Below are 286,828 nucleotides of genomic sequence, written 5' to 3' on the forward strand. Positions count from 1 at the left end.
ACGAGAGAATGAATGAATATGAATGATCGTTTTGAGGCCATATGAGAGAGAGAGAGAGAGAGAGAGAGAGAGAGAAAGAGAAAGAGAAAGAAAGAAACAGAGAAAAATAAAAATGCTGTGACCGCCCGCCACGCCGCCAGTACCAGAGAGAGGGAGGAGAGACTCGCCCTCCTTTTTCCCTCGCTGACATCACACTCGACCAATCCCCACGCCCCAGTGCATCATCCCATCTCCATGACCATTGACCAATCATCCCCTTTGGGGCGGGGCCTCACGGCCTGCTTGACACCCATTGACGAAGCTCGGGGGTTTGGCCTGTCAGCTATGATCCTTCGAGGCGGAGTCTAGCCGTCCTTTGGGAATGTTCGGCTGAGCGGGGTTCACTTGCCGATCGTAATGTCCGGGTTCTGTCGGAAATGTCGGTTTAATGGCCGTTGTAATTGTTGTTGTAATGGTGGCCCTTTTTCGATGAAATAAAAACGTCGGGAAAATCACAGGAGGCCAATTACGTACTGGGAATTATTAATCTTATGCCCTAGAACTAATTAACACAAAAGCCACGCCCCTTATGCCGACATGCAAACACTCTGACCCTGCCAGGTTCCCTACTTATGTACATTGAGGTTCTGCTTCTTCCTTGTCACATGGTCCATGCGAAACCAGACATTCCTATGGTATTTCATCCCTACCCCCACAAACGTAACAATATGTACTGGTCAAGTGTACGTTTCTTTGACGATCGATCCTCACTTCACAGTGCAGCCAATCATGTGTAAATTTTGATAGATCTGATGGTAAAGGCGCATCACGGTCACAAATCATTTGATTTTTTTTGTTAGACGGTGTTAGGGTCAAAAGGTTCGGGAATGCCAGGATCGAGATGGAAAATTATTGCTACTCTCTCACGAAAGGTCCCACACAGTTAGTGTCTCAAATAGCTTCTCCTGACCAACCTCCTTCTGCTTGGCTTCATGTGCTGACCCCGTTTCAAACTGAAGGTGGACGTGTGAAAGACGAGTCTGGCACCTCAAAACCACAATTCTCTGGGAAGGAGGGGATCACCAACCTTGGATGCCGGCAACCCTTCAAACCTCATCACTCAAAGGAGATAGCACCCCTCGTTAGATGAGAATCGTAAGCCTTGGTGAAGGCCACGTAAGCCATTCTAAGCAAACCTGCTATGTTGGAAGTGATGGGCGAGCATCTTTATCATTAATGGTACGATTGGCATCCAATGCAACTAACCTGTATCCAAATGTCCTGACTTTGGCTTGCCTTTGGTTCTACCACAGGTAAGCTGAGAGGAGGCCAGAAAGGTCAACGACAGCCTAATTGCTCCTTATCCGGTGCTTTGGCATGCACACTGAAGACTTTGGTGTGATAGTCGTTTTCTGTGGTATGGAACTTGATACAAGTCTGGCAGATACCTAAGTGACGAAGTAACCCTATTTAGGGATGGCCTGCTTCCCCCAATCAGGGGTAGGCCCCAGAAAATGTGGGATGAAAAGCCTTGCGCCACTCGACAAAACTAAAACCAAAATTAGATCGTAACGAATGACGACATTGGAAGCGAAAACGATGACTATGAAAACTGCCCCCATTCATCCTTATTACTGGAATATATTACATGATGTGAACAATGGTGTCTGTCCATGCGTTTGTGCGTTCGCACATTTGGCTGTCTCCCGTTTCTGGCGGACGCTTCCCGCATTACGTTTGAAAAGCTCCACGCAGACAAAGCTCACCATTGAACTAGAAAAGGAGCATTTTATAGAACGACATATATTTTAAACGTATAAATACAACATGGAATCACGGTTTGTTTCAAAGTGCATTAAGATACGGGCTGGGATGACCTTGAGGTATGCACACTCGCCTTAAAGCTGTCCAGCCCAGGTTTGAATACTGACCCAGCTATAAACTGTCATCCTGGTGTATCACAGACATTGTGAATCATCAATGTGTGTGCCGTCCCTCAGACAGACGTTAAACTGGGCGTTCCTTCTACAGACATTAGTTGGTGGACATTAAAGATCCCCACAGTGTCCTTCACGAAGAGTGGGCGAGCCATCGGCGGCACCATTGTCAAATTACAAATTCCTGCCCGATTTACTGCTGGAAAGGCAATGGCAAACCACCCAGTGAAACTGTACCTCTGGAAGCTGCTTCGGAGGCCCCAATGCTGTTTGACAGATTACGGTAAAAGGATTATCACGAAGATGAACAAACCATGTCAGGGTTGTTCGTAACAGTAGCCTATACTGAAAGTCTTTGAACAAAGGTTCCAGTGCAAGACGATCAATTCATTAAAGAAAAAGCTCCATTTAGCATTGTGACCGAAAACAACGTTTCATAATAACCTTCAGAGGTCCAAAATAAGCTTAAGTGTAATTATCGGTGATCTTTATGAAGTAATTCATAAAGCCTGGTGTTGGCTTAGCGGTTAGGGTGCCGGCTTGGGATCCTGGGTTCGAATCCCGGTCGATCGCTGAAGTAACGCCAAGGGGATCGACTCAGCCCGTCATCCTTCCGAGGTCGGCAAATTGAGTACCAGCTTGCTGGGATGAATGATCCCCATGTGTACCCAGATTTAGAATAGGTACACCGTATCCCTGCGCATCGTGAGAGCGTGACCAAGGGTTGGCGTCAGGAAGGGCATCCGGCCATAAAAACATTGCCTCAAACAGGGAACCATGATTGTCATGGGGCCCGCAAGGCTAACCCCCGCTTTAGCGGGGGAAAATGGCCTTAAAACGATCATTCATTCATTCATTCATTCTTTATGAAGTCATTTATTAAGAGTTAGAGGTCCGCTCTGAGTCGAGGGGGTTGACGTTTCAAACCCCAGCAAGTAATGAGTTATATCCAAGACTTTAAAATGGTGTGTGTTGCTTCCTTGCTTGACGCTCGATGTTTACAAACGATAGAGTGTGGAGAGAGAGAGAGAGAGAGAGACAGACAGACAGACAGAGAGGGGGGGGGGGGGTGAGATGAGAGGGAAGGACTTAGGGTTTTGTGACCGTCAATTATATAACTTTGGGTTTTGTGACCGTCGCTAGTCCAGCCCAAATTCCAGCTTGTGCTGGAATTGTGGGGGTCCATTGCAACTCGTAATACCCGCTCCCCCGGGAGCTAAATATGGTGTCGGTGAATGGCTTGCGCAGTACCGCATGTACAGGTGTAAATTTGTAAGTCGTCTCCCCACCCTCATGAGGGTGTGATGGAGTCATTTTGCTCCCATAACCTGACTGAGTAACCCGAGCAGGTTTGCAAAATTTGTGGAAAGTGGGGCAAGCCTTTTTTGATTCTCCAAGGTGCAGACATAGAGAATTTCCGAATTTTAGTATGATCACTGTTTTTTCTTTGTTTCAGATGCATTCAAAGCTCCAAAACGCTCTGTGGACAAACCATGTCGGCTATGCGTGTCTGACGTCTTTAAAGGTTGGAGTTGAGACGTTATTTGTGCCTTGTTTTAAATCTACAGCTACTGTATGACCGTTATTGCTTTGACCATTAAGGTTTGCATCTTTCTTTTTTTTTGGATGCGTTTACCGAGTCTGAAGAATGCTTTTTTGTGTGTGATCATGTGAAACGGTGTATGCAATTGTTCCACCTGTACAGAACAGGGCTCGGGGTTCTGCGTATCCGGAAAGATTGAGGCCGGGTACATGCAGCTCGGAGACCGTCTCCTGGTCATGCCGGCCAATGAGACTTGTGTCGTGAAAGGTGAGGGAATATACCTTTAGCACTTGCTCTACAGTCTGTACAAAACGTCATTGGCATTGGATTTTACCTTGATGGCCGTGGAATGTTGCGCGTGTGGTAAAACGTGTTGGTCGGACTTTGTGCTTCATCGTTTGCCATTAAACCAGCAATCAAGAACAGCCAATGAGCAACACACCGATGCTCTCCAGAAAGTTTCATGTACCTTGTATTTTATTCAGTGACCTACTCGCTCTCCCAGCGAACTTCATGCTGGAAGGGTGGTTATTTGCCAATCGTTTGGGAGTTTTTACATTCTGTTGTCAAATCATTCCGCCCCTCTTGTGGGTGGACCTGTCGTCCTCCAGATGTCCTTTGATAGTCTCTGTAGTTTACCGCATCAAATTCTGGTGAATAAAGTGGGATAGGGGAAAGAAGGTATTCTGGGTCCTTCACATCGGTTGCGATGTGCATGCTCTTGGGAGGAAAATTGTCCCGTTTCTGAAAGACTTTGTTACCACCGCCACCGAAGGTGGATGGAGGTTTTTTCCACCCCTGTCTGTCTGTCTGTTACTTGCCGGAAAAAATTCCGGCAAGTATGTTGGTTGGTTGGTTGGTTGGTTTGTCTGTCCGTCTGTCTGTCTGTCTGTTTGTGCACAGTACTACGTCTACATCGTTGTACATAGCATCGCCATACTTTACACACATATTTGGCTTGCCCTGGAATAGACTGTGCCTAATTTTTAACTATCTAGGCCCAAGGTCAAGCTCAAGGTCACCCAAAACGTGAAACTTTGGCGATTTGGCTTTGGTTTTGGCTTTGGTCGAGTTTTCATTTAAAATATATTTCAAACCACTATAACTCTAAAAGTACAACAGATATGCATTCACTTACTGTTACTGACATATAGGAAGTCACATACAACATTTAATTTGGCACCTTGACCTTGAGTTTGACCTTTCAAGGTCAAAAATTGTTTTTTTTACTAATAAAGTACATTCCCACAAGTCCCCGGTCTCTGACCGATTTCTCGTCTGTTTGTTTGTCTGTGAACAGGATATCTCAAAAAGTTGTGGACGGATTCAGACGAAACTTGGTGGGCAGGTTAGGTGTTTTACCAGGAAGAATTGAGTCAATTTTGGTGAAGATCCGGATCCGGATACAATAATTATTTAATTATACAGCACGATATCTGAAAAAATTGTCGACCTATTATGACAAAACCCGGTGGATGAGTTGGTTACATGGAAAGAACAAGCCGATTAAATTTTGGTTCATCTCCGGATCCAGATCTGGCCCATCAATGGGATCCAAAACGTAGCAGCCTGGCGGAGGTATGCGCTCTACCAAGTGCCGTTTTAGATTCCATCTCTTTCCATTGGTAGTTCACGTTTTCCTCGGGAACGTCGGACGAGCTTTCTCGTTAACATCTAACCCTTAAGGAAGCCACTCCATAACGACAATGCCCTTATTGGTCATTTAGTAAGATGTGTGAGCTCTATGTTGGTAGTTTTAGATTCTACCCGGTGGTGTTAGCTGTTTACCTCTTGTGGAAAGAAACCTTTTTCATGTTGAACAGCACAGTACTGAAATCTGTCTTTTGCCATTTTCCTTTCTTTTAGTCATCTCGTTACACGACGAGGCACAAGACTGGGCTGCAGCTGGAGATCACGTGACTCTGACGGTCACCGGAATGGACATCACCAAAGTGACGTAAGAATGGAGGGTGCTTTCTGATGATGGGGGCGATTCGCCAAAGTTTTACTGTTTATTCTTCTGTGATCCTCAGCGCATTATCAATGAATAGGGTTAGGAGAGGGTTCACGGAACGTTGCTCACGGACGCCATGTTTTTATTACCAGTACGGGCAGTGTGTTGTGCGACGTGAATAACCCTGTGAAAGTTTGCACGCGGTTACTTGCGAGGATCCTCTTGTTCAACATTGACGTGCCCGTCACCAAGGGTTTTCCAGTAAGTGAGACGGTTTTAAATGCTTCGTTTGTATTGTTTAATTTGTTTCTGGTTTTTATTTTTAATTCGATTGCTCACTGGTACTGAGGTGTTATTTACTTGTGCCTTCCTCGACACCACCTCCCCAAACCTTTAGTTACTGTTGCATTACCAGACTGTCAGCGAGCCGGCCACGATAAAGCACCTCATTGGAATCGTGAACAAAAGCAACGGAGAGATCGTGAAACGCAAACCCAAGTGAGTTTCGTTTTTGGGGAAACCCCGTAGATTGCAGAAGGTCTTGGAAAGTGGTGTGCAGTGCATGTTACGGTCTTTTCCTCGGATCCAGAGGTGACTCTGACCTCGGTTTGATACCGAACCCGATTGACACAAACCTTGACTCTTGGCGTGTAGTCCTGAAACATGCAGGTGTGCCGTTGGTGCAGGTGCTTGCTGAAAGGGCAGAATGCCATCGTGGAGTTACGGACTCAGCGCCCCATTTGCGTCGAACTCTACAAGGAATTCCGTGAACTTGGCCGCTTCATGCTCCGCTACGGGGGGTTGACCGTTGCTGCTGGTGTCGTCACCGAGGTGCGTCTCGACAGTTCAGGTTGTCCCATCACCGGTTTCTGCTTGCATTTGAGACCTTTGACCTTGATAACGAGCCGATTGTGATTGAGGAATCGGAAGTGATTAATCCCGGGGGGGGAGGGAGGCTCGGAGGGTTCTAGACTTAGACCACCTGCTGTGAAAGTTTGGGTGTGTTCCCTGCCTACTAGCCTTATGTTTTGGAATTGACAAAGATCATGAAAATTTAACACTATTTCTGATCTCATGCATTCCATTTTAAATGCAAAATTACAAAGTGTTTGACACAGATGGAAGGGGTAAGAAAGGTAAAATGAAAGAACAACCTTTAATAAGAATGGACCGAAGGTGTAATCGGCGAGGCTGTTTAATAGTGTCGGTTTTTATGACGTATGACGTATTCCGTAGGGCAATGCCGTTTACAACAGTTTGTCTCTCCGTATGTCCCCACAAATATACACCAATCAGAGCTGAGGATCTGGTCACATGACAGGGGGACACATTTAGTAACTACGACAGTGGCAGATTTTACGAAAAGGAAATATAATGATCTTCTGTGGAACGTTTTGGGGTCCCAGGTGGTGTCGTAAGATAGGAAGGAGGTTTCAGAAATTCCTCAATACAATTACAGTCGTGGCCAAAAATATTGGCACCCTTGCACCTTTTTCAAATAACTCACAATTTTCTCGAAAAATGAGTTGAAATTTACGAAAGTATTTGGACTCCACAATTCTTTATTTCACTGTTAATATTGCAGAACCTTTGGTTTTTTTTATTCAGAACTTAATATATCCCTTTAAATCAGAAAATAAAAAGAAATGGCATTGACAAAATTATTAATACCGTCGACTTAATATTTGGAAGCACAACCTTTGGACAAAATAACTGCATTCATGCGCTTCCTATAGCCATGAATGAGCTTCCTACATCTCTCTACTGGCAGTTTGTCCCACTCTTCTTGTGCAAACTCCTCCAGTTCTCCCAGATTTGAAAGGTGCCTTCTCCCAACTATTGTTTTCAGATCTCCCCACAGGTGTTCAATGGGATTTAGATCTGGACTCATTTCTGGCCACTTCAGAACAGTTGAGCATTTTGGCTTGAACCATTCCTGGGTGCTTGGGGTCATTGTACTGCTGCAAGACCCATGACCTTCGACGGAGACCGAGCTTTCTGACACTGGGTTCAACATTGTGCTCCAAAATGCCTTGGTAATCTCCTGATTTCAGGATGCCATGCACACATTCAACGCACCCAGTGCCAGAGGCAGCACAGCAACCCCAAAACATCACTGAACCTCCATGTTTGGCTGTGAGGAAGGTGTTCTTTTCTTTGAAGCCTTCATTTTGTTTTCTGTAAACATAGAGATGATGTGCTTTACCAAAAAGCTCTAATTTGGTCTCATTTGTCAACAGGACATTCTCCCAAAAGAAACTCCAGTCGGGCTTTCTTTTGTCTCTCGCTCTCAGCAGTGGGGTCTGCCTGGGTCTCCTACCATAGAACCCCCTTTCATTGAGTTGGCGATGGATGGTGCGAGTTTAAACTGTCGTACCTTGTGTCTGAAGCTCAGCTTGAATCTGTTTGGCAGTCGATCAAGGTGCTTTATCCACCATTCGTACAATCCTTCGTTGCAATCTTCGATCAAGTTTTCTCTTGTGGCCACGTCCAGGGAGGTTGGCTCCAGTGCCAATCGGCCTTAAACTTCCTGATAACGTTGCATACGGTGGACACAGGAACATCAAGGACTTGTAGCCTTGAGATTGGCCATGCTTGGCTACAATCTTGTGTCTGACCTCCTCAGACAATTCTCTGGTTTTCTTTCTTTTCTCCATGCTCATTGCAGTGCACACAGTGACACAAAACAGCAGAATGACTCCTTTTCTCCATTCAAACTGGTTGAATGAGTGATTTCTATATTGCAGGCGCCTGCAACTCACCACAGGTGAGTTCAATTCCAAAGTAAAGTAGAATCATCTGCTTAAAATGTAATTATTTCGAACAACTTCTAAATGGTGCCAATAATATTGTCTGGGCCTTTTTAGGATTTCTGTGTGGAATAAGCCAAGACTTCGTAATGTTTTCAGCTTTTTTGTTTTGTTCCTCTGTAAACAAAAGAAATACATGTGTGGATACCAAAATGTTTTAATTGCAACAATTTTCTGGGAGAAATGGTGCATTATTTGAAAAAAGTGCAAGGGTGCCAATATTTTTGGCCACAACTGTATGATTTTAAAATGAGATCGACACGGACCTTTGCTCCTGAATCTGGACGTGAACAAATGACAATGGTTTCCTGGTTTGATAAATATCTCAATACAATCGTGATTTAACATAATTTGGAATATTAATACCACAGTATTAATTTGTAATTGGAATGATAAATGATGCTGTTTGGAATGAAAATATAGAGAACGTGCTGCCAATGTCTTGCGTTCGACTGGAGGTGGCACAGGAATGTGGAATTTATTGGTTCATCGTTTGCCATTCGCTGTTTTTGTACCCAAGTCATTCACAAACCAGCTGTCTATGCCTGAAGTCAAAAAACTTTTCATACTTTCATTATTTGCCAACTGCTATTCTCACCCAGGTCATACTATCCTCTTCAACTAAAGTATCAAACAAGCCCGGCTACGCCATTGTTGAAGGAATGTTGTTGTTTTCCGTCTGAAAAACCCAAGCATGCCGTGGTTCCTTGAAACGAGAGCCATTTGTCCGACACCAGGGCAACACTACTCTTTGTAATCGTAGGCCCTTCACTAAGGTAGACAAATGATCCATCGGAGCTAGGTACCTCTCCAAGACATTCAACCCACTGATTTGTGTTTAAAACCTGTTGGCTTGTTCGGGTTCCCTTCCTGGCTCATGATGTGAATAAACCCAGATTAAAATCCTGCGGCCTGTCACCACTAATGTCCCAATTTATTTAAAAGCACACTTGATGTCTATTCATGTCTTTTGTCCTGCATGTGATGATGTACAAACTGAGTCTTCATTCACGAAAAAGGGGTCCACATACCCCACCTGCCAAGCGATTATATCATACCCTTCCACTGGTAACCAACTGTTAACATGTGTGTGGCCTGACGATCATGCACGCTGTCAGAGCTGCTTTTCAATCACCACACCTGTCACACATCGTTTTACTTTCACCTCCTTTTTGTTGCAGATTAAGTGACGCATTTGACACTTCGCTGCAACAGTTTACTCAACGCGGCAAGGACTTGCATCGATGCCCGAGGGTTACAAACCACAAATGAGGGACGCCGAGTGGACTCCACCTCCGAGATTGTGACCACTTAATGGCAGCACCATCTCATCAAAACTGTTCAAAGTAAACGAAGACTCCTCGTGTTCCTTGTTGACCACTTCGGGAAAAGAAAAACGCAATGTCAGCATTTGATTCACACATTTGAGACGATAGTGGATCATTTGGCAGGTTGTTCACAAACAGGTGGTGACTGCACACTTACTACATTGCACAATCTGCTTTATACACAAATAAGAGTTGAAGGTTCAAATCCAGCTGTGAGTCTATCGTTTAAGGATTGCTGTCAAATGGTTGAAAAACATGCTCTGCAATAAAGTAAGCAGCATTTACATTTTGATATGACATGAAAACAATGAATTTGCGATAAATGGTAATATATTGAAACTTCTTAGCAGTTTCTCCTCTTGGTGGTGGCACAAACGACTGTTGGCTTTTTGGGCATCAAGAGATGCAATGACCCTCGTCCCAAAGGTGGCTGTCACTGCAATAAATGCAGGATCACAAATGAATGGGCTTTTGTGACTTATTGTAATCTGTGTGGGCCGTGTTATTCAGGAAGTAGGGCTGTTCCACCTCCTATTTGACACAATACTCAACACCCATTATCGTTTCCCAGGTAATAAAGCAAGACCAGCAGCAAGATCATTTTTTGTTCCACTTTTCCCCCTTTCTCCTCTTCTTCACTGCAAAAACGGCCATACTGGTGCAGGGTCAGCAGGAAGTGCTGCATCTCAGAAAAGGCTGTCCACCAAAATGGCAATGAAAAGTAGGATGGCAGCTGGAAAAAGACGAGTCAGCGCTTCCCCGTACTTACACGCGCCTCTGGGTATTATTTTTCGCATATGAACCTTAGCTTTCCATCTCCTAAGACTAAGAGTGCGGCTCTAATAACGGAGAGCTTGTCTGCACCTTCCTGATTCATAGCCTCCATTTCACTCTTTTATTGAGTACCAGTTCACTGGTAATTCCCTGCTTGTTGTAAAAGGCGACAAAAAAGGTTGGCGGCAGGAAGGGCATCCGGCCGTAAAACATTGCTTCAAAAAGGGGACCAAAAAAACAACAACCACGGTCCCCGAAAAAGGCCAACCCCCGCTTTGCGGGGAAAAATGGCCTCTAAAGGTTTTTTTTGTTTGTTTTTTTTTAAGTGGAGACATCGTCGTGGTCAAAGATTGCCCATTAACGGGGGGGTTAACCCCCCCCCCCCCCCCCCCCACTCAAAACCCTCCTAAAGCACGACTCAAAGTCTTTAAAACCTATTTTATTTTTATTTTTTTTGTACAGAAACGAGGCTCGTGTAAGAGCTAACACATTGAACATGAAAACATGCACAGACACATAAAGAGAACTCCAGCCTGAACAGGAAAGGGAGATAAGAGAATTCCATTCAGGGCCACACGTTGACTGCGACCAGAGAGGAAGTTGGCAAGCCATGCGTGGAGGTTTCCATGAATACCATAGGAGGAGAGTATGGTGAGCTGGGCGGGGTGCCAGAGCGTATCGAAGGCACGAGATATGTCAAGGGAGACAGCTCTGATTTCCTGTTTGACATTGAGGACCCCCATCCATTGTTGAGACAGCAGAAGCAGCATGTCCAGAGTAGAGTGACCTGGTCTGAAACCAAATTGATGATCGGAGATCAAGCCATTGGAGAAGAGGAAGGATTTGATGTCAGAAGCAATGATGGATTCCATGACTTTGCTGATTATTGAGAGCATGTTGATTGGTCTGTAGTTGCAAGGATCTGTTGTTGCACCTTTCTTGTGTGAAGGGGTGATGTTGGTTGATTTCCAAGCAGATGGCAAATGGCCTTGAGCAAAATAGAGGGTGAAGAGAATTGAGAGAGGGTGAGATAGAGTGGCAGAGCAGGATTTTAGGACCCGTGGGCTGATGCCGTCTGGTCCAGTTGCAGAATCAGTCGAGGTTTGACAGAAACTTCTCCACCTTGTCAGGAGAGAAGGACACAGAGTCCAGGAGCAGCTGGGTTCGACTGGGAAAGGTGGGAACAGAGAGAGATTGGTTTGGGACACAAGATTTTGAGGCAAACGCAGAATTGAGGCATTCGGCTCTGTCAAGTGCGGTGTCAATTGTGTAGCCGTTTGAGGTAAAGGAGGGGATGGAGGGGGAACAAACACCAGAAACGGATTTGACCAGACGCCACCAGGATTTGGAGGGAGGAGACAGGTTTGAGAGTTCAATCTTGAGTGTGGAGAGATAGTGCTTCCTGGCACTCCTGAGGGTAGACACACACTTGTTCTGAGCTTTGTGAAAGGAACTGAGATTGCCTTCAGTTGGATTAGCCTTCCAAGAGGCAAAGGCAAGTTGTTTCAGGGCAACTGCTTCACCACAAGATTCAGTGTACTATGGACGGGAGGAAGGGTAAGACAACTGAAGACGAGATGGGATAAATCTGTGCATGAGAGAGAGCAGTTTGCTTTGGAAGAATTCCCAGGAAGAATTGATGTCTGAGGTAGTAGAGATGGGAGACCAGTCCAGATGATTGATGGCTGCTTGAAGACCGTGCCAGTCGGCCTGAGTGAAATACCAGACTCGTCGACGCTGAGGAGGCTCTCTGAGAATGGCCAGAGAGATGTCCACTTTCACAAGCACATGATCAGATGAACCGATTGGAGCAGAAGAAGAACATCAGACATTTGCAGGGGAGTTGGTCAGAACTGAGATCTGGGTCGGGAAATTGACAGATGGTGTCAGTCCAAATGAGTCGCAGATGTCCTTTGCCGAGGTGCCATGGCTGGTGAGAGAGGAATCCACACCCAGCCAGCTGGCATGATGACAGTTGAAGTCACCACATATGAGGAAGAGAGAGTTTGGATGAGTGGATAGAAGTTTGTCCATGTTGTCAGACAGAAAAATGTAAATGGAGTCATCACTGTTTGGAGGACGGTACACAACACATATGAACAAAGGGTGGGAGCGGAGAGGAAGCCGTAGTCAGAGGTACTCCTGGGGGTGGGGTGGAGAGAGGGCAGTGCAAGGAGAGTGAGAGAGTTTTTGATAAAGATAGCAACCCCACGACCAGGACGAGGCTCAGGTCTATCATACCGGAGGAGGGAGTAACCAGGAAGACATGAATGAATCGGAGAGATCTTGAAGGAGGAAAGTTTCTGTTAAGCAGATTACTTCTGGTTTGTCAGAAGCAACCTGTATGGAGAGATCAATCAGGTTTGAGCGAAGGCCCTGGATCTTTGAGGTCCATACCGTTAAGGTAGAGGGAGGGGAGCATCATGTACAGGGGAGGGGTAGGGTAAGATGAGGGGTGAGAGGGGGAGGTAGGGAGAGCTGTTGATAGTGTGTCAGAGATGGGAGAAAGGGAAGGATGAATATGAATGAATGAATGATCGTTTTAAGGCCATTTTCCCCGCTAGGGCAGGGGTTAGCCTTGCGGGCCCCATGACCTCATGGTTCACTGTTTGAGGCAATGTTTTTATGGCCGGATGCCCTTCCTGGCACCAACCCTTAGTCACCTCTTACGATGCGCAGGGATACGGTGTACCTATTCTAAACCGGGGTTCACACCAGGATCATTCATCCCAGCTCGCTGATGCTCAATTTGCCGACCTCGGAAGGATGACAGGCTGAGTCAACCCCCCTGGTGTTAATTCAGCGATCGACCGGGATTCGAACCCAGGATCCTTGGATCCCAAGCCGGCACCCTAACTGCTAAGCCAACACCAGGCTATGAGGTGAGAAATGTTGAGGGGAGGATGAGGAGAAGGGAAGGATGAGGGAAGGGAAGGATGAGGAGGACAAGAGGTTTGATGGTGATGGGATGAGGCACAGTGATTTGTTGGAGGGGGGTGGGGGGCAGAGCAAAGTCGAAGGTTGGAGGAGGTGGAGTTATGAGATAGAAGGGAGAGGAAGTGTGGAGGAGGCAGCTTTGAGGAGGAGGGGGAAGAATTGGAGAAAGATGGAAAAGGAGGGGAGATTTGATGGGGTGGGGGGGGGGGGGTGCGTTTTGAAGGGGAGGGGTGAGGAGGTTGTTCCGAAGGGGAGTGGCAAGGGGGGAGTTCAGAAAGTGGATGATGAATGAAAAACTAACATTTATTACAAACTGGGTTTATTGTGATTTTCAAGTCAGATCCGTTTGAAAACAAAGGAGGAGGGGTGGAATGAAGGTGAATTTCGAGAATGTAGAAAGGAAGAACTGTAAGAGATGTTTATTTTTTTTGGAATGGAATGATTTAATGAGGAAATTGAAAAAAGCTTTTTAAGTCGGAAGCAAAGCCAACGTGTTTTAATAAACCACTGAATAAAACTGCAGGGGAAAGTTTATACATATTTAAATAATATTTAAACAAAACCGTGAAAAATGATCTCAGAAAAGTCCCTGAAGTGAGGGTGTGGATATGAGAAAGAATGAGAAAGGGTTGAATGAGTATGTTGGAAACTGGAGTTGGAACGGTGATTATCGGCTGGAGAGGTGGAAGAAAAAAGTAAATATGGTTCTGAAGAACGAGACAAGAAGCACATGTCCGCGGGGGGTTAAAACGTTTGATATCAAATCTTTCCTCTTCTCCAATGGCTTGATCTCTGATCATCAATTTGGTTTCAGACCAGGTCACTCTACCCTGGACATGCTGCTTCTGCTGTCTCAACAATGGATGGAGGTCCTCAATGCCAAACAGGAAATTACAGCTGTCTCCCTTGACATATCACGTGCCTTTGATACTGTCTAGCACCCTGCTCTGCTCACCAAACTCGCCTCCTATGGTATCCATGGAAATCTCCACGCTTGGCTTGCGGACTTCCTCTCTAGTCGTAGTCAACGTTTGGCCCTGAATGGGTTTCTCTCATCTCCCCTTCCTGTTCAGGCTGGAGTTCCCCAAAGCAGTGTTCTGGGCCCTGTGCTTTTTCTGGTCTTCATCAATGATCTCTCTGACTCTCTTGAAAATCCTCTCTTTCTCTTTGCTGATGACTCCACTCTCTGCCGCTCCATTCCTCATCCCTCATATCGGCAGTCTGCAGCCTCCTCACTCTCTGCAGACCTGGACAAAATCACAGACTGGTCAAACAAGTGGAACAAGTCTTTCAAAGCTGACAAATCTCACACTCTTACTGTCTCTCTGAAAAGACCGACTGGACAACCCTCCCATCCACTTTCTGAACAATCCTCTCCAAGAAGTTCTGTCACTCAAGCTTTTGGGTCTCACTATCTGCCATGATCTTTCCTGGGAAAACCACATTTCCAAGCTGGCCAACAAAGCCAGTCGCCGACTGGGCATCCTCCGTCTTGCGAAGTCCTTCCTTGGCACACCTGAGCTCTTCACCACATACAAGGCTTTCATCCGCAGTTCAATGGAATACTGTTCTCCCCTCTGGGCCGATGCTCCTGCCTCACACCTTGCTCGGCTTCACGCTGTTGAAACCAAAGATTTCAGAATCATTGGAATCTCCTGCGATGAAGCTAACTCCGAGGGCCTTTCACTCACTCACCTCAGGCAGGTTGGTGGTCTTTCTGTCTTCTACCGACTCCTCTCTGGCCTTGCTCCCCCAGCTCTCTCTGTGCTCTGTCCCCCGAAATATGCCTACAGGTCGCACAAGATCTGCCTGCAACCCTCTCATGGTTAAACTGCCAAAATCTAGGCTCTCTGCTCACCTTCACTCTTTCATTCCTCTTTTCTCTCGTCTCTGGAACAAACTCCCTCACTCTCTTCAATCCCACTCCTCCCTCCAGGTCTTTAAAACAGCTGTTCACCACCATCTCTCATCTTCCCCCATCCAAAACCTTGATATTTTCTACCCCCGCTATTTTCACCCCAGATCTACTTTTTTGAAATACCAACTTCTTTCCTGGAAGTCCTTGCAGTGTCCTTGTGTTTTATACTTCTCCCACCTCCCCACCCCTCTTCCCACGCCTCCTCCCCCCAAGCCCTCTCCCTTCCACAGATCCCCCGATGTCCCTGCTCTCAAATGTTGTGTTTGTGTGCTTCCCCTTCTCTCCCCACCTTGTCTACCGCTCCCCTTATTGTATGTTTTATGTGTCTGTTTGATTTTTTTTTTTGTGTGTGATAAATGTTGGCTTTTTCACGAGCCTCGATCCTGTATACAAAAAAAAACAAAAAACATTTGTTTGAACCTCTGCTTAAAATGAGTGAAATGAAACATTTTGAAAATTTTGAATTCTCACTCAGATTTCACCATCGCCATATTGCACAGCACTGCATCAAGTTTTTTAACTTTCTTTATGTCGGACTTACTATAATTCACCAAATGTCTGTCTGTTCACAGGTACCACAAAAACGGCTGAACCGATCGAAACGAAATTTTGGGTGGGTAATTCTGGGACTCCCAGGAGTGAAATAGGCTATATTGTTTTTCCAATTTCCGAATTTTTCCAATTTCCAATTTTTCCAATTTTCCAGTTTTTCCAAACACGATGGAATTATATTTACCGATATGAACAGTGATGTGGCTTTTATTGAAATTCTACAAATACTGTTTAGATTTTGATGATTTGCGTGTGATGCGATTTAACAGATGTTTATATAAATCGTTTAAAATAAAAAACTTGAATTTCGGATATTTTGCCTTTTCATTTGGGCCGTCCAATTGAAGCCCTGCCCGTAGGGGGGGGTACCGTTGGTAGTGTAGGATATTTTGTAATACCGGCTACCACCGGGTGGCGCTATATGATGCACATTTACATAAAGAGAAATAAGGTCTTCCCCACACATTGAACCCCGTCCCCCAGATATGCTCCACAGACAGAAACCATGCTTGGGATGCCCTTTGGTAACATGCACAATTTAGTTGGATTTGGTTCAGTACTTCACTTTTATTGAAAATATTTACATGCTTAAAGCCTCGTCACCTGCCATGCCCAGTCGGCGACTGGCTTTGAAGACCATCGGAGGTGCGTTGTTTTCCCAAGAAAGATCATGGCTCGTGGTCCGGCCCAAAAGTTTGAGTGATTTAATTTCTTGAAGAGGATAGAAAAGAAAGTAGATTGGAGGGTTTACCATATGGTCCTTTCGGAGAGACACCGTGGGATTTTCAGATTTATCAGGATTGAAAGACATATTCCAAGTGTAGGACGAGTTCATGATTCTGTCAATGTCTGCCAAGAGGGAAGAGGCTGCTGCCTGCCTATCTGAAGAATGAGAGATATTACAGCAAAAAGTGGAATGACCAGCAGAGAAAAGAGTATTTTCCAGAGAATACGGTGAGTGCCTTGGGGCACCCCCAACCTTGACTGAAAAGAGATGAGAGGATCCCGTTGAGAGCCAAATGTTGGCTACGACCAGTGGAGGAGGTCGGTAAGCAATGTGTGGAGTTGGCCTTGGGTGCCACAGGCAGAGAGTTCGGAGAGTAAGGCAGGATGCCAGACTGTATCAAATGCTTGAGATATGTCTCGAGATACGGCCCTGATCTTATTTCTGATATTGTGGGCTCCATTCGTTTTTGGGAGAACAGAATCAGCGCATCCAGGGTAGAGGGACCAGGTCTGACATCGAACTGATGGTCTGAGATCAGGCCATTGGAGAAAAGCATTTCATGTGTACTGCTGTGATGAATTCCACAACCCTGCTGATGATTGGAAGTAAGCCACAGAATCTTCTTTCTCACAGTCTGAGAGTCCTTTAGGTGCTTTTTTGCAAACTCCAAGCGGGCTTTCATGTCTCTTTCACTGAGGAGAGACTTCCGTCTGGCCACTCTGCCATAAAGCCCAGATCGGTGGAGTGTTGCAGTGATGGTTGTCCTGGAAGTTTCTCCCATCTCCACACATGATCTCTGGAGCTCAGCCAGAGTGACCATCAGCTTCTTGGTCACCCCTATTACCAAGGCCCTTCTCCCCGATTGCTCAGTTTGGCCGGGCGGCCAGCTCTAGGAAGAGTCCTGGTTGTTCCAAACTTCTTCCATTTAAGAATTATGGAGGCCACTGTGCTCTTGGGAACCTTCAATGCAGCAGAAAAAAAAATTTAGGCTTCCTCTGATCTATGCCTCGACATAATCCTGTCTCTGAGCTCTGCAGGCAGTTCCTTCGACTTCATGGCTTGGTTTTTGCTCTGATATGCATTGTCATCTGTGAGACCTTATATAGACAGGTGTGTGCCTTTCCAAATCATGTCCAATCAATTGAATTTACCACAGGTGGACTCCAATCAAGGTGCAGTAACATCTCAAAGATGATCAAGAGAAATGGGAGGCACCTGAGCTAAATTTCGTGTCATAGCAAAGGGTCTGAATACTTATGTCATTGTGATATTTCAGTTTTTTATTTTTAATAAATTTGCAAAACTTTCTAAAATCCTGTTTTCTCTTTGTCATTATGGGGTATTGAGTGTAGATTGATGAGGGAAAAAATGAATTTAAACGATTTCAGCAGAAGGCTGCAATATAACAAAATGTGAAAAAAGTGAAGGGGCCTGAATACTTTCTGAATGCACCATATATATATATATATATATATATATATATATATATATATATATATATATATATATATATATATATATATATATATATATATATCTGTATCTATATATATATATATCTGTATCTATGTATATGTATATATATATATATATATATATATATATATATATATTGTTACGGAATCGGAGTAGGGCGCTCCCCCTTAGCGGGGGGGGGGGGGGCAATCCCCCTTCTATTTGCACTGGCCGTCTCCGCTCCTGAAGCTGCCCAGCTCCCTCCACGAGGCAGGTGAGCAACTTCGCTCGAGACCGCGGACAAGATGTTATTTGCCGAGCGGATTAGCAGCCCGCGGCTCGAGCCATTAATAAAAACTAGACCCGATTCTGAACGTTGGCCAAATCGTGCCACAGGTGTTCAATGTGGAAACCTCCAAAGCGACCGAATGTGAAGAAAAGAAGGCAGAGTAAGGAAGAACAGGAATTTATTACTAACTATTGTACAAAACCAAAGAAACCAAGGAGAAGGAAAGAAACGAAAATAATTTACCGAAGAAGAAGAAGAAGACACAGTGCAATTCTACTTATCTATACAGTCTTACTTATACCCAGGGACAACACAGACAAACAGATGACAGTCAGACTTACACGGGGATGATGACAGGAATGGCAGGAGGTGGATGGCTGGATGGATGAGGAGGTGGGACCACAGGGCTGGAAGGGTGCGGGTCTGGCTCGTGTCAACGGCAAGGCTCGAGGTCAGCATCCGCCGACCCTCCTCAATCTCGTACGTACGGCGGCGTTGCTTCGCGGCCGCGGGTTGAACTGCCGTTAAAGCTCAACTCCTCAACTCAACTCAGCTGCGGTGGACTCAGCTGCGGTGGATTCAGCTGCGGTGGACTCCTCACTCATCTGCTTAAGCAGTCCCTCCCAACTTCCTTTTATAAGGCGCGTGGGGATCAAGCCGCCGGCCTTTTAGAAACGCCCATCGGTGAGCTCGCCTCGGCCTGGATTGGTCGCGATGGCTCACCGATCCCGCCCCCTTGATGAGGCGTTGGCAAAGCCACGCCTTGTTCCTGGCGCTTGGCTGACTCCTCCCACCTTCTTCTCCGAGATGACCCTCACCGTAATGGCGGCAAATGAAGTTGGCAATGCGATTGGCAATGACACAGTTGGAAATGGAGGTTTTGGGGGAATTTGAACAAGGGGATCTATCTTATTCGATTCGGTGCAATGCAGTGTCAATTAATGGGCAACAGAGCCTTAAACTGGAATACATAATAAGGAAATAACTATTTAGAAGGGTATATGATTTTCTACATGCATGCGATGGACTAACTAAGGGGACGACCTTTGACCTTTACAATTAACGGAGGTATTTACAAGGATCATTGCATTTACACAGGGTGATATTTACAAACAGGATTCTCAAATCCGCAACACTATATATATATATATCTATATATATATCTATATATATACAAATATATATATATCTATATATATATCTATATATATATATATATATATATATATATCTATATATATATACTGTATATATATATATATATATATATATATATATATATATATATATATATATATATATACAGATATATATATATATATATATATATATATATATATATATACAGATATATATATATATATATATATATATATTATATATATACAGATATATATATATATATATATATATACATATATATATATACAGATATATATATATATATATACGTATATATATATATATATATATATATATATATATATATATATATATATATATATATATATATATATATACAGATATATATATATATATATATATACAGATATATATATATATATATATATACAGATATATATATATATATATATATACAGATATATATATATATATTGTTGCGAATATGGAATTTGACCTCCATATCCGCTTGTAAATATTCCCCTATCTTCTCCGATACTCCCCAACTCTCCCCTTACCCCATTCCCTAGTCCCATTGTCTGTAAACAACACCCATTAGAGCCGATCTTCCCCTTCATTCCCCCATTAAATGTCGTGCCCAGGTCCCCCGCACCACACGTAGACAATTATAGGACATCTTGCTAGTTATTCTTAATCTATGTCAGTTAAGGACTTGTTTCCATTAATTATGACTCTTCGTTGCACCAGAATGTGATTATATGGCACCAGTAGTGAGTTTAGGACCTTCCCATACCTCCTCCCATCTTCTTCCCCAAACAACAACAATAACAACAACTACAACAACAATTACAACAACAACAGAGGAGATGGCGGCGGAGCGGGGGAGGATGCGTCCTCACACCGGCTCGATTAGCGCCATAGACCATGCGCTCCACGGGGTTACCCCGAAGGGGCTGGCTGTCAGCTCCTCGTCGGGGGCGGAGCCAGTAACCCCCCCCGCACGCACCCAATGAGAAGGGCGGACCGATTCCATCTGGGCGGAGCTAACGAGCCGAGGGCGTGTCACTCCCCGCCGGATATACGCAGCCGCTTGCCGGACGTGACGTGAGATGCGCCCCGAGCTTGGAAGGAAAAGACGCCACCCTCCCGAGCGCTGAGCGACCTCCCCAGCTTGAGACCAAAGTCGCGACCCACAAGCGCTGTGATACCTTCACGCATCTCTGGACACCACCGTACGTGATCCTGCCCTGAGCACAGGTGCACCTGGAGCGATCGCTACCCGCTTTCCTGGCCATCAAACCCCGTGTGAGTCAGCGTTGTCCCGTTTATCTGTGGTCTGTCTAGGGTTAATATAAGAGTGTGTCTAAGTGCCTGTCTTCCTATGATGTCCCTCTCGTCCCTGTAATCTAACCTTTTTCCGTACGAATATACTTGAAAATCGAAACCCTGGTGTCGTATTGTGTCATTATAGCCCAGCCGGGTGTCTTCTCTTTCCTATTGAGCCAGCGTAGCGCGATTAGTCAACATTCGGGCACAATCGGGTAACTTGTACGGATACGGCGGCCATCCCGCTCGGCCCACCATACCATCAAAGTCGTATCTGTAACAATTGGTGTCGGGAGTGAGATTCGAGGCCCGACCAAATTTTGAAGAAAAAAAAAAACGAATAGAGGAAAAAAAAAAAATTTGGTCAAAATTTGGAGCGGCCGAAATTTGTTTTGTTTTACGAAACTCGAATTTTGCAAGTCGCGCTATGGCGGATCAAGACGGCTGGGGTCCGGTAGGGGAGAGTGAAGCAGGGTCGGTCCAGGACCAAATTGAGGGACATGAGGAGAGCGAAGCAGTGAGGGCGGCAGGTTCGCAAAATAGCGCCGTCACGCACGAAGTAGCGGGCGCGCAAAATGGCGCGCTCGCTCACGTGGTTGAAGGGTCCCAAAATAGCGGCGCCGCGGAGGGCGAGCCTGCGGTGGCGGCTGGGGACGCTGGGCAAACCGGGTTTGACCTCAGATTATTCTTGACCCAACTGAATGCAAAAATGGATAGGATGGAGGGCCAAATGAGGGTTGATAGTGGGCGAATAGAGGGCCAAATGGGGGTAATGGGGAACCGGATGGATGCTCAGGGTGAGCGATTAGAGGGCCAAATGGGGGTAATGAGGGACGAAGCGAGGGGTACTGGTGAGGGGTTAGACAAGAAATTTGGGAAGTTAGACAATAATTTTGAGGAGTTAGACAAGAAATTTGGGAAGTTAGACAATAATTTTGAGGGGTTAGACAACGGGATAAAAGAGGTGAGAAATGGGTTAATGGGGGTAGAAAACAGAATGGCCGCTCAAGAGAATCAAATGGAAGGGATGCAAAAAGGGTTAGAGGGGTTAGAAAACAGTATGGAAGGCAAATTGAGGGACATGAGGGACCAAGCGGAAAGGGAAGTTAAACAAATGGAGCAGCAGATAGAGGGGGTCAGAATGGGGGTAGAAACCAAACTGGATGCTCACAGGGAGGAAATGGAGCAGATGAGGGTGGCATCTGGGCAGGAGATGCAAGTGATGGGAGAGGAGATCAGAAGAGGAGTGAGTGAGGAGGTCGGAGGAGTGCGCGAGGAGGTGAGGCACTGTAAGGAGCACATGGAGAAGGAGGTGAGAAAGGGGACTGTAAAGTTACAAGGGGGCATAGAGGACCTGACGCAGGAGGTGGAGCAGCTGACGGTGGGACAGACGGAGTTAGTGGAGCAGGTTCAAAGGAACACTGCGGTATTAGGAGGGTTAAAGGCGACACAGAAAGAACTAAAAGATGACTTGGTAGCGACGAAGAGGGAATGTCAGATGGTACGTGAGGGACTGACAACGAGGTTGGACGAGGTGATAGAGGTAATGGAGACGAAGGACCGGCAGGTGAGGACGCACATGGAAACGGTCAAGGTAGCCTTGGAGGACGAGCTTGAGGAGACGTACCGGGGAATAAAAGAGGTGAGGCACAAATTAGAAGAAGTGGAAGAAGGGGGTGAGCGAAATTAAGAAGCGACGGAGAGGGGATAACAAGGAGATAAAAGAGGAGATAAAAGAATTGGTCCAAAGTCTGTGTTTGGATCGTGATGTGCTCATTAACCGGATGAGGGATTCGCAGGTGATGGAGGAGAAGCGAAGAGGAAGAGGACCCGGTGTAAGTGGTGACCAATATGGTCGTGCGTATGAAGCGCCAGGGGATTTAATAAGCTTGGGGGTCGAGATAGACCCGGGTGTTCGTGAGAGGCCGTTGGTGAAGTGTGCGACAGGTCTGGTGTGCGAAAAAGGAGGTGTGCGAGAAAGTCCGACTCTGGGGTGTGTGAGGAAAAAGTGCGTGCCAAGGAGTGAGTGTGCTGGCGAGAGTGAGTCGGTCGTAGCGCGTGTGCGAGGGAGCACATGGAAGCGTGGTGTGGTGAGTGTTACAGAGGGTGTGACGGGAGAGTGTGCGCGAGAAAGGGGTGTGACGGACAGGTGCATGAGGAAAGAGTGCGCTGTCAGAAGTAAGGAAGAGTGTCCACCTGTGGTGAGTGTTACAGAGGGTGTAACGGGAGAGTGTGCGCGAGAAAGGTGTGTGACGGACAGGTGCATGAGGAAAGAGTGCGCTGTCAGAAGTAAGGAAGAGTGTCCACCTGTGGTGAGTGTTACAGAGGGTGTAACGGGAGAGTGTGCGCGAGAAAGGTGTGTGACGGACAGGTGCATGAGGAAAGAGTGCGCTGTCAGAAGTAAGGAAGAGTGTCCACCTGTGGTGAGTGTTACAGAGGGTGTAACGGGAGAGTGTGCGCGAGAAAGGTGTGTGACGGACAGGTGCATGAGGAAAGAGTGCGCTGTCAGAAGTAAGGAAGAGTGTCCACCTGTGGTGAGTGTTACAGAGGGTGTAACGGGAGAGTGTGCGCGAGAAAGGTGTGTGACGGACAGGTGCATGGGGAAAGAGTGTGCTGTCAAGAGTAAGGGTGAGTGCGTTGTCACGAGTGGAGGTGAAAGTAGTGAGAGTGACATGGAGCGTGAGTTAGTTGTGACAGGTGAGCGAGGATGTACACCTGGGATGGAAGGATGCACACCTGGAATGGTAGAGCGTGAGTGGGAATGCACGCTGGAGTTGGTGGTGAGGCACGTGGTTGGGTGTGCGAATGAGAGCACACCTGTGATTGTCACAGAGGAGGTGACCGAGGAGGGGGTGCGAAGAGGTGTTTTGGTGAGGTGTGCGACCAACGAATGTGTGCCAAAGTGTTCGGTGGTCAGGTGTGTGACCAAGGCTGTGAGTGGAATGGGTGTACCTGGGTGTGTAAGGAACGGTACAAGGAGAATGGGAACAGCTGCATGTATGAGCAAGGAACGGGCTGCGGGGTGTAAGCATGCAGGTGAAGCATCGACGTTACACGGGTTAAAGGTCAGGTCGACTTTTAGCCGAAGCGGGCCCTCGGTGCGTGCCGGGTTTCGCGTGCCGCGAGAACCAGCGGGGATCCGAGCCACGGCGGGTTCGAAAGAACCGCCGTGCGCGATCCACGCTGGGCCTCGCTTTGAACGGCCACGTCTGTGCTCCAATAGGCGGAGCGGGCGGCCCGATAGAAAGAGTCGTCATGGCGACCACTTTTTGTTGAGGAATTCCGGCAGGTCGAGATCGGGACATTGGATGGCTCCGTGCCGAGAAGGTGCGTGGGATCTCGGGCCGGGTAAACCTCCTTCCCTGCACCGAGTGCCGGATGTATCCAGCCGCTGGCACAAAACAACCAGCATCCATTGCTTGGCTTTACGAAGCCGGGCTTTGGACAGGGATTGGCGCACCGAGAGGTATTAGTGAGTCGACTGGGTGATGAGGTTAGTGTTTTGGACCCAAAATTAGAGAAAAACAAAATTTGATGATTGGCAAGGGATTGGCAGATGATGGGCAGTGATTGGCAAATTTTTAATTTGTTGAAATTTGATGTGCAAAATTGGTAGTGAGAGACCCCCGATGTGGTGGGATGGCAAATCCACCATCTTTCCCATGGGGGGGCAAAGGAGCAATAGCTTATGGGGTGTATGGCAGTGAAAACTAGCCCGGGTGGGTTAGGTTATATTGATAGGGCCCTAGAAGATGACATTAGGTGACGTTAAGGTTAGTTAGTGACTGATACCTGTAGTGGGGACGCAGGTAGTTTAGTGTGGATGATAATGACGAGGGAGCGCAATAGTTTAAAGGGACGACTGGGAAGCGCAAGTTTCAGAAGGGAGTAGTTAGCTGAGATGATGCCGTGTGTGTGAGAATTGAACAGGTGTGATTGCACAGGTGTGCAACTGGACAGGTGTGTGGAGCAGTGTGTGAGTAGTGAGTGTGTGGATCAGCGCGAATGCGCTTGGGGAGAGAAGGGTGCAGGTGGCACCAGGTGTGAGCACAGGTGTGCAGGTACAGGTGTGTGGAGAGAGTGGGAGTAAGTGGTACGGAGTGGTGTGCATGGTGCGAAGGTGTGAATGGGGGAAGAGTGGACCCCATCACGGATACCCGGGGCGGGTAGTGTAAGTGTTAGGTAGAGGGTACAGGTAAATTGTGGTTGGATATTGGCATCTGTGGTGCGGTTGCAGAATGGTGTTGTGAATGGGTGCATTAGTGTTGTGGAAATGGCTGGGCGTGTAGCCTGTTAGTGTGTGTAGTTGGTTGGGCACTCCACCACTGTGAGGATGTCGGCCAGGTGAGGCCGCAGGTGGGCTCTGGGAGCCGGTAGAGTTGTGGATGGGGCCCGAGGATCCGGAGGATGGACCCGGGTAGCCCAGTGCCAGAGAGGGCACCGAGTGGGGAGAGTGCCAGAGGGCCTTCCCCAGGTAGTTAGGTTAGGGCAAGGAGCAGGTAAGCTCGGAGGCAACTGCAGTGGTGGAGGTGTGCAGGTGGGTAGACCCACTGGGAGAGGTACACGCCGCAGCCCAGAAATTGTGCGAGGGCACCGGGAGATGAATCGGGGGAGTGAGACCCCAAATTGAAGAGCACCACAGTTGGCCAATGGGAATTGGTTTTTAGAACCCATAGTGTAAGAGGGCCAATGGTTTGGCCGGAGAAAGACCCCGGGTAGTGTAAAGTTGTTAAAGTCATTTAGGAAATAGTTAGGATTGATGAACCTGTCGCACCATACGCAGCCACTTACCTGTGGTGATGATGATGACTCCACACCTGTGTTTTCTTTGTTTGTGTTGCAGGAGATGAATCGCTGTGTGGATTTGTGAGACGCATCACGACGTGGATGAGACATTGGAGTGATTCCATCTCTCCCTCCCTAGGAGGGACTGATGATGAATTGGTAATGGCAAATTTTGATGAGAGTTGAAAATGGCAAATTTGATTGGTTAGGAGGGAGAGAAGACGAATTTGGTATATGGGAGGAACGGGAAAGACAGTAGGGATGTTTGTTGATTTGTAAAGTAGATGTTTATGAGTAGTGTTGTGTTGTGTGGATGCAGTAAGGGGTAAGGGAGGGGCCATGTAGGTTACCTGGTGGGGGGGGGGGCGTACGATAGGAACGTACCTGTCTCACCTGGTTCCCATGTGCCCCCAGTGTGCATCATCTTACATTGCGTGCACTTTTGCGCCCTTACCACCTTACTCACTTGTTTCTTCTTTTGTCTCCCACCTCCGAGGATCTGGCTTTGGGGTAGAGAGAGAGGAGAGAGAGGTGCTGGCGACGCAGTTGTGGGCCTGCACTTTCGCTGTTCGCTGCCTGGATCGGTACACCATATGGACCGCAATGTTTGTGGCCACCCACAATGGACCGCAGTTCGTTTGCGGCCAAGCACCACCCGGGGATGGACCTATGGGTCAACGTGGCACCTATGCCATACAGGTGAACCACTTTTAGTTAAACACCAAGTGCACCACAAGAAGAGCAAGAGACACCTGCAGGGTTAGGGGTTGTCGAATTTATTTTTATTCCAATGAACAATGGTGACTGCACCGATTGGTGGTGGGGTGGTGCTTTTGATGCTGGGAAAGGGTGCTCTGCACGTTATTAAAGGCCGTCGGCCACAGAGCACTCGTGGGTTGGTGTATCGATGTTGGCAAGCGCGCTCTCTCTATGCATAACATCTGCATGTGTTCCTCCAAAGACAGGTCCTGGATCGTAGTGTAAATAGCAGCGTAGTCTTGTAAATAATGCTCCCTACCGGCTGTATGTTTAGTTTGAGAATTCTTTCCGGATTCGGTTATCCTGTGGGTGTGTTTCTGAGAGGAGAAGGGTGCAACGTCGCAGGGGGACATATTTACTCATTTGTGAATATCTGTAAAACTGTCGCACTCAGGGTAGAGTTAATAGTAGAGGGAACTACATTGCGTGCCACACTAAAGTAGGTAAAAATTTATCGGGTCGGGACGCCCCGAGGGTAGAGAAGGGTGCAATGTTGCGAATATGGAATTTGACCTCCATATCCGCTTGTAAATATTCCCCTATCTTCTCCGATACTCCCCAACTCTCCCCTTACCCCATTCCCTAGTCCCATTGTCTGTAAACAACACCCATTAGAGCCGATCTTCCCCTTCATTCCCCCATTAAATGTCGTGCCCAGGTCCCCCGCACCACACGTAGACAATTATAGGACATCTTGCTAGTTATTCTTAATCTATGTCAGTTAAGGACTTGTTTCCATTAATTATGACTCTTCGTTGCACCAGAATGTGATTATATGGCACCAGTAGTGAGTTTAGGACCTTCCCATACCTCCTCCCATCTTCTTCCCCAAACAACAACAATAACAACAACTACAACAACAATTACAACAACAACAGAGGAGATGGCGGCGGAGCGGGGGAGGATGCGTCCTCACACCGGCTCGATTAGCGCCATAGACCATGCGCTCCACGGGGTTACCCCGAAGGGGCTGGCTGTCAGCTCCTCGTCGGGGGCGGAGCCAGTAACCCCCCCCCGCACGCACCCAATGAGAAGGGCGGACCGATTCCATCTGGGCGGAGCTAACGAGCCGAGGGCGTGTCACTCCCCGCCGGATATACGCAGCCGCTTGCCGGACGTGACGTGAGATGCGCCCCGAGCTTGGAAGGAAAAGACGCCACCCTCCCGAGCGCTGAGCGACCTCCCCAGCTTGAGACCAAAGTCGCGACCCACAAGCGCTGTGATACCTTCACGCATCTCTGGACACCACCGTACGTGATCCTGCCCTGAGCACAGGTGCACCTGGAGCGATCGCTACCCCGCTTTCCTGGCCATCAAACCCCGTGTGAGTCAGCGTTGTCCCGTTTATCTGTGGTCTGTCTAGGGTTAATATAAGAGTGTGTCTAAGTGCCTGTCTTCCTATGATGTCCCTCTCGTCCCTGTAATCTAACCTTTTTCCGTACGAATATACTTGAAAATCGAAACCCTGGTGTCGTATTGTGTCATTATAGCCCAGCCGGGTGTCTTCTCTTTCCTATTGAGCCAGCGTAGCGCGATTAGTCAACATTCGGGCACAATCGGGTAACTTGTACGGATACGGCGGCCATCCCGCTCGGCCCACCATACCATCAAAGTCGTATCTGTAACAATATATATATATATACAGATATATATATATATATTGTTGCGAATATGGAATTTGGCCTCCATATCCGCTTGTAAATATTCCCCTATTTTCTCCAATACTCCCCAACTTTCCCCGATCCCCCATTCCCTAGTCCCATTGCATGTAAATAACAATCAGTAGAGCCGACCTTCCCCTTATTCCCCCATTAAATGTCGTGCCCAGGTCCACCGCACCACACGTAGACAACTTTCGGACATCTTCCTAGTTATTCTTATTCTATGTCAGTTAAGGCCTCGTCTCCATTAATTATGACTCTTCGTTGCACCAGAATGTGATTATATGGCATCAGTAGTGAGTTTAGGACCTTTCCCATACCTCCTTCCATCTTCTTCCCCAACAATTACAACAACAACAGAGGAGATGGCGGCGGAGCGGGGGAGGATGCGTCCTCACACCGGCTCGATTAGCGCCATAGATCATGCGCTCCACGGGGTTACCACGAAGGGGCTCCTTGTCAGCTCCTCGTCAAGGGCGGAGCCTGGTAAACCCCCCGCACGCACCCAATGAGAAGCAACGTGCCGATTCCACGAGGCGGAGCTAACGAGCCGAGGGCGTGTCACTCCCCGCCGGATATACGCGGCCCCGCGCCGGATGTGACGTCAGATGCGCACCCAGCTTGGAGAAGGAAAGCCACCTGCGAGCGCTGAGTCAGATGCGCACCCAGCTTGGAGAAGGAAAGCCACCTGCGAGCGCTGAGTCAGATGCGCCCCCAGCTTGGAGTCACGAGTAACCTTTGAGGCTGACGTGAGATGCGCACCCAGCTTGGAGTCACGAGTAACCTTTGAGGCTGACGTGAGATGCGCACCCAGCTTGGAGAAGGAAAGCCACCTGCGAGCGCTGAGTCAGATGCGCCCCCAGCTTGAGCAGACAAGACGCCATCCGAGCGCTGCGACCTCCCCGCATCTCTGGACCGGACCGAGTCGATTCTGACCTTTGAGCCCAGGTGCACCTGGAGCCATCGCTACCCGCCTGTCCTTTCCATCAATCCCCGTGTGAGTCAGCTTTGTCCCGTTTATCTGTCGTCTGTTGGGAATAATATAAGATTGTGTCTAAGTGCTTGTCTTTCTATGCTGTCCCTCTTGTAGTTGTAATCTAACCTTCCGCCTTAATATAACCTCCTCCGGAGGTCTTGAGAACTGAACCCCTGGTGTCGTATTGTGTTATTGTAATCCAGCCGGGTGTCTTCTTTTTCTTATTGAGCCAGCATCGCGCGACTTCGTCAACGTCGAGTATAGTCGGGTAATTTGTGCGGACACGACGGCCATTCCGCTCGGCCCACTTTAACATCAAAGTCGTGTCTGTAACAATATATATATATATATATATATATATATATATATATATATATATATATATATATACAGATATATATATATATATATATATATATATATATATATATATATATATATATATACAGATATATATATATACAGATATATATATACAGATATATATATATATATATATATATACAGATATATATATATATATATATATATACAGATATATATATATATATATATATATATATATACAGATATATATATATATATATATATATATATATACAGATATATATATATATATATATATATATATACAGATATATATATATATATATATATACAGATATATATATATATATATATATACAGATATATATATATATATATATACAGAAATATATATATATATATATATATATATATATATATATATATATATATATATATACATTTAATATGGAATTTTTTTTTTTTCTTGACTTGGGTTTACTTTCTAAACTCAGTATATCAATCTGGTGAGTTTCTTTTACACTTTGGTGATTTATTTGTTAAAAGAACCATGTCACTGATTGTCTGTCGAAGCAAGAAGTCAACAACAGGATTATATCACAGGTCGCGTGGCAAAATGTACGGACAGGTGCATTTGATGATTGGCTTCACAGTCGGGTATACAAGGGTTGTTGCGTTCTGTATTAGTGGAAAACAACTGCTGTATGTCTCCAAAAGTTATTGCCGCTTCCTCTGGAGATGGTCCATCAACTCGACAATGCTGTTTGTCATGGAGAGGTGGCTTTACGACATTACGGCATGAAACAGCGTGCTATTGCTCGGCAGTATGGCATCACTCAAGGTCAGGTGTCAAAGATCCTGAAACGAAATGCTCAGAGGGGTGTCCCTACTCCAATACCGAGGCCAGGACGTGCCTGCAGAACCACAAGGAGGGATGATCGCCAGCTGCACCGGTTACTCCGCAATGGCCGTACCAAGTCAGCTAATCGGCTTAGGGCTGAGTGGCAGCAACTGACAAATGTGCCTGTATCCAGAAAGCTAGTCAACCAACGACTGGTTCAAGCAGGCTATCGTGCTAGGCGTCCCCTGAGAAAGCCACGCCTGACCAGACAACACCGCCAGCGCCGATTGCAGTGGGCCAGAGAGCACCGTCAATGGCAGCCAGGACACTGGAATCACATGATCTTCAGTGACGAGTCTGGATTTCTGGTCTATCGTCAAGATGGCCGCGTCCGAGTGCACAGACAAGTGCATGAAGCCTACAACAAAGATTGTATAGTGCCTAGAGTCCAAGCTGGAGGTGGTGGGGTGACCGTTTGGGCTGCTTTTCATGCAGGGGGCAAAACTGACCTGGTTGTTCTGAATGGAAACCTGAACCAGTTCAAGTACAGGGCCATTCTGGAAGAAACCTTGCTTCCATTTGCTCGTGCAGCCTTTCGAGGAAACTTTGTCTTCCAAGATGACAATGCACGGCCTCATCGTGCTCGCATGATCCAACACTTTCTTGCTGACCGTGGTGTAGAGCATATGGAGTGGCCTGCCATGTCCCCGGATATGAATCCGATAGAGAACTTGTGGGCAGAATTAACGCGTCAAATTGACCACTTGGACCAGCAGCCGACCTCTGTGCGTGAATTGCAGCAGGCTATTGTCACTGCATGGCAAGCGATTCCTGTCCAAACCTTGGCAAATCTCGTGAACAGCATGCCTCAACGTGTCCGTGCTCTTCTGAATGCTCATGGGGGTTACACAAAGTACTGAACTGTAATTTTCTCAAGGTCATCTTCCATCTGCTTGGAAATCTGCCAACATCACCGCTTTGCACAAACAAGGTGCAAAAACAGATCCCAGCAACTACAGACCAATCAGCCTTCTCCCAATTATCAGCAAGGTCATGGAATCCATCATTGCTTCAGATATGAAATCTTTCCTCTTCTCCAATGGCTTGATCTCTGATCATCAATTTGGTTTCAGACCTGGACACTCCACTCTGGACATGCTGCTTCTGCTTTCTCAACAATGGATGGAGGTCCTCAATGCCAAACAGGAAATTAGAGCAGTCTCCCTTGACATATCACGTGCCTTCGATACAGTCTGGCACCCCGCTCTGCTCACCAAACTCTCCTCTTTTGGTATCCATGGAAATCTCCACGCATGGCTGGCGGACTTCCTCTCTAGTCGTAGTCAACGTGTGGCCCTGAATGGGTTTCTCTCATCTCCTCTTCCTGTTCAGGCTGGAGTTCCCCAAGGCAGTGTTCTGGGCCCTGTGCTTTTTCTGGTCTTCATCAATGATCTCTCTGACTCTTGAAAATCCTCTCTATCTCTTTGCTGACGACTCTACTCTCTGTCGCTCCATTCTTCATCCCTCAGATCGGCAGTCTGCAGCCTCCTCACTCTCTGCAGACCTTGACAAAATCACAGACTGGGCAAACAAGTGGAACATGTCTTTCAATCCTGACAAATCTCACACTCTTACGATGTCTCTCCGAAAAGACCGACTGGACAACCCTCCCATCCACTTTCTGAATAATCCTCTCCAAGAAGTTCTGTCACTCAAGCTTTTGGGTCTCACTATCTGCCATGATCTTTCCTGGAAAAACCACATTTCAAATCTGGCCTCCAAAGCCAGTCGCCGACTGGGCATCCTCCGTCGTGTGAAGTCCTTCCTTGGCACACCTGAGCTCCTCACCACATACAAGGCTTTCATCCGCAGCTCAATGGAATACTGCTCTCCCCTCTGGGCTGGTGCTCCTGCCTCACACCTAGCTCGCCTTCGCGCTGTTGAAACCAAAGCATTCAGAATCATTGGAATCTCCCGCGATGAAGCTAACTCCAAGGGCCTCTCACTCACTCACCGCAGGCAGGTTGGTGGTCTTTCCGTCTTCTACCGACTCCTCTCTGGCCTTGCCCCCCCCCCCCAGCTCTCTCTGGGCTCTGTCCCGCAAATATTCCTACAGGTCGCACAAGATCTGCCTGCAACCCTACAAGATCTGCCTGCAACCCTCTTTTGGTTAAACTGCCAAAATCAAGACTCTCTGCTCACCTTCACTCCTTCAATCCTCTTTTCTCCCGCCTCTGGAACAAACTCCCTCACTCTCTTCAATCCCACTCCACCCTCCAAGTCTTTAAAACAGCTGTTCACCACCATCTCTTATCTTCCCCCATCCAAAACCTTGATCTTTTCTACCCCCGCTAATTTCACGCCAATTCCCCTTTTTGAAATACCAACTTCTGTCCTGGAAGTCCTTGGTGTCCTTGTGCTTTATACTTCTCCCTCCCCCCCCCCCCCCCCTTCCCATGCCTCCCCCAGGCCCTCTACCTTCCACACATCTCCCTGCTCTCGGATGTTGTGTTTGTGTGCTTCCCCTTTTCTCCCCATATTGTCTTCCGCTCCCTCTTTTTGTGTATTTTGTTTGTCTGGTCGATTTGTTTGTGAAGTAAATGTTCGCTCTTTCACGAGCCTCGATTCAGTATACAAAAAAAAAAAAATTTTTGAGTTCGATATCAGTTTACATCCCTTTCAAGGATCAATTTATTTGTTTCGAAATGTCAAATGTGGTTTTTGTTTCTTTTAAAGGTCACATTAACAAAATCTAGAATAATTTCAACATAATTCCAATGAAGTTTTGGTTCAAAGACATCTTGAAAAGTAAGTTCACCCCCACAAAAAAAATATTCCATATTAAATGCCAAGTCTGTGTATATATATATATATATATATATATATATATATATATATATATATATATATATATATATATATATATATATATATATATTATATATATATATATTTATATATATATATATATTTATATATATATATATATATATATATTTATATATATATATATATATTTATATTTATATTTATATATATATATATATTTATATTTATATATATATATTGTTGCGAATATGGAATTTGGCCTCCATATCCGCTTGTAAATATTCCCCTATTTCCCCAATACTCCCCAACTATCCCCAATCCCCCATTCCCTAGTCCCATTGTCTGTAAACAACAATCAGTAGAGCCGACCTTCCCCTATTTCCCCCATTAAATGTCGTGCCCAGGTCCACCGCATCTCACGTAGACAACTTTCGGACATCTTGCTAGTTATTCTTAGTCTATGTCAGTTAAGGACTCCTTTCCATTAATTCTGACTCTTCGTTGCACCAGAATGTGATTATATGGCACCAGTAGTGAGTTTAGGACCTTTCCCATACCTCCTTCCATCTTCTTCCCCAAACAACAACTACAACTACAACTACAACAACAATTACAACAACAACGACGCTGCGCGGGGGAGTGTGCGTCATCACACCGGCTCGGTTAGCCGCCATTGACAATGCCGCGCCGGACCATGCGCTCCACGGGGTTACCACGAAGGGGCTCCTTGTCAGTCCCCCGTCAAGGGCGGAGCCGGTAACCCCCCCCCCGCACGCACCCAATGAGAGGCGACGTGCCGATTCCATCTGGGGCGGAGCTAACGAGCCGAGGGCGTGTCACTCCCCGCCGGAGATACGAAGCGACTCACCGGATGTGAGGTCAGATGCGCCCCCAGCTTGGAGAAAGAACGTCGCTTCCGAGCGCTGCGACCTCCCTGCATGCTGCATCTCTGGACCGGACCGAGCCGATTCTGTCCCTGAGCCCAGGTGCACCTGGAGCCATCGATACTGCCTTTCCTAGCCATCAAACCCCGTGTGAGTCAGCCTTTTGTCCCGTTTATCTGTCGTCTGTTGGGAATAATATAAGAGTGTGTCTAAGTGCTTATCTTACTATGCTGTCCCTCTTGTAGTTGTAATCTAACCTTCCGTAACAATATAACCTCCTCCGGAGGTCTTGAGAACTGAACCCTGGTGTCGTGTCATTTGAATCCCAGCTGTGTGCCTTTTCTTCATTGACCTAGCGTAGCGCGATTAGTCAACGTTCGGGTATAATCGGGTAACTTGTGCAGGACGTGGTCATACCAAACCGCTCGGTAAATAACATCTAAGCCACGTCTGTAACAATATATATATATATTTATATTTAGATATATATATATATATATATATATATATATATATATATTTATATATATATTTATATATATATATATATATATATACAGTATATATTATATATATATATTTATATATATGTATATATATATATATATATTTATATATATATATATATATATATATTATATATATATATATATATATATATATATTAATTTAAACAAGTGAATCCTCTTGGATTGCGCTGAGGTTCGGGCATGAATTTCGAGCCTCGATCATGGTTCGAGCCTCGATCTTGTATACAAAAATAATAATAATAATAATAAGAACCTTGGGCCGAATCTCGCGCTTCACCAGTGCGCGTGCGCGAATTTACGTCACGTCGGCAGCGAGAAGGGGTTCCCCAACACGAACCAATCAGGAACTGCCACGTCACACTTATATGATCTCAGAATTCCTGTGACAGGAATTCGCGTTACACTGGCTGGAAGTCATTCGCTAGAGGCGCTTCCTCAGCGCTAATAAACATAAATGCAAATTTCGCATGTTGAAAAAGTAAGTACACCCCGACATTTATCACTACTTCAAATACCTAAAATTAGAATCAGGTGCACCAGCTCAGGTGCAAATGATTAGAACATCAGTAGAGAGGATCTTGGAGGAACCTGTCTTATTTCACCTCAGACATTTAGTTTGGTTTGCTCTTTGTTGTTGAAGTGTGCGGCGTCACCATGCCTAGATCAAAAGAGCTGTCTGAGGCCTTCAGAAAGAAGGTTATAGATGCCTACGAGTCTGGGAAGGGATTAAAAAAGATCTCCAAACAATTTGAAATCATTCATTCGACTGTCCGGAAGATCATCCACAAATGGAGAAGATTCCAAACAACTGCCAACTTGTTCAGGCCAGGCCGCCCCAGCAAGTTCAGCCCGAGAACAGACCGCAAGATGCTGAAATAAGTCTCTAAGAACCCCAGAATGTCATCACGGGACCTTCAGGTAGCTCTTGCCACTGTTGATGTCAAAGTGCACGAGTCTACCATTAGAAAGAGGCTGCACAAATTTGATCTACATGGGAGGTGAGCCAGGAGGAAACCTTTGCTGTCCAGAAAGAACATCAGGGCAAGACTAAAGTTTGCCAATGAACACCTAGGCAAAGACCAGCACTTCTGGAACAATGTGCTCTGGACAGATGAGTCAAAGGTAGAGCTATTTGGCCACAGTACCAGAAGACATGTTTGGCGAAAACCAAAGACAGCATTTGACCACAAGAACCTGATACCAACTGTAAAGCAAGGTGGTGGAAATATTATGGTTTGGGGCAGCTTTGCTGCATCAGGGCCTGGGCAGCTCACCATCATAGAATCCACAATGAATTCTTCATTGTACCAGAGAGTGCTTGAGGATAATGTGAGGCCATCTGTCAGAAAGTTGAAGCTCAACCAAAGATGGACCTTGCAACATGACAATGACCCTAAACATACCAGTAAATCCACCAAGGAATGGCTGAAAAGAAAGAAATGGAGGGTTCTGGAATGGCCAAGTCAAAGCCGGATCTAAATCCCATCGAGATGTTGTGGGGGGATTTGAAACGAGCTGTGCATGCAAGAAACCTCTCAAACATCGCACACCTGAAAGAATTCTGCATGGAGGAGTGGGCTAAAATTTCTCCCAGTCAATTTCAGAGACTGGTAGACAGTTATAAGAAACGCCTACTTGAGGTTGTTTCTGCCAAAGGGGGCAATACCACCTTTCGAGCCAAGGGCGTACTTACTTTTTCCACGTGCGAAATTTGCACTTATGTTTATTTAAATTGTACAATGGACTACAAAATGTAAATGTCTCATGATATTTGTTATATTATATCACCTTTATCTCTCAATATTGTTGAAATTAAGATCAAATAGCTGTATGTAAAATATGTTGAAAAAAATCAAAACTTTACATGGGGTGTACTTAGTTTTTCACATGACTGTATATATTGTTGCGGTTTTTAGAACCTTCACTTTGTAAAATAAAAAGCCTTGTAAATAATTCCCTTATAAATAATCCCCTGTAAATATTCCCATTTTTCGTAAAGGTCAAAGGTCGCACCCTAGATAGGCCATGTACAACACGTAGCAAACCATAGGCTTCTCCTTTAGTTATTCCATTAGTATGTGTTTCAGTTAAGGATCTGTTTCCAATAGTTTGACTCTGCGTTGTATTAATCAAATAACCTAGGCCCCTTCAATTATCCCCATTCTCTCCCTCGCTCCAAAGTGCCAGTAGTCGTATTGCAGCGTTCGCTGCCTTTTTGGTTTGTTTGCTGGCCCCAAGCTACCATTATGCACGCGGTCAGAGGGGAGAAAAAGGGAGGAGCAGCCAGGAACGTAGGCGTGACCCCATCAACGCGTCACGAGGGGAGGTATGAATGAACCCTCGCGGCCAATCCGGGCCGAGGCGTGTTCACCGGTAGGCGGAGCAAAGCGGACGCGGCTTAATACGCGAAGCTTGCCATAAAAGCGGGAGTGCAAGCCCTTTCACAGAGAGAGAGGACGCAGACACCAGGCGGAAGAGCAGAGAGACCGAGGGAGATGAACGAGATTGGCAGAGGCGAGAGAACAGCACAGAGGCGGCGAACTTAAGAACATTGCGCAGAGGATCTTTGGGACGATCGTTGTCAATACGAACGGCCGTGGTTTTGAGAGCGTTCGGTACGCTATACGTGCATTCATCCCAGCCCCTCGCGTTTGTAAGGTCCGGTCACGCGCCAACGGCGTCAATCTGCCAGCCGTCCTTCACCCGCGGACTCGGAGCCTGGACCATCCCCTCGCCTGGAACCATCTGCCTGGACCTTCCTCCCCTACCGGCTACCTTTCGTGTGAGTCTGTTTGTATTGTCATGGGCGTGTTATATAAGAGTGTCTAAGGTTGCCCTATGTCCTTTTGTTTCCTCTTCTTGTATATTCCTTTCTTTCCTTTCCTCTTTTAGATAGTAATAAACCATATTTGTTCCTCCTTTACCCTTCTTATTCTTTGGCTTCCTCTCATCCGGTCGCTTTAGTCTTTTCCCCATTGAGTACCTATGGCACGATTTGGCCAACCGCTATAATTGGGTTTAGTCCTTTTTTTAACGGCTCGAGCTGCAGGTTGCTAAACCGCTCGGCAATCTTCCATCTTGTCCGTGGCTCGGGTAGAAGTATCGTCCTGCTTTGCAGAGAGGTTGGCGAAGGTATCTGGGACTCCATTGACCAGTCGCCCTGGTCAACCTCAACCCCACAAAGGAGCACAATATCTTCTAGGACTCAGACGGACAGCTTAACAGGACAAGGGGATTAACCCCCCCCCCCCCCCCTTGCTAACGGGAGTGCCGTAATCTGAGATCCGTAACAATTGGTGTCGGGGAGTGGGATTTGAAGCCCGAACCAAATTTTAATCCATCGAAAAAAATTGGGCAAAATTACGAGCGGCCGAAATTTTATTATAATATCCAAATTTATATCGTGCCATGGATGGTCAAGGCGATCGGATGCCGGTGGGGGAGATAGAAGAGGGGGTAGAGTCGACCCAGGACCCCAGGGGGGAGATGCAGGAGGAAAGCAAAGAAGGTGCGGTAGCGGGGTTTGCAGGTGCACAAGATGGCGGCGCCTCACACGTGGCGGCGGGGGCCAACCCCGTTGTGCAAATGAGTGCTGAAGAAATGCAGTTATTCATGACGCAATTCACCGCGATGCTGAGAGAGGAAATAGGCAAATTCAACCGGGACATGGAAAACAGAATGGGGGAGCAATTGGAAAGCCAAATTGGGAAATTAGACAGCAAATTTGGGGGGTTAGGAAACCAAACTGAAGGATTGGGAAGCAGAATGGGTGACCGAATAGAAAAAATTGGGAAGGACATAGACCGCAGGTCAAGCGAGAAAAGCACATTTGTACACGACGGGGTAACGCGGCTTGAGAAGCGCGGGGTGAGCGAAGGTGAGCAAAGCAAAGTCACGTGGACGGGTATAGAGATTGCGACCCGGGGTATTGGGAAGCCGGCGACCGCCGAGGTAGAAGAGAAAATTTTATTAGAGCCAGCGGTCGTCGGGGGAAAAGAAGATAAAGGAAAAGAATGAATTCAAATTGGCAGAGAAACCAAACAAATAGTGGAAAATGGAGAGACCGCGGACTAAGAACAGCACTCGCGGGAGGGAGAAATGGAAAATACACAAAGTCTGTGCTCACATCGTGATGCTGTGCTTCCTATCCCGAATAAAGATTTGCAGGTGGTGGAGGAACGAAGAAGAAGAAGCGCCCAGGTGAGTCGGGCTGTATATTGTGCGGGGAGATTTTGCAGGAGAATGTTTGGCGCGAGAGGGTTTCTCATGCGCTTGGGATCGAGACGGCACCCGGGCGTTTGTGGAGGGTCCCTTGTGAGTGGTGTGAGAGAAAATGGCGCACGTGTGCGAATGGCGCCAGAGCGCGAGAGTGTTACCAAATGCGAGGGAGAGTGCACGACGGAGTATATGTGTGATGAGAGTGACACGGAGAGTGAGATGGATGAGGAGTGGGTGCGAGGATGCACACTTGGAATGGTTGAGTGGGTGGAGGAGGCACACCTGAGTTGGTTGTGGTGCGTGTGCGGGAGGGCACATCTGAGCGCGTGAGTGGGTATGTGCAGGAGTGCACACCTGTGGTGAGTGTTACGGAGGACGTAACGGAGGAGAGGTGTGGAACGGAGTGTGTGATGATGGAGTGTGCGAGGAGAATGGGTGCGCAAGAATGTGCGCGAGGGTGTGTGGTGAGCGTTATGAGTAGACCGGAGTATGGAGCGAAAGAGAATGCACGAGCAAGTGCAATAACAAAGTGTATGGAGACACCTGGATGTGTGAGTATGGGAAGAGTCGCGTGTGGATGTGAGCATGCGAGTTAGGCATCGACGTTGACCGGGGCAGCGGTTAGGCCAACGTATAGACGACGTGAGCCCCCGGTCCGTGCCGGGCGGTGTGGACTGCGGGAGCCGGCGGGGATCGGTGTCGCGTCGCTCCTGTTCGGAGCGTCGTGCACGATTCGCGCCGGGCCCCGCCCTGCACGGCCGAGTCTGCGCTTTGCCAGGCAAAGCGGGCGGCCCGGTTCGAGGGAGGGTAGGAGGGGTCGGATCGGCGCCCCCTTGTGGTGGCAGCGTTCCACCCGGGCAAGGCTGGGCCATCGCGCTTGGGAGCGCAATGCCCCACGCCGGGATGGTGCTTTGAACCTTGGCCCGATGAAACCTCCTCCCCTGAATCGAGTGCCGGACGGACCCAACCGCAGGAGACCAAACCACCTAAAATTCATTGCTCGGCTTTCCATAGCCGAGCTGTGATGGAAATGTAACGACGTACCGAGAGGCTCAAGTTTGGCGGACTAACGGATGATGACAGCGTTTTGGTTTGGAATTGATTTGAAATTGGTAATAGGGATTTGAAATTGGAAATTGTAACCCAGTGTCGGGGGGTGGTAAATCCACCATCCCTCACGTTGTGGGCAAAGGAGCTATCGTTTATGGGGATTGGCTGTGTAAACTAGCCCGGGAGGGTTAGGTTATAATGTATAGGGAAATAGCTCACCATAGGTAACTTTGGATTTAAGTAGCGACATTGTACCTGTAGAGGGGACGTAGCAGATTAGTTGGATTATAACGACGTGGGAGCACTTAGTATAAGGGAAGACGGGGAGCACGAGTTTCAGAAGGGAGTAGTTAGATCAGATGATGCAGCGTGTGTGAAGAAAGAGCATTGAGCAGAGTATTGTGAAAGGTGTGATTGTGCATTGTATTGAATGAATGCACCTGGAGGGAAGGAGGGTGCAAGTGCCACCAGGTGTGTGTGAGCACCAGGTGAGTGTGCAAGTGCAGGTGAAGCACAGGTGTATGGAGAATGGTTGTGTGGAATAGCTGGTATGGAATACATGGAGTATGGAATAGATGGTCTGGAATGAATGGTGTGGAGTGAGTAGCGTGGAATACGTGGAGTGGAGTGGTTGGTGCGAAAGGAGTGGATGGGGAAGATGGACCCCTTCACGAGTACCCGGGGAGGGTAGTTTAAAAGTAGGTAGAGGGAGTAGGTAAATTGTGCTTGGATATTGGCATCTGTGGTGCGAGTAGTTGCACGGAAGTGTTGTGTTGGGTGCATTAGTGGAGTCAAATGGCTGGGCGTGTGGCCTGTTAGTGAGTGTGATTGGTTGAGCACTCAGCCACTTTTAGTATGTCGGCCAGGTGAGGCCGCAGGTAGGCTCTGAGAGCCAGTAGAGTTGTTCAATGGGGCCCGAGGATCCAGAGGAATGACCTGGGTAGCCCGACGCCAGAGAGGGCGGTAGTGGGGTGAGAGCGCCAGAGGGCCTTCCCCAGGTAGGTTAGGGTAAGGAGCAGGTAAGCTCAGAGGCAATTGCAGTGGTGGAGGTGTGCAGGTGAGCGGACCTGCTGGGAGCGCCACATGACCCAGCCCGGAAATTGTGTGAGGGCACAGGGAGTAGAATCGGGGGAGTGAGACCCCAAATTGGTGAGCACCACAGTTTGGTCAATGGGAGTTCGGTTCTTAGAACCACATAGTGTAAGATGGCCAATGGTTTGGCAGGGAAAGACCCCGGTAGAGTAAGTGTGTTAAAGTCATTTTGAGTATAGTTAGGATCGGAATCTCTTCGCACCATCTACATCCACTCACCAGGGCGACAGGACTCCACACCACTGTTGTTTGCAGATGTCTGGTATGTAAGACGCATCATGATGTGGGGGTGACATTGTGCTGATGTTCCATATCTTCCTCCTTAGGAGGGATTGATGATGAATTGATTTATGGCAAATTTGGTTAGAGGGATTGTGGACGAATTTGGAATTAGGGGAGATATGGGGAAGACAAGACGTAGCGACGAATTTGTAAAATTGTGTAAATACGGGGTAAGGGGCAAGGGTAGATTAGGTGATGGGGGGGGGGGGGGGCATACGGTAGGGACGGGCTTTCTCCGCTCGCTCTCCTGCGCACCTCACCTCTGCATTACCTTGTGATGATGTGTACCCTTGCGCCCCTGCACCCCGCTAACTCTGCTTTGTCTTCCTTCCCCACCTATGGACCGTGCTCTCTGGGCACTGAGGGAAAAAGCGTGCAGGTGCCGCAGTTTTGTGCCCGCGCCTTCGCTGCTGCCTGCCTGGACCGGTACCACACTTATGGACCGCACGTTGTTGTGGCCGAGCACCACTCATGGACCCCACGTTTTGGGGCCTGGCATCGCTGCTGGGAATCTTGCTTGCGGACCACGGTTGAGGTGGCACCTAAGCCATGCAGGTGGACCACCTTAGTTGGCCCCTGCTGGCCATAATTAAAGAAATGGACGCATTTTGTGCCTTATTTTTATTATTCAAATAGGTAGCAAGCAAGAAGTCGTCCAGAGACAGCGGCCCAGCACAGAAGGAGAAGACATCGTCGTTGCTTATTATTTGAACTGTATAACTGTGCACTGGATGGTGCTTTGTGTTTTTTTTATTGGGTGCTTTATGGTGGTGCTTTTGGTGCTCTGAGATTGCACTGCAATATCAATTGTGCATCTCGGAGCACCCGTGGGTGTGGTGTGCCGGTGCAGTGCAGTGCATGACCCTTCCTCTTTCCAAAAACTCTGCTTTTGTTTCCCAAAATAACAGGTCCTGGGTTCGCGTGTAAATACCAAATAGTGTCTTTGTAAATGATGCTCCCCACCGTAAATGTGTAGTTTGCGAATTAATTCCGTGATTCGGTTATCCTGTGGGCGTGAATCTGTTAGATAGAATGCAACGCAGCAGGCGGGACATACTTAATTGTTTTAAGACTGTCGCACTCAGGGTAAGGTCAATAGTAGAGGGTTACAACACCTGAGTGTCACATTAAGTTAAAGTTTTTGTCGGCACGGGTCGTGCCTGGAGGAAAGACGGGTGCTGTGTTACGGTTATTAGAACCTTCACTTTGTAAAATAATAAGCCTTGTAAATAATTCCGTTATAAATAATCCCCTGTAAATATTTCCATTTTTGGTAAAGGTCAAAGGTCGCACCCTAGTTAGGCCATGTACAACACGTAGCAAACCATAGGCTTCTTCTTTAGTTATTTCATTAGTATGTGTTTCAATAGTTTGACTCTGTGTTGTATTAATCAAACAACCTAGGCCCCTTCAATTATCCCCAATCTCTCCGTCGCTCCAAAGTGCCAGTAGCTGCCTTTTTGGTTTGTTTCCTGGCCCCAAGCTGCCATTACGCACGCGGTCAGAGTGGGAGAAAAAGGGAGGAGCGGCCAGGAACGTAGGCATGACCCCATCAACGCGTCACAAGGGGAGGTATGAATGAACCCTCGCGGCTAATCCGGGCCGAGGCGTGTTCACCGGTAGGCGGAGCAAAGCGAACACGGCTTAATACGCGATGCTTGCAATAAAAGTGGGAGCGCAAACCCTTTCACAGAGAGAGGATGCAGACACCAGGCGGAAGAGCAGGGAGACCAAGGGAGATGAACGAGATCAGCAGAGGCGAGAGAACAGCGCAGAGGCGGCAAAATTAAGAACATTGCGCAGAGGATCGTTTGGGACGATCATTGTCAATACGAACTGCCGTGGTTTTGAGAGCGTTCGGTACGCTATACGTGCATTCATCCCAGCCCCTCGCGTTTGTAAGGTCCGGTCGCGCGCCAAAGACGTCAAGCTGCCAGCCGTCGTTCACCCGCGGACACGGAGCCTGGACCATCCCCTCGCCTGGAACCATCTGCCTGGACCTTCCTCCCCTACCAGCTACCTTTTGTGTGAGTCTGTTTGTATTGTAATGGGCGTGGTATATAAGAGTGTCTAAGGTTGCCCTATGTCATTTTGTTTCCTCTTCTTGTATATTCCCTTCTTTCGTTTCCTCTTTTAGATAGTAATAAACCATATTTGTTCTTCCTTTACCCTTCTTATTCTTTGGCTTCCTCTCATCCGGTCGCTTTAGTCTTTTCCCCATTGAGTACCTGTGGCACGATTTGGCCAACCGCTATAGTCGGGTTTAGTCCTTTTGTTAACGGCTCGAGCTGCGGGTTGCTAAACCGCTCGGCAATCTTCCATCTTGTCCGTGGCTCGGGCAGAAGTATCGTCCTGCTTTGCGGAGAGGTTGGCGAAGGTATCTGGGACTCCATTGACCAGTCACCCTGGTCAACCTCAACCCCGCAAAGGAGCGCGATATCTTCGAGGACTCAGATGGCCAGCTTAACAAGACAAGGGGATTAACCCCCCTTGCTAACGGGAGTGCCATAATCTGAGATCCGTAACAATATATATATATATATATATTGTTGCGGTTTTGAGTTTTGGTAACAGTTAGTATAATAAAGGTTAAATTTCCCCCTCATAGTTAGTCACACAAACAACATGTAGCCTCGCGATAATGTAGTTATCTCTTAGTATTTGTGAGAATAGTCCTTTTCCTATGTTCGTTCTGCGTTGAGTAGAGTAAGGAGAATAGGTCCTACTCCTACTTCCATCCCGCCTCCCTAGCCTCATGCCTCTTTGTGCTGCATTTGGTTCTTTTGGCGCGAATTAACATGAGGCAGGCCTAGGAGGGTCGGGGCGGGACCGAATGTTGGCGGCAGAGGAGCTGACTGTAAGCGCGAGCCGCCAATCAGGGCTCAGAGGGTGTGGCGGCAGCACTGCGTCACAGGGCGTGGTTGGAAGGTTCGAGAAGGTTCGAGAAGTTTCGGGGCGTGTAGATATAAGCCGTTACGCAAAGCCACCGAGAGCGCGTGAGGAGTTGGCACCCAGGAGTTCAAGCAGCAATTAGGTACGAGGACTGAGTTGGCATTGAGTGGAGGAAGACGCGCATGAGCCAGGATACGCGCTCATATGAAAGTGACGCTCGGTTGAGCTTGAAGCCGAGCCGTTATAGTGCATTGAGTTACGCGAGTGATAACGGGCTGTGTAATCGCCAGCCGCGCTGAGAGACGCGTACTTTTCCTTCCTACCTCATCGGCTGCCTTTTGTTCGGGAGACGCGCTACGAGGATCCTTCCACCGCCTGCTTGCCTTCTTTACGGGACGTGCTGGGACTGTGGAGAGCCGGACGGGGCCGTTCCTGGACGACCACGTCAGCGCGTTTGGCCTGAACATCAACCTGCCTGCAATTCCCTGTGTGAGTGTGACGGGCCCGAGTCTGGGTGTTAAGAATAAGACTGTTTAAGTGCTGCTCTGTATCTCTGCATCTACCGATCATTGTACATACGTGTGGGAATAATAATTAAACCTGTGTTCTTCCTTCCATTCGATCGTTCTCGTGTTTTCCTCATTGACTAAGCGTGGTACGAGTAGAATCGCTCGGATCGGGTTGCACTACTAGAAAACTGCATGGACCACGTGGTACTCAATCCGCTCGGTGTACCCAAATCACACGTGGCTCGTGCGAGGCTTGCTTCCCTGCTTCCGTGGCGGCGCAGAGATTTAGGTACGAGCGAGACTTGGTCCCAAAACCCTACCTTGCGTTTGCCCGGAAGGGGCGTTTCAAGTCTCCCGGTTCTGCCAAGCCCAGAAAGAACAAGGGGCTTAATCCCCCCTTTGTAAGGGGAACAAGGGCGGCCGAAAACCACAATGATATATATATATATATATAGATGTATATTGTTATGAATTTTGGGTAGGGGGATATATAGATTCAGGTAGATCTGCATAGGTAGGTGCTCCAATGTCGTGAAGAAGAACCATTTCGATGTACAGTAAGTCAGGGATCTGTTTAGGTGGTTTGTCAGATTGAGTGTATATCTGTGATCATACAAGGATGATCGTGTCGTAGGTCGAGTAGGGATTATGCTAATTCCCCGGTGTGTCAAACCTGTGATCATTCCGCTGTCCCGTATGGCAACGCACCATAGACGTTAGTTAGGCCCATTAGTTGCACCGCAAACACTACTTAAATTCCCCCTCCGCCACAATCGCGAGATTGGGATCTCGCGAGATCTTTGTCGGCGAGGTCACGTTTTTTCGAAGCTGTCCATGCGCTCACCCTTTTGAAGTTAAGTAATTTTTCACAATTGTGTTTTTGTCGAAACTGTATCTATATTTTGGTGTGTGTACCTATAGTGTGTCTTTAGTAAGATTCTCGGTGTTAATTTTTCATACATGTATACAAAATCGTCGGTTATTTCGTGTCGCTTATTTTGAGGCCTAGTAGGCTACCGTGTCCGACCTTGAGGCTTTGTTTTTCTCTCAGCGGTCTGTCAATTGTGCTGCAATTACTTTCGTTCTGTTTTTGTCCCAGTCTTACACCCCATACGTCCTTGTTTAAAATCTCAACTCAAAAAAAAAAAAAACCCCCCAAAAAAATATTTCCTTCTCTGTTCTTATTCGTTGGTCTTATTCGTTTATTCGTAGTTCTTATTTGTTCGTTTGTTCTTTGATCACGTGTTTCACCCCCATTTCCATTTTCCATTTCCCCAGATAGTTTTCACTGCTCAATTTAAAAATGTTTAAACTTTCCCCTGAAGAACTGTACTCTGTCGTATATTATAACACCTTTTTCTTCTTCTACTATAAAAGGATGCTTTCGAATTTCTCACCAAATCTATTCATTCCAAAAAAAAATTCCATCTCTTACAGTTCCTCTTTTCTACATTCCCGAAACTCTCCTGCACTCCACCCCTCCTTTAGCGTCCTCAAACGTATTTTTGACTCGAAGGTCACAAGAAACTCATTTTACAATAAATTTTCGTTTCCCATTAATCGTACACTTTCGAAAATCCAATCTCACCCCTCCCCTCCAAATCTTCCCCATCACCCCTTCCCTCCAAAACTTCCCCATCACCCCTCCCCTCCAAAACTTCCCCATCACCCCTCCCCTCCAAATCTACCCCCTTGCCCCTCCCCTCAAAATGTTCCCAATCACCCATCTCTTTCAAATCTTCCCCTTTGCCCCTCCCCTCCAAATCTTCCCCAGCACCCATCCCTTTAAAATCTTCCCCCTTGCCCCTCCCCTCCAAATCTTCCCCATCACCCCTTCCCTCCAAAACTTCCCCATCACCCCTCCCCTCCAAAACTTCCCCATCACCCCTCCCCTCCAAATCTACCCCCTTGCCCCTCCCCTCCAAATGTTCCCCCTCACCCATCTCTTTCAAATCTTCCCCCTTGCCCCTCCCCTCCAAATCTTCCCCATCACCCATCCCTTTCAAATCTTCCCCCTTGCCCCTCCCCTCCAAATCTTCCCCATCACCCCTTCCCTCCAAAACTTCCCCATCACCCCTCCCCTCCAAAACTTCCCCATCACCCCTCCCCTCCAAAACTTCCCCATAAACCCTCCCCTCCAAAACTTCCCCATCACCCCTCCCCTCCAAAACTTCCCCATCACCCCTCCCCTCCAAATCTACCCCCTTGCCCCTCCCCTCCAAATGTTCCCCATCACCCATCTCTTTCAAATCTTCCCCCTTGCCCCTCCCCTCCAAATCTTCCCCATCACCCATCCCTTTCAAATCTCCCCCCTTGCCCCTTCGCTCCTAAACTCCCCCCACACCCCTCCCCTCCGAGACTCTCCCTCGCTCCTCCCCTCCTAGACTCCCCTCTCACCCCTCCTCCTCAAAGCGTCCTCCCCGCTTCTTCCCCCTTTCAACTTTCACCTTCATCTCCCCCAACCTTCTGCCTTGCTCTTCCCCCTCCTCAAATAACACCTCACTGTGCCTCACCCAATCACCATCAAACCTTTTGTCCGCCCCATTCTTCCCTTTCTCCAAGCTATTCTGAAATCTCTGACACACCTTCAACAGCTCTCCCTACCACTTCCTCCTCTTCCACATCTTACCCTACCCCTCCCCCCCCCCCCTGTTCTGTATCCGATGCTCCCCCTTCCTCTTCATTAACGGTATGGACCTCAAACATCCGGGGCCTTCGCTCAAACTTGACTGATCTCTCCATACAGGTTGCTTCTGACAATCCAGACGTGATCTGCTCAAACAGAAACTTTCCTCCTTCATGATGTCTCTGATTCCTTGGTATCTCTCCCAGGTTACTCCCTCCTCCGGTATGATAGACCTGAGCCTCGTCCTGGAGGTGGGGTTGCTATCTTTATAAAAAACTGTCTTCCTCACTCGCCCTGCACTGCCCTCTCTCCACCTCACCCCCAGGAATACCTTTGGCTACGGCTTCCCCTTCGCTCCCACCTTTTGTTCATATGTGTGTTGTACCGTCCACCAAACAGTGATGACTCCATCTACATCTCGCTGTCTGATAATATGGACCAACTTCTATCTACCCATCCCAACTCTTTCTTCCTCATATGTGGTGATTTCAATTGTCACCATGCCAGTTGGCTGGATGTGGGTCCCCTCTCTCACCAGCCATGGCTCCTCAGCAAAGGACTTCTGCAACTCACTGGGACTGACACAATCTGACAATTTCCCGACCCGGATCTCAGTCAACGGAGCATCTTCTCTTCTGGACTTGGTTATGACTAACTTCCCTGAAAATGTCTGCTGCTTTTCTGCTGCTCCAATCGGCTCATCTGATCATGTGCTTGTTAAAGTGGACATCTCTCTGACCATTCTCAGAGAGCCTACTCAGCGTCGACGAGTCTGGCATTTCACTCAGGCCAACTGGCACGGTCTTCAAGCAGCCATCAATCATCTGGACTGGTCTCCCATCTCTACCGCCTCTGACATCAACTCATCCTGGGAATTCTTCCAAAGTAAATTGCTCTCTCTCATGCACAGATTTATCCCATCTCGTCTTCAGTTGTCATACCCTTCCTCCCATCCATGGTACATGGAATCTTGTGGTGAGGCTGTTGCCCAGAAACAACTTGCCTTCGTCTCCTGGAAAGCAAATCCAACGGAAGGAAATCTCATTTCCTTTCACCAAGCCCGAAACAAGTGTGTGTCCACCCTCAGGAGAGCCAGGAAACAATATCTCTCCATTCTCAAGATGGAACTCTCTTATCTGTCACCCTCTTCCAAATCCTGGTGGCGTCTGTTCAAATCTGTTTCTGGTGTTTGTTCCCCCTCCATCCCCTCCCTCACCTCAAACGGCTACACGGCTGACTCCGCACGTGAAAAAGCTGAATGCCTCAACTCTGTGTTTGCCTCTAAATCTTGTGTCCCAAACCCATCCCTCTCTGTACCCACCGTACCCAGTCGTACCCAGCTGCTCCTGGACTCTATGTCCTTTCCTCCTGACAAGGTGGAAAAGTTTCTGTCAACCCTCGACTCTGATTCTGCAATTGGACCTGACGGCATCAGCCCACGGGTCCTAAAATCCTGTGCTTCCGCTCTTTTACTCCCTCTCTCTGTTCTCTTCACCCTCTCTTTTGCTCAACGTCATCTGCCATCTGCTTGGAAATCAGCCAACATCACTGCTTTGCACAAAAAGGTGCAAAAACAGATCCTTGCAACGACAGACCAATCAGTCTTCTCCCAATTATCAGCAAAGTCATGGAATCCATCATTGCTTCGGATATGAAATCTTTCCTCTTCTCCAATGGCTTGATCTCTGATCATCAATTTGGTTTCAGACCTGGTCACTCTTCTCTGGACATGCTGCTTCTGCTTTCTCAACAATGGATGGAGGTCCTCAATGCCAAACAGGAAATTAGAGCTGTCTCCCTCGACATATCATGTGCCTTCGATACGGTCTGGCACCCCGCTCTGCTCACCAAACTCTCCTCCTTTGGTATCCATGGAAATCTCCATGCATGGCTGGCGGACTTCCTCTCTAGTCGTAGTCAACGTGTGGCGCTGAAGGGTTTCTCTCATCTCTTCCTGTTCAGGCTGGAGTTCCCCAAGGCAGTGTTCTGGGCCCTGTGCTTTTTCTGGTTTTCATCAATGATCTCTCTGACTCTCTTGAAAATCCTCTCGAGCTCCTTGCTGATGACTCTACTCTCTGTCGCTCCATTCCTCATTCCTCAGATCGGCAGTCTGCAGCCTCCTCACTCTCTGCAGACCTGGACAAAATCACAGACTGGGCAAACAAGTGGAACATGTTTTTCAATCCTGACAAATCCCAAAAAGACCGACTGGACAACCCTCCCATCCACTTTCTGAATTATCCTCTCCAAGAAGTTCTGTCACTCAAGCTTTTGGGTCTCACTATCTGCCATGATCTTTCCTGGGAAAACCACATTTCAAATCTGGCCTCCAAAGCCAGTCGCCGACTGTGCATCCTCCGTCGTGCGAAGTCCTTCCTTGGCACACCTGAACTCCTCACCACATACAAGGCTTTCATCCGCAGCTCAAAGGAATACTGCTCTCCCCTCTGGGCTGGTGCTCCTGCCTCACACCTAGCTCGTCTTCACGCTGTTGAAAACAAAGCGTTCAGAATCATTGGAATCTCCCGCGGTGAAGCTAACTCCAAGGGCCTTTCACTCACTCGCCGCAGGCAGGTTGGTGGTCTTTCCGTCTTCTACCAACTGCTCTCCGGCCTTGACCCCCCCCCCCCCCCCCCAGCTCTCTCTGGGCTCTGTCCCCCAAATATTCCTACAGGTCGCACAAGATCTGCCTGCAACCCTCTTATGGTTAAACTGCCAAAATCAAGACTCTCTGCTCACCTTCACTCCTTCATTCCTCTTTTCTCCCGCCTTTGGAACAAACTCCCTCACTCTCTTCAATCCCACTCCTCCCTCCAAGTCTTTAAAACAGCTGTTCACCACCATCTCTAATCTTCCCCCATCCAAAACCTTGATATGTTCTACCCCCGCTAATTTCACCCCAAATCCACTTTTTTGAAATAGCAACTTCTGTCCTGGAAGTCCTTGGTGTCCTTGTGTTTTATACTTCTCCCACCCCCCCCCCCCCCCGCCCCCTTCCCATGCCTCCTACCCCCAAGCCCTCTCCCTCCCACACATCTCCCGATGTCACTGCTCTCAAATGTTGTGTTTGTGTGCTTCCCCTTCTCTCCCCATCTTGTCTACCGCTCTCTCCTTTTATATATTTTGTTTGTCTGTTTGATTTGTTTGTGAAATAAATGTTAGCTCTTTCACGAGCCTTGATTCTGTATACAAAAAAAAACAAAAAAAAAAAACAATACGACTCACAGGAAGTCAGTTTGGGGCACCGCCAATGGAGCTGCAGCCAGCCGCATCGCCAGCTGGCATGGCAACACATCGAGCAGGCAGGCAATGGACACGCTCAGAGGGGCAGCAATTGGTCAAGGCAAAGGGCGAGTAAGAAGCAGGCTGCCAATTGGCAGAGTAGGGAAGGACGTGTGATTGGTCAGGGGAGGGGCAGAAAGCTTCCCTGTGATTGGTGGAAGGAAGGTGGAAGGAGCGAGATACTGATTGGCCACCGACCAATGGGATGACACGAAGGGCACAAAGCACTCGGCCAATGGGAAGCAACGGGCGGATAAGAATATTTGAGAAGGCAAGAAGCGATGCACTGGTTGGAGGAGGAAGAGGGCTGACGTCATGAGATGGCCAGTAAAACCACTCGCTGGCTGACATTTCCCGCTCTCGTCTTTGGATTCCTTCCTGCCCGGACCTCTCTTCCCCTCTTGCCTTCTCTTGCATTGGATCTCTTTCCGTTTGGACCCTTGCTTGTTGGGCGACGACGAACGGTGGAGAGACAGTGGAGCACCGACGATCATCTCCCTTGTTGTTCACATACGGGACCTCGCGTGCGAGCAACGACCGTGCAAGGCGAGGCCTGCCATGGCGGCGTACGTGGGCCTGGTGGAGCGCGAAGGAGGGCGCATTGAGGCCTAATTCCCGCCAACCAGAGCCGCGTCCAGACTGCACGTTTGGGACCTGGTCGACATGCTTGGACCTGACGAACCCTGACACACCTCAGCTAGACGGAGATAAGCTCGCACCACACAAACACAATGTTTATTTTAATTTATCCTCCCCATTTGTCTGTTGTGCAAGTCTGTGTGTTAGAGCGCTCACTCGGGGGTTTAGATTTACCGGCACGTTTCCTTGTATCGGGGTCCAACAATAAAGCCGCGTTTATTTTTGTGCAATAAATCGGGTTTTTGTGAGTTAATTTCCACAGGGTTGAAGACACTTGCGCATGTGGACCGTCAGGAAAAGTTCCCGCTTCTTCTTCTCTTCTTTTTTTCCTCCCGCACATACAGAGTGAAGTCCGTAATTGATCGTTGCCTCGGAGTTAAAGCTCGCTTTGGCTATTCGTGATTTCCCCGGTCTTAACCGAGGGGGAGTCACGCGACAATATGTATGTACATATAAATATTATGTATTGTTACGTGCTACTCCCCGACCCCCTGGTCATGGTGTACCTCCAAGCCCCGAGAGGAGCCACGGCAGAAAAATGTGTTATTCTGTGTCAAAAATCAATAGTGAAACCACACCAATTGTTATCAACAAACCAATATTGTATTAAAAATCACACAAGAATAACCGTACAACAATAATAGCAGTCAAAAGTACAATCAATACATCTTATGATGGTACCATCAGCTAGTATAAGGTAACTCACTGTGCTCCAGTGAGTGAAAAAGGAACATTCCCCAATGTCTCTATTTCCGTCTTCAAGCTCAAAGTTGATCCCCTCCAGCGATCGTCTGAGTGCTGTCGAATCAAAACCAGAATCCCGTTCAACTGACGGGCACAGTCACGCCGCCAAAACGGCACAAAGGCGCACGTGGCCAAAGCGGTGAAAAGGGTCACACTGCCAGAAGCTGCGAAAAGGCGCACTCAAGGCGACTGGGAAATCACACCCTCTGGTATGATTGTTTTGCAGCTCCAAATCAGCGAACCTCAGGTTTGCCTTCAAAATCCGCGTTACACACACACATCCCAGATAGACATCTGAATGGTGAAAATGGCTGACGCGAAGCAAGGAAAGTTGGCTTGATGCGCCAAGCGCGTGAGTCGAAATGGCCGACGGCTCATTCTCGAGACGCAATGACCCGACGATGATTCCTCGGAATCCAACGCCAAACCTGACACGCAGGTTGATCAGTCACAGCGATAACAAATCTATCGCAGGAATCCCTTTTCCCAGGAAACCCAGAGTTCACTCGTGACTCTTGCTCGACAACGTTCGATCCAGACCGCAAAGCAACCAGCTTCTTGTCCGACTTCACTCGCTCCGCCCCTTTTTCTCTCCTCTTCTTCATCTTCCGGTTCCCGATCCGGTTTCCTGTTTCTTTTAACATTAACTTTTTTTTACCTTTTGGAAACAGTTCACGAACAATAAACCTTTTGAAAACAATAATAGTACATGGAATCAGAAATATTTACAGTGGATGCAAATCACCACAACGGAAGTGACGAATCGGTAACAGTATATATATATATGTATATACAGTCACGTGAAAAAGTAAGTACACCCCAAGGAAAGTTTTGACTTTTTCAACATATTTCAACATACAGCTATTTGATCTTCATTTCAACAATATTGATAGATAAAGGTGATATAATATAACAAATATCATGAAACATTTACATTTTGTAGTCCATTGTATAATTTAAATCAACATAAATGCAAATTTCGCATGTGGAAAAAGTAAGTACACCCCTACATTTATCACTACTTCAAATACCTAAAATTAGAATCAGGTGCACCAGCTCAGGTGCAAATGATTAGAACATCGTCGGAGAGGATCTTGGAGGAACCTGTCTTATTTAAACCTCAGACATTTCGTTTGGTTTGCTCTTTGTTGTTGAAGTGTGTGGCGTCACCATACCGAGATAAAAAGAGCTCTCTGAGGCCTTCAGAAAAAAGGTTATAGGTGCCTATGAGTTTGGGAAGTGTTACGGATTCGTCACTTCCGTTGTTGTGGTTCTCATCCACTGTGAACATTTTTGGTGGCATGTACTACTATTGTTGTCGTTTAAGTGAAATCGAGATTACTATTTTCAAAAGGTAAAAAAAGTCGATGTTTTAAAAGAAACCGGGACTGGACCAAGATGAAGAGGAAGAAGAAGAGGAAAGAGGCGGAGCGAGTGAGGTGGACAAGAAACCGAGCTGCGTTGAGGTTTTGAGCAAACGCGAGCGAACGGGGGTCACTCGCGAACTTTGGGGTTTCCTGGGAAAGGGATTCCTGCGACAGAGTTGTTATCGCTGTGACAGATAAACCTGCGTGTCAGGTTTTGCGGTTGATTCCGAAAAGAATCATTTGAGTGCCGTTGGCCATTTTGCCTCGCGCCGATTTCGGATCGCTCCAGGCTCTTCACCTCGCTTCAACCATTTTCACAACCATCCAGACGTTAATCTGGTGTGTGTGTGTAACCTGGATTTCGAGTGGGAATTTGCGGTTCGCGGTCTGTGAGCCGTTGAACGTCCATACCCGAAGGTTAATTTGCGGTTCGTCGATTGGGAGCCGTGGAACGTCCATACCCGAAGGTGTGTTTTCCCAGTCGCCTCTTGAGGACACCTTCGCCCATCTTTGGCAGTGTGACTGTCAACCGAGCGGGATTCTGGTTTCCATACAACATCGTTCTGACGATTACTGGAGCAGATCGACTTTGGCTTGATGCCGGGATAGAGACATTGGGAATGTTCCTGTGTCACTCACTTGTAGCACAGTGAGTTACCTTGTACGAACTGATGGTACCATCATAGGAAAATGATATATTGGTTGTACAATTGATTACTATTGTTATTGTACTGTTATTCTTGTGTGACCTTAATACAATACTTGTTTGTTGGTAACAATTGGTGTGGTTTCACCATTGATCGTTGACATACAGAATAACACATTTTTCTGCCATGACTCCTCTCGGGGCTCAGAGGTACACTGTAACCGGGGTTTGGGGAGGAGCACGTAACAGAAGGGATTTAAAAAGATCTCCAAAGAATTTGAAATCAATCATTCGACTGTCCGGAAGATCATCTACAAGTGGAGAAGATTCCAAACAACTGCCAACTTGTTCAGGTCAGGCCGTCCCAGAAAGTTCAGCCCGATAGCAGACCGCAAGATGCTGAAAGAAGTCTCGAAGAACCCCAGAATGTCATCACGGGACCTACAGGTAGCTCTTGCCACTGTTGATGTCAAAGTGCACAAGTCTACCATTAGAAAGAGGCTGCACAAATTTGATCTACATGGGATGTAGATCAACAACAACCCTGGTGTTGGGCTAGCGGCTAGGGTGCCAGCTTAGGATCCTAGGATCCTGGGTTCGAATCCCGGTCGATCGCTGAATTAATGCCAGGGGGGTTGACTCAGCCTGTCATCCTTCCGAGGTCGGCTAATTGAGTACCAGTTCACTGGTAATTCCCTGTTTGTCGTTAAAGGCGGCAAAAAGGGTTGGCGTCAGGAAGGGCATCCGGCCGTAAAACATTGCTTCAAAAAGGGGACCAAAAAACAACAACAACCACGGTTCCCGAAAAAGGCCAACCCCCGCTTTGCGGGGAAAAATGGCCTCTAAAGGTGGTTTATGGGATGTATGCCAGGAGGAAACCTTTGCTGTCCAGAAAGAACATCAGGGCAAGACTAAAGTTTGCCAATGAACACCTCGGCAAAGACCAGCACTTCTGGAACAATGTGCTCTTGACAGATGAGTCAAAGGTAGAGCTATTTGGCCACAGTACCAGAAGACATGTTTGGCGAAAACCAAAGACAGCATTTGACCACAAGAAACTGCTACCAACTGTGAAGCATGGTGGTGGAAATATTATGGTTTGGGGCAGCTTTGCTGCATCAGGGCATGGGCAGCTCACCATCATAGAATCCACTGTGAATTCTTCATTGTACCAGAGGGTGCTTGAGGATAATGTAAGGCCATCTGTCAGAAAGTTGAAGCTCAACCGAAGGTGGACCTTGCAACATGACAATGACCCTAAACATACCAGTAAATCCACCAAGGAATGGCTGAAAAGAAAGAAATGGAGGGTTCTGGAATGGCTGAGTCAAAGCCCGGATCTAAATCCCATCGAGATGTTGTGGCGGGATTTGAAACGAGCGGTGCATGCAAGAAACCCCTCAAACATCGCACAGCTGAAAGAATTCTGCATGGAGGAGTTGGCAAAAATTTCTCCCAGTCAATGTCAGAGACTGGTAGACAGTTATAAGAAACGCCTACTTGAGGTTGTTTCTGCCAAAGGGGGCAATACCACCTTTTCGAGCCAAGGGTGTACTTACTTTTTCCACATGTGAAATTTGCATTTATGTTTATTTAAATTATACAATGGACTACAAAATGTAAATGTTTCATGATATTTGTTATATTATATCACCTTTATCTATCAATATTGTTGAAATGAAGATCAAATAGCTGTATGTTGAAATATGTTGAAAAAGTCAAAACTTTACATGGGGTGTTCTTACTTTTTCACGTGACTGTATATATATATATATATACACAACAAACAACAACAACAACATGCATTTTAAGGCCATTTTCCCTGCTGGAGTGGTGGTTAGCCTTGTGGGCCCCATGACAATCTTCTCCATTTGGCCCTATTTTCTGCATCTCCCCTTGTTTTGCATCTCCCCTTCTCCCTTTATCGCATTTCTACTTCCACCATCTTTAGCCAAGTCTTGCTCGGTCTTCCCCGTCATCTACTTCCTTCTACATTCATTTCCATCACTCTTCTCAACCAGTCACTTTCATCCTTCCTCAACACATGACCAAACCATCTCAACCTGTTTCTCTTCACAGCATCAATCACAGGCTCTATTCCTATAGGAATGGGATTTGATTTTGTTTCCAATTGCTCTATGTCTTCCAATAACTCTATCTATTCCAATATGTTTCCAATTCCAAATTGCTCTCTTCCCAATTCCCATCAGCACAACATACTGCAAATTGTTTATTTGTGACCAAGCTAAGACATTAATATACACAGGTTGAACCCCCTATCTTGACTGGGAAGCAAGGCACATATTGAGTCTCACCCCAGCAATTGCTGCACAACCTGCCTACCACAGGACAGACTGGATCCAGCTCCAACTTTCACGTACAGTGCCGTCGACTACTTTGGCCCATTTATCATCAAAGAAGGACGAAAGGAGCTCAAGCGATGGGGAGTAATCTTCACTTGCATGGCATCACGGGCCATTCATATTGAGACCTCCAACTCAATGAGCACAGACTCCTTTATTAACGCTTATCGGAGATTCATCTGCAGGAGGGGCCCCATCAGACAGCTTCGATCGGATTGGGGCACTAATTTCATTGGAGGCAAGAGCGAATTGAATGCCGCCCTGGCTGAAATGGACAATACGAAAATTTCCCAAGAGTTACTCAAGAACAGTTGTGACTGGGTTGTTTTCAATATTAATGTTCCCTATGCCAGTCACATGGGAGGAACATGGGAGAGATGATTCGCTCTACCAGAAACGCTCTCGGTTCTCCTACAGCAGCATGGACAGCAGTTGGATGACGAGCTGTTGAGAACTCTCATGATTGAGGCAGAGGCCATCGTGAATAGCCGGCCTCTCACTTACGTCGACATGAGGTCCCCAGATTCTCCTAAACCATTACACCGAGTCAGCTGCTGATGCTGAAATCCAAGGTGGTTCTTCCTCCACCAGGCATGTTTGTTCGCCAAGACCTATATTGTCATCAGAGATGGCGTCGTGTGCACTACCTGGCCAATGACTTTTGGTCACGGTGGAGGTCTGAGTTTCTACCTACCCCGCAAGAACGAAAAATGTGGACAAAGCCCCAGAGGAGCCTCATTAAAGACGATATTGTCATTATGGTGGATGTCTCACTACCAAGATGCCAATGGCCGTTGGCTCGTGTCATCGAGGCTTACCCTAGACAAGATGGACATACCTGGAAGATCAAGATCCAAGTTGGAAAATCTGTATTCGAGAGACCTATCCACAATATTGTGTTGTTGCACTGGGAATCCCCTGACGAGGAGCCAAACCTCTAATGGACTTTTGAACGATGTAGATCCATGTTGGATTATCTTGCTTCAATAATTCCGTGTTTCTCTGTATGCTTGTTTTCAGTTGATGATAATTTTGAATAAAGGTGGGCGCGATTCGGAAAATTTTAAGTCCGCTTACCGCTTATCCGCTCCGCCAGCCCGTGTAGTCCGATTCGCTTATCCGCTTCAGCGGCCGAAAATCTTAGTCCGCTTACCGCTTATCCGCTTATCCACTTCGATTCGATTTTTTAAAAGCGCTTCGACGTTTTTAAAGCGATTTTTGACGTTTCTAAAGGGAATTTAATGCTTTTTAAGCCTAAATAGCCATTTCTAACTACTACAAAGACAAACAAAGCTTTTAAGATCAAAAATATACATTTTTATTGAAATAAAATTTATTCAAAATGTTGTTGTTGTTGTTGACCGCCGGGTTGTGGATGTCGCTGTGCTGGGACTGCTGGTTTGCGTCGCTCGTGTGCCTGTCCCTGGCACTGCCGCTGGGCTGGAGAGTCAGAAATCTCTCCATCTTGACGTTATTGCCGCTCTAGCGTCCAATAAAATATTCAGTTTTCACTTATTATTCACTTAAATAAATATTCACAATTCTAGAGTAACGGCTCAGGCTAACAGCTGATTTGGCGAATCGCGATGCGCTTTAATTTTTTGGTAGTCCGCTTACGCTTATCCGCTTCGGTTTCCGGGGGTTGTTCCGATTCGCTTATCCGCTTCGAAAACGTTAGTCCGCTGCAGCGGATAAGCGGATAAGCGGACTTTCGAAGCGGACCGCCCACCTTTGATTTTTGAATACCTCAGTTGTGGGCAATTGCATTTATTGCATCATTGTAACTGGTAGATTTGGGTTTATTGATTGTTTGAAGATAATTTGAAATGTCAAATTAGAGGAGCCATGTAGCTGTTGTTTAAGCAAGTATTATTATGACTTTCTGTGGTGGCTGGGCGCTGTAATAGCATTCTTGCACTTCCGCCTTCTTCCCGCCAAACCGTTTTGCCCGCGACGAGTGAAAAAACTGATCGGCTCCATTTTCGATGTTTTCTCTTTAATACCCGACCCTTGGATAGAGGTAAGCTGAATCTCAATTTATTATTGAACCTCTTGAAGTAACTTTTGGTAAATTATTGTATTGTGTGGATGCAAATGTATCGTAGGGTGTCTCAAAATAGATGGAACCAATTAGCATGATAATAATTTATTACTCAGACAAGAAACTCCAAAAAAGATTACATTTCCTGGAAGCTGATATGATAACAATTAAAAAACTGAAGATTTGAGGTCTCTAGCTCAAAGGATACATTTATTAGAGCACATGTTGCAAATGACCGCCTTTGCGCCTAAGACACACTTGAAGCCGACGAGCGAAGTTGTCAATCACCCTGACACAATCTTCCTTCCTGATGGCACGAATCTTCTGGGTGATGGCCACTTTGAGTTCAGAAATGGATTGAGGACAATTCTCATACACGTGGTCCTTCAAGAACCCCCAGAGATAGAAATCTGGGGGGTTCAGATCGGGTGAATGCGGAGACCACTTGGGTTCGCGGCGCCTGCTGATCAGCCGATCAGGGAATCGGTGGTCCAGCCACTCCATCGTGATGTTGGCTGCATGTGGAGTTGCCCCATCTTGTCGGAACCATTGCACATCTCGATTCATGCCACGACGTCTCCCAAGTCCCCTCCAGAACTTGTTGAGCACCACAATGTAACGCTCCTTCGTGACAGTGACTGCCCCCTCGTCTGCGTCTTCAAACCAAAACGGTCCGATTATGCCATGTTTTGAGATGGCCACCCAGGCCGTGCATTTCACAGAGTGCAAGGGCCTCTGAAGCACCTCGTCTGGGGCTTGTGTGCCCCAGAACACATTGTTCTTGCTATTGACATGCCCACAGAGCAAGAAGTGTGCTTCGTCGCTGAACCAAACATCATCAAGAAAGTCAGGAGCCTCTTCGATCTTGTTCTCGAACCACCGGCACATCACAACACGTTTTGCCATGTCAGCTGGTGTGAGTTTATGCTTGATCTGGATCTTGTATGGGTGCAGCTGAAGATCCTTGATCAAGATTCTTTGCACTGACGCACGTGAAAGACCCAGCTCTTAGCTATGTCTTCGGATGGACTTTTTCGGGCTCCTTCCGACAGAATGTCTCACCACATTCACATTGTCAGGAGATCTTGCAGTCAGCTTCCTGCCAGAACTGGGTGTTTCTGCCTTCTTGTTGAGGTTGTTTACTGATCCAGTGGCTTGAAATTTGTGTGCCCAACGATAAATTTGGTTTTTCTGGGGATAGTTGTTGAAGTTGAACTTCCTGCGAAATTTTGCTTGCACCGTTTTGAATGATTTCGTCTCCAAATAAGTAGTGACGCAAAATATTTTTTCCTCCTTTGTCCAAGACATTTTGATTGATAATAATTATTAGTTGTTATGGTCTCCTCTCTTCAAATCTGAAAAAAAAAGAACAAGGACATTAATATTGGCAGAATTATTAGCAGTGACGTGGGTTCCATGTATTTTGAGACGCCCTTTAGTAGGTTTGTGTAAATCATATAGCAAGTTCGTTATGCCGCCATGATTAACGGCATGGACTGAATGGCTGTATTTTTCCTTTTCAGTTTTTACGTGAATTAAAGATCCGCTTTTTGAAACCAAGACAAGTCTCCTGACCTCTGAGGATTATAGACATGAAGTCTGACCACCGCCACACCTCAAGAGGTATGATTTTCTACCGACTGCCCTATTCCTGTCCTCTTTTGCCTCTTCTTAAGATAATTCAGGCAAACATCCCATGTAAAGTACGAATTATTTAAACGCTTGTGATGAGGTTTTGATCGCATTAGATAACTCACTCTTAGGCGATTGGCGATTATCTTTGAATGGGTGATCGTCGCACGATTTAGCGATTGTACATAGGTCTAAATCTTAAATGCCTTTCATAAATTCGGCCTAGTATCTCATATCTCCAGCTTTTGTCCAGGTGTGTTGATTCAGGCATACTGATTGTAAACACGACTTTACATTTGGAAACTTTGCTTCATACCTCACGTCAAGAAAGGAGTACTTTGCCCAAGATTCATCAATTCAGGTTATTTTAATATTCTGAGTCACAAAATGTGCCAAAACCAATGAAGGAGACCTCCAAAGTGGCACACCTTGCAGCATTTCATGAATCTCGATCTCCAAAACCAAATTCCAATTTCCCATGGAGGACACTCCCCCGGACCCTTCTGGCAGGATTCCTTGCTTCGATTCTTCAGCTCCCGCCTTGATCTCTCTTTGGAAGAGAAAACACTTGAGAGGATCTTCAACATCCACAAACTGAGACCATTGTCGATGTCTGTACTTGTACAAAGTACACCGGAGTCCGGACAAGCACGACGCAATGATTACCATCTCCTGCGCTTACCCTAGCTGAGACTTGTGCATTGAGTGAACATACGAATCGTCGCCACACACACCAGGTGGTGGTCTAGGTGTGGTCAGTCCATGTGGACCTAACCCACACATCACACCTTCAACTTCATCATCAACCACCTCGAGCATCTTGTCCTTAGTGGTTCATCCATGTGGAAGACCACAGCCACACATCACATCTTAATCAACTTAATCAACAACCACCGCGAGTATCTTGTCCTTGGTGGTCCATCCGTGTGGAAGACCACAGCCACACATCACATCTTAATCAACTTCATCATCAACCACCTCGAGCATCTTGTCCTTGGTGGTCCATCCGTGTGGAAGACCTCACCCACACATCACATCTTGATCAACTTCATCATCAACCACCTCGAGCAACTTGTGCTTGGTGGTCCATCCGTGTGGAAGACCTCACCCACACATCACATCTTAATCAACTTCATCATCAACCACCTCGAGGATCTTGTCCTTGGTGGTCCATCCGTGTGGAAGACCTCACCCACACATCACATCTTAATCAACTTCATCATAAACCACCTCGAGAATCTTGTCCTTGGTGGTCCATCCGTGTAGAAGACCTCACCCACACATCACACCTTCAACTTCATCATCAACCACCTCGAGCATCTTGTCCTTGGTGGTCCATCCGTGTGGAAGACCTCACCCACACATCACATCTTATTCAACTTCATCATCAACCACCTCGAGCATCTTGTCCTTGGTGGTCCATCCGTGTGGAAGACCTCACCCACACATCACACCTTCAACTTCATCATCAACCACCTCGTGCATCTTGTCCTTGGTGGTCCATCGTTACTTTTTTCACCCAGTCTCCGCTCTCCTGGTTTCATTCCTCTCTTCATTTATTGGCGCACAACCAGAACACTATCACTGGTAGCCATTTATGCAGTAAGAGGAGGGATTCTAAACCCAAGTCATGTCTTCAGGGTCCGCAAAGGGGTTCAAGTTCCACTGGATTGTATTTTCCATGCACGCAAACCAATTATCGTGATATGAATCAACAGAATGTAAACAGCAGAGGGAGGGAGAGCGAACAGCACATAAACAAAGGGACGTATTAGATATGGTCTCCCTACGTCTGAGTCGTCTCCATATTTCCTCGTCCTAGTAGACTGGAATATTTGGCGTCAGCGTATAAGCTTTTCCAATGCATCGAATCACTTAAATAAATTTTAAAACTTTCAGATTCGGATCTTCACCAAAGTTGAATCAACTTATCCTTGTCGCATACCCAACCTCTCCACCAAATTCCGTCCAGATCCGTCCGCAACTTTTTGAGATATTATTTTCACAAACAAACAAATAAGAAATATGTCATACAGACTGCAGAGCACGATACTTGCGAAATCACTAAAACAAATTCGACCTTAAAAAATAATTGGTGGTTGAATTCCGTGACCTGATATGCAAATCATGTCAAATTTCAAGCCAATCGGATGAAAATTGAGGATTTTAGAGATTTCACCTAAGTCGTCGATCCTTGGTCTATGTTGACCTTTTGGCCGATGTTGACTTCAATCATAATTGGTGGTTGAATTCAATGACCATATACAGAATGTAAATCTTCTACAAATGCCACGTCAATTGAATGAAAACTGACAATTTTAGAAAGTTGGTCTATGTTGACCTTTTGACCAATGTTGACCTAAACGAATTGGTGGTTAAATTCAGTGACGTGATATGCAAATCCTCTTCAAATTTCAAGTCAATTGGATGAAAATTGACTATTTTAGATTTTTGGCCTATGTTGACCTTTTGGCCTATGTTGACCTTTTTGGCCTATATTGACCTATAAATAATTGGTGGTTGAATTCAGTGACCTGATATGCAAATCATGTTCAAATTTCAATCGGAAGAAAATTGAGGATTTTAGAAATTAGATATAGTGGTTATATACCTTTGGCCTATGTTGACCTGTTGACCTCCAAATCAATAGGTTTCTTGCTTATGACCGGTGAACTCTACGATTTTGTGAAGTTTTGTAAAGATCGTTTTGAAATTGTGACATGTAGGTGATTAACATACATACAGACAGCCAAACAGACAGACAGACTGGATTATTATTGTCTTTTTCTGTTGCATGTTGCATGGGCATGATTGCCCCAGTATATAATAGCCATGGCAATGTACATCGTGACAGTATCCTCGCCCTCATTCATTCATCTCCGCCAACATTAACCTCTAGTCGTTCACATATTCTTCTGATTTCATTCACCAAAAATATGCTCTTAATCATTCGTGGCTATTGAGTTGAAGGGTTTGACCAGCGGAGATTCTTGAGCCATTAAAATCGCAAGTAAAACAAAAGCTTTCAAACTTGAAAGGCAAGACGAGTGGGCGGGGTTTAAATGGGGAAGATAGTGGGCGGGGTTTAAAATTGGGAAGACAGTGGGCGGGGTTTAAACTCAGAGGGATGGTGTTTGCAGCACGTTTCCGGCGTTGTGACGTCACAAGCCTTTCGGCCGCCATTTCGGTGTTAAACCTGCGGATGTTGCGGGCGTAGCCTCGTTATCCGGTTGTTTGTGGCGCTTCTTCCCGTGGTTCACCGAGCCGGACTGAGAAGGAAATCTTTATAAAAAGCGAAGTGAAGTCATATCCCTATCGGAGTTTGTTTCGCACGCGTTTCGTCATTTGGTGCCACAGTGTTTTGTCTGGTTTTTATTTTATTTTATTTCTTTATTTGCTTCTTGAGTTCTTCCCTCTTCATTTTGGACTCTTGTCTCATTCTCTGCCTCCGGACGAGCACCGGGCGGGAGGTGCACCAACAGTGGACTGTTCCTTCCATGGGATAGCCCTCTGGGTGCGTTTGGTCTCTCTGTACGTCTTCCAGGTGAGGTGTCGTCAGCTCAGGGAGATAGCTGGTTGGGTTGGGGTAGCAACGGGGGGGGGGGGGGGGGAGGGGGGGAAATTAGGTGTTGGTGTGGATTAGGGGTTGGTGGGGGAGATGTTATATGTTATCAAAGTAGATGGATATCATGGGCTGTGATGAATGGGAGGGGGTGATGTTACCATTGCCGAAGGGGTGGCTGATGTGTCTAACGGGATCGAGGTCAGCAGGGCAGATGGCGGTGGGGTGTTGGGGGGGGGGGGGGGGGGGGGGTGTGGAGGGGGTGGGGTGTCGGGGGTGTGTGTGGAGGGGGTGGGGTGTTGGGGGTGTGTCTGGAGGGGGTGGGGTGTCGGTGGTGTGTGTGGAGGGGGTGGGGTCTCGGTGGTGTGTGTGGAGGGGGTGGGGTGTTGGGGTTGTGTGTGGAGGGGAGGGGGTGGGGTGTTGGGGGTGTGTCTGGAGGGGGTGGGATGTCGGTGGTGTGTGTGGAGGGGGTGGGGTGTCGGTGGTGTGTGTGGAGGGGGTGGGGTGTCGGGGGTGTGTGTGGAGGGGGTGGGGTGGGGTGTCGGGGGTGGGGTGTTGGGGGTGTGTGTGGAGGGGGTGGGGTGTTGGGGGTGTGTCTGGAGGGGGTGGGGTGTCGGTGGTGTGTGTGGAGGGGGTGGGGTCTCGGTGGTGTGTGTGGAGGGGGTGGGGTGTTGGGGTTGTGTGTGGAGGGGGTGGGGTGTTGGGAGGGGGTGGGGTGTCGGGGGTGTGTGTGGAGGGGGTGGGGTGTCGGGGGTGTGTGTGGAGGGGGTGGGGTGTCGGGGGTGTGTGTGGAGGGGGTGGGGTGTCGGGGGTGTGTGTGGAGGGGGTGGGGTGTCGGGGGTGTGTGTGGAGGGGGTGGGGTGTCGGGGGTGTGTGTGGAGGGGGTGGGGTGTCGGGGGTGGGGTGTCGGGGGTGTGTGTGTCGGAGGTGGGGTGTCGGTGGTGTGTGTGGAGGGGGTGGGGTGTCGGGGGTGTGTGTTGAGGGGTGGGGTGTCGGGGGTGTGTGTTGAGGGGGTGGGGTGTTGAGGGGGTGGAGTGTGGAGGGGGTGGAGTGTGGAGTGTGGAGGGGGTGGAGTGTGGAGGGGTGGAGTGTGGAGGGGGTGGAGTGTGGAGGGGGAGGGGGTGGAGTGTGGAGGGGGAGGGGGTGGAGTGTGGAGGGGGAGGGGGAGGGGGTGGAGTGTGGAGTGTGGAGTGGAGGGGGTGGAGTGGAGGGGGTGGAGTGTGGAGTGGAGGGGGTGGAGTGTGGAGTGGAGGGGGTGGAGTGTGGAGTGGAGGGGGTGGAGTGTGGGGTGGAGTGTGGAGTGGAGGGGGTGGAGTGTGTAGGGGTGTTGAGGGGTGGGGTGGAGTGTGGAGTGGAGGGGTGTTGAGGAGTGGGGTGTTGAGGGGGTTGTTGGGTGTGTGTCTGTAGGTTCAGATGGTGGTGGTGGGTTACATCCACAGGTGATTCTGGCGATGTGGAGGTACCAGCGGCAGGCAGATTTTTGGTGTAGTTTAACAAATTAAGTGGTTGTTGGACGAAAGATTATTTAAGAGAAAATAATAATTTGTGCATTTGTAAACAAACATGGGTGTGTTTTTATTCTGTTTTTGGCCTATGTTGGTCACACCAGAAATATCTCCAGGAACCTCCGTGTTGGTTGTGATTGGTTAATGAATACAGTATATCTTTATAATATTTTCATCGATTTCGATTTTTAACCAAACATTCTGAAATGCCGTTGTAAAGATTTCCCCTCCCCCACCCCCTCTTCTCAACTATAAAAGCACCATTACAGTATGCATGGCGAGGTGTGCAAAGGTAGGATCCCACACCTTTGTAGTGATTTTGGTTGTGTCTGGTTTAGTTAGGCAGTGCTTGGTGCTCCTTGATGAAATGTACGAGGCGAAATGGCGCTGTCTCCCTCGTGGACTTTGACTCGGTTGTAATGAGCTGTACGAAACGTGCTGCTACAACCTTTAACTTGCGTTGCTCTTTCAAAATGATTCGAGCGTTAACAGATCATTCGAGCCTGGTCTTCACTGAATGCAGGAGAAGCTGATGACCTCAAAAATCTAAATGTGCCACCCTCCTTGTGCTCACCTGCTGGGTCCTGTTTCCTGTTTTATGACTTTGCTTTGCAGTAAATATAGTTGTAAGGCTTTCCAAAGTGTGGCGAAGGATTCCTTCAGGCTCTCAGCAAAGGATTCCTTCGGGCTCTCAGCAAAGGATTCCTTTGGGCTCTCAGCAAAGGATGCCTTCAGGTGCCCAGCGAAGGATTCCTTCAGGCTCTCAGCAAAGGATGCCTTCAGGCTCTCAGCAAAGGCTGCCTTCAGGCTCTCAGCAAAGGATGCCTTCAGGTGCCCGGCGAAGGATTCCTTCAGGCTCTCAGCAAAGGATTCCTTCTGGTGCCCGGCGAAGGATGCTTTCTGGTGCCCGGCGAAGGATTCCTTCTGGCGCCCGGCGATGGATGCCTTTGGGCTCTCAGCAAAGGATTCCTTCGGGCTTTCTGCAAAGGATTCCTTCGGACGCTCGGCAAAGGATGCCTTCAGGCTCTCGGCAAAGGATTCCTTGAGGTGCCTGACAAAGGATGCCTTCAGACGCTCGGCAAAATATGCCTTCGGGCTCTCGGCAAAGGATGCCTTCGGACGCTCGGCAAAAGATGCCTTCGGGCTCTCGACAAAGGATGCCTTCGGACGCTCGGCAAAAGATGCCTTCGGACGCTCGGCAAAGGATGCCTTCAGGCTCCCGTCAAAGGATTCCTTCGGGCTCTCGGCAAAGGATGCCTTCGGGCTCTCGGCAAAGGATGCCTTCGGGCTCTCGGCAAAGGATGCCTTCGGGTGCCCGACAAAGGATGCCTTCGGACACTCGGCAAAATATGCCTTCGGGCTTTCTGCAAAGGATTCCTTCGGGCTCTCGGCAAAGGATTCCTTCGGGCTCTCGGCAAAGGATTCCTTCGGGCTCTCGGCGAAGGATGCCTTCGGGCTCTCGGCGAAGGATGCCTTCGGGCTCTCGGCGAAGGATGCCTTCGGGCTCTCGGCGAAGGATGCCTTCGGGCTCTCGGCGAAGGATGCATTCGGGCTCTCGGCGAAGGATGCCTTCGGGCTCTCCGCGAAGGATGCCTTCGGGCTCTCGGCGAAGGATGCCTTCGGGCTCTCGGCGAAGGATGCCTTCGGGCTCTCGGCGAAGGATGCCTTCGGGCTCTCGGCGAAGGATGCCTTCGGGCTCTCGGCGAAGGATGCCTTCGGGCTCTCGGCGAAGGATGCCTTCGGGCTCTCGGCGAAGGATGCCTTCGGGCTCTCGGCAAAGGATGCCTTCAGGCGCTTGACAAAGGATGCCTTCCGAGCAAGAATTTATTGATCATTTGTTCAAGCATGTGTCGTTGTTGTCATTTTGGGATCAACTCCTGAGTCCTTGTCTTGTTTGTTGGTTGATGCGACCTTTCATTATTTTTCTACCTGTGAGTCGGAGTGCAGAACTCTCCTCACAACTGTCCGTAGGAATGCAGTGAATTGTGATCGGTATGAAGTCGCATGAAGCTCCCGGCAGCATCGTGAAGGGTTTGGGATGAGAGACTGCACTCTCGCTGTGCACTGCTGGCTCAGCAGCTGACTGCACGTGCTCCAACCTCTGCCAACCACTATATATGATTGCTCATACGTTGTCTTACCCATGCCCCGCATGTGCAGCTGCACTCCTTTCCTGCTTCTTTTGTTTTTCTTGAATTGTGATTTGGAGGAATTGCTATGGATCAGGAAGTGACTGCATGGAGGTACGTGCTTTTTTTTTTTGCTTTTTTTTCGCCTCGTGTTTTGTGGTTGTGCTGTTGCACTGCTGTGTTTGTCGTTCAAATCACCACACATATCCATGCCAATGATCCTTCTATTGGATTGTAAGAGGAAACATTCCTGCTGTGCTTGCTTGATGTTCAGTGCCAAGGAGTTTTGTTCTCTGTACTTAATGTTGATTATCTTGGAATGTAGACTGCACGGTTGTGTAAAATTATCTAGTGATATTAAATGGTGTTTTGTTAACCCAAACCGTGGCGTGCTGTAATGGCTGCCAGAACGATGATGCACCATTTTCATGGGATCCACCCATCCCAACTCTCCCCGATATTTGATACCCTCCGGCCTATATTCCCTAGGCGTTGTTGCGAGTTTTGCTGATGTCCACCTGTTTAATCCCCATTACGTTTTGTTACTATTTAAAGGTTAATATGTCATATTCTGCAAAGCCTTTATCCATGAAGCTGCATGTAATTTTAAACAAAGCTTTGTATCCTCGTAATTCTTGGTAAATGAGTTCATGGTAAATGATTCTAACAGGAGGAGGTTTATCTTGTTCTCTTTTGGGGGTTTCAACCATTTCCTTCTTGCAAGAAATGGGTTTCTTTTCATTTCTCCTTTTTGCCATCTGCCATATAAAACAGTGTTTGTGTGTCTGTCCCCTTTCATAAGGGTAGGTTTTAAAGCATTTGCATAGCACTTTAGGAGGGATTTGAGTGGGTTTTTAATGGGCAATCTTTGAACACGACTGTGTCCACCGGTTACAACAACAACAACATGCATTTTAAGGCCATTTTCCCTGCTAGAGCGGGGGTTAGCCTTGCGGTCCCCATGACGATCTTCTCCATTTTGCCCTATTTTCTGCATCTCTCCTTAACACCCTTGCCCGCATTTCTTCTTCCATCATCTTTAGCCAAGTCTTTCTCGGTCTTCCCCGTCCTCTACTTCCTTCTACATTCATTTCCATCACTCTTCTCAACCAGTCACTTTCATCCTTCCTCAACACATGACCAAACCATCTCAACCTGTTCCTCTTCACAGCATCAATCACAGGCTCTATTCCCATCATCTTTCACAATTCATCATTTGTCTTCCTCTCTCTCAACAATACTCCACACATCCGTCGAACCATTCGCATTTCCACCCTTTCCAACCTTCGTTGCTGCTCTACGTTCATTACCCATGTCTCGCTCCCATAAATCATAACACTTCTCACACATGCAGCATACACCTTTCCCTTCAGCTTCAACGACACTCCCCTCATCATCGGCATGCCACTCAGTTCCCGAAACTTCTTCCATGCACATCTCACTCTAGCAACCGTTGCCGAGTCTGATCCACCTTCTCCATTCAGCATGTCTCCGAGGTAGCAAAATGTTTTCACACCTTCCAGCTTCACGCCGTCTCCAAGATCCAACTCAACATTTCCTCCATCTGCAGCTCCCTCTGTGCACACCTTACATTTGAATGTAGCTGCCACACTGGTTAATGACCCTCTCAGACCACTACATTTTTGATGAACCCATTCAGCGCACATTGTACATTGAATGGAGTCAACTCCGACACCCTTCCTGCACACAGCACACGGCCACTTCCCAATTCTTTCCACCTCACCACATGCTTTACCACTTGCCATCACCTTCGTCTTTCCGATATTCACCTTCAGACCTTTTGTCTCCATACATTCCTTCCACTTGTTATTTCCATATAACATATTCTATGTATTCATAACATATTCCTATGTTATAATTTCCATATTTCTACCGGTGGTAGGTTCCACCTACCACCGGTTAAAAGAACAAAACATACTCCGAGGACCCAGAAGACTCAAATGACCCAGAAGACCCAAAATTCCCCAAAGACCCCGAAGACCCAAAATACTGAAAAGACCCTTAAAGACCCCAAATACCCCGAAGACCCAAAAAATTGTGAGGAACAAAAAGACAAGACCCAAAAGACCCCGAGGACCCAAAATATCCCAAGAACGCAAAAGACCCTGAGCACCCAAAAAAAAACAAATGACCCAGAGGACTCCGAAGACAAAAGAAGAGTAATTTTGTCTCTTACATTGGAATTGTCGACGGTGGCTTGCAAACTGAGCCTCAGGATTTACAGAATACATAAGCAGTTTTTAAAAACGTCACAAATACAAGGCACAAGGAGGTGAAATTCGCTGCACATGATGCGAAACATGCAAAGAGTAAACCGAGTGTTCATTTACGTCCGTATGATGTCTAATAAAGATATAAGCACACCTGACAATAGGCCCAGGCTTCAGACTTTAGCATGCTCATGCGACTGCACCATCAAATAAACATTTCCTACCCATAATTTTTGACTGGCTTTATACTCATCAATTCATAAAATCCATCAGCAAGTGTCTTTTTCGAATTATTGACGTGTTCTGATTATCCCCCTCGGCATCATCTCTTTTCACGTGACTAACAATATTTTTGATGAAAGTGGTTAATTACCTCCACCACCGAAGTGCGATCGCAGGTTGTTTTCACCCCTGTTTGTCTGTCCATCTGTGAGCAGGATATCTCAAAAGGTTATGAACGGATTCAGACAAAACATGTTGGGTGTGTGACAAGGACGAGTTGATTAGATTTTGGTGAAAATCCTGATACAATAATTTTTGAAGCGATTCTTCTCTATTGAGAGAAAGGTCCAAAAACGATATATAGCATATTTCAAAAAAGGTTGTGGACAGATTAGGACGAAACTTGAACGAGTTGCTGGGTGATAGGAACAAGCCGATTCGAATTTGGTTCAGGTCTGGATCCAGATCCAGCCGCTCGATGCAATACAAAGCATAAAATGTTCAGCCTGGTGGAGGTACGTGCTCTACCGAGTGCCGTTCTCATTTGCAAGTGTTTTACCTTTGTACCACACCATGCTCCTCCAAAAGGCCTTTGATCCACTACAATCGATAAACACTAAAATGTATTTAGTTATCTAATTTTATGTTTTCTTAACCATCCTCGGTGGGATATAAAGGCTGGACCTATTGGCATACTGCTACAGTTTTGTGGTTTTATTGACTTGTGCATCTTCCTCCATGTATGTTGTCCTTTCATATGATGTTTTAATGAGATACTTTTGCAAATGATGAGATTAGGTTTGATATTAAATTTATCACGAAGTTCTGCATCCTCCACCCAATTGGCAGTCACACAAACGTTTTTGAATGAGGCGTGGAAGTCTGTCCTGTTCCATGTGAGGCAATTTATTTTCCCTTTGTTTATGCTGTCAGCTATGAGAAAGTGTGCTTGTGATTTACTTGTTGCCTTTGGAAGTGAATTAGGTGGTACTTTTTTTCTTGTTGATTGTCGATCCATTAAGTTATCTCATGCATAATACGATTATGAATGGCGAAGCTCCACTAAAGGTCCCTTGATTCAAAGGTACCTACTGTTACTGCTTACACGTGGCTGCTGCTGTAAGCCAGCCTGTCTTTGTGCGTCCACCACAAATGTCTACGAAAAATGTTACCAGTTACCCATTGGTGTTCCTGAAAGCTACCTCATGCTGCAGAGTTCACTACATATATCTATGAAGAATGTTAAGGATTACTCACATCTGCTCCAGAAAGCTAGTTCCTGCTGCGGAGTTCACAAGGAATATCTATGAAGAATGTTATGGATTACTCACATCTGATCCAGAAAAGTAGACAATGCTGTGGACGTCACCACAAATATCGATGAAAAATGTTATGAATTACTAACATCTGATCCAGAAAAGTAGACCATGCTGCGGAGGTCACTACAAATACACTACATGACCAAAAGTATGCAGACACCCCTTCTAATTAGTGGATTTGGCTGTTTCAGCCACACCCATTGCTGACGGTTATATATAATCAAGCACACACCCATGTAATCTCAAGAGATAAACTTTGGCAGTAGAACGAGCCGTACTGAAGAGCTCGGTGACTTTCAACGTGGCACCATCATAGGATGCCACCTTTCCAACAAGTCAGTGAGTCAAATTTCTGCCCTGCTGGAGCTGTCTCGGTCAAATGTAAGTGCTGTTCTTGTGACGTGGCAATGTCGAGGAGCAACAACAGCTCATCCACGAAGTGTTAGGCCACACAAGCTCACAGAGCGGGACTGCCAAGTGCTGAAGCACGTAAAAATCGTCTGTCCTCAGTTGCAACACTCACTACCGAGTTCCAAACTGCCTCTGGAAGCAACGAAGCACAACAACTGTTCGTCGGGAGCTTCATGAAATGGGTTTCCATGGCCGAGCAGCCGCACACAAGCCTAAGATCACCATGCGCAATGCCAAGCGTCAGCTGGAGTGGTGTAAAGCTCGCCGCCATTGGTCTCTGGAGCAGTGGAAACTCGTTCTCTGGAGTGATGAATCGTGCTTCACCATCTGGCTGTCCGATGGACGAATCTGTGTTTGGCGGATGCCAGGTGAACGCGACCTGCCCGAATGCATAGTGCCTTCTGTAAAATTTGGTGGAGGAGGAATAATGGTCAGGGGCTGTTTTTCATGGTTCGGGCTAGGCCCCTTAGTTCCAGTGAAGGGAAATCTTAACGCTACAGCATACAATGATATTCTAGATTATTGTGTGCTTCCAACTTTGTAGCAACAGTTTGGGGAAGGCCCTTTCCTGTTTCAGCATGACAATGCCCTCGTGCACAAAGCGAGGTCCATACAGAAATGGTTTGTCAAGATCGGTGTGGAAGAACTTGACTGGCCTGCACAGAGCCCTGACCTCAACCCCATCGAACACCTTTGGAATGAATTGTAACGCCGACTGTGAGCCAGGCATAATCGCCCAACATCGGTGCCCGACCTCACTAATGCTCTTGGGACTGAATGGAAGCAAATCCCTGCAGCAATGTTCCAACATCTTGTGGAAAACCTTTCCAGATAAGTGAAAGAAGAAACTAGAAGAGTTGAGGCTGTTATAGTAGCAAAGGGGGGACCAACTCCATATTAATGCCCATGATTTTGGAACGAGATGTGAGATGTGTGATGTTCGGGTGTCCACATATTTTTGGTCATGTCGTGTATGTGTGAAAATGTTATGGATTACTTGCATCTGATCCAGAAAAGTAGACCGTGCTGTGGAGCTCAATACAAATATCGATGAGAAATGTTATGGATTACTCACATCTGATCCAGAAAAGTAGTCCTTGCTGCGGAGCTCACTACAAATATTGATGAGAAATGTTATGGATTACTCACATCTGATCCAGAAAAGTAGTCTGTGCTGCGGAGCTCACGACAAATATTGATGAGAAATGTTATGGATTACTCGCATCTGATCCAGAAAAGTAGTCTGTGCTGCGGAGCTCACTACAAATATCTATGAAAGATGTTATGGATTACTCACATCTGATCCAGAAACATAGTCCGTGATGTGGGCTCACTACAAATGTGTATGAAAATTGTTATGGATTACTCACGGCTGATCCAGAAAAGTAGTCTGTGCTGCAGAGCTCACCACAAGTATCTATGAAAAATATTACGGTTTATCAACGATTGCTTTCAAAAACTCTCCCATGCTGCATGTTATGGATAATACTAACAATACTTTTGTCATTTATCCTTGTCACCTCCACCACCAAACAACAACAACACAACAACATGCATTTTAAAGGCCATTTTCCCTGCTAGAGCGGGGGTTAGCCTTGCGGTCCCCATGACAATCTTCTCCTCCACCACCTCCACCACCTCCTCCACCATGACAACGACACCTCCACCACCAAAGGTGGACGGAAGTTCTGTTTTCACCCCTGTCTGTCCCTGTCTGTCTCTGTCCTCTCTCTCTGTCCTCTCTCTCTCTGTCTCTGTCTCTCTGTCTGTCTGAGCAGGATATCTCAAAAGGTTATGGACGTGTTATGCTAAAACCTAATGGGCGAATTGGTTCGGTGACAACAAGTTGATTGGATTTTGGGGCCCAGATGCAGATCCGGCCTATTGGTGGGATACAAAATGTAAACTGTTTGGCCAGGTGGAGGTATGCGCTCTAGTTTATTACTTTGTTTCCGTATCCGATTACCTGTCCATCCTCTTTCTCTTTGAGTAAGTATATTTGAACCTTTAATGCTTGTTGGATTTTAATAACTTGTTTTTTTAAAGCATTGGCATTAGAGTTCATTTCAAACCATCATTATTTTCCTTTTCTTGCTATTTTCTCCCCACATTCAGTATTTGTGCACGAGAAACTGTGATTTGGAAAGCAATACGTTCACGTATATTTGAAATTGTCTGTGTCATCTCCGCTGGGAATGATTATGTTTACGAAAATGATATACAGAAACATTTTTCACAGATATTCGTATTGAGCTCCACAGCATGGCCGAGCTTTTGAGTGCAGCCACGGGTAATCTAAAACTTTTCAGAGATATAATGCCGAGTGAGCTCCACAGCACGGCCCGGTCATCATCGTCATCAGGCAGGACTGTGTCGAGGTATCAACTTGCCTCTGAGAACTGTCTAGTCTGGATTCTATTCCTGACCTGGTTATACACTCGTGTTGGAGCTTCACAGGCAGGGCATTGCATAGCAAAGTTTATCGTCCCCCAGATGCATATTAAGCTGGTTTTCCCTTCTGCAAGCATTGGTCGGTGGATGTTAAAACAATCCTGCATTGTCTTATGCCAAAAGTGGCCGAATTAGTGCCGGCACCGTGAACAAATTCCTTTCCACCTTAAGGCGAATGTCAGGCCTGGCCAGCCACCTCGTGGAAGACGTGGACCAATCGACCTCCTCCGCAGACCCCACAACAAGATGGGTTAGCTGTGGCCATTCAACATGGTGGTGGCAGTGGTCCATACAGTTGTCACGTTGTGCTGAACTGCATTGCTGACTTTTCCTGTCGCATTTTCTTTCAGCTCTTGTGGATAATCCCCCATTGTGAGACCGTGACTTACTCTGCCGGCATGTGGGTATGAGTGTCCTCCCAAGCATTACCCCACGAGCCCAATCTACGTGCGGTATTTCAAGCTTGCACACTATGCGCCCTGGTAGACTCGTGAAAAGGGCACTTGGACTCCTTTACTCCGTGATTCCAGTGTAGCCACACACTTGCTCGAGATAGACACCACAAAGCGAACATTTGACCCTATCGTCCTAACCACAATTTCCAGAACCACAATGGGAGCGTGGCCGATAATGCAGGGTGACCAGATCGAATAATTTTAAACTTTCACAGGTAAGCATTATCTGCAGTGTTTCTGTGAATGGTTTGTGTTTTTTTGAGAATAATTGTGAATGTTAACGCAGGATGTTAACCGACCAATGTACACTGTGATCCTTGCCCCGACATGTTTCTCGATTGTAATAATGCTGACGCGACTGCAGCTTGCACAGACTTCCATGATGCTGCTCCTCGCACTTTGGCGGCAGTAAGGGTTATTGGCAGTAACCCTCGTTTTAAGACCTTGTTGCTTTGTACCTGCTGCAAAATCTCCACCCAGCATGTCCTATTGAACAGTTGGTGGTTGAACTATCAGTTGAACCGATGCCAAGCCAGTACTTGTGAACTGTTTTGCAGGAAGCGGTTCCTGCAAAGGCCCAGCTCGTGTTGCTGTGAAGGCCCCGCGTCCAGAATGACTGGATTTTTATTTATTTATTTGGTGCCGGGAATTCAGTGGGTGTTGCGCTAGTTGAGAATTTGATTGCTTATCGCTTGCCATTCACTACCTGTTCTTCAGAGAGGCAGAGACCCCGGTCCCGTCCTTGTGCGGAAGTTTCAGCATGCATGTGAGGAGTCTTTAAAATATTTTTGCCATTTAAGACCGTCTATCGGTGGCAATGTGAAATGCATTTAATCGTCACTAATTGCAATATTGCATGAAGTTGTGTTGAAGCCGAGTCTATGGGCCTATCGTTTTCCCATCGCAAACAGGTCGGTGGTCTCTGTCTTCTACCACCTCCTTTCTGGTCTTGCACTCTCTGATCTTTTCCGTGCTCTGTCCCTCCACCTCCTCCAGGTTCTTGCGGGGGCACAAGGTCTGCCATCAACTCCCTTCTGGTGAAACTATTCTTTCCTCCCACTCCCCCCTCGTGAAACCAACTTCCATATTCTCTTCAATCCCATTCTTACCTCCAGATCTTGAAGTCATCTGTTCACCACCATCTCAGATGATCATCCATCCAAAGCCATGATCTTTTCTACGCCCCCCCCCCCCCACTACCCCCTCCCCAAGCCCACCTCATTCCAAATTTCCTGTTTTTTTTCTCCTTGGAGTTTGCTTCTGTATCCATATTGTCCACCCGATGCATCTTCCTCTACCCCTCATTCCGACCCACACTTTATTTGTTAGTGTCCCTCTCGTCTACCCTTCAGCCCTTCAACCCTGCCATTGCTGTTTCCCTGCTCTTTCTGCTGTTCTTTTTGTTTTTCGTAGTCTTGATCCATTCAGTGTTCTAGCTCTTTCACGAGCCTCGACTTTGTATTTATTTAAATAAATTAAAAAAAAGTTTTTTAGAATATGGACAAACGTTGTTTGAGGGATTTGTACCTTGGTTCACCTGCACCATGATTCAAGAGCCAAGAACACCACCAGTCTACCAAGCCAGTGTAATTGATGCCCTCTTCGAGTTTTTATGCCTCCGCCCCGAAGGTGGCCGGAGGCATTATGTTTTCAGGTTGCCCGTCTGTCCGTCCGGGCTAAACCTCGTTTTTCTCAGCAACCACATGTCCAATTGAGATGGAACTTTCAGGGTAGGAGTGACCCCCATGCAGAATGTTTTTATGATAATTGTGATATCATAGGTCACATGGTATGGCAGCCACAGCCACAGCCACATAATGAATGTTATTTTTACCTCCGCCTCCGAAGGTGGGCGGCGGTTATGTTCTCACCCTGTTTGTCTATGTTTGTCCGTGTGAACAGGATATCTGAAAAATGTGGACAGATTTGGATGACATTTCGTGGGTATGTTGGGTGTGTGACAAGGAAGAGCTTCTTTTTTTTTTTTTTGTATACTGAATCGAGGCTCGTGAAAGAGCTAACATTTACTTCACAAACAAATCAACCAGACAAACAAAATATATAAAAAGAGGGAGCGGAAAACAAGATGGGGAGAGAAGGGGAAGCACACAAACACAACATTTGAGAGCAGGGAGATGTGTGGAAGGGAGAGGGCTTGGGGGGAGGAGGCGTGGGAGGGGGGGGGGGGGAGAGAGAAGTATAAAACACAAGGACACCAAGGACTTCCAGAACAGAAGTTGGTATTTCAAAAAAGTGGAATTGGGGTGAAATTAGCGGGGGTAGAAAAGATCAAGGTTTTGGATGGGGGAAGATAAGAGATGGTGGTGAACAGCTGTTTTAAGGACCTGGAGGGTGGAGTGGGATTGAAGAGAGTGAGGGAGTTTGTTCCAGAGGCGGGAGGAATGAAGGAGTGAAGGAGTGAAGGTGAGCAGAGAGTCTTGATTTTGGCAGTTTGACCATAAGAGGGTTGCAGGCAGATCTTGTGCGACCTGTAGGAATATTTGCGGGACAGAGCCCAGAGAGAGCTTGGGGGGGGGGGGGCAAGGCCAGAGAGGAGTCGGTAGAAGACGGAAAGACCACCAACCTGCCTGCGGTGAGTGAGTGAGAGAGGCCCTTGGAGTTAGCTTCATCGTGGGAGATTCCAATGATTCTGAATGCTTTGATTTCAACAGCGTGAAGACGAGCTAGGTGTGAGGCAGGAGCACCAGCCCAGAGGGGAGAGCAGTATTCCATTGAGCTGCGGATGAAAGCCTTGTATGTGGTGAGGAGCTCAGGTGTGCCAAGGAAGGACTTCGCACGACGGAGGATGCCCAGTCGGCGACTGGCTTTGGAGGCCAGATTTGAAATGTGGTTTTCCCAGGAAAGATCATGGCAGATAGTGAGACCCAAAAGCTTGAGTGACAGAACTTCTTGGAGAGGATTATTCAGAAAGTGGATGGGAGGGTTGTACAGTCGGTCTTTTCGGAGAGACATCGTAAGAGTGTGAGATTTGTCAGGATTGAAAGACATGTTCCACTTGTTTGCCCAGTCTGTGATTTTGTCCAGGTCTGCAGAGAGTGAGGAGGCTGCAGACTGCCGATCTGAGGGATGAAGAATGGAGCGACAGAGAGTAGAGTCATCAGCAAAGAGATACAGAGGATTTTCAAGAGAGTCAGAGAGATCATTGATGAAGACAAGAAAAAGCACAGGGCCCAGAACACTGCCTTGTGGAACTCCAGCCTGAACAGGAAGAGGAGATGAGAGAAACCCATTCAGGGCCACACGTTGACTACGACTAGAGAGGAAGTCCGCCAGCCATGCGTGGAGATTTCCATGGATACCAAAAGAGGAGAGTTTGGTGAGCAGAGCGGGGTGCCAGACCGTATCGAAGGCACGTGATATGTCAAGGGAGACTGCTCTAATTTCCTGTTTGGCATTGAGGACCTCCATCCATTGTTGAGAAAGCAGAAGCAGCATGTCCAGAGTAGAGTGTCCAGGTCTGAAACCAAATTGATGATCAGAGATCAAGCCATTGGAGAAGAGGAAAGATTTCATATCTGAAGCAATGATGGATTCCATGACTTTGCTGATAATTGGGAGAAGGCTGATTGGTCTGTAGTTGCTGGGATCTGTTTTTGCACCTTTTTTGTGCAAAGCGGTGATGTTGGCAGATTTCCAAGCAGATGGAAGATGACCTTGAGCAAAAGAGAGGGTGAAGAGAACAGAGAGAGGAAGTGAAAGAGCGGAAGAACAGGATTTTAGGACCCGTGGGCTGATGCCGTCAGGTCCAGTTGCAGAATCCGAGTCGAGGGTTGACAGAAACTTTTCCACCTTGTCAGGAGGAAAGGGCACAGAGTCCAGGAGCAGCTGGGTACGACTGGGTACGATGGGTACAGAGAGGGATGGGTTTGGGACACAAGATTTAGAGGCAAACACAGAGTTGAGGCATTCAGCTTTTTCACGTGCGGAGTCAGCCGTGTGGCCGTTTGAGGTGAGGGAGGGGATGGAGGGGGAACAAACACCAGAAACAGATTTGACCAGACGCCACCAGGATTTGGAAGAGGGAGACAGATAAGAGAGTTCGGTCTTGAGAACGGTGAGATATTGTTTCCTGGCTCTCCTGAGGGTGGACACACACTTGTTTCGGGCTTTGTGAAAGGAAATGAGATTTCCTTCCGTTGGATTTGCTTTCCAGGAGACAAAAGCAAGTTGTTTCAGGGCAACATCCTCACCACAAGATTCCGTGTACCATAGACGGGAGGAAGGGTATGACAACTGAAGACGAGATGGGATAAATCTGTGCATGAGAGAGAGAGCAATTTACTTTGAAAGAATTCCCAGGATGAGTTGATGTCAGAGGCGGTAGAGATGGGAGACCAGTCCAGATGATTGATGGCTGCTTGAAGACCGTGCCAGTTGGCCTGAGTGAAATGCCAGACTCGTCGACGCTGAGGAGGCTCTCTGAGAATGGTCAGAGAGATGTCCACTTTGACAAGCACATGATCAGATGAGCCGATTGGAGCAGAAGAAGAGCAGCAGACATTTTCAGGGAAGTTTGTCATAACCAAATCCAGAAGAGAAGATGCTCCGTTGACTGAGATCCGGGTCGGGAAGTTGACAGATTGTGTCAGTCCCAGTGAGTCGCAGAAGTCCTTTGCTGAAGAGCCATGGCTGGTGAGAGAGGTACCCACACCCAGCCAACTGGCATGGTGACAATTGAAATCACCACATATGAGGAAGAGAGAGTTGGGATGGGTAGATATAAGTTGGTCCATATTATCAGACAGCGAGATGTAGATGGAGTCATCGCTGTTTGGTGGACGGTACAACACACATATGAACAAAAGGTGGGAGCGAAGGGGAAGCCGTAGCCAAAGGTATTCCTGGGGGTGAGGTGGAGAGAGGGCAGTGGAGGGCGAGTGACGAAGAGTTTTTTTATAAAGATAGCAACCCCACCTCCAGGACGAGGCTCAGGTCTATCATACCGGAGGAGGGAGTAACCTGGGAGAGATACCAAGGCATCAGAGACATCATGAAGGAGGAAAGTTTCTGTTAAGCAGATCACATCTGGTTTGTCAGAAGCAACCTGTATGGAGAGGTCAGTCAAGTTTCAGCGAAGGCCCTGGATGTTTGAGGTCCATACCGTTAATGAAGAGGAAGGGGGAGCATCGGGTCCAGAACAGGGGGGGGGGGGGGAGGGGTTGTTGCCTCACCTCACAGGGGGTTGTTGTTGCCATAGCCTCACCACAAGATTCCGTGTACCATGGACGGGAGGAAGGGTATGACAACAGAAGACAAAAGAAAGAATAAAGAGATGATTCAATTTTGGTGAAGATCCAAATCTGGATAATATAATTTATAGCCTGCACTCCACATCATAAAGTTTGGTGCAAGCATTCAGGGTGAAACACACCTCAGCTTCTGTACTTATTGGTAATTAAGGCACCGCTGCTCGGGTCGGCCATTAAGTTGTACAATGATTATTTGCACGTCACCCAGTGTAGACATTTGCCATTTGCCAGAAGCCTGGTGTTGGCTTAGCGGTTATGGTGCCGGCTTGGGATCCTGGGATCCTGGGTTCGAATCCTGGTCAGTCGCTGAATTAACACCAGGGGGGTTGACTCAGCCTGTCATCCTTCTGATGTCGGCAAATTGAGTACCAGTTCACTGGTAATTCCCTGTGTGTCGCAAGAGGCGACTAACAGGGTTGGCGGCAGGAAAAGCATCCGGCCATAAAACATTGCTTCAAAAAAGGGGACCACGGTGCCTGAAAAAGGCCAACCCCTGCCCTGCGGGGAAAAATGGCCTCCAAAAGGTGTTTTTTTTTTACCCAGTGTGGACATTGGCCTCCACACTTTAGCTGTGCAGGAACCGGTTTGCAAGTGAAGAATTTGTTTCCTAAGCCTGCACTTTGGGTCTGCCTGTCTGTCTCTGTTTGTCCGCAAAGAATAAATATGATTTTCTCTGCAACCATTGGTCTGATTGACAGGAAATTTACACCATAGATGGCCTCCTCCTGTATAAATTTTTTTTAATGATAATTATGATGTCATAGGTCACGTGGTATGGGCGCCATCTTGGAAAAACCGAAAAAAATTGCACCTCCATATCTCTGAAAGCACTGTGCAGAAAAAAATTTGAGACGGCTCATTGTAAAGAACTCTCCATGGGGAATAACATATGTTGTTGTCATAAGTGCCTGCATTATGACGTCATAATTCGGCAAGTACAAAACTTTATCCAATCAAGATGAAATTTCTTGAGCGTCATCTGTGGATAAATTGGTGGAGAAAAAAATATTATATCGGTCATGTGTTTCGGCCGCCATATTTGTTTTAACACAAAAGTCTTAAAAACCACAAAAAACATGTCTTGGCGAGGGTCTGCAATCATTGCTCTTTCTTGTTCTATTGGTTCACGAGTTATCAAGTGACCACTATATTCGTCATGTGTATGCGTCTGTGTGTGTGTCTGTCTGCAGCATAACTACCCGATGATATCATCCGATCTTGATGAAACTTGGGTGGGAGGTTGACATCATGATCGAGTTGTGTCCTGCCTCGAGTGGGCGTATTGCGCCCATTGTGGGCGGAGCCACGCCCGAAAAAGATGTCTTTTTAGGGGGTAATCGATTTCAAGCTACATCTTCTCCGAGGGGTTTGGTGGAATCTGACAGGGGTTTCGATATTTGGTGAGGCGAATGTCATGTGTCTAGCCCCACAGAGCTCGATCTTTCATTTTTCATTTTTAAAATTTTATTTAAAAATTTTTTTTTTTTAAATTCATTTTTCACCGCATTTTCGGTATTGTGAAGCTAACTAACCTCATAACTGATTATACATTATTTTCTATCTCATTTGAAGGTCAGTAACCTTCGTTTTGACATTTCCGGGCCTGTTTCGGTTATAGTCCTTCCTTTGTCATTGAATACCGCTCGCTCGTCAACAATTGTTGTCTCCTGACTTGTCTTTTTTATGGTTGTTTTGTTATTCAAAACACATTTTTTAAGTTTTGTGTTTTTTGGTTCATGAGTTATCAAACAGAGTGACCACTATATTCGTCATGGGTGTGTGTGTGTCTGTCTGTCCGCAGCATAACTACCCGATGATATCATCCGATCTTGATGAAACTTGGTTGGGAGGTTGATATCATGATCTCGTTGTGTCCTGCCTAGAGTGGGCGTATTGCGCCCATTGTGGGCGGAGCCACGCCCGAAAAAGATGTATTTTTAGGGGGTAATCGAGTTCAAGCTACATCTTCTCCGATGGAGTTGGTGGAATCTGACTGGTTTCGGTATTTGGTTAGGCCAATGTCGTGTCTCGCCCCACGGAGCTCTATTTTTCATTTTCGCCCCAACGTTTCGCACGCAGCGCATTGGGGCCTTTTGTAAATAGGCATGTACACCGCATGTCAGGGGCCGACACCTGCCACGTGGGCCCCCGACCCCCAGTCCGGGCCTGTTTCGTTTATAGTCCATCCTTTGCCATTGAATACCGCTCGCTCCTGAACCATCGTTGTCTCCTGACTTGTGTTTTTTTAAATTTTGGGGCGGTCGATGGATACACAACAGCCTCCATCGCTCCTGACAATAAAAATGACGTACAACATACAACATAATACTTTCCCTCCGTTATATATCAATATTATTATCAAGATGACAATTTTACATTTGTACGTAATGCATAAAACTTGGGGTAACAACCACGCTCGTAGTCTGTGTGATCCAGCATGAGAATGTGGTGATTTGAACACTACGTAGAACAAATGTTCCAACGCCACGGCTGACAACTTTGTCACCGTGTCCATTATTGACCCTCTTCACCGCTTTGGAAAATACAAAGAGCCTCGGATACCAATAATACACTCTCGGAGCTGATGGAATATTTATGTCGTAATGAAACACGGGATTTTTATTTTTTTTATTTTTTTTGTATACAGAGTCGAGGCTCGTGAAAGAGCTAACATCTGAGCATCTGAACACCTGATCCCACGGATTAAAATTGACCGCAAACCTCCTGATTGGTTTCCATTTGCACGGGTTCGCTGATTAAAGCGAATGGCTTGTTTTGGCCAGGTCGTCTTTGTGAACTTTGTCAAATCTCGTTGCTCAACACCGACGACTTTGATGGGGCCGGTGTGCATCTTCGAATCTAATGTGAATGGGGTGCTTGGTTTTCTCAGCCATTTCCACGTGACCCGCCGGTGGGAGCATTTGATTTGATTTTCACATCATGATGGAGTTCACGCAATTACGACCGAAGAACCGGTCTCGAAGTAGCTGTTGCTTGGGTATTCATCCACCGATGTATTTAGACCTCGCAATGGCTGTCACCGACTGATGAGTGAAGTGGGTTTTGAGTTTTGGATGATCTTCACTTTGCCAGAGAGGACGTTTCCTGTATTCAAAGTATGTCTGCCCGTAACCCCAAAATAATAGAATTGTTGAGCCAATAAGGTGGAATTTTCAATTTTTGACCGAAATGTCGATTTGCTTTTGTTTGCGCAGAATCCCTGATGGGTTGTGTGAAGAGCAAGCAGAAGGATTCTCCTGCATTGAAGTACCAGAACGATGAACGGGCAGGGGTCCTGGGCCAGGGGTCCATTGGGGGCACGTCCGGTGGGAACCGCTACGGGCCTGATCCCACGGTGCAGCAGTCACTGGGGCAGCGTTCTGCGACCACCATTCCCGACTTTAACTTCAGCTCGAACATTGCTCCGTTTGGTGGAGCCAACTCCATGGGCGTGTCGTCTCCGCAGCGGGCGCACCTCTCTGGTGAGTTGCATGTGGCGACGTCCTTTTCTTCGAGCTCGTATGTACCGACTGCATCCGAGCATTTTTCGCTGCAGTTGATAGATCTTTTCCTCTTTCCTGCCTTCTCCTAAAGCCTAACCTTTGAGTGGACGCCAATATTGTGGTGGGAAAGTGTTTTTGTTCACTGCATGTTGTGAGGTTAATGATATCGGTAGTGACCGTGCACTTACCGGCTATGTGGGTACATCGGGAACGAATACACTGCAATGAGGTCGGGCTGCTGCCCACTGCGACCTCCCACTCTCTCCGGTTTCCACATCTGAGTTCTCGTCTCCCTGAGACCTCCTTTCCTCTCCCCCATTTTCTTTTGCTACGGTCTATCTGTACATTATTGGCCTCTTGTTTCCCTTCCTCTCTTCCCCCCCGCTCGGTTATTCTTTTGATCGCTGTTCTGCTCTCTGTTTGACCCTGATGCCTGTGTATGGAAAAAGCCATTGTTATTATTTCGAGATGGAGGTGTGAAAAATAAATTAAAAACTGTCAATGGTGATAATGGTAACTCTTTACTGTGTTTATCATGGTTATACAAATGCAAGATTTAGGCTTGTGGGGTAGTGAGGTGACCGACGATGCAATGAACGACATACTTACTGATAGATGGCAACAAAACGAGGAAGGGGAATTGCAGGAAGAGGTGGAAGAGTAGTAATGTGAGGGGGACGAGGAGGAGTAATTGCCGGAATAGTAGTGATGGTTGGAGGAGGAATAATCTCCGGAGGGGGAGGAGGAGTGATTATCAGAATAGTCGTAATGGTTTGAGATGGAGGAGGGGGAGGATGAGAAGGAGGAGAGGGAACATGAGAAGAAGGAGGAGGGGGAGGATAAAAAGGATGAGAAGAAGGAGGACGGGGAGGGAGTATTAATTGCAGGGGGGGGGGGGGGGGAGTATTTAGTTGTTGGTAGTTGGAGTTGAAGGAGAATGATAATGATGGTGAGGAGTAGGAGTAGGAGGAGGAGGAGGTGGGGGAGGAATTGCAGGAAGAGGTGGAAGAGTAGTAATAGGAGGAATAGTATAGTGGTTGAAGGAGGAGGATTAGCTCTTTCACGAGCCTCGATCTCGTATACAGAAAAAAAAGAAAGAAAAAAAGAGAGGGAGGATGATGATGAGGTGGGGGAGCAATTGCGGAAAGAGGTGGAAGCGTAGTAATGTATGGGGGAGGTGATGGAGTCGTAGAGGGAGGAGGAGTAATAGCCAGAGTGTGAGGAGAGTGATTGTCAGAATTGTAGTCGTGGTTGGAGGAGGAACTTGTTTGAGGTGGAAGAGTAGTAATAGGAGGACGACGAGGGATTGAAGAATGAGTCGTAGGGGAAGGAAGAGTAATAGCTGGGGACGGAGGAGGAACAATAGTTGGAATAATAGGGGGAGGAGAAGGAGGAGTAATCCGAATGGAGGAGGAGGGGGGATGAGGAAGAGGAAGAGTAAGATGGGGTGGGGGAGGAATTTGTAGGAGGAGGTGGAAGAGTAGTAATAGGAGGAGGAGGAAAAGGGTGAGGAGGCAGCGGGATTGTAGGATGAGTCGTAGGGGAGGAGGTGTAATAGCAGGCGAGGGAGGAGGAGCAATAGTTGGAATCGTGGTATAGTAGTATTGGTTGGAGCAGGAGGAGGACTTGCAGGAGGAGTCTGAGTGGAGGAGGAGGGGGAGGAGGAGGAGGAGGAGTAGTGGTAGTAGTGGTGGTGGTGGTGGTGGTAGTAGTGGTAGTAGTATAGGTAGTAGTATAGCTTGACCCAGAGGTACATGGCTGTGCAGATGTCGTCACAGCGAGGCCGGGCGACCTATGGCTGTCGGTGTCAAGGCCGGGGCCGCACGTGGCAAGTGCATTACTTGAAGGCTGATGTGCATTCAAACCGCTTTAGTCCTCTGTATCGCATCTGTAATGGTCAGGCTGGATTTCCTCGAGGTGCACACACTCACCTCTGTTGTCTACCCTGGTTTCACATCCTGGCCCAGGTATAAACTGTGTCATCCTGTTGTCCTCATCGGTCGAGTGAGACATCGGTGTGTGTGCCGTCCTTCAGATGGACGTTATGCTGGTTGTCCTGCTTTGTTGCCAGCATTAGTTGGACGTTTTAAAATCACACGATGTCCTTCGCGAAGAGTATGTGAGCAATCACCAACACACCAATTCCAAATTCCTGCTCTTACCTACAGAGGGCACTGATTGCATCAGTGGCACAGCTGCGCTCCCAGCAATGATGCAACCAGCAGCCATGTGCTGCTTATCCAATTTGTGGAATGATTGCTTGGAGCATTTTTGTCTCCATGCAGTCTTGTAATAAGTGGTCCAGTCGAGGTAATGACAAAGCTTCCTCATGTGAAACTTGTACTTATCACAGCTGCTTAGTCTGACTGTTTTCTACAAAGGATTTTGTACAATGACAGTCGTGCGTACGTTTGATAACGGCACTTTGTTTCATTCTTGGTGTTTCTGTTCCAGATGTTGCTGTCCGCGTTTTCTACCCAGCGCATGCAAAGCGAAAAGCGGGGTTAAGCAATTGGTTCACTTAAGTCTGTCCGTCCATCCGTCTGTCCATTCATTTGTCTGTGCATCTGTCCGTCCGTCAGTCTGTCCATCCCTCTGTCGATTGTGCATCTGTCGTACAGTCTGGCTGTCCATCTGTCTGTCCATTTGTCTGTCCATTTGTGTCTGTCCATTTGTGTCTGTCCATTTGTGTCTGTCCATTTGTGTCTGTCCATTTGTCTGTCCATTTGTGTCTGTCCGTTTGTGTCTGTCCGTTTGTGTCTGTCCGTTTGTGTCTGTCCGTTTGTGTCTGTCCGTTTGTGTCTGTCCGTTTGTGTCTGTCCGTCTGTGTCTCAATGTCCGTCTGTCTCAATGTCCGTCTGTCTCAATGTCCGTCTGTGTCTCAATGTCCTTCTCTGTCTTGTCATTTCATGATCTCATTTCATTTCATGAGGAATAAATTATTTAAATCGAATGTTATATTTTGAACACAAATCGGAACATGAATAGGAAGATGAGTCTTTTGTTTCGTCATTCCTTGGCTCAGAATTCGTCCGGATCATGCATGCTCAGCGGAGTGAGATAATTTTCTAACTCTGTCTGCTTGCCTGGCAATCAAACAAAATTGATAATCATTGCAAAGAGGAAACTTGCTGTTTTTAAGAACGTTGTAATGGACACTTTTTAAATGCATGGGCTGGGGCTCGTAATAGATCTGACACGCACAGACAGATGCACAGACGCAGACAGTCACGCAGACGCAGACGCAGAGGCAGATGCGGGCAGAGGCATGCAGACGCGCGGGCAGAGGCACAGGCACAGGCATGGTCAGAGGCACGGGCAGAGGCATGGGCAGAGGCACAGGCATGCAGACGCGCGGGCAGAGGCACAGGCATGGGCACGGGCATGGGCAGAGGCACAGGCATGCAGACGCATGTAGACGCGCGGGCACAGGCACGGGCAGAGGCACGGGCACGGGCATGGGCAGAGGCACAGGCATGCAGACGCATGCAGACGCGCGGGCAGAGGCACAGGCAGACTCACAGACGCACAGGCGCAGCCAGTGTGAAAACTCCTGAACCCTCAACATGGTGCTCTGTACTTTGTGCAAATGTATAACATCGTACTTGTTGATTATGGCTATTTTGCAAACTGCTCGTGTTATAAAAAATGGGCCAATCATGTCTTGGGCTTTGTCTGTTTGCCCGTGTAGGGCTTGCGTCATGCCAAGGTGTGCACGTCCACATCAGCGAAGTTTTTCCTCAAATGCCACAACTGCTGTTGAACGGCAGGTTCTCGTACTATCGAAGCACTGCCATCATGCATGGGCTTCTGTCGGTCGGGACCGCTTTTCCCCCCACTGGGAATCTTAAATGCCTTTCTGTTGCCGACTGTCTGGTCCATATGGCCGATCCTCGATCGCCACCTGCCACTGCTTTCGGTGCTTCACTGCGCGTGCTCTGGCCGTGTTTCTCGCCTTGTCCTTTGAGTTCCGCCCCTCGCCCCTCGTAACAGTCCCCTCCGATTGCCTTGGCCTGGTCTCGTTATGATTTTCTTACTCGATTGACTCGGTACCTGGAAATGCTTTCATGCCAATCTGTCTCTGCTTTTCCATCTCTACATCATCTTGGGGATTTCTAAATGGGAAAGAGAAGAATCGATTGAAACTTCTCCCATGACCAAGAATCAATAACGTGTTTCTTTTGGCAAGTCTACCCTGGTTCAAGCCTGAACTGCACTAGTGGAAAGTTTTGATCTCCTGTGCACGGGCCGAGCCCATCCATCTTTCCTTCCACGAGTGAACGTTCTTGTTCAACACGGAGAACCTTCCATTAGTCGTTCTCAAGCTGGCACTTCACTCTGCTGCTCAGTCGCACCTGCTCGTCCCTCAGCCGTTTCCTGCGGCATCTCCTTGAGGACGGCGATTACTCTCCCATGCACGTGTTGTGATTTCCCTAGGAGGAGCAAGATGCACGTAATGCATTTTTCATCATGAGCGTCCTGAATTTCGCTCGGTTTCCATTATCTTTGGCTGTAGACCAGGTGGAATTGGTGTACTTCAACGTGTGTTATGTGCTGGATGGAACGCTGTCCATCGTGTTCATGAAGGGACGTTGTACTGTCTTTGATTGGGTTCTGTCATGTCTGTGAAATGCATTATCTCGTTGTTCGTGTCCGCACTGCTGCCTTATTTGACGTGATTGACAAATTGTTTGCAACATGGACAGGAGATACGGTTGTAAACCAACAAATAACACGAATGCTTGCAAGGACATCTGGATTATCCTTTGCACAAATCAAAAGGACCAAGAACGTTGGGAAATGATGGACATATTTGTGTCCAGTAGACACTGGGCCCGGATCCCAGAGGTTGTGGGTTTAAATCCAGCTTAAGGCAGTGGAATAAGGAGATGAATTCTCATCTCTCGGCAGAAAGTCAAGGAAGTCTCACGAGAACTGCGACGTCGCTACCGGATTCTTGGTAGAATCCCGGCTCGCTCATTATTCACCTACAGGATTGGGATAATTTGGATGCCCCACCTGGTATACACTGTCTATATACGATTTCAGTCCACCATTGTTGTCTGCTCCTATTCCCTTGTCATTGCCATTTCCCTTGTCATCCTATTCTTGTCATCCTATTCCCTTGCCATTACAGCGGGTCATTCTCGATGTCTGTGGGTCCACCTTCCGCCGATACATTGCACTTTAAGGAATATATATTGACCGCAGTCCTTAGGACCTGGAGCTAGGGGTCGCGGCGTGTCGGATACCCAGGTGCTACAATCGCATGCGACAGTTGTGAGCTTCCACTTGTAAAAAAAAAGAAAACTTGGCACATTCCTGATACTCGCTCGTATTCTGTGTTCTTGGTTTGTTATAAACTCGACGTATTTCTTTCACAACCTCCTTTAAAATCGGTCGTCGTCATCGTCACAACTCCCATAACTGTGATGAGTATGAGTGACCCTTTCATTCCATTGTTGAGGCTGAGGTGGTTTACCTTTGAGTGGTTGGACATTTATAATCTGTCGATGAACTCTGTCTCTTGTCCTTCACTATACTCGTCACTTGGTTTCCTTGATCACAACCACGCCAGCCTTGCATGTCTCTTTCCAGGTTATCCTATCCACGTGAGGTCCTCCGATCTGCTCTAATCTATGTTAACCTTTATCTCACGGACTTCAATGCACCTGTGTTTTTTTTTGTTTTGGGGGGGGGGGGGGGGGGAGGTTGAGTGGCTGGCAATTGACCTCGAGTCTTGGAATTTGACCAATGGTGGAATGGTTGGAGTGTTTGTTCCGAGTCTGGGAGATCGATGGTTCAAACCCTGTCTGAGTCCAACCAAACACTAAAATGGCATGTTCTGCTTCCTTGGTATGTGCTTGGCATTCAGCATTTAAAAGCATATGAGCCTGGATAATCCCTACAAGTTTGCATCCATGAGGAGGAGGAGGAGGAGGAGGAGGAGGAGGAGGCGCAGAAAATTCCTCCTCAGGAAAATGCCCCACTGAGTATGCTGAGAAAGACGGCGCCCAGGCGCCCATTGTTGTGACGTTGCTGGTTCCTAGAGTGACCCGGAAGTGACAGCGTTCCCCCCGAGCTCAGTGACTGTGTGTGTGTGTGTGTGTGTGTGTGTGTGTGTGTGTGTGTGTGTGTGTGTGTGTGTGTGTGTGTGTGTGTGTGTGTGTGTGTGTGTGTGTGTGTGTGTGTGTGTGTGTGGGTTGGTTGGTTGGTTGGTTGGTTGCATGAGTGGGTGTGCTTTTGCATGTTTGCATGAGTGGTGCATGTTGGTAAGGGTAGGTGGTTGGTTGTGTGTGGTGTCCTTTTTTTTTTTTTTTTTTTGTTACTATTATTATTCCTTATTTTGTGTAAGTGGGTGAGGGTGTGTGTTTTTGCATGAATGAATTTTTGCATGAGGGTGTGTGTTTTTGCATGAATGAATTTTTGCATGAGTGTGTGTGTTTTTGCATGAATGAATTTTTGCATGACTGTGTGTTTTTGCATGAATGAATTTTTGCATGACTGTGTGTTTTTGCATGAATGAATTTTTGCATGAGTGTGTGTGTTTTTGCATGAATGAATTTTTGCATGAGTGTGTGTGTGTGTTTTGCATGAATGAATTTTTGCATGAGTGTGTGTGTGTTTTGCATGAATGAATTTTTGCATGACTCTGTGAGTGTGTGTTTTTGCATGACTGTGTGTTTTTGCATGAATGAATTTTTGCATGAATGAATTTTTGCATGTGTGTGTGTGTTTTTGCATGAATGAATTTTTGCATGAATGAATTTTTGCATGAATGAATTTTTGCATGAATGAATTTTTGCATGACTGTGTGTTTTTGCATGAATTAATTTTTGCATGAGTGTGTGTGTTTTTGCATGAATGAATTTTTGCATGAGTGTGTGTGTGTGTTTTGCATGAATGAATTTTTGCATGACTCTGTGAGTGTGTGTTTTTGCATGACTGTGTGTTTTTGCATGAATGAATTTTTGCATGACTGTGTGTTTTTGCATGAATGAATTTTTGCATGTGTGTGTTTTTATATGTTGAGTGGTGTATGTTGTAAGGGTAGGTGGTTGGTTGGTGTTGTGTATGTACGTGTGTGGATGTTTGTGTATGAATGATCTGGTGTGTTTTGTTGGTGAGTGGTGAAGGGTATAAAGGTGGGTGTTTGAGTGTTCCACCATGTTTGTTTGGTGCTGTGGATTCTGGATGTGGAGGTGTTGCTGTTGTAGTCTGCGTTCGCACTGGCTGGGGGTGGGGGTATGTTTGCATCCAGGTGTAGTTGCTGCACGTGGATGAGTATGTGCCCTTGCTGGCCCACTTTAGCTGACCGTATCGAGGTTGAATGAAAAATGAATGAATGATCGTTTTGAGGCCATTTTTCCCTGCCAGAGCAGGGGTTAGCCTTGCGGGCCCCATGACAATCATGGTTCCCTGTTTGAGGCAATGGTTTTTTTTTATGGCCGGATGCCCTTCCTGACGCCAACCCTTAATCGCCTCTTACTATGCACAGGGATATGGTGTACCTATTCTAAATCGGGGTACACACAGGGATCATTCATCCCAGCAAGCTGGTACTCAATTTGCCGACCTCGGAAGGATGACAGGCTGAGTCAACCCCCCTGGCGTTAATTCAGCGATCGATCGGGATTCTAACTCAGGGTCCTAGGATCCCAAGCCGGCACCCTAACCACTCAGCCAACACCAGGCTTTATCAAGGTTGAAGGGCCGAAACGGGATGATGCTGAGGACCTCAACTGAGAACCCGGTCAGTGCGGCACACTTGTGAACAGGTGTGTTTTGAACTTAGATATATACATATGTGGGTGGGCTGTTGATGCGTAATCAATGGAGGTTCCTGGTTCGAGCCCCACATTGTCAGAATTTTTTCACACTTAGCCCCTCGCAGGAATTTGATTCCTGTTTATAAAAAAAAATAAAAAATAATATATATATATATGCCCCACTATATATATGTAGTGGGGCATATATACTATATATATATATATATATATCTATATATATCTATATATATATATATATATATATATATATATATATATATATATATATATATATATATATATATATATGTTTGTGTTTATATATATGTATGTTTGTGTTTATGTATATATATATGTATGTTTGTGTTTATGTATATATATATGTATGTTTGTGTTTATGTATATATATATGTATGTTTGTGTTTATGTATATATATATGTATGTTTGTGTTTATGTATATATATATATATATATATATATATATGTGTGTGTTTATGTATATATATATATATATATATATATGTATGTGTGTGTTTATGTATATATATATATATATATATATATATATATATATATATATATATATATGTATGTGTGTGTTTATGTATATATATATATGTATATATGTATGTGTGTGTTTATGTATATGTATATATATTGTTACGGACACGACTTAGATGTTATGATGGGCCGAGCGGAATGGCCGCCGTGTTCGCACAGTTTACCCGATTACACTCGAACGTTGGCCGAATCGCGCTACGCTAGATCAATGAAGGAAAGGACACAACGGCTGGGATTAAGGCAACGACACAAGGGGTACAGTTCTCAAGACCTCCGGAGGAGGATATAATATTGGTTTTGCAGAACGGTTAGATTACACGGCAAGAGGTAAAGCACAGAAAGATAAGCACTTAGACACAGTCTTATCTTATTCCCGACAGACCACAGACAAACGGGACAAGACTGACTCACACGGGGATTGATGGCAGGGGAGGGCAGGCAGTCGATAGCTCAAGGTGCACCTTGGCTCAGGGCCAGGGGCAGAATCGACCCGGTCCGGTCCAGAGCGGCGGGGAGGTATTCAGCGCTTGGAGGTGGCGTCCTTTCTTCTCCAAGCTGAGGCGCATCTGACGTCACCTCCGTCTTCCTGCGCATGTCCAGCGGGGAGTGACACGCCCTCGGCTCGTTAGCTCCGCCCCAGATGGAATCGGTCCGCCGCTTCTTATTGGGTGCGGGGGGTTACCGGGCTCCGCCCTTGACGAGGAGCTGACAGTGAGCCCCTGCGTGGTAACCCCGTCGGAGCACATGCTCAATGGCGGCTAACCAAGCCGGAGTGAGGACGCACACTCCCCGCGCCGCCGCCGCTCCGCCGCCGCTGTTGTTGTTGTTGGTGTTGTTGTTCCATGAGGAAGAGATGCGGGGAGGTATTGGGAGGTCCTAAACTTACTAACGGTGCCATACAATCACATTCTGGTACAACGAAGAGTCAGAATTAATGGAAACGAGTCCTTAACTGACATAGACTAAGAATAACTAGCAAGATGTCCTATAGTTGTCTACGTGAGATGCGGTGAACCTGGGCACGACATTTAATGGGGGAAAAAGGGGAAGGTCGGGGCTACAGAGTGTTGTTTACAGACAATGGGACTAGGGAATGGGGGATTGGGGATAGTTGGGGAGTATTGGGGAAATAGGGGAATATTTACAAGCGGATATGGATGGAGGCCAAATCCCATATCCGCAACAATATATATATATATATATATGTGTGTTTTTATGTATATATACAGTCACGTGAAAAAGTAAGTACACCCCATGTAAAGTTTTGACTTTTTCAACATATTGCAACATACAGCTATTTGGTCTTCATTTCAACAATATTGATAGATAAAGGTGATATAATATAACAAATATCATGAAACATTTACATTTTGTAGTCCATTGTATAATTTAAATAAACATAAATGCAAATTTCGCATGTGGAAAAAGTAAGTACACCCCTACATTTATCACTACTTCAAATACCTAAAATTAGAATCAGGTGCACCAGCTCAGGTGCAAATGATTAGAACATCGTTAGAGAGGATCTTGGAGGAACCTGTCTTATTTAAACCTCAGACATTTAGTTTGGTTTGCTCTTTGTTGTTGAGGTGTGTGGCGTCACCATGCCGAGATCAAAAGAGCTCTCTGAGGCCTTCAGAAAGAAGGTTATAGATGCCTACGAGTCTGGGACGGGATTTAAAAAGATCTCCAAACAATTTGAAATCAATCATTCGACTGTCTGGAAGATCATCTACAAGTGGAGAAGATTCCAAACAACTGCCAACTTGTTCAGGCCAGGCCGCCCCAGCAAGTTCAGCCCGAGAGCAGACCGTAAGATGCTGAAAGAAGTCTCTAAGAACCCCAGAATGTCATCACAGGACCGGCAGGTAGCTCTTGCCACTGTTGATGCCAATGTGCACGAGTCTACCATTAGAAAGAGGCTGCACAAATTTGATCGACATGGGAGGTGTGCCAGGAGGAAACCTTTGCTGTCCAGAACGAACATCAGGGCAAGACTAAAGTTTACCAATGATCGCTTAGGCAAAGACCAGCACTTCTGGACATGTTTGGCGAAAACCAAAGACAGCATTTGATCACAAGAACCTGATACCAACTGTAAGGCATGTTGGTGGAAATATTATTGTTTGGGGCCGCTTTGCCTCATCAGGGCCTGGGCAGCTCACCCTCATATAATCCACTCTGAATTCTTCATTGTACCAGAGGGTGATTGAGGATAATGTGAGGCCATCTGTCGGAAAGTGGAAGCTCAACCGAAGGTGGACCTTGCGACATGACAATGACCCTAAACATACCAGTAAATCCACCAAGGAATGGCTGAAAAGAAAGAAATGGAGGGTTGTGGAATGGCCAAGTCAAAGCTCGGATCTAAATCCCAATGAGATGTTGTGGGGGGATTTGAAACGAGCTGTGCATGCAAGAAGCCCCTCAAACATTGCACAGCTGAAAGAATTCTGCATGGAGGAGTGGGCAAAAATTTCTCCCAGTCGATGTCAGAGACTGGTAGACAGTTATAAGAAACGCCTACTTGAGGTCGTTTCTGCCAAAGGGGGCAATACCACCTATTAGAGCCAAGGGTGTACTTACTTTTTCCACATGTGAAATATGCATTGATGTTTATTTAAATTATACAATGGACTCCAAAATGTAAATGTTTCATGATATTTGTTATATTATATCACCTTTATCTATCAATATCGTTGAAATGAGGATCAAATAGCTGTATGTTGAAAAAGTGAAAACTTTACATGGGGTGTACTTACTTTTTCGTGTGTGTGTGCGTGCGTGCGTGCGTTCGTTCGTTCGTTCGTTCGTTCGTTAGTTATATCATTGGTGTTGGCAATTCCCGATATTGAGTATAGCGTGCCTTTTCCATTCCTGGAAGTGTTAAAAATCTTTGCCATGTCCCCTCCACAGGTTACGGGACAAGCACACACCAAGCTTTACAATGCTACTGCCTGGTGGATTGTTTGTGAATAACCTGGCATCAATCCCTAACGCGGCGTTGTTTTTGTAAATCTGATCGACCATTCGATGCGTGACTTAATGATGTTACGATACGATTATTGTGCTCAATAATGTGCGAGTCTAGTTATTCCCATCAAAATGCTGTTGTGCTCCATTGGTGAGATGTAGTCCATGGAGTTTCAGTTCAGTTGGACTTTCATCCTTGCTTTCTGACCTTTCACAAGAAAATATCCGATAGCTCATGTCATCGTGCCGGTTTACCAAAAGTGACCATCCTTTAGCGACCTGAGGTGAAATCCCAAAAAGGTCGAACGACAGGGATTCTGGTCGGTCCTCAAACGAACCGTATGCTTCAAGAAAAAACAAATATATGGAAGATCAACATTGACTTTTTGAAAACTTTTCAACACTACCGTGATGTTGATCGTGCTGTGAGCCCGTTGCATGCAATTCTCTCTCTATCATGGGAATATAATACCGGCAGACTTGCGACTCGGGATCGTGCACCTGACATACCTGTTTATGACTGAGTGTTGTAACAGTGGTTATCCTGTCGCAAAATTTGGTGCCACTTGCTTTCTCGGACTGGTTCCAGCCAGTGTGTCACCCTTGTGGCAAGGCCTGGTTGGGGTTACTTTGGCATTGAAAACCGCTCTGCTTCCCTAACTTCCGGTAAAGTCATGTGCCGATGTAAGGACATGTGCGATGAGACTGAAGAGCAGAAACGGTGGAAAATATGAGCCAAATAGTTTGAACACAACAGTTCTCATTCCATTTCGGCCCAATTCCATCTTTGAGGCCTGACAGTTTCCATTGTGAAGTCCCCTTGCTGTGTATGTGTGTGGGCTGGGGTTGCTTGATTGTAGAAATACGCTCCTAATCCACGTGAGCTTGCACGGCATTGGACTCACCTGAGACTTGTGGAAATGACCATCTCATTTGTTAACTTCACCATGTGAGTCATTTTGGCGCAGCTGAATTGGTTTCACAATGCCAGCATACATCACGATGGCAGGAAGACGTGGGTAGGTAATACCGCAGAGTGCGAGGGTCATCTGTTGCGAACCTCAGACAGTTTTCCTGATATGTTTTCTGACCACTCCTTGCGAATGGGAGAGGTCTGGAGGAGTGGCGTCCAATTGGAATTGAGAGAGCGAGAGCTGGAGTGGCACATTTGATCGAGTGTACGGCTTTGTTTTGAGTCTTTTTCGTTTTTTTTACCCGATGCACAGTGACCATTTGGTACCTCGTTGGTAAACATCAGAGTGCTGTGGTTTGGTGTTGAGGGCTGAAACCCCCTCCTACTTTCGCCCCCGATCCAATAACATGGCCCAAAATCCCTGTTTAGAGGCACCTGTTTCCTGGCATTGTTTTGGTTTTCTTTGTGTTGTGAGTTTGTTTTTCTTTGCACATGTCCGATAGCCTTCCATTTTGCCTTTATTGTGAAAAACAACGTGACCTCTTGGCTTTTAATTTCCAGTTTTATTTGAATTATTATGAATGTTTTGCGTGATCACTTGGGACGTGTTGCTCGTTACACTCCCACATGATGTTAATATTCCTGCTGGTTCCAATCAAATATCCTGTGGATCACTTCCATTTGATTATTTGTATTTGGTTTTGCTTTTTCATCTCTTCATTCGGTTTCTCTGCCTTTTTTGCTTGTTATTCTGCTTGTTTCCCCCAACCCCTCTTTTACCTTTCCCTTGTTGGTCCCCTCCTTGCTTGTACACTTGATTGGTATCCGCCTACCCCACCCCTCCTTGCTTATATGGTCCTAGCTGCTTCTTCCCCCATCCCCACACTTGTGCGTTTGTCGGTCCACCCCCCTCCCTCATGGTTGTATGTTCCCCCCCTGACCCCCCCCCCCCTACTCCCGACACTTAGACATTTGTCGGTCCCCCCCACCCCCCGATTGTACGTTTGTGCCCCCCTCCCCCACTTGTATTTTTAGTTGCCCTCCCCCTTTCTACTCCCGCCCCCACCCACACATATGTACATTCAATGTGCTAAAGCAGTTTAAGGAGATGAGGGACTGAGACACAAACTAAACCATGTATTGAACTAATCATTTCTCTGTGTTTCCAGGAGGTGTCACACTGTTTGTTGCACTGTATGACTACAGTGCCCGAACGCAGGATGATCTGAGTTTCAGGAAAGGGGAGAAGTTTCAGATCATAAACAACACGTGAGCATAATCCAATTAAAAGGTATCATTGGGTATAGGGTATCCGGCCATAAAACATTGCTTCAAAAAGGGGACCACGGTGCCCAAAAAAAGGCCAACCCCCGCTCTGCGGGGACAAATGGCCTCTAAAGGCGGTTCCATTGGATATAGGGTGTTACATATGCGTACTGAACAAGCCCCCACCCCCTCTCTTCCACTCCTCCTTTTCTCCGTTCCCCTTTTAGTGAAGGTGATTGGTGGGAGGCTCGCTCTCTAACCACTAATAACAAGGGCTACATACCCAGCAACTATGTGGCACCGGCGGACTCCGTTCAAGCTGAAGAGTAGGTGGCCTCGCACACACATTCCAGCTGTAGAGGGTGTTGTGAGAATATAGCATCCAGGAAGTGACCTCACTGATGTTGGTTGAGCTGTGTTCGCTCATTTCCTGCCTGTTTTCCAGAACTCGTGCGTCCATTTGTTTGTGTATAACACGCTGGCGTGTCGCCATTTATTTGGGAGGATAATTGTGTTCCCGAAGAATAATAGTTGTTTGAGGTTTCCCGAAACTTTAATGGGGAACCCAAATGCTCAGACCATGTCGACGCTAATCCATCCCTTGACACATTACAATATGGATGTTTTTTTTTTTCAATTTGTGATACATAAAGTAGGTAGTTTTGCAATTAGAAGTCGAAATCTTCTTTTTCTTCACACCCAGCCATGACGTCATTTTCAGAATTCGACCGCCATATCTGTACTGTCTACGGGTTACGTCATGGTACGATTTAACTCAAACGGCCAATAATTTTAAATTTTCCACAAATATGCCGGTCGATGTGTCCTTGGCGGTTGTCGTAAAACAAACCGAGATGGTTTCATGCTACACCAATGGCTGAAGGACCCTAAGTTCGCCAGAAATTGTACGAGATTTGTCCGAAATACCCGAGTGTGGATCGGGCCGACAACATTGTCGCTTTTGTGCTCGGAGCATTTTACACCGCAATGTTATGAAACAACAGATATTGCTATAGATGGTGTGGTTGTCCACCACAATTGAGAATACCTTCCCCACGATTAAGGGGAAGAAACAGCCGTCGCTCAAAATTGTAAGACCATCTCTACTCCGCTACCAGAACATGGGAGATTTGAGCAGTGAATCAAACATCTGTGTTAGCCTGCCGGCGACCAATCTGACCTTGCCTGCACCAGCCACATCCCCCTTTCACTGGGGCGTAATATCGACACGACATGGACACGACGGTGAGACGCAACGCAGCACGGCCACAGACACAAATGGTGGCCCAGGAAAGTATGAAACAGGACGATCCTGTAACGCACAGGCCACTGGGTCAGTCAGTGTGTGATGGTGGGACAAAGCTTATGTCGGCGGTGTCCGTACCGTATTTCTCCTGGTGTAATAGAGATGATTTATCAATTAATACAAACGCCCTTATAAACCGTCAATTTAATGGAAAAACAAAACCTACCAATCTGTGGTGAACATGTGACATGTTTGAACATGTTTTCATCTTTACGAAGACCTCCGTTGTCGCCATGTTCGTTTCAATCACTCGCATGAGGCTCGACCCGATATGGCTCGACCCGATATGGCTCCACAATTCCCTCGAAAGCGTTTCCCTTTCACTAATTTTGTCTCCGATAGTTCAAAATCCGACTGATCAGTTTCAGCATACTGAGAACCTCCAGAGTTCCGAGTCGTGGCGGGATCAGTGTCGGAGTTCGAGCTCGACATGCGCTGTTTCTCTCCGTAATGTTCTCCATGTATGTTTCTCTAAAAATTTGATCAAGGGGGGTTCTGGCTGTGACATCACTGGCAAAATTGAAAATCGACACTTTAGGGCTTCTTTCAGTACTTTGTGATTGGGGGGGAAAAAAGATTCCCTTCAAATTGGACTGTGACTAATGATTTTTTATGGTTTTCAGAAGAAAAAAAATTGCATTTGGGTTCCCCTTTATGTACCCTCATTCTCTTTCTTTTGTGTTGTGTTACTTTGCTACTCATAAAGTGAGAGGATAAACGGGTATCTGCAGCATGGCAACCATTTGGCATTGTAAATCCTTTTTGTGCTGGTGTTTGTTTTGCTTGTGGACATCTTGTTATAGGTGTTTGTATTTTTTTGTTTGTTTTTTCATCACCTGGCTGGGCTGTGGGAGCATACGCTGTGCTAATGTCAGAGGAGGATGTGAGGGGAGGGGGTCAGGGGTGTGGACTAATCTCTGGTGCATGCATCGGCTTGTGGAAGGGTATGGGGGCCTCTGTTGTGGCACTTGTGTTTTACTTGTGGGAGTGGGAGTGGGAGTGGGGGTGAGGAGAGCTTGGCCATGGGTTGTGGGCCCTGCTTGTTGGGTTGAGGGAGGGGGCTGGGCCACCTAGCCCATGCCCTGCTCGTTGAGTAGGGGTTGGGACTAAGCAGTGGAGCTCACGCCCCGCTTGTTGAGGGGCAGAGAAGCTTGGCCGTGGCCTGCGTGCTCTGCTTGTTACTCGTGGATGCCTTGTCTCTTTGCAGGTGGTATTTTGGCAAGGTGAGCCGTAAAGATGCCGAGCGTCAGCTCCTTTGTCCTGGAAATCCACGAGGGACCTTCCTCATTCGGGAGAGTGAGACCACCAAAGGTGGATAACCGTTCTGATAAGCTGCCTGAGCGACATGTTACATGTTACATGTTGGTGGTTGCAATGGTGTTAGAACAAGAGTCAACATCTGTTCCAATTTTGTGTGTGTGTGTGTGTGTGTGTGTGTGTGTGTGTGTGTGTGTGTGTGTGTGTGTGTGTGTGTGTGTGTGTGTGTGTGTGTGTGTGTGTGTGTGTGTGTGTGTGTGTGTGTGTGTGTGCGCGCGCGCGCGTGTGCGTGAACAAGATATCTGGAAAAGGTCTGAACGGATTTGGATGGAAGTTGGTGGGATGATTGCCCTTGAGATAAGGAAGAATTGATTAGTTTTTGGTGAAGCTCAGGATATTATTCCAGATACAGGAATTTTTTGGGGGAATTTTTTTTTCTGTTTTACTGCATTAAAGCTTTTATTCTTCTTCTTAAATGATGTTTTTCTCCTCTAATTTCGAGATATATCAAAATTAATTCTCTGACAGTTAGGGCCTACTTTCTTTTTTTCATTTATTGTTTTAGGGAGAGGGGATGTTAAACAAAAGGTATTATTCCAACTTGACCCATGGCGGGAGTATGCGCTCTACTGAGTGGCGTTCTAGTTAAAAACTTGTTTCGTTGATTTTTTTTTCTCTCTCTCTGAGATCTGGTGCCACCTGTAGGATATGATGCGTCTGTTGCCAAAATGATGGGTTTGGTGTAAACATTTGTCCAAATTGCTTATGGTTGGCAATTGAAAGTATTCAGTGTTTTTAAGATTGCATCACTGGAAAGGTAAAGATGCACGATGTTTTAATGATGCTGATCGAGGTAAGAAAGCAAAGATCGTGTGTTTGTTGGATGAACCCGCCCCATTTTCCTCTCCCCGCCCCCTCTGCCTGCCTACCCGCCTCTCAGTATTTCTGCAACTTTTGATCCCTTCTCTCGATACTAATGCATGGAGTGTTGCATTCATTTTAAGAGTCGCCTTTGCTTACATCATGAATGTAAATGTGTATCAAGTGTTCTCAAATGAGGACAAACAGACTCCAAAAATCTTACGAATTGCAAACCCGGTTCAGGCGCTTACTCGCTGTCCATCAGAGACTGGGACGAGGTCAAGGGGGACAACGTGAAGCATTACAAAATCCGTAAGCTGGACAGCGGTGGGTATTACATCACCACTCGAGCTCAGTTTGACGCGCTTCAGAAGCTCGTTCAGCATTACTCAGGTGGGTTCGCCGCATGGGGCAGAACGCTCGTGTGCTTTTTACAATTGAAATGTGTTTGAAGTATGATGAATTGGTGTCAAACAATGAGGTGACCTTTTATTTTTATGCATGATTGTCTATTCGTTGCAAATTCTGGTCCATCTTACTTCCTTCTCTTTTCCCTGAAAGATTACTTTTTAAACATGTTGTTATTGGTGCTTTGTGTGAAGTTTGATGGATTTGTGACTGATTTAATGTTCAAATGAGCATTATGCTTTAGTTTTGTACAGACTGTGATTAACATTGGTGTTTTTTGCTTTAACATTCATATTGAATGATTACATTGTTCTCTATTGGTTTTTTTGGGGGTTTTTTTTTCAAATCTAAATTCAAAGTGTTTTTTCAAATCCTGGAGGTTTTCCCTCCTCTTTTCGTGTATTTTTGTCTGCTAGTGTCTGATGCTCTTGAACCTTCGATTACGAGGACATAAGATCAACCCAGTGTAAAACATTTGATCCTTGGTTCATGGCATCATATACTGAGATGAGAGTAAAAGAAGAGGCCAAAACAAACTTTTCTTGAATAAACTTACACAACAGGCCCGTGCCCCAGACCAGCGTGGCGTCCCCGTGCCCAGGACCAGTTTCTGTATATTTTTGCCATCTTGGAAGCATATTTCTCTCCGCTCTCTTCTTCTCCTTCTCTTCTCTGTATCCCAACTACTCTTCGTTCCCTCTTTTTTTTTCTTTTTTTGCCTCATTTCCCCATTTGACCCCACGCTCCCGGAGCAGAGCGTGCTGCAGGCCTGTGCTGTCGATTAGTGGTTCCCTGCCGTAAGGGAATGCCCAAGCTGGCAGACCTGTCGGTGAAAACCAAAGACATGTGGGAGATTCCCCGCGAGTCACTGCAGCTTATCAAGCGTCTGGGGAATGGGCAGTTTGGGGAAGTCTGGATGGGTATGCGCCGTCCCGTATCCATGTGATTGCCAAGCCACGATGGTGCCACGCTTCCACCCCTTTCGTTGCCTTTTGTGTTTTGCTGCCATTACGGAGTGGTGCTTTGCACTTTTTTTTTCTCCCTGTATGACATTTGTGGCTTCGAAACTGTGTGGTGCAGGTGGCTTGGTACCAATGTTGCTTGGTGGTAGTGATTGTGGTGGTGCTGGAATGAGGGGTTTGAAGAAGCACAAACGTTGTGGTATTTGGGCTAAATACACTGGAGAAGGGTCATTTTATTGGTGGATGATGGTGTGATATTTGGCCTCTCCCATCAAATGATTTTTAAGTGAATCTTGAAATTCCGGTTCGCTCCATTATTGGTACATCCTTGTGCAAACCCTCGATTCCAGCATTTCCTTTAGTTTTGTATTTTTTTCTCATATCCCCATATTTTCTTTCCATCCCTCCCCTTTCATTTGCATTCATCCCTTCCCAACAGAGCATGCTGATGGTCTCTGTCATAAACTAACCATGGCTTGCCCTTATGAGCCACCACAAACTCAAGGCTTGGCTAGAGATGCCTGGGAAATTCCTCGTGATTCTTTGAAGTTGCAAAAAAAACTTGGGCAGGGCGCTTTTGCTTGCGTTTGGGCTGGTAAGAGAGAGCATTTTCCCCCGCCCCCCCTCCCCACACCTCACACTTCTCTATACCGATTGTAGGTGGAAATTCACGTTGATCTTGAGCACGACATGTAATCGAGTGCGTGTGTGTTTCGGCATGATGGGTTCAAATTTATAAACTGAACCATTTTTCATTTCTGAATTATATTCCAATTATTACAACTCCCGTATGAGGGTTAGGGGCGCAGCCACAGAGGGGTGAATAGTGTACATGAGTGGGGCAAGCCATCCATCGGTGCTCGAGTTTTTTTTTTTGTTTGTTTTTTTTTTTTTTTGCATGCCATGCACGTAATGCGTCTCACCACTCATGTTTTGCACTTTTAATTTTGACTTGTTTGCGCTTGCTACCGTTCCATTGAGCCTTTTAAACAAAGCACGGTTTACGTAACCCCATTCCATCGTCTAACCAACTCATGCCGATCGCTGTACGCTGGCAGCTCAGTCGTTCCGTACGCTGCACCACTGAGCAAGTGCTGGAACGACCGAGCTGCCCATCATTTCCCATTTCTGTTTGGCCTGCTTTGAAGTGCGTCCTCTCACTCCGACGTGTGTGTGAACAGGCACGTGGAATGGGACAACCAAAGTGGCCATCAAGACTCTGAAGCCAGCGACGATGTCTCCGGAAGCGTTCCTGGAGGAAGCGCAGATAATGAAGAAACTCAGACACGACAAGCTGGTCCAATTGTACGCCGTCGTCTCCGAGGAGCCCATTTACATCATCACAGAGTTTATGTCCAAAGGTATGCAAGACCTTTGTTCTTGCTAACCCCATGGACATACCTGCAGTATTCGGTCCTGCAGGTTTGTTTGGAGGGCGAATTGCTGAACGAGTTTCAATTTGAGTTGTTACTCACATTGTACATTGTCCAACACCCAACGTAGGAAGCTACGACGGGTTCAAGTTAATTTGTTTACCTGTTCGACCCGGCAAATTAATAACATACACCTCAACTATAACCCGTTCAATTAAGGCTGTTTCCTATTCTTCATTTAGTTGCCCCTTCATTCGGTCATCCTGTTTCCTGAACCATTAACTTGCCAACAACTTCTCATTTGAATCGTCAACGACCGTTTACCATCATCCACCCAACAAATTACCATTATCCCTGGCATTGCCATCATCCACCCAGCAAATTACCATTATCACTACACTAACCTCATCCACCCAAAAAAATTACCATCATCACTACACGAACATCATCCACCCATCAAATTACCATTATTACGACACTAACGTCATCCACCCAAAAAAATTACCATCATCACTACACAAACATCATCCACCCATCAAATTACCATTATTACGATACTAACCTCATCCACCCAGCAAATTACCATTATCACTACACTAACCTCATCCACCCAGAAAATTACCATCACTACACGAACATCATCCACCCATCAAATTACCATCATCACTACAATAACATCATCCACCCATCAAATTACCATTATTACGACACTAGCGTCATCCACCCAAAAAATTACCATCATCACTACACGAACATCATCAACCCATCAAATTACCATTATTACGACACTAACCTCATCCACCCAAAAAATTACCATCATCACTACACGAACATCATCCACCCATCAAATTACCATCATCACTACACTAACATCATCCACCCATCAAATTACCATTATTACGACACTAACCTCATCCACCCAGCAAATTACCATCATCACTACACGAACATCATCCACCCATCAAATTACCATTATTACGACACTAACCTCATCCACCCAAAAAATTACCATCATCACTACACGAACATCATCCACCCATCAAATTACCATTATTACGACACTAACCTCATCCACCCAGCAAATTACCATTATCACTACACTCACCTCATCCACCCAGAATATTACCATCACTACACGAACATCATCCACCCATCAAATTACCATTATTACGACACTAACATCATCCACCCATCAAATTACCATCATCACTACACGAACATCATCCACCCATCAAATTACCATTATTATGACACTAACCTCATCCACCCAAAAAATTACCATCATCACTACACGAACATCATCCACCCATCAAATTACCATTATTACGACACTAACCTCATCCACCCAAAAAATTACCATCATCACTACACGAACATCATCCACCCAGCAAATTACCATTATCACTACACTAACATCATCCACCCAGAAAATTACCACCATCACGACACGAACATCATCCACCCATCAAATTACCATTATCACTACACTAACCTCATCCACCCAAAAAATTACCATTATTATGACACTAACCTCATCCACCCAGCAAATTACCATTATCACTACACTAACATCATCCACCCAGAAAATTACCATCATCACTACACGAACATCATCCACCCATCAAATTACCATCATCACTACACGAACATCATCCACCCATCAAATTACCATTATTACGACACTAACATCATCCACCCAGCAAATTACCATTATCACGACACTAACCTCATCCACCCAGAAAATTACCACCATCACGACACTAACATCATCCACCCATCAAATTACCATTATTACGACACTAACCTCATCCACCCAGAAAATTACCATTATCACTACACTAACATCATCCACCCATCAAATTGCTATTATCCACTACACTACGATCATCCTCCCAGCAAACTATCATTATCCATTTCTTCTTCTTCTACTTCTTCTTCTTCTTCTTCTTCTTCTCATATGATCTTGTAGACAATTATAATTTATGATCGAGTAATGATAGCCATTTGATTGCAGCATCAGTGGCCCTACGTAGTCCTTCAAAGGACCCGCTGAATCTCCTCTGCACATTCCTGTTTTACCTGTAAGACTGTGATTATGATGGCCATAGGTACTCACTGGGCTCTGTTTGCTTACATTTATACATACTAGGGCGTGCCCGTACGTGGGTGCAAAAAAACATGCGTGCAAACAACAACAACAAAAAAAAACTTTGAAACCACGTGGCAGTAACGACCACAGAACCCCCCCCTCTATTTACATGAAATGGTTTGGTCCATTCACAAAGCCAAAGCGAACGGCTTGCGAGTACGGTAGAACCCCCCCCCCCCCCCTCTATTTACATGAAATGGTTTGGTCCATTCGCAAAGCCAAAGCGAACGGCTTGCGAGTACGGTGACCATACCTTGGGAACCACTTGTCCGATTAATTTCAAACCTTGAAAAGGCACATCCTCGGGTCCCCAGCAATATACCTGGCAAGTTTCAAGTATATCGGACCCGTGGTTGTCGAGAAACAGCGGTCACAGACAAACACACAGACACACAGAGATTACTGGAATTATAGATAGACTAGGACGTGCCCGTACGTGGGTGCCCGTACGTGCGTGCAAAAAAGCGTGCGTGCAAACAACAACAACAAAAAAAACTTTGAAACCACGTGGCAGTAACGACCACAGAACCCCCCCCTCTATTTACATGAAATGGTTTGGTCCATTCGCAACGACCACAGAACCCCCCCCCCCCCCCCTCTATTTACATGAAATGGTTTGGTCCATTCGCAAAGCCAAAGCGAACGGCGAACGGCTAAATCGCCATAGCTCGGTAACTACTTCTCCGATTAATTTCAAACCTTGAAAAGGCACAGCCTCGGGTCCCCAGCAATATACCTGGCAAGTTTCAAGTATATCGGACCCGTGGTTGTCGAGAAACAGCGGTCACAGACAAACACACAGACACACAGAGATTACTGGAATTATAGATAGACTAGGACGTGCCCGTACGTGGGTGCCCGTACGTGCGTGCAAAAAAGCGTGCGTGCAAACAACAACAACAAAAAAAAACTTTGAAACCACGTGGCAGTAACGACCACAGAACCCCCCCCCTCTATTTACATGAAATGGTTTGGTCCATTCGCAACGACCACAGAACCCCCCCCCCCCCCCTCTATTTACATGAAATGGTTTGGTCCATTCGCAAAGCCAAAGCGAACGGCGAACGGCTAAATCGCCATAGCTCGGTAACTACTTCTCCGATTAATTTCAAACCTTGAAAAGGCACATCCTCGGGTCCCCAGCAATATACCTGGCAAGTTTCAAGTATATCGGACCGGTAGTTGTCGAGAAACAGCGGTCACAGACAAACACACAGACACACAGACATTCACACAGAGATTACTGGAATTATAGATAGACTAGGGCATGCCCGTACGTGGGTGCCCGTTCCTTGCCAAAAAAAAAAAAAAAACGCTACCCGTACGCTCTACCCCGCCCGTACGCCCGTAAACAAAAAAAACAATGCTCTTCGCTTCCGCCCTTCGCTCTGACTGAATTGGGAGAAATAATGCGCATAAGAAATCGAGAAATTATTATTTTCTCCGGAAGAAATCGAATTACGAACCGTAATGGCGCACGCGCTCGGCTCGGCTCGCTCTCACATCGGCCACGCCTACGCAATAACGCGTTCTGTGATTGGCTGCCGGAAGTGCAGTCTTCACTGTCCGGAAGGTCGCAAATCGCAGTTACGATGAATCGCAAATTAGTTTTTATTAGTTTTAAAACATAGTTTAACGCCAACATAGTTTGCAAACGTGAAATAAATGAATACGCTTTCAAATGTGCCGTCCGAGGCAGAGTCTGTTCGCCACGTTCGGCACACGTGATAGCTCGCTGCTCTCTGATTGGTTGAATCGTTTTTTGGACATAGCTCGGTAACTACTTGTCCGATTAATTTCAAACCTTGAAAAGGCACATCCTCGGGTCCCCAGCAATATACCTGGCAAGTTTAAAGTATATCGGACCCGTGGTTGTCGAGAAACAGCGGTCACAGACAAACAAACAAACACACACACAGACACACAGACACACACACACACACACACACACACACACACACACACAGAGATTACTGGAATTATAGATAGATGATGAGTGGTCCTTGCATGTAGGGTTCGCAGTAATTAAAGCCACTCCACTGGGCCAATGTCTGGGGTCTTTGCGGTCACCACTTCATGCGGTCTTTGATTTGCTGGCCATTTCAAACTGATGCCTTTGCCCATTGCTGCCGTCACAACTCCGTATCATTGGTATTGGGCACTACAGGTATCCAAATCCAGGAAGACTTACATGACATCAGTCAAAGTCTTGGGGGATTCAGTAGCTCTTCGTAGATTGGCAGGTCGGTAATGAATTGTATCTGAAGGTACACTCGGGATTTTCGTGCTTGCCTGTGAACGCCTGGAGTGCAATGTTAGTCAGCACAATGAGCCGCGTCTGAGGGGTTGATTTCAGTGTGCCAGATACATTATTCTCATTTCAGAGTTCAGGATAGTGTCAAGGTGCTTTGTGTGACTGCTTGCAGCCCACACAGTTGCACAGTACTCTGCAGTGGGATACAATAGACTACTAGAGGGCGGGTAGAGGTGCAAAAGCTGCGTGTGCCAGCTTCGTCGCTAGTGCCGGGAAGCTTGCTGATGAGGTTCACTCTAGTCTTCGTTTTCTCACAAACCCTTTTTAAACGTTCTCTATATGGCGGAATAACTATGGTTCGCAGCCTAAGGTGTTTGTCTTGTGGTTCATTCTGGACTGACTTGCTACAGAAGGAGACATAGTCCGTGGGCCAGAGGGGCCTACCGTGCACCCCCCCTTATGATCCTACTTCTTGGGTGTCATTTTGTTTATTGGTATCTCTCCTAATGGAAAAAAGATGTTAACAAGAAAAAAACTCATTTGGTCTATGTTTTTTAACTCCCTATTTCGAGCTTTGTCAAAATGATGTTTTTTCCCTATTTCTTGCCCTATTTCTTGGGGTCCGTGAATTTTGTACTTGCAACTGAGGCTCTCTCCCCTTAAATATATGTCCAAATCGGACTAAATTTGGACCATGTTAGCATTAACTTTATCACAATCAACAGACAAAATGTTATCGATATAGTTTTTTGTCTTCATTTATTAACGTCACATAATTTGCATATCATGGTATCATGGTATGTTAGATGACATAACAGTTTAGCATATATTTTGTGTTCCTCTTAATGAATGTAAGCGTTTATGGTTACATAATTCCAGTTCGATACATTACAACAATGATTAAAGCAACCAACGCTTTCATGGCAAATAGTTTTATGTGATAGATTTCTACATCTTTTTCTTTTTACCACACTTCATGAACACTATTGAGTGCAATAGTGACTTGATGTCTAAGTCACCTCTTTCTTATGTACAAAGTAGTCTTAAATTTGAGGTAATAAATAGCACACAGGAAAAAAGACAATTGTATGTAAAATGGTCACAAAATCTAATGACACTGCGATTCAAAGTATTCAAAATATCCCTTGGGTACTCTTTGTGCGATGAACCTTACACACGGTTCCTTATGTTCAGTTTAACCGGAATAATAAACAATTACACGGTTTAACACCCAAACTTCGTAATTCTTGAATACAATAATTTGATAATGTAAACTGTTAACTACTTTTGTTTTGAATAATTGTTTTTAGTTCACAATTCTTAGTTGTACAAATATTTTATCACAAGAAACAGAGGAAATGAATCTTGAATATTACATGTATGATGCTTCAACAGAAATAATAAAAACCATCGCTTCTATTGAATATGCAATATGCATACTGTTACTTATGCAGGCATTATTCTGGTTAAAAGACTAGGTTACATAAACAGAAGGAGTAAAGTTGGGAGGTCATACTTGATTCCTATCGTCCTGAAAAATTCGCTCTCACAAAACAAAAATTAATCTAACATCAGATTTTTGTGCGCGTTTTAACCATACTTGTAATGGTTACATGCATTTAGGGTTAACCCGAACCCTAACCCTAACCTTAACCCTAACCTGCCACCTACAAAAGAAGAGGTATAACAACTGGTTTCTGACAGCAGGATCACAATGAATGAATGAATGAATGAATGAATGATCATTTTAAGGCCATTTTCCCCGCTAGAGCGGGGATTAGCCTTGCGGGCCCCATGACAATCATGGTTCCCTGTTTCAGGCAATGTTTTTATGGCCGGATGCCCTTCCTGACGCCAACCCTTAGTTGCCTCTTACGATGCGCAGAGATACGGTGCACCTATTCTAAATCGGGGTACACACCGTGATCATTCATCCCAGCAAGCTGGTACTCAAATTTGCCGACCTCGGAAGGATGACAGGCTGAGTCAACCCCCCTGGCGTTAATTCAGCGATCGACCGGGATTCGAACCCAGGATCCTCGGATCCCAAGCCGGCACCCTAACCGCTAAGCCAACACCAGGCTATCCATTCGCATTCACACCAGGATCACACTGTCACTTAAATCAACTATTAAAATTGGATGCAAAAAAATGTTTGTTCACTTGATTACCAATTTTAAAAGTTGAAACAGAAATAAACAGGAAGAAGAAAAACCATGATTAAAGTTTCTTTAAATTTCATCTTCACTATCTGCGTCATGATCTGATCCATAGCACTGATCATCATCATCTTCTGAATAGTACTCGTCATCACTTGGTTCCTCTTCCACTGATACAAGAACATCAACAAGCCTAGGTGGTAGGATATCATTAGTTGTCCACAGTGGTTCCAACCTGTCTCCATTCTTTGTCCAGCCATGACCATCTGTTGGTGCTGGAATGGCAGGGTTGAATTCATGAGCCCTCTTCCATATTGCTTCCTGGTAATTCACCTTGCGGATATGTTGTTCAAGACTGTTCTTACATGGTGGGAATGAGGATAGATCAACATGAGCAGAACTACTGAGTTCCTCTGCATCTCCTTTGCACTTCTCCTTCATCATGATGAAGCGAACTTCATCAATGTCTGTGAACCGTGATTTGCTATATAGTGCACAAGTGAATTTCTCAAGTTTAGAAATTAATTCACTTGAGACAGTCCAGGATTCCCCAAGGTCTGACAGAGGTTTAACAAATTTGGTAGACTGCTGCAACAGTTTGATTGGCTTGACTTTGCCAATTCCTTTGAAGGCACTTGTTGAATCACAGCCTGAGAAAGCATGTAGTCCAAGTAAAGCTGAGCAGTATTCAGAGGAGGACTGCTTTGCAAAATGGGTGACATCTATTAGCCTTTGCTTGTTGCCTCTTCTTGTGTCAAAAAGCACTCTGATGTCTAGAATATGGTAGGTATAATGAAGTAATATGAAAAAGATATCACTGTCCGGGCTTTTGACTTGTACATGATCAATGATCATACACCTGCTCTTTGCCATAGTTGCAGTACAGGATCATGCGCGAGTCAGTTTCTTCCTGGTTTGACTTCAGGGATTGGATCTCAGACCGCAATGTTTGTTTCCCATTCTGAGAAGTAAGGTGGGCTTCTCCTTCATGAACGAAGATCACTTTTCTTCCATGCAGCTTCTTTGCCATGTCATGCTCACTCCATACATCAAGAAGAAGTTCAATGAGCTGTTTCTTGTTCTCACCATTAGTCAAGAACTGCTTCCAATCAGCCGGCCTTTTGTTTTTTCCTCCTTTGATCATTCTCTTTTCCGCACACCCACGTCGTGTCCGTTCACTTGACTTTACTGAGTCGGGCTTGTACATATCAGTGCTGAAGACTACATCTGACTTAGATGACATTGTGTTGAAGATTTTAATGCCAATCTCTTTGAAGTTTGTAGGAATATCTTTGAGGTAGTAGAATACAGCATTGCCATCTTCCACTACCAATGTCTTGTCACTTGGAGGAGGTTGTGAGTTGTCCACATCTTTCAAAAGGTAGTGTACGCCTTTAGATTTATCAGTCTTCGCCAAGAAGTTGTCTGATGTACCAATGGAGTAGGGAACAGGGGTCAAAGAATACTTCATGATTTCCCTTAGACTGACATGACTGTATCTTAACCAATCAGTAAACTAGAATTTATCACCCCATTATATAATAAAAAACAATGCATAGTCACATGTCCACTCTCAGCCAATCATTTGATTAGGATCCAGGTGACCAGTTTATAAATGTGTATATTCAAATGTTAATAAAATATCCCCAGTTAACGTAACACAGACACATTAACTGCATATCATTAATCATTTAGTAGAAATTTTTTTTTCTTTTTTTTTTTTGTGTACAGAGTCGAGGCTCGTGAAAGAGCTAACATTTATCAAACAAACAAATCAAACAAACAAGCAAACAAAGTATATAAAAAGGGGAGCGGTCGACAAGATGGGGAGAGAAGGGGAGGAAGCACACAAACACAACATTTGAGAGCAGGGACATCGGGAGATGTTTTTGGAGGGAGAGGGCCTGGGGGGAGGCAGGATAGGTATAAAACGCAAGGACACCAAGGACTTCCAGGAAAGAAGTCAAAAGTCACCTCAAAAAAGTGGATTTGGGGTGAAATTAGCAGGGGTAGAAAAGATCAAGGTTTTGGATTGGGGAAGATTAGAGATGGTGGTGAACAGCCGTAAAATTAATCATTTAGTTTGCACAATTTCCATTTCATGACATAATTACAATTTTAACCATTTTGCCCAGATGCCATCATGACTCTTAAAACATGACACAGCCATATAATGGGAATCACCTTAATATTTCTTCATCAGTACATTAATCTGGTGCAATAATCATTATCTCATTCTGTTGTAATGTGTATAGAAAATCGCATGTGCCATGATATGCAAATTATGTGACGTCATTAATAAATGAAGACAAACAACTATATCCATAACATTTTGTCTGTTGATTGTGATAAAGTTAATGCTAACATGGTCCAAATTTAGTCCAATTTGGACATATCTTTACGGAGAAAAAGCCTCAGTTGCAAGTACAAAATTCACGGAACCCAAGAAATAGGGCAATCTGTGAAAAAACGTCATTTTGACAAAGATCGAAATAGGGAGTTAAAAAACATAGACCAAATGAGTTTTTTTCTTGTTAACATCTTTTTTCCATTAGGGGAGATGCCAATAAACAAAATGACACCCAAGAAGTAGGATCATAGGGGGGGGGTGCACGGTAGGCCCCTCTGGCCCACGGACTAACATCTAGTTTGGCATGAACCAGGCGATTGCTCAGAGGGAAGGCAGTGACAGTTGTTGTTGGAAGGATTGGGATGGAGTCTTCATTTGGTGAAATACTCCTCCAAAACCTTGAGGTCGTTTGTAAAAACTCTGCTCACATCATCATGATTGCACAATTGGCAGGCAAGAGTGAGATTATCAGCATGAGCAAACATTCATGAAGTAGTCACAGGTAGCTCACTTGTATATGTTAATAAATAGCACCACAAAGCGGGCGTAACCCCTCAGCCCATGCATGGTGGAAACCAATTTCAAGATGGCTGCCATGGCGGCCATATTGAAAATTGTAGCGCGCCCATTTTCGAAAGGAACCTTCCTCTACTCAACCCCAACACACACTGCAAAAATGAATTTAATCTGACAAGCCGTTCTGCTCGAAATTGATGGAAACCAATTTCAAGATGGCTGCCGTGGCGGCCATATTGAAAATGGCAGCGCACCCATTTTCGAAAGGAACCTTCCTCTACTCAACCCCAACACACACTGCAAAAATGGATTTAATCGGACAAGCCGTTCTGCTCGACATTGACAGAAACCAAAAGTTGACGGACGCCTGGACAACGCCCATGACGACAATACCCTTTAGCCCAATTTGGGATGAGGGGTGAAAAGCATCGGGGCTAACACTTACCTTGGGGGAGACGATCATTCAGAGTTCTTGGTGCACTGGTCATATCCCCAAGTATGACTGAAACGACGGTTGCAAAGCAGAGATGTTAGGACTCGCATGGTTGCACTCCAGGGAAGGGGTTTTGCTCTTTTGAGACTGAGCCCAGAAGGAGGTAGAAAGAAAGAAAGAAAGAGAAAGAGAGAGAGAGAGAGAGAGAGAGAGAGAGAGAGAGAGAGAGAGAGAGAGAGAGAGAGAGAGAGAGAGAGAGAGAGAGAGAGAGAGAGAATGAATGAATGAATGAATGAATGAATGAATGAAAGAAAAAGAGAAAGAAAGAAAAAAAAAAAGAGAGAAAGAAAGAGAGAGAGAGAGAGAAAGAAAGAGAGAGAAAGAGAAATAGAAATAGACAGACACACACAGAGAGACGCAGAGAGACACGTTTCTACCTTGACTTGAGAGGATTAACTTAACTACTCTTGCACTTTTTTCAAATGATGTGGATCTTTTCTATCCCCGATCATTTCACCCCAATTCCACTTTTTGAAATACCAACTTCTGTCCTGGAAGTCCTTGGTGTCCTTGTGTTTTATACTTCTCCCCCCACCCCCCCCCCCCCCGCTTCCCACGCCTCCTCCCCCCAAGCCCTCTCCCTCCCACACATCTCCCTGCTCTTAAATGTTGTGTGCTCTCAAGTGTTTGCGTGCTTCCCATTCTCTTGTCTTCCGCTCCCTCTTTTTATATATTTTGTTTGTCTGGTTGATTTGTTTGTGAAGTAAATGTCAGCTCTTTCACGAGCCTCGATTCAGTATACAAAAAAAAAAAAGAAAAAAAAAAAAGAAAGAAGGTGGGGAGAGCGGAAAACCTGCCTTGACTGACTTGCTTCTGTTCATTTTTAAACTTGAAAGCATCGAATACACTTAGCATTAAAAATTAAATTGATATATGTGGGAAAATGACATGCCAGACCAGAAATTGAACCCAGGTCCTCTGGAAAACCGTACCAGTGCTCTGCCATCTGAGCTATCTGGGTGACCCTGACTGAGCATGAAATTTTCCCAAGACTTTGACCATATGTGGTACGTTTTCCAGATCGTGGTGTGCATTTCTGCCATCCAATCAGTCAGTTGCGCATCAACCTCCAATCCTCCGATAAGCTATTATCAACACTGACAACACATGTTATACAAGCAGGTAATGCAGTTGGTATAACATGCCCTGCAAATGACATGCTTGTTATGAAACGTCAATGTTTATCAACATGCAAAACAATTACAAAGGCACAGGTTTTGGTCAGACTAACGAGCTTTTCTTCTCGTTCTCGTCTCGGGACATGATTGAGGGAGAGTTGTTATTTTTAGTTATAACATTTGGTGGCAAATATTGTCGTGTGTACTAAATGTTTCATGACCTCGTTTGTTAAAACTCCCAGTAGTCTGAATGTGTAAAAAGTATTGTTTGGCATTCTCGCAAGTTACGTTCGTAGACATTGGACGTGTAAACCCAGCGTAATGGATTTAAACCTGGACTCGGTATCATAAGGAACGTGGTACAGTTTTTCATGCATCACCACACTCTTGCCTTAGGGAGTTTGCTGGACTTCCTGAAAGAGGGTGATGGGCGCCACCTCAAGCTTCCCCAGCTGGTGGACATGGCATCACAGGTCTGTGATATTGTCTTTTAATGGGAAAAACGAAGAAATTAAATTAAAAGTTGTCTATTTTTATGAATGGATCTCTGTTGGCTGCCAAGCTCCCTTTTTTTTTCTTTTCTTTTTTTGTCTACAAGATCGATGCTCGTGTAAGAGCCAACCTTAATGACAAAAATACAAACAGACAAATAAGACATATAACAAAGGGAGCGGGAGACAAGATGGGGAGAGAGATGGAAGCACACAAGTACAACATTTGAGAGCAGGGACATCGGGAGATCTGTGGGGTAGGGGGGTAGGAAAGGTAAACAAACACATGGACACTGCTAGGACTTCCAGGAAAGAAGTCGGTATTTCAGAAAAGTGGATGTGGGGTGAATTAACAGGGGTAGAAAAGGTCAAGGTTTTGGATGGGGGGAGATAAGAGATGGTGGTGAATGGCTGTTTTAAAGACCTGGAGGGAGGTGTGGGATTGAAGAGTGTGAGGGAGCTTGTTCCAGATGCGGGAGAAAAGAGGAATGAAATAGTGAAGGTGTGCAGAGAGTCTTGATTTTGGAAGTTTCATCAGAAGAGGGTTTCTTGCAGTTCTTGTGCGGCCTGTAGGAGAATTTGGGGGACACAGCACAGACAGGGCTGAGGGGGGGGGGGGGGCTAGGCCAGAGAGGAGTCGGTAGAAGACAGAAATACCACCAACCTGTCTGCGGTGAGTGAGTGAGTGGCCCTCAGAGTTAGCTTCATCGCGGGGGATTCCAATGATTCTGAAAGCTTTGGTTTCAACAGCGTGAGGCCGAGCTAGGTGTGAGGCAGGAGCACCAGCCCAGAGGGGAGAGCAGTATTCCATTGAGCTGTGGATGAATGCCTTGTATGTGGTGAGGAGCTCAGGTGTGCCAAGAAAGGACTGCACACAACGGAGGATGCCCAGTGATATGTCAAGGGAGACAGCTCTTCGTTCCTGTTTTACATTGAGGACCTCCACCCATTGTTGAGACAGCAGAAGCAGCATGTCCAGAGTAGAGTGACCTGGTCTGAATCCAAATTGATGATCAGAGATCAAGCAATTGGAGAAGAGGAAGGATTTGATATCCGAAGCAATGATGGATTCCATGACTTTGCTGATAATTGGGAGAAGGCTGATTGGTCTGTAGTTGCTAGGATCTGTTTTTGCACATTTTTTGTGTAAAGCGGTGGTGATGGCTGATTTCTGAGCTAATGGCAGATGACCTTGAGCAAAAGAGAGAGTAAAGAGAACAGAGAGAGGTTGAGAAAGAGCAGCAGAGCAGGATTTTAGCATCCGTTAGGCTGATGCCGTCTGGTCCAGTTGCAGAATCGGAGTCGAGGATTGACAGAAACTTCTCCACCTTGTCAGGAGAGAAGGACACAGTCCAGGAGCAGATGGGTTCGACTGGGTAAAGGTGGGTACCGAGAGAGATGGATTTGGGACACAAGATTTTGAGGCAAACACAGAGTTGAGGCATTCAGCTTTTTCACGTGCGGAGTCACCTGTGTAGCCGTTTGAGGTAAGGGAGGGGATGGAGGTGGAACAGACACCAGAAACAGATTTGACAAGATGCCACCAGGATTTGGAAGAGGGAGACAGGTTTGAGAGTTCATTCTTGAGAGTGAGCTGCGTGTTTACCTCGTGTTGAATCTAACTGCATCTGCACTGGATTAAATCCATCACTGCTTGAATGTTGAGGCCTAGAGCCACCTACCACTACCTGAAGCCCCCTACCACTGCTTCGAACCCTCTAAGGCTGGCCTGCCCTTTGCCCCTGGCTTATGCCTCTGTCCATCCCTTCCCATGCCTCTGCCAGAGTGGCCAGATTGCCCTCTGCCTCTGCAGTGCGGCAAGAGCGGCCCCTATACCGCCCGTTGCCGTAGGTGGTTGCGCTCCCCTTCCCCTTGCCCCTGCTTCTACCAGAAGTCTCAGTCTTCCATGGAAATTGAAACTTTTTGTGTTGGATATTGCTTTTTGTAATAGTTACTGTTGTCTCATTGCTTGAGTAATCCGTGGACATCATGGCCTCTGTCTGTCCTGTTTCATTTCTGAAATCAGAGACAGGACTTGGAGGTTTTGTGTCCGGGTATTTCCCCAAATGTGAAGTTGAAGCTGTACGCTCTACGTTTGATGTTTCCCAGAATGTGTTACATTAAACCTTCACTCACTCAGCCATGCTTTACTTGTGTGGATATTTTTTGGACATGTTCAAACCTCTTGTTTCACTTTCAACATCACCAGCAAATTTGATCGTTTTCGTGAAAATAACGACACTTGTCCGCTTTCGTATGTTTTTAATCTTCTGTACATAGGAGCCGGTTTTCATTGAGCTTGCACTCGTGTTTTCATGTACATGCAGATTGCAGCCGGGATGGCGTACATAGAGCGCATGAATTACATCCACAGAGATCTGCGTGCTGCTAACATCCTCGTGGGAGATAACCTCGTGTGCAAGATTGCCGATTTTGGGTTGGCTCGGCTCATTGAAGACAACGAGTACACTGCACGCCAAGGTTTGTGCATGCACTAGGTTTCTCCTGTGGTGGTTCTCGTATGCTACCAGAGGATGAGGCCAGTCTGTTAAAGTGAATTGTGTGTAATGACACCAATCCTCGCATGCAATGCTCTTTGGTGATGAGAAATACAGTTTGAGAGCTTTGACTGTTGGCAACGATCACAAAACCCAAACTTCTTTAATCGATCGATGTCCAGTCGGCAGGTGGGTGGAGTCCAAACTTGCATGGATTTAAGGGATAAATCACAAGCGATAAACACAGTGGCACCAACACAGCACTGTACCCAGAAAAGCAGCTGATGACTGGGCATTATCTCAGGCACCTTTTGAGTTAGGAAGCTGATATTTGGACATCACAATAACCAAGTGATTTTGCTGCAAAGGATATTTTTGATTTATTGATTAATCGATTAATTATTTGATTATTCGATTAATGACGATTAGTTTTAAAAAATTACGCCTACGTCCCCCGTCGGTGAAGTGATGAGTTGACAAAGTGGAAGACACAGAAAACATGGAAGAGTCGATAATATTTGCGAGTGGGTTGGAGACACACCCACACACCAGATTAGAAGTTAGTAGTTCGTTTATTTTTCAAGATAATCCGCTCACAAGGTTCAGACATATATGGTGGTGGCCATCTTGGATTTTGACGTGGCGACCCAATTTTCAATAGCGTTCTTCCTTATGCCTAGATATAGTCGCGCACAAGATTAGAAGTGAGTAGTTGGTTTATTTTTCAAGATATTCCGCTCACAAGGTTCAGACATATATTGTGGCGGCCATCTTGGATTTTGACGTGGCGACCCAATTTTCAATAGCGTTCTTCCTTATGCGTAGATACACCCACACACCAGATTAGAAGTGAGTAGTTGGTTTATTTTTCAAGATATTCCACTCACAAGGGTCAGACATACATGGCGGCGGCCATCTTGGATTTTGACGTGGCGACCCAATTTTCAATAGTGTTCTTCCTTATGCCTAGATACATCCACACACCGGATTCGAAGTTAGTACTTCGCTTATTTTTCAAGATATTCCGCTCAAGGTTCAGACATTTACTTTTCAAGATATCGCTCTCACAAGGTTTAGATATGGTGACAGCCATCTTGGATTTTGACTTGGCGACCTAATTTTCAATAGGGTTCTTCCATATGCCTAGTTGCACCCACACACCAAATTAGAATTCGGTCCTTCGCTTACGTCCGCACGGACGGACGGACGGACGGACGGACGCACACATGGACGGAGGGGAAAACCATAGTCCCCCGTTCGCTCCGCGGTGCGACAGGGGACAAAATTTTTTAGATTCCGGTGAAACGGTGGTGGTTCAGGTATTCTATTAGCCAATTGATTAATTATTCAATTATTTTATGAATTTGATTTATTTATTTTCATTATTAATCATTAATTTATTTTCTTTCTCATCTGGGCAAATATCTCGGGTACCTTTTGAGCTAGGAAGCTGATATTTGGACACAGTGACCAAGTGATGTCGCTCTCAACGATATTTTTGATTTATTGATTAATCATTTTATCGATTAATTATTTATTGATTAATCAATAAATAAATAAAAATTCCATTAATGGCTTATTTAATTAATTTTCAGTTACAGCTTCGGATGAAGCACTGGTAGTTTAGGTATGCTTTTAGCCAATTGATCATGATTGATTTTCATTATGCAATTAATCCATCAATTATTGTGCACCTCTCCCACCCAATACAGTCTCTATGAGCTGCACGGCGGCATTACCAGGCGCCAGAGGCGCCCCGGCAATGCCGCGCTGGAGGATATTTAATTATCTGGCATAGGGGGCAGTGTACTTTGAATGTATCTGTACCTGTTTTCTTCTTTGTCTGATGATATCTCAGCCATCCTTTGAGCTCAGAAGCTGAAATTTGAGCACAAGTGAGCAAGTGCTTTGGCAAAAATGGTATTTTTTGTTTTGTGATTAATCAATTAATTGATTAGTTGCTTAATTATTTTTGATTGATTAAGTACTTATTTATTTCCTTTCTCTTCTGGGCAACATTAACTCGGGCACCTTTTGAGTTAGGAAGCTTATATTTGGACACTACAGTGACCAAGTGATTTATCTGTAAAGGCTATTTTTGATTTATTGAAGAATCAATTAATCGATTTATTATTTCATTATCCGATTAATGACTTAATTAATTTTTTTAAAAGTTAGATTCGGATGAAACAGTGGTGGTTTAGTTGTTACACGAGCCAATTGATGAATTATTTAATTATCTTGTGATTATTTATTTATTTTCATTATTAATTTATTTTTCTTTCTCATCTGGGCTATATCTCGGGCACCTTTTGGGCAGGGAAGCTGATATTTGGACACGACAGTGACCAAGTAATGTGGCTTTAAAGGATATTTTTGATTTATTGATCGATTAATTTATTTATTGATTGATCAATTAATTATTTACTTTTTCGATTCATGACTTATTTAATTAATTATCAAAAAGTTTCAGCTTCGGATGAAGCACCAGTGGTTTAGGTATGCTATAAGCCAATTGATTAAGAAAATATTGTATGATCTTTGTTGATTTTAATTATGCAATTAATCAATCAATTATTGTCCACCTCTCCCTCCCAATACAGTTTATATGAGCTTGCACGGCAGTATTGCCGGGTACCAAAGCACCCGGCAATGCCGCGCTGGAGGATATTTATTTATTTGGCATGGGGCGGGACGGTGTACTTTGAATGTAGCTGTGCTTGTTTTTGTTTTCTTTTGTTTTTTGTTTGTTTCTCCGGGCAACATCTCAGCCATCCTTTGGCTAGGACGCTGAAATTTCGGCACAGTGAGTAAGTGCTTTGGCAAAAACAGTATTTTTTGTTTTTTGATTAATCAATTAATTGATTAGTTACTTAATTATTATCGATTTAAGTACTTATTATTTCCTTTCTCTTCTGGGCATTATCTCAGGTACCCTTTGAGCCCGGAAGCTGATAATTGGACATGACAATGACCAAGTGATTTGGCTGTAAAGGCTATTTTCGATTTATTGATTCAATTAATCGATTAATTATTTAATTATTCGATTAATGACTTAATTTTTTTTAAGTTACAGATTCGGATGAACCGGTAGTGGTTTAGGTATTCTATTAGCCAATTGATTAATTATTTAAATATTTTATGATAATTGTTTATTTATTTTCATGAATTATTAATCAATTATTTGTTTTCTTTCTCATCTGGGCAATATCTCAGGCACCTTTAGAGCCAGGAAGCTGATATTTGGACACGACAGTGACCAAGTGATGTGGCTATAAAGGATAATTTTGATTTTTTGATCAATTAATCGATTAATTACACTGGGCTGCATTTGAAATATTTTTTTCAGAGGTCGAGGTTATCTCAACGTTTCTTATATGTTTTTTGCATGCTGAATTCAGAAATGTATCTAATTTCGCTCAATCAGGTCAAGTTTTTATGCTATCTCAATTTTAAGGAAAAAAATAATCAAAATTTTTGTTTTTTTAATTAGCATTTTTAAAATTCAAAATCAGACTTACATTGACAGAAAATGTACAAACTATACATATAATGACACACAAGTACACTTAATGTGGAAGAAAGTGCTTTCTCAATTACTTTCATTTCAATTTCAGAAAAATATAGATAAATCGTTGTTTCTGGCAACACCCAACTTCAGTCGCTCCGGCAGCTGTGTGGCTCAGTCTGGTGTCCTGTCCACTTAGGTGCACGTGAGCGGCAGTACGTCCTGCGTAGTGTCCTCCTTACTATAACATTACTGTGATTCACGATGAATCGAAAGTGCAAGAATGACCCAAACAAGTTCTGCTATATCTGTGGTAAAGTGACCATGCCAGACTGGCAGTCTAACATCACACGTTTTGTAAGGAAAAGTTATCACACATACTTTGGAATGAAACTTGGTGACAAGGACAAAGCCTTTGCCCCTCACATATGCTGCAAAACATGCGTTGAGAGTCTGCGGCGCTGGAGCCACAAGAAGATTGAGTGTCTGCCTTTTGGTATCCCAATGGTGTGGAGGGAGGGAAGAGATCATACTAATGACTTATTTCTGTATGACAAACCTACAAGGTGAGTTTATCAATTTTGTTTGAGTTTAACTTTATGTTTTATAAATTCCCAAACATTCTAAATTGTTTAACTTTATATATCATGTCACCCCCTTGACGGTATGTCTATCTCTTTCATTTTAGGCATAAATCGAAAAAACAAGCAACACTTAAAGTATCCAGACGTGCCATCTGCCATTAAACCAGTGCCTCATGGACCAGGAATTCCAATTCCAGCACCGCCCGCAAATTGCAGACATTCGGCGTCCGATTCCGATGAACAAATGGAAGATGGTGACATATCTGGTACATATCAACCTACGGGCGAGACAAGTCAACCCAAACTCTTTAGCCAAGCGGAGTTGAACGATTTGACACGAGATTTGTGTTTGTCCAAAGAATCTGCTCAGTTGCTAGGGTCACGACTTCGTGAAAATCGTGTTATCTCCTGAAACGACATTCTCCTGGTACCGCAGCCGTGAAGAAGAGTTTCGAGAATATTTTAGTTCTGACGATGAAGTTTCTCTGGTTTACTGTAGCAACATCACCGGCCTCATTGCAGCTATGGGTTTAGCATATGATCCTACAGAATGGCGGCTCTTCATCGACTCCTCAAGTAGAAGCTTGAAAGCAGTACTACTCTTCAATGGCAACAAGATCGCGTCTGTTCCGGTGGGTCACTCAGTACAGATGACTGAGAACTATAGTAACATGGAGCATTTGCTAACTGCTTGGAAGTACAAAGATCACAATTGGATGATTTGCGGAGACCTAAAGGTATGTTGGTGTCAACCTAGTTAAATATATTTTTCTACTTTATTTATTGAAATATTCTTAACATGGATTAAAATTTATATTTTTAATAAACTGGAATAACAAATTTTAAAACAAATATGTGTGTTCTTTATTTTTATTTATAGGTTGTGTCCATGGTGCTGGGTCTACAAGGCAGCTACACCAAATACCCCTGCTTTCTCTGTCTGTGGGACAGCCGAGCAGACAAGCAGCACTATGTACAATGCAACTGGCCAGAAAGATCTGGCCTGGAACCAGGTTCCCACAACGTTGTGTCACACGCTCTTGTGAATCCTCAGAAGATTCTACTTCCGCCACTGCACATCAAGCTCGGACTTGTGAAGAATTTTGTCAAAGCACTGAACAAAGAAGGTCGAGCTTTCGCTTTCCTGAACAAGAAAGAAATTTCCTCGCGTAAGTGAGGCCAAACTGAAAGCAGGCATTTTTGAAGGCCCTCAGATCAGGGAGCTTATGAAAGATCCTAAATTCGACGAAAGTATGGAGAGCAATGAGAGGAATGCCTGGCTCTCATTCAAATCCATTGTGACGAACATTCTGGGCAATCACCGAAGTCCAGAGTATGAATGTGTTGTGGAAGGGCTCTTGCAGAGCTTCCAGGCTCTTGGTGCACGCATGTCCATAAAGATGCATTTTCTCAGCTCGCATTTAGACTACTTTCCGGAAAACTGTGGTGATGTCAGCGAGGAGCAAGGAGAACGGTTTCACCAGGATATTCGAGTGATGGAAGAGAGGTACCAGGGCCGATGGGATGTCAACATGCTTGCAGACTACTGTTGGTGCCTCAAGAGAGATGTTATAGATGCGACACACAGACCAAAATCTTTGCGAAAGCCATTTATTCCGCATTAATTGTTTTCCTTCGTCTTTTTAATGTTGAATTTCACATTAACGGTACTTGTGCGTCATTTTATATATAGTTTGTACATTTTCTGTCAATGTCAGTCTGATTTTGAATTTTAAAAATGCTAATTAAAAAAACAAAATTTTGATTATTTTTTTCCTTAAAATTGAGATAGCATTGACCTGATTGAGCGAAATGAGATACATTTCTAAATTCAGCATGCAAAAAGCATATATAGTAAGGGCATTTTATGAGATATTTCACAAATCTGTTAACTAAATTGTTAGCAAAAAATTTCTTCAATATGTTTGTAAAGGTGTGTAATAACATGTGTTAAAATGTTGAAGTTCAACTCCCGTGGGAAACCCAGAAAAAAAGCTGTTGAATTCGGGTACCGAAAAATTATTTTCGAGAATTTTTTTTTTTTTTAATCGGCCCTTAAGTAACTTATGAGGGGTCAAATAAGGGTTTTTCATGATTCTGAGTTGATTGTTAACATTTATATTTTCACTTTTACATTTACACACAAAGTAGCTTTTATTTCACATACATATATAATACTCAAGAGTTATTTCTCATTTACAATGTCAGAAGTTTCAACAGTCATTGTCTATGTCTTCTTCAGACTCAACAACATCATGACTGCAGTTTCTGCATGTAATGCCATTACAGACTCCACAGGCCGAGATGCACGTGACCCCATTCTTCTTGCAGCTGCATCGCCGGTTGCTGCAATCTCCATGACAATTACAGCTCGTGAACTGCAATAGCTCCTCAGGAGCCGTGGGGTCCAGTGTTGGAACTGGCTCATACCCATGCACACCTATTGTCCATCCATAGTCACTGGGGTTCAGAGACATGCTCTGTAGAAGGATCCAGTCCTGGGTCTGCAGGTAGGCACGGTGTGAATGTTGTGCAGCTGCACCCTCTGTTGGAGGTAGAGTCTCTGGTTTGATCACTCCTGCCACTGCCTTCCTTGAGAACATGTTGTACCGAATTTCAGAGTGGTGAAGTGTGGTGTTGAGGTCATTAGGGTCTCCTTCAATAACTGGGAGGAACTCGATCTGTGTGCTCTGCTTTGCATCATTAGCATGGATTCTCTTCATCCAGCCATTCCAGTTGGAGTGTGGGAACTCAGGATCGTTGGCTTTGATCACCCACCCCGCTGCCCAGAGTGTGTCACCTGGAGTGAGGAGTGGCTGATCATGAGCCAGGGAGGAGGAAAGCTCAGCGAGGGGGAGAAACATGATCGCGTTCGTTCCTATCTGTTTCCTGTTCGTAAATGGAATAATCTTTACTTCAGTTCCTCTCAGGATCTTAGCTTTGTCGAGTGCCTTCAACTTCACCCGGGGGAAAGCTGCTGTTGTCTGTGGATCTGGCAAAGGTGGTGCCGGAGAGGTGACTTCGATCCAACCCATTGAGTGAAAGGGAGTGTTTCCGTGAATAGAGACAATGTTTAAATCTATATTGTCTCCAACAAACTGAGTGACTGCATTGTTTGTTTCCCCAACCTCCATAAAGACCACCTGATCATTACTTGACAATTCACTTTCACTGGCTGGCACTTTGGCTGTCATCACTGCTTGATCCTCAAGCGCAGCATCAACCGCAACCTCATCATTGATCTGTTCATCGGTTTCCTCCACAATGGTGTCAAGAGTGCCAGAAGTATCTGGAACATCATCTCCACTCCTACTATTAAGGAAGCAGTATTTGTAGTTTTGTGTCTCCGTGTAAGACTCAGTGTATCCCAGCCGGTGGAACTTGTTGAGCATCCATTTTGACCCAAATCTATGATCAAGTTGTATGGCAAGCCCCATTTGGTGTGGCAATACTCCAGACCGAGGTCGACAGGCCTTAATAAAATTCTGCCCCCAAACGGCAACTCTTTCGTCTGTCTTGACAATCGGTCTCAAGAACATCTGAAGGCTTGCAGGAACAAGTGTCAGCTGACTATCGATGTCAGTCATACTGTGTGTGGTGGGGTATGACTTTGGACCTAAATCAATCAAGGCAATATCATTGGATATGAACTTGAGTGCCGTCTTTATGATCTGAGTCTTCTCATCTCCATGGTCAAGATTAGCATGATGCTCTCGCAGAATATTGGCGGTGCCATCTTTGAGACAGAGTACATCTGCCCTTCTTTCCTGTGTTGTGAAATACAAGGTGTCTTCGTATTTCTCTAGAAGTTTTATCTTTAGCCAATGCTTTGAATAAGAAAGGCTCTTCTCTGGTGACTGATCAAACTCCTGCAGCTTTTCATGGACTTGGTCCATGTTCATTACCCCATGCTCTAATTCTGAGTCTAACCATTCGCAGAATTCAATAAAAGCTGCCTCTCGCTCCTCATCAATACTCCTCTGTCCTCTCTTCCTTTTTCCTTCCTCATCAGTCTTGGACAAACTGTCACCTCTCGCAAACATAAGTTTGCATCGCAAATGGTACAGTGTTTCTTCTGCTACCAAGTCGTTGATCCCTTCCAGGCGTCCAGTGACTTCAGTGCCCCAGTCATCCCCGCGACTCCGTGCTGTCTTCAGCAAGCTTGCCTTCAGTGTATCTGCAGTCAAATTATCTGGCACTCTGTATTTCTTTCTAGCTTGTGCTGGATTATTTTTGTAGAGCTGGGCTGGTTGGTTGCAAAGAATGCATACATCCTTATACAGGAGGTCAACTGACTATGATCTTCTAGAACTGCAGCCAGTTGATGAACTGAACTCACAAGTAGTGCGTCTTCTCTTCAACTTTGATGACTCTTTCTCTGCCTTTGATGCTTGAGCTGACTTCTTGGTGGTTGCAACAAAGTTGTTGTACAGATCATTTTTACACTTCTGGTGGTACCTCAGTTTTCCTTCCTTTTGAGCCTCCTTCATACGTTCCACAACAGTAACATTTTCGACAGTTTCTGCTTGTTTCAATAAAGTTGAGTATCCCTTTGGAGTTGCCTGTATGAGCCTTTCAGCTGGTGTATCCGAGCGTGCACAGATGAAGCAATTGAGCACAGGTGGAGTAACGTCTTCATCCATATTGCTAGACTCCATGTCCTGCAAAGTAGAAAATGAGATATATTTAGAAATTATTTTTCCACAAAGGAGTGTCTGTGGTGAAATATAAATGTTAACAATCAACTCAGAATCATGAAAAACCCTTATTTGACCCCTCATAAGTTACTTAAGGGCCGATTAAAAAAAATAAAAATTCTCGAAAATAATTTTTCGGTACCCGAATTCAACAGCTTTTTTTCTGGGTTTCCCACGGGAGTTGACCTTCAACATTTTAACACATGTTATTACACACCTTTACAAACATATTGGTGAAGAAATTTTTTGGTAACAATTTAGTTAACAGATTTTCATATGTTTCCCTTACTAATAAGAACCGTTGAGAAAACCTAGACCTCTGAAATGACGCAGATTAATCAATTAAGTATTTAATTTTTCCGATTTATGACTTAATTTTCAAAAAGTTACAGCTTCGGATTAAGCACTGGTGGTTGAGGTATGCTATTAGCCAATTGATTAAGAAAAATATTGTATGATCATTATTTATTGATTTTAATTATGCAATTAATGAATTATTGTACACCTCTCCCAATACAGTCTCTGATATGCACGGTGGTATCGCCGGGCGCCAAAGGCGCCCCGGCAATGCTGCCTTGGAGAACACTGCCTGGTATTATTTTGGTAAGGGTGAGGCTTGAACTCAGGACCGTAAGATCTTAAGTCAACCACCTTAACCATTAAGCCTGGCTACGCTTCAGGTTTTCAAAACGGAAAATATTTGAAGGAAAGATCTGATTAAGGGGAGGGCTGTCGAAGGCTTCCAATCCTCATTTTATTGCTTCCGCAGTAATCTAATGTCCTTTAATGAAATCTCTTCAATCAAATGGCCGACAGAGCAGCAATTTGTTTAGTTAAATCCCCCGTTATTCGAAGTTGCCTTTCCCTCTTTCGCAGCATCTTCATCATATGATGTGGGGCTCCCAGTATCATATTAACCCCTTGTTTTCCTGCTTTTCAAACTCGTTAATCCTCCTTTAGGCTATTGCTGAAGAAATGGCCTCTTCAGCCACCGTATTGATCATATCAGTCGGGATTTGCTATTGTGTAAAAATCCTTTCCTCCAGCATTGCTTGACTGGACTCGATGTATTTGCTCAATGGAATTTAGGCATATTGTCGAGTTTTTGGGTCTTATGAAGAAGTTTGTAGCTCCCTTTCCTGTCTGGAGCATTTGTACTTCTTTGCACATCGGTGGAATCATTCGCCGGGGTGTAAGGAGTGATGAGTTGGGTATTTTTCATTTTGATCCAAAATGTGTTTGATCTGTTAATTGTTGACATATTCTGAAGCGGTCCTATTTGGTGATGGTCATTAACTGTTTGATATAATAGCGTTCCACATTTTATTTTTTATTTCAAAGGTGCCAAGTTCCCAATCAAGTGGACTGCTCCCGAGGCAGCCATGTTCGGTCGCTTCACCATCAAATCCGACGTATGGTCATTTGGTATTCTTCTCACGGAGCTGGTCACCAAAGGCCGGGTACCGTACCCAGGTGCTGGCGCAATGAGTACAACATATGAATTTCTGACATGGGTTGGAACATGATCAAGTCGTGTGATGGATGAAGTCGTGTGCGTGCGTGTGCGCGCGCGCAATGGAGTGTGCATGAACATATTTCACTCGTTGCTCATCTCACCGAATGATCATCACCTTTACTCCTTTGTTCCTCTACCTGTTGGATCACTTTTTTCGAATGTCTGTCCCATACTGCTTTTGACAGCAGGTCTGCAAAAGTAGTCGCTTACTGCCACGCCGCACGATTCCGTTCCCATCCCGCCACGCTGTCCTCCTTTGTTGTGTATTCACGCTTCCTCTTACTTTTGAATACCGTACAACTTTGCTTTTACATGCTGCCGTCTCAGAGCCTTTGCTAATCGTTTGACCTGCACCTGTGGCTAGGTATGGTGAACCGTGAGGTGTTGGAGCAAGTTGAACGCGGTTACCGCATGCCCTGCCCGCCCGGCTGCCCGACATCGCTGCACGACCTCATGATGTTGCAGTGCTGGAAGAAAGAGCCCGAAGAGCGTCCGACCTTCGAGTATCTCCAAACCTTTCTGGAGGACTATTTCACGGCCACGGAACCACAGTACCAGCCTGGCGAGAACCTGTGAATAGATGTCTCGAGGGGGCAACGTGTGGATGGATTGGGTGAAGGAGAGGGTCTGAGCAACCATTTGGAGAGTCTTCGGTAGTTTTGGCTCGAACCTTAGGCTTTGCCACTTTTTGATTCTTTATTTGAAAATTTGCACGCGCTGATGTAGAGGGGCGTTGGCGTGTCACCACCAGTGTGTTTATAACGGCCCTCGCTCCTGCAACGTCCGAGCGCCATTACACTTGTTGTATTGCCCGGGAATCCTGTGACGACGGCCTTGCGGAAGGCCCCATTATTATGGATCTGCTGTAAGCCGACCTTTCCCAATGTTTGCTTTCGGCTCCGCACCAAGCTCTCGGGGTTCGCACCGAGCCAAACTATTGCAGTGCTGCCAGCAGGTGGCGGCATGCACTTACCTCCCCCGGCTTTCCTTCGTCTTTTCCTGTGCCAAAGATGCAGACGGGAAGACGTGCCTGTGTTTGCATTTTGGCAAATGTCCGCACCTGTGTCTGGGGGTGCGTTGGTTGCCAAGTAGAGCGTGCGAGTTTTTGATCATTGTACATTTTTCATTTTTTTTATTTGCACTGCACCCTGGATTTCGATAATTTTTTTTATTATATAATTATTATTTTCACTAAATACTGTAGTAATGCCAAGTACTGTAAACTGGACATGCAAGTATATGTAAATGTCAGGATAGCGAGACTGTATCTGTGAATGCGAGGTGGTTAAGTTTTTATAATCACGATGAGACATTTTAAATTAATTTGGTGGGTGGGACCAGGTTGAGGACACATTGAACGTTTGTCATTGGGTGGGTGGGTTCGATCGAGGAGGAAGAGACCCTGAAATTCCTTGAGGGAGGGTTTATAATTTGAAAATGTTGTTTTCATCTGTGGGCTAAATGTTGGTTCTTCGATGGGGTGTGAGGTAGTGCGGTTGACTCTGGGTGTGAGGTAGAGCGGTTGACTCTGGGTGTGAGGTAGAGCGGTTGACTCTGGGTGTGAGGTAGAGCGGTTGACTCTGGGTGTGACGTCGAGCGGTTGACTCTGGGTGTGACGTAGAGCAGTTGACTGGGTGTGAGGTAGAGCGATTGACTCTGGGTGTGAGGTAGAGCGGTTGACTCTGGGTGTGAGGTAGAGCGGTTGACTCTGGGTGTGACGTAGAGCGGTTGACTCTGGGTGTGACGTAGAGCAGTTGACTCTGGGTGTGACGTAGAGCGGTTGACTCTGGGTGTGACGTAGAGCAGTTGACTCTGGATGTGATGCAGAGCGGTTGACTGGGTGTGAAGTAGAGCGGTTGACTCTGGCTGTGACGTAGAGCGGTTGACTCTGGGTGTGACGTAGAGCGGTTGACTCTGGGTGTGATGTAGAGCGGTTGACTCTGGGTGTGAGGTAGAGCGGTTGACTCTGGGTGTGAGGTAGAGCGGTTGACTCTGGGTGTGAGGTAGAGCGGTTGACTCTGGGTGTGAGGTAGAGCGGTTGACTCTGGGTGTGAGGTAGAGCGGTTGACTCTGGGTGTGAGGTAGAGCGGTTGACTCTGGGTGTGAGGTAGAGCGGTTGACTGTGTGTGAGGTAGAGCGGTTGACTCTGGGTGTGACGTGGAGCGGTCGACTCTGGGTGTGACGTGGAGCGGTCGACTCTGGGTGTGACGTGGAGCGGTCGACTCTGGATGTGACGTAGAGCGGTCGACTCTGGGGGTGAGGTAGAGCGGTTGACTCTGGGTGTGAGGTAGAGCGGTTGACTTTGTGTGAGGTAGAGCGGTTGACTGTGTGTGAGGTAGAGCGGTTGACTGTGTGAGGTAGAGCGGTTGACTCTGGGTGTGACGTGGAGCGGTTGACTCTGGGGTGTGACGTGGAGCGGTTGACTCTGGGGTGTGACGTGGAGCGGTCGACTCTGGGGTGTGACGTGGAGCGGTCGACTCTGGGGTGTGACGTGGAGCGGTCGACTCTGGGGTGTGACGTGGAGCGGTCGACTCTGGGGTGTGACGTGGAGCGGTCGACTCTGGGGTGTGACGTGGAGCGGTCGACTCTGGGGTGTGACGTGGAGCGGTCGACTCTGGGGTGTGACGTGGAGCGGTCGACTCTGGGGTGTGACGTGGAGCGGTAGACTCTGGGGTGTGACGTGGAGCGGTCGACTCTGGGGTGTGACGTGGAGCGGTCGACTCTGGGGTGTGACGTGGAGCGGTCGACTCTGGGGTGTGACGTGGAGCGGTCGACTCTGGGGTGTGACGTGGAGCGGTCGACTCTGGGGTGTGACGTGGAGCGGTCGACTCTGGGGTGTGACGTGGAACGGTCGACTCTGGGGTGTGACGTGGAGCGGTCGACTCTGGGGTGTGACGTGGAGCGGTCGACTCTGTGGTGTGACGTGGAGCGGTCGACTCTGGGGTGTGACGTGGAGCGGTCGACTCTGGGGTGTGACGTGGAGCGGTCGACTCTGGGGTGTGACGTGGAGCGGTCGACTCTGGGGTGTGACGTGGAGCGGTCGACTCTGGGGTGTGACGTGGGGCGGTCGACTCTGGGGTGTGACGTGGGGCGGTCGACTCTGGGGTGTGACGTGGGGCGGTCGACTCTGGGGTGTGACGTGGGGCGGTCGACTCTGGGGTGTGACGTGGGGCGGTCGACTCTGGGGTGTGACGTGGAGCGGTCGACTCTGGGGTGTGACGTGGAGCGGTCGACTCTGGGGTGTGACGGGGAGCGGTCGACTCTGGGGTGTGGCGGGGAGCGGTCGACTCTGGGGTGTGGCGGGGAGCGGTCGACTCGGTGTGTGACATAGAGCAGTTGACTCGATGGGCGGTCGGCTTGATGGAGTGCGACATCGCTTAATGTGGTGTTACGTAGAGTGGATGCCTCCATGGGGTGTGACGTAGAGGGTTCTTCATTTCCTTCTCCACGAGCGAAGCTCAGGGAAGATCTATGACAGAGGGGTCGATTTTATCAGTCGGGGATAAGGGGATGGGGTAGCAGAGTGGGGAGGGGCTGTGCACGGATCCTCCGGCAGACGTTTCCTCGAGTTTCGCCACTGAGACCAACGACGTTCTGACCACACGCGTACAATACACATGTTAACGATCCAAGTATTTTATTGAAATTGTATTTTAATCTCATTCTTTGTTTATCGATTAAATATTTTTTGTAGAAGCTTGTATATGTTAGCATGTCCTAAAAGTGTCAGCTGTGTATTTTTTCAGGTGATTATTTTTTATCTCAAATATGGATGCTGTTTTCTTATCTTTTTATTCCCCTGCAACCCACTGGTTCATGTCTAAGGTTACTTGGCTCCCGGATTGCGGATGAACCACCACATGGTCCATAAGCTGTTGATTCGTACATTTCGACAAACCTTTGTAGTTCTGTTCCATGTCGCCGTGCGCACCTGTGCACACCGACACGGTACGCTCACCAAATTCACGTCTTTGTAAAAGGAGCAAACGAAACTGTTAATCATGTAGATTTCTTACCTTTATTGCGTTTACAGACTAATTGTATTTACTGTAAAGTTACCTTGCGTGAATGTTCCTGGGAAATACTTGTAATGCATCATTGGGTATCAAATCATTCCCTCGTTTTGCATTTAAACTAAAAGCGGTCCCTGCACTCTCAGCCCGGGGTCCTGCCTGTCGGGGTGGCGCAACGAGAGGCGTTGTTTCTCTGCCACCACCGCCACCACTTCTCCAACTTGTAGCCACTTCCCTCGTGCGAGGAGCCGGCACGGAGCGGCATATTGTCTGTTCCTGCGGCTCCGGACAGCAATCTCCATCTGCTCTTGGTTTATAAAATACCTTCAGGTTGCTTCCATGTAATAATAAAACCCTGGTTTAAATACCAACCCATTTGTGCCAATTCGTCTGTGTGCGCCGCCTGCGCGGAAAGTTACGGGGCCGATTACCGAGCTTGTGTACTCACTGCTTGCCTGAAAGGTGAGTACCGCTGCAGATTACCAAGCTTACTGATTATCGGGCAACGAGTAACTCTGCTGATAAAATTAGTGTGGTTACTGGTTGGTGAGTACTTCGCCTGATTGCCAAATTAGTGTGAATACTGGATGGTGAGTACTTCGCCTGATTGCCAAATTAGTGTGATTACTGGTTGGTGAGTACTTTGCATGATTGCCAAATTAGTGTGATTACTGGATGTTGAGTACTTCGCCTGATTGCCAAATTAGTGTGAATACTGGATGGTGAGTAATTCGCATGATTGCCAAATTAGTGTGGTTACTGGTTGGTGAGTACTTCGCCTGATTGCCAAATTAGTGTGAATACTGGATGGTGAGTAATTCGCATGATTGCCAAATTAGTGTGGTTACTGGTTGGTGAGTACTTCGCCTGATTGCCAAATTCGTGTGAATACTGGATGGTGAGTACTTCGCATGATTGCCAAATTAGTGTGGTTACTGGTCGGTGAGTACTTCGCCTGATTGCCAAATTAGTGTGATTACTGGTTGGTGAGTACTTCGCCTGATTGCCAAATTAGTGTGATTACTGGATGGTGAGTACTTCGCCTGATTGCCAAATTAGTGTGATTACTGGTCGGTGAGTACTTCGCCTGATTGCCAAATTAGTGTGATTACTGGATGGTGAGTACTTCGCCTGATTGCCAAATTAGTGTGAATACTGGATGGTGAGTAATTCGCATGATTGCCAAATTAGTGTGGTTACTGGTTGGTGAGTACTTCGCCTGATTGCCAAATTCGTGTGAATACTGGATGGTGAGTACTTCGCATGATTGCCAAATTAGTGTGGTTACTGGTCGGTGAGTACTTCGCCTGATTGCCAAATTAGTGTGATTACTGGTTGGTGAGTACTTCGCTTGATTGCGAAATTAGTGTGGTTACTGGTCGGTGAGTACTTCGCCTGATTGCCAAATTAGTGTGGTTACTGGTCGGTGAGTACTTCGCCTGATTGCCAAATTAGTGTGAATACTGGATGGTGAGTACTTCGCATGATTGCCAAATTAGTGTGAATACTGGATGGTGAGTAATTCGCCTGATTGCCAAATTAGTGTGATTACTGGTTGGTGAGTACTTTGCATGATGGCCAAATTAGTGTGAATACTGGATGGTGAGTACTTCACCTGATTGCCAAATTAGTGTGATTACTGGATGGTGAGTACTTCGCCTGATTGCCAAATTAGTGTGAATACTGGATGGTGAGTAATTCGCATGATTGCCAAATTAGTGTGGTTACTGGTTGGTGAGTACTTCGCCTGATTGCCAAATTCGTGTGAATACTGGATGGTGAGTACTTCGCATGATTGCCAAATTAGTGTGGTTACTGGTCGGTGAGTACTTCGCCTGATTGCCAAATTAGTGTGATTACTGGTTGGTGAGTACTTCGCTTGATTGCGAAATTAGTGTGGTTACTGGTCGGTGAGTACTTCGCCTGATTGCCAAATTAGTGTGATTACTGGTTGGTGAGTACTTCGCCTGATTGCCAAATTAGTGTGATTACTGGTTGGTGAGTACTTCGCTTGATTGCGAAATTAGTGTGGTTACTGGTCGGTGAGTACTTCGCCTGATTGCCAAATTAATGTGATTACTGGTTGGTGAGTACTTCGCCTCATTGCGAAATGAGTGTGGTTACTGGTCGGTGAGTACTTCGCCTGATTGCCAAATTAGTGTGAATACTGGATGGTGAGTACTTCGCATGATTGCCAAATTAGTGTGGTTACTGGTCGGTGAGTACTTCGCCTGATTGCCAAATTAGTGTGGTTACTGGTCGGTGAGTACTTCGCCTGATTGCCAAATTAGTGTGAATACTGGATGGTGAGTACTTCGCATGATTGCCAAATTAGTGTGGTTACTGGTCGGTGAGTACTTTGCCTGATTGCCAAATTAGTGTGATTACTGGTCGGTGAGTACTTCACCTGATTGCCAAATTAGTGTGAATACTGGATGGTGAGTACTTCGCCTGATTGCCAAATTAGTGTGATTACTGGTTGGTGAGTACTTTGCATGATTGCCAAATTAGTGTGAATACTGGATGGTGAGTACTTCACCTGATTGCCAAATTAGTGTGATTACTGGTTGGTGAGTACTTTGCATGATTGCCAAATTAGTGTGAATACTGGATGGTGAGTACTTCGCCTGATTGCCAAATTAGTGTGATTACTGGTTGGTGAGTACTTTGCATGATTGCCAAATTAATGTGATTACTGGTCGGTGAGTACTTCGCCTGATTGCCAAATTAGTGTGATTACTGGTCGGTGAGTACTTCGCCTGATTGCCAAATTAGTGTGATTACTGGTTGGTGAGTACTTCACCTGATTGCCAAATTAGTGTGATTACTGGTCGGTGAGTACTTCGCCTGATTGCGAAATTAGTGTGATTACTGGTCGGTGAGTACTTCGCCTGATTGCCAAATTAGTGTGATTACTGCATGGTGAGTACTTTGCCTGAATGCCAAATTAGTGTGAATACTGGGTGGTGAGTACTTCACCTGATTGCCAAATTAGTGTCAATGCTGGTTGGTGAGTACTTCGCCTGAATGCCAAATTAGTGTGATTACTGGTTGGTGAGTACTTTTCCTGAATGCCAAATTAGTGTGGTTACTTGTCGGTGAGTACTTCACCTGATTGCCAAATTAGTGTGATTACTGGTTGGTGAGTACTTCGCTTGATTGCGAAATTAGTGTGGTTACTGGTCGGTGAGTACTTCGCCTGATTGCCAAATTAGTGTGATTACTGGTTGGTGAGTACTTCGCCTGATTGCGAAATGAGTGTGGTTACTGGTCGGTGAGTACTTCGCCTGATTGCCAAATTAGTGTGAATACTGGATGGTGAGTACTTCGCATGATTGCCAAATTAGTGTGGTTACTGGTCGGTGAGTACTTCGCCTGATTGCCAAATTAGTGTGGTTACTGGTTCGGTGAGTACTTCGCCTGATTGCCAAATTAGTGTGAATACTGGATGGTGAGTACTTCGCATGATTGCCAAATTAGTGTGGTTACTGGTCGGTGAGTACTTCGCCTGATTGCCAAATTAGTGTGAATACTGGATGGTGAGTACTTCGCCTGATTGCCAAATTAGTGTGATTACTGGTTGGTGAGTACTTTGCATGATTGCCAAATTCGTGTGAATACTGGATGGTGAGTACTTCACCTGATTGCCAAATTAGTGTGATTACTGGTTGGTGAGTACTTTGCATGATTGCCAAATTAGTGTGAATACTGGATGGTCAGTACTTCGCCTGATTGCCAAATTAGTGTGATTACTGGTTGGTGAGTACTTTGCATGATTGCCAAATTCGTGTGAATACTGGATGGTGAGTACTTCACCTGATTGCCAAATTAGTGTGATGACTGGTCAGTGAGTACTTCGCCTGATTGCCAAATTAGTGTGATTACTGGTCGGTGAGTACTTCGCCTGATTGCGAAATTAGTGTGATTACTGGTGAGTACTTCGCCTCATTGCCAAATTAGTGTGATTACTGCATGGTGAGTACTTTGCCTGAATGCCAAATTAGTGTGAATACTGGGTGGTGAGTACTTCACCTGATTGCCAAATTAGTGTCAATACTGGTTGGTGAGTACTTCGCCTGAATGCCAAATTAGTGTGATTACTGGTTGGTGAGTACTTTTCCTGAATGCCAAATTAGTGTGGTTACTGGTCGGTGAGTACTTCACCTGATTGCCAAATTAGTGTGATTACTGGTTGGTGAGTACTTCGCATGATTGCCAAATTAGTGTGGTTACTGGATGGTGAGTACTTCACCTGATTGCCAAATTAGTGTGAATACTGGGTGGTGAGTACTTTGCCTGATTGCCAAATTAGTGTAATTACTGGGCAATGAGTGCCTCTGCTGATTACCATGCTAGTTTTCTTGGCAAATTTTTACATTCTCAATCGAGTGTAATCGATTCCTCAAGCAATTCTGCCATTTCGATCTCATTCGTGATTAAGTGAATTAATCGGAACACCCTGGGTAATGGTTTGATTAATTTAACGTTATCTCTTATCATTTACTTTGGTAATGCAGCGTTAAATATGGATACCAAAGAAAATGTTAATTAAACTGCTCCAAACTAGCATTTGTCTTGTATGGCAATCGATTTTATTTGGTAATTACCTTATCTTAACCAGCACCCGTTAACATTGTTTCGGTGGGTATTTCCTCATTTGTATAATTTACCGACAGCGCAGGCACATTGTCCCGATTTATTTAGTTTGTCAACAATTCCTCCTGTCAAAGGGATTGTGGTTTAAATGCAAGGCCATGATTTAACTTTTCACTTTGTTACCTCCACCAATGGCGTCCTCCTACCTTTTATCGAGGTACTGCGACTAATGGCATAATCTGCCTTTACTACATTACCTTGAGTAATGGCATCGTCCACCTTTACTATGTTTCATCGACTAATGGCATCATCGACACTACCGGTCAAAAGTTTTAGAACACCTCAATTTTCCACTTTTTATTGAAATTTACGCAGTTTAATGTCCCAATATACTCTGAAATTAAGCAGAGAACAAATAAAGAATTGGAGAGAAAAAAAAAAAGAAATCGTAGAATCATTTTGTTTAACAAAATTTAGTTTAAATTTTTGACTCGGCAAAGTCACCACCTTTTGCAGATATAACCGCCGAACACACTCGTGGCATTCTTTCTACAATGGCAATCAAATATTGTTCGGGAAGTTCTTCCCAACACTGTAGCAGAAGTTCCCACAAATGTGTTGCACTTGTAGGTTGCTTTGCTTTCACCCTTCTGTCCAGTTCATCCCAAACCAGCTCGATGGGGTTTAAGTCTGGAGACTGTGCTGGCCGTTCCATGATTTGAAGCCTACCGTCTTGTTCTTTTCCTCGAAGGTAGTTTTGACGTAGCCTGGAGGTGTGTTTAGGGTCATTATCTTGCTGTAGGATGAACCCCTGACCAACTTGGCGTATACCAGAGGGTATTGCATGGCACTGCAAAATGCTGTGGAAGCCCTTTTGGTTCAGGGTGCCAGTCACTCTGTGCAAGTCGCCGACTCTGGATCCAGCAAAAGAGCCCCAGACCATCACGCTTCCTCCTCCATGTTTGACAGTTGGTGTCACACACTGAGGAACCATCCTTTCGCCTACTCGACGGCGTACAAAAACACTGCGTGATGAACCAAAGATTTCAAATTTTGATTCATCGGTCCAGAAGACTTTCTTCCAGTCTTCAGTAGTCCACTGGCGGTGCTTCATGGCCCAGGCAAGCCTCTTTTTCTTATTTTGCCATCTTAGCAATGGCTTTCTTACTGCCACTCGACCTGTCAAACCTGCAGCTCGAAGTCTTCTCTTCACAGTTGAAACTCAGACTTGCTTACTTCGACCAGTGTTAAGCTGTGCTTGAAGCTGTTGTCCTGTGAGCTGCCTATCACGCAAGCTGTTGACTCTCAGAAACTTGTCTTCTGATTCTGTTGTGGCTTTGGGTCTGCCAGACCTCTTCCTGTCAGTTTCCTCCAGTTTCCAATATACTACTTCCTGCAGTGCAATATTGTCCAAATAATGCTTCAGAGGGTGTAGCAGTCTGCTCCAATACTGCTTTTATACAGACGGAGTTTGTAATCAAGTAATCAGCAGAGGTTGGGACACCTGTAGGAATTGTTTGCATCAACTTTCAAGGCTTAATTTACTTACATTGCTGCAGAACAGGTGCAAGTTGTTAACCCATTACTTGTTCCCTGAAGAAGGCCTTTTTTCAATATAACTGTGCAATTTACATTATTTCCCCGTTTTTGCTCACCTAAACTTTTCTTTTAACCTCGAGCAGTTTACTGCTTACCTTTGTACCATTTCAGGTTATTCACTCGACTTGAATTGCTTAAATTTCAATAAAAACTTGAAAAATTGAGGTGTTCAAAACTTTTGACCTGTCGTGTACCTTTACTACGTTTTATCGACTAATTGCATCCTCTCCTTTTTTTTTTTCTTTTTTTTTTTTTCTTTTGTATACAGAATCAAGGCTCGTGAAAGAGCTAACATTTATCACACAAACAAATCAACCAGACAAACAAAATATATAAAAAGAGGGAGCGGTAGACAAGATGGGGGAGAGAAGGGATGTTTCTATGAAGGGGTGTTTCTATGTCTTCATACTATGTTTCATCGACTAATTGCATCGTATACCTTTACTACATTTCATCAACCAATGGCATCCTCTACCTTTACTATGTTTCATCGACTAATTGCATCGTATACCTTTACTGCATTTCATCGACTAATTGCATCATTTACCTTTACTACGTTTCATTGACTAATTGCATCATTTACCTTTACTACGTTTCATCGACTAATTGCATCATTTACCTTTACTAGTTTAATTGACTAATTGCATCATTTACATTTACTACATTTAATTGACTAATGCATCATTTTTTTTTTTTTGTTGTTGTTGTTGTTGTTGTTGTTGTATGTAGAGTCTAGGCTCGTGAAAGAGCTAACATTTATCACACAAACAAATCAAACAGACAAACAAAGTATATAAAAAGGGCAGCGGTAGACAAGATGGGGAGAGAAGGGGAAGCACACAAACACAACATTTGAGAGCAGGGACATCGGGAATGTGTGGGAGGGAGAGGGCTTGGGGGGAGGCGGCGTGGGAAGGGGGGGGGGGGGAGGAGAGGTTTCAACACAAGGACACCAAGGACTTCCAAGAAAGAAGTTGGTATTTCAAAAAAGTGGATTGGGGTGAAATTAGCGGGGGTAGAAAAGATCAAGGTTTTGGATGGGGGAAGATAAGAGATGGTGGTGAACAGCTGTTTCAAAGACCTGGAGGGAGGAGTGGGATTGAAGGGAGTGGGGGAGTTTGCTCCAGAGGCAGGAGAGAAGAGGAGTGAAGGTGAGCAGAGTCTTTATTTTGGCAGTTTAACCATAAGAGGTGCGTTTCATAACTCCAACTGTAATTGTAATTTGATGAGGTGTGTATAATTTCTCTAAATTTAGAGATGTGTACTATAACTATTGTCATTTGATAAGTTGCGTTTCATAACTATTTTGTATTTTGATTAAATGTGTGTATAATGAAGAATATTGTACTTTTATAAGGTGTGTGCATATGTTAAAAGTTTTTTGTATTTCAATTGATAAGGTTTGTGTATAATAAGTATAATTATAATTCATATGAGTTTTGTGTGTGATAAATATTCTTATCATGTGATCATTTGTGCATAACAAGTGTTTCTGTAAATACTTTTGTCGTGTGTTTTTAATAACTTGTAATTTGATAGTGTATAATAACTGTTGTTGTAATAAAGTTCATAGTTCATGTGTACAATAAGTATTATTGTAATTACATTGATATCTTTTTGTAATGAAGTTGAACAATTCCTTTTTTGATTGAAATGCTTAATTCTGTTATGTAGGTGAATAAAATCAATTACATGCATAATATGTTTGTTGATCTTCTTAAGTTTTTTGCTATTTTCGGTTATTTTGTTGGTAGAATTTGTTATATATTTTTTATTTTTGTTTGATAATGCATGTTTATTTATTCCATATACTTATTTTGATATTTTGATTAATGTAATTTTATATTTATTAAATTTATTAATGTAATTTTATATGATTATCATTATTTTTATATACATTTGTAAGTTTTATGAAACTTTTATTTATATTGTAAACTTGACAAATTTCAGTCTTTGAACTTCCTTGTCCAGTGTATAATTATTTCAATAAACCGAAATGAAATGAAATGATGTTTATTTTGCAACAAAATATTTTATTTGATAGTATATATATTAAGTATCATTGTAAATTAATTTGTGCATTGTATAAGTATTGCTGCCATTGAATTGATCATACATGTGCTTAATAACTTATTTTAATTAAATAATTTGTGTATAATAACTAGACTACGGATTTTTATGTTAAGAAAATAGGCCTTTTATGTTTTGAAAAGAGGAATTTTTTTTTTTTTATGTGAAAAAATCCCGAAATATTTTTTCCCCCCGTTTTATTCATTTTTTATTATTACCAAGTTTTTCAGAAATCAGTCAAAAAAAGAACAAAAAATGGTAAGCTTTTTCCTGCACAACATTAAGCACTCTGGGCTAGTAAACAGGTAAAAAATGACATTCAGGTACCTTTATTGCAACCGCATTGTTTGATAAGTAGAGGACTAGAAGAAATTGACAAGACCCTTTTAGGAACGGTTAAAGTAGGTGTTTGAAATCATTATCTTGGTAATGTTCTCCTTGGTGAGGCGGTGTCGGCGGTCGGTGAGGACGTTTCTGTAGACGGAGAAGGACCTTTCCACAATACTTTCTGTAGACGGAGAAGAACAAGGAGACTTGTTCTTTGACGCTGACAATGGGGCAGTACCTCAAGAGGGGGATGTCAGCAAGCTTGACTCCAGCCGGCACACCAACCTCAGATCCGTGCTGATCTCCATCCAGGATCAAAGCCACTGTCCTCAGCACACCAATGTCGGGATTGCGCTGCAGCACCGCCTTGAACTTGGTGAGCAGGATCTCCTTACGGCAGCCTCGGATCTTTTCGAGCTCCTCCTTGGCCTGATCAAGGAGCTGGAAGGCCTTGGCCAGCTCCATGCCGGCCAGCTCCATGCCGGCCTCCTCCAGCTGCTTAAGGATCTTCGGGATGAACGACACGTGGGCATTTAAGAAGACCAAACTGAGCTTGATGTCCGCCTTTCCGAACAGGTCCTTGGCACTCCGGATTGCCATCGCGTCGTCATCGTTCAGCTGGTCCACAATGTCCTTGACGGCCTCGAAGTGCTCGGCGTAAAACACCGCGGCGTCGATCCACGTCCCCCACCGAGTCAGAATGGGCTCCGGGGGGGGAGAGAAAGATTGGGCTGCTGCTCCTTCCAAAAGACAACACGCGACGGGGCTTTGACGAACACCTTCTTCGTCGTGGCAATCAGGTCGTTGACGTCCTTGAACATTTCTCGGACTGTCTCGCAGACACGGTGGAGCGCGTGGGCAACGCAAGTCACATGCAGCAAGTCCGGGAAGAGTTCCTTCAGGGCATGGCCGGCCTTGATCATATAGGCCGCGGCGTCACTGACGAGGACCTTGAGGCACTCCGGCTTGAAATCAGGCCAAAGATAGCGCAGCGTGTCATTGACTGCACGCACGATCTCCCCGGAGTTGGTCTTCTCCAGAAACATGCACTGAACGAGGTGGGGACGAAAGTACCCCTCCTTGGACAAGCGTCCCACGATGATGTTGGCCACATATCGACCTGCCGAATCGGTCGTCTCGTCGACGGACAGCCAGATGGGCTGCTGTCCGAGGTCGGCACGGATCCCCGCCAAGGCCTCGTCGTAGCACTTGTCGAGGTAGTGCTTTCGAATCCAGTTTTCATCGGGGATCTGGAGTGTGATGTGCTTCTCCAGGAACGACCGGAGGGCAGGGTTTTCCAATTTCGACCATGGGATGCCAGCGGCCAGCATGGCCTGGCACAGCTCCTGAGCCACGACGTCGCACTTGTGCCTCTTTCCGCCACCAAAGTCCTCCATGGTGGCTTGCGTGACCGTCCTCTTCTTCTTCAAGGCCAAGTTGCTCTTGTGGCGGTCTCCTCGGACATGTTGGGCCAGCTCAGACTTCTGCTTCGCCCGGAAAGTCTTTTCACAAGCTCGACAAAGCCGTGTCACTCGACACGTACTTGAAGGTGGCCCCATCGCCGCCAGCGTTGAATTCCTTCAGCCACTTGTCACGAAGAGCAGCACTCATCTTGATAGGAGACTTGTTCACACTTTGTGTACACTCTCTCACTGTAGTACACCGCCTCACTGCTGTACACGCTGGGGACGCAACGCACGCAAGTGGACGCAACGTTTTGTTTTTGAGATCGATCGCAGTTAAAAATTTCGATCGCAGTTACAAATTTTGATCGCAGTTTAAAATTTCGAAAAATTCCCTAATTTTTTTTTAGCGTTGCCAGACATTTTTGACCAAAAAGGGCATTTTATTTTATTTTTCCCGAAAAAGGGCGAAATTCTTTTTTTCTCCGAAAATAGCAAAATAATTTTTTTGCGCTCAAAAAAGCCGTTTTATGTGAAAAAATATTTTTTATTTTTTCACATAAAAATCCGATGTGCAATAATAACTATTACTGTTATTAAATTGATAGTGCATGTGCATAATAACGTATTGTAATTTGATGTGTCTATAATAAAGTATTGGTTTAATTAAATTGATAGTGCATGTGCATAATAACGCATTGTAATTTGATGTGTCTATAATACAGTATTGCTTTAATTAAAATGATCGTGAATGTGTATAATTTGTTGTAATTTGATGTTTGTATAATAAGTAAATTTAATTTAATTGATAGTGAATGTGCAAAATAACCTATTGTAATTTGATATTTGTATAATAAATATGATTGTAATTTAATTGATAGTGTTTGTGTATAATAACGTATTGTTATTTGACATTTGTATAATAAATATGATTGTAATTTAATTGAGAGTGTTTGTGTGTAATAACGTATTGTAATTTGATGTTTGTTTAATAAATATGATTGTAATTTAATTGATAGTGTTTGTGTATAATAACGTATTGTAATTTGATGTTTGTGTAATAAATATGATTGTAATTTAATTGATAGTGAATGTGTATAATAACGTATTATAATTTGATATTTGTATAATAAATATGATTGTAATTTAATTGATAGTGAATGTGCATAATAATCTATTGCAATTTGATATTTGTATAATAAATATGATTGTAATTTAATTGAGAGTGTTTGTGTATAATAACGTATTGTAATTTGATGTTTGTATAATAAATATGATTGTAATTTAATTGATAGTGAATGTGCATAATAACCTATTGTAATTTGATATTTGTACAATAAATATGATTGTAATTTCATTGATAGTGAATGTGCATAATACCCAATTGTAATTTGATATTTGTATAATAAATATGATTGTAATTTAATTGAGAGTGTTTGTGTGTAATAACGTATTGTAATTTGATGTTTGTATAATAAATATGATTGTAATTTAATTTATAGTGTTTGTGTATAATAACGTATTGTTATTTGATATTTATATAATAAATATGATTGTAATTTAATTGATAGTGAATGTGCATAATAACCCATTGTAATTTGATATTTGTATAATAAATATGATTGTAATTTAATTGACAGTGAATGTGAATAATAACCTATTGTAATTTGATGTTTGTATAATAAATATGATTGTAATTTAATTGATAGTGTTTGTGTATAATAACATCTTGTAATTTGATATTTGTATAATAAATATGATTGTAATTTAATTGACTGAATGTGCAAAATAACCTATTGTAATTTGATATTTGTATAATAAATATGATTGTAATTTAATTGATAGTGTTTGTGTATAATAACATATTGTAATTTGATATTTGTATAATAAATATGATTGTAATTTAATTGATAGTGAATGTGTATAATAATGTATTGTAATTTGATGTTTGTATAATAAGTATTATTGTAAATTAATTGATCGTGAATGTGTATAATAATTTATTGTAATTTGGTGTTTGAATGAAAAGTATCTTTAATTAAATTGATAGTAAATGTGTATAATTTGTTGTAATTTGATGTGTGTATCTTAAGTATATTTAATTAAATTGATAGTGAATGTGTATAATAACGTGTTATAATTTGACGTTTGTATAATAAATATGATTGTAATTTAATTGGTAGTGCTTGTGTATAATTTATTGCAATTTGATGTTTGTATTATAAGTATTACTGTAAATTAATTGACAGTGCATGTGTATGATAACCTTGTGTAATTTGATAATGTGAGAAAGTAAGCTATTGTAAGTGATGGATAAGGTGTGTGTATAATAATTATTCGTGTAATTTTATAATGATTGGACACGTTCTCGTGGTCTCCACTCACGTGATGATGGTAATTTCCCAAAGGAGAATCATCATAATCAGTTGGGTTCGATGAACCATTGCATCTCGAATCTACGATGGTCGTTGCGTGTCGCATTCTGTTTAACCAGATGGTTGAGCCTTTTTGATTTTGCAACACACGCACACAGCCCAACAGCACGTGACTCAGCGAATGATGTCAGTGTTTTACCCAACATACCACAGTGGAGTTTCCATTTGTATAAACACCATGTCGTGCCGCAGGAGTTCTTCGTGATTTTCAAACTAAATTTCTAGTGCTGCTGACTTGGCATGTTGGTCGAAAGTGATGCTGAACCATGTGATAGACCCTTGTGGGTTTTTCTACATGCGAAAATCTGTTTGTGTAGGCCTCGAAGACCACAGGTCACACCAGTGAGCACCCATTGACTTGTTTTGGGCACCTTTCTTTTTTTTTTTGGTTCGAAATAGCCGAACACCCCACACCTTACTCCACAAATCCCCACTCCATGTTGGAATGACGCATTTCAGGAAACTGTTGTAGGCAACACACTCAAAGTCTCTGCTCATGCACTACTCTGGAGTTTTCATGTCTTCGGGATGTTTAGTTTTGGGAATGGCGTATTTATTGAGGTGATCTGTGAAATGAGCAACAGGAAGTCACCTTTCATGGAAATAGAAAAGGTATGTAAAGATCCATCAATATTAGGTCAGACAACCAACTGCAGGTGGTGGTGGTCAGTGCCAATTGATATTTTGGGTGATGTGATCTATATGGACAGGTCGGGATTTTGAAAGGTTCACGATAAGAACCTTTATTTTGCTGCTGTTTGGTGTAAATAATTTCACAATCGAGTTGATGGAGAAACAGCACCAGGCAATTCCTAGTTCTCAATTTGAAAGACCATGATGGCAGTTTGAGCTCTATTATACACAGCACATGTCAGGGAAGTGGTCAGTGTACTTCCCTAAATGATGTCGAATGTCGAACTATCTCAGGACCTTCATGGGTATGAAAAAAAAACCATGAATTTGCAGTTCCTTTATTTTTTATTTATTTTTTAGGATTTCAAGTCGAAGCTCGTATAATAACGAGCACATAGAACATATAATAAAGGGAGCTATAGATAAGAGTGAGAGAGAGAGAGAGGGAACACACAACAACAGTAGGGGACAAGAACATTGGGAGATCTGAAAGGGAGAGACGGTTGGGGTGCTACGTGGCACAAGATACTTTTGGTGCAGTTCTACCTACCGAGCCCTTGTTGAAGCAATGACAAGATCTACGGAACCAAACGGACCCTGCATCATTTCACTAAACTGCATCGTGTTTACCTCACCACCCTATTATCCGACCTATCACCACTTACCACCATATTATCCAACTTATCATCACTTACCACCCTATTATCCGACCTATCACCACTTACCACCATATTATCTAACCTATCACCACTTACCACCCTATTATCCTACCTATCACCACTTACCACCATATTATCCTACCTATGACCACTTACCACCATATTATCCAACCTATCACCACTTACCACCCTATTATCCTACCCATCACCACTTACCACCATATTATCCTACCTATGACCACTTACCACCATATTATCCAACCTATCATCACTTACCACCCTATTATCCTACCTATCACCACTTACCACCATATTATCCAACCTATCACCACTTACCACCCTATTATCCTACCTATCATCACTTAACACCATATTATCCAACCTATCACCACTTACCACCATATTATCCAACCTATCACCACTTACCACCCTATTATCCGACCTATCATCACTTACCACCATATTATCCTACCTATCATCACTTACCACCCTATTATCCTACCCATCACCACTTACCACCATATTATCCTACCTATGACCACTTACCACCATATTATCCAACCTATCATCACTTACCACCCTATTATCCTACCTATCACCACTTACCACCATATTATCCAACCTATCACCACTTACCACCCTATTATCCTACCTATCATCACTTAACACCATATTATCCAACCTATCACCACTTACCACCATATTATCCAACCTATCACCACTTACCACCCTATTATCCAACCTATCATCACTTACCACGCTATTGTCCTACCTATCACCACTTTCCACCATATTATCCAACCTATCACCACTTACCACCATATTATCCTACCTATGACCACTTACCACCCTATTATCCTACCTATCACCACTTACCACCCTATTATCCAACCTATCACCACTTACCACTCTATTATCCTACCTATCACCACTTACCACCCTATTATCCTACCTATCACCACTTACCACCATATTATCCTACCTATCACCACTTACCACCCCATTATCCTACCTATCACCACTTACCACCATATTATCCTACCTATCACCACTTACCACCATATTATCCAACCTATCATCACTTACCACCCTATTATCCTACGTATCACCACTTACCACCATATTATCCAACCTATCATCACTTACCACCCTATTATCCTACGTATCACCACTTACCACCATATTATGCTACCTATCACCACTTACCACCATATTATCCTACCTATCACTACTTACCACCCTATTATCCTACCTATCACCACTTACCACCATATTATCCTACCTATCACCACTTACCACTCTATTATCCTAGCTATCACCACTTACCACCATATTATCCAACCTATCACCACTTACCACTCTATTATCCTACCTATCACCACTTACCACCATATTATCCAACCTATCACCACTTACCACTCTATTATCCTACGTATCACCACTTACCACCCTATTATCCTACCTATCACCACTTACCACCATATTATCCTACCTATCACCACTTACCACTCTATTATCCTACCTATCACCACTTACCACCATATTATCCAACCTATCACCACTTACCCCTCTATTATCCTACCTATCACCACTTACCACCATATTATCCAACCTATCACCACTTACCACCATATTATCCTACCTATGACCACTTACCACCCTATTATCCTACCTATCACCACTTACCACCCTATTATCCAACCTATCACCACTTACCACTCTATTATCCTACCTATCACCACTTACCACCCTATTATCCTACCTATCACCACTTACCACCCTATTATCCAACCTATCACCACTTACCACTCTATTATCCTACCTATCACCACTTGCCACCCTATTATCCTACCTCTCATCACTTACCACCCTATTATCCTACCTATCACCACTTACCGCCCTATTATCCAACCTATCATCACTTACCACTCTATTATCCTACCTATCACCACTTACCACCCTATTATCCAACCTATCACCTCTTCCCACCCTATTATCCGACCTATCACCACTTACCACCCTATTATCCTATGTATCACCACTTACCACCTATTATCCAACCTATCACCACTGATCACCCTACTATCCTACCTATCACCACTTACCACCATATTATCCGACCTATCACCACTTACCACCCTATTATCCTACCTATCACCACTTACCACCCTATTATCCTACCTATCACGACTTGCCACCCTATTATCCTACCTGTCACCACTTACCACCATATTATCCTACCTATCACCACTTCCCACCCTATTATCCAACCTATCACCTCTTCCCACCCTATTATCCGACCTATCACCACTTACCACCCTATTATCCTATGTATCACCACTTACCACCTATTATCCAACCTATCACCATTGACCACCCTACTATCCTACCTATCACCACTTACCACCATATTATCCTACCTATCACCACTTACCACCATATTATCCTACCTCTCATCACTTACCACCCTATTATCCAACCAATCACCACTTACCACCATATTATCCTACCTATCACCACTTACCACCCTATTATCCTACCTATCACCACTTACCACCATATTATCCGACCTATCACCACTTACCACCCTATTATCCAACATATCACCACTTACCACCCTATTATCCAACCTATCACCACTTACCACCATATTATCCTACCTATCACCACTTACCACCCTATTATCCTACCTATCACCACTTACCACCATATTATCCGACCTATCACCACTTACCACCATATTATCCAACCTATCACCACTTTCCACCATATTATCCAACCAATCACCACTTACCACCATATTATCCTCCCTATCACCACTTATCACCATATTATCCCACCTATCACCACTTACCACCCCATTATCCTACCTATCACCACTTACCACAATATTATCCTGCCGATCACGACTTACCACCATATTATCCTACCTATCACCACTTACCACCCCATTATACTACCTATCACCACTTCCCACCATATTATCCTACCTATCACCACTTACCACCATATTATCCAACCTATCATCACTTACCACCCTATTATCCTACGTATCACCACTTACCACCATATTATCCTACCTATCACCACTTACCACCATATTATCCAACCTATCATCACTTACCACCCTATTATCCTACCTATCACCACTTACCACCATATTATCCAACCTATCACCACTTCCCACCCTATTATCCAACCTATCACCTCTTCCCACCCTATTATCCGACCTATCACCACTTACCACCCTCTTATCCTATGTATCACCACTTACCACCTATTATCCAACCTATCACCACTGACCACCCTACTATCCTACCTATCACCACTTACCACCATATTATCCGACCTATCACCACTTACCACCCTATTATCCTACCTATCACCACTTACCACCCTATTATCCTACCTATCACGACTTACCACCCTATTATCCTACCTGTCACCACTTACCACCATATTATCCTACCCATCACCACTTAACACCCTATTATCCCACCTCTCACCACTTACCACCATATTATCCTACCTATCACCACTTACCACCCTATTATCCTACCTATCACCACTTACCACCCAATTATCCTACCTATCAACACTTACCACCCTATTATCCTACCTATCACCACTTACCACCATATTATCCTACCTATCACTATTTACCACCCTATTATCCTACCTATCACCACTTACCACCATATTATCCTACCTATCACCACTTACCACTCTATTATCCTACCTATCACCACTTACCACCATATTATCCATATCCAACCTATCACCACTTACCACCATATTATGCAACCTATCACCACTTACCACTCTATTATCCTATGTATCACCACTTACCACCCTATTATCCTACCTGTCACCACTTACCACCATATCATCCTACCTATCACCACTTACCACCATATTATCCTACCTATCACTACTTACCACTCTATTATCCTACCTATCACCACTTACCACCATATTATCCTACCTATCACCACTTACCACCGTATTATCCTACCTGTCACCACTTACCACCATATTATCCGACCTATCACCACTTACCACCATATTATCGGACCGAAACCACACTTATCATCCTATTATCCGACCTATGCCCACCTCCCAACTATTATCCTATCTATATGGGAAAATGTCGGATCGTTGCTGGAGTGAAAGTCACAATAAATAGCAAATGAAGAGCCAAGCAGATCGAAAACTTTTAAAATACCGAAAATAGCACCGTGAGGGTGCACGTCGTATCAGCTATCAGTGTTCCATGGACGGAAGCCGGAAGGGATAACGTTGGTGAATCGGAAAAAAACTCCTGTGGTCATAAGGTATGGTCTACATTTTCCCAAGCAGACCATTTACAAACCGGCCAAATAACAAATGTGAGAAAATCGGAAACATTCTTGGGGTTCAGAATGATTCCTCAATCAGGTTCGATGAATCCTAAATGAGAATCTCTCCTTTCTAAGACCATCCTCGCACTAACCTTTTTTACTGAGTGTTCGAGGGTTTCGTGGTAAAGAAAAACCAACAGGTACGTCCTAAGTAGATTAAGGACCACTTGGAGCCTTATTTAAAGAATGAGGCCTCAAATGATCTCTTTGAGGATGGTGGGGTGATGTCGTGTTTGGGGTCTTGAGGTGGAGGGACCTTTCAGACCTGTAAGATAAAGAATATGAGCAGTCTGGTGGGAATCGGGGACTGTGTGGTATCCTGACTTCAGAGTTTCCACAATTATGAATTCTTTCCAAATGTTTGTCTATCTCCCGGTGCAGGCACAATGGGCTGCGTACACTCGAACCCGACAAGACCTGAGGGGTACGTGGACAAAAAGGCAACTCTGCCCCAGAATGATGGTCGCCAGCAGGCAATTTATGTCTCAGATCCGACTTGCCATGCTCAGGTTAGTTTTCACTGTTGTGTGGGGTAGTCGTGGTCGGGGGAGGGCTGCTGGATTTTAATCTGAGGAAGAAGTTGTATGGTGCCTGTGAATCATCTTGGTCTCCCCTTGTACTTCATTCGTCCCATTTTCCTCACCACACTATTTTCCTACCTATCCCCATTTACCACCCTATTAACCAACCTATCCCCACTTAACATCCTATTATTGCACCTATCCGCACTTACCACCTTATTATTGCACCTTTCTGCACTTACCACCTTATTATCCTCCCCATCCCCACATACTACCTTGTTATCATACCCATCCCCACATACGACCTTATTATCATACCCATCCCCACATACTACCTTATTATCATACCCATCCCCACATACTACCTTATTATCCGACCTATCCCCACATACCCTATTATATGACCTATCCCCACTTACCACCCTATTATCTGACCTATCCCCACTTACCACCCTATTATCCTACCTATCCCCACATACCACAATATTATCTGACCTATCCCCACTTACCACCCTATTATCTTACCTATTCCCACATACCACCTTATTATCTTACCTATCCCCACTTACCACCCTATTATCCGACCTATCCCCACATACCACCCTATTATCCTACCTATCCCCACATACCACCATATTGTCTGACCTATCCCCACATACCACCATATTATCCTACCTATCCCCACATACCACCCTATTATCCTACCTATCCCCACATACCATCATATTATCCTACCTATCCCCACATACCACCATATTATCCTACCTATCCCCACATACCACCCTATTATCCTACCTATCCCCACATACCACCATATTATCCTACCTATCCCCACATACCACCCTATTATCCTACCTATCCCCACATACCACCATATTATCCTACCTATCCCCACATACCACCCTATTATCCTACCTATCCCCACATACCACCCTATTATCTGACCTATCCCCACATACCACCCTATTATCCTACCTATCCCCACATACCACCATATTATCCTACCTATCCCCACATACCACCCTATTATCTGACCTATCCCCACATACCACCCTATTATCCTACCTATCCCCACATACCACCATATTGTCTGACCTATCCCCACATACCACCATATTATCCTACCTATCCCCACTTACCACCCTATTATCTGACCTATCCCCACATACCACCATATTATCTTACCTATCCCCACATACCACCATATTATCCTACCTATCCCCACATACCATCATATTATCCTACCTATCCCCACATACCACCCTATTTTCCTACCTATCCCCACATACCACCCTATTATCCTACCTATCCCCACATACCACCATATTATCCGACCTATCCCCACTTACCACCCTATTATCCTACCTATCCCCACACACCACCATATTATCCTACCTATCCCCACATACCACCCTATTATCCTACCTATCCCCACATACCACCATATTATCCTACCTATCCCCACATACCACCCTATTATCCTACCTATCCCCACATACCACCCTATTATCCTACCTATCCCCACATACCACCCTATTATCCTACCTATCCCCACATACCACCCTATTATCCGACCTATCCCCACTTACCACCCTATTATCCAACCTATCCCCACATACCACCATATTATCCTACCTATCCCCACATACCACCATATTATCCTACCTATCCCCATATACCACCATATTGTCCTACCTATCCCCACATACCACCATATTATCCTACTGATATACCACCTGATATAACTGATATCCTACATACCACCATATTACTCCAGGCCCACTCCCGTTGGCCCACTCACCACACTTCTCACTAACACACAAGTCTCATAACTTCCTCCCTTTCCTCAATTTTCATTTTCTCAAGTTATTCCCTCCCCACCCCCACCCCCCCCTGCTCCCCACCCCTCCCCCTCCAAACCTAAAAAACAACAAATAATGCTGTTTCATTGTGTGATTATAACTTCATTTTAATGGTGATGAGGTGATTTTGGTTAATTGTAAAGATGATGTCATTGGAGAGACACGAGCTCATTGTAAGAGAATGAGGGATTAAGCAGGTAAATTTAAAAGGTGATAGTTGAAGGGGAAGTGGGGAGGAGGAGGAGGAGGAGGAGGAGGAGGGTGGTATGAGGGGGATGTAATCAATAATGGTATGCATAAGCTTTCATGTGTCCTGCACATCATCCCGGGCTGCACCATCAAATCAGCCGCTCTGTGTGTTTTTTACCTTAGGACCTTTCATCCTCGACGACCCGACAAGAGGCCGACTCTGCAGGTGGGTCACGGCTGCAAGATGGACAACCCCTTCTTGTTTCCATAACGTGCTCCTTTAGTATAAGCTGCATCCGGTGCTGCAATGAGAACCACCAGGCTGGGGGACGTGGTCCGTTTACCCGGAGTTGCTGGGTTGCCATCTGGTGTGCGCAACGAGCCGTGTGCAAGGCGGGCGGATCACGTGCGCATCAAACATGGGGAGCCGGGCAGGGAACTAGGGGAGGGTACATTGCCCCAACTGGCCTGCGCTTGTTACTTTGGTGACTGGGGCTGCTGCGGGTACTGCGGATGTTGCTATGAACGCTCCGGTCGATTGTCGGCCTTGTTCGTGTGTGGCTCTATCCTGGTGTGAATACCATATGGTGCCGTTTGTGCTGGTGTGCAGTATTGATGCTGCGTCGGTTTTCACTGATTCTCCTGATGTGGATGCACATGGTGCAAGTGTTCACTGCTGCCATTCTGATGTTTGTGTTTTGCTCATGCTTATCGCTGATCCTGAATCTGAATCTGGTGCTGGTGTTTTTGTGCTTATACTGCTGGTGCTGTTGGTACTTAAGTCACTGCTAATTGGAATCGAGTTGTGACCAGTTGTACCGTACTCCTCACCTGCAGGGGAAATGACGGTCATTGCTCTGTACGACTTCGATGGACTGACGGAGGGAGACCTCACGTTCAAAAAAGGAGACAAGATGCGCATCCTCCAGCAGTAAGTTCTTGAGCTCCCTGAAGATCCCTGAGCCCCTTCCCCATTTTCACGAACTGAACCTTAACTGCGCAGATTCAGCAGGAAAGTTTGCTTGATTTGCTGGTGATCTCAATAGACCAACTGCAGTTGTTGTTGTTGTTGTTGTTTAGCTCCGGACAGGTTTCTCGAGCTTGCAGCATAGAAACAGCCGATCAATCTCACAGGAGAAACCCAGAGATCCCCCAAATCTAGGTTGGTGTACCCCCGCCTTCACAAAATCAGGGCCATGAGAGAGACAGACAGAGAAAGAGAAAGACAGACAGCGAAAGAGAAAGACAGACGGAGAAAGAGAAAGACAGACAGAGAAAGAGAAAGACAGACGGGGAAAGAGAAAGACAGACGGGGAAAGAGAAAGACGGACGGACAGACAGAGAAGAAAGACAGATGGAGAAAGAGAAAGACAGACAGAGAAAGAAAGAGAAAGACAGACAGAGAAAGAAAGAGAAAGACAGACAGAGAAAGAAAGAGAAAGACAGACAGAGAAAGAAAGACAGACAGAGAAAGAAAGAGAAAGACAGACAGAGAGAGAAAGAAAGAGAAAGACAGAAAGAGACAGACAGACAGACACTGACACACGTACACACACACACACACACACACACACACACACACACACACACACACACACACACACACACACACGAGGGAAAGGGCCGGTCCATGGGGCTTGATTGGCACGTGGCCCTGCCGAATCCGGGTAGCAGGGACTAATGAGGAAGATTTGGCCTCCAACTTGCGTTGCATAAAAATTATTTTTTGCATTTCTATTGGTTTTACTGATTGGGTGTCGTAGTTAATAAGCAGAAACGAAAAGATAAGTCAATGAAATCCACCAGGGAATTGTAAACCTTGATAAAACAACAACCCAAACTGTTTCCATTTTGCATTTGTTCAAAAAAACGGTCCATGAGTTGATGGTGAAATCTCCAGGCATTGTTTTGAAGCCTTCGATAAATGGGGTTGGGGGATTGTGGATGGGTGGAGGGCATCGCTGCCACCTCTGGTTCACCAGCCGCAGTGATTGTTGTGACTTCAACCGAGTAAATGTTTGACCTCTTAACGCAGAGCGCAGATTTGTGGATATTGCGTGACATCTAGCGCCGTTGCCATGATTGTAAATACGAGTGAGCGAGTGCTGTCCTGGTTTCTCGGGTGCTGGAGGTCTGGCACCGGAGACCACACCATTACGGTCCAGGTGGGAATTTATGATTGCCTGGAGGTTTCCATTAAAAAAACTAGAACGCCACTCAGTAGAGCGCATACTCCCGCCGTGGGTTTAGTTGGAGTAATACGTTTTGTTTAACATCCCCTCTCCCCAAAACAATAAATGAAAAAGAAAGTAAGCCCTAACTGTCAGATAATTAATTTTGATATATCTCAGAATTAGAGGAGAAAAACATCATTTAAGAATACGAATAAAAGCTTTAATGCAGTAAAACAGAAAAAATCTTTCCCAAAAAAATTCCTGGATCCGGAATAATATCCTGAGCTTCACCAAAAACTAATCAATTCTTCCTTATCCCAAGGGCAATCATCCCACCAACTTTCATCCAAATCCGTTCAGAACTTTTCCAGATATCTTGTACACGAACACACACACACACACACACACACGGACGGACACGATCGAATGCATTACTCCCTGGCGGGAGTAATAAACGTGAAAATCGCAGAGCCAGAATTATTTATTTGGTCTGGGAAGCCCATGCGAGGTTTCTTCTTCTTCAGCCCCTCACAACCCTGGGTGCGACCTTTAAGAAAGAAAGTTGAATTTTGCCAAATCTCTTTTATTCGTTTGTTAATATACCTCAGCCATTGACAAATCTGGAACTAAGTCTTTACAAGTTCATCAAATACTGACACCGCGATTGACATTCGCTGAGCTAAATGTTGATATCTCTTCTGAGGTAAAAAACAAACAAAAAAAAACAGTTTTAAAGCGTTATACGTATCAAACGATACATTTTATTAAACGGGGAAACCTAATACACACTTTGGTGGTTTTAAAATGACAGAATATGTCTTACTTAGAAAAACAATGAACATTGAAGACGACGCTGCTAACAAAATACACCGCTCTAAGGCATAACCACGAGTTTAAACTACATTTACAACAAATATGAAAACTATTTTCATATCACAATATTAAATATAGAATATATAGAAGATAATGTTAAAAAAAAAATGAGCCCTATCTTCCAATGGTAAGAAAATCCTTCAAAAAATTCCTGGATCCAGAATAATATCCTGAGCTTCACCAAAAACGCATCAACTCTTCCTTATCCCAAGGGCAATCATCCCACCAACTTTCATTCAAATCCGTTCAGACCTTTTCCAGATATCTTACACACACACACACACACAAATACACACACACACACACACACACACACACACACACACACACACACACACACACACACACGAATGCATTACTCCCTGGCGGGAGTAACGAGCCCTTGTGAGTCAAGTGGGAACGGCGCAGACAGATACCCGACCTCTCAATCATCCATCAGTGAGTAGACTTTGAACCTTGTGGGGTTACCTCTTGTGGACATGGAAGGCTTGGTGATTTATTTAATGGATGCCTACAATTGGAAAGACGATGCCGGCAGTCCCAATATTCAGGCAGACTTCCCAGAAGGAGATATCATATCTAGTTTGTGTGATTCATAACATCGACGAGGAAGTCATATCTGAGGCTTGTTAATGCACAGGGTAAGTTTAAAATTACGATATCAACCATTAATCATGTTGGGGGTGCAAAGTGGGAGCTGTGGGGTCGTTATAAATAGATGTTTTTGTTTGGTTCTGTGGCCATGAGGGAAATTATACTAGATTTTTGCATCTATTGGTAAAAGGAGAAGTGTGCATTTGTGTGTGTTTGTGTTATCCACTGCCACCACTTGCTTCTTCTTGTCATCCACCATGTTTCATCCGAATCCGGCGACAACAGTTTGAAACGTCATGATGTATATCGCTTTTTCTCCCATCTCTCAATGGTGAAGAATCACTTTAAAAATTCTCGTGTCCGGGTCTGGATCTTCACCAACATCTAATCAATTTGTCCTTGTCGCACTCCCAACCTGTCCACCAAGTTTCATCTGAATCCATCCATTAGTTTTTGAGATGTCCTGTTCATAGCCAGACAGACATGCAGGTGTGAAAACATAATCTCTGTCCACCTTCGGTGGCGGAAGTAATGACGTTACCTCCGAGTTGTCCTTTCAGCCCCAATTTTGACCAATCACAGTCCTCAAATTTTTTGCTTGATTTGCTGGTGATCTCAATAGACCAGCAGCAGCAGTTGGTGTTTGGTGGTGGTTGTGTTGTTGTTTATCCCCGGACAGTTCTCTCGAACAAGCTTGCAGCATAGAAACAGCCGATCAATCTCACAGGAGCAACTCAGAAGTCAGGTCAGGGTCTTCATGAAAGCAAGGCCATGAGGGTCCGGTCGTGAGAGGACGCTGGCGTCGTTTGCTCGCCGCTTCTCTGACTGGACCATTGTCCGTGTCTTGCTTTCCTGGTGGTCGTGGCGGATTTATGGCCATTGAGTCTTCCTCTGCGCGGTCCCGGCTCTGCTCTGCTGCTCCGGGCTTCACCTGCTCGGCTCCATCGCTGTTTCCTCGGGCCCACTCCCGTTGGTTGTGTCGATTGTTTCGCCTCCTCACCCTTGGCCGCGTGCTCGCTTTGCCTTCGCTCCTGCTGGCATGGCTCTGCGGTACTCTGCCGCAAGGCTTCTCCTGCTTAAAACCCGCTCCACCCCATCATGCATCTCTGCAATCAGATCGAATGGACTCCTGCGTCGACCCAGGTACATTCACCGTGGCTCCGGTCGTAAGTTTGTTTATTTACAATCAGGTCACTCCATCCCCATCCTCTGGTCGGCTCAGCGCACTCCCACTCATCGTCCCAACACACCTGGTCACAACAACGCACAAAATCGCACCTCCTGTCTGCGAACCCTGGCCAAATCACCTGGATTCATACCCGCCGTACAAAACAACATCAAGCTCACCCTGTTCAATACCCGGTCCCTCAACAACAAATGCCTCATCCTGAACGACTACATCCTGGAAAATAAACTGGACTTTCTCTGTCTCACTGAGACCTGGCAACAACCACTGGACTACTACACGCTCAACCTCACCACACCCAATGGATATTCTTACATCAATAAACCACGCTCGGAGGGCCGAGGTGGTGGAATTGCCGTTATTCACCGACAAGACATCAAGACCAACCTCATCTCCATCTCATCTGCTCCATCATTTGAACACCTGGCTTTTAAACTCTCTGGTCACACACAGTCAGTCATGGCTGTTGTCTACCGCCCTCCCAAACCACACCCATCATTCCTGTCTGACTTCTCCTACTTTCTGACCCAGCTATGTTCCCTCTCCCCCTCAATCCTCCTCCTTGGTGATTTCAATATCCACATGGACTCCACTGACTCCACGCTAACCACTGACTTCACTGATTTACTCACCTGCTTTAACCTCACTCAACATGTCAACTTTCCTACCCATAACCGTGGTCACATTTTGGACCTTGTCTGCTCTACTGGACTAATTTTGCACCATCTCTCTGGCTCCGACCTCACTCTCTCTGACCACCTAGCCATCACTCTGACCATCAACATCCCCACCCCAGCACCAAGGCATTATCGCACTATCAACTTCCGTAAGCTAAACGCTTTTTCACCTGCCTCATTCTCATCGACCCTCTCTGAAAAAATGTCCACTTCTCCCTTCGTTGACCTCCACACCCCTTCTGACCTCACTGACTACTACAACCACACTCTCTCTTCCTGCCTTGACCAAATTGCGCCTATAAAAACCAAAACAGTTTCTTTCACCCATTCTGCTCCCTGGTTTACCCCTGAGCTCCGCCTAATGAAAACTCGTGCTCGCCAACTTGAAAGACTCCGCAATAAAACAGGTCTCACAGTTCACTCCCAGGCCTACAAGGACCACATACAACACTATAAAGATGCCCTCTCCCGCGCCCGCTCCGCCTACTACTCTCAAATTATCCACTCTGGCTCCGGAAACCCAAAAGCACTCTTCTCTACAATAAACAAACTCCTCAGCCCCCTGAACACCACCACCCAGTCATTCACAATAGACAACTGCATCTCCTTCCTTTCATTCTTCCAACGCAAAATTGAAAACATCTACAACAGCTTGACCACCGCCGCACCCGCTCCCCCTCAAACCACCTGCCCCCCCTTATCCTGCCATCCCCTGTCTCAATTCTCCCCAGTCTCCCCTACTGACCTCTCTGAACTCCTCATCGGAATGAAAACTGCCACCTGCACTCTTGACCCCATCCCCTCCAGCTTTGTCAAGGCCTCCCTTCCTGCTCTTTCTCCACTTATCATTGCAACAATAAACTCCTCCCTGTCTACAGGCATCGTCCCACCATCCCTCAAAATTGCTGCTGTTACCCCCATTCTGAAAAAACCTGGACTAAACCCTGACACCCTAAATAACTTCAGACCCATCTCCAACCTACCCTTTCTGTCAAAGGTTTTGGAACGCGCTGTAGCCACTCAACTCAAGCATCACCTCTCTGCCAATAACCTGTATGAAACATTCCAATCCGGATTCCGGTCCAACCACAGTACTGAAACTGCTCTCCTCAAAATCACCAACGACCTTCTCCTCTCCTCTGATGCTGGCAACCTCAACATTCTCATCCTCCTCGACCTCAGCGCTGCCTTTGACACCATCGATCACACCATCCTCCTCACCCGACTTGAAACCACCTTTAACATTACCGGCACTGCCCTCTCTTGGATTAAATCATACCTCTCTGACAGACGTCAGTTCATCTCCATCAATAACTGCAAATCCCCCACTGCTCCCCTCCCCCAAGGTGTCCCCCAAGGTTCAGTTCTTGGCCCCCTCCTCTTTATCCTTTACCTGTCCCCCCTCGGTCACTTAATCCGCCGTCATGGTCTCCAATTCCACTGCTTCGCCGATGACATCCAGCTTTTCATCTCCACCAAGTCCATCTCCACCGCCACCCACTCTATCCTGACAAACTGCATCACTGAAATAAAATCCTGGCTTCAAATCAACTTCCTCAAACTTAACTGTGATAAATCTGAAATAATCATCATTGGCCCAAAAACGCTCACCAAGTCCACCCATAACTTTGCCCTCAACATCGACGGTTTCCCAGTGTCCACCTCCCCTCACATCCGGAATCTTGGCATCATCTTTGACCAAACCCTCTCCTTCGACAAATACACTAAACAGATCACAAAGACAGCCTTCTTCCACCTGAAAAACATCGCCCGTCTCCGTCCATCCCTCTCCTCTGTGGCTGCAGAAACCCTCATCCACGCCTTCATCACTTCCCGTCTGGACTACTGCAATAGCCTCCTTTATGGTTCACCCTCAACAATCACCAATAAACTCCAATACATTCAGAACTCCGCTGCCCGTCTACTCACCCATTCCCGGACCCGTGACCACATCACCCCCGTCCTTTACAAGCTTCACTGGCTCCCCATCTCCCAGAGAATCCAGTACAAAATCCTCCTCTTGACCTACAAAGCCCTCCATAACCTGGCCCCATCCTACCTGGCTGACCTCCTCTCCAGACACACTCCCACCCGCAACCTCCGCTCTGCTGGTACCAACCTCCTGACCCCCCCCCATCCGGACCAAATTTAGATCCTGGGGGGACAGGGCCTTCTCCATCGCTGCTCCCACCCTCTGGAACTCGCTACCTCACACCATCAGAGACTCCTCCTCACTCACCACATTCAAAACATCACTCAAGACCCACCTGTTCAACACTGCATTCAACATTTAACCCACAGCATCTAACCCCTGACTATCTCCTCTCCTTCTCCCTCCTTTGTGCTTTGAATATTTCCCTATTGATTCTTCTTTTTTTGCAATTGTCTTTATGTTTTGCTATGCGTTATGTTTTGCACTCTGTCAAAGCGTCTTTGGGCTTCCTGAAAAGCGCTATATAAAATAAATGCATTATTATTATTATTATTATGAGAGAGACAGACAGAGAAAGAGAAAGACAGACAGAGACGGACAAAAAAAATAATAGCCTGGTGTTGGCTTAGTGGTTAGGTTGCCGGCTTGGGATCCTAGGATCCTGGGTTTGAATCCCCGGCGATCGCTGAATTAACGCCAGGTGGGTTGACTCAGCCTGTCATCCTTCCGAGGTCCGCAAATTGAGTACCAGTTCACTGGTAATTCCCTGTGTGTCGCAAGAGGCGACTATCAGGGTTGGCGGCAGGAAGAGCATCCGGCCATAAAACATTGCTTCAAAAAGGGGACCAAAAAAACAACAACAACCACGGTCCCCGAAAAAGGCCAACCCCCGCTTGCGGGGAAAAATGGCCTCTAAAGGTGGTGTGCCCGAAAAAGGCCAACCCCTGCCCTGCGGGGGAAAATGGCCTCTGAAGGCGGTTCTACAATCCTCAAAATTTATGTGATTGAAATGGAGCATCGACGATCACCATTCAGACTCAGATATTGACGTCTCAATGTCATGATTGTGGGTGGACCCAGCTTTGCTTAATCTCTCATGATAAAGGCCTTGTTTTACATCGGCCTCCATCATTAAGTATAGCTGGTTGGTGTCTCATGCCAACGGTGTACCATCAAAGGATTTCTGAAGAGGCTTATTTTTGAACTTTTAAAGGAGATGAAGGAGTAGCAGCTGCATCATTGTGATTTCGAGTCTTCTTTTCACACTTACGCTTGATACACAAGACACAAACGCTCCTCAAAATCACCAACGACCTTCTCCTCTCCTCTGACGCTGGCAACCTCAACATTCTCATCCTCCTCGACCTCAGCGCCGCCTTTGACACCATCGATCACACCATCCTCCTCACCCGACTTGAAACCACCTTTAACATTACCGGCACTGCCCTCTCTTGGATCAAATCATACCTCTCTGACAGATGCCAGTTCATCTCCATCAATAACTGCAAATCCCCCACTGCTCCCCTCCCCCAAGGTGCCCCCAAGGTTCAGTTCTTGGCCCCCTCCTCTTCATCCTGTACCTGTCCCCCCTTGGTCACTTAATCCGCCGTCATGGTCTCCAATTCCACTGCTTCGCTGATGACATCCAGCTTTTCATCTCCACCAAGTCCGTCTCCACCGCCACCCACTCTATCCTGACAAACTGCATCACTGAAATAAAATCCTGGCTTCAAATCAACTTCCTCAAACTTAACTATGATAAATCTGAAATAATCATCATTGGCCCAAAAACGCTCTCCAAATCCACCCATAACTTTGCCCTCAACATCGACGGTTTCCCAGTATCCACCTCCCCTCACATCCGGAATCTTGGCATCATCTGTGACCAAACCCTCTCCTTCGACAAATACACTAAACAGATCACAAAGACAGCCTTCTTTCACCTGAAAAACATCGCCCGTCTCCGTCCATCCCTCTCCTCCATGGCTGCAGAAACCCTCATCCACGCCTTCATCACCTCCCGTCTGGACTACTGCAATAGCCTCCTCTATGGTTCACCCTCAACAATCACCAATAAACTCCAATACATTTAGAACTCCGCTGCCCGTCTACTCACCCATTCCTGGACCCGTGACCACATCACCCCCGTCCTTTACAAGCTTCACTGGCTCCCCATCTCCCAGAGAATCCAGTACAAAATCCTCCTCTTGACCTACAAAGCCCTCCATAACCTGGCCCCATCCTACCTGGCTGACCTCCTCTCCAGACACACTCCCAACCGCAACCTCTGCTCTGCTGGTACCAACCTCCTGACCCCCCCCCCCCCCCCATCCGGACCAAATTCAGATCCTGGGGGACAGCGCCTTCTCCATCGCTGCTCCCACCCTCTGGAACTCACTACCTCACACCATCAGAGACTCCTCCTCACTCACCACATTCAAAACATCACTCAAGACCCACCTGTTCAACACTGCATTCAACATTTAACCCATAGCATTTAACCCCTGACTATCCCTTCTCCTTTTCCCTCCTTTTTGCTTTGAATATTTCCCTATTGATTCTTGTTTTTTGCAATTGTTTTTATGTTTTGCTATGCATTATGTTTTGCACTCTGTCAAAGCGTCTTTGGGCTCCCTGAAAAGCGCTATATAAAATAAATGCATTATTATTATTATTATTATTATTAATGGGAGGAAATGGCATTCGATATCAGTGCGAATGATTGACCCTTGTAGAAACGACATCATAAAAAGGAAAAGATTTCCAAGTGGTATTGATTATTGCTTTATCATGAGGACAAGGCAAGAGGAAGAGGCGTGCATTAGGCCTGTGTGGGTGCGTGGGGGTTGCACCAAAATTCCATCTGCAAAAAATAAATGGCCCGAATGAGATGGACATTGTGGTAAAGATGACTTCAATGGTGTCCATTTTATCGTTACAGGAGTGGAGATTGGTGGAATGCTGAATTACTGCCCTCAGGAAGGACTGGATTCATCCCAAGCAACTACGTGGCGCAGACGAACTCGCTTGAGACGGAGGAGTAAGTCATTCAAGTCACAATAACTTTACACAACTTGGTTTCACACCTAATTGGCAGAGCCATGTCTACTTGGTACCACACAATGGTCAGTCATACGAGATGGGTGTCGTGTCTGCATTACTTTATTCTTTTTTCTTTTTTTGTACACAGAGTGGAGGCTCGTGAAAGAGTTAACACATTACACACGAGAACAGGCACAGACCCATAAAACATACAATTCATAAAGGGAGCGGGAGACGAGGGGAAGAGAGAGGAAAGCGTACAAGCGCAACAACAGTGGAGAACAGGGACGTCGGTAGATCTGTGGAAGAGAGGGTTGTGGGAGGAATGGGGGAGGAGAGGCAAGGGGTACACGGTATAAAACAAATTGACACAACGAGGAATTTCAGTAAAGAAGTTGGAGATTGAAAGAGGTGGATTTGGAGTGTTTTAACAGAAGTAGAAAAGATCAACGTTTTGGATGGGGGAAGATAAAAGATGGTGGTGAACAGCTGTTATAAAGACCTGGCGGGAGGAGTGGAATTGAAGAGCATGAGGGAGCTTGTTCCAGAGGCGGGAGAAAAGAGGAATGAAAGAGTGAAGGTGAGCAGAGAGTTTTGATTTTGGCAGTTTTACCATGAGAGCGTTTCTGGCAGATCTTGTGCATCCTGCAGGAAAATTTAGGGGACAGAGCACAGAAAGAGCAGGGGGAGCTCGGCCAGAGAGGAGTTAGTAGAGGACAGAAACACCACCAACCTGCCTGTGGTGAGAGAGACTCGGCCCTTAGAATCAACTTCATCACAGGAGATTCCAATGATTCTGAAAGCTTTGGTTTCAACCGCATGAAACCAAGCTAGGTGTGAGGCAGGAGCACCAGCCCAGAGGGGAAAAGAGTATTCCATTGAGCTGCGGATGAAAGCTTTGTATGTGGTGAGGAGCTCAGAATTGCCCAGAAAGGACTTCGCATGACGGAGGATGCCCAGTCGGCGACTGGCTTTGGAGGCCAGCTTGGAAATGTGGTTTTCCCAGGACAGATCATGGCAGATTGTGAGACCCAAAAGCTTGAGTGACAGAACTTCTTGGAGAGGATTGTTCAGAAAGTAGATGGGAGGGTTGTCCAGACAGTCTTTTTGGAGAGACATAGTGAGAGTGTGAGATTTGTCAGGATTGAAAGACATGTTCCACTTGTTTGACCAGTTTGTGATTTTGTCCGGGTCTGCAGAGAGTGAGGAGGCTGCTGCCTGCCGATCTGAGGGTTGAGATATGGAGCCGCAGAGAGTGGAGTCGTTAGCAAAGCGATAGAAAGGATTTTCCAGAGAGTCGGAGAGATCATTAATGAAGACCAGAAAAAGCACAGGGCCCAGAACACTACGTTGGGGAACTCCAGCCAGAACAGGAAGGGGAGAAGTGAGAAATCCATTCACGGCCACACGTTCACTACGATCAGAGAGAAAGTCTGCAAGCCATGCGTGGAGGTTTCCATGAATACCATAGGGGGAGAGTTTGGTGAGCAGAGCGGGGTGCCAGACCATATCGAAGGCACGTGATATGTCGAGGGAGACAGCTCTAATTTCCTGTTTGGCATTGAGGACCTCCATCCATTGTTGAGACAGCAGAAGCAGCATGTCCAGAGTAGAGTGACCTGGTCTGAATCCAAATTGATGATCCGAGATCAAGCCATTGGAGAAGGGGAAGGATTTGATGTCAGAAGCCATGATGGATTCCATGACCCTGTCTGTAGTTGCAAGTATCTGTTTTTGCACCTTTCTTGTTTGCAGCGGTAATGTTGGCTGATTTCCAAGGAAATGGCAGATGACCTTGAGCAAAACAGAAGGTGAAAAGAACAGAGAGAGAGGGTGAGATAGAGCGGCAGTGCAGGATTTTAGGACCCGTGGGCTGATGCCGTCTGATCCAGTTGCACAATCAGGATCGAGGTTTGACAGAAACTTCTCCACCTTGTCAGGAGAGAAGGACACAGATTCCAGGAGCAGCTGAGTTTGACTGGGTAAGGTGGGAACAGAGAGAGACTGGTTTTGGACGCAATATTTTGAGGCAAACACAGAATTGAGGCATTCAGCTTTTTCATGTGCAGTGTCAGCAGTGTAGCCGTTTGAGGTAAGGGAGGGGACGGAAGGGGAACATACACCAGAAACAGATTTTACCAGACGCCACCAGGATTTGGAGGAGGGATTCAGGTTTGAGAGTTCAATCTTGAGAGTAGAGAGATAGTGCTTCCTGGCTCTCCTGAGGGTAGACACACACTTGTTCCGAGCTTTGTGAAAGGAACCGAGATTACCTTCAGTTGCATTTGCCTTCCATGAGGTGAAGGCAAGTTGTTTCAGGGCAACTATCTCAACACAAGCTTCAGTGTACCATGGACGGGAGGAAGCGTATTACAACTGAAGAAGAGATGGTATAAATCTGTGCATGAGAGAGAGCAGTTTCCGTTGGAAGAATTCCCAGGAAGAGTTGATGTCAGAGGCAGTGGAGATGGGAGACCAGTCCAGATGATTGATGGCTGCTTGAAGACCGTGCCAGTTGGCCTGAGTGAAATGCCAGACTCGTCGACGCTGAGGAGGCTCTCTGAGAATGGCCAGAGAGATATCCACTTTAACAAGCACATTATCAGAAGAACCGATTGGAGCAGAAGAAGAGCAGCAGACATTTGCAGGAAGTTTGTCATAACCAAGTCTAGAAGAGAAGATTGTTGTTGACGGCTAGAAGAGAAGCTCTGTTGACTGAGATCCGGGTCGGGAAATTGACAGATTGTGTCAGTCCCAATGAGTCACAGAAGTCCTTTACCTAGGTGCCGTGGCTGGTGAGAGAGGTACCCACACCCAGCCAGCTGGAATGATGACAGTTGAAGTTGCCACATATGAGGAAGAGAGAGTTAGGATGAGTGGATTGAAGTTGGTCCTGTTGTCAGACAGCGAAATGTAAATGGAGTCATCATTGTTTGGTGGATGGTACAGAACACATGAACAAAAGGTGGGAGCGGAGAGGAAGCTGTAGCCAGAGGTACTCCTGGGGGTGTGGTGGAGAGAAGGCAGTGCAAGGAGAGTGAGGAAGTGTGTTTTTGATAAAGATAGCAACCCCATCACCAGGGTGAGGCTCAGGTCTATCATACCAGATGAGGGAGTAACCAGGAAGAGATATTAAGGAATCAGAGACAACTTGAAGGAGGAAAGTTTATGTTAAGCAGATTAAGTCTGGTTTGTTAGAAGCAACCTGTATGGGGAGATCAATCAGGTTTGAGCAAAGGCCGTGGATGTTTGAGGTCCATTCTGAAAGGAAGCGGAAGGGGGAGCATCGGATACAAAACAGGGGAGGGGAGGGGTAGGGTAAGACGAGGAAGAGGAGGAGGTAGGGAGAGCTGTTGATAGTGTGTCAGAGATTTCAGAATAGCTAGGAGAAAGGGAAAGATGCGAAGGCCAAAAGGTTTGATGGTGATTGAAAGAGGCACCGTGAGGTGTTGTTTGAGGGCGGGCAGAGCGAGGAAGAAGGTTGGAGGAGGCAGAGGTGTGAGTTGGAAGGGAGAGGTACGCGTTGGAAGGGAGAGGAGATTTGATGAGCAAATTGAAGAAAACCTTTTAAAGAGAAAGAAGAAAAGTTTTTTATAATATACAACAGAATACAACACTGTGGCAGAAAGTTTAAACATTTTTAAACAAAACCGTGAAAACTACCTTGGAAATTCCCTGAAGTGAGGGCATGGGAGTTAAGGGTGATTAAGGATTACAGAACAATTTCAGAAGCAGGAACAGAAGAATCAGGGATTGACAGCGGGGTGAGCAGAGAGCGAAGGAACAGGGAGGTGTATAAGCAATTGTGTTGGTATGGGAGGAGGGGCCTACTTTTTAAATTCTTCGTTAATGTGTATGTATGTATTTTTTGAAGGTTAGGTGAAAGTGGATCTGAGGAAGCAGGAGAAAGGTTGAAGGAGTGTGGTGAAAACTAGAATTGGAAGGTATCGGCTGGAGAGGATTGAGATATGAAGGAAGTAGAGAAAATGGGTGGTGCGAAACACATGGCTGCGGTCGAGAGCCAAGAGGAGAGAAGGAAATTATTATTGAGATTTTTTATTTGTTTAAGACTTTCAACAAAGGGTAATATGTTCGGTGAAAGTATATGGGGTGAAAAGAAAGACAAGAAAAAAGCAATACGGTGAGAGAACAAAAGTAAATAGACAACAAACGACCGCCGAGGAGACAGGGAAGCCTCAAGGGACCAGGCCCCAAACGCGACACGAACAAACCGACTATTACACACAGGTATGCATGATATACAACCAAGATCTTACTAGAAACACACAGTAGACACATACACAGTAAAATAAACAGTACGGTTTTGACAAAAACACAAACGGGTAAAACACTTAAATTTGATGACGTGGAAAAGCATGGAAGAACACGACCTCACCGGCAGAACGAGAAGTGAGGTGGTGAAGCTCCGATGTTCGAGGTGTTAAAGCTCCGATTATTTCTTTAGATTGAGACTACGGGCCAAATTTACGAAAAGGTCACTGACAAAAACATCATTGTCCTTGCAGAGGTAATTACCCGTCTAACAATTAAGGAAGGGAGACAAACAGCTGATTAGCCTGTGAAACCCCGCCCATATCTCCAACATCCAATTGTTTAGTTGTGTGCGTCTAAACAGCTGATTAGCCTGTGAAATCCCGCCCATATCTCCAACATCCAATTGTTTAGTTGTGCGTGTCTAAACAGCTGATTAGCCTGTGAAACCCCGCCCATATCTCCAACATCCAATTGTTTCGTTGTGCGTGTCTAAACAGCTGATTAGCCTGTGAAACCCCGCCCATATCTCCAACATCCCATTGTTTAGTTGTGCGCGTCTAAACGGCTGATTAGCCTGTGAAACCCTGCCCATATCTCCAACATCTAATTGTTTAGTTGTGCGCGTCTAAACAGCTGATTAGCCTGTGAAACCCTGCCCATATCTCCAACATCTAATTGTTTAGTTGTGCGCGTCTAAACAGCTGATTCGCCTGTGAAACCCTGCCCATATCTCCAACATCTAATTGTTTAGTTGTGCGCGTCTAAACAGCTGATTAGCCTGTGAAACCCCGCCCATATCTCCAACATCCAATTGTTTCGTTGTGCATGTCTAAACAGCTGATTAGCCTGTGAAACCCCGCCCATATCTCCAACATCCCATTGTTTTTTTGTGCGCGTCTAAACGGCTGATTAGCCTGTGAAACAACGCACACGTCTCAAACTTCCAATTGAAATGCTGCACTTGCATCGAATCAAAGTGCCATGGACCATTGTTGGAGGGGATTTGGCACATTTCTCCATCAAATTTGATATTGTCACATGTCTCCAGAAGATTGCATCAAGCCTCGAAGATTCTAATGCACCAAGTTGGCAAATTGCCCTGTTTCTATCATCTTCTGCCTCCGCTTGAGCGAATTCAGGTACTGAACGCATCCGTATTCACCGTACCATGTAAACTACCAATTATAAGCCATCTGATTCTTCCTTCAAGGCCTCAAACCCACTCTTAAACATGCCCTCCGATGTGTAGAAGTTTCTTTGCTAGTTTATCGCTCGTGATTAGTTTTTGATCCTCGTTAGAATCTATGATTAGATGATCACTTTTTGGTGATTGGTGACTAATCGTGCGATGAACGCCCATTGAAAGTTTGTGATTCTACACGCGTCTAACTCTTGAACGGCTTTCGTAAATTTGGCCCGAAGAGCGGCGCTCTGAACACATTCCGAATTGGCTCCAGTCTAACATCGGGCCTGAGCAGCCATTTTGTGCAGGTTTTGGGCTAATCTTCCTCCTTGGGTGTCCCCACAAGACGCTTTAGACGGTTGGCGGTCCAGACTCGAGAGCCTCATGGCAGCATTGAAGTGAGTATCAAAACGGAATTGCAAAGTGTTCCGGTTCCATTGATTAATTGAGGGGTACGTGCGGCAAGTTGTGTTGTGAAGTTGGCATTGAAGTGGGCACTGGTTGTTGATGGAAGCTTCTTGTTCTCAGGGCATTACTTTTAACGCAGCACCGTATCTCTCTTCAGGTGGTTCTTCTCGGACGTCAACCGCATAGAAGCCGAGCGCCTACTGCTCAGTCCGGGCAATACCATCGGATCCTTCCTGGTGAGGGACAGCCAGTCCTCAAAAGGTGAAGGCAAGACAATTTGTGCTACATGAGTCCATTTGCATGACGCACAGTCTGGAAAGACTGTAAAATGACCCAAAAGGCTTGTTCGCTCACTCCGCTCTCAGTAGCTGAGAGGAAGCATTCAGGGTGAGGAGCACGTGCTCCCTGCCACAAGCACGGTGGACTATTTGTCACTTGGCACCATGATAATGAAGTGCAAAACATGACGGTGACTGCATATTTATTTATTTTTTGCAATGAAGTCATTTTGGAGCTAAATGGCAAAATCTTTGTGGTCCGATGTTCAGCGGTTTCTCAACTCTTACCACGCACTTCCTTTCAAACTTCCCGATTCTTGGAAACGACGAAGCATCTGCTTTGCTATCGATGCTGAAACAACCGGACAATGTTTCTTTTTTGCTGTGACCATGTATTCTATTCTGTAGAGGCCTTCATTGATACATCAATGTATCACACAGTTATGGTGATACATTGATGTACAGTATGGCGTATTGTTGTCTACGGGTTCGATGTTTCGAAGAGCGTGTCTAATGTCGGTATAATGGGTCCATAATGGGTCCATAACGGGTCCATAATGACCGAAAGTTGTGTATACCATGGTACAGCATTATGACGACTCCATACTACGTGTACTATCTTGTAGTGTGTCCACTGGACGATAACCCACATGTACACCATCTCAGTGTGGCTACTGAACTATAAACAACTATAGTGCCATATTACAGTGCGGATAATGGAATACGAGCTACACCATTATGAGGGTCTTTGTCCGAGGAGTTTCGATTGTATATTGAGGGTTTTCCGCCATTGCCAATGAGCTTGTGTGTCTTTTTCAATCATTTAGCTTCGTTATTCACTGTTTTTACTGAAGAATTGTGAGATGACAGAATCGCGTGAGATTGCGAATTTAAGGTTGTTCCGTCTTTTACTTTGAACATTGTTCTAAACAAACGGGAACAGCCACTTGTTAAGAACAGGAAGAAGAGGGAGGGGAAGACAGAGTTCGGGTGGTGGGGGCAGAGTTGGGAGAGGAGAGTTATGTCTTTGGAAAGGATTGAGTACTTGGGGTTGAGAAATCGGGTTTTTGAAGACTTGGGATGGGGGGAGGGGTGTGATGCATTGGGCTTGGGAGTGGCACGTTGAGGAATTTAATAAGAAAGGGGGAAGAAAGAGGACAGAGTTGGGTGGTGGGGGAAGAAAGAGGACAGAGTTGGGTGGTGGGGGAAGAAAGAGGACAGAGTTGGGTGGTGGGGGAAGAAAGAGGACAGAGTTGGGTGGTGGGGGAAGAAAGAGGACAGAGTTGGGTGGTGGGGGAAGAAAGAGGACAGAGTTGGGTGGTGGGGGAAGAAAGACGACAGAGTTGGGAGGTGGGGGAAGAAAGAGGACAGAGTTGGGTGGTGGGGGAGGAAAGAGGACAGAGTTGGGTGGTGGGGGAGGAAAGAGGACAGAGTTGGGAGGTGGGGGAAGAAAGAGGACAGACTTGGGTGGTGGGGGAAGAAAGAGGACAGAGTTAGGTGGTGGGGGAAGAAAGAGGACAGAGTTGGGTGGTGGGGGAAGAAAGAGGACAGAGTTGGGTGGTGGGGGAAGAAAGAGGACAGAGTTGGGTGGTGGGGGAAGAAAGACGACAGAGTTGGGAGGTGGGGGAAGAAAGAGGACAGAGTTGGGTGGTGGGGGAGGAAAGAGGACAGAGTTGGGTGGTGGTGGAAGAATGAGTACAGAGTTGGGGGGGGGGGTGGTGGTCAAAGCTTCGCAGGGGACAGACTGAGTACTTGGGGGTTTGGAGGAGTCATTGAGGAATTTGGGTGGGGAAGAGGGTTGTCGACTTGAGGTTTGGGGAGAGGTTTTGAAGATTTCAAGAACAAAGAGGAAGGTAGGACAAACAGAGTCGTGTTCGGAGTGTCAGAGAGTTGGGGGGTTGGGGGTGGGGTGGGGTGAGGCTTTGAGTGGGAAGGTTCAGAGCTTGTGGTTTTGAGTGTGGGTTGAGGACCATCGGCAGGTGTGGGGGTTGAGGACTTGTAGTGGTGGGGGGATTTGAAGACAGGGTGGGGTGTGGTTTGACGACGGGATTGGGGTGGGGCTTGAAGATTTGAGGTTGGGTGAGGGAGGAGGGGGGGGGGGGGGGGTCGATCACTTGGGGTTGGGGGGATGGGCGAGTTGAGGACTGAGAACCCGAAGTCCCATTTTACATTACACTGAATTTATGTGGGTCCCTGCTGGTGTATCATATTACAATGCAACTAATGTACTATAAACTACAATGTACTGTGTTAGTGTGATCAATGGACTGCAAGTAAGTGGATCATATCATTGAGCCCTTTATGTTGACTTTCAGACTGCCCCTTGTGGTTTTGGGTGTCCAGGAAATGTGGTTTCCTGTTGAGGTGTTTTCGGTGGTTTTAAACAAGAACTGCAGGTGTTTGTGTGGCGTATGTGCTAAATGTTTTGTGAAACACTTGTATATCATGTTTTTGGATCATACTTGTCAACCTCCAGCAGTAAAGGGTGATAAGTGTTCGCTTTGTGTTCCATTGATCATTTCTGCACGACATGAGATGGATGTAAACGAGTGAAGTATCACCCAGACTCAAATAAGAGAAGTCACATAAGATATGCGGTTAACTGATCCACTGACCACATTATAGTCAGGTTCACTATGTTTTTTCGTTCAAAATCATGGTAGATTAGCAAACCTATACATTTTTGGAAACGTTATTACATGGAAAATCTGAAAATCAATGTTTACATTTGCCAATTCCGACCAATTCGATTCGACCAATTCGACCAATTCGACCAATCGACCAATTCCATTCGACCAATTCGATCATTCGACCATTCGACCAATCGCTTCGATCGACCATTCGACCATTCGACCAATTCGACCAATTCGATTCGACCAATTCGACCAATTCGATTCGACCAATCGACCAATTCGACCAATTCCATTCGACCAATTCGACCAATCGCTTCGATCGACCATTCGACCAATTCGATCGATTCGATTCGATTTGCCAATCAATTTGACCGACCTTTGCTTGTGTGGAACGGACTGTGAAAACGATGCGGACTATATTGTCGGATACGACACACAGGACAGTGATGACGAACTCTAAATGGCATATTCTGTAATCGTGTATGTTTGATGCCATTGACTGCCTGTGTATATTTTGTCATTGACTGCCTATGTAGATGTGAAGTTATACTGACTGCATGTGTATATATGATTTTGCTGACTGCCTGTGTATGTTTGGTGATATGAATTATTGTGACACATTTTGATGTTATTAACTGCCTGTACAAAATGATAACATGTATTTGATTATGCAACTTATCGCGAATATAAAGACAGTATTTTGCAGTTCAAAACCTTTGATTCGTGTCTTACCATTCCCCATAGCACTAATTTGATACTTTCATTGGATTCCTTGTCCCTGAAAATATAGGCTTAGTAAATTTTTAAAAGTTTTTAGGGTAATTAGAGGCAGAAATAGACAAAATATGTATTTTACAGTGGCCATTTTGAAAATCCAAAATGGCCGCCATACAGGTATCTCTCCAAATGTAAACATTGATTTTTAGTTTCCTTATGCTATAACCTTTCCAAAAATGTATAGGTTTGCTAATCTACCATGATTTTGAACGAAATATAATTTATTGACATAGTGAACCTGACTATTAGGCAGGTTTGTTGAATATTCTTGGGGAAAATGCCAGAGGCATAGAAAAGGCCCCTTGATATGGTATGCGGGTGTCTTCTGATACCTCGGAGATGGATGCCCCTGCCTTGCATAATCCCAGGCCAGCTGTGGACAAGGTGTAGTACCTGTCAGCCCCCCTTACCAGGCTAACGGTCTGCAGCCATGTGGTTCAAATGGCAGATGGCTTTGCACATCTGGTGGATGAGAGTCCAGTTGACTCCAACAGCATGGGTGGAAGAGGGTGAATTCTCCAACGGCCAGCAGAGGGACGGAGAGGAGTGGCGACCCCCCCCCCCCCCCCCCCCGTCTATAACAGTTAACCATGTGTACCAGCCATAGAAAGGCAATATGATGGCAAACACAATCATTGCCCGAGGAGACTCGACATGATGGTATGTGTCATGTGGCAAAGTATAGAAAATAAGAGACATTCCATACATTGTAGAAAATGCCAAACGATCTATAATAATAAAAGGCAGTGTCCATCCGTCCGTCCATCTGTCTCCTCCATAACTCCAAAACCATGAAACCTAGCGGCCCCAAACTTTGCATACACCTGGACCTCCAACAGATTGCAATGATGAAAACTGGGTGTTGTTTGGGTGTATTATAACACCCTTTTTGAAGATGATTAACGAGGTGCTCATCAGAAAAACAAAACAAAAGAGGATTACCAATATGGCGGCCCGCCATCTTGGTCAGCCCACTGCCACTTGATGGGTTCTTAAGCCGCCATTTTGTTTCGTCCAACTCAAATGTGCCTTGCCTTGGAAATGCATCGATTATTACATAATTGAAGCATATCATCAAAATCTGCATTCAGATATGATGATTGGATCCTGTAGACTAAGTAAATGTCCAAATCTGGAGTTAAATATGACAAAATTTACCATTTCTAGCGATTTTTATAACTAAGTGTATATATGCATTTATTTAAGCGAGGCTGTCATTCTCGTTCTGGGGTTCGTTTTTTTTAATTTAACTTAGTAATTTTAAAATGAATTCATACTTCCATGGGATAGGGTGTCACTCCACTGTACCTGCGATCTCTTCAAAAATTCCTCTATTTCAACCAGAAGCAATCAGCTTGCTATCGCTTGCCAAGCCAGCCGTTCCTTATCATCCATTTTGTTGAAGTGCTTGCTGGAGTGCTTGAGCCGCTTCGCGAGGGCTCTACAAATGAAGTCAGAAATACCTGTGTACTTAATTAGTTACAAGGCCGGGGAAGTTTAGGTGTGTTATAACACCCTTTTTGAATATGATTAACCACCACTTGGTGAACGCTATTCAGGCTGCTTTTGCAAGCCATGGTGTTACAGTAGACAGATCTCCCTTTTTGTTTTTATTCAAGCTGCTTTTACAAACCATGGCGTTACAGTAGACAGATCTCCCTTTTTGTTTTCACGTACCCATTTTTTTTATTGACTAACATTTTTGTATGATATACTAACCCTCCCCTCCCTCCCTTTCCTTTCTACCCTGCCACCTCCCTCACTCTCCTCCCTCCTCTCCCCTTCATATTCCCATCAGGAAGCGACTCATTGTTACCCGGCAACGCCGGGTACTTTTGCTAGTAGAAAATAAGGGACATTCAAAAAATATCTTGTGTTATCGTGTGCATGCTGGGCTACACTTGTGTTCTTAGGAGGAACCAAGTAATGCTCTAGAAAAGTTCATATAAAGGGGCGCCAATTTGATTCATACAGATACATGAAGAAGTAAATGTATTTTCCATGCAGTTACAGTCTCTTGGTTTCAAAGGGACCTCTTCACGGTCCTTCATTTTTCTATAAAAAATTAAAATGCCATACATAATATTAGTTTTCTATTATATTGCGTGTGTAGGTGTACATATACAATTCATCTATCATTTCTAATTGTCATCAGTATTCATCATGTACATGTCACGTTTGTCCAATATGTCTGCAATTTTAACACTTACAAGTTTATGTAATGTGCAATTATGGTTCAAAAGGGACTGGTAAATAGACTGCACTGCACACGTGTACGATTCCTTCATCTAATCCAGTTGTTGCCTATAATGTGAACACAAATCACGCTTGTCCAATGCTTGTCCCGAAGAATACATCACACCCAACATGTCTGCAATTGGTTGGTACATAGTGCATACAAACATTATTAATTTTTGAAACAAATTAGATTTTACACACATGCACATCATCTTATGTGTTTTTGTTTTCAAGGTACACAGAAAACTTTACGTACTGATGGGTTTTAATCTATATACTAGCCGAAACCCATGGAACATCCACGGAAGGGAGGATGTGGTGTATGGATAGAGTGTACCATTATGGATGGCATAGGGGATTTGCTTGTCCAAGTAAGAGTTAGGAAGAAAGATGAGAATGAAGAGTGCGTATATGAACAACGATCGCCGACACCGGCACAAATGCATGCTCAGGATTGTCCACTCAGTGGACGGCTTGCTGTCGCCTTCGACTGTCCAATCAGCGGACGGCTTGCTTCGCCTTCGCCCAGCAGACGCCAATACGATGGCGTTGTATCGGCAGTTAATCGGATGCATTTGGGCCCCAACGTGGGCTAATTCAGATTTTTCGAGTATGGCTGTACGTGATAAACAAAGCGCGCGGATCGTAGATCGTAAATCCATTAGTGCCGTGGGCATCGGGTCACTGGGTGCGGCATAAAAGGGATAACAAAGTCGAGTCCTTACGCTATTATTATATAGACTAGCCGAAACCCGTGGAACATCCATGGAAGGGAGGATGTGGTGTATGGATAGAGTGTACCATTATGGATGGCATAGGGGATTTGCTTGTCCGAGTAAGAGTTAGGAAGAAAGATCAATTTTTCACTTGTGCAAAAATGCTACTCACAATTACATCGCCTGTGCGTCGGCCTGTGATTGAGCCAGAGAGTTGGCCTGTGAGTCAACTTCCTTTCCAATGTCTGCAAGAGTTGAAATACTGATTGTGAGTGTAAAATTATATGAAAGAAGAACATGCATATCAATAGACGATGCCATCAAAAAGGAGAGCAGCTGTCCATAGAAAAGGATGTCTGACTTATCAATTTGACATTATTGCACAGGAAATGACAAACAAAGAAACAGTTCATTTCCATCGGGTAATATTACGATGAGAGATCAGCCGATACCTTTATTATGTCCATCAGCATCCATGGCACTTAGAAAAAAAAAAACGTGGCATCAGCCAGCCGCAGCCAACTATCACGTACCGTCTCGAAGTCAATGCCATCCTTTTATCTCTTCGTATACAACTCACTGATCGCAACGTCACTCCATTTAACTTTATTAAAATGACGATAAAGACGTGAAACCCGTGGAACATCCACGGAAGGGATATCGTTCGTCTGTTTTCAGCTCGTTATCTTTAAGCTTCCTTACGTCTCGCCACCTGCGACCTGCTACACCTCTCTGAGTTACGAGGATTTATGCAACGCACCCCGAGTATCGCAACGTCACTCCATTTAACTTTATTAAAATGATGATAAAGACGTTTCCTTATATATCCTAATTTAAAATGTTCAAGGGAATAAAAAGACCATTTGGTTCACACCACCCATCACACCACTCGACTGTCAAATCAGCGGACGGCTCGCATCGCCTTCGCCCAGACGCCAATACGATGGTGTCGTAAGATGGCGTCGTATCGGCCGATAATCGGATGCTTTTGGGTCCCAAAGTCGGCGAATTCAGATTTTTCGAGTATGGCTGTACGTGATAAACAAAGAGCGCGGTTCGTAGATGGATAAATGCATTAGTGCCGTGGGCATCGGGTCACTGGGTGCGGCGTAAAAGGGATAACAAAGTCGAGTCCTTACGGTATTATCATATAGATGTAGGGCGCCCCTTTATATGAACTTTTCTAGAGCATCACTTGGTTCCTCCTAAGAACACAAGGGTAGTTCAGCATGCACAGGAGATATTTTTTTTGAATGTCCCTTCTTGCTGTCTAGACGTGTAATTAGCTGTGCACGTACACCAATGTTTTTGTAAGGAGTTAGGGGTTAGGCATGTTTTAGCAAAACTCTCGCTCAACGCCTTTCATAAATTGGGCCCACTAAATCGACTGGACCTGGTGAGTAATGCAGATGACGTCTCCTGAAGCTCATTAGTGAGCCATTTGTCTTGTATAAAACAAATAATTCTGATATTACGAGGTTTAAACCATATCGTTTCCTGCCTCTCCCCTCCCCCTCCTCCATCGTCTCCCTACCTTCCCCTACCCTCCTCCATACTCCACCTGCCTCCTCCCAAACTTCTTCCACCATCCACCCTTGTATTTAAGCTATTACTGATTTTCATCATTTTCCTCGATACAGGTAGTGGACAAAAAAAAATGGAAACGCCAATGTAAAATGGCTTAATAAAGCGTTGGACCACCACGTGCGGCCAGTCTGGCCTGTATGTCCCGTGGCATAGAGTCCACTCGCGTCTGGAATTCTGCAGGAGGGATGCAGCACCGTTCTTCCATGAGAAAGTCTATCAACTCACACCTGTTTGATGGAGGTAGAAAACGCTGTCTCAGGCGTCGTTCCAGAATATATCCAGAAATGCTCAATTGGGGTTGCCCAGAAATGCTCAGTTTTGGTGACTTAGAAAGCTGTGACGTACAGTATGGATAACATCAATGTCATGCTCATCAAACCATTGGGTGACCACATGTGCTCTGTGGATGTGGGTATTGTGGATGAGGGGGGGGGGGGGGAGGGTCTCCCTTGCAGCCAAGCTAGCCATAATTATAGATAACCAGGCCTGTGCAGCATATTTATACATCACCCTAAGCATGCTGGGAGGTTATTTGCTAGATTAACATGTGGACGACACATGTGTGGAAGCCGTTGCTTGGTGTCCCTCATTCACCCAGGTGTTTCCATTTTTTTTCTCCAATACCTGTATATAAGCAATCTTCTACCTACCATACAATTCCATAGGCACCCCTCCCCCCATTTCCTGTGCACAATCCTCGACCCCATGAGCAATGTTGAGAGTTGTAACTGTAAATTTTTATTTATTTATCGAAACGTAATTGATTTTCATGATGGCCCGATGAAGGTAAAATTTCATTTGAGGTGTCCTGGAAGAGTGCTGCACTCTCATGTTAAGACCTCACATTTTGTTCCAATGGGTCATCAGCTGTTTCGAGTTGACATCTTACACGGAACTTTGTCATAAAAGTTGCTGCACTCTGGCACTTGTTGAACAAAGCTTGTGACAAATGTCGTACAGTAAACGAGTCTGCCTCGTGTCCCTCCCTATCCCAACCTCCCATGTTGCGCTGCAATCAGGAAGGCCTCAAAATGATCAGGTGGCAATGTTTTTTTGTTTTTTTTCCACCCTCAGATTCCTACTCTCTTTCCATCCGTGACCACGAAGCCATCCTTGGGGACATTGTGAAACATTACAAGATCCGAAGTAATTCCAGCGGGGCATATTTCATCTCGAGCCGCATCACCTTCGACTCTTTATTGAGTCTCACCAGCCATTATGGTGGTGAGTGTGAGTGTGAGCAGACCCTCTGATGTCATAGTGGTTCAGAAAATGCATCTGGTCTGCAATTCCAAAAATTGAGACTGTGTGATCGAGTGTCTCAAATTACCTGTGTGAGCTTGTACGAGGCCGGGACCCTCTGATATGGCTGTACAACTATCTAGAAATGCTTCTCTGCTCTTTGATAATGTCTGATGATGATTGGTAATCTTAATTTATTTCTGGTATTGCAGTATATGATCAAGGCCTCTGACTCGAGATTGTAAGGTAACCTGCAACCAACAGGTGTGTAGTTATGAAGAGGATAATGCACTGCCTGATTGAGTGATTTTTGGACAACCGAGGTTGTGGACTCCTCACTGCTTGGAGAGGTCCCTGGCATAAAGAGTCAAAGCCCTGTGATGAACTGACCCCAAATGTTGACCAGATGGTAATCTCATTGCAAGAGAGTTGGTCTGCCATATCGCTTTCCCAGCAGCAGTTGTCGGGGGAAGGAATTTGGAACATGGCATGCCGGCACACCATGGCCCACTCTTGGGAAACAAACGAAAACAAAAACCGTGGAATCCTTGACATCCACCAGGAAGTCGGAGAATACCCAGCGTAATGTTGCAGCAAAGGATGGTGCGCTATTGGATGAAACACCTGGATGGGGTTTTATCGTCGAGTGGGTAAAGGAACTCGGGCTAACAGGTTCAAAGGAGAGTGTGCTACCTCCGAGCAATCCTGGTAGGCCAAAGAAGGTGGGATCCCATCAGGAAGGCTTGTGTGGTTAGAAGATGGACGTAGGTTTTAAAAATCGATTTCTGCATTCTCTAATGCGTATAATTACCGTTTCTGGTACCGATGGCCTAGCTACCATTATACAATTCAAGTTTATAACCACGTGCGGGTATCTCGGTGCAGTTACTATGTGTTCTCTTTATCCGTCGTGTCGAGTTCTTCGCAAACAAAGGGGGAAAATTTTTTTCATTTCTATTCAGATCAGTTTTGGTATTTGAAAAAATTCTGTTGTTGTTTATTTGTATTTGCTCTAGGTTTTCTTCTTTTTACATGTTTGCACTCGGGTTATGTTGTAAATGTAACATTTGACTCCATGGATTGTTAACTCGTAGCCAATGTGTGGCTCTCAACGGAATCCTTACATCTCCTCTTCCTGGCAAGGCTGAAGTGCCCCAAAGAAGTGTTCTGGGCCCTGTCCGACTCCTAATCTTAATCAATGACCTGTCTGACTCTCTGGAAAATCCCCTTTATCTATTTACTGATTACTCACCATCTGCCGTGACATCCATCATCCTTCAGATAGGCAGGCAGCATCCTCTTCCCTCCCTTCAGACCTTGACAAAATCACAAGCTGGTCAAACACTTTGAAAAAATATTTCAATCCTGGCAAATCTCACACTCTCACTATATCTCTCTCCAACAGCACCAACTGCCAAACCCTCCCATATAAATAATCTTAACAATCCTCTTGAGGAAGTTCAGTCACTCCACCTCCTGGATCTTACCATCACCCATGATCTTTCTTGGACAAACCACATTTCAAAGTTGGCCTCCAAAGCCGGTCGCTGACTGGGCATCCTACATCGTGCAACGGCTTTCATCCGGAGCTTGATGGAGTACTGCTGTTCCCTCTGGGCTGGCTCCCCTCCCTCACATATTGCTCATTTTGATGCCATGGACACCAAGGCCTTCAAAATCTTTGGAATCCCCCGCGTTGAAGCTCGGTCTGGGGCCTATCACTTTCCCATCGCAGAGATGTCGGTGGTCTGTCTTCTACCACCTCCCTCCTGTTCTTGAATTGAAACGCTCAAGAAGATATTTGATGATGTAGGCCAAATCGGACCATAATGCTTAGAATGCCATCAAACAAGCGTGCTCTGATAGTGCTTATAGCCTGAGATGGAAACCCTATTCGAAGGTGAGGAATGTCTAAGTAATCGACGGGCTAAAAAGGAGTGCAGGCAGAGGAAGAGTGGGTGGTGAGTGCAGGCAGAGGAAGAGGGGGAGGGTGAAGGCAGTGGAAGATGGGGGCAGATGCAGGCAGGGAAAGATGGGGTTGGGGGCGCAGGCGGTTGTATACAGGGCGGGCAGTTGGCGGAAGATGGGGGCGCAGGTCGGCTAAACATCACTGAACCAGTAAAAATATAATCTCAAATCATAGAATACCACATTGTGGATAAAGTATTCAAACATTTTTGACGATGAACGACGACAAAGGGTTTTTTGTGAAAATACTTGCATTCTAAGCTAGTAAGCCTGGTGTTGGCTAAGGGGTTAGGGTGCCGGCTTGGGATCCGAGTATCCTGGTTTCAAATCCTGGTCGACCGCTGAATTAACACCAGGGGGGTTGATTCTGCCTGTCATCCTTCTGAGGTCGGCAAATTGAGAACCAGTTCACTGGTAATTCCCTGTGTATCGCAAGAGGCTAACAGGGTTGGTGGCAGGAAGGGCATCCGGCCAAAAAACATTGCTTCAAAAAGGGGACCACGGTGCCCGAAAAAGGCCAACCCCTGCTCTGCGGGGAAAAATGGCCTCTAAAGGTGGTTCTAAGCAGAAGCAGCAAGAGCAAATTACCATATTATTTTTCAATTTGCCAAGAGGCTTTCTGGAGAGAGAGTGCTTCACTGGTGGTGCCGTTTCAGTGACAAACAAACATGGAAAATTCACAATGCAACTTCTTAATGCAACATGAGGAGACTGGCAATTGTTTCCATGCACTCCAGAAACTGCTTTTACCTTTGCCATTCCCAGCTTATCGTCCATCTGTGCTCTTTTCACAATTAGTGTGAAGGTAAAAGGACATTTTGTAGGTCAAGTTTGCTTGCGCAAGCACATGCACCTATTTCCCTTCAGAGCGGGTCTATTAAGACTTTGTGCGGACATGTCACACAGTCCTTCATCGAGATCGGTTTGTGGCCAATAAAATCGGCACGTTGCTATTGTAAAGGTATGTTCAGCTCCACCTGATGTTTTCATTTATTTATTCTTATTCCGACATCCCATAAACAGAGCACTCGGACGGCCTTTGCCATCGCCTCATACGTCCGTGCAACACGAAGCGACCTGGCCAGCTGTGGCAGAAGGACGCCTGGGAAATCTCCCGAGACTCGTTGTTGATGAAGAAGCGCCTCGGGGCTGGCCAGTTTGGAGAGGTCTGGTTGGGTAAGAATTCTTCCTTGTCATCCCTCGTTTTTCCTCTTCATTGTGCTTCAAACGATCCGTCTCCCCAATTCTCAATATCCAACCTTTCGCTGCAATTACTTGGTATTCCCATTTAGCTTTCACATTGAAATCCACTACAAACATCCACTATGAATGGGAGTAGCCAGGGGGTAGTGTGGCGTCATGTGTATGTGTATCTACATAGTTAAGTTACATTTGTATGAAAAGTCTGATGACAACCACAATTTCGACTTTGAAAAAAAATTCATGCGGTCGCCATATTGGTCCTTACTCCTGTGCAAATCTTTGGAGCTGTCATATTCACAATCACCAAGCCCTCCCTATAACTTCTCCAAATTACCCTCAGGCAAGGTTAAACGATGCTGGCAACCATTATTAATGTCGTTATGCATCAATTGAGCCATATGTATGTTGGGAGCAATGACTCCCAATATGCATCACTTGTCACACTTGAAGCCATAACCAGGACAGATCCCATATGAGGCCCCAAGATACAAGTTATAAACAATCGATTTACAATGCACATATAATCTGCTGGCTAGAAAAATTGGACTGGCAATGGGATGCATCATTTGTGCATGAAGACTCATTTAAGCACCTTCATTGGCTGAAGGTCATTGCAGCCCAGCTGACGGCCTACCTGGAGGCCCAGCAAGTCGAGATGACTGATTCCTTATCTTGTAGGGGATGCAATAAGCATAGAATGCCTCAGAGATGTCGGCTTTCCTCTAAATGTCTTTCAGTTAAGTGTTAAATTAACAGTAGCTACTGTTTAAAAAGGCAATCGGATGTTGGACAGAATTTACTGAATATTTTTACCTGCGACCTGTTGCATGTCTACAATAGCTTTGCGTTGCTGTTGTTGTTGTTGGGGGTTGATTTTTGAAATGTACAGCCATTGGTCAGACAGCTGCCGGACCACACCCACATATGTCGCTTGACTCCACCCACCATAGTCCCACGACGAAATGATATGACCGCCATCTTCTTTCCTGGTGGGCCTAACACATTTGACATGTATAGGCCTCTGCTGATGAAACACTGCCTATCTTTGTTATGTCAGATTTCCATTGGCTTTGTTTAGGTGGAGTGTTTAGTTATTAGTAAGATTTAATCAAGCCTGTACACATCTCCAGAAAAAAATAGGGTTACGGAATTTTTGAAGTTAGGGTTCGACGCGTTCGACGCGTTTGATATGCGCATTAAATGCATGTTTCCCAATCGGTCCGCTACCAGATTTTTAAAGCCGATCCAGGCACGCTTAATGGCAAAGTCCCGTACCTTGAATGATCACGTACACGTTTTTATGAGCAAAAGGTTTATTACCACAGAGTGTGAGGGTGGAAACCTGGTAACTGAATACACCCACATAATCTTGAGGCCCGAGCCTAGATCGACTGTCATCTATATAACCCGAAAGAGGATAATGACATAATCCTTCCTGCCTTTCCTGTACAGAGTGGATGCACTAGTTGCCTGAAACTAGACCCAGTCATCCATCAGCTTCATAATTGATATTGAACCAAACAGTGAAGACCCTCGGAGATGAATTTCATTATACCTTCTACAGCAAGGACGAGGGAGTTGAGTGAATGGAGAAGGCAAAAAGTGTCCATGTCGTGTCTGAGGTTATGACCACGTTCTTGTTTACTTATTGTAGGTGTGCCCCATGAAATGCCACGATAAGCTATTTATTATACACCTTAACCCGGAGTTTGGCCAAGGTGGAAAACCCCCTCATGCAGGGGGGCAAATGATGTCGCTACAACCCCTGTCATCTGACCCTTAGTACCCCCTGGGATAAGTCATGACTGGATGCATCATAGTCGGATCATCACAGACAGACAAGCACCAAATGGTGTGTTTTAGTACGGTAAATGCAGTTTATGGTTGAAATTCACCTCGTACCTTCCGTCCCTTTTATATCATATTTTCACCCGCACATCCTCACATCCCACCTGCACGATCACTTTCCTTCTTTTGATAGAGATTTAAAATTAAACTCCTCACTGGTGGGGTTAATTTGCCCATTGGGAAACTATAAAATAAAATAACATAAAAGCTGCAAAGGAATTAAACACAAACTCTTGTGATTTGTTACCTGTGAAACTCACATTGATGATCCGTGTTTTGATTTTGATCAACTGATGTGCTTTTGGAAGATGATCAGAAATGATGCTATGTGGATTTGGATGAGATTCCCAGAAAGGAGTCTGTGTGCTGTTCAGGAATTGTGGAAATTAATGTGACATGGAAAAAAAAAACTCCGACATGGATGGATGTACAAAACAAGCAAACATTGGTGAAACGAGGGGAGATGGAGCAATTTATTCTGAAGTTGATGGTGATGATGTTTTGGCCACAAGACAGCAAGACAATGTTTGTTTTTTTCAGGATGGAGCCCGATGAACATCAAGTGCAGAAAACAACCGAATCACCATTGTGTAACATTTGTCTTCACCAGCAATTCACAACAACCGGACCAAGGTGGCTGTCAAGACCATGAAACCCGGAACAATGTCCTCTGAGGCCTTCCTATCCGAGGCAAACATCATGAAGACGTTGCAGCACCCGCGGCTGGTGCGCCTGTTTGCGGTGGTGAGCAGTGAGCCCATCTGCATCATCACAGAGTACATGGAAAATGGTGAGGCTCGAATGGAGTCCCCTTCCCTTGCTTACTTCATCAAATCGCTGTATTGTGCAGACCGAATCCAGTCAAACTTGTCATAGATGTAGAATTTAAGAGTTGGCATGGCGGCGTCAATCTTGTGGTACATGGTGGCTATTTGGAGCAGAGAGCTGAGGAAATCTTCAAAAGTAATAATAATAATAATAATTCATTTATTTTGTATAGCGCTTTTCCAGAAGCCCAAAGGCGCTTTGACAGAGTGGAAAACATAATGCATAACAATACATGAAAACAACAATTGCAAAAAGACAAGAATCAAGAAAACAAACAGCAGCGATATACGGCATATATATAAGACAAGAATCAAAAAGACAAGACAAAAAGTAGCGTGTTATTTGTATACCTGATCCGGGGCGAAGAGTCGAAGCGAGAGCGAGACGAAGGGGACTGCACATGGGAGGTGAACAAGCTGCATGCACCATGAATGAAATGCAAGAGGAAGAGGAAGGGAAATGTGGGAATGAAACAGAAAAGGAACGAATCAACCGACAACTAAACAGCGAAAAGGGGTGAGGGAGAAAGAGGAAAAATTTACAATCACGTGGAAAAGGGAAGGCATGGAAATGGGGTAATTTGGGGTAGAAGAGGTCTTGAGTATCGATGGGGATGACCTGAGGTCATGGTGAAAAGCTGTCTTGAAATCCTTGAAAAGTTGGTTCCTCAGGTGAGCGAAAAGAGGAACAAATGAGTGGAAGTGAGCAGTGAGCCTGGATTTTGTGGGTTTAACAGGAAGAGGGTTACTGGCAGACCTTGTGTGCCCTGCACACACCTGGGAGGGACAGAGTCTAGAGAGGGCAGAGGGTGCATCATTAAAAAGGAGGCCGTAGCATACTCGGAGACCACCAACTTGTCTGCGATGGGAAAGTGATAGGCCCTTAGACTCAGCCTCAGCATGGGAGATTCCAATGACCTTTAAGACCTTGGTTTCCATGGCATCAAGGTGAGCAAGGTGCAATGCAGGGGAGCCAGCCCACAGGGGATGGCAGTACTCCATCAAGCTGCAGATGAAGGCGTTGGAGGTTGTCAAAAGCTCACATTGGGCCAGTCAGCAGCTGGCTTTGGAAGGCTTTCTTGAAAATATGGTCTGCCCAAGAAAGATCATGGCTGATATTGAGGCCAAAAGTGTTTTTGAAAACATAAGCATCATTGTGGGCAAACCCAGTCGAACAAGGCCTTGAAGTTTGTCTTCCTGTTCATTAGAGAGTCCCCAAGAGTTTTGTGTCTGTCTTTCTGTCTGACTGTCCCTATCTTTGTGACACATTTTGCTTGAATCAACCAATCGGTTGAATTGTCCACCAGCGTGAGCCTCAATACAGTGTAGTATTCCTTTAATATGATAGTTCAGCTGCCCCTATGGTTCCAGCTTCCAGAACAGGGGCAGTGGAATAGTTTATTTTTGTGGTGCTGTCAGAGTTTAATCAAAGCCTGGTGTTGCCTTAGCAGTTAGGGTGCCGGCTTGGGATCCTAGGATCCTGGGTTTGAATCGCGGGAAATCGCTCAATTAACGCCAGAGGGGTTGACTCAGCCTGTCATCCTTCTGAGGTCGACAAATTGAGTACCAGTTCACTGGTAATTCCCTGTGTATCGCAAAAGGCGACTAACAGGGTTGGTGGCAGGAAGGGCATCCGGCCGTAAAACATTGCTTCAGAAAGGGGGCCATGGTTCCAGAAAAAGGCCAACCCCCGCCCTGCGGGGAAAAAATGGCCTCTAAAGGTGGTTATTGGCAGAGTTTAATCAAACTCGGTTCTGTAATCGTTGGAGTATCTGATCCGAGTCTGGAAGGTCGGCGGTTCTAACCCTGGCAGGGTGACACCAAACTCTTTAAAAATGGTACATGCTCCTTCCTTGCTTGATGCTCAGCATTTGAAAGGATAGAGCACAGACAAAACCATATGTTGGCAACTAATGTGCAGACGTTGATTGGCCCTAATGGCCTATTCATACACTCCAGTTCCCTTCCCGTCTTGCTCTGTGTTTGAGGTGTTTCCATTTCCATTCTGTAGTCCAGGCATATCGATTTTGTGGATTCTGCAGAAAGTTTGATGAAGTTTGGAGAGTGCAAACGAATCAAACTCAGAAGTTGTAGCAAAGTGTCTGTAAATTGCTGCTTTTGCTTCCATGTTGTGGAGATATCATTTTCGATGCGTCCATGTGCGGTGCTTGTGGTGCTTCAGTCACACTCACTTGTGCTCTGTGTATGGCAAACGTGAACATTATTTCTGAATGGTACATAGCAAAGAACATAAGCTCTCATAGTATTCGCCAGATGGGAAATGTAAAAACAGAGACCAGGATTTGGTGAAAATTAACATCGTAGTTCCAACAATCATCAAATTCAGAGAAAGTCCCTTTGAACAAACAGTCTTCTACCGACTCCTCTCCGGCCTTGCTCCTCCAGCTCTCTCTGGGCTCTGTCCCCCAAATATTCCTAAAGGTAGCACAAGATCTGCCCGCAACCCTCTTATGGTGAAACTGCCAAAATCAAGACTCTCTGCTCACCTTCACTCTTTCATTCCTCTTTTCTTCCGCCTCTGGAACAAACTCCCCCACTCCCTTCAATCCCACTCCTCCCTCCAGGTCTTTAAAACAGCTGTTCACCACCATCTCCTATCTTCCCCCATCCAAAACCTTGATCTGTTCTACCCCCACAAATTTCACCCCAAATCCTCTTTTTTGAAATACGAACTTCTTTCCTGGAAGTCCTTGGTGTCCTTGTGTTTATACTTCACCCACCCCCCTCCCCCTTCCCACGCCGCCTTCCCCCAAGCCCTCTCCCTCCCACACATTCCCGATGTCCCTCACAAATGTTGTGTTTATGTGCTTCCCCTTCTCCCCCCATCTTGTCTACCGCTCCCCTTTTTATACACTTTGTTTATTTGTCTGTTTGATTTGTTTGTGTGATAAATGTTAGCTCTTTCACGAGCCTCGATTATGTATACAAAAAAAAACAAAAAAAAAAACATGTTGGTAATCTGAATATCAAACTTGTGTTGTTTAACCCGTATTTCTTCGCATTCCCGTTGATTGTCCCCTCCCCATTCGACTTGCGGTCTCCTCCCCGTTCGATGCGCGGTCTCCTCCCTGTTCGACGTGCGGTCCCCTCCCCGTTCGACGCGCGGTCCCCTCCCCGTTCGACGCGTCGTCCCCTCCCCGTTCGACGCGTGGTCCCCTCCCCGTTCGACGCGTGGTCCCCTCCCCGTTCGACGCGTGGTCCCCGCCCCGTTCGACGCGCGGTCTCCTCCCCGTTCGACGCGCGGTCTCCTCCCCGTTTGCCGCGCGGTCTCCTCCCCATTTGACGAACGATCTCCTCCCCGTTCGACGTGCGGTCTCCTCCCCGTTCGACGCGCGGTCTCCTCCCCGTTCGACGCGCGGTCTCCTCACCGTTCGACGCCCGGTCTCCTCCCCGTTCGACGCGCGGTCTCCTCCCCGTTCGATGCGCGGTCTCCTCCGCGTTCGATGCGCGGTCCCCTCCCCGTTCGACATGCGGTCCCCTCCCCATTTGACGCGCGGTCCCCTCCCTGTTCGACATGCGGTGCCCTCCCCGTTCCACGCACGGTCCCCTCCCCGTTTTACGTGTGGTCCCCCTCCCCGTTTGATGCGTGGTCCCCCTCCCCGTTTGACTCACGGTCTCCTGCCCGTTTGACTTGCGGTCGCCTCCCCGTTCGACGTGCGGTCTCCTCCCCGTTCGACGCGGGGTCTCCTCTCCGTTCGACGCGGGGTCTCCTCCCCGTTTGACGAGCAGTCTCCTCCCCGTTCGACGCGCGGTCTCCTCCCCGTTTGATGTGCGGTCCCCTCCCCATTCGATGCGTGGTCCCCTCCCCGTTCGACATGCAGTGCCCTCCCCGTTTTACGCGCGGTTCAGTCCCCCTCCCCATTTGACGTGTGGTCCCCCTCCCCGTTTGACGCGTGGTCCCCCTCCCCATTTGACGCGTGGTCCCCCTCCCCGTTTGACTTGCGGTCTCCTCCCCGTTCGACACGCGGTCTCCTCCCCGTTCGATGCACGGTCTCCTCCCCGTTCGACGCACGGTCTCCTCCCCGTTCGACGCGCGGTCTCCTCCCCGTTCAACGCGCGGTCTCCTCCCCGTTCGACGTGCGGTCTCCTCCCCGTTTGACGTGCGGTCTCTTCTCCGTTCGGTGCACCTTCCCCCTTTTCCCTCCCCCCACCCCTCTCCCTAACCTTTAGGAATTATCCTTTGTTGACCAACTTGTGATGTTTAACCTCGTTTAAGGTTTGGAAGACCGTATTTGCTGTAAGGACTTTCAACGAACCATCGGACAGCTTCATATTGCAGCTCGTTCTAATTCCTGGTATAATTCCCTTTTCCTCCCTGTCTCGCCCCCTCTCCATTTGCTGTATCACTGGCGTGATGTCTATTTGCTTAAGGTTCCAAAGTTTTCTGCGGGGCTTCGTATTTTACCACTTTTTATTTCTGGCTTATTTGGAATTTTAACCCATTTAACTCTCTGTGTAAGTATCGTGGCTCATAGAAGCCCGGTATTTGTGGTGAAGCCTTTACCATCAGGTTAGACACAGACAAACCACCATGATTAGTAACACTGATGAAAACCCCTCATTGGACTGCCACGTGTTGCGATCTTGTTACAGGCAGCCTCCTGGATTTTCTGAGGAGTACCGAAGGAAGCCGCCTTCAGCCGAACAAGTTTATTGACATGGCTGCACAGGTGAGACGTCGAGGCTCATCCAATGTATTTCCAACCACACAGGTGAAGGACAATTGTGCATGAATCCAAAACGGCACTCAGTGGAGAGCATACCTCCGCCTGGTTGTCCCTATCTCCCAATGGTGAAGAATCACTTAAAAAAATTAATAATTCACATATCCTAATCCATATTCAGATCTTCACCAAAATCGAATCAGTTTGTTCTTGTCAGACACCCAACCTGTCCACCAAGTTTCGTCCGAATCAGTCCACAACCTTTTGAGATATTTTGTTCACAAACAAACAAATGAAAAATCACTCATAGAGTGACACTTTGTAAAAGAGAACAAAGCAGAATGGCACTCAGTAGAGCATCCTTTTGACCTCTTAAATAATTGGTGGTTGAATTCAGTTCACGGATTTGTAAATCTGATTCAAATTTCAAGTCAATCGGATGAAAATTGAGGATTTTAGAAATTTGAAAAAAGTGGTCGACCTTTGGCCTATGTTGATCTTTTGGCCTAAGCTAATCTCAAAAATAGTTGGTGGTTGAATTCAGTTAGCCGATATGTAAATCCTATTCAAATTTCAAGTCAATCGGATGAAAATTGAGGATTTTAGAAATTTAAAAAAAGTGGTTGACCGTTGGCCTATGTTGACCTTTTGACCTCAAAAATATATAGGATTTTGTCGGACCACGAACTCTACCATTTGGTGAAGTTTCGTGAAGATCGGTTTCAAATTGTGACCTGTAGGCAAGTATAAGTGAGCGGACAGACAAACACAAATCGAAGTGATCAACATACTTGCAATTTTTTTTTTTTTTTTTGCCAAATAAGTAACGGACAAACAAACAGACAGGGGTGAAAACACAACCTCCATCCACCTTTGGTGGCGCAGGTAATTCATGGGATTGGCCGTGTTCCCACTCTCTTGTTCGTGTTCTAAGTTAACGTATTCTATGTCATTTTATGTGAGTGGTGCAGATTTGTACGACATCATAAAATTGCGTTTTATTTTGGGATGTTCGTATATGGCATGATTTTGAGTTTGAGGATCACAACCTTTGTATCGCCGCATCGAGCACAGTGACCTTGGGATTGTGACTGTTTCATTGTGACTTCATACGACCTCCTCTAAAGATTTGTGACCTCACGATGGACTGAAAACTACACACAAAAAGACAAAACACTTTCTTTCCCATGAACAAGGGCACAACAGGATGGTGTGGGTCGTAAATTGACCACGCGTGTGTAGCCTCGGTCATATTGTCGTCTGATTGCCGATAAGGATGCAAGCGGTCGAATCGTGCTCGCTCTCCACTGCTCGTTTGTATTCTGCTTGAGTCGCCTGTTTTGTGGCGGAGACATTTGAAGGGTCATTCACAGGAAGCACAGACACCGTTGTGGGTACCGCATATTCATGTAACATCTGCCTCTCCAGTATTTGGTCCCTTTCGGTCACACCAAGTATTATGCGATGAATGCAAATATTTCTTATTTGTTAATAAACCAAAATTATTTGGTTTATTGGTCACACCTGGTCACACCTGGTCACACCTAGTCACACCAAGTGTTATGCTATGAATGCAAATATTTCATATTTGTTAATAAACCAAAATTATTTGGTTTATTGGTCACACCTGGTCACACCTGGTCACACCTAGTCACACCTGGTCACACCTAGTCACACCAAGTATTATGCGATGAATGCAAATATTTCATATTTGTTAATAAACCAAAATTATTTGGTTTATTGGTCACACCTGGTCACACCTGGTCACACCTAGTCACACCAAGTATTATGCGATGAATGCAAATATTTCATATTTGTTAATAAACCAAAATTATTTGGTTTATTGGTCACACCTGGTCACACCTGGTCACACCTGGTCACACCTGGTCACACCTAGTCACACCAAGTATTATGCGATGAATGCAAATATTTCATATTTGTTAATAAACCAAATTATTTGGGTTATTGGTCACACCTGGTCACACCTGGTCACACCTGGTCACACCTAGTCACACCTAGTCACACCAAGTGTTATGCTATGAATGCAAATATTTCATATTTGTGAATAAACCAAAATTATTTGGTTTATTGGTCACACCTGGTCACAGCTGGTCACACCTAGTCACACCAAGTGTTATGCTATGAATGCACATATTTCATATTTGTGAATAAACCAAAATTATTTGGTTTATTGGTCACACCTGGTCACACCTGGTCACACCACGGTCACACCCCACCCAACGCATTATTTTTCCGCAATATTTTTCACCATCGATTACAACACGAAAATGAAAAAGATTGCCAACCCTCACCAGGACCTGGTTGAGTGGTGTTAGTTGCTGTGTTTGTGTGGTGTTATTGATGACATCGATTTATGTTGATACAGCACACACAGACTTTTTCGGTTGTATTGTATCGATTAACATTCCAATCATACGTACTTTATTGACATACTGTCGTGCGAATCCCTCCGGTTAATACCAGGGACCGCGGCAGACCAGAACGGCTTTAATGGAGGCGACGACCAAACACGGATTGTGCTATAATAAACGCGGGAGGAAGAAGGGAAGTGGAAGCTGTGGTAAAAGCGCTTACCTGTGGAAGGCGAACGAACTCAAACGGCACAAGATTTTCAGGGAGTGGAAAATAATACAAGGGTTTATTTCAATAAAAGGTAGGGACAGGAAAACGCGATACTAAATAAAGTCCCAAGTTGGGACGTCCCCACAACTCGCTTCAGAAACAAGACACAGGAATGAATTAAAGGAAAAGTATCATCGTGTGAAATGTTCTGTGGGTGCGGCCTTATCTTGTCTGTCGTCTTGTATAGTCTGCCATCCAAACACGGCTCTGTTCGACCCCGCTCGCGCACCACCAGGCCTCGCTCCAAGCTCCACAAGCGCCGATCGCACACCCCGAGGTCCCTCAATCCAAACTCCAAAGCACTGCGAAGGTCCGAGCCAACGACCACCAGGGACCTCCCAAGACCAAGCAGGGAAGCGCAGAGAGCACAAGACAGCCAGAGACAGCCAGAAAGCACAAGGGTTCGAGCTGAACGTGCAAGAGGGCCAGAGGAAGCTGCACAAGCCAGAAGTGCCGGATTTCCAAGAGTCAAGAGAACTGCTGGATCTGCAAGACTGCCAGAGGGAAAATGTCCTTTGGCGCGCCCCTCTATCGCCCTGCGGTGGCGACGTCAGCCTTGGCGCGCCACCCAATCAGTGCCCTCCACCGAATCACAGGCCTGTGGCATGGTAATAGCTCATGCTATTCGATGTGGCTCGGCCTGCCGGAGGTGTAGTTGGCGGCGGCCGTCATCGGAGGTGTCCTGGCCTGGTTTCCTTGCCTGTTCCTTCCGAAGACTTTGTCGGGGAAGGGAATTATTTAATGTTGCGCTAAGGGTCTGTCTAAATGTCTACGTGTGTATGCATTGCCATAAGGGACAAAGGTTTGACTACCAGGTTTGACACACAGGGGCTGTTATCTTTAATCCCTAACTACCGAGCACACGAACATCCTGGTATGTTCACAAGCAGGTATCTTAACCCGACAAACCGGACTAACACACAACTTATTACAAGTAGATTCCCTATCGCGACAGTCGAAGCATGTTATCTATTCAGATCTACCTGACTCTAGATATTGCTTTACCCTACCGACATAACATAGCCCCCTCCCCCCCCCACCCCCCCTCCCCCCCCTCCCCCCCTGGAACCGTAGCTTCTGCAAGGTTCACTGCAGGTGATACCAGTCCAGTCTTAACACTTACTGTCTCACACTTACTTAGCCTATGAAATAAATCAGGAGGGCTGTGGGAAGTGTCGGACTTCCTACCTGTGCTCCTTAACAATCATGCAATCAAATATTTACAATGATTCAGGTCGTTCCTGCGGAGAGAGGAACAAACAACACACAAAATCTACTTCACCACAAAACTTAACAAACTTACAAAAATTCAGAACTCTATACATTTGTACAAACCCCAGTCTACAGACCGCGTCCCCCGGTGGATGCCACAAGACGCAACCTTACCTGCGGGGCCATCCCAATGTACCCCTAAATTTCCGCGGGCCCTGTCCAGGTGTTTCAGGTGAGTGACATGGCTCGGTGGATTTCACCCTCATTCATTCAACACAACCCCTTAACCACTCATACTCATTCCAAAAATCATTAACAGCACAAAAATCATTTCAAGCACATATTTCACCCCCCTGCAGGACCATGGCATTGATGTCGTATACATGTGTGCATTCCTCAACAAGGCAATGGGGAGGTACCGCACAACTAAGATGGTGGGGGCGCTTCAGGCTGTGGTGCCCGCAGACCCAAAACAAGTCAACCGACTTACAAGTTCATTGCCCCCCCCCCCCCCCATTTACCTCTTGGCCCCGTGACAGCCCAACAGCCCTTTCTGCCATTACCCCGCCAGTGAGGGTCTCCACACACCTGGCTCCGTTGCCTCCTGCTGCCGCGCATCTTCACGGGTCACCGGGGGTCTCCTTTACCCCAGGGCGCCCAACCAGACCCTCCACCGACGAGCTCCAATTTCCAGATACCACTGGCTGCCAGGGGTAATTGCCGCAGAGGGGGGGGGGGGGGGCCGCAGGCATCGCTCCTCAGAGCCTGATCTGTACCTGCAGACACTCACACCTTCCCCACCCACAAGATCCCAAAACACATTTCCTCCCCCACTGCCATTCAATTCTCACACATTTCAGCACAATTCCATAGATGGTGTTACAAAAAGTTGCCATGGCCTGCCATTGTGAAATCCCATTCACATTTAACCAATACATCTTCGAAACACAATAATCATCACTCATCCTCCATTATCTCCACTTTCACGACCACATAGAAACACATCACCACAACACCAACACAAACCCTCCCCACAAGACTCTGTGGCACCCATTCCATCCCCCTCACCGACCATGTCATCACTCTCACCCGCCTCCCAACTCCAAATTACATGTCCCCAATTTTTCCATAGCAAGCCCTGAAGCCTAGGACAGTAACCATCAAGGCCTCACCCCTACCTTGAGGTACAGGTAACTTCCGGTTGGTCAAGTCCAAAGGTGCCATTCTACCTTCACAATCCCAAAATTTATCATTGGGCCTACCAAATTTTCCAAATTTCTCTTTTCTCCCCACTATACTGGCAGGCTTGTGGGTCCGCATCCAATGGTGATTATCACGACACCACTACCTGTGGCCACGACAGCTCTGCACCTCTCCTGTGCAAGGGTCATCGGGACAAGGTGAGCAGTTGAAACGCCAACATGGCCCATGAGTGTCCATCAGGGTGCGACCCACCATCCATCCTTCGGCCCCCCTGCGAGGAACACAGCTGCACCAGCCCCAGCTGGCCAATGTGGTGAGCACCTGCTGCCAACAACACACTGCTGCATGCACAACCTCGGCCCTGTGGGAGACGGTCGCAGTGCGTGGCTTTCCCCGCACGTCACCTACGCCGCCCTGGTCCCCCAGTCCACACAACTGCAGCCCCCCCACACCTGACCACACCAAGGTCCAGTGGACAGCCATGCTCCACCAGGAGACCCACCCAGAAGACATGGTCCACACACCTCGGGCACGCACAGCACCACGTTGACTCCCAGACCCCCAACTCCATCCCCATGATCCCACGTCCCAAATATTGGCGCAGTCGCCCCCGCAACCAGTTGAAAGCTGTGTCCTACTACCCTGTCAATTTTATCACAGCCTCCAACACTTTGGTCTACACACCTGGATCAATAATGGTGACCCTGCTGTCAGTATCCACCATAACATTTCAAAAGGCACCCTTAAATTTACATCTAACCCTCAGATTACCCAATACCCATGCCACACATTTTTCACATTTCACGAACCTCACCAAAGAAAGATGCTTTGCCATACACATGCCAGCCGAGCATGGCCCATATGCTCGGCACGTTACACATTCCCGATTCACACTCCCATGGTTCTCTTCCAAAACCGAGAGTCCATAAATCATAACGGAACATCTGTGGAAGGTCACTCTCACACCATCACGTTCCACAGATGCCCCAATGGTTGTCCGGCTGGCTATAATCCATCCCTGTCCATTCGGTTCAACCCGCGTCCATAGACCAGCGCGGCATGGCAGGTCACCACATGCCGGCTGTCCCAGAGTCTCAGGGAGAGGGTGCCAGGCCGCATGCCCGGGTGGTCACTACATCAGGCCCAAGTTGGCCGTCCGCGGTGCCACTACCAAAGCGCGACCCACAACACCTCCCCCTAGTGGTCCTCAATATACGCCATCCCAGGCTTGAGAAACCACCTCTGACCCCCTGGAGGTCTTAACCCCCACCAGGTTCCGGTGACCCTGCCGGCCCGAACCACCCGCTTGGGCAGTGCCCTGACGGACAAGGGATGCCACACTCCACCAGACCCCCCGTGGGGCCCAGGTCGTACCATGACACCCATGGCTGGACCCCACATCCAAATCTCGCCAGCACAGCCCCCCAGCTGGCTGGCATCCCCAAATTTCGAAAGGGGCATCTTTTGCCTGAAGCCACCACCAGTGACCTCCCCATGTCCAAATTCCACAGCTGGGGGACCAAATCCAACCACGGCTGTGCCAAATCAAATTCCCATTTAATCATAAATTTGTTTTTCCTTTTTAAAATGTTGATTTCCCGTCCCAAACCGCAGCTGCAGGTAACAACTCCCTCAGGTTGTTCTGCCCCTCCCTGCAGCTGCTCCAAATTCCCTACGGGGTCCAAATCTTCAGAGGCTCGATCTCCCGATCCTCCAAGGTCCAAATCCAGCCCGGAGTCAACACACTCCCCCAATCGGTTCTGTAATTTCGGAGCCTCTGTTGCCAAATCGTAGTGTACGATGAGGGTCCCCTCGGTCACCACAACCTCCTCCTCAGACCGACTCACCTCATTGCCCAAACTCCTTTGGGCCTGGTAAACCCCTACCTCCATGGGACTGGCCCAGGTCCCCAGCCGCTGGGTCACATCATGTACATCATCCCCATCACCAATCATTTGCGGCCCCGACAGGCCTTGATCAATAAATACACGGTCCGGCTCCATCACACGGACCCCCAATAATGCTACCCCCTCTTGCTCTGCACCACCGCCCTGGTGCTGCAAGAATTCCAATGCATCCCCCTGTTGAGGTGTTGTGGCATCCACCCGGTCCCGATAAACCTCCGGGCCAGCAGGTGGGAAACACTCCCCATTACAATTCTCACATTCCAAATTTCCTTTCCCATTCACCTGTGGGCACTCCACGCTCACCTGTGGACACGCCCCATCTACTTGTACATTGGCAGTTTCCCGTTTTAATCCACTTGCCATTCCCGGCTCAATTCCCAATTTGCCTTCCCCCGTTCCGATTCTATTTCTGCCACCATTGGCTTCTCCTGGGCCCCAACGGCACCATTCTTTCATTCCTCCCCCAACTCACTCGTACATTCATCAATTTTATTTCCCATTCGCTGACTCTGAGCATCCATTTTGTTAATCATTCGCTCAATTTTGTCATTCATTCCCCGAATTTCGTCCTTCAATTCCGCACTGGCTCGCTCCCTGGTTTGTTCTCTGCGCTCAATGTGAGCATTCATTGCCTTCATTATGTTTTCATAAAAGGCCTGTAAATCCATCGGGGCCGTCCCTCCGGCGAGGAAAGTTCCAACACTACGCTGAATTCCCCCATCTACATTCGACTCACTCCCAGTGCTTCCCACATCTTCCATCCTTCCTTCCTCCATATTGCCCACCTCCTCCATCCGTAAAGGAGGTCGCTTTCCCACGCGGCTATCTCAGAAACCGATTAAATTTAATGATGTGCCGTTTGCTTCTCGCGCACCGATTGACTATTCAAATTTATCGCCTCCGACTAGGAAATCTTTTCGTCCAAATGGCGGGCGCGATGTACGCCCGACCGTGTCGATGTCTCGCCGCGGACAAAAATTTTTTGTCAGACGGGCCCAGATCCTCACTCGACACCAGTTGTCACGCGAATCCCTCTGGTTAATACCAGGGACCGTGGAAGACCAGAACGGCTTTAATGGAGGCGACGACCAAACACGGATTGTGCTATAATAAACGAAGAAGGGAAGTGGAAGCTGTGGTAAAAGCCCTTACCTGTTGAAGGCGAACGAGCTCAAATGGCACAAGATTTTCATGGAGTGGAAAATAATACAAGGGTTTATTTCAATAAAAGGTAGGGACAGGAAAACGCGACACTAAATAAAGTCCTAAGTTGGGACGTCCCCCCAACCCGTTTCAGAAACAAGACACAGGAATGAATTAAAGGAAAAGAATCATCATGTGAAATGTTCTGTGGGTGCGGCCTTATCTTGTCTGTCGTCTTGTATAGTCTGCCGTCCAAACACGGCTCCGTTCGACCCCGCTCGCGCACCACCAGGCCTCGCTCCAAACTCCAAAGCACCGCGAAGGCCCGAGCCAACGACCACCAGGGACCTCCCAAGACAAAGCAGGGAAGCGCAGAGAGCACAAGACAGCCAGAGACAGCAAGAGACAGCCAGAAAGCACAAGGGTTCGAGCTGAACGTGCAAGAGGGCCCAGAGGAAGCTGCGCAAGCCAGAAGCGCCGGATGTCCAAGAGTCGAGACAACTGCTGGATCTGCAAGACTGCCAGAGGGAAAATGTCCTTCGGCGCGCCCCTCTATAGCCCTGCGGTGGTGACGTCAGCCTTGGCGCGCCACCCAATCAGTGCCCTCCACCGAATCACAGGCCTGTGGCGTGGTAATAGCTCGTGCTATTCGATGTGGCTCGGCCTGCCGGAGTGTAGTTGGCGGCGATCATCATCGGCGGTGTCCTGGCCTGGTTTCCTTGCCTGTTCCTTCCGAAGTCTTTGTCGGGGAAGGGAATTATTTAATGTTGCGCTGAGGGCCTGTCTAAATGTCTGTGTGTGTATGTATTGCCATAAGGGACAAAGGTTTGACTACCAGGTTTGACACACAGGGGCTGTTATCTTTAATCCCTAACTACCTAGCCCACGAACATCCTGGTTTGTTCACAAGCAGACATCTTAACCCGACAAACTGGACTAACACACAACTTATTACAAGTAGATTCCCTATCGTGACAGTCGAAGCATGTTACCTATTCAGATCTACCTGACTCTAGATATTGCTTTACCCAACCGACATAACAATACTCACATTCTTAATTGATTTTGATGCACCATACAATCTATAGAGTGTTGAATGCCCACCAAAGCAGTTTCTGGTCTAGGTTTATACTGCTTGGTTTGCCATTGCCACATTATATCCACATGGGTAGTCAAACATATGGTTAAAATTTCGCATCGATCAGTTCAATTTCAGTACTTTCAGAAAAAGAAAAAAAAATCATTTATGCAGTTTTTGCATAAAATCCAATATGGCTACCAGACCGTGTGACCCATGGCCAGTAGATCATGTGTGTGGCGTTTTGCTTTGATCTATTAAGCCTTTCTGGAAAAGGAGATTTTTGAAGGTTTTCATCTTCAATCAAATATGATTGCCGAACCACGTGACCAATGACGTCATCAATTTAATTCTCCCATACAATTTTTGTGTACATCCCGCCAAAGAAATTTCAAAATGATCGGATTAAGCGTTCCACTTGTCTAATTATGATGTCATAAATGAAGGCACCGATGCCATCATCATGAATATGTTGTTCCCCATTAATATATACTCCAATGGTGAAAATTCTGTGTCAATCGGACCAACAGTTGCGCACAAACAAACAAACTGAAATTAAATGGCATTAATGGACCCAGATGGATTTTAATTTATTGAAAATGGAGGATTTTAGAAGTTTGAGAAAAGTGGTTGACATTTGGCCTGTGTTGACCTTGTGACCTAAAAAATAAAGAGGATTCTGTTGGACCATGAACTCTACCATTTGGTGAAGTTTCGTGAAGATCGCTTTCAAATTGTGACCTGTTGGCAAGTATAAGTGCACAGACAGACAAACACACACACACAGACAAACACATACACAGACAAACACACAGACAAACACACACACACACACACACACAGACAAACACACACAGACAAACACACACACACAGAGACAAACACACACACACACACACACACACACACACAGACAAACACACATACACAGACAAATACACAGACAAACACACACACACACACACACACACACACACAGACAAACACACACAGACAAACACACACACACAGAGACAAACACACACACACACACACACACACACAGACAAACACACACAGACAAACACACACAGACACACACAGACACACACACACACACACACACACAGACACACATACACACACAGACAGACACACAGACAGACAGACACACACAGACAGACACACACAGACAGACACACACAGACAGACACACACAGACAGACACACACATACAGACACACACAGACAGACACACACAGACAGACACACACAGACAGACACACACAGACAGACACACACAGACAGACACACACAGACAGACACACACAGACAGACAAACACAGACAGACAAAGCAAAACCTGTTCATTGTGGTCACATTCGGGATTCATCAGGAAGGTTGATAAAGCCAAACCTGTTCTGGTCACATTAGGGATTTATCAGGGAGATTGATTAAGCCAAACCTGTTCATTGTGGCCACATTAGGGATTTATCAGGGAGATTGATTAAGCCAAACCTGTTCATTGTGGTCACATCAGGGATTCATCACGAAGGTTGATAAAGCAGCCAAACCTGTTCATTATGGCCACATTCGGGATTTATCAGGGAGATTGATAAAGCCAAACCTGTTCATTGTGGCCACATTGGGGATTTATCAGGGAGATTGATAAAGCCAAACCTGTTCATTGTGGCCACATTAGGGATTTATCAGGGAGATTGATAAAGCCAAACCTGTTCATTGTGGTCACATTAGGGATTCATCCGGGAGATTGATTAAGCCAAACCTGTTCATTGTGGCCACATTAGGGATTTATCGGGGAGATTGATTAAGCCAAACGTGTTCATTGTGGCCACATTAAGGATTTATCAGGGAGATTTATAAAGCCAAACCTGTTCATTGTGGCCACATTGGGGATTCATCAGGAAGGTTGATAAAGCCAAACCTGTTCATTGTGGCCACATTAGGGATTTATCAGGGAGATTGATCAAGCCAAACCTGTTCATTGTGGTCACATTAGGGATTCATCACGAAGGTTGATAAAGCAGCCAAACCTGTTCATTGTGGCCACATTCGGGATTTATCAGGGAGATTGATAAAGCCAAACCTGTTCATTGTGGCCACATGTAGGGATTTATCAGGGAGATTGATAAAGCCAAACCAGTTCATTGTGGCCACATTAGGGATTTATCAGGGAGATTTATAAAGCCAAACCAGTTCATTATGGTCACATTAGGGATTCATCACGAAGGTTGATAAAGCAGCCAAACCTGTTCATTGTGGCCACATTCGGGATTTATCAGGGAGATTGATAAAGCCAAACCTGTTCATTGTGGCCACATGTAGGGATTTATCAGGGAGATTGATAAAGCCAAACCAGTTCATTGTGGCCCCATGAAGGGATTTATCAGGGAGATTTATAAAGCCAAACCAGTTCATTGTGGCCACATTAAGGATTTATCAGGGAGGTTGATAAAGCCAAACCTGTTCATTGTGGCCACATTAGGGAATTATCAGGGAGATTTATGAAGCCAAACCAGTTCATTGTGGCCACATTAGGGATTTATCAGGGAGGTTGATCAAGCCAAACCTGTTCATTGTGGCCACATTAGGGATTTATCAGGGAGATTGATAAAGCCAAACCCGTTCATTGTGGCCACATGAAGGGATTTATCAGGGAGATTTATAAAGCCAAACCAGTTCATTGTGGCCACATTAAGGATTTATCAGGGAGGTTGATAAAGCCAAACCTGTTCATTGTGGCCACATTAGGGAATTATCAGGGAGATTTATGAAGCCAAACCTGTTCATTGTGGCCACATTAGGGATTTATCAGGGAGGTTGATCAAGCCAAACCTGTTCATTGTGGCCACATTTAGTCCAGTCAAAATGTGAATGGACCCGCCACTAATTGCAAGAGAAACGAAGTAATACTTTTCTGAGACCTTGATGTCTACTAAATATCTGCCCAAAATTATACTTAAATATATTGAGTGGAACATGGTTTTTCAGGTCCTTTCCGATTTGGGAACTTTTCGGACTACCGCAATGTTTGGAAATTAATTATATGACAATATCACTTTTAATAATACACCAAATCAACTCTAAATTATTTATTTAACCATGTTTGAATACACTACCACAACTATTTGTACCCAATGTCCTTCTGTCCGTTCACAATATTTAACACGTCACTTCGTCTCTTCCATGGTCACTATCATCAGCATCCTCGAAAACGTCCACTGATTCGTCTGCATTTGCACAAATACCTCTGCACTCCCTACATGCAAATGTGCAAGGCAGCCCAAGTTTCCGACAACCACAACGTTTATCACTGCAACCACCCTTGCAAGAACACCTAACCAGCTTTAGGAGATAGTCTGGTGCTGCAGCGAGGTCAGAATGCATAGGGATCATCCTGGTGTCCATGATCCTCCACCCCCAGTCAAGCGGGTTGAGTTTGTGTCCTTTCCACTCCTGAACCTGTTGGAATACCCGTAGGCTGTGATATTTGGAAGCTGAGCTCGTGGGCGGAAGTACCCGTGGGTGCAACGATGTTTTGTTTGTTGTCACCTTAGCATGAAATTTTGCTACCCTCAATTCGTTCAAATTGTCTGATGGTTTGCCTCCGTACACACAAACCATTGCTCTGTCTCCTGCAGCAATGACCTCATCCTGTGTTGACTCTTTATTGCCGAAAATTAGGGCCTCTTGCTGGAACATTTCATTGTCCTTGAACAGTTTGAGTCCAGTGCCTTTGCCGATCCCAAAGACCCTTGATGTCGTGTCGCATCCCAGGTACGCATGGATGAAGAGAATGTTTTCACAGACAGTATCATCCAGAGCCTCTCTGACTTTGCCAATGTCCAAGTATTGTCTTGGATTCAATGAACCCTTTTTCGGCTCCGACATTAAGTAGAGAGTGTGCGCAGTATTCTTGCGAAAATAGTAGCACAGTAGTATCAACAAGTCAGTGTCTTCGCCAACAAGAACAGTGTTGGATTTTGAAGAGCTACAAACTGCAGTTGTTGCTATGAGTAGGTCCGCATCCCCACTCGCATGAAACACTTCACAATGAGATTCTTCCAGTTTCTTACCAAGAATGTCTATGAATTGTTGCTTGTTCTCCTTGTTCTGAAGAAACTCTTCCTTCTTGACAGAAAGCGTCATGGTTTGAGAAAAAGATACCTTCACTGATGGTCGCTCACCCCTTTTCTGATGGGCACAGTCTTTCATTGAGGGACCTTCACGATAGCCATCAAACACGACGATAGCATGCCCGTAATGCCTACTAACATATTTCAGGTAGTGGTCAAGAATATCCTTGTACTGTTCACCTGACTGCCACGGTATGCGCTGCAATAGGGCACCGCCATCGAGTACGTATTGTATATCGGAGTATTGTATATTGTATATCGGTTGTGCAGTATCGGCAGGTGCCAAGGATTTGATTGCTGAGGCTAACGCTGGCTTATTGGCGGTCAGCAAGGCATATTTGGTCTCGAACAAAGATGGAGGATATGTGCATAACTCACAAAGGAGTGCTTTGGATAAGTCTCCTACTTCAGTGCCAGCGATCACAAGTCTCTGGAAGAGTAACTGAGGGTCAATATTGATGTCTCCGTCTGGTGTCTTCATTGCAGACTCTGAGTCCATAGTTATGGCTTGACCCTTCTTCTTGAAGCTGTATTCAAGCACACGTTTACCACTCATCTGGCCCAAGAGCCTTTCTCCCACAGTTTTCGCCTCATCAACATTCACCGTTGTCTGGGCAACTATACCAGTGAAAATGTTGTGAAGAGTATCGTCGTCTTGAAAGGGATTCCTCATGAAGAAACTCAAGCATTTTCTGGGTATCAGCTACATCATTCTTCTGTCTAGACTTTGATAGATCCTTGTGCTGTTCACTTGTCACATACATCACATCAGTGAGGTGTTGGAGGGCGTTGTTCACCTCTGCAAAGAAAGGACTAGCCATGACCCAGACTGAGCGTTGTGTCTCTGTCATCCCTCGTCCCCTGGTCAGACCACCTGATGTTTTCAGACTTCTCATAAGTACTTGTTCGATGACTAAATCTGTAGACAGACCAGCCCAGTATCTGTCGCTCCGTCGGACAACTTAGAATCCTTGGAGAAATTTCTGATGTACTTCTGGATGGTCCTTTGGTAACTCGGTCATCAGTTGCAGATATATGTGCAGGCACTTTGTGTAGTGTCTGTGTCCGGAAGCTGCAAGATATGGAAGCATGGCGCGCAGGATATGCAAGTGAAGCATCCAATCCCCTGTTCTTTCAGATTTCAGAAAAAAACGGATAATGTCCACCATTTCCATGTATTGTAACCACAGTCTCGCTGTCTGTTGATGCCTTATTGTGTCAATCACCTGATTGATTTTGTCTCCAATGACCTCCATCACCTTCGATGACTCGATGTCTGACACTGCTTGGTCACCCGACATCAGACCGTCAAACACGTCGCCTGCATCATTGAGCTCTGCTGGAACTGTACGCTCGCTGTCTCCATCACTTGGGAGGTTCATCTGAAATACCTTCGAAGCAAGTTTTGCATTGAGTGCTGCATCAACGAGTAGATGTCCACGTATAGCTCTAGACACGGCTTTGCCACTCATCATGTGGGTTGTAGTGTTGCTGGCATATGCAACTTCCAGAAGCTCTTTGAGTCCAGTACCAGACATCAGGTGGCCAATACACCCAAGAAAACTCATGAGTGTATGGAATCCTTCTAGTCTTAGAACAATCGAGTGAAGTTTGCTGTCCGCTGGCTCGCTCTTGACTATGGTGAGAGCTTTCCACCAAAGTGGCTGATCAAATGTCAGTATCGGGGTTACACCATATCTCTGCGCATGTTCACAAACGAAATGCAGTGTGGAGTTGATGCAGTCCAAGTCACTTGGACTGAGATCAATCATGGGCAGAAACATTATTGATGCCTCACCCGGATGTTCTCCCTTGTGTACCATCTGCATCATTCCTGTCCAAGAGGGCCGAGGTGATCGAACAGTAAGCGAAACCTTCCAGAGGTGGTCAACATTTGAGCTGATTTGTCTCAAGTAGGTACAGGCTGGAAGCTTCTCGTAGAGAAAGGACTGCATTCCTCCACATGCTGATGTGAAAGGTCGTATATTGATTCGCCCAACTTGTGCGATGTCGTCTGCCGAGACAGCTCTACGGGCAATCTGAAGTGTCCGGACTGTTTTCGGGGTCACACTCGCAATAATTCCCATACCATGGAATGTTTCTCCCATTTAATGTGCAGATGTCATGGTCAACATTGTCCGCCACATATTGGATGAAATGTCCAGGGGTAAAACCAGGGATGTCTGTTCCACACGTGACTGCTGCGCTGCGCTCATACGTTTGCACCTCCGTCCTCCATGTATGAACAACTATACCCATGTGCAAAGAGCGTGTCTATGAGAAATCGAGAACCAAAATGGAAGTGCATTTGGATTCCAAGACCCACCAACAGTGGAGCTTGAAGGATCCTAGGCCTCGCGGCTTGCATGATCGCCTGTCCCAGTGAGCAGATTTTTAAGTCTTTTCCTTTCCCCACAAACAGCATTTCGAGCAAGAGCTTTAGTGACTCAGGTAGGAACTTGGTTGCAGCATTGACAGTGGACATATCGAGAGTAGTCGGGTAAATGTCCTTATTTTGAGATACATCTTTTATGTCACTTCTAATGAGATCAGCAGCTGTCTTGATCAGGCGCAACTTTTCTGTTTCAGGGTCCCTTTCCTTTTGCTGACGATAGAAGTCATGAAGAATCGACGATGCCACACCCCTAAATGTCACAACATTTGATTTTCCATTAATGTCTGCAATTATGATCTTATCACCAAAGTGATTGAAAAGGTTATCCTTCATGTATGAAAAACCATATGCATCACAGCCAGTGTCTACTAGGAAGTCCTCCATTTTCCCAATTAAATCACTAATTGTGGTTAGTTCCTCATCATTTTCCTCAAGGTACTTTGCCACCTTCAGGAACGCTTCATGTCTGATCTGGTCCTTGGGTCGACCAAGCTTCTGCTTTTTTGATGAAGACGCCTCTTCCGATTGGAATTTGAGTGGTATCTGTTTCTTTGTATGAAAGTTAACACTGTACACCTTATGGTATACCGCATCTGCTGCGTGTAGATCGCCAACAAATGCCATTCTGCCCCTCACAGTACCCGACCAGTTGTCAGATCGATTTTCACAGTCAGCAGACACATGATTTTGGAAGTCGAATGTCTTAACCTGGATCAACATATGGTCCTTTTTCCTCCCCTGGTACTTGTCAGGATTACCACAGAAAAGACACTGAGTTCTGTAGTCAAACGCTGAATCCATTGAACGAAGGCACCTCCCTTTGTCTGCCTCAGACGAAACACGTTTTCGCTTCAGAGAAAGTTCAATGTCTCTCACATTGCAGAACACCCTACGACAATCTGTATGAACTGCCTGTCCTGGATGGACTTGGACTTCTTCACCACGCTCACGTCCAGCTTCTTCGATCCTCGTACAACCTTTATCCGTCGGTGTACTGGTTGGATCACTGGAGAGGGGTTTCTTACAGAAGACACAGTCGATATCACCCATGTTGCTGAAAAGAGAGGGAACTTAGGATTACATTTTATTCCCTGTGTTGTCCTACTATAAATGTATAGGTTCATAAAAATACAAAATTTGAACATGTTTATTATAAAATTAAATGTTAAAAAACTGCTTTTAAAAATAAAAATAAAACCTTAAACAATCATAAATTAAATATAATACGACTTACATTCACAATGACCACAGCGTTTAACTGTCCTCAGCACACTGATCAAATCTCTCACTGCAAGCGTCACTCCACCTCTCGTTCACGGCTCTCGTTCAATCTGAAAATAAAGTATGATCCACTCTTATAATTGAGTATAATTTTATGTATTTGTTCAGAGGATCGACAGGTTTCAGAAAAAGATCATTTTTTCTCTCTTGCAATTAGTGGTGGGTTAGGGGTAAAAGTTCGCTAGAATGACTGGACTAATTAGGGATTTATCAACAATAGCTGTAAGCTACCGAGCTTGGGTTAGATACCCAACCCGACCATAAAACTCTCCCATTAGCGGTTGCATCACGGAGCATCGCCTCATTACTCGCTAGATGTTAGAGATCCCCCTGTGTCCAACCAACGGCCTGGTGGTACACACCTGTGAATGAACACCTACCGGTGAGATTGGTTGTTGTTTTTTGATGGTTTTGATTTCATGAAAAAAACGTTTATTTGAAATCCCGTTCTGCGTCGATTCGCCATTGAAATGCAAGAAGGAAGACCTGCTGGGTGGGAGAGGACCATTTCCATGTAATTTCCAACCACAAATATAGCATTTAATTATTTATTTTAAACCTGTGGCACGCCCAAATGCACGTTCGTGATGACGTAGTTCTGATTCACTGCACTATGACATCACTACATCCCTGTGGTGTTCCGGGTGATGTCACCATGGTGTGCCCCGTGGTTATCCCATGGTGATATTTTTACATGGTTCATGGAAATGAATTTCCGAGCGATATCGTATTTGTAACGTGTGTGTCCATGAAGGTCAAAGAGAATTTGTTACCCAGCATTCCTTGAACGAGAAATGTCAACACATGGACCTGTGGTTGAGGTCAAAGGTCCCTTGAGGATGGAATCGATGGCTGCACATGGTTTTTGTTTAACACGCGGCCTTATCAGGCTTTAAATGCGGACAAAATATTAGCTTAACTCCTTATCCATAAATTCCACAGGATCCTCATGATCAATCAATTCCTCGTGATCCTCATTATCAATCAATTCCTCGTGATCCTCATTATCAATCAATTCCTCGTGATCCTCATTATCAATCAATGCCTCGTGATCCTCATTTATCAATCAATTCCTCGTGATCCTCATTATCAATCAATTCCTCGTGATCCTCATTATCAATCAATTCCTCGTGATCCTCATTAATCAATCAATTCCTCGTGATCCTCATTATCAATCAATTCCTCATGATCCTCATTAATCAATCAATTCCTTGTGATATACATTATCAATCAATTCCTCGTGATCCTCATTATCAATCAATTCCTCGTGATCCTCATTTATCAATCAATTCCTCGTGATCCTCATTATCAATCATTTCCTCGTGATCCTCATTATCAATCAATTCCTCGTGATCCTCATTATCAATCAATTCCTCGTGATCCTCATTATCAATCAATTCCTCGTGATCCTCATTTATCAATCAATTCCTCGTGATCCTCATTATCAATCAATTCCTCGTGATCCGCATTATCAATCAATTCCTCGTGATCCTCATTATCAATCAATTCCTCGTGATCCTCATTATCAATCAATTCCTCGTGATCCTCATTATCAATCAATTCCTCGTGATCCTCATTATCAATCAATTCCTCGTGATCCTCATTATCAATCAATTCCTCGTGATCCTCATTATCAATCAATTCCTCGTGATCCTCATTTATCAATCAATTCCTCGTGATCCTCATTATCAATCAATTCCTCATGATCCTCATTATCAATCAATTCCTCGTGATCCTCATTATCAATCAATTCCTCATGATCCTCATTATCAATCAATTCCTCGTGATCCTCATTATTTTGACGTTGGAACTCCTGCGGTTGTATTTTTCCGGGTTTGCTTTGCTTGTATTTGTGCTCAGTCGATTGGTGATCATGTTTGTGGTATCATGGTGAGCAGGTGGCTGAGGGCATGGAGTTTCTGGAGAAGAAGAAGTTCGTGCATCGCGACCTCCGTGCGGCGAACATCCTCGTTAATGACCAGATCATGTGCAAGATCGCCGACTTTGGGCTGGCAAGAGTCATCAGCGATGACGAGTACAAGGCTCATGAAGGTCAGGAATGTCCCTCGGGATGTCCGTTTTACCCGTTGTACACATCTCGAGACACTGTTGTAAAATCAGACTTTAAGAGCACACAGTGATGGTTCTAACTCCAGAGTCGTGACCCGTGTTCGCAGGAGCCAAGTTTCCTGTAAGATGGACCGCACCTGAAGCCATCAACTTCAGCAGCTTCACGGTGAAGTCGGACATTTGGTCTTTTGGAGTTCTGATTTCGGAGATATTCACCTTCGGCAGGATTCCTTACCCTGGTAAATTCCCGTTCTTGGGTCGTGTCTCTTATCTTTCTGTGGTCACATGGCGTTGGCAGGAAACCTCACAAACGAGGCGCCGCAAGGGGTAGTCGCTCTTGCCCTAAAGATTATGTTGTCGTGTGACTCGTTTGGGAAAAAAATATCTTCATGTGGAAATAATTGCTTTGAGCTCGGTCACCGATCCAGAGAAACATTCGTTATCTTGAGGGTGTGAGGGACGCGACCAGTAAAAATACATCCTTATGTTTCTCGTAAAGGGGACCGAGGGCATACCACAAACGGGATCCTAGCGTGCACACACACACACACACACGCACGCACGCACGCATGCACGCACACACACACACACACACACACACACACACACGCACGCACGCACACACACACACACACACGCACAAACACATACACAGACAAACACACACACACAGACAAACACACACACAGACGGACGTGCAGGCAGACACAGTCACACAGACAGACACACAGACAGACACACAGACAGACACACAGACAGACACACAGACAGACACACAGACAGACACACAGACAGACACACAGACAGACACACAGACAGACACACAGACAGACACACAGACAGACACACAGACAGACACACAGACAGACACACAGACAGACACACAGACAGACACACAGACAGACACACAGACAGACACACAGACAGACACACAGACAGACACACAGACAGACACACAGACAGACACACAGACAGACACACAGACAGACACACAGACAGACACACAGACAGACACACAGACAGACACACAGACAGACACACAGACAGACACACAGACAGACACACAGACAGACACACAGACAGACACACAGACAGACACACAGACAGACACACAGACAGACACACAGACAGACACACAGACAGACACACAGACAGACACACAGACAGACACACAGACAGACACACAGACAGACACACAGACAGACACACAGACAGACACACAGACAGACACACAGACAGACACACAGACAGACACACAGACAGACACACAGACAGACACACAGACAGACACACAGACAGACACACAGACAGACACACAGACAGACACACAGACAGACACACAGACAGACACACAGACAGACACACAGACAGACACACAGACAGACACACAGACAGACACACAGACAGACAGACACACAGACAGACAGACACACAGACAGACAGACACACAGACAGACAGACACACAGACAGACAGACACACAGACAGACAGACACACAGACAGACAGACACACAGACAGACAGACACACAGACAGACAGACACACAGACAGACAGACACACAGACAGACAGACACACAGACAGACAGACACACAGACAGACAGACACACAGACAGACAGACACACAGACAGACAGACACACAGACAGACACAGACACACAGACAGACAGACACAGACACACAGACAGACAGACACAGACACACAGACAGACAGACACACAGACGCAGACAGCCAGGCGTGCACGGACACAGACAGCCAGGCGCGCACGGACACAGACAGCCAGGCGCGCACGGACACAGACAGCCAGGCGCGCACACGCATGGACACAGGCATGCATGGACACAGGCACGCATGGACACAGGCACGCATGGACACAGGCACGCATGGACACAGGCACGCATGGACACAGGCACGCATGGACACAGGCACGCATAGACACAGGCACGCATGGACACAGGCACGCATAGACACAGGCACGCATAGACACAGGCACGCATAGACACACACAATCCCAGTGATTTTGGCCTAAACAATGCAGAAACCAAGAAAATTACCAAATATAAAGCCCTCAAAAATGAAGTGAGAAGATCCTGGAATCTGAAGAGCACCAAAATTGTCGGTGATTAATTGGAGCAACGGAAATGATGAAGAAGAACCTTAGGAAGATCTTAAAAACAATCCCGAGGAATATTAATACAAACGATTTGCAGTTGGAAGCTGTCTGGGTCTCGGTGACGATCCTGAGAAGATCTCTCGGCACAAAACTTTGAGAACAAGAAAACTTAACAAACTGGTCCATGAATGATGATCCCTTACCGAAACTTCGAGACCTGGGAGGACTCGGTTCCACCTTCTGAAACCCACATATGTAGATGACAACCGACGCACACAGAAGCACACACAGTGTTCTCTCGTTCAGGTTATGGGATGGTGGCTGAGTCTCAATCTGGACCTCCGGCAGCACATCACTAATTCAGTTGTTGATGCAAGTCCATCACCGCCCCGTCTTCACTGCCATGGGCCTACATGTTTTGTAGTTTGTACTTGAATTTTAGACTTTTTTTAAATTAAAAAATTTTAAATTCATTTTTGTTTTTTTAATTAATCTTTTTGAAATGTAAGTAAAAATATTTTTTGGGATTAAAAAAAAATGTATTTACATTTTTTCGACTTCACTTCTCCTTCCCATGTGGTTTTCTTTCTGAGTTTCCTTTAAAACATATTTTTCCATCCATTTCTGGAATGCCACAAAGAGTTTGTCGGGTGAAAAGTGAAAGTTTGTCGATGCCCAACCGAACCGCTCGTGCTCAGATCATTCGTACCTGGTTTGGTCTCAGAATATGCTACTTTTCCTGTGCTGCACAGGCTGAAAGGATGTATGGTATTTGTCCACCTATGGGATAAAAAAAACACCTCCAGTATTTAAGTATTTTTCCAGATTTTACTCTGGATATCACCATGGGTCTGCATTTTGTGGGTAGTTGTTTGGTATACTGTCGTTCTTTGGTCCGGTGAGAGTGACTGAGGGAATGTATTATTTTGGCCTTCAGGGATGACCCACCCAGAGTTGATAAGAAAGATCGAGTTCGGGTATCGCATGCCCCAGCCGGAGAACGTACCTTCGGACATCTACGCCCTCATGCGAGACTGCTGGCACGAACACCCCGAGGAACGACCTACCTTCGAACACCTCAAGAACGTGCTGGAGGACTTTTACACGGCCACTGAGGCCCAGTACCAGCCGTCCTTTTGACCATATGACACTGTGCGTGGTTCACGGTGGTTTCTCCACACCTTTCTCCACACCACACCTTCCTCCACACCACACGGTCCTGTGTGACCGTTTGCGGTGCGGAGTGGGTAGGTGAGGATGTGATTATTTGACTCGAGTCACATATGCAGGTACCTTGGTGCGACTTGTCGGATGGAATGAAGTCTCAAATCCAAAACGAGACTTTAAAATCTGTCGGATCTGTGTAGCGCAAGTAAATCAGGTGAACTGTAATCCGTGCGCATACACCTACAACCAGCTGTGCATTCAAGCTCTCATTTGCAATTGCATCGAATTTGAAAACTACAAAAAAAATCTCCAACAAATTTGCCAGGTGCATGATCGGAAGAAGAATAATTCATCAGAAATGCAACAGGTGCATTGCACCGACCAACCTCGAGCTTGATAAATTGTCGACAATGTCCGACGGACCACGTGCCATTGACGAGGCCCGAAAGTCCGTCATGATGTCATCCAGTCGCTCCCCATTGTGATGTCATGACAGTGCGCTTGTGATCGCCCGGTCCGATCGCACTGCCCGGATACCGATGCGTACTTTTGGACCTTGCGGCTTACGAGGTTTGTACCTGTCGTGATATCGTCGTCATTCTCCAAGCTGGACCATCGCCTCTTAACCGGCCTCATCGATTCACCAGCCTGATCAATTAACTGCCTTTGGTGATTAACCAGCCTGATTGATTAACCGGCTTCATTGATTAGCCAGCCTGATCTGATTAAATGCCCTCATCGATTAACTGGCCTGATTGATTGACTGGTTTGGTTGATTAGCCAGCCTGATCGATTTAGCCAGCCTTGTCGATTAACTGGCCTGATCGATTTAGCCAGCCTCGTCGATTAACTGGCCTGATCGGATTAAATGCCCTCATCGATTAACTGGCCTGATTGATTAACTGCCCTGATTGGATTAAATGCCTTCGTCGATTAACTGGCCTGATTGATTAACTGGTTTGGTTGATTTGTCAGCCTGATCGATTTAGCCAGCCTCGTTGATTAACTGGCCTGATTGATTAACTGGTTTGGTTGATTAGCCAGCCTCGTCGATTAACTGGCCTGATCGGATTAAATGCCCTCATCGATTAACTGGCCTGAATGATTAACTGGCCTGATTGGATTAAATGCCTTCGTCGATTAACTGGCCTGATTGATTAACTGGTTTGGTTGATTTGTCAGCCTGATCGATTTAGCCAGCCTTGTCGATTAACTGGCCTGATCGATTTAGCCAGCCTCGTCGATTAACTGGCCTGATCGGATTAAATGCCCTCATCGATTAACTGGCCTGATTGATTAACTGGCCTGATTGGATTAAATGCCTTCGTCGATTAACTGGCCTGATTGATTAACTGGTTTGGTTGATTTGTCAGCCTGATCGATTTAGCCAGCCTCGTTGATTAACTGGCCTGATTGATTAACTGGTTTGGTTGATTAGCCAGCCTCGTCGATTAACTGGCCTGATCGGATTAAATGCCCTCATCGATTAACTGGCCTGAATGATTAACTGGCCTGATTGGATTAAATGCCTTCGTCGATTAACTGGCCTGATTGATTAACTGGTTTGGTTGATTTGTCAGCCTGATCTATTTAGCCAGCCTCGTTGATTAACTGGCCTGATTGATTAACTGGTTTGGTTGATTTGTCAGCCTGATCGATTTAGCCAGCCTTGTTGATCAACTGGCCTGATTGATTAACTGGTTTGGTTGATTAGTCAGCCTGATCGATTTGGCTAGCCTCGTCGATTAACTGGCCTGATCGATTAACTGGTTTGGTTGATTAGTCAGCCTGATTGATTTAGCCAGCCTCGTTGATTAGCCAAAGTGATCATTAACTGGTTTCATCAATTATCCAGCCTGATCGATTATCCGGCCTCGGCAATGTTAGCTTGATCGGATTCACTGCCCTCGGCGATTAACCATCCTGATAGATTAGCCAGTTTTACGAAGGAACTGAAATCGATTAACCTGCCTGATCGATTAACCCACCTCATTTCTTCGCCACCTCATCGATTAACTGGCCTGATCGATTAACTGGTTTGGTTGATTAGTTAGTCTGGTCGGATTAGCTGCCCTCGATTAACTGGCTTGATCGATTAACTGGTTTGGTTGATTCGTCAGCCTGATCGATTTAGCCAGCCTCGTCGATTAACTGGCCTGATCGATTAATCAGCCTGATCGATTTAGCCAGCCTTGTTGATTACCTGGCCTGATTGGTTAACTGGTTTGGTTGATTAGTCAGCCTGATCGATTTAGCCAGTCTCGTCGATTAGTCAAAGTGATCAATATCTGGTTTCACCAATTATCCAGCCTGATCGATTGTCCGCAGGGATTATCCAGCCTGATCATTAACTGGTGTGATTGCTTTCCTAACCTGATTGATCATCCGGTCACTTTGATTAACCGGGGATGAAATCGACAGCACATTGAACGATGTATGCCAATCGTACTGGGAAGTAATGAGAGGGCTTACGTTTCGAGCGTTAACCCTTCGTCCTGTTCATTTATCGATTTATCTAGGACTAACTTAAAAGGAGAAGCAAGTCGTGTTTTGCTCAATGATGGGTACAATTCCATTGAAAGGAATGTGAGGTGTTAAACTTATTGGAAGAGGTATATGTGTGGAACGTTGTTACGTTGCCTGGTGATGTCTAAGAGATTGACACATTGTAGCACTTGCACATTATTAACAAGTATTCTTCTTCATCAGTTCAAAAAAAAAAAATCCAAGTTTTCTTTTTCCATATAATTATTTATATTTTCCAGTACTTCAGAAGAATAAAAAATACTTTCCAAAGTCTAGAACATTGTTTTGCATTTCTTTGATTCTAACCTACTCGGTTAAAAGAACAGAAACGTGTAACGAGCGGAACAGTGATGTTTATCGATAGTTGATCGTTTGGGTTGATTGTTTTGGTTTCCTTCAGTTGAAACAGAACAGCACATAGTGTATAATATACAGCAAACCTCGACGCGAACACCAGACGCGAACGCCAGATGCGCACGCTAGACGCTAGACGCGAGCCCGAGATGCGAGCCTGAGATGCGAGACGTGAACCGTAGACGCGAGCCGTAGACGCGAGCCCGAGCCTGAGATGCAAGACGCGAGCCTGAGACGTGAGCCCGAGCCCTAGACGCGAGCCCGAGAGGCGAGCGCGAGCCCTAGATGCAAACGCGAGATGCGAGCCCGAGAGGCAAGCCTGACGTGAGCCCGAGCCCTAGATGCGAGCCCGAGGGGCGAGCGCGAGCCCTAGACGCAAACGCGAGATGCGAGCCCGAGAGGCGAGCGCGAGCCCTAGACGCGAGCCTGAGACGTGAGCCCGAGAGGCGAGCGCGAGCCCTAGACGCAAACGCGAGCCCGAGAGGCGAGCGCGAGCCTGAGACGTGAGCCCGAGCCCTAGATGCGAGCCCGAGGGGCGAGCGCGAGCCCTAGACGCAAATGCGAGATGCGAGCCCGAGAGGCGAGCGCGAGCCCTAGACGCAAGCCAGACGCGAGCCCGAGAGGCGAGCGCGAGCCCTAGACGTGAGCCTGAGACGCGAGCCTGAGAGGCGAGCGCGAGCCCTAGACGCGAGCCTGAGATGAGAGCCCGAGCCCAAGATGCGAGCCCGAGGGGCGAGCGTGAGCCCTAGACACAAACGCGAGAGGCGAGCCTGAGACGTGAGCCCGAGCCCTAGATGCGAGCCCTAGACGCAAACGCAAGATGCGAGTCCGAGAGGCGAGCGCGAGCCCTAGACGCGAGCCTGAGACTTGAGCCCGAGCCCTAGATGCGAGCCCGAGAGGCGAGCGCGAGCCCTAGACGCGAACGCGAGATGCGAGCCCGAGAGGCGAGCCCTAGACGCGAACGCGAGATGCGAACACGAGATGCGAGCCCGAGAGGCGAGCGCGAGCCCTAGACGTGAGGCAGAGGCGCGAGCTCGAGAGGGGAGACGCAAGCCCGAGAGGGGAGACGCAAGCCCGAGAGAGGAGACGCGAGCCCGAGGCGAGCCCGAGCGCTAGACGCGAGCCCGAGACACGAGCCCAAGACTTGAGGCCGAGACGTGAGCCCGAGCCCTAGACCCGAGCCCGAGACGTGAGGCCGAGACAGGAACCCAAGACGCGAGCCCGTGACGGCCCCAAGCCCTAGACCCGGGCCCGAGCTCTAGACGCGGGCCCGAGCCCTAGACGTGAGCCCGAGACGCAAGCCCGAAATGCGAGCCCGAGCCCTAGACGCGAGCACTAGACGCGGGCCCGAGCACTAGACGCGAGCCCTCGTTTACACCACGATAACCTGTGGCTGATGTCCATTCATCGGGATGCTTGTGCACGAGTCGGCCGTTTGGAAGTAAACTTGGCACCAATGATAACATCACGTATGTTAAAAACAAAAATTAATAACTCCGATGGCACGCGTGGAGCGCATAGTCTTTCCTTGCACGTTCATTCTGCACAGAAATACCATCGTTAACTGAACACGCTACTATTATGGCCCATATGCCCGTATCATCCATGCATACGTCTCATCCATATATACCCATATACCCTATTATCTCACATAGTTTCTTGGCATGGGTTATGAACGTCATAAATTTACTTCTTCACTCACATTGAGTCATAGATCAGATATATGAAGTTTCAGATTTTTCGGGTAAAGATTTCAATTCAACCAATTATGGCTGGAATGTCATTTCGCTGATGACGTCAGCATTATCACCCAATAACCCATGTGGAGTTGATGGCTTATGCAAAGTTTCAATTTCTTTTCTTGGGCAGTTTTGGAGAAAATGATGTCCAATTTTTTTCCTTTCTTCCAGTATGGCTGCCACACCATGTGACCAATGACATCAGTTGTCAAACATTCTCCATGGGGAGTCCCTCCTATGTTTTAAGTTTCGCATCGACCGGGCAAAGGGTTGCAGAGAACCATTTTAAAATTATGAAAATATGTGGACGACATTATAGAAGAGTTGACATCACAGTTGATTGACCTCACAGGTGAAGGTGGAAGGCGTGGCAGGTAAAAACCTGCGTCTCCTCAAATAGTTCTGCCGATACTTCCCACGATGACCCAACCTGACTGAAGGTCTCCTGATCGGTCTGGTCTGCTTTCATTCGTTTCCAGCTGCTCGGCTATTTCCACGGCCTGCAAAGGCATTGATGGTGTCGCAACCTGTGAATGCATGTAGGCCGAGCAGTGCATCGCAGGCGCTGCCCCAATCAATGATGCACGTTTACCATTGTCGAGGAATCTTGTCCGGTTCTGTGTTCCAGATTTCAGGTAGAGCAAGAAATGTTCTTGTTGAAGCCAAAACAGTATGTGGACATCTGTATCCTCAGTAGAGGCCTTGTATTCAGGCTCTGGTGCATGCAGGGCCTCCTCTTGGGAAGACTACACTTCTTTGACTTCTTGCTGTTGACCACTGGGAACCTTTCTGGGATCATCACTGGGATCATAACTGGGATCATCAAAGCCAACCCAGAGTTTTCAATCCATGAAGACGCAGCCCAGAAGACTTCGACCTCCCCTGGAAACAGTGGTCTGTGCCCAAGAGCATCCACACTCTCCATGCCAGGACATCACATCATCTCCACAAATGGAATTTTAAAGACAGCTCAGCACGTGACTTTGGTCACCAGATCAGACTATTCATCATATTGTGAAGAAGAACGGCACTAGGTAGAGAGCATACCTCTGCCAGGCTAAACAATTTACGTTTCGGATCCCACTGATAGGCCTGATCTGGATGCGGACCTGAACCAAAATCAAATCGGCTTGTTCTCGTTGCCTCATCAACTCGTCCACCAAGTTTCGTCTGAATCTGTCCACAACTTTTTGAGATATCCTGTTCACAGGCAGAGGTGAAAACATAACCTCCGCTCATCTTCAGTGGTGGAGGTAACGATTGTCACCTACTGAAACTTGACGAAGGGTTTAGGGCAATTCACTCACCTGGCCGTCCAACTTCGACTCAGATCTGTGATCTGTAATTTGTCATACTGCAATAAATATATAAATAAAGACTGGGAGCTTTGTAGCAGACAGACATCCTCAGGTCATGCAGAATGATTTGTTGTCATGGAGCTCTTCTCTATGTCTCGGTGACCGTTTTCTACCAGGAATCTGATGAGGCTGGACTTGTTGGAAGAGCTTTGGAGGTATTTCCTCCATTGCTGGATTTTGTGTTTTTTGTGTCTTCAATTTTCCCAGCTAGACTCATTCCATCAATGATTCATGTTGATGGTCCATGGATGGCTTCATTTGGAGACACATTCTTGTCCAGCTCTCTGGCAAGTACTGCTTTTAGACCAGCAACAAGAAGCTCTAAAAATGGACATACCCCTACCAGAGGACCCAGGCCTCTGCCGCCGGCACCGACCGCCTACGGGTGCCATCCGGCTTTGGTCCCGCGTCTTCTTTTATCTTCATTTCCCCTCGTTTTCTTTTACGCACGCACGCACGCACCCGTCACGGTGACACCGAACGCCTATAGGCTTCCGCCACCACATAACAACGTAGATTTTCACTTCAAATGGTGTCACTGTTATCTACTTTCTAGAAAGTGTCCGGAGAGTACTCGGAGGCCTTCCAGCAACTCTTTGAAAACAAGTCAGAAGGGAATGTACATGTGGAGCTTAGCCCATCAAGGATGTCGAGGGAGAAGTGAGATGTGACCACCATGAAAGATTACATCATGAACCACTACCAGAACCCCTTTGATTTGGACAGCATCCCTAAGGAGCTAATCAACATTACTACTGGGCAGATTGTGACCAAAGATGTTGAGGAATTTCTGACATCCATCCCAGAAAGAGGAAAGACCATCGTCGACAACTTCATCGCTGAACGGCTAATGGATGGAGAAGCCAAAAGCTTTTGGGATACTATTCCCAAAGCTACGGTGGTAACCTTTGCGAGCATGAAGAAGGTATTAACTTTTGACAAGGAGAGGAAAATGGTCCTTGATCCGGAGGTACTGCTCCGTCGCTTACTATCAGTTGCAAAGCATCGTGATATTGATATGAGGATAGTTTTGTCATTTGAGTTGACCCCAGTTCCACCTTGTCTGTTCCATGATGATGGAACCATGAGAAAAGCCACTAAATCAGATCTTGCACACAAGCTGTAGGAAAACGTTCCCCAAGAAACTGAACTGAAATCCAAGGGTCACACCCCAACAGCATACATCATTGATGGCACGAGCTTTGTCCAAGGTGTGAATGAATCACAATTGAAAACCTTTGCTGACGACTCAGAAATAGGAGTCAAGAAGTTGACCACACTGTACAGAAATCCTGACCTTGATATTGAGATGCTACTGTTGGTGTTTGACCGTTTTGACGTGAGTTCAAGTATCAAAGGCAATGAACGTCAGTGACGTGGAGACATAGGTGCTGATGGTCCCTCTCACAGGATCATGAGAAACAGACAAGTTCCCAACTACAGGCAGTTTCTCAAGTCAGGACAGAACAAAGCAGCCCGCATTCACTTTTTGAGCAAGTACATAGAGGAAAAAGCCCCAGAGATAATTCCTCAAGAAAGGAAACTTGTCATTGCTGGAGGTCATTCTAATCGAGAAGTTGTGAGAGAGATAACTGATCACGGAACCAGAGATTTGGAGGAGCTTTTCTCAACCCATGATGAGGCAGATACCAGGATGATCTTGCATGCCACACATTCGTCATCCTTTCCCCGTACCATTGTCAGATGTGATGATACGGATGTCCTAGTTCTTTTGCTGTACTCCCAAAGTAGAGGGGAATTAAGCAATGATGTGTACATGCATTCTGGTCACTCAGGAATGTTTGTCACCCGGAAGCGGTTCATTCCAGTGTCAAAAATTGCAATTGGGAAGCAGCAGTGTTCCATCCTACCAGCTGCACATTCCCTTGCAGGCTGTGACTCAACCAGTGGTTTCTTCAAACTCGGGAAGCGCACGACCTGCACCATCCTCCAAAAACACCAGGATACTCTGATGGGATTGACAGAATTTCACTGTCCAGATAAGGAGGCTGGGTTTGCTGCTGCGAGAGAGTTCTCCTCTTGATGTATGGGAAAGGTATCAAAGGTAAATCATGTGATACCCTGGATCAACTGCGCTTTAGGATGGAAACCTCGACTGACAAACCCGTGTCATCCCTTACACCCACTGATGATGCTTCATGCAAAATGATCTGAGATCCAAGTTCCAGACTATGATCTGGTGCAGTAGTCACATTGCAAAGCCCAGGACAAGGGATTCCACTGAATATGATTAGGTCAAGTATGATGAAGACTTGCAGTGTGTGAGAAGTCTGAAGGAGTCAGCCCCAAGGGAACTACGCGACTTGACTCACCTATACTGTAAGGATACAGACTGCGCTGTTGGTAGAACATGTCCTTTTTTCTTGGCTGGCCTGAAATGCATCGAAATCTGCAACTGCAACAACTGCCTAAACACCGTCACTGTCACCATATTGCAAGATGATGAGGACTTTCAGGGTATGATGCTACCTCCCCGCAGCCTGCTCTGAAAACGCCCACTAAGACCCCCATGGACCCCGCACAACAACATAATAGGAGAAATGAATCATCAAGGAACATAAAACTCAGAAATGCAAACCAAACTTCTGTAAGGAGACCATCGATTTTAAAAAGTCACAAAATGATGAAATGTGAGCAATCACGGTGTTTTGTTATTTTAGAAATAAAAGGTGAAACTCATGGTAATTGTTGCAACTTTATTCCAAGCCTGATTTTTCTAGAAAGTAGACAACAGTGACACCATTTGAAGTCAACATCCACGTGTTGTTATACCTTTAACAGATAATCAGGAAGGAAACTCTGACAAAAAAAACTGAACAAAAAGGGCGAAGATGTAATTTTTTGGGGATGGCCGACCCCCTGATAATGAATGCAGTGATGGAGGTTTTCAAGTTCTGCTGTCATCTTGCCATGGAATTTTACAGTTCATGGATCATTCTCCAAGGGATTCTTCTTGATATTCTGGTATACCGAACCGGTGTGTATTCACCTACCCTGTGTGTATTCACCTGCCCTGTGTGTATTAACCTGCCCTGTGTGTATTCACCTGCCCTGTGTGTATTCACCTACCCTGTGTGTATTTACCTACCCTGTGTGTATTCACTTACCCTGTGTGTATTCACCTACCCTGTGTGTATTCACCTGCCCTGTGTGTATTCACCTACCCGGTGTGTATTCACCTACCCTGTGTGTATTCACCTACCCTGTGTGTATTCACCTACCCTGTGTGTATTCACCGACCCGGTGTGTATTCACCTGCCCTGTGTATTCACCTACCCTGTGTATTCACCTACCCTGTGTGTATTCACCTACCCTGTGTGTATTCACCTGCCCTGTGTGTATTCACCTACCCGGTGTGTATTCACCTACCCTGTGTGTATTCACCTACCCTGTGTGTATTCACCTACCCGGTGTGTATTCACCTGCCCTGTGTGTATTCACCTACCCGGTGTGTATTCACCTACCCGGTGTGTATTCACCTACCCTGTGTGTATTCACCTGCCCTGTGTGTATTCACCTGCCCTGTGTGTATTCACCTGCCCTGTGTGTATTCACCTACCCGGTGTGTATTCACCTACCCTGTGTGTATTCACCTACCCTGTGTGTATTCACCTACCCGGTGTATTCACCTGCCCTGTGTGTATTCACCTACCCGGTGTGTATTCACCTACCCGGTGTGTATTCACCTGCCCTGTGTGTATTCACCTACCCGGTGTGTATTCACCTACCCGGTGTGTATTCACCTGCCCTGTGTGTATTCACCTACCCTGTGTGTATTCACCTACCCTGTGTGTATTCACCTGCCCTGTGTGTATTCACCTACCCGGTGTGTATTCACCTACCCTGTGTGTATTCGCCTACCCGGTGTGTACTCACCTGCCCTGTGTGTACTCACCTGCCCTGTGTATTCACCTACCCTGTGTGTATTCACCTACCCTGTGTGTATTCACCTACCCTGTGTGTATTCACCTACCCTGTGTGTATTCGCCTACCCGGTGTGTACTCACCTGCCCTGTGTGTACTCACCTGCCCTGTGTATTCACCTACCCTGTGTGTATTCACCTACCCTGTGTGTATTCACCTACCCTGTGTGTATTCACCTGCCCTGTGTGTATTCACCTGCCCTGTGTATTCACCTACCCTGTGTGTATTCGCCTACCCTGTGTGTACTCACCTGCCCTGTGTATTCACCTACCCTGTGTGTATTCACCTACCCTGTGTGTATTCACCTACCCTGTGTGTATTCACCTACCCTGTGTGTATTCGCCTACCCGGTGTGTACTCACCTGCCCTGTGTGTACTCACCTGCCCTGTGTATTCACCTACCCTGTGTGTATTCACCTACCCTGTGTGTATTCACCTACCCTGTGTGTATTCACCTACCCTGTGAACCTTCAGAAGATCATTGTATAACTGAGAAATTTTAACTACGATCTCGTTCGTTTCATTCACCCAAAAAGGTACATTTACAATTGTTGTTTTCATGTATTGTTATGCATTATGTTTTCCACTCTGTCAAAAAGCGCCTTTGGGCTTCTGGAAAAGCGCTATACAAAATAAATGAATTATTATTATTATTATTATTATTATTATTTATAAGGTACACATGCTGATACTAAAACATGCAGTATAATGCCAAAAATATAAGGGTACCGATATCTGCCCTATTCCAAAGGACTATCGTGGGAGGTACCGAAAACCAAAGAGCGCCTCCGCGGGGTCATTGTGAACCGACCCAGTGGCAAATGTTTCCAGTGAAGGAATAAGTTTGTCCTTTTTATTCCAACAAAGTGATTCCCAATTGGACAAATCGATATGGGGGAGGGATGGGTAGGATGGCTCCGCCCATTCGTCACAAACCCTGTGCACCTCCCACTCCTGCGCACCTGCTCGTCTCTGATAAGGCTGCGGGTTTGGGGGGAGGGGGGGGGGCTCAGGGATTTCCTTTATTTTCACCCTTTCCCTTTTAGTTCCTCTCCATTCCACAGATTTACACTCTTGGGGACCGGGCGAGTTGGGGCTTCTGGATCAGATGTTGGGGGAGGGGGGTCGTGGGTGACCGGACATTAAACAGTCAGTACATGGGGGGAGGAGGGGGTGGCGGTGTTCGGAGTTCCCGCCGTGATGGATACAAACATGGGGAGGGGGAGGGGGGTGGGGCGGGGTGTTCGGATTGCAGGCCATGGTGGCTACAGACATGGGGGGCGGGGTGGTGCGGGGTGTTCGGATGGCCCGCCATGATGGATATAGACATGGGTGGTGCGGGGTGTTCGGATGGCCCGCCATGATGGATATAGACATGGGGGGGGGGGGCGGGGTGGTGCTGGGTGTTCGGATGGCCCGTCATGATGGATACAGACATGGGGGGGGGGCGGGGTGGTGCGGGTGTTCGGATTGCCCGCCATGATGGATACAGACATGGGGAGGGGGGGCGGGGTGGTGCGTGGTGTTCGGATGGCCCGCCATGATGGATACAGACATGGGCAGGGGGGGCGGGGTGGTGCGTGGTGTTCGGATGGCCCGCCATGATGGATACAGACATGGGGGGGCGGGGGGTGGTGCGGGGTGTTCGGATGGCCCGCCATGATGGATATAGACATGGGTGGTGCGGGGTGTTCGGATGGCCCGCCATGATGGATATAGACATGGGAAGGGGGGGTGGGGTGGTGCGTGGTGTTTGGATGGCCCGCCATGATTGATACAGACATGGGGAGGGGGGGGCGGGGTGGTGCGTGGTATTCAGATGGCCGGCCATGATGGATACAGACATGGGGGGGGGGGGGTATTCGGATTGCCCGCCATGATGGATACAGACATGGGGGGGGGGGGAGGTATTCGGATTGCCCGCCATGATGGATACAGACATGGGGGAGGGGGTGGTGCGTGGTTTTCGGATTGTCCGCCATGATGGATACAGACATGGGGGAGGGGTGGAAATTGGTGAGAGGGGGTGATAGATGAAAATGGGTGAGAGGAGGTGATGAGAGATGGAAATAGGTGAGGGGAGGTGATGAGAGAGGGAAATGGCTGAGGGGAGGTGATGAGAGATGGAAATGGGTGAGGGGAGGTGATGAGAGAGGGAAATGGCTGAGGGGAGGTGATGAGAGAGGGAAATAGGTGAGAGGAGGTGATGAGAGATTGAAATGGGTGAGAGGAGGTGATGAGAGAGGGAAATGGCTGAGGGGAGGTGATGAGAGAGGGAAATAGGTGAGGGGAGGTGAGAGAGGGAAATGGCTGAGGGGAGGTGATGAGAGATGGAAATGGGTGAGGGGAGGTGATGAGAGAGGGAAATGGCTGAGGGGAGGTGATGAGAGATGGAAATAGGTGAGGGGAGGTGATGAGAGAGGGAAATGGCTGAGGGGAGGTGATGAGAGATGGAAATGGGTGAGGGGAGGTGATGAGAGATGGAAATGGGTGAGAGGAGGTGATGAGAGATTGAAATGGGTGAGAGGAGGTGATGAGAGAGGGACATGGCTGAGGAGAGGTGATGAAAGATGGAAATGGGTGAGGAGAGGTGATGAGAGATGGAAATGGGTGAGGGGAGGTGATGAGAGATGGAAATGGGTGAGGGGAGGTGATGAGAGAGGGAAATGGCTGAGGAGAGGTGATGAAAGATGGAAATGGGTGAGGGGAGGTGATGAGAGATGGAAATGGGTGAGGGGAGGTGATGAGAGAGGGAAATGGCTGAGGAGAGGTGATGAGAGATGGAAATGGGTGAGGGGAGGTGATGAGAGATGGAAATGGGTGAGGGGAGGTGATGAGAGAGGGAAATGGCTGAGGAGAGGTGATGAAAGATGGAAATGGGTGAGGGGAGGTGATGAGAGATGGAAATGGGTGAGGGGAGGTGATGAGAGATGGAAATGGGTGAGGGGAGGTGATGAGAGATGGAAATGGGTGAGGGGAGGTGATGAGAGATGGAAATGTGTGAGGGGAGGTAATGAGAGAGGGAAATGGCTGAGGAGAGGTGATGAGAGAGGGAAATGGGTGAGGGGAGGTGATGAGAGATGGAAATGGCTGAGGAGAGGTGATGAGAGATGGAAATGGGTGAGGGGAGGTGATGAGAGAGGGAAATGGCTGAGGAGAGGTGATGAGAGAGGGAAATGGCTGAGGAGAGGTGATGAGAGAGGGAAATGGGTGAGGGGAGGTGACGAGAGATGGAAATGGGTGTGTGAGACAGACAGACACAGACAGACACAGACAGACAGACAGACAGACACAGACAGACAGACACAGACACAGACACAGACACAGACAGACACAGACAGACAGACACAGACAGACAGACAGACACAGACAGACAGACAGACAGACAGACACAGACAGACACAAAGAGAGACAAATACAGTGCATTCTGTACAGTACAGGATAATAGTGCACTCTGCAGTACACACCAATGCAGTACACACCAATGCAGTACACACCAATACAGTGCACTCTGTGCAGTACACACCAATGCAGTGCACTCACTAAGTAGAGTTCCGTACAGGCTGATACAGTGCATTCCGTACAGTACAGGCTAATGCAGTGCACTCTGTACAGTACACACCAATACAGTGCACTCTGTACAGTACACACCAATACAGTGCACTCTGTGCAGTACACACCAATGCAGTGCACTCACTAAGTAGAGTTCCGTACAGGCTGATACAGTGCATTCCGTACAGTACAGGCTAATGCAGTGCACTCTGTACAGTACACACCAATACAGTGCACTCTGTACAGTACACACCAATACAGTGCACTCTGTGCAGTACACACCAATGCAGTGCACTCACTAAGTAGAGTTCCGTACAGGCTGATACAGTGCATTCCGTACAGTACAGGCTAATGCAGTGCACTCTGTACAGTACACACCAATACAGTGCACTCTGTACAGTACACACCAATACAGTGCACTCTGTACAGTACACACCAATGCAGTGCACTCTGTACAGTACACACCAATGCAGTGCACTTTGTGCTGTACACACCAATACAGTGCACGCTGTACAGTACGCACCAATACAGCGCACTCTGTACAGTACACACCAATACAGCGCACTCTGTACAGTACACACCAATACAGCGCACTCTGTACAGTACACACCAATACAGTGCACTCTGTACAGTACGCACCAATACAGCGCACTCTGTACAGTACGCACCAATACAGCACACTATGTACAGTACGCACCAATACAGCGCACTCTGTACAGTACGCACCAATACAGCGCACTCTGTACAGTACGCACCAATACAGCGCACTCTGTACAGTACACACCAATACAGTGCACCCGCTCAGTCCGGTACAGGCTGATACAGAAGATGCAATATAATAACTGTGCCGGAGAAACTGAGGTGGAGCGTTCTACCTTAACTGGAATCTCGCGACTTTGGTGGACAACTCATCCGTGTCCGCTGACATCTTTTCCATGGACTGTTTAAATGTTTGTCCTAAAGCGCGGCGTTACGCGCGCTGCTTGTGAGCAAGGAGGAAGCGGACAAGCGGTAACATATAAATGTCTTTATTGTAAGACTACACTGTAACACTCAACTCCTCCGGGCTGGTCGCCCGGTGTATATCATGAGGCCACGCCTACCCCTCGGGCGTGGCCACCGCCCACTTCGTGCGTGGAATGATGTCACCACGCCAGTGGGCTTTTGTGTCCGCCACACGCGCCCCCCCAGAATTCCCGCGCACCTGGAGGGCCAGTTTGCGGGGCAGACGAATGACCCGGCCGAAGCGCCCCCTGGCGATCGGCGGCGTCCGGGGTGCAGGGATACCAGGTGGGATGCCCCTGGCTGCCCCTGGGATGGGTGCAGGACCGGGGGGCGCCGTGGCGGCGGGGCTGGGCGGTGCCGGGGGTCCGCCCGCAGGAGGGCGGCCCCGACGTGGGGGTCGGGCCACTGGCGGTGGATGGTCCACATCGAGGTGGGCCGGCTTGAGGCGGTCTACCGAAACGCGGTCAGGAGTACCGCCGATGTCCAGGGTGAAGTGCTTCGCCCCGGTCTCCAGCACGCGGAAAGGCCCGTCGTACGGGGGCCGCAGTGGTGTCCGATGGGCATCGTGGCGGAGGAAGACGTACTCCGCCGTGCGAAGCTCCGGGGCGACGTGCGTCGGTGGGTGCCCGTGGCATGCCGTTGGCACCGGGGCGAACCTCTGGGCGGTCTCTTGCAGAGCGGAGCGCTGCTGTGCCGCGGACCATGGTGCCGTGGAGTCGGGGAGGAACTCGCCCGGCACCCGCAGCGGTTGCCCGAAGACCAACTCCGCCGCGGATGCGCGCAGGTCCTCCTTGGGCGCCGTCCGGAGGCCCAGCAGGACCCAGGGGAGCCTGTCGACCCAGCCGCCGTCGCGGAGGGTGGCCCGGAGCGCGGCCTTCAATGAGCGGTGAAATCGCTCACACAGGCCGTTAGCCTGGGGGTGGTAGGCCGTGGTTCGGTGCAGCCGGACCCCGAGCCCCTGCGCAACCGCCCCCCAGAGCTCCGAGGTGAACTGGGAGCCGCGGTCGGATGAGATGTCTGAGGGGGCGCCGAACCGGGCGACCCAGGTGGCGATGAAAGCCTGCGCGACATCGGCCGCCGTTGTCGACGCCAAGGGCACGGCCTCCGGCCACCGGGTGGTGCGGTCCACCATGGTGAGGACGTAGGTGAAACCCCGCGAGGGGGGCAGAGGTCCCACCAGGTCCACGTGGACGTGGTCAAACCGGCGTTCCGGCACCGTGAACGGGGCCAACGGGGCCTGGGTGTGCCGGTGCACCTTGGCGCGCTGGCACGCGAGGCACGTCCTGGCCCAGCCGCGGACGGCCTTCCGGAGGCCATGCCAGACGAACTTGTCGGCGATCAGCCTTTGGGAGGCCCTCGCGCCAGGGTGGGACAGGCCGTGGATGGCGTCAAACACCTGGCGCTGCCAGCCCGCGGGCACAATGGGGCGAGGACGCCCGAGGGAGACGTCGCACAAGAGGGCCGCGCCCGCGCCGTCGAACGGCACCTCGGTGACGCGGAGGCCCATGACGGCGGTCCGCAAGGCCTGGACGTCGGGGTCAGCGGCCTGGTCCGCTGCCATCCGGGCATAGTCGATGCCGAGGTGGACTGCATGGGCGACGGCCCGGGAAAGGCAATCCGCAACCGGGTTGTCCTTCCCCGCGACGTGCTGGATGTCCGTCGTGTACTCGGACACGGCCGAGAGGTGACGCTGCTGCCGGGCCGACCACGGCTCGGTGACCTTGCCCATCGCGAAGATCAGCGGCTTGTGGTCGACGAAGGCAGTGAACGCCCGGCCCTCGAGCAGATGGCGGAAGTGCCTGACCGCCAAGTGAAGTCCGAGCAACTCGCGGTCGAAGGTACTGTAACGGCGTCTGGGCGGGCGAAGCTGCCGGCTAAAGAACGCCAGCGGTTGCCAAGCTCCACGCACCCATTGCTCGTGCACCGCGCCCACCGCGTAGTCCGAGGCATCGGTGGTGAGGGCGATCGGTGCATCGGGCGCCGGGTGCGCGAGCATGGTGGCATTAGCCAAAGCGAGCTTCGCGCCCGTGAACGCCGTGTCCATCTGCTCGGTCCAGGTAACGTCGCCTTTGCCCGGCTTACCTCGGAGAGCTTCGTGCAGGGGGCGCAGGAGCTGGGCGATACGGGGCAGGAACCGATGGTAAAAGTTCACCATGCCCAGGGACTCCTGCAGCCCTCTGATCGTGCGGGGGCGCGGAAACCCCTTCACCGCCTCCACCTTGGCCGGCAGGGGGACGGCTCCGTGCCTGGTGACACGGTGCCCCAGAAAATCGATTGTGGCGGCGCCGAACCGGCACTTTGCGGGGTTCACAATCAGGCCATGCTGGCCCAGGCGTTCGAAGAGCGTGCGGAGGTGGCGTAGGTGCTCTTCGCGGGACGCGCTGGCGACGAGGATATCGTCCAGGTAGACGTAGACAAAATCCAAGTCGCGCAGGACGCTGTCCATCAGTCGCTGGAACGCCTGAGCCGCATTCTTCAGACCGAAGGGCATGCGCAGGAACTCGAAGAGTCCGAATGGCGTGATGACCGCCGTCTTCGGGACGTCCTCCGGCCTGACGGGGACCTGATGGTAGCCGCGTATGAGGTCCACCTTCGAGAAGAAGGACCTGCCCGCCAAACGGGCGGAAAAGTCCTGAATGTGGGGGACGGGGTAGCGGTCGGGAGTCGTGGCGTCATTGAGACGGCGATAGTCCCCGCACGGTCGCCATCCCCCGCCGGGCTTCGGCACGATGTGCAGCGGCGACGCCCAAGCGCTCTCTGAGCGCCGAACGATGCCGAGTCGCTCCAGGGTAGCGAACTCCGCTTTTGCCACCGCCAGCTTCGTCGGCTCGAGGCGGCGTGCCCGGGCGTAGACCGGTGGCCCGACGGTGGGGATGTGATGGGCCACCCCGTGCTTGACGGCCCCCGCTGAGAAGGTGGGCCGCGTGAGGGCCGGGAAGCCGGCGAGGAGGCGGGTGAATGCGTCCGCTGCCGGAAGCGTACAGACCAACGTGGCCGGAACCGAATCGTTCGGCAAGCCGCTTGGCAAGCCGCTCGTTGAGCTGGGCAACGCACATGCGAGCGAGCTGAACGTCTCGGCCTGGACAAGCCGTCTGCGCTTGACGTCGACCAGGAGCCCATTAGCGCACAGGAAGTCCGCGCCAAGCAGTGCCATGGGCACGTCGGCGGTGACGAACGTCCATCGGAAAACCTGCCCTCCAAACCGCAGAGAGAGGCAGCGTTTTCCGTACGTACGGATGGGCGTCCCGTTCGCGGCAAGCAGCGCGGGGCCCCCACCCGCGGCGTGCTTGTCTGACATGCCGGCGGGAATGACACTCACCTGTGCTCCCGTGTCGCACAGGTAACGGCGCCCGGAGAAGGTGTCCGTTATGAACAGCAGGCTGCTCGAACGGCCGGCGCTCATCGCCACAATTGAGCGCCGGCCCGGGCGTTTCCCGACCCGTTGAAGGAGCACGGCGGATGACACCGCCGAGCTTCGTGGCCGAACTTGGCGTGGAACCAGCACCAGGTGGTGGAGCTGGAGGAGCGCGGCTGGCTCCGCCAGGCCGGTGGAGTCGACGGGTTTCCCCGCGGTGGCGGTTTTCGCCGCGGCGGTGGGCGGGGCGTGGCGGCGTTCACGAGGTGCGTATCAGCATGCTGCTGAACCACAGCGTGCTGTAGAAGATGATGCTGTGGAACATCAGCGTGCTGTAGAAGATGATGCTGTGGAACATCAGCGTGCTGTAGAAGATGATGCTGTGGAACATCAGCGTGCTGTAGAAGATGATGCTGTGGAACATCAGCGTCGAAGGCCGTGACGGCCACGCCAACGCTCGCCCGCGTGTCCGAAGCGGCGAAGTACTTGTCCGCCTCGGCCGCCAATGCTCGGGGTTCCGTTAGCCCGGTCCCGGCCAACGCGAGGCGAACCTGCGCTGGAAGTTGGCGACGGAAAAGCGCCCGGAATAGCGAACCGGGGGCTTCGTCGCCCAACAGTGACAGCATATGGTCCATTCGGACTGACGGGCGCGTCTCACCGAGCTCGGGGAGATCCAGGAGGCGATCGGCCCGTGCGTCGTCCGTGAGGCCGAACGTGGCTAGGAGTAGCCGCTTGAGTGCCTCGTACTTGTGGCCGTCCGGTGGGTGGCGAAGGACGGACACAACTCGAGCGGCCGTGCCGGGCCCGAGGGAGGCGACGACATGGCAGTAGCGCAGGTCGTCGTTGGTGAGGCGCCGAAGCTGAAATTGGGCTTCGGCCTGGACGAACCAGACTTCGGCCTGAGCCTCCCAAAATTCCGGAAGTTTGACGAAGGCGGCCATGGCGATGGCGTCGCGTGTGGAAGGATCGCTCCGGCAGATCCAACGTCGAGGGTCACCAGTAAAGCGCGGCATTACGCGCGCTGCTTGTGAGCAAGGAGGAAGCGGACAAGCGGTAACATATAAATGTCTTTATTGTAAGACTACACTGTAACACTCAACTCCTCCGGGCTGGTCGCCCGGTGTATATCATGAGGCCACGCCTACCCCTCGGGCGTGGCCACCGCCCACTTCGTGCGTGGAATGATGTCACCACGCCAGTGGGCTTTTGTGTCCGCCACAGTCCCAAATCTTCTGCTGACCTTAGTTACTGGCCGTATGTACAACACTGTCGATGTCCTTACACAAATTTGGCCACCGGAAATAACTACGAGCTAACCCTTCCATGCGTAGGCCTACCACTTCCGGATGAGTCTCATGTACGGTAATTCCTCCAACAACCGAGCGCTACCTTGTCTGGGTGGGCCTACAATCACTCTGTTCCTCGACTTGATACATGCCCCGTTTGTGTCGATGTTTAGTTCTGTTCATCTACGGAAAATGGAAACAACTCATCGGACGGTGATTTCTCTGGCCATCACTTCTGTACATAACGGTCCACCTAGCACACCGAGGGGTCCTTTCGAGTCCGGTCTCGAATTTGGGATGCTGTGGTTGGTTCTGAAAGATTGTCCATCAATTACCGGAAAACTCAAACTCAGGTGCCTGGTAGTGGGGCGGCTTAGCCCAAATATTCAAAAGAATTGTGCATTTTGTGATACAAGCACCAAATTTGGCACACTAGTAGACTATCATATTATGAAAAGATCTGGATATTGGGCCATCTCAGATTCAGAGATTTGATTTTTGCAAGATTTGCAGATTTGCAAGCTGAGATTGCAACGCCAGGGACGGCCGACTCCTTCCTACGAGCTGCCCACGTCACCCGCACAAGAAGAGCTCATCAAATCACTGCAGCGGCACTGCACATCCTGCAACACCGTGCGTATGAACGCCACTGTATGACATATGCTGATGATGCAGAAGACCTGCCTGAGTTCGAAGACTGGTGTCACCAGAGAGGAGAAGACATTCCCAACTTTCAGTACTGGGCAACTGTGCTGGAACTAGAGATGTTGGTACTGGTCTACGTGCGTTCTCTGCGGCAGGCTTCATTCACGACGTACCTTGATGCCCTGACGGAACTGGTCCCATGGTTCCATGCCTTAGACCACACACACTATGCCAGGTGGGTCCCTGTTCACCTGAGGGACACGGTTGCACTCCCAATGAAGCACCCAGATGTAGCCAGAGAATTCAGGGCTGGCAACTTCACTGTACAGAAGACGAAGAAGGTGTTCTCTTCGATCCCAATCGAATCGAAATCTTGCAAAAATCAAATCTCTGAATCTGAGATGGCCCAATATCCAGATCTTTTCATAATATGATAGTCTACTAGTGTACCAAATTTGGTGCTTGTATCACAAAATGCACAACAGGTTTGCTATGCTGCTACACTATGGGGCATGTGGTCACCTCCCCTCAGGTACGACGGGTAAATGGCAGAAAGCGTCTCAATTACCATTGGTATTACCAGGTCTGAACCTCAAAGTGTACGAATAGGCACGGGGAGTAATACACTGATGAGTAACCCTCAGTGAGGTCAACTGTGGTTTTCTTCGTCTTCATCGGTATGCAGCCCAAGGTTGTGGGTGGCACCATTGACTGAGGGTGCAGAAATGCCACTGATGCAATGCCCTCTGCTGGTTTGGGCAGAAGCGGGCATTAGCCAGGGTTCGCGGGCATTAGCTCACCTACTATTCACGAAGGACACCGTGGGATCGTCAATGTCCTCTGCGAAATGTGAAACACCAGGATGCCAGTTTCTAGCTGCGTAGAGATTCAAACCCAGGTCGGACACCTTAGAGGCGAGTCTACGCACCTCTAGGCCAACTGCGGTAAAGGCTTGTTTTCACCCAACAACCCAAGTGAAGGCTTGTGGACTGCATGAATTTCAACCTTACTTCTCCAAACATTCTGGTGAAAATGCCAGCCCTTCTCTATCAATCTGAGTGCAATTAACTTCTGCCAGATTAAGAGTTCCTGACGCAAGCGCGATCGGTCGTTGACGACCGTCCTCAATTTTGTGAGATGGTACAGTCCCAACTCCAGACGAAGAAGCATCCACTGATAGGACCAGGGGTTTATCACTACCGTCCTCCATTTTGTGAGATGGTACAGTCCCAACTCCAGATGAAGAAGCATCCACTGATAGGACCAGGGGTTTATCACTACCGTCCTCCATTTTGTGAGATGGTACAGTCCCAACTCCAGATGAAGAAGCATCCACTGATAGGACCAGGGGTTTATCACTACTGTCCCAACATCCTCAGACGAGAGCAAGCGCTTTGCCTCGTCGAAAGCCTTGCCATGCTCCACACCCCACTTCCATACTCTGTCTTTACGTAGCAACTTCCAGAGCAGGTAGCAACTCGTGGCAAGAACCGATGGTAATATTTCAACCTTCCTTGGAAATGGTTGAGCTGAGATGTATTCTGAGGTGCCGATGCCTCCACTATGGGCTGGATGTGCTCTCTTGTACCAGCCGGCCGTATACGGGTCACGTCAACATGATGAGCACAATACGTAACTGAACTAGCCAAGAAAGCACATTTGGCCTTGTCCAGATGAATTCCTGTGAGCCTCAATCCACAGAATACTTCCTGTGGTTGGGACAGGTGACCTGCTTTGTCTTCACCAGACGCAAGTAGGTCATCCAGTCGAACGACCACAAACGGAATGGACTTCAGCAAATTTTTGAGAACATTCTGAAAAATATCTGGGGCGTACCATAAACCAAATGGTAGACGGTTGTAGCGGAACAGACCACGATGCGTATTGATTGGTGTACGGTGCGTGTTTCGAATCTTCGTCCAACACGAGCCCCATGTAAGCTTACGTGAGGTCCAACTTAGTGAATTTCTGGTCAAAGATCCGCCTTGATTAAAGGTAATCTTGTAGTCACCACATACCCTCACTGAACCATCTGGCTTCAAAACAGGTACAATTAGTGAGGCCCACTTTGAATACTTTACCCTCCCAATTTAGGCCTGGGGCCCTCATACTCTGTCTAACTGGTCAAGTTCAGAGTCGATCTTCTGCTAAAGAGCAAATGCCACTGGTCTGGCTTTCAAAAATTTGGGTTTGCAGTCTGACTTGGCATGCGATGGAGATTTCATGCCAACAACCTGACAGGTAACTGCAGAAAATGAGTCCTCATGATCAACTCTGGGTGACTCTGCACCTTGAGCTCCTTGCTCTCCACGCAGTCCACCAAGTTTCATCCGAACCCGGCCATAACTTTTTGAGAGATCCTGCTCACAGACAGACAGACAGACAGAAGTGAAAACATAACCTCTGGTCCACCTTTGGTGGTGGAGGTAGTAGATGTCCTTTTAATGAACAGCACCCGGTGGTCATGTTTTTAACGCTCATGAGTCCATACTCGGCACAGCTTGTATTATGGCCGAGGAGAGGTATTCCAGAAACACGACCAGTCCTTTTCTCAAGAAGGGCCCGATTTCCCTGGACCTGGTGGCACAGTCTGTATTATGGCTGGGGAAAGGTCGACATGGAAATGTAAGGTTGTGTCTGAAGCGAGAGATTAATGGGGTGGGAAAGGAAAATGATGGTTCATGAGATCGATGGATTTCCAGCGGTCCAGTATCACCTCTAATCTCCACCAAGCAGCTCTTTGAGGCCATTTAACCACTGCACACAACCGGGAAATGGATATCGTCCTCCAAAGGAGATTCTAATCACGTGTGGAAAATACCAAAATGGTACTTGATGGGCTGTGGCTGTGGTTGTATCACGGCTCGATGAGGCACTGTGGTTCCATGTCTGGTTATTCTGTATAACGGACATTCCTCGTTCTCCTCGCTCTTCCTGGCTCTGGCGATGGACATGGATTCAGCATCAGGAGTGAGTATTTCCTGTATTGACCTTCAGCAGTGAGTACCCAATAAGGAAGCAGCAGGAGTGAGTATTTCCTGTATTGATCTCCAGCGGTGAGTACCCAATATGGAAGCAGCAGGAGTGAGTACTTCCTGTATTGATCTACAGCAGAGTCGGCCCTACCTAATACAGAGCCAGTGGGAGCTAGTACTTGCTGTATTGATCTATCGGATGTGAATACCTACTCAAAATTAGTACCTGATACTCACCAATAATGATAACTCGATGTGGAATCATGGTCATGGTGTTCATTAGAGCAGTCACCACTTTTCTCACATTGTTGTTCCCGTGTAAGGAAATAATATTTGTTTCGATCACAAACACATCATCATTTGTGGTGAAGCAGATTATTTTGTTGTTACCTCCGTGACCAAAGGTGGACGATGGAGGTTGTGTTTTCACCCCTGTCTGTCTCTTTGTCTGTCTGTCTGTCTGTGAACACAATATCTCAAAAAGTTGTGGACGGATTCCGTCGAAATTTGGCAGACATGTAGCGTATGTGACAAGGACAAAATGATTAGATTTTGGTGAGGATCCGGATTCGGATCCGGCTACTAGAATTTTTAAAGTGATTTTTCACCATTGGGAGACAGGGCCAAAAATGATACATAGCGGGATATCTCAAAAAGTTGTGGACAGATTTGGACGAAACTTGGTGGAGCGGTTGTGTGTGTGACAAGGAAGAATCGATTCAATTTTGGTGAAGATCTGAATATGGATTCGGATACGAGAATTATTTAATTTTTTAAGTGATTCTTTACCATTGGGAGAAATGGCCAAAAACGATACATAGCAGGATATCTCAAAAAGTTATGGATGGATTTGGACGAAACTTGGCAGAGAGGTTGGGTGTGTGACAAGGAAGAATTGATTCAACTTTGGTGAAGATCTGAATATGGATTCGGATACGAGAATTATTTAATTTTTTAAAGTGAGTCTTTAGCTACCATTGGGAGAAATGGCCAAAAACGATACATATCAGGATATCTCAAAAAGTTGTGGACGGATTTGGACGAAACTTGGCAGAGAGGTTGGGTGTGTGACAAGGAAGAATTGATTCAACTTTGGTGAAGATCTGAATATGGATTCGGATACGAGAATTATTTAATTTTTTTAAGTGAGTCTTTAGCTACCATTGGGAGAAATGGCCAAAAACGATACATATCAGGATATCTCAAAAAGTTATGGACGGATTTGGACGAAACTTGGCAGAGAGGTTGGGTGTGTGACAAGGAAGAATTGATTCAACTTTGGTGAAGATCTGAATATGGATTCGGATACGAGAATTATTTAATTTTTTTAAGTGAGTCTTTAGCTACCATTGGGAGAAATGGCCAAAAACGATACATATCAGGATATCTCAAAAAGTTGTGGACGGATTTGGACGAAACTTGGCAGAGATGGTTGTGTGTGTGAAAATGAATAATCGATTCAATTTTGGTGAAGATCTGGATTCGGATCGAGCTGGTATAATTTTAAAGTAATTCTTCACCATTGGGAGATAGGGCCAAAAACTAAACAGAGCAGGATATCTCAAAAAAGTTGTGGACAGATTTGGACGAAACCTGTTGGACAGGTTATGTGTGAGCAGGACGAAATTATTCGATTTTGGTGAAGATCCGGATCCGGCTAGTATAATGTTTTTCAGTGATTCTTCACCTTTGGGAGAAAGGGCCAAAAACGATACACAGCAGGATATCTCAAAACGTTATGGACGGATTTGGACGAAACTTGGTGGACCGTTTGGGTGTGTGATGAGGAAGAATCGATTCAATTTTGGGGAAGATCTGAATATGGATTCGGATACGAGAATTATTTAATTTTTTAAAGTGAGTCTTTAGCTGACATTGGGAGAAATTGCCAAAAACGATACATATCAGGATATCTCAAAAAGTTGTGGACGGATTTGGACGAAACTTGGCAGAGATGGTTGTGTGTGTGACAAGGAATAATCGATTCAACTTTGGGGAAGATCTGAATATGGATTTGGATATGAGAATTATTTAATTTTAAAAGTGATGCTTCACCATTGGGAGGTAGGGCAAAAACCAATATATAGCAGGATATCTCAAAAAGTTGTGGATGGATTTGGACGAAACTTGGTGGACAGGTTGTGTATGTGACGAGGAAGAATCGATTCAGTTTTGGTGAAGATTCGGATCCGGCTAGTATAATTATCTTCGCAAAAGCGGAAGGTTATGTTTTGATCGCTGTGTATTTATTTGTATGTCTGTGTGTGTGTATGTTAATCGCATAACTCAAAAAGTATTCAACCGAATTGCATGAAATTTGGTGGGATGATTGGTTATTATACGGGACACATTTGATTAGATTTTGGGAAACAGATTTGCTCAAATTCTGACTATTTTTAACTCGATCGTATTTCACTCAAAGTTATGAGCGACTCAAGAAGAAGAGGATGTCCATCCAGGACGTCATCACTATAACGCGATCTCCCGCGATCATTTCAACCTCAAAAAAAATTATAATTGCAGATTTGACAATAGATGAGGCATATTAACAAACGAATGAAACAGATTTGCTCAAATTCTGACTATTTTTAACTCGATCGTATTTCACTCAAAGTTATGCGCGACTGAAGAAGAAGATGTCCATCCAGGACGTCATCACTATAACGCGATCTCCCGCGATCATTTCAACCTCAAAAAAAATTATAATTGCAGATTTGTCAAGAGATGAGGCATATTAACAGACGAATGAAACAGATTTGCTCAAATTCGGACTATTTTTAACTCGATCGTATTTCACTCAAAGTTATGAGCGACTGAAGAAGAGGATGTCCATCCAAGACGTCATCACTATAACGCGATCTCCCGCAATCATTTCAACCTCAAATGAAATTCAAATTGCAGATTTGTCAATCGGGGAGGCATATTAACAGACGAATGAAACAGATTTGCTCAAATTCTGATTTTTAAAAATCGATCGCATTTCACATAAAGTTTCACATCGCATACACTCCCATGCCAAGTACAGAACAGTAGCTGCGGCGAAGGTATGCGCTCTACCGAGTGCCCGTTCTAGTTATTTAAGCGATTCTTTACCATTACGAGATAGGGCCAAAAACTATACAAAGCACGATATCTCAAAACGTTGTGGACGGATGATTTTGATTAAATGTGATTCTGTATTGTAATTTTCTGGTCGACTCTGGGAAACAAAACGTAAACTGTTCACCTGGCGGAGGTATGCTCTCTACTGAGTGCAGTTCTAGTTGTTGTTTTTCACTTTAATCGCTACAATTATTCTAACTTTTCATAGTTATTTATGTTCACGAGACTAATTTGGCGAAGGCCGAGCAAAGCGAGGTCGAGTCCTTTTAATCCTGATGTACGAACCAACCGACCAACAATGCCCAGAGAAATCGGGCTTTTTGGAACTGCGGCTGAATTTTCCAATCATCGTGTAACTTTGCTAAAACATTCCCCATGGGGAGGCGTTCCTAATTTGAAAATTTCGTGTCGATCGCTCGAGCGGTTGCGGAGAAAACGAATTTAAAAGGGAATAAAGGTGAAAATTTGAGGGCCTCGGGCCTCGGCCGACATTCCACAACAATGGTTGTTGATGGTTGTGGATGCTTATTACTATTTTATTATTATTTTTATTACGACGATTTATGACATAATAAAGTATTAATTTAATTATGGTAGTTTATGGTATTTACTTACCCATAATAAATATTACAAATAATGTTATAATTTATCCCTATTGTTATCATCTTCTTTGCAGTCTGGATAATAACAAGAATAATTCTTCTTATTCCAGTGAACAATGAATGTTATAACAATTATTATCTCCTCTCCAAAATTTCTAATTGTGCCCGTGAATTAACACGTAATTATGGGATCGGCCTCCTGTATAAAAGGTGAGCAGGAATTCTGGGATTTCGCTTTTTAAAAATTAGTTTTGCTTCAAAATAGTTTGTTGGAAAGGTTATTTTTTTTAACACACTTTCCCTGCACATGCTGCGGAAGTATGTGTGTGTGCTTGTGTATTTTTGTGTGTGCATGTGTTTGTGTGTGCATGTGTTTGTGTTTGTGTGTGTATGTGTTTATGTTTGTATGTGCATGTGTTTGTGTGTGTATGTGTTTGTGTGTGCATGTTTTTGTGTGTGCATGTGTTTGTGTGTGCATGTTTTTGTGTTTGTGTGTGTATGTGTTTGTGTTTGTGTGTGCATGTGTTTGTGTGTGCATGTGTTTGTGTGTGCATGTGTTTGTGTTTGTGTGTGCATGTGTGTGTGTGTGTGTGTGTGTCTTTGTGTGTGCATATGTTTGTGTGTGCATATGTTTGTGTGTGTATGTGTGTGTGTGTGTCTATGTGTTTGTATGTTTTTGAGTGTGTGCATGTTTGTGTGTTTGTGTGTGTATGTGCATGTTTGTGTGCGCGTGTGTGTTTGTGTGTGTGTGTGTGTGTGTGTGTGTGTGTGTGTGTGTGTGTGCGTGCGTATTTGTGTGTGCTAAAGAATGGACCTTACAAAAGGATCAAATTATAGAGAAAATAAAAGAATAAACTGGAATAAAGCAATGGAACTTACAATGATGGGACTGGGTGAATGGATGAAAGAACAAATTGATAAACATAAAGTACCAAACACACAAATGGCTTCATGGTTGGAGGAGGTAGAGAAACATGTGAAAAGGAGAGTTGTTGATTTAAAAAGAAAAGTTCGAATCAATAATCCGAAGGCAATTTTAAACAATCCAGAGACACGTGATTGCTTAAGGCAGCTTCAAACACAATATGTTATTGTCCAATTGACAAAGAAAACAAGTGAATCCTCTTGGATTGCGCTGAGGTTCGGGCATGGAATTTCTAGGAGGAAGTATAATTTGTATGCAATGAAAGTACATGTAATATGGGATCGAGTAAGATCGAGTAAGCTTCACCAGTGCGCGTGCGCGAATTTACGTCACGTCGGCAGCGAGAAGGCGTTCCCCAACACGAACCAATCAGGAACTGCCACGCCCACTTATATGATCTCAGAATTCCTGTGATGAAGGAACTGCGCTCCAACGCGAGTCGAAAGAATTGACGCGACCAAAGACGGAATTCGTCCGAGTTGCTTTATTGAAACAAAACAGCTCAGGTATTCTGACAAGCCCGTTTATCGGGCAACAATATATATACACATTTATGTCGGGAAGTTTGCCCGGCAAAAGCTATACCGGGCATGCCCGGGTATCAAGGGCGAGCCTTGGAAAGGCGAGTCTGGACCTGCCCGGGCGTGTTTGGCTGCGGCCTGGCAAGTCGAGGCTGGGCGTGCCCGGGCGCTCTGGGCGAATACTTGAAAGGCGATAGCGGGCATGCCCGGACACTCTGGGCGAGCCCTGAAAAGGCGATAGCGGGCATGCCCGGACGCTCTGGGCGAGCCCTGGAAAGGCGATAGCGGGCATGCTCGGACGCTCTGGGCGAGCCCTGGAAAGGCGATAGCGGGCATGCCCGGACGCTCTGGGCGAGCCCTGGAAAGGCGAGAGCGGGCATGCCCGGGAAAGACGAGACCGGGCGTGCCCGGGAGGTTCGGGCGTGCCCGGGAACAGTGAGTCCGGGCATGCCCGGGAGAGGCGCGTCTGGCCGTGTTCTGGCCGGTGCAAGGCGATTATGTACATCCAGCGGTAACCGCTACACACGCCCCTCCAGAATCGACCTGCACCGGCAGGGTCAATTTAAGGGGGGTCCGGATGACCCGGCCGAAGCGACCCCCGGAGGGTCGTGGGGAGGGGTCTGACGTGGTGGTGGGTGGTCGAGCGGGGGGAACTGTGGACGGGGGGCGGCCTCGCCGCGGAGGAAGGGCCAACCGTGGTGGTCGGTCGACGTCCATGTGCGCCGGTTTGAGGCGGTCCACAGAAATCCGGTCCGGCCGGCCGCCGAAGTCGACGATGAAAGACTTGTCGCCCCGTCGCAGGACCCGGAAGGGCCCGTCGTACGGCGGCCGGAGTGGCCCCTGGTGCGCGTCATGACGCACAAAGACGTACTCCGCTGTGCGAAGCGCCGGGGGGACGTAGGACTGGGGGCCACCGTGGCGGGACGTCGGCACGGGGGCAAATCGTCGGGCGGCCTCCTGGAGGTCCGAGCGCTGGCGAGCGGCGGACCAGGGACTGGTAGCGTCAGGCACGAATTCGCCCGGGACGTGGAGTGGCTGGCCGTAGACGAGCTCGGCGGCGGACGCCTGGAGGTCTTCCTTGGGGGCCGTGCGAAGGCCCAAAAGGACCCACGGCAGCCGGTCGGCCCAACCGTCGTCCTGAAGGCCGGCCATGAGTGCGGCCTTCATGGAGCGGTGAAACCGCTCGCACAACCCATTGGCTTGGGGGTGGTAGGCCGTGGTGCGGTGCAGCGTGACCCCCAACGAACGGGCGACCGCGCCCCAAAGCTCAGACGTGAACTGTGGGCCGCGGTCGGACGAGATGTCCGCTGGTGCGCCGAAGCGCGCGACTCAGGTGGCGATGAACGCCTGCGCCACGTCGGCGGTGGTGGTGGAGGTGAGGGGCACGGCCTCCGCCCTCCGGCCACCTGGTGGTCCTGTCCACCATGGTGAGCAGGTGGGTGAACCCCCGCGAGGGGGGCAGGGGACCCACCAGGTCCACGTGGATGTGGTCGAAACGCCGTTCAGGCACGGCGAAAGGTGCCAGCGGGGCCTGGGTGTGGCAGTGGACCTTGGCTCGCTGGCAGGCCGTGCAGGCGTTGGCCCAGTCGCGGATGTTTCATCGAAGGCCGTGCCAGACGAAACGCGCCGACACCAGCTTCTGAGAAGCTTTCCGGCCCGGGTGAGAAAGGCCATGGATGGAGGCGAAGATGCGGCGCTGCCAGGAAACGGGCACGATGGGGCGAGGCTGGCCCTGGGAGACGTCGCAGAGCAGGACGGTGCCCGCGAAGGGGATGTCGGCCAGGCGGAGGCCCGTGTCCGCCACGCGGAGTGCCTGCACCGAGCCGTCGGTGGTCTGGTCGGCCGCCATGAGCGTGAAGTCCACGCCGAGGTGGACCGCGTTCGCGCTGGCCCGCGAAAGGCAGTCGGCCACGGCGTTGTCTTTGCCGGCGACGTGCTGGATGTCCGTGGTGAACTCCGACACAGCGGAGAGGTGGCGCTGCTGGCGGGCCGACCACGGCTCCGTGACCTTAGCCATTGCGTAGACCAACGGCTTGTGGTCGACGAAAGCCGTGAACGGGCGGCCCTCCAAGAGGTGTCGGAAATGGCGAACGGCCAGGAATAGCCCGAGCAGCTCGCGGTCGAACGTGCTGTAGTTTAACTCGTTCGGCCGGAGTTGCCGGCTGAAAAAAGCGAGTGGCTGCCAAACCCCGTCCACCCATTGCTCATGGACGGCGCCCACCGCGTAGTTGGAGGCGTCCGTAGTGAGGGCGATGGGCGCGTTGAGCACCGGGTGAGCCAGCAGCGTTGCGTCGGTGAGGGCCCGTTTGGCACTGGCGAAGGCCGCGTCCATGGCCGCGGACCAAACAATGTCATGCTTGGCCGGCTTGCCCCGGAGGGCCTCGTAAAGGGGCCGCATGAGCTGAGCAGCGCGGGGCACGAATCGGTGATAAAAATTCACCATGCCGAGGAACTCTTGGAGGGCCTTGATGGAACGGGGACGCGGGAACGTGGTGATGGCCTCGACCTTGGTCGGCAGCGGCACGGCCCCGGTCTTGGTGATGCGGTGGCCCAAAAAGTCAACGGTCGGCGCGCCGAAGTGGCATTTGACCGGGTTGACAATTAAGCCGTGCTCGCTGAGGCGACCGAACAGTGTTCGGAGGTGGAGGAGGTGCTCGGCGCGGGACGTGCTGGCGACGAGGATGTCGTCCAGATAGACGAAAAGAAACGGCAGGTCACGCAGCACGCCGTCCATCAAGCGCTGGAACGCCTGGGCCGCGTTCTTGAGGCCAAACGGCATCCGCAAAAATTCGAACAGGCCAAACGGCATGATGACAGCCGTCTTCGGGACGTCAGCCGCCCGGACAGGTACCTGGTGGTAGCCCCGTATCAGGTCAATTTTCGAAAAGATGACCCGTCCCGCCAAACGGGTGGAAAAATCCTGAATATGCGGGATCGGGTACCTGTCGGGGGTGGTAGCGTCATTGAGATGGCGGTAGTCGCCACACGGGCGCCATCCACCCCCCGGCTTTGGCACGATGTGCAGTGGCGAGGCCCACGCGCTATCGGAGCGCCGCACGATGCCGAGGTGCTCCAACGCGTCGAATTCGGCCTTTGCCACGGTGAGCTTGGCTGGGTCGAGGCGGCGGGCCCTGGCGTAGACCGGCGGGCCCGTAGTGGGTATGTGGTGCTCGATCCCGTGCCGCACCGCGACGGCCGAAAACGTCGGCCGCGTGAGGGCCGGGAATTCCACGAGCAGGCGAGCGAACTCGTTCGTTGCCGGGAGGGCGCACGCCAGTTCGGTCGGCGCGGAGCTGCTCATTGTGCACGCCAGGGAGCTGAAGGTCTCGGCGTGGACAAGGCGACGTCGTTTGACGTCGACCAGCAGCCCGTGCGCGCAGAGGAAGTCGGCGCCCAGCAAAGCCACGGGGACGCTGGCGGTAACAAAAGTCCATTGAAAGCGCTGGCTGCCGAAGCAGAGGGTGACGACGCGTGGGCCGAAAGTGCGTATGGCCGAGCCATTAGCAGCGACCAAAGAGGGGCCGCAAACTGCGTCCAGCCTGTCCTGCTCAGAGGCAGGTATGACGCTCAGTTGGGCGCCGGTGTCACACAGGAAACGCCGTCCAGACGCTTTGTCCCGAATAAACAGCAAGTTGCCCGAGTGGCCGGCGCTCATGGCTGGGAATGAACGCCGGCCCGGCCGTTTCCCGACCTGCTGAAAGTGCACAGGTGCCGGCACGTCCGAGCCTTGTGTCCGAACCTGGCGTGGTAATAACACCACGCCCGGTCAGGTGGAGGCCCCGGCCGTCGTGTCGGAAGCGGGCGGTGCGGCATGGCGGCCGCCAGTTGCACCGGCAGTTCGGCCTCCAACCGCGCAGGGCGCTCGGGCGTCGTGGGCGTCGCCTCGGATGGCGGCGGGCTCCAGGTAACCGCGCCGATGTGCTGGCCCGCCGAGGAGATCTTATCGGCTTCCCTGGCGAGGGCGCGGGAATCCGTGATCAACGTGCCAGCCAGGGCGAGGCGTACCGGGTTAGGCAGCTGACGGAGGAACAGCTCCCGGAACAGGAATGCCGGAGAGTGCTCGCCGAGCAACGAGAGCATATAGTCCATGCGCTCAGACGGGCGCGTGTCGCCGAGCTCGGGCAGGTCAAGCAGGCGCCGTGCGCGTGCTGCCGGTGAGAGGGCGAAAGCGCCGAGGAGGAGCGTCTTCAGCGCGTCGTATTTGTCAGCAGCCGGCGGGTGCTGGAGGAGGCTCAAGGCGCGGGCCGCGGTGGTGGAACCGAGCGCCGCCACAACATGGTGGAAGCGGGTGTCGTCCGCGGTGATGCCTCGCAGGGCGAACTGGGAGTCCGCCTGGGCGAACCAAACAGCCGCGTGAGCCTCCCAGAAGGTAGGCAGTTTAAGCGTCACTGCCGTATCCATGTCGGTAGGTCACCAATGAAGGAACTGCGCTCCAACGCGAGTCGAAAGAATTGACGCGACCAAAGACGGAATTCGTCCGAGTTGCTTTATTGAAACAAAACAGCTCAGGTATTCTGACAAGCCCGTTTATCGGGCAACAATATATATACACATTTATGTCGGGAAGTTTGCCTGGCAAAAGCTATACCGGGCATGCCCGGGTATCAAGGGCGAGCCTTGGAAAGGCGAGTCTGGACCTGCCCGGGCGTGTTTGGCTGCGGCCTGGCAAGTCGAGGCTGGGCGTGCCCGGGCGCTCTGGGCGAATACTTGAAAGGCGATAGCGGGCATGCCCGGACGCTCTGGGCGAGCCCTGAAAAGGCGATAGTGGGCATGCCCGGACGCTCTGGGCGAGCCCTGGAAAGGCGATAGCGGGCATGCCCGGACGCTCTGGGCGAGCCCTGGAAAGGCGATAGCGGGCATGCCCGGACGCTCTGGGCGAGCCCTGGAAAGGCGAGAGCGGGCATGCCCAGGAAAGACGAGACCGGGCGTGCCCGGGAGGTTCGGGCGTGCCCGGGAACAGTGAGTCCGGGCATGCCCGGGAGAGGCGCGTCTGGCCGTGTTCTGGCCGGTGCAAGGCGATTATGTACATCCAGCGGTAACCGCTACAGTGACAGGAATTAGCGTTACACTGGCTGGAAGTCATTCGCTAGAGGCGCTTCCTCAGCGCCAATCACCAGTGCGCGTGCGCGAATTTACGTCACGTCGGCAGCGAGAAGGCGTTCCCCAACACGAACCAATCAGGAACTGCCACGCCCACTTATATGATCTCAGAATTCCTGTGACAGGAATTAGCGTTACACTGGCTGGAAGTCAATCGCTAAAGGCGCTTCCTCAGCGCCAATAATAATATTGCATTTGTATGTAAAACATTCTACATTGAAACACTTTTGGAAGAATTGGGCTTCGACACGGGAATTTCAAAGACCTACAAAATAAGTAACGATAACAAAGCAGACTTGATACAACATACAAATCACTAAACGGTGAGAAGACTGCTAGTTCCGGATAAACACCATAAATTACCATTCATTTACTGGATCCCAAAGATGCACAAACACCCTTGTGAGATGAGGTTCATCATCTCAAGTAGAGAATGTAGTTTGAAACCTTTGTCGGGCAGTATTACAGCGGCAATGAAACTAATCTATAAATGCTTAAAAAACTACCATGAAAAAGTGAAGTTTTATTCTACTACTACTGCTACTACTACTACTGCTACTACTACTACTACTACTACTACTACTACTACTACTACTACTGCTACTACTACTACTACTACTACTACTACTGCGTCGAGCTTGCTCGGCATTCCATGACACGTTTCTTCCATTCATCTCTGTCACTCATGGCATTAGGTAGTTCGTTAACCAGACACCCAGTATCATTTGTAAGCTGATCGATATATGTTTTCGCAGGTCTCCCTGGTGCCTGTTTGCCGTGAGTTGGTAACCAAAGTAAAACATCGCTTGCGAGCTCATCTTTGTTTCTCCAGCAGTGCCCAGCGAATCTTAATCTACGTTGACGTGTGGTTACACTGATTGGTGGGATTTTTGCATGCAATTCATATTTTGTGGGGTGCTCTTTCCATGAGATGTTAAGGGCTGCTCTGAGCATGCGAGTGTATGCACCATCCAGGGCCTTTTCTAGTGATGATGTCAAGGTCCATGTAATTGCCCCATATACAAGAACTGATTCAACAGCTGCTCTAAAGAAGTTTCGTTTCAGCTCCATTGGAAGCGCAGATTTCCAAATCTTGCCTAGACTGTTTAAAGCTCCCCAAGCCTTTCCAAGTCTGATGTCGACATCTCTTTTTATGGAGGCGATGTTGCTTCCCAGGTATGTGAATTCGTCAACCTTTTTGATGTTTTCACCATTGAGTGATTTTATGTCTACAACTTGATCTTGATTAAGACTGATGTACTCTGTCTTCGAGGCATTTATGTAGAGACCAATTTGGCTGGCTACTTCTTCAATCTTGTGTAGTAGTGTCGCTGCATCATTGTTATAGTCTGCGAGAACCGCAAGATCATCTGCATAATCTGCATCTGTAATCTTCTTGGATGGGTATCGCCGACCTTTCCGTTTACTTAGGGTAAATCCAAGTTCATTGTTGGTGTCTATTGCTTTGCGTAGCACATAATCGAGACATTATGAATAAGTAGGGAGCGAGGGTATCACCCTGTAAAACTCCTGCCATGATGTCAAAACAGTCTGTATCGCCATCAGGTGATCGGACTATTGCACGCGGGTTCTTATACAGCATCATGATGGCATTAACTGTCTCCTGAGGTATCCCGAATGCTAGCAGTATCTCCTTCATCTTACCTCGATGGATGGAGTCGAAAGCTTTCGAGAAATCAATAAATAGGAAAACAGCAGGAAGATATTTTTTAGCTTTAACGCATTCAAGAAGACGTCTAAGAGTAAGGATTTGCCCAGAGGTCGATCTACTAGTACGAATACGAAAGCCATTTTGATTTTTTCGCAGAGCTGGTTCTATACGCGGTCTGATTCTGTTTAATAACATCAGGTTGTATATTTTGGCTGCTATTGGTGTTAGAGTGATTCCTCGATAGTTTTTTGTAAGCCCTAGGTCGCCTTTTTTCTGGAAAGGCAATATACATCCTTCTGTCCATCTATCTATTGGATTTTGATGGTGTACAGCATTACACAAATTCAGTAAAATCTCATCGAATTCACCTAGTTTCCAAATCTCGGCTGGAATGTCATCGAGACCACAGGCTTTCCCATTTTGAATGTTTTGAAGAGCTTTATGGAGTTCAGCTGTGGTGAAGGGACCTCTTTTGATGTCGAGTTCATCTGAAATCACAGGAGTTATTACTTCATCCTTGATTGTTGGTGGCTTCCCTAATAAGCTTTGGAAATGCTCTTGCCAGAGTTTCAATCGTTCTTCTTGGCTGGATGCTTTTAGTTTGGATTTCTTTACGCATTTCCGTCCGCTTATCTCGTTTACAGTTTTCCAGGCCACAGCAGATTGCTTGTTACTCGTAGCATTATTTATCCTATCAATTTTTCTCTGGAGATAGTCAATCTGTTCTCTCTCATAAGAATCGGTAAGTGCAGTTCGTGCTTCGTTGTAATTCCTGATGTTTTCCATTGAAGGTGCAGAGTTTTTAATTTCTGACATTTTGTGTAGCTCTTTGCGTTTCCGGCATATTTCCTCCGTTTCCCATGGGATCCGACTTTTCCTCTTTGGTTTCAAAGGAATGGTACCAGAAGCAGACTCTCTGCAGCCTGTCTCAAAATTGGCAAATGTTTTATTCGGCGAGTTTGTTGTATTTTGTTCTTGAAGAGCAGCAAATCTATTTTTCAAACAAAGTGAAAAGGCGACACTAATCTGTGTGTTCTTTTTGAGACAAGACCAGTCATAAAGTGGTTTACTTTTTGATTTCATTTTATTTGCTCGAAGGCTCAAGCGGATCCTTGCAGATACAATGCGATGGTCTGATCCTACGCTTATAAAAGAGTTGAATGCTCTGCAATTTCTGACACTGTTTTTCCATTTCCGATTAACAATAATGAAGTCAAGTTGTGCTTTTGTTCCAGTCGGTGCTGAATGTGTCCATAGCTGTCCTGGTCTTTTCTGGAAAGTGGTATTTGCGCATAAAAGGTTATTCTTTTTAAAGAAGTTTTTCAACATTGTGCCATTTCTGTAAGTGCGAACATGATATGAAAATTTAAAGCCTTCTGATGATCCGAGTTGTGCATTAAAATCCCCTCCAAGAGTTAACATGTGATGTTTCGGTACCTGTCTGGTTACTGATGATAGGTCTTGATAGAATCTCTCAACTTCTACTTTTTTATTCTGGTTTTATTCTGGTAGTAAGAAATTCTGGATCATTGACAATTCCAAACCGGTAATCGACGGTGTCCACAACATTAATAACAAGGGTAAGGCAAAATATCTTTCAACCTTTGATTTTTCCATATTGTACACAAACATTCCACATGACAAGCTAGTAACCGCATTGCACAGAGCAATAGATAAAGCATTTGCAGGAGGTAATAGAGTATACATTAATGTATATCAAAACAGAGCACACTGGTCTGTGAAGGATAATCAATATTCATGAAGTTTTTCAAAGAGTAAACTCAAAGAAAGTATTTGATTTCTGCTAAACAACAGTTTCTTTACATTTGGTAACAAGATACTCCAGCAGACAGCGGGCATACCCATGGGTTCAGGTCCCAAGATACTCCAAGAGACAGTGGGCATACCCATGGGTTCATATCCCAAGATACTCCAGCAGACAGTGGGCATACCAATGGGTTCATATCCCAAGATACCCCAGCAGACAGTGGGCATACCCATGGGTTCATATCCCAAGATACTCCAGCAGACAGTGGGCATACCAATGGGTTCATATCCCAAGATACTCCAGCAGACAGTGGGCATACCCATGGGTTCATATCCCAAGATACTCCAGCAGACAGTGGGGATACCCATGGGTTCAGAACCCAAGATACTCCAGCAGACAGTGGGCATACCCATGGGTTCAGGTCCCAAGATACTCCAGCAGACAGTGGGCATACCCATTGGTTCAGGTCCCAAGATACTCCAGCAGACAGTGGGCATACCCATTGGTTCAGGTCCCAAGATACTCCAGCAGACAGTGGGCATACCCATGGGTGCAGATCCCAATGTACTCCAGCAGACAGTGGGGATACCCATGGGTTCAGATCCCAAGAGACAGTGAGCATACCCTTGGGTTCATATCCCAAGATACTCCAGCAGACAGTGGGGATATCCATGGGTTCATGTCCCAAGATACTCCAGCAGACAGTGGGCATACCCATGGGTGCAGATCCCAATGTACTCCAGCAGACAGTGGGGATACCCATGGGTTCAGATCCCAAGAGACAGTGAGCATACCCTTGGGTTCATATCCCAAGATACTCCAGCAGACAGTGGGCATACCCATGGGTTCAGGTCCCAAGATACTCCAGCAGACAGTGGGGATACCCATGGGTTCAGGTCCCAAGATACTCCAGCAGACAGTGGGGATACCCATGGGTTCATATCCCAAGATACTCCAGCAGACAGTGGGGATACCCATGGGTTCAGGTCCCAAGATACTCCAGCAGACAGTGGGGATACCCATGGGTTCAGGTCCCAAGATACTCCAGCAGACAGTGGGGATACCCATGGGTTCATATCCCAAGATACTCCAGCAGGCAGTGGAGATACCCATGGGTTCAGGTCCCAAGATACTCCAGCAGACAGTGAGGATACCCATGGGTTCAGATCCGGCCCCTTTCTTTGCAAATTTGTTTCTGCACATGTACGAGTTTAATTGGGTCCAGAACATGTGCAGGAATAAATTAACAACTGCACGAAGATGTGGAAACATTGATGATTCAGGGTCATTGATGATTTGTTGGCAATTAATGATGGATTTGTATTTGATCAGCTTCATGATGATATATATCCAAAATAACTTGAATTAAAAAAGGAAAACCAAATTTCCACTTCAGTTTCCTTTTTAGAATTACAAATTGATATCCATAATAATAAATTTCACACAAAATTATTTGATAAACGAGATGCATTTCCATTCCACATTGTCCGAATGCCTTTCTTGGACGGCACCATTCATAAAAAGCTATTTTATGTTACGGTTACAGGTGAAATAATTAGGACTGTGAGAGCAACCACACACAGCTCTGAACTTGTCAATAGATTACAACAACTAGTCAGACGTATGCTAGCACAGGGGGCTACAGTCGGTCGATTAAAACAAGTTTTCATTAATATCACAAAGAGACACCAAATCAAATTAGTAAAATACAATACAAATAGTAAAAATATTATTCATGAGATCTTTATGTGAATAGTGTACAATATAATAATTAAATATACTACAAATTAATGTTGCTCGGATACAGTGGTTGCTAGGATACAGCAGCATGCCAAAAACCGTTACAGGTGACAGTTTGAACATTCGAAGTGCATAGTGTAGGTCGTTGTGTTATTTAGTGAACGGTTCATATAGAATCTGGAAACTTGTGATTTTTTACTTTCTATGATCACACTGAACACAAAACAACCTGTTTCCAATTTTTAAATTTATGTCCAGTGGCAAAATTCAAGATGGCCGCCAGCATATACCGAAAAAGCAATAAATCGTTATATTTGAACCAACGTATTCAATATATGCACAATGATAAGCTTATTATGGACATGCTTTTGATTACAATATATTTGTATCTACATATGGTTGTATGAAATAGACTGTCTTCAATGTTTTCATTCATATCCATTGACAACATCCAAGATGGCGTCCACCAAATTTCGAAAAAATACGATATTTTTATATCTGAACCATTTATTTACGTACATGTATAATGATAAGCTAAGGACATTTTTGTGATTACAATATATTCTTTTCTACCAAGTATGTTACTTCTTTAAGAAGTTTTCAATGTTTTCATTAATGTCGTAGAATAAGTCCAAGATGGTGGCCACCATATACAGAAAAATCAAACCATTTATCAACATACTTGTGTTATGGAAATTTACCTAGGCATGTTATGTATCTAACAATCATGGGGAAAACAAAATGGTGTTCATACACATTTCAAATTGGATGCTCAATTATACATGTATCCGGATGCGAGTTATTACTGCCACGTTATTAGTCATCACTGTCGCTGTCATCATCATCATCACTCTCTGTCTCCTCATTTGCAACATTAGTGCATGATCCTTCAGCACCTTCACACTTGCAAAGCTCTGTGCATGACAGATTATTGGTCTTGCAAGAACACCGTCCACTGCATTTGCTGGCAATACATGAACACTTCACGAGGCCGACGACAGCCTCTGGTACCGGTGGAACTTTCGACGTCACAGGAACACAACGTCCGTCATCTAGTTGTTTCCATCCCAACGATACTGGATCTAGAAGACTTGGAACAGCTACTGTGTCCTGCACCCAAATGTTAGCTTGGAAGTGTGCTCGCAGAATGTGTTCAGTTATGGATCCTTGAGTTGGAGGTAGTTCCTCTACACCCTGGTTGCCCTTGAGTTGCTTGAACATATGCCACCGGAGTGCTTTAGCTGATTCATAACCAGGTTTGAAGAGCTGACACACGAACTTTTCACAACCAGCCAACACCTCCGGAGATGGATACACACCAACACCAAGCCCAGCTAGTGCATGGATTACGTCATCACTAGCCTTCATGAAGGATTTGAAGCAAGTAGGCTTTCCCTTTCCCTGGATGTGGCCAGTGGTATCACATCCAGTGAGCGCGTGGAATCCTGGCAAAGCTGCTGCACGTTCTGCGCCAATGGCCATGTAGATAGATTTGAGTTTAATCTTCCGTCGTCGATCACCAGAGCCCATGATGATGAGACTCTCTGTGTTGAGGTCTGGGACCCTGCGCAGAGCGAGCACCAACACATCTGTGTCAGAGGAGTATATATGTGGTGTATTACCCAAACTACTCACTGCATACATGACCAGTAACGTGTCGGCTTCCTCCTGTGTACTTGTGATGTTCACCATGTTTGATTGGGAAGACATAACACCTTTGTGTGTGTGGGTAGTGATCGGCAGTTTGCACAGCTGGACAGATTTTGTGCAAGGTATAGCATGAGGTTGGCTTTGGTTTCCTTGGTTCCTGGGAATACCTTAAAGTCTTTGATAGGTGTGGAATCTTCTATTTTGTATCCCTTGTCTTGTGCTCTTCCTGCTGTTCGGAGCTGTCTCGTTCTGTCCTTCATGGAGTTTGTAACAGTGTAGTTATCGAATAATAAGTATATGTCACTGTAGCCTCGCGACTTGTTGTCAACACTTCGAATGAAACAGCCTGACAGGTCTCGGCAACACTTTATACCATCCTTCCGAACAACCATCTCCTGCACGAGAGCCATGCCATCTATTACGATGCTGGTCAAGACATGTGCTGATTGACGTGGGATGATCGGCTCTTCTATGGATTCTTCAGAAGTATCTGTCCCTGAAACCACTCCTTCCAGTTCATGGATGAGGGTGGACTTGCTTGTAGTAGGTAGCAGAGAACCATCGGGCCTCATTAGGCTTGCATTGTAATGGGCAAATTCATGTGTTCCCACAATGTTCTGCAGGTCCAGTGCTCTTGAGGACTTTGCAACGAGCAGCAAGCGAACGAACAGGGAGTTAGTTGCTTTCAAGCTGACTACTTCGGAGGATGCCTTCAGACTGATACTTTTGCATCCATCTTTCCAAGTCAGATACTTGAGCTTCGACATTTTGTCCCACATGTTCTTGTCTCCATTGACCTTCTCATCAACATATGTTGCAAGTGCCGTGTGTCCACGTACCTCTATGTCCAAAACGCCACGCTGCACTGCCGTTGGCATTATCCGCTTGGTGACGAAGTTGACCAACTTCATTTCAGATCCATCATCATGTTCTGGTGCATTGAAGGGGTTTGCACTGCCTATGACATCCTTGAGTTGTCTCACAGCCTTTTCCTGTCGTCCAGTTTTAGATGCTGAGTGTTGGTGGTGCTTCTTTGGGATATAATCTGATATGTTTAGCATATGCTCGGTTTCTCCAGCCAGCCTTGCCAGTTCTGGGGAGCCGAGGCAGTATTTGAGCAGACCCTGGGGATCGGTGGTTAAGCCAGAAATGGCACCTTCACCTTTGTGGATCTTGTTCACATGTTCCTGTGCGTGATCAGGTCCAATGGATGTGAATGCAACAGGGTTCGTACTGACGACAAAGTCACCACTCTTGAGCTCTTCCCATATCGAGGGATGGCTGCTTTCCAGGTGATACATGTGTGCGATGTAGTCGGGAATGTTATGTGCATAGTCATGCCTGTTATATGCGAAAAAGTAGATGCACATCTTTTCCAATGAGGCAAGGTACAAGAGCCAGTTATGGTCGCGGGTACCTCGCATGAAGTGGAGTAGGTTGTTGACCTGTCTCATATACATACGAGCCCACTTGTACATCGGGTACTTCTCGTTCTCGTGGTCGAATGCTTCTAGCGTTTCCACCAGCTTCAGATCGGATGCCAAGTTCACCAATTCACGATGAGCTTGAGCTATATCCAGACCATTTTGACATGCTGTTCTCACATCTTCTATTGCAGACGTCAGTTTGTTGAGTAGCACTGGATGTTGCTCGCAGAATGCCTCGATCCACAAATCAAATAGAACTTGCAGAGTGATCTGGTGAGCATCCAAGGCTCTGTTGTGGTGCTTTCCATTCAGTATCTGTACTACAGTTACTCTACTGTACAGGCCGGCTTCAATCCATGCTTCATCTAGACCGCTGCTCTCAAGAGTCGCTCCAAGACACCGTAAGGCACAGAGAACTACATGGAAAGGACTGGGACTTGGGATTATGTTGGCTTGGAACTGTAGATCCAGGAAGCTCAGTTTTCTAACTCTTTTATACAAGTCCATATCTAGCCACACAAGTATTGGCTCATTGTCCTGATTGTCTCGGGCCATCAGTTTGTTGAGATTAGAGAGCTGAGTCAGGGCTGTGGTAAGGGTCGTCCACTCATGGGCTGGTGCATTTATGAGGGGCATTGCATGCACTTTGTCCAGTTTGATAGATTCAGTGTTGGATGCTGACGTACGCAGAAGTGAATTATATGCTGTCCAGACAGGGACAGGTTGGTGTCGCACATGAATCACTTCACCATCTCGAGAGCTGTCGTGTGGTTCAGCCAGCTCAATAACTGGATTGGCATGATTGCGATGGTAATGGCGTACCAACAGCCATGATAGGTCATCAAATGCAGGTCCTCTGAGCTGTTCCTCATTCATCCCCAGTTTGAAGTTCGGATAAGAAGGACTCGTGGGAGGTTTATGAGTACCTGTTATGTTGCTCGGAATCAGTGGGACGACAGTCATGGGGACATCCTTCAACGATCTTGCCGATTTGTTGTGTGTGGGGGTTGCATACTCTGTGACCACCTCCACGGTTTCATCCATGCTGGGTTCCCGTTGATACACAGCCATTGCCGTTGCATGGAAAGAATTCCTGCCATCAGAGGTATCAACCTCTTCCCTGTTTGTCGTTAAATTCCCTGTTTGTCGTTTAAAAAAGGCGGCAAAAAGGGTTGGCGTCAGGAAGGGCATCCGGCCGTAAAACATTGCTTCAAAAAGGGGACCAAAAAACAACAACAACCACGGTTCCCGAAAAAGGCCAACCCCCGCTTTGCGGGGAAAAATGGCCTCTAAAGAAACGCTCAAAAAAAAAGAAGAGGTATCAACCTTGGCATCAACGTTGTCAATTGAGAATCGCAATCTTCGTTTTTTGTGAAGCCCTGGTGGTAAATAGTTTCCATCGTTCTTCTCCATGTTCATCTGTACCCCTTCCGAAATTTGAGCGACACACTGCTTTACGCGTCGGTATGGAACTCCCAAACCGGCTTGTGAAACTAGATTTGACAGTTTCTGGCTTCGCCATTTGTGGTCACAATACAGTGAGATGCCGAGTGTGATAGGAGTTTCACTTGTCGATCGAAACGCAGCCACTGGTGATTTTGGGTCATACAGGAGTTGCCGATTAGATTTGTGGGCTTGTACTATTTGCTGAGAGACGATTGACGCAGATCTATTAAACTCTTGTGCACGAGCTTCAGTTTTAACTGTAGTTGTACCTTTCATGATCCAAAGCACCATGCCGTGGAGCTCCTGTGGCACTGCGCAATACTCACTATTTTCGAGTATAATAATAACCACCTTTAGAGGCCATTTTTCTCCGCTAAGCGGGGGTTGGCCTTTTTCGGGAACCGTGGTTGTTGTTGTTGTTTTTTTTTGGTCCCCTTTTTGAAGCAATGTTTTACGGCCGGATGCCCTTCCTGACGCCAACCCTTTTTGCCGCCTTTAATGACAAACAGAGATCGAGTGTTCCGGTGAAAACCCACGGGTCTTTCTTTGTTTCCTGGATCAATTTACGTAGGACTCTGCTTGCTTCAAATAACTTCTTCATGTCATCGTATGTGTTGTTCTTGACAGCTTCATCAACTGCAGCATTTTGTGCAGCTTTGGAATGTATCAGTGTAGGCTTCTTCGGTAATGGTGTGAACTGAACGAGATTAACATTTTCCTCGATATTTTGTCGTAGCCACCTCCGCTCGGACTTGGCGTTAGAAAACTTCGAGACATACTGGATGTTGTATTGTTCCATCTTCGATAAGTATAGCTTTTCTGCTTCGTCCATTGGAATAAATTCTCCCTCGTTGATGCGATCTTGTATTTCGGCAAAGAATTCAATTTCAGCCGTGATGTGGTGTACTGTCGGCCCACTGGCATCTGTGTTGCAGCGGTCAGCTGTCTTAGGGCATGATCCACTGTCTGCAGCATTTCCCTGCTTTAGAAACTGCCACTGTTCGGTGATGCACTTCTTGTGGTAGACAATATCACGTGACAGCGCATCATTGTCAGATAGGACAGTGGCATAGTTAACCTTCCATTCTTGGTTGTTGGAGTGGTGGAAATGTCCTTCAGGAGTACAGTGGTGGAAATTGGCGCCAATATGTCCTTTATCTGCTTTCCAATATTTGCTGATTGACATTCGTGCAAGGGACCTTGTATTTTACCTTGACAGAAGAAACATTCTGTTTTGTCATATGCAGTTAACTGTGATCGGGTGTACTTTTTTGACACTGGCTCTTCGTCCGTAGCACTAAGTGTTGATGAAGCAGTTGGTCTCCCCACGGTTCGGCTACTAAGGAGAGTAACATCGGATGTTGCACACGCTCGGTTGTAGCGCTTTTCATCACGTATTATATGTTCTTTATTTGTGCTCATAGCATAGCACGTTCTGTGCCACACAACATGTTTGTCACATAAATCTTGTGCTGTCAATTGTCCAATTTGTTCGTTGAGTGCAATAAAGTCAGTGTTTCCAAACTGCGCTCTCAAACGAACCGCTGTTAGAAATTTGTCATACGTTGATTGCTTTTGGGACTGTGGGGGTTCCTTTAATTGTTCTTCTTTTGAAGTTTGACATTTGATGCACAGCTTGAAATTTAGTTCGGTACGTGCCCTTTTCTCCAGAGGTTCCGCTTCGGATGCCATTATTTACCTGCAAGTAGAAAAGAAAATACATGTTTAGAAATGGACACTTCATAAGCTGGTCAACTCTGATTTCATGGCAGATTGCACCCATGCACCCATTCCTGTGGTTACATTATTATGGCTCATGCCATGCAGTCTTCCATAGAACGATCAGGACAGATTTATTTTGCTGAAAAACAAATATACATAATCATTATTATAACCCAAATATTTGTGTACCGTTCATTGGGTATTTATATGGGTGTGCCATGCCATATGGTGCCAATTATACCTCATATTGGATGATTATTCACTTTATGCTTTGTGTTATTGATGATATAAGTACTTCAATGAATTCAGTGACCAGAAAAACCTATAAAACGATATACTGGACAACTATATCCATTACAAATGTCCAAAATAGTTGGCGATTAAGCGATTATCGTGTTAAATGGCCGCCATCTTGGATTTAGTGCGTATCCATGCTGGAAAAAATTGGAAACAGGTGGTTTTGAGTCCTATGTGATCTAAAGAAGTCAATAAGTACCAGTTTCAAGATTCTATATGAAAGTTTCACTCCCCTGTTAATTGCAACATAACCGCATACACTAGCAGTTTGATCCAGAGGTAGGTGGTGTGGTCGTGCTGGCTGCTAGATATGGTTTATTTAAGGTAAGATGTGCATGATTTAATTTATTATCATATTATGGAGTGTGTAAGAAAGTTATAAATATATGATAATACATTAAATCCTATTGCGAGTAAAGTTGGAATAACTGATGTTGCATTGATGAGTTTGGAGATGGGATGAGATGATGATGAGGATGATGAGGATTGATGAGTTTGGAGAGTTTGATGATGAGGATCATTTGGATGATGAGTTTGGAGATGAGGATCCGCCAATTGGAGAGCTCCTGGGCTGAAAGGATCGAAACCTCGAGGAAGAACGGTGCCCACCTGATGATCCATGCAGTCGGGAAGCGAGTCAATTGCTTACAGGTTAAGGTTCGTACTTTTGGTGGAGAAACTATGTTTGAGGTTTACAATTTAAATAAAGTTGAATATGGGACGTTGTGAAATTCACATCATTTGCAGAAATCCTTTAAATTATTTATATTTCAGTTTAGGAACAACCGATACTGTACAATTAATTAAATGCGTTTTAAAATAAGAATTCAAAATCATGAGATAGAATTGTGAGAAACAAAAATTAAAAAAACAAGGTGTGTGTGTGTGTGTGTGTGTGTGTGTGTGTGTGTGTGTGTGTGTGTGTGTGTGTGTGTGTGTGTGTGTGTGTGTGTGTGTGTGTGTGTGTGTGTGTGTGTGTGTGTGTGTGTGTGTGTGTTGATGATGATGATGATGATGATGATGATGATGATGTCGGGAGCTTAAAACAAAGTTTTAGCACCGAGTTAATTTTTTAAAAGTTACAGTTAATTTATTTTAGTTATGTTGAAAATATTATGATAATTAATTAATTATGTAGCATTGTGTATGCCAATTAATTAGTTATGTAGCATTGTGTATGTCAATTAATTAGTTATGTAGCATTGTGTGTTATAATTAATTAATTATGTAGCATTGAGTGTTATAATTAATTAATTATGTAGCATTGTGTATGCCAATTAATTAGTTATGTAGCATTGTGTATGTCAATTAATTAGTTATGTAGCATTGTGTGTTATAATTAATTAATTATGTAGCATTGAGTGTTATAATTAATTAATTATGTAGCATTGAGTGTTATAATTAATTAATTATGTAGCATTGTGTGTTATAATTAATTAATTATGTAGCATTGAGTGTTATAATTAATTAATTATGTAGCATTGTGTATGCCAATAAATTAGTTATGGAGCATTGTGCATGTCAATTAATTAGTTATGTCGCATTGTGTGTTATAATTAATTAATTATGTAGCATTGAGTGTTATAATTAATTAATTATGTAGCATTGTGTATGCCAATTATTTGGTATGTAGCATTGTGTGTTATAATTAATTAATTATGTAGCATTGTGTGCACCAATTAATTAGTTATGTAGCATTGTGTATACCAATTAATTAGTTATGTAGCATTGTGTTATAATTAATTAATTATGTAGCATTGTGTGCACCAATTAATTAGTTATGTAGCATTGTGCATACCAATTAATTAGTTATGTAGCATTGTGTGCACCAATTATTCAGTTATGTAGCATTGTGTATACCAATTAATTAGTTATGTAGCATTGTGTATACCAATTATTCAGTTATGTAGCATTGTGTATACCAATTAATTAGTTATGTAGCATTGTGTGTTATAATTAATTAGTTATGTAGCATTGTGCATACCAATTAATTAGTTATGTAGCATTGTGTGCACCAATTAATTAGTTATGTAGCATTGTGCATACCAATTAATTAGTTATGTAGCATTGTGTGCACCAATTATTCAGTTATGTAGCATTGTGTATACCAATTAATTAGTTATGTTGCATTTTGTTTGCCAATTATTCAGTTATGTAGCATTGTGTATACCAATTAATTAGTTATGTAGCATTGTGTGTTATAATTAATTAATTATGTAGCATTGTGTGCACCAATTAATTAGTTATGTAGCATTGTGTATACCAATTAATTAGTTATGTAGCATTGTGTGCACCAATTATTCAGTTATGTAGCATTGTGTATACCAATTAATTAGTTATGTTGCATTGTGTTTACCAATTAATTAGTTATGTTGCATTGTGTTTACCAATTAATTAGTTATGTTGCATTGTGTTTACCAATTAATTAGTTATGTTGCATTGTGTTTGCCAATTATTCAGTTATGTAGCATTGTGTATACCAATTAATTAGCTTTGTGGCATTGAGTGTTATAATTAATTAGTTATGTAGCATTGTGTTTGCCAATTAATTAGCTTTGTAGCATTGAGTGTTATAATTAATTAGTTATGTAGCATTGTGTATACCAATTAATTAGTTATGTAGCATTGTGTGCACCAATTAATTAGTTATGTAGCATTGTGTATACCAATTAATTAGTTATGTTGCATTGTGTTTACCAATTAATTAGTTATGTTGCATTGTGTTTACCAATTAATTAGTTATGTTGCATTGTGTTTGCCAATTATTCAGTTATGTAGCATTGTGTATACCAATTAATTAGTTATGTTGCATTGTGTTTACCAATTAATTAGTTATGTTGCATTGTGTTCACCAATTAATTAGTTATGTTGCATTTTGTTTGCCAATTATTCAGTTATGTAGCATTGTGTATACCAATTAATTAGCTTTGTAGCATTGAGTGTTATAATTCATTAGTGATGTAGTTTAGTGATGTTTGCCAATTAATTAGCTTTGTAGCATTGAGTGTTATAATTAATTAGTTATGTAGCATTGTGTTTGCCAATTAATTAGTTATGTAGCATTGAGTGTTATAATTAATTAGTTATGTAGCATTGTGTTTGCCAATTAATTCGTTATGTAGCATTGTGTTTGCCAATTAATTAGTTATGTAGTATTGAGTGTTATAATTAATTCGTTATGTAGCATTGTGTATGCCAATTAATTAGTTATGTAGCATTGAGTGTTATAATTAATTAGTTATGTAGCATTGTGTTTGCCAATTAATTAGTTATGTAGCATTGTGTTTGCCAATTAATTAGTTATGTAGCATTGAGTGTTATAATTAATTAGTTATGTAGCATTGTGTTTGCCAATTAATTAGTTATGTAGCATTGTGTTTGCCAATTAATTAGTTATGTAGTATTGAGTGTTATAATTAATTCGTTATGTAGCATTATGTATGCCAATTAATTAGTTATGTAGCATTGAGTGTTATAATTAATTAGTTATGTAGCATTGTGTTTGCCAATTAATTAGTTATGTAGCATTGTGTTTGCCAATTAATTAGTTATGTAGTATTGAGTGTTATAATTAATTCGTTATGTAGCATTCTGTTTGCCAATTAATTAGTTATGTAGCATTGAGTGTTATAATTAATTACCTCCTCCACCGTAGGTGAATGGAGGTTATGTCTTCATCCGTCTGTTTGTTTCTTTGTGAACAGGTTATCTCAAAGTTGTGGACAGGTTGGGTGTGTGACAAGGATGAAATGATTCGATTTTGGTGAAGATCCGAATATGGATCCAGATCAGATAAAAAAAATTAATTTGTAAAGTGATTCTTCACCATTGAGAATTTGGCCCAAAACTATATATTACATGATATTTTAAATCCCTTGGTGGATGAGTTGGGTCGGTGACAAGAACAAGAGTATTAGATTTTGGTTCAGGTCCGAATCCAGATACGGCCTATTAGTGGATACAAAACATAAACTGTTGAGCCTGGCGGAGGTATGCACTCTACCGAATGCAATTCTAGTTTAGTTCTTGTTTTGCGTTATCCTCTTCTTGATTCTTGCTCACATAATGAGCAACATGCTCAGATGAGAAGGAGGACATGCATAATTTAATGTAAATGTATTCAGAAATAGCAGACTTACCCAGCTTTGCCCAGAAAATAAATAGTCAGTCACGTATGTGGAGTGGGCTTTTTATAGTCAGAGGAAGCCACGCCCTTTGGCCACGCCCCTTGGAAACGCCCCGCTGCCACGCCCCTAGTCTAAATCTGATGCGCCCAGCCCATGTTTTTTGTCGTGAAAAGTTAACCCCCATGGATCCCCTCTTCCCTCTATAAGTCACTTCCTTAAGCTGTCCATGAGGCACAACCGAACAAACAGACGTTCACAAATCGGGTTATAGATATCGTTTGATATCGATTTGTCGATTGAGTGAATATTTTAATTGTGCGTAAGTAATTCTGAATTTGGTTTGTTGGTTTCATCATCACTGCGAGTCGTTATGCTGGTTATGCAATGTCTCTGCACAGTAGGACAGGACTATAGCATTTGCGCAATGTGTCGGCACCCAATGTTCTTTACTGCCTAAAAAGTAATTTATTGGTAACACTTAACAGATGGAACCATGGGCTGAACATCATGGGAGGACAGCTTGTCCAACAATGACAATGTCAAGCTGCACAAATATCCATTACAACGAGACCTGTGCTTTATATCAGCTTTTAATGAGAATATGGCATCCGAGGCAGGAAGCTAAAAGAGAAGTTTAAATTTGGGAATTGATGGTGGAAACAAAACAGCACAAGTACCAAAAGTAGTGAGTATGGGGAAGGCAGGTTCACACAATAATGTGATGACCACTCAGCAGGATTTCATGAAGCAGAAACAGGGCTGAGAGTGGACTGTCCTACCAAACTGTGACGTCATCTGTGAGCCAAGTTGGGGAAAGATATGTCGGATACATTCACAAAGTGTATTCACAAATTCACAAGGTTACTCAAAACCATTCAGTATCGACCAGCACCGGATGTACAGCGCCATCTTCCGATAGAAGACACTTATATGCGTCTGTCTCCAGTGGCTCTAACTAGAAATGTCTTTTGAGATGTACAACATTGTACCAAAGGCTAACATTTAATGAAAAAGGTGTAGTAAATTGTAAACAAAAAAGGGTAAAGTTTCATTAACGAGTTGTACAGCAATGCACAGAAAGTTGAGGTGTAATGAAATAAGATGTATCTATGTATTTTTTAAGTTGTCTGATTTTTCTCTCCCAAATTCCGAGTGAATGTATTTTTACATTTTTGTAAAAATGAGAGAAAAAATGTATTTTTACACTTTGTCTCTTAATTTTTCCCAAATTCTGAGTGTTTATGTATATTTTTAAAGGTTGTCTAACAATTTTTCCCAAATTCCGAGTGTATATTGTTATGAATTAGGGGTAGAGGAATATCTAGATCCAAGTAGATCTGCATAGGTAGGTGTCCGGCTGTCGTGATAGCGAATCTAGATGTAATAAGTTCTGTAGCCTGAATGTCGGATTAAGTGCGTATCTTCGTCCCTGTTACGAGGGGGCGGGGCATGCTAATTAGTACAGGGATTATGGGTAAAATTCCCTTGTGTGTCGTTCCCTCTGTGAGAGCATCCCAGTGTCCCTTATGGCAATACATCGCATAGACATTAGATAGGCCCATGAGCGCACCACACATTAAATAATTCCCCCCCTTACAATGACTGACCGGAAAAACCACCATGGTGACAAACATCGTGCCAGGCAGGCTGGGAGCCACGCCCAGGAGAACGTGCAATTGGTCGGGGAAGGGACAAAAAGCTTCCCCGTGATTGGGGGGTAAGAAAGGTAAAGGAGCGGCACACTGATTGGCCACCGACCGTTGACACCTCAGCCAATCAGTGCGGAAGGCGCGAACATTCGGCCAATCAGTGCGGAAGGCGCAAAACGACTACTTAGAAGCAGGTCGCTGATTGAAGGACAAGCACCGGTGACGTTGGAAGGCATGAAAGACCACCAAGAAATGAGGCACTGGTTGGGAGAGAGGAGGGCTGACGTCACACCGCGACTGACAAAACGACTCGCTCACCGGCATTTTGGGCTCTTCCCTCGCTTCTCTTCGCCCTCTCTTCCCTCGCTTCTCTTCGCCCTTTCTTCCCTCTCTTCTCTTCCCTTGGCCTCTTACTCCTGACTGTCCCTTCGCGTTGAGCCTTCTCTTGCTTCGGATCTGGTGGAGGAATGAGCAGTTCGAAAGACGGTGGAGAGAAGGAACGCTGTCGATTCTCTTCCTTGCGTTGGAGCGGGGCTTGCGTTGGAGCGCTGATGAGCGGGCGCGCCGAGGGCCAAGCAGTTTGCGCCAACCGGAGCTGCGTCGGACGATGCGCTTGAGCCAGACGATCCCAATCACTGCCAGTCGGAGTTAAAGCTCATTCAGGCTATCCGCGATCCCACGGTATTAACCGAGGGCAATCGCGCGACAATATGTATGCATTTTTAAAAGTTGTCTCAATTTTTTTCAAAATTCTCAGTGTATATCTGGTATTTTTAAAGGTTGTCTTTCAATTTTTCCCAAATTCTGAATGTTTCTATCTTTTTAAAGCTTGTCACACTATTTCCCAAAATTCCAAGTGCATATCTATGTATTTTTTAAAGGTTGTCTATCAGTTTTTCCCAAATTCTGAGTGTATATGTATTTTAAAAAGTTGTCTTTAAATTTTTCCCAAATTCTGAATGTATCTCTATACCTTTTTAAAGGTTGTCAGTAGTGTAATAATGTTGCTTCTGGGACACCTCCGTTTAACATGGGAAATCCCTATCTAATGTCATTTACCCCCTTGTCTTTTTCAAAAATCATAAACACCTCTATTTCTCCCACCCTCATCTTTATGAACCTTTTGTCTGTAGTACCTATCCTTAATGTTGTTCATTAGACCACTCAAACACTACAAATATTTGTTTTCTCTTATAGACCTATCATCCTTCTTCTACATATCATCTGGCAGATTAATCTTTGACCCACTCAAACATTGACCCATTCACTTCCATATTAATTCTTTCCCTCCCTCATTGCCCCTAAACACCTATATTTCTCTCACCCTGTTCTTTACGAACCTTCTAACCTTTTGACATGTTATCCTTATTCATTAGACCACTTAAACACCTGTGATCCTTCTGACCTCATGGACCTTTTAACCTTTTACTCTTAATATCATCTGGTGAATATAACCCACTCAAACAACGACCCTACAAATATTTGTTTATGCGTGGGAAATAATTTAATTCTCCTACAACTCTCTTCACCATCTAATATATTAACAAAAAATATGTTTGAGTTTGGTTCTTTATTAAGATATTTTAACTGAGCTAAGATAAAATGGTAAACCTCCCTCAATGTTCTTGCTTGAGCGCCTCCAGTGCCACATACCATTTTTAAATTAAAGTATATATTTTCCTGACAACCATCAAAGTTTTCCGTCCACTCAAAAATATTTCCATCTTTTTTACCCAATTCACCGGTATTTAAATTAATTCTCTTATTTGTTTTGTGAACTTTTTTACCAGTTGCCTTTTCAATTATACCTATTTGATATTTTTCACATTCATTATGTTTTCCATTTATATACCAAGGTTGATTACACCTCCACTCTTTAGTCTGGTTGATACTTGGTTCTATCATTTATATAATAGTAAAAAAGGCGGCGGTAGCCCGTTAAAATCCCCAACCCCCCCCCCTTTTTAACTTATCACTTATATATATCTTATCACTTATGTATATCTTATCACTTATATATATCTTATCACTTATATATATATCTTATCACTTATATACTTATATAACCATAAGGGAGACTATCAATTCCATTTTCTAAAATAAACCTCTTATCATCAAAAGCCCCCAATGCTTTCTTATTTATCTCTTCTGAATATAATTGATGTTTATAACTTCTTATTCCATTAATCTTTCTAAACTCTTCTTTCTTTGTTGTTAAACAGTTATAATAATCCTTAAAGTTTATTGTTTCTTTAATAACATTTTTCTTTACACCTTTTAACTTCTTATCAGTCTTTTCAACGTTATTCACAATGTATTTATAAGCATAAGCCTTTGACCTCAATCCCACAAATTCACTCATAACATTTCCTCCTAATTCATCCTTGAACTTTCCAATCACCTTTTTATTTTTAGAAGAGAACAACTCACTCTCTGGACTGTAATTACTCGTGTCATAGATATTAATGTCTCTTTTCATGTCTGAATAAACATCGTTGGTATTAATTTTCAAAATAAAACTATCTGTATCCATATAAAGTAGATTAACATCATTTTGATATTTCTTCCTCAAGTTATTATAAAAGTAATCATACATTAATGACTTTGATAAATCAAGAATTGTTGTTCCAATATAAATAGGTTTGTTCATTTCAATACTCTCTTTAATCAAATGGATCGCACAAAAGTTCTCAGTAAAGACCTCAGCTCGAGTAAAACTCGGTCTATTAATTAATTTTGATGCTTGTTCCCAAGATGTTGATAGTCTGATATTTTGTCTTTTCCTCACATTCTCCATAGTCTTACCAAAGACCGCATTATTCATCAATTTATAAAAGTCTTTCTCAAAATCTGTTTTTGACTCTGTTCTTCTTTGTGTATTAAAATCAATGTACCCCTTTAACCAATGACTTTGATTGAACTTTAGAACCCTATGGATCTTCTCTACTCTTAGACCTTTTGATAAATATTGTCGCAAATTTCTTTGGTGTAGAACATAATTTTTCTTGTTATATAATGTAGTAAGTAATTTTTCTGTTGATTCACCTATATCAAACGATCGTTGATAATCACTCAACCATTCTTTCTTTGGACTTGCTTTCTCACAAGCAAATGGGAGATCTTTGTGTAGGTTATGGAGTTCCTCTGGATATTTTAAATCAATTTCAAAATAATAACCAACTTTTTCTTCATCCAATTCTTTTTGTGTAGAGATACATACATCTTGTAAAACGTTTTTGTAGTCTTTTTCCTTTACCCATCTAAGTTTTCCATAAGGAAGAGCCTGAGACATTGCCCAGCCATACAGGTTGTTCGCGTCATAGTACATCAAGTAAGAACTCTCTTTCGTTGGATCATAATTTGGAAGATATTTGTTATTTGCTTTTGCGTATCTACTCGAGCAGACTTGTGAAATTCCACCTCTTTTTGCCTTTTCAATCATCAAAAGCATATCAACATCGGTTATCAAATCCAAATCTTGTTTTGTCATTTTCAACATCGCACTCCAGGCCAATCCAGGTGCTGTGTAGTAGTGAGCAGGATCCAATCCATATCCAGTGCGACAAACAGATCTAAAGGCTTCAAATACATCGGCCAATAAAAGCACATCAGTTTTGAGATACAAATCGTGATACTCGCCAAGATTCTTGATGTTATATTTTTCCCAAACATTTTGTGCGTGTACATAATCTTTATCAGATATATGACTATTATTTAATTTGTTATAGAAATTTTCTTTTGAAGGAAGTTGTGTTTCATTGAATCTCTCAAATGAGTCCATATAGTCATAGGGGTAAATTCCCTTTTGTGTTAGAAAATCATTATCTAAAAAATACTCTGAAAGACATGGAAACTCTTTTAGATTTTGAACCAAGTTAACCAATGGACTTGCCATGAATTTAAATGTATCAAGAAATCTGATATGAGTAATAGGAGATGTGTGAATTGTTTTTGTGAATGAAATGTATTTCTGATCCGTGTTTGGAATTGCTGAGATACTTCCAGAAGTCTTTGAGAGTTCCTTGATAAATAGATGTGTATCATAATGAGCGTTGTTATGAAGAAAGACAGGAATGAAAGAGGGGAGTTGATAATTAATATTACAACTTTGATGAGCCGGACCTCTATATTTACCAGTGAGATGACAATGGTCTCTAACCTTTAGACCTTTACCAATTTTCTCCTCACAAATATGACAGACATTGTTTTTTATAAATTCCCTTTTTTCTTTACTTGTTAAGGACATTGGTTTATTGGTTTCTCTCATTATCTTGGTTAATCGAACACAGTCTTTTTCTAGTCGTTTCACAAACTCCTCTGGGGTATTTGAGCCTCTATACATCTCTAACTTGTTATATTTATCACCAACGGATGATTTGATATAATAACAAAAACCACAAGGAGTATGTTTTTGATATTTATTTGTGTATGATTCTTTTGGATCTTGAGAAGCAGTATCAATTTTTTCTAAAATACTTTCAAAATCAGCATATATAACAAATGGATGTTTGATCTTTTTATTTTCATCTTTGAATGTGATCTTTGAGCCTTCTTTAGGCATATTGATTACCGTTGATTTATGTTCGCCACAATAATTTGAATGTTTATCTAATCTTTCTTGTGAATTGAAGAAGTTAAGACAACGCAAACAAATATATATTTTATTTGTTCTCTTACAGACTTGTGGTTTTATTAATTTAGCAATATCTTTGATGTATGTATAATGTGAATTTTCGTCTGAATTAAAATATAGAAGATTAATATGAGTTTGTTTACAATTGTCAGAAAGCTTTAAAACCTGAATGTTGTTTGTTTCTGTTAGACCATAAACATTAACTGATAAATTATTCATCTTTTCAAATTTAGGAATATCATTTAAAGTCATCGGAAACTTTAGATCTTTCGTATTTAATGTATTCTCATATTTTTTATAATGAGATACTCTTTCATCATGAAAATGTGGAGGATGTAAGTGTGCTAAAATAGACCAGAGAAAACATTTATTGTCTTTATTTTTGATATTGATAACTGCTTTTCTATTTTTGATAACACTGGGTAAATCAATGTAAGAAGAAGCTTTTAGAGGATCTGATTTAAGAATATGAATGTCTATGTAAATAATTTTTCCTATATTGAATCCACTTCCTACGATTGAATTATCCACATCTTGCTCTTGTTTAATAAGTTCATCATAGACTCCTGATGTTTTAAAATCTTGATATGAAGATATAAAGTGTGGCTCAGTTCTCATGTATGGTGCATCTATAACTCCTTCATCCTTTGTCATTTCTAATTTTACTCCCATATAAAATTTAAGTGGTTTCATTTCCTTTAGTGTTTTTTCAATCAACGTTTGAACAGCAGGTTTAACTATTTCTACAGCATCAACTATAGACTCTGGTTCAGGAGGTTTGAAGTTAAAGACTCTTATTTTAATATGTCCTTTGAATGCTCCATCAGAGTTTTTAGTTGTGATAAAATTTGATAAATGTAGATTTGTTTTAAGATGTATTTTGAAGCCTTTCTTGAGGATATTTTTATTACATGTAGAACAGTGTTTTGTTTCAGGTGGAAGAGGGGAAAGTTTGTTTAAAATGTTGTATGTATGTTTTGCGGTGAGAATATGTTGTTTATAATATTTTACTTCCTTCTCGCAAGTATCACAATAAACCATATTTATAGCGTGAGAAAACGTGGTGTTTTATATATATCACTGTGCTTAAAATAAAACACTTTTGAGCTTTACAGCTCCGTTTTATATATATCGCTGTGCTTAAACTAAAACACTTTTTCACTCAGAATCATCTAAGTCATAACTATCACATGAATACTCAGAATCATACTCAGAGTCATCAATAAAGCTACTCTCATAACTATCATTTGAGCACAAACTATTAGTATCATAACTATCATCTGTGTTCAATGAAATACTATCATCACCATCGTCCAAGTTCAATGAAATACTATCATCACTATCGTCTGAGTTCAATGAAATAGTAAAATCTTCACTGCTGTATTGACTCATATTTAATTAGCAAGAAAAATATTCCCATCAATATCTATATACTTTCTTTCATTAACAGATTCAATCTCTACAATTTTTATATCAAAAGTTATCTTTAAATAATCTCTAACTATCATAGAACGAAATGACATTTCACCAGAAATATTAACATCATTCATTTTACTTAGATCTACACCCTTTGGATTATTAAAGAAAATACAAATGTCTCCTCTAGAATTATTAATGGTCTTATCATTCTTTTTCAAAGTATCGTGGTCAATCACTTTTTCAAGCTTTGAATAAATTGCCAGGAGTAGAGGAGAAACTTTTGTTAGATTTACTTTAATGGATGTCTTTCCAGGTATAGTTAGAGCTCTTCCTTTAAATGAAATAGAGGGGCTCATGTTATTTTCCATAACTGGTTTTACCCAAAAATTTCCATATTTATCTTTGTTCAATTTAACATCTTTGACATATTTTTCTATATCTTCCACCGAAGTAGAGATTGATTGAAATTTGTCTTTTGTGCTTTGAAACATTGTATTTATTAATGAATAAACTTGCGTTTAGTTTAAGTAAAAATTTACCACATAAATATGATAAGTTCTGAAGGATATTTAGAATTTCCAGACTCTCCATATGATAAATTAGAGAATTGTCCGGCTTGTGATAGAGTGGGGCTTAATGATGAGGATTCATATAAACAATGTATTTTCTGTGATTTAATTTTAATTAATGATAATAAGAAATATAAAAAAATATATAACTCTTTTAAATTAGAACCAAAAATGAATTACTTTACAAGATTAATAAGAGAGATGAATGTTAAGTATTGTGATGATAATACACCATTTCTTTCAAGGGAAGAGACTAATTGTATTGAGGAAATGTATAAGGGTTTAATGATATTTATTATTCAAAATAATTTTAATGGAAATGTTAATACAAGATACTATATAAATAAAATAATGGATTATTTTGAAATTAAACCCGAACTCAGGATAAAATATAGAGTTTCTCAAATAGCTCAAAAAAAGTTGGATAACTTGTTTTCCAAATATATAAATGAATGATTTTTTACCCGTTTGGGAAAATAAGATAAAATTTAATAACCATAAAAACATTCCAAATTCATTGAGATGTCTAATAGTTGGTTCAAGCGGATGTGGAAAAACCTGTTTACTTTTAAAGATGCTCCTTGGTTCTAATTTTTTAGATTATGATAATTTAATAATTTTTACAAAGTCAAGTTTTCAACCCGAGTATCAACTACTCTCACAGGGTTTTAATGCGGGTCTTAAAAAGGAAGACATTATCGGTTTATTTAAACTTCAAAACAAACTAAATGATTATAATATTGATGATATAATACAATTATTTTGTGATACACAGAAATCAAAATCGAAACCCATAACTTGTATTCTCAGTGATAATACGGATGATATACCTTCACCTCAAGATTTAGATAAATCAAAAAAGAACCTTGTCATCTTTGATGATTGTGTTAATGAGAGAAACCAAACAGTAATGGATAGCTACTATACAAGAGGGAGACATTCTTCTTGTAATTGTATATATCTTAGTCAATCATATTTTCAACTCCCTCGACGCTCAATAAGAAACAATGCCAATACTTTTATTTTATTTAAGTTAAATTCAATAGATGTAAATAATTTTTGGAGAGATAATTGCTCTACGTTATGTAGTAAAAAAGAATTTGAAAATTATATGAAACACACGATTGGAAAATATAAATATATTGTTGTGAAACAAGATGAGATACTAAATGATATTTTTCAATAAATAAATACAGAAAATGAATACTGAAGAAAGAGAAAGAAAGTTTAAGGAACATCAACAATTAGTTTCAAAAGTTGTTAAACAACAGGAAGAGATAAAGAAGAAACGGAGACAGAAACTAACTGGTGAAGAAGCCTTTGAAAGAAAACAAGAGAAATTCTTTAAACCACTTTTGAAAACTCAACACCCTACAGTTCCCACGGTAGAATTTACTCCGAAAAAACTTCAAATGCTCAAAGATTTTAGTCAGATAACAAAACAAGAACTTGGTGAATTAGAATATGATGACGAGGGATTATTTCGGAAACTTGAGGAGGTAAATCAACCCCCTAATTATGTTGTGGAAGCTCTTCAAAACAATGAATATTCGGCGGGTTCAAAAACCAGAGCAGGTCTCATTCCAACAGAAGAACCAGCAGTGTTTCATCTTGTGGAAGAAAAGGTATTGATATTTAATGATGAATTGATGTTCTTGAGTTCTACTCAACCAAATGTTAAATTAACTCCAAGATTAATGTTTCTTCTAACAAACCCCGGATTCAGCGGTTCAAAATATTTTGAGGAACCACTTGATATGGAAAGAGAGGAAGATAGGGTATATATTGAGTTGCTAAATGCACTTGATTATGGAGTTTCTGTTGCTGGTAAAAGTAAGAAGAATGAGAAGGAGAAACATATTATTGATGCTTTAAGTAAGCTTGGTTCGGGTGTTAGTTTTCTTCCAAATGACCCATCACAATTAGTTAATAGGCTATTATTGTTGTTAGGTAGTAAGAAGGCTGGAAACAACAATTGTTTTAATGAATCCTCAGCCATTTTAGATCAGTTGATGAACATGAAAATAATTAATAAATGTCAATACAAAGATATTTTATTAGATATTAAATAAGATGAGAAGCACAATTCTTAGTTTTAATTTCACAACGAGCGATTACACAGCTTCATTCCCTTACCCACTACAACTTGACCCCCTTACCTCATATGAGGCATCTTTGTTGTCAATGGAAACTTACAATACCCTTTTTAATATCACAGAGAAAAACAACAAGTTTAGTTATAATCCAGGAAGTGGATATAAAACTATAACCGTTTCACCTGGAGCTTACGAGATTTCTCAAATATCTTCAGAAGTCTCTCGCCTTATGAAAGAAAAAGGTGATGAACCAAAAAATATTGTAATAGATATTCAAAAACACACTTCAAAATCAACTATTAAACTTAAAAATAATTATAAAGTTGATTTCACGATTGAAAATTCGTTTAGAGAGCTATTGGGTTTCTCTTCAAAAAAGATTGAAAATAACGGGACGTTTTACAGTGATAATGTTATCCAAATATCCTCCGGTATAAATTCAGTATTAATTCATTGTGATTTGATTGATGGTGCTTATAACGATGGAATAAGAACAAATACAATATTTTCATTCAGTGCATACTCAACCCCGATTGGTTATAAATTTAATATGGAACCAAAAAATCTTGTCTATTTACCTGTGTCAGGAAAAACCATATACAGAGTAAATTTTAGGATAACCGACCAAGATAATCGTATGATATCCTTTAATGATGAAATTATATCCATCAGAATTCACCTACGTGAAGTTTTTCAATAAATAAATAATGGTTATTGTGAGAAAACACGAGTTGGGAAAATATAAAATAATTACAGGGGAGGGCATGTTCCTTTCACCAGACTATACAAGGTATGTGGGTAGAGGATACTATAAACCTAAGAGACAACGAGGTGTAGGTCATCAATTTCGAAATAAAGGAGATGGGATAATTGATACTCTAATGGGTATTGGTTCAACCATCCTTAAACATAAAGACCTAATTGGTTCAACTGCTTCTGCCGTGGGCTCCGTTGCGGGTGCTATAAAGAGTATAAAAGATGCTCAAAAGGAGTCTCATAAATTACAAGCAATCAAAGAAATAAAAAAAGGTAAAACTCAACTATCTTCACAAGAACGACAAAAAATCATTAAAATACTTGGGTCAGGGTTTCAACAATTTTAATGCTATATAAATACAAGTATGGAAGCGATTGATAGTATCTATGATTTGGATGATACGATTATCATTTCAAACTCCACTAAAAAGGAAGACTATTTTAAGGTAAATGCTATAACAGGAACAGACTGGAATTCAAACGGAACAAAAAGTTTTGAAATAAATAATCAACAAACTTACTTGAATATAGCTGATAGTTTCTTGCTGTGTAAATTTAAATTCACTAAGGCTGCGAATAATACTAATGCTACACTCGTAAATGATTTCTTCTGGAAAATGTTTGACAGTGTCCGCCTGTATATTGGAACACAAGAGGTTGAAGCGGTTGATTATGTCTCTGCTACATCTGAAATGATGAAATTTACACTATATTCGTTTAGTGATAGAATGGGTAAGGGAGCTGTTGAGGGTTTTATTCCTGATATGTCAACGGGTACAAACGCAGACCCTGGTTATAGTCAAAGGAAGTCAATGTATAATGATGACGCAAAAGCTGAGAATAGTTTTACCGTAGCAGTACCTCTGAAAGGTATATTTGGATTTTGTGATTATGATAAAGTTTTGTATGGGCTTAAAATTAGATTTCAACTACAAAGGAATGATAATGTAAATAGATTGCTTTTTGGGGATGAAAATGCTTTTGGAGAAAATAATAAATTTGTTATTAATGATTTGTGTTGGTATATCAGTGAATATACTCCTAATCTTAAAACGGAAGAGATGTTAAATAGAAGACTTAACTCAAAGAAACCGCTAAATGTATCATACCTTAAAAGAAGATGTCAACACGTTAAACTGGAACACACTACCTACACTTGGAATTTAGGTGTTCTTCAAGGAAAGCCACGATACCTCTGGCTCATTTTTAAAAAACCAGATGGAGAGGACGGTACTAATAAGAATAATGCCCTGAGTGATAATGCAAAGGTGAAACAACTTCGGGTTTCTCTTGATGGCACATTTTATCCGCGAGATAGATTGGAAATTGATTGGGAAAAAAATGATTATGCGGAAGCCTACAAGTCCTACCAAAAGGTGTGTGAAAGTAATGGTAATAATGATCCTATTTTGGATATGGTTGCGTTTCAAAAACTTTATACAATCTACGCAATTGACCTGAGTTCTCAAAAGGAAACTATAAAGTCTAATCGAGTGGATACTTCTCTATACATTGAAAGAGGGGAGAGTGAAGAGGTTAATGCATATTGTTTGCTTTTGGAGGAAACAGAATTACAGATTAATACAGATAATGGTGTTATGATTAATATCACATAGGTTTTTTCTCATAAATAAATGGTTGGGGTATATGTTAATCAAATCAATCTTAATAAATTAACATCTTGTATTCAAAATCAAAAGCCTTGTATTATTAATGTTAATACAATTCAAAGAAAAGGAGCTGTAAGAATTGATGTTTTACTCACACACACACAAGTAAAAACACTAAATGATGTTGGATCACTTAAAATTAAAATGACGAAACCTATGTTAAAGAAATATTCAATAGACGAGTCAAGAGGAGGATTTCTCCCATTTCTAATTCCTTTATTTGCTGGTTTAAGTGCGGCGGGAGCATTGACTGGTGGTATTTCAGCAGCGGTAAAAACTGCTAACGAAAGGAAGGCACAACTAAAAGCTCAAAAAGAATTGGAAAGACATAACAAGGAGTTGGAGAAACAAATTAGTGGAAGTGGTGTAATTGTAGATTTTGCTCAAAAACTTGAAAGTCTACCTGATAAAGCTAGATTGTTGGTTGGAGATATGCTTTCCTCTATCGCTCAAGCGGGTGTTAAACTAACTAAACGGGGTAATGGATTGTATCTTTCTCATAAATAAATGGATAAATGGTTTAAACAATTTGGAAAGAATACAACGTCAAATATAGAACTAGCTAAGTATTGTAAAACACTAAAAATTGATAATGTGGTTATTTGTATGAGAGATGAATTAACACATATAAATAAGAATACAAAGAATATTATTATGAATTTAGACACACAGAATGGTTCTCATTGGGTTTGTATTCATAATAGTCAGGATAAATATTATTTTGATAGTTATGGTATGCCACCACCTGTTGAAGTAATACAATTCTTACAGAATGGTGTTTATCAAACATTCCAAGTTCAAGAAATTAATTCTAAATGTTGTGGCCAATTATGTTTATATGTATTATTTCAACTCAACAATAATGAAAATTTTTATGATATCATTTTTTATCTAATATAAATGACCTATGTTGGAAAAGATGGTTCTATCTTTGGAAAATCCTCTCAGGATATTGATTTATCAAATTATTATACAAAGGCACAGGCTGAACGACAAAAATATAGTGTAAGTAAAAATATTAATATGAAGAATACTTATAAATTAATCAATTATCCAAACCCTACAGATGCGAATGACTTGATTAGATTCAGTGATTTATCACAATATATATCTTTAAAGAAAACAGCACGTTTTGTGAAACAAGTAAAATTTACAACCACAACACCTGGTTATACTGACCATACACCTTTCCTCATTGAATTTAACTACCTGCTTACAATTAAATTTTATAAAGAAGGACATTTAGTTAATATGCGAATTAATAAATGGGGGTATGATATGCCTGATTTAGGGTATAATTGGTCTTTTTCAATAAACATAGAAGACCTACATGATTTAAATCAGTCTCGTAAAGAAGAATATTATCCACTTGGTGAAGATAAGGATTTATGTGGAAGTACAATTAGTAAACAACAAATACGTGATTTTAAGAAAATAAAAATATATGATAGTATAGCGATGGTTCGCATGACAAAGAAGGAAGGTAATGAGATAAGGATAGAAAGCCGAGGAATACAAACCGATTTGGTAGTGGGAAGATGGGGTGGTATTACCTGTCATAATATTAATCTCACATATATTTCTGATACATAAATGGCAGGAAGAAGACTACAAGAGAATTATAATTTTTGTATTCAAGGATACCTACAAGAAAAGGGTGCTCGGTATTACATACCTTATGATTTGGAGCATATACATGGGAATTTTGTCATAAAAAACTGGCCTTATACTGATATTGTTAAACCCACAAATAGAGACTTGTTTAAAATATTAAATAAAAATGAACTTCTCAAAGTTATGAAATATAAAACTCTTTTAGAAATCGTCAACAAATCTTATTGGTATCCTATTATGAGAAAAATAATTATAGATACAAGAATATCTCAAAATCCAGATGAGTATATGTATAATATTCTTTGGGGTTCAAACTCAAGGGTAGCAAGGGATGAGGAAGGAGTTGAAGAAGAGAAGGAGGAAAGAGAGAAAAAGGAGAAGGAGGAAAGGGAGAGGGAGGAGAAGGAGGAGAGGGAGAAAAAGGAGGAGAAGGAGGAGAGGGAGAAAAAGGAGAAGGAGGAAAGGGAGAAAAGGGAGAAGGAGGAAAGAGAGAAAAAGGAGAAGGAGGAAAGGGAGAGGGAGAAAATGGAGGAGGAGGAGAGGGAGCAAAGAGAGAGGGAGGAAAAATATAAAAAGATGGAAATCACTGAGATTCATAAAAGATTGAGTGTATTAAAGCAAATAAATCAATCTCAACGCACCGAAGAGGAAATTAAAGAATTAACAACTCTTATGAAGATAATGGTTTCAAAAATAAGAACGTCAATGTCTTCAATTTCAGAGATTTAAACGAGAAAGTGGTGAAGAAGAAGAAGAAGAAGAAGGAAAAGATTATGTGATTGATGATGTTGGTGTCATTGACTTTAGTTAGTTTTTATTTGTAAATAAATGGAGGAGAGAGTGAAGGCATTCCTTAGGATTCTTTATGTTTTAAAAATAAAGATTGAAATGTATATGTTGAAAACCAAAAAGGTTTTGATACTCTGTCGGAATTTTTCTGATAAATAAATATGAGTTATTGTCTCAAATGTAAAAAGAAAACTAAATCTAAAAATATCTCTTATGTTAAAGCTAAAAATAATAGAGTTTATCAAAAAGGAATATGTCAAGTATGTGGCTCTAAAAAGTGCCAATTCATCTCTCCTAAAAGAGGAGGAGACATACAAAAGTTTCTGTCAGGAAGTAAATTTACAACAACTGGAATTCCAGGGGAATTACACCTTCCAGGGTATTCTTTCTGTGGTCCAGGAACAAACTTGGATAAAAGATTAGATGAGGCTGACAATCCTAAACCTTGGTCTAAACCTACAAATAGGGTTGACGAAGTGTGTATGAAGCATGATATTGCTTATGGGAAAACCACTACGTTGACTGAAAAACATAAAGCCGACAGCGAAATGTTGTATAATTTGTCTTTGATACAAAATCCAACGTTGAGAGAGAAAGTTGATAGGTTTATTGTGAGAAATTTGATAAATGCTAAATTGAAACTTGGTCTTGGTTATTCCTCAAAAAACTATTAGGCTCTAATGATGCCATCAAGACTGAGGAGCTTTTGGCTGAAGAATTACACAAACCTATAATCACAAAGTTTAAAAGAAGGAAGGTTTATTCTAAATACACTGACCACATATGGTCCGCTGATTTAATTGAATTGAATAATGACAGGGGATACAGGTATGCTTTAACCGTTATTGATTTGAGGAGTAGATTTGCCTGGGTTGTCCCTTTAAAAAATAAAAGGGGTGATACTTTAATGTTAGCCTTTAAGCTAATATTTGATCGGGATAAAAGGAAACCAAAGAAGTTATGGACTGATGAGGGAACAGAGTTCTATAACAAAATATTCATGAAATTTCTTAAGGGGAAGGGTATTAAATTATACAGCACCTTTAATGAAGGAAAGGCAGTTGTTATTGAGCGTTTTAATCGTACTTTAAAAGAGAAATTATATAAAAAATTCACACAACTCGGTTCTCAAAAATGGGTGTATTTAATTCAGGATATTGTAGATAATTACAATAATACAGTTCATTCATCAACACAATCAAAACCATCAGAAACATTTACAAAATTAGAATATGAAAAGGAGATTAATTTGAGAAAGCCCAAGTTTAAAGTTGGTGATATTGTAAGAATATACAAATGGAAAAGTCATTTTGAGAAAGGTTATACACAAAAATGGACTCGTGAATTATTTAAAATCATTGATGTAATGGATACAGTCCCTTGGACCTACAAATTATATGATTTAAATGGAGAAGAAATCTTGGGTTCATTTTACTCACAAGAATTACAAAAAACACAAGTAAGCAGATAATACCCTTGAAAATAATAAATAAATAAATAAAATGTAATGGGGATACGTTTTTAAATCTGTGAACCCCAAACACAGAATCCCACAACTTTTTAGTTGGGGCTTAACTTTTGTGTGTGTATAATGGGGATACGTTTTTAAATCTGTGAACCCCAAACACAGAATCCCACAACTTTTTAGTTGGGGCTTAACTTTTGTGTGTGTATAATGGGGATACGTTTTTAAATCTGTGAACCCCAAACACAGAATCCCACAACTTTTTAGTTGGGGCTTAACTTTTGTGTGTGTATAATGGGGATACGTTTTTAAATCTGTGAACCCCAAACACAGAATCCCACAACTTTTTAGTTGGGGCTTAACTTTTGTGTGTGTGTGTATGTGCGAGTGAGTCATAATAATATACAAACCCTAACCCAACCCAAGCCCTAACCCAACCCCATCCCTAACCCAAACCCATCCCTAACCCAACCCATCCCTAACCCAACCCCATCCCTAACCCAACCCCATCCCTAACCCAACCCCATCCCTAACCCAACCCCATCCCCAACCCAACCCCATCCCTAACCCAACCCCAACCCTAACCCAACCCCATCCCTAACCCAACCCCATCCCTAACCCAACCCATCCCTAACCCTCACATTCAAAATCCCAACCCTAACCCAATCCCATCCCTAACCCAACCCCAACCCTAACCCTCACATTCAAAATCCCAACCCTAACCCAACCCATCCCTAACCCAACCCCATCCCTAACCCAACCCCATCCCTAACCCAACCCCAACCCTAACCCTCACATTCAAAATCCCAACCCTAACCCAACCCCATCCCTAACCCTCACATTCAAAATCCCACCCAAACCCTAACATAATCTTTCTTTTCTTCTTTTTTAAATACGTATTTCTTTTTTTTTTTTTCCTCTTCCTCCAATTCTGTCTTTCAAGGCTTTTAAGTTTGAAGAAGTAGAAATGGGAAGAAAGAATTTTCCAGCATTTTCTTCCTCGAACTTTCTTGATATTGCTTAAATCAAGCGTCATTAAATAAAGAACATTGTTCATTGCTTTAGAATCCAAAGAGTCTCCAAGAGGAACCCCACAGGTAGAGTCTCCAAAATAAAACCAACTTTCCAAGTTCCCAAGGTATAACCACATTCCTGTTGAGCCTCCAAGATAGGTATCACATTCCGAGTCATCAAAACAAAACCCCCATTCCGAGTCTCCAAAACGAAACCAGTTTTCAAAGTCTCCAAGGTAAAACTCTTTTCCTAATTTTATGAAATTTAGTGAGTCTCCAAGGTAGGCTCCACAGTTAGAACCATCTAGGCAGACCTCATAATTTGTTTTTCCCAAATTTAGTGAGTCTCCAAGGTAGGCTCCACAGTTAGAACCATCTAGGCAGACCTCATAATTTGTTTTTCCCAAATTTAGTGAGTCTCCAAGGTAGGCTCCACAGTTAGAACCATCTAGGCAGACCTCATAATTTGTTTTTCCCAAATTTAGTGAGTCTCCAAGGTAGGCTCCACAGTTAGAACCATCTAGGCAGACCTCATAATTTGTTTTTCCCAAATTTAGTGAGTCTCCAAGGTAGGCTCCACAGTTAGAACCATCTAGGCAGACCTCATAATTTGTTTTTCCCAAATTTAGTGAGTCTCCAAGGTAGGCTCCACAGTTAGAACCATCTAGGCAGACCTCATAATTTGTTTTTCCCAAATTTAGTGAGTCTCCAAGGTAGGCTCCACAGTTAGAACCATCTAGGCAGACCTCATAATTTGTTTTTCCCAAATTTAGTGAGTCTCCAAGGTAGGCTCCACAGTTAGAACCATCTAGGCAGACCTCATAATTTGTTTTTCCCAAATTTAGTGAGTCTCCAAGGTAGGCTCCACAGTTAGAACCATCTAGGCAAACCTCATAATTTGTTTTTCCCAAATTTAGTGAGTCTCCAAGGTAGGCTCCACAGTTAGAACCATCTAGGCAGACCTCATAATTTGTTTTTCCCAAATTTAGTGAGTCTCCAAGGTATAACTCTTTGGCTGGGTCATCAAGGTAGAACTCGTTCAGTGGGTTTTGTTTTGATAACTCACAATAAGTATCATCATGGTAGAACTCTTTTTCAGGATTTTGTGGATCTCCAAGGTATAACTCTTTGGCTGGGTCATCAAGGTAGAACTCGTTCTGTGGGTCTTGGTTGTTCAAAAGATCTTCAAACAAAAAAATAACTTTATCCCAAGTTGTGTTAAAAGTAGAATTTTCATTTCGTAGCTCAGATACAATTTCCTCCATCGACAAGAGGTTCGAGTCCAGTTCATCAATCTGAAGGTTGAGCGCTACACAGGTAGTAGGACTCCAAGGAATAGCAAAGTTATCCCATTCCATTTCGGCATAGGAGTCCATTCTCAAGTGAAGCAGAAAGCGTGTTTGAAAAAGCCTGTGTGGTCGGTGCCTTTTATAAGAAGGGCTGGGTGTGTGTCATTTCCTGTGGAAATTCCCTGGGCGTGTCTTAACTGGAAATGATGTGATGGAAATTCCCTGAAAATGATGTTATGTATTACCTGGAAATGATACAATGCTGAAGAGTTTATAAAGTGGGTGGGACTTAGCAAAAGTGGGAGGAGCTTAGCAAAAGTGGGCGGGGCTTAGTAAAAAGTGGGCGTGGCTTAACAAAAAGTGGGCGGGGCTTAGTAAAAATGGGCGTGGTTTACCAAAAAGTGGGCGGGGCTTACCAAAAAATGGTATGTGGCACTGGAGGCGCTCAAACAAGAACATTGAGGGAGGTTTACCATTTTATCTTAGCTCAGTTAAAATATCTTAATAAAGAACCAAACTCAATCATCTTTTTTGTTAATATATTAGATGGTGAAGAGAGTGGCAAGAGAATTAAATTATTTCCCACGCATAAACAAATATTTGTAGGGTCGTTGTTTGAGTGGGTTATATTCACCAGATGATATTAAGAGTAAAAGGTTAAAAGGTCCATGAGGTCAGAAGGATCACAGGTGTTTAAGTGGTCTAATGAATAAGGATAACATGTCAAAAGGTTAGAAGGTTCGTAAAGAACAGGGTGAGAGAAATATAGGTGTTTAGGGGCAATGAGGGAGGGAAAGAATTAATATGGAAGTGAATGGGTCAAAGATTAATCTGCCAGATGATATGTAGAAGAAGGATGATAGGTCTATAAGAGAAAACAAATATTTGTAGTGTTTGAGTGGTCTAATGAACAACATTAAGGATAGGTACTACAGACAAAAGGTTCATAAAGATGAGGGTGGGAGAAATAGAGGTGTTTATGATTTTTGAAAAAGACAAGGGGGTAAATGACATTAGATAGGGATTTCCCATGTTAAACGGAGGTGTCCCAGAAGCAACATTATTACACTACTGTTGTCACACTATTTTACAAAATTCCAAGTGCATATCTATGTATTTTTAAAGGTTGTCTATCAATTTTTCCCAAATTCTGAATGTATCTCTATACCTTTTTAAAGGTTGTCACACTATTTCCCAAAATTCCAAGTGCATATCTATGTATATTTAAAGGTTGTCTATCAGTTTTTCCCAAATTCTGAGTGTATATGTATTTTAAAAAGTTGTCTTTAAATTTTTCCCAAATTCTGAATGTATCTCTATACCTTTTTAAAGGTTGTCACACTATTTTACAAAATTCCAAGTGCATATCTATGTATTTTTAAAGGTTGTCTATCAATTTTTCCCAAATTCTGAATGTATCTCTATACCTTTTTAAAGGTTGTCACACTATTTCCCAAAATTCCAAGTGCATATCTATGTATATTTAAAGGTTGTCTATCAATTTTTCCCAAATTCTGAGTATATGTATTTTTAAAAGTTGTCTATCAATTTTTTCCAAATTCTGAATGTTTCTATCTTTTTAAAGGTCGTCACACTATTTCCCAAAATTCCAAGTGCATATCTATGTATTTTTAAAGGTTGTCTATCAATTTTTCCAAAATTCTGAATGTATCTCTATACCTTTTTAAAGGTTGTCATACTATTTCCCAAAATTCCAAGTGCATATCTATGTATATTTAAAGGTTGTCTATCAATTTTTCCCAAATTCTGAGTATATGTATTTTTAAAAGTTGTCTATCAATTTTTTCCAAATTCTGAATGTTTCTATCTTTTTAAAGGTCGTCACACTATTTCCCAAAATTCCAAGTGCATATCTATGTATTTTTAAAGGTTGTCTATCAATTTTTCCAAAATTCTGAATGTATCTCTATACCTTTTTAAAGGTTGTCATACTATTTCCCAAAATTCCAAGTGCATATCTATGTATTTTTAAAGGTTGCCTATCAATTTTTCCCAAATTCTGAGTGTAGATCTGTATATCTTTCTCACGGTCGTCAATCTATATTCCCCAAATTCCTCGTGTATATCTGGTATTTTTAAAGGTTGTTCATCATTTTCCCTCAAATTCCAAATGTATGTACAGTATATCTGGCATTTTAAAAGGTTGTTTACGTTACTTTATTTTGAGTAGGTCGTCTATCATGTGGTTGTTGGCGTTAGTTCCCACGTATTGGAGAAAATGACGGGGTATCAATAAGTGAGGAAAATAGGTTTTGCTGATGATATAATCCATATGGATAAGAGCAAATAAATATGGCATACTGCTCCCTTCAAGGTGGTATTGAATTGAAAATATAATTGTTTGGTTTAAACGAGTCTGCAAAGGATATTGTAGGAGTGCTTTTCGCGGAAGTCCTATTTAGGAGTAAAAATGTCAACTTGCATGATATGATGGGCAGAGAGGTGGAGGTTTGCAGGGATTATGGAGGGAGGATTGCAAATGTTGTTCATAATGAAACAAAAAACAGGCAGTTTGAGAAAATAGAAACCGAGAGCAGCTTGGAGGGGAAATGCCTGAACACTTGCGAAAAGGCGAGAATATTGTTTTACAACCACAAAGGTGACGTGTCATCATCCACTTCCGCTTTTCACAGGTGCTCTGTGTGCTGCGTGAGTCATGCTTCTCCTTCAGTATTTAAAGATGTCATTTATCTTGGATTAATTTTGGAGCCAATTTTTATTTTGATATAATTTCTGTTATAAGTTGGCTGTTAGGCCCGTGCAAAAATTTCCGTTGAGACATTTGTTAAGAATGATGAAAAGACGCGATACATTAAGTTTGAGCATAATATGAATAATTGCATGGAGTTTCAAACTCAGATGCCACTTTCTTCACATCATTTTCTCCCATTATCTAATACTAGTGAGATACCCGTGCTACGCACGGGTGGGAGGCCAGAAGCAAACAGGCAATTGTTACGTGCTCCTCCCCAAACCCCGGTCACGGTGTACCTCCGAGCCCCGAGAGGAGTCACGGCAGAAAAATGTGTTATTCTGTATGTCAAAGATCAATGGTGAAACCACACCAATTGTTACCAACAAACAAGTATTGTATTAAAGTCACATAAGAATAACAGTACAATAACAATAATAATCAATTGTACAACCAATATATATCTCCTATGATGGTACCATCAGTTTCGTACAGTATAACTCACTGTGCTCCAAGTGAGCGAAAAGAACATCCCCAATGTGTCATTGCCGGCTTCAAGCCAATGTTGATCCGCTCCAGTGATCGTCAGAACGATGTCTAATCGAGACCAGAACCCCGTTTCGATGACAGTCACAGTCACGCTGCCAAAGCGGCGCAAAGGTGCCCTCAAGGCGACTGGGAAATCACACCCTCGGGTATGGACGTTCCACGGCTCCCAATCGGCGAACCGCAGATTTCCCACTCAAAAGCCATGTATACACGCAAACCAGGCTAACGGCTGGCTACAGTGAAAATGGTTAAAGCGAGGTGAAAAACCTTGAGCGAGGCGCAAATCCTGCGCGATGTAAAATGGCCGACGGCCCGTTCTCAAGGCGTAACGGCACTTCGATGATTCTCTTCGGAATCAACTGCAAAACCTGTCATGCAGGTTTATCTGTCACAGCGATAACAACTCTGTCGCAGGAATCCCTTTCCCAGGAAACCCCAAAGTTCACTCGTGAACCTCGTTCATCAACGTTCGCTCAAGACCTCAAAGCAACTCGGCTTCCTGTCCGACTCACTCACTCGCTTCGCCTTCTCCTCCTCTTCCTCTTCCTCTTCCTCTTCCTCTTCCTCGTCGTCGTCGTCCGGTTCCGGTTTCATTTAAAACATTAACTTTTTTTGCCTTTTGAAAATAGTAATCTCTATTTCCCTTAAACGACAACAATATAATAGTACATGGAACCAACAATGTTTACAGAGAATGAAAACCACAACAACGGAAGTGACGAATCCGTAACACAATGCAGATACGGCGAATGCTAAAGCATAAAACCAATATATTCCACATTACTGGAGCAATTTCAGTCACACATCAGACATGGACAGCAAGTTCGTGAAGGACTTCCATGAAAAACGTACCCGTTTTCAAACAAACGGGTACGTTTGTTCCATACCCAGTCAATGGCGAATCTGCATATGGCGATCCACGAAGTTCACGTTCACAAAGTAGAAACCATCATGGTATATCGTCATTTACTTGAACTTGATATGTTGTTTGGAATGAAAAAAGAGATCTCCAATCACAAATTAATCACAAAATAAACTTTTAACAACATTGTTAATGTTTCCTTCATTGTAAAAACTACGAAATCAACATTAAAAGGATTTTGAGCCGATAGGTGTTACGGCCTCAGCAAGATCGATGGAGACAGCGATCTGTTGGCTTATACACCGCCCAAATAACGATGTGGAATTCTCTCATGTAGAGATTAAACCCACATCGTTTGAACTTTGGCCGAGGTCATTATTTACTTTTAATGATGTTTATATATGAATCAAAAAGAAGATAATTGGTTTTGAGTCGTCCTTTCCGCATATCTCGTGGGATTGTGAGTTGGAGAGGCAGCCGTGATGGCGGGGAGGGGGTTGGCATTCTCTCGAGCAGGAATTCAACCCATGTCCTATAAAAAGTATTTGTCTGAGGTCACCGAGTCCGATCGGTGCAGCCGTGCAGCGATCGGTGCAGCCGTTTGTGCGGCACCTGGGAAAATAACGTTAGGCGGGAGTCCAAACCTGAAAATGCTGGAGGCCAAAGCTGAAATTGGAAAAACAATATAGCCTATTTTACTCCAGGACATCCGAGGATTACCCACCCAAAATATCGTTGCGATTGGTTCAGCCGTTTTTGCGGTACCTTCGAACGGACGGACAGACATTTGGTGAATTTATAGTCAGATTAAAGAAGAATGTTTGTGTGTATTTTGTTCATTTATGCATTCGGACCCTTCAGGAACCAGTTCAACTAAACCTTGCACGGGCCTCCTATTTCATCCAGAGGAAAGTTGAGGACTATGTTTGGATAAAAAAAAATTGAAAAACTAAATAAAAAAACTTTTAAAAAACCCCCGAAAATTGGCCTTCAGGCCTCACTCGGGCCTTGTACTTATACACTACCCGCATTTCCCCCTCTCCAGGAGTAATCAGGTAATATGTATTGTGAAGATCGTATGTTGAGGTTTTGTATTGTGCTTTGTTGTAAAAAAAAAAAAAACACATTTAATTATTAGTGTTTACACAAGTGCCTGTTATTAAAAAAAAAAGATTGCTTTGCACCGGCTTATTATAACACCTCCGTATTCAGGTCGCGCGTGAGTTTGTTCTTATAACTTGCCTGGAATTTTCCCGGGAGCGATTGTATTGTGAAGATCATATGTTGAGGTCACATGTATACAAGCTAATAACGGCAACTGTGTTATTCCTTAGTGCATAAAGCCAACATTTCCCAATTTGTCATGCAGGAAATATTGAAATAATTATAAAATATTTCATTGAATATACCTGGGCAAGCCAGGCATTTCAGCTAGTATTCAATAACACTGAGATTTTGGAGAAAATTTATGATACGAAATTACAATTACAATACTTTGTATCATAAAATACTCGAGCAAGATTGGAATTGTGGTGTCGGCGAAAAAGATAACTACCACCCAACCACATGTCCAAAAGAAAGGGTACACATGAAGGTGTCCAAAAGGTACTCATGAGATTGCTTGCAAATCTGACGGTATGCTCCTGGGTGCAGCAACCTCCGTCTACAGGATTTTGACGATCGTGCATTTTAGGTCCATTTTAGGTCTCGAGTGAGATGTGCATGGAAGAAGTTTCGGGAACTGAGTGGCGTGCTGATGAGGAGAGTGTCGCTGAAGCTGAAGGGAAAGGTGTATGCTGCATGTGTGAGAAGTGTTATGATTTATGGGAGCGAGACATGGGTAATGAACGCAGAGCAGCAACGAAGGCTGGAAAGGGTGGAAATGCGAATGGTTCGATGGATGTGTGGAGTATCGTTGAGAGAGAGGAAGACAAATGATGAATTGCGAAAGATGATGGGAATAGAGCCTGTGATGGATGCTGTGAAGAGGAACAGGTTGAGATGGTTTGGTCATCTGTTGAGGAAGGATGAAAGTGACTGGTTGAGAAGGGTGATGGAAATTAATGTAGAAGGAAGTAGAGGACGGGGAAGACCGAGAAAGACTTGGCTAAAGATGGTGGAAGAAGAAATGCGGGCCAGGGGGGTTAACAAGGAGAGATGCAGAAAATAGGGCAAAATGGAGAAGATTGTCATGGGGACCGCAAGGCTAACCCCCGCTCTAGCAGGGAAAATGGCCTTAAAATGCATGTTGTTGTTGTTGTGCATTTTAGGTCCGCGCCGTTGTCAAGGATTGGGCAACAAAAAATAGGAGCCATTTATTTATTATGTACACATGGGGCAATTTTGTTTTTAACCTCCACCTTACTTCTCAGAAAAACCTTTTTTTTTTAGTGAACTCGGATAATTAAAATCTTTATTGATGAGAAATTGTCATGTAATTTATGTTATTTAAATGGACAACATGCAGGGCAAACTACTACCAATAGACAACTGCATTAGTTGCCTCTAATCTCTCTCACAGGTCCCCTCCCCCCCCTCCTAATTTCTTCCAGTAAATTGCAACTGGTTAAACTCTCAAATTCTCAGCTGATTGCACACCGACATTCCTCTGTTCCTCTTTTGTCCATTTGTGGAACAACCTTCCTGGGGCAGTTCAATCCTCTCTTCCCTCCAAGACTTCAAACATGTGGTGTACCGCCATCTCGTATCATCCCAAGCAGTCATCTTTTCTACCCCCATTAACCCTCCCTAACTCTCTTAATTGCATGTTACTGTTTGTTCCCCTATCTCTTCTCTTGTTTCATGTTACTTCACTCTCTTGTTTGTTTTGTCTAACTGCAGCCCCACTTTCAGTAAGTTTGCATGTTACCCTCAGTCACCTAACTCTTCCATGAGCCTCGATATTTTTCCATGGTTATACTTCTGTTGATGTTGTGTAACTGGAGTGAAATACAACAACAACATGCATTTTAAGGCCATTTTCCCTGCTAGAGCGGGGGTTAGCCTTGCGGTCCCCATGACAATCTTCTCCATCTTGCCCTATTTTCTGCATCTCTCCTTGTTAACCCCCTTGCCCGCATTTCTTCTTCCACCATCTTCAGCCAAGTCTTTCTCGGTCTTCCCCGTCCTATACTTCCTTCTACATTCATTTCCATCACTCTTCTCAACCAGTCACTTTCATCCTTCCTCAACACATGACCAAACCATCTCAACCTGTTCCTCTTCACAGCATCAATCACAGTCTCTATTCCCATCATCTTTCGCAATTCATCATTTGTCTTCCTCTCTCTCTCAATGATACTTCGCACATCCATCGAACCATTCGCATTTCCACCCTTTCCAACCTTCGTTGCTGCTCTACGTTCATTACCCATGTCTCGCTCCCATAAATCATAACACTTCTCACACATGCAGCATACACCTTTCCCTTCAGCTTCAACGACACTCCCCTCCTCATCAGCACGCCACTCAGTTCCCGAAACTTCTTCCATGCACATCTCACTCTAGCCACCGTTGCCGAGTCTGATCGACCTTCTCCATTCAGCATATCTCCGAGGTAGCAAAATGTTTTCACACCTTCCAGCTTCACGCCGTCTCCAATATCCAACTCAACATTTCCTCCATCTGCAGCTCCCTCTGTGCACACCTTACATTTGAATGTAGCTGCCACACTGGTTAATGACCCTCTCAGACCACTACATTTTTGATGAACCCACTCAGCGCACATTGTACATTGAATGGAGTTCACTCCGACACCCTTCCTACACACAGCACATGGCCACTTCCCAGTTCTTTCCACCTCACCACATGCTTTACCACTTGCCATCACCTTCGTCTTTCCGATATTCACCTTCAGACCTTTTGTCTCCATACATTCCTTCCACTTGTTCATCTTTTCCTTCAGTCCATCCATACTTTCTGCAATCAACACCAGATCATCTGCATACAACAACTCCCACGGTAAACCCTCCTTTACGTTCTGAGCCAGCACCTTCACCACAGCTACAAATAGTAGTGGACTTAGTACCGACCCCTGATGCACTCCCACCTTCACCTCAAACTCACCACTGTTCCCGTCCTTCGTCCTTACAGCTGTGCGTGCTCTTTTGTACATTGCCATCACTACTCTGATCAACCATTCCTCCACTCCTAACTTACTCAATGCCCATGTCAATACTTTGCGTGGAACCCTATCAAATGCTTTTCCAGATCAACAAACCCAAGAAACAACTTCTTCCTCTTCTCCATGTACTTCTTCTGCAACTGCCTCACAATAAAAAGCGTGTCTGTCGTTCCTCTTCCTGGCATAAATCCAAACTGCATTTTGTCGATCTTCACTTTCTTCCTTATCCTCCTCTCCAACACCCTTTCCAATACCTTTATTCCATGCTCCAATAACTTTATCGCTCGGTACGAGCCACACTCCAGAGGGTCACCTTTCCCCTTGTGTCGAGGGACGAGGGTACTCGGTTCCACATCCACCAGAATGCGGCCTTCTTTCACCACCAGATTACAGATCTCTGTCATTCTCTTCACACCCCAACTTCCTGCTGCCTTCAACATATCTCCCACAACTCCCGTCGGCCCTCCCGCTTTTCTACTCTTCATTGCTTTTATCGCTTCCTCAACTTCTTTCTCAGTTATCTTCTCTGCCGGTCCTAAAACTGGGTTACTCTCTATGTTGCCATCCCATTCATTCTCTGTATTCAACAGCATTTCCATATATCTTTTCCATCTTCCTTTAATTCCATCTGGGTCCACAAGGATTTGTCCCACTTCATCGTTCAAGAAACTCACCCCCATCACATCACACC

General features: G+C 45.3%; 4 protein-coding genes across 9 annotated transcripts in view; all 4 read left to right on the top strand.

Annotated features, from left to right (window-relative positions):
• Positions 1-10,015, top strand: part of HBS1L (HBS1 like translational GTPase) — a 61,873-nt gene extending 51,858 nt beyond the window's left edge. For 2 of the 3 annotated variants that reach the window (XM_068109545.2, XM_078774946.1), the window contains 7 exons: positions 3,373-3,441; positions 3,622-3,726; positions 5,326-5,416; positions 5,566-5,674; positions 5,811-5,911; positions 6,100-6,263; positions 9,405-10,015. In XM_068109545.2, the coding sequence (XP_067965646.2) occupies positions 3,373-3,441; positions 3,622-3,726; positions 5,326-5,416; positions 5,566-5,674; positions 5,811-5,911; positions 6,100-6,263; positions 9,405-9,409 (644 nt within the window). In that variant the 3' untranslated portion in view covers positions 9,410-10,015. The remainder of the gene's footprint in view (positions 1-3,372; positions 3,442-3,621; positions 3,727-5,325; positions 5,417-5,565; positions 5,675-5,810; positions 5,912-6,099; positions 6,264-9,404) is intronic. The other variant, XM_068109548.2, reaches the window with a different exon arrangement.
• A 52,780-nt stretch (positions 10,016-62,795) lies between these two features.
• Positions 62,796-129,435, top strand: LOC137422897 (tyrosine-protein kinase Fyn). Of its 4 annotated transcripts, XM_078774947.1 has the most exons (13): positions 62,796-63,191; positions 80,393-80,535; positions 82,418-82,684; positions 96,092-96,191; positions 96,416-96,514; positions 98,702-98,805; positions 99,856-100,005; positions 100,776-100,940; positions 102,164-102,343; positions 113,791-113,867; positions 116,213-116,366; positions 126,514-126,645; positions 127,053-129,435. In XM_078774947.1, the coding sequence occupies exons 2-13, from the start codon at positions 80,424-80,426 to the stop codon at positions 127,262-127,264; spliced, it is 1,752 nt and encodes a 583-aa protein (XP_078631073.1). In that variant the 5' UTR covers positions 62,796-63,191; positions 80,393-80,423; the 3' UTR covers positions 127,265-129,435. The 4 variants fall into 4 exon arrangements, with proteins under 4 accessions (XP_078631073.1, XP_067965641.1, XP_078631074.1 ...); XM_068109540.2 differs by lacking the exon at positions 80,393-80,535; XM_078774948.1 differs by lacking the exons at positions 62,796-63,191; positions 100,776-100,940 and adding an exon at positions 101,422-101,577 and having other exon boundaries at positions 80,425-80,535.
• Positions 120,086-122,333, top strand: LOC144891395 (uncharacterized). Its single transcript, XM_078774952.1, has 2 exons — positions 120,086-121,212; positions 121,356-122,333. The coding sequence occupies exons 1-2, from the start codon at positions 121,000-121,002 to the stop codon at positions 121,650-121,652; spliced, it is 510 nt and encodes a 169-aa protein (XP_078631078.1). The 5' UTR covers positions 120,086-120,999; the 3' UTR covers positions 121,653-122,333.
• Positions 129,436-130,936: 1,501 nt separating the features above from the next.
• On the top strand, positions 130,937-212,887 carry LOC137422898 (tyrosine-protein kinase HCK). The gene is made up of 13 exons (XM_068109544.2): positions 130,937-131,163; positions 149,205-149,332; positions 151,579-151,621; positions 152,233-152,326; positions 161,774-161,872; positions 167,898-168,001; positions 177,044-177,193; positions 180,203-180,355; positions 182,841-183,020; positions 187,672-187,748; positions 206,638-206,791; positions 206,917-207,048; positions 209,860-212,887. Exons 2-13 carry the CDS (start codon positions 149,210-149,212, stop codon positions 210,060-210,062), a joined length of 1,512 nt encoding a protein of 503 aa, XP_067965645.2. The 5' UTR covers positions 130,937-131,163; positions 149,205-149,209; the 3' UTR covers positions 210,063-212,887.
• The last annotated feature ends 73,941 nt before the right edge of the window (positions 212,888-286,828 follow it).

This window comes from Myxine glutinosa, chromosome 3 (assembly GCF_964187855.1).
Source record: "Myxine glutinosa chromosome 3, kmMyxGlut1.1, whole genome shotgun sequence".
NCBI lineage: Eukaryota > Metazoa > Chordata > Myxini > Myxiniformes > Myxinidae > Myxine > Myxine glutinosa.

Bases quoted from the DNA above. Each gene is read 5' to 3' on its own strand.
- LOC137422898 (XM_068109544.2), top strand. From the start codon at position 149,210: ATGGGCTGCGTACACTCGAACCCGACAAGACCTGAGGGGTACGTGGAC. The intron at 161,873-167,897 runs GTAAGTCATTCA...ATCTCTCTTCAG, and splicing joins AACTCGCTTGAGACGGAGGA to GTGGTTCTTCTCGGACGTCA. The intron at 180,356-182,840 runs GTAAGAATTCTT...TGTCTTCACCAG, and splicing joins GTTTGGAGAGGTCTGGTTGG to CAATTCACAACAACCGGACC.
- LOC137422897 (XM_078774947.1), top strand. From the start codon at position 80,424: ATGAAACTTGGGTGGGAGGTTGACATCATGATCGAGTTGTGTCCTGCC. The intron at 102,344-113,790 runs GTATGCAAGACC...CTCTTGCCTTAG, and splicing joins CACAGAGTTTATGTCCAAAG to GGAGTTTGCTGGACTTCCTG. The intron at 126,646-127,052 runs GTGCTGGCGCAA...ACCTGTGGCTAG, and splicing joins AGGCCGGGTACCGTACCCAG to GTATGGTGAACCGTGAGGTG.
- LOC144891395 (XM_078774952.1), top strand. From the start codon at position 121,000: ATGGGTTTAGCATATGATCCTACAGAATGGCGGCTCTTCATCGACTCC. The intron at 121,213-121,355 runs GTATGTTGGTGT...TTTTATTTATAG, and splicing joins TGATTTGCGGAGACCTAAAG to GTTGTGTCCATGGTGCTGGG.